We start from the raw sequence: 288358 nt of genomic DNA, 5'->3' as shown, positions 1-288358 counted from the left end.
TTTATTAAAGAAGAATTTGTGTGTGAAGATTGAAATGACTGGATGGTTCCAGAACAGAGAAGAAAACTATACAGCTTATTCAAGTTTTGAATGTCTAAGTCAGTTATTTAAGGTGCATAAAAGAAAAAACTTACGGAATATGTTATTAAAATTTCTAAGATCAAACTTCAATACATTGATATCAGACTTCTGTTTAAACCAATGGAGTTATTTGTCTGCTCTTCACAGTGATTACAAGGGCCAGCTCAAAGGACAAAATGTATATCTAATCAAAGTTCATTTAAAAGTGTTTGGCTATCACTTAACTTTTGTGTTGTGGAATATTATTTTAACTGGGCAAAGATGTGTTACATTTGTTTATGCTCTGGAATATTATTTTTACTGGGTGAAGGTGTGTTACTTTTGTTTATGCTGCCTTTGTTTAATTATGTAAAGATATATTGCATCTATTTCACTTTGCCTGCCTAAAGCACTTGATTGATGTAATAAAGAACTGGACAGCCAATAGCTAGTCAGAGAAAGAATAGGTAGGGTTGGCAAGCAAAGAGAATAAATAGAAGAGGAAATCTAGGCTGTCAGGTCAACCTCGCTGTGCTTTCAGCCTTGAACTCCTATGAAACCATCTCTAAAGAATCATTATTTCTCCCTATTCTCATGTGGTCTTCATTTACCATGGTCTCCTATTCCTTGTTCTCCCTCTCTGTTGTTGATCCAGCTGGGATCTCCCGCTCCCCCAAGCTCTCTTTCCCTCAACCCTCGCCCTTCATTACCCCCACTCACGTCCAGGCTGTTCATGTAGATCTCATCCATTTCTCCGTCATTGGGTGATCCCCGTGTCTTTCTTGGGAAGAAGCCAAGTGCTAGAGAGGCCCACAGAAATCCACAAAGATACTCCCACAATAGACTGCTGGCAATGGTCGAGAGACAGCCTGAACTGACCTACTCTGGTGATAGGATGGTCAAACACCCTAACTGTCGTGCTAGAAATCTCATCCAATGACTGAGGGAAACAGATGCAGAGATCCATGGCCAGGCCCCAGGTGGAGCTCCAGGAGTCCAATTGGCGAGAAAGAGGAGGGATTGTATGAGCAAGAACTGTTGAGACCGAGATTGGAAAAAGCACAGGGACGAATAGCCAAACTAGTGGAAACACATGAACTATGAACCAATAGCTGAGGAGCCCCCAACTGGATCAGGCCCTCTGGATAAATGAAACAGTTGATTCACTTGAACTGTTTGGGAGGCACCCAGGCAGTGGGACCGGGACCTGTCCTTAGTGCATGAGCTGGAACCTGGGGCCTATGCAGGGACACTTTGCTCAACCTGGGAGGAGGGGACTGAACCTGCCTGGCCTGAATCTACCAGGGTGAGTTGAATCCCCAGGGGAGTCCTTGCCCTGGAGGAGATGGGAATGGGCGGTGGGCTGGGGAGAGGGGGGCGACAGGAGGGAGGACAGGAGAATCCATGACTGATATGTAAAATTAAATCAAATTATAAAATTTAAAAAAATAAAAAAACACAACCTAACTAAGAAAAGTCTTACTTAAAAGGCTTACAATTTTAGTTCATATTGTATTTGTGAATTAGAGTAACTGTAGCTTACAGATTTTCACTAGTATAGGATATTAGATTATGTTATATACTACAAATATATTTGTAAAATACATGTTTAGTGGACATTTGGATTTTTGACTATTTTTCTATGACACATATGCATACATTCATACATATATCTTTGTTATTATATGTATTGTGTGTATTTGTGTGTGTATGTGTGCATATTTGTGAGTACTTGTATATGTGGGCTCATATATGTCACAATGCATGTGTCGATGTCAGAGGATAACTTGTGGAAGTCAGTTTCCTCCTTCCATGATGTGGGTCCCAGAGGTTGAACCCAGGCCACTAAGCTTGGTAGAAAACAGGTTAGATCAGAGTATCTGAATCAGCTTTACCAAGTGATATCAAATTGTTCTCAAATACTTTAATGCCTAGTCACTCTTTTTTTTTTTTTTTTTTTTTTGGTTTTTTCGAGACAGGGTTTCTCTGTGTAGCTTTGCGCCTTTCCTGGATCTCGCGCTGTAGCCCAGGCTGGCCTCGAACTCACAGAGATCCGCCTGGCTCTGCCTCCCGAGTGCTGGGATTAAAGGCGTGCGCCACCACCGCCCGGCTAGTCACTCTTTTTTATTTTTACTTTTAATTGAAAAAAATTTTCCAAACAATATATTATGATAACAGTTTCCCCTCCCCAAACTCCTCTCAGATCCTCCTCACCTTCCCACCTATCAAATTCAACAACTTTCTCTATTTAGAAAAAAACCCAAAAAACCCAAACAAATCAGAATTTTAAAAAAATAAAATAAAAATACAAGAAACACACACCTACACCCCCAAATCCATGAAAACACGAAATCAGAGACCATAATGTACAAGCAAAAGACCAGCAAGACCAAAAACAAATGCCTAAACAAAAGAATATGAAACAAAAAGTCTACAAAAATATCATTGAGGTAGTTTTGTGTTGACCATCTACTGCTGGGGCCTGCCCTTAAGTGTGGTTAATATACCCAGGAAGACTCCATTGGAGAAACTAATTTTTCCTTTGCAAGTGGTTGTCAAACGAAGATAGCTTCTTGATTAGGAATGGGCGCCCATGTCCACTTCCCCCTCTCAGTGCTGGGACCCCATCTGGCTTGGACCTGTGCAGGCCTTGTAATGTCTAGTTACTCTTGCAATGCAGAATATGAGAGTTTCTACTATTGAGCTTTTATATATCACTGAGTATTGTCGGTTGAAGCATTCCACCCTGGAAGGGAGGCTTTTATCATTAGTTTTTAAATTTTTATTTCTTCAAATGGTTCTAAACTGTAAATGTTTATATGAAAAATATGTGTCAATCAATAAAATTTGAACATTGGGTTTTTGAGTACATTAAAAGATTGTTGTCAGCTAGGCTGGTACAGGCCTATAATCCCAGCACTTGAGAGCCTGAGGCAGTTGGATCACAAGTCCAGGGGCAACCTGGGTGTCATAATGAAAGCCTGTCTCTAAATGAATTAAATCAAAAAAGAGGGGGTGAGAAGGAAAAGAATGGTCAGCCTTTTTGGTGTTACAGTGGCAACATGGTTGTAGAGGAGGAGTACCTTCAAACTTACAAAATGCATATTGTACCTTCAGCTACAAATCTGGGCTGCTCTATAGACACAGATCTTTATAACAAGGCCAACGGGTGACCAAGAACATGAACAAGTTGAGGTATAGTTACAAGGATAGATGCTTTAACAAGCACACTAACTTTGTGGGGAACATGATCACAGAGCACCATGGAGCTAGTCAAAATCTTCCAGGATGAGTAAGTTTCCAAGGAAAAGGAGGGAAACTCATTCCCACGAAAATAAAGTAAGAGGGTCTGAGCTACATCACGGCTGCTAGGAGGAAAGCAGCTGCCAAGGACTGAGCTTGCTCAGATGGTGTGCATTCCAAAAGCATTAGAGAACAAAAGTGTATTGAAGTGAATTCGGACAAAATATGTATTGCCAGGCAATTCAAGTTTAGAACTGGAGCAATGAGAAAGAGTACAGATGAATCTTGACTGACCACAGATAGACCATTATTGAGGATGAAGTCACGATCTATGCTTGAATTTCCTTTGATTTGTTGATACAAGAAATGCACGAATGCTTTGGGTGAAACTTGGCTTCGTACTGCTAGAAAGTATTCTTCCATGCAAATACTCCCCAGTGCTTGATCTTTACCATTGTTAGAAATTCAGAAATATCTCATAAGTTCATATAAGGAACTGAGTCAACTTAAACAAAGGAAAAAGCTAAACCCAAACAAAAAACGAGTAAAATATACTTCATGGCTTCAAAGCCGATTTGATATTTCTCTTAACTCTAGGAATCAAAAAACTAGAGGGAAAGAGTGAAGTTTTACCTTGCCTCGTGTGTGTGAATTGAATGGTGGAGTAACCAAGTGGTCGTAGAAGATCAGGTCAAACTCTAAAAGCTTCTCAGCTAATTACAAAGGTGTTGGAAAGTGACTTTTGGGGATTCCAGTGTTATCACTTGTGGAAACAGGGACTACCAGGAGATCAAACTATCAGTAAGTTGTAAAATCCATGGGGCTTAAGTACAAATTTGATTAGAGTTTAAATGGGAATTAGGCTTTCCCTTCATGGAGCAACAAATTCATGTATCAAACCTGGTAGCACTAAAAAGTACCAGTCCCATGTTACACCTGGTATACCATAGTCAGTTAGTTAATAATGCCACCACTCAGGAAATGCTCTTCCCCAAACAGCTCAACTGGAGTTTGTTGAATGACAGGACAATTAATCCACTTTGTTCAGCAAATTGAAATACTTAAAACTGCATGGATGAGAGGCACAAGGGATGTCATGGGAGTATACCTCCATGCAAAAGTGTTGTCAGTTATGAACTAGGAGGCAGACCTAGGAAATTGTGTGTAAATGGATTGAGAAAAAACTTTTGGGGCCTGGGAATTGTAAAACAAATTCATCTGAATTAAAGCATTCCACCTTGGAGGGAGGCTCTTAAAACTCAGGAGGTAGCTGGGCATGGTGGATCACACTTTTGATCCCAGCACTCAGGAGGCAGAGGCAGGTAGATTTCTGTGAGTTTGAGGTGAGACTCATCTACACAGCAAATTCCAGGACAGTCAGGGCTACATAGAGAGACTCTCTAAACAACAATGACCCAGGAAGTTAAAAATTTATACCTGAAGATGCCCCTGAAATGAGGAGAGGAGACTGTGATACGCACTGGGTGACTTTTGTGAGTAAACACCCATAATGGGTGGCCTTTTTGGTGATGCAGCTGTCTTGAGTTGTCCCTGCTCCTATAAATAACTCCTCAGCCATACTACTGTAAGTAACCCCAATAAACACATTAATTTGCCAACTTGGTCCTGGGTACAATTGTTTATTTGTTCTGTTGCTGATGCCCTATCTTGGGGTAAGTAATTTTTGTTCACATCTTCCCAGAAAGTGGCATCCAACAAGGGAAGCAATGAAAAATAGTGAGGTTTTCTAACAGGGAATACCTGTTAAGCTTTTAAAGGTTTAGGAAGGTCAAAAATGTCATTTTTACAGAACATTATTGGATTATATGGGCATGAAAGGATGGGGTAGGATGCCTCAAGTTTAAAATACTTAGGGAAAAGGAAAATAGATTTAAAAGACTGAAGGAGAAAGCAAGGAAACACAAAGAAATTTTCAAAAGTATTGATTTTTTTATACTGCACTGGGGAGATTCCTTACAGCAATCTGTCAACTTCAACATAGTTTGGGAAATTTCATCTGGTGGAGAGATGCTAATATCATGACATGGGAAACAGACCCACTTTCATTTTATGGATTCACATGAGGATGTGAGAGGTTAACATATTCTGACACTCATTTCCATATATACTATATTCTTGAATTCTTTGCCTTTATCAACAGTAATTAAAACTCAGATCTCATAAGACCAAGTAGGCAAGATTTTACATAATGAAAATCCATAAGCTGGCCAATAAAGTATAAAACAATAATAGAAGGCCCACTTGTGCACCTTAGACATGGTGGTTTTGAACTCTGGAAGTTTTAGGTAAACAGCTGATAAATACTTGCTGTAATTCCTGGTATTTCTGAATTTTCAAGGCTATGTTAGGTGGTAATTTACTTAGAAATCTTAGAATGAACTCCAGTGTCTAGGTGGGTGAAAAGTGAAAGAAATGAAAATTGTGCCACTTAACACAAAAAAGAATGCAGCAAGAGTTGCTACTGCCAAGGCGCTGCCAGCTTTCTGGGTGTCTGGGAAGGATGGGATGTGGAAAAATGGTGGGAAGGCAATATCTTCATTTCGCGTGATGCATAAGTAATTGTACAAGAGAGCAAAAAGAACAAAGCTGCTAGCAAGGATGTTCAGAATCCCTGGAAAGAAAAATGAATTGTAGGTGCTGTTCTTCTGTACCCTCTCTGTGTACAGTTTCCAAAGAGCAACAATGCTAGAAACTGTCCCAGCCATCCCAAAAAAACTGGAGACCAGTACCAGGTGTTGAGCAACTCGAATACTCAATGGGACAAAGGAGTCATAGTAGGTGTATCGGTGACATACTCGGACATTGCTGGAGTAGTTGTTATAGTGGTAAATGCAGGTTCTCCACAGTCCTACTAAGGCCATGCTGGGCTTGGAGTTCATAGGTTCTTGAAAGTACCATACTCGCCACTGAGGAAGGCCCATGGAGACACTACAAAATATCCATGCTAGGATGGCTGCAGTAAACCCCGTTATCTGGAGATTGGTATCTTTTCTGAGTAGCATCATGGTGACAGTGAACACTGGGCAACTGCAAAGAAATACAGGACAGCATGAGGATGAGCTCTTCAGGCCTGGGACAGTGTCCCCTGAGGAAGCACTATCAGGAAGGAAGGGTTATGTTGAGAAAGTGTGGTCTGAGCAAACTCAGAGAGGGGCATTATTTACTGGCAGGGATATAATCAACACACCCTCTAACACTGGTCACACATGTTTAGAAAACAGTATGTATAGTCAGAAGTTTTCCTGTGTCCTGCCTGGCCCGTGGTCCAGACAAATCTCTCCTACCTGTGGAAATCTCTCCTACCTGTGGCCCCATAACTGCTTATAAAATATTCATTCAGGGGCTTATATTAATTACAAATTGGATGGCCTATGGCACAAGATTCTTACTAGCTAGCTCTTCTATCTTAAATTAACCCATTTCTATTAATCTATGTTTTGCCACGTGGCTGTGGCATTACTAGTCTGTTGGCATGTGGCTCCTTGGGTGGAAGGCTGGTGTCTCCTCCGCCTCTGCCTTTCTTCTTCCTGTCTCTCTCTTGGACTTCCTGCCTGGCTATAACCTGACTGACCATAGGCCAGAGCAACTTCTTTATTAACCAATGATAGTAACACATATTCACAGCATACAGAAAGACATCCCACAGCACTTCCCCTTTTCTGTCTAATCAAAAAGGAAGGTTTTGACATTAACATAGTAAAATAGCATATAATAAAACAGTTACCAAGCAAGAATTATAATTACAATGTCTAGTCTATTTGTATTTAGCAAAATTAAAGAAAATACTTTATCATCTATCCTATTTTGTGAGTCTAAAGTTTCATATCTAATTTATCTTTTATTATAACCAAGGAAAATTAAAGCTATCTGGTCTGCAACTACATCAAATACCCCAGAAGGATATAATATTACCTAAGTAAACAGGAAGTGCATTGTAAGCAACTTCCAAAAATCTAGAATGACAGAGACAGCTGGCTACCTGGACAGTCACCCAATGTTCCTCTGTAATGTTGGGGCATCCATCACATATTTTGGAAGTTGCTTGTTTGCACTTCCTGCTTACTCAGTTAATATTATTTCCTTCTCAGGTCTCTGAGGAAGTTGAAGATTAGATAGTTATGGTTATAGTTTTCCTTATTAACAAATTCAGAAAAGAAACTCACTAAAGATGTGTAAAGTGTAAAAGTTTGAAAGACATCAAAAGATAGTTTTGGCTTGGTACTGCAAATTAGGATAGAAGGTGAATTAGAAACAATCCTTTGGATTCACGAAGATAGGATAGATAATGGAGTAATTTCTCTGAATTTGTCAAATGCAAATGGACTAGATATTGTTGATATATTTATTGCCTATATATATTGTATATACTTATTGTACTTATTGTATATAGTTTTTCTTATATTAGTTATAACCTTTTATGATTTTAAACAAAAAAAGGGGAAATGTGGTGATATACTATGTACCCCAATAAAGCTTACCTGGTAATCAGAGGACAGAGCCAACCACTAAATTAGACATAGAGGTCAGGCAGTGGTGGCACACACCCTTAATCTTATCACTCAGGAGGCAGAGATCCATTGGATCTCTGTGAGTTCAAGGCCACACCAGGCTACATGAGAGAAACAGAGCCAGGCAGTGGTGACACACACCTTTAATCCCAGGAAGTAATATGGCAGGACACAGAAAGGTATATAAGGCATGAGGAAATAGGAACTCTCTTGAGGCTGAGGATTCCATAGAGGAAAGAACGTGGCTGGCTTGTCTGTTTCTTTGATCTTTCAGCTTTCACCCAATATCTGGCTCTGGTTTTTTTTTATTATTAAGACCTTTTAAGATTCATGTTACAAGTATGGTCACCACAACACTATTTTTCATACTGAAAATGAGAAAACACTTTAGGTCTGACAGTCGCATATTGTATGCTATATCCGTTTCACAGAAATATATGCCAACATTAATGGATGCAAATGGAGTTATGAGTACAAACTGTAATCTTTTGGGCTCAGTGCCATTCACTTAGCATTATTATTATACTTTTAAGATACGATATGACTATGGTATCCCAAGCTGTCCTAGAACTATGTCCTCAGGCTGGCCTTTAATTAGAGACACTCTTGTTGCCTCTCCTTCCCTAGTGCTGGTGTTAAAGGCATGAGACACATCAAGTTACAAGTACCACATTTTCAAAGTTCACCCATAGTGTATCACAGGTGAGAAGTTTGTTCTCTTTCACACTATATTCTCAAGGTATAGAAAAAAACATGTTTTATCTTCTCACTCATTAAGTTTGGACGTCTGGATTAGTTCCAAGTTGTTTTGTTTGTTTGTTTGTTTGGGGTTTTTTGTTTTGTTTTGCTCTATTTTTTCCTAGACAAGGTTACTCCAAGTAGTTCTGGCTATCCTGGAACTCACTCTGTAGACCAGGCTGGCCTTGAACTCAGAGATCTGTCTGCCTCTGCCTCCCAAGTGCTGGAATTAAAGGTGTGCACCACCACCACCCAACTTTAGCTCCAAGTTTTACTTATCATTAATAATGCCATATGCATGAGTATGCATATATAAAACTTTGTGTTGATAGACAATTTTGTTTCTCTTGAGTATATCCTAAGAGCAGAACTAGGGAGGTAACATGGTGTCTAGTTCATATTTCAGAATGTACTGAACTGTTTCACCAAATGGTTACACCATTTTATACTCTTATAACAAGATAAAAAGGATCCATCTTGTTTATATCTTCACACATTGGCTATCTCAAAAAAAACCAATGTACCAATACCAAAAATTATGAATAATTTAAAAATTATAAATTAATAGAGAATTAACTTTTTCTGGCCCATACATAGAATTTAATACTTACGATACATTTCCTTGAAGCAGCCTATTCACTGGAATACTTAACTAACATATCCAACCTAAGATAATTTGGGAGCAGGGCTGGGCATTGGGAAGATAATGTTCACTTGTAGGCAAATGTAAAACACAGAGAATATTGTAAGCACATACTTATGATAGTTTGATTGTCCACTTGATCAATTCAGAATCACCCAACTGGAAAGGGAATTGGGTTGATTAGGTTGCTAATGGGCATGTCTCTGAGGGATTATATTATTACATTAATTGATATTGGATGACCCACCCATTATGGGTAGCATCATTTCTTGAGAAGGGATTCTGAACTATATCAAAATGGAGAAAGCTATCTGAATGCTAGAATGAATTCATTAATTCATTGCTTTCTGTTCATGACTATGGATATAATGGGATTAATTATTTCAAGATCCTCCTTCTTGACTTCCCCAGAATGATAGACCTTGACCCAGAATAACTACATTTCTAAATAAGTTGCTTTTGTTGGTGTATTTTACCATAGCAACACAAAGAAGCTATGCCATAAAATTGTTAAGGTTTTTCGTATCATGAAATATGTTATATAAATATTAAAAACAAAAGAAGGTGCAGCTGAATCCTGGGATTAAGGGCAATTTTTATTTCCCTTTTGTTTTAGGTTAAAAGTCCGCCAGGCGGTGGTGGCGCACGCCTTTAATCCCAGCACTCGGGAGGCAGAGCCAGGAGGATCTCTGTGAGTTCTAGGCCAGCCTGGTCTCCAAAGCGAGTTCCAGGAAAGGCGCAAAGCTACACAGAGAAACCCTGTCTCGAAAAACCAAAAAAAAAAAAAAAAAAAGAAAAAAAAAAAAAGAAAAAAGTCCACTACACTTGTGTTGTTTTATTTTGTTTGCATTGTGCTTTTGTTTTCCTGTGACTGGGCTTCATGGTGTAGGCCAGGGTTTTTTTCAAAATCAATATGTAGTCCAGATTTATCTCAAACTCAAATAAATTAATGTGCCTCTAACTCCCTCATGTTGGGATTATAGACATGTACAACCATGTTAGGTGTTCTGGACAGTTTTATGTCAACTTGACACAAGCTAGAGTCATCTGAGAGGAAGTAACCTCAATTAGGAAAATGTCTCCATGGGATTGGGCTATAGGCAAGCCTGTAGCACATTTTCTTAATTAATGATTGATATGAGAAGGCCCAGCCAATTGTGAGTGGTGTCATCCTTGGGCTGGTGGTCCTGGGTTCTATCATAAGTCAGGCTGAGCAAGCCATGATGAGCAAGCCAGTAAGAAGCACTCCTCCATGATCTCTGCATCAGTTCCTGCCTCCAGGTTCCTACCCTGTTTGAGTTCCTGTCCTGATTGCTTTCAATGATGGACTACAATGTGTAAGTGTAAGCCAAATAAGCCCTTTCCTCCACAAGTTGCTTTTGGTCATGATGTTTCATCATAGCAACAGTAACCCTAACTAAGAGAAGTTGGTACCAGGAGTCGGGTATTGATGACCCTGTTGTTTGGGGGAAGATTGTGGAAGAACTTTGGAACTTTGGGCTATAAAAGCCATTGAGTGTTGAGAGTCCAGTAAGCTATTCTGTAGGAGCTTGGAAGATGAGAATGTTAACAGCAGTACAGAATATGGAGGCCTGACTTATGAAGTTTCAGAGAGAAGTTTAAAGCCTCTATTGTGGCCATTTTTGTCAAGAATCTGTGGTGTCTGGTCAGCTGGAGTTTAAAAATCAGCTGTGATTAAGAAGAGACCAGAAACACTAAAGTAAAACCTTTGTTTTACTGGGCAATTGATGCTCGATAGCTAGAGCTGAGAAATTAGCAGTGATTTAAAAAGAAACCAATATTATTGAAGTAAAATCTTCTGGGAAGTGTTTCCTGAGTCAGCATCTAGAAGCTGTGTCCCAGAGGTGGCCAAGGTTGTACTTTGCTCTGGCAGCTGAACTTGGTAGTGTAAGAGTCACCTAGCTTGGCACTATCAGAGGCCAGGAAAGGCCATTGGTGAAGGTGTAGCCTCAGTGACAGTTGAAGGCCCAGGATTGAAGGGGTCATGCAGAGAAATTGAGGTTTGGTACCATGAAGAGAGCCTATGAGAGGCTATTGGTGAAAGTGCAGCCCAGTTGCAACAGAAGACCCCAGCATTTTGGAGATGCTAGTATCATGGATGACCTTAGAGTGGAGCCAGCCAGAGCCTAGAAGATAAGCTGTGTGTGCTGCAGAGGGCAAATCAGTAGAAGTGACTCAAGAACTTTGGAGCAGCCCAGAATATCATGAATGGATCCCAGACTTTGAGCATTGAGTTATTTACATTGTTGGAGTTTGGTTTTGCTTTGATCTGATTGGGACTATGCTCCGGTTCTTCCCTCTTGAAGTAAGAAAGTATTTCATTTAATTTTGATTTTTCCAGGAGCCCACAGTTAAGGAATTTTGAACTTTTAAAAGAGATTCTGGATTTTTTAGAAAGACTGGATATTTTAAAGAGTTTGAGCTTTTAGTGCATTTGAATTTGTAAAGACTTTTTAAAGATTTTTTTTTTTTTTTTGGTTTTTCGAGACAGGGTTTCTCTGTGTAGCTTTGCGCCTTTTCCTGGAACTCACTCTGTAGCCCAGGCTGGCCTCGAACTCACAGAGATCCGCCTGGCTCTGCCCCCTGAGTGCTGGGATTAAAGGCGTGCGCCACCACCACCCGGCTCTTTTTAAAGATTTTTAAAGTTATTTATATTTTTAACATGAGGTCTTAGAGATAAATGAGAAAGGAAAGGTTCTAATTGAAAAGTGTCAAGTTGACAAGGGGGTCAGTTGTACTGACTAATTTTATGTCAACTTGACACAAGCTAAAGTCACCCTAGAGAAAGAAACCTTAATTAAGAAAATGCCTCCATGGGATCAGGCTGTAGGCAAGCCTGTAGCACGTTTTCTTAATTAGTGATTGGTGGGAGAGGACCCAGCCTATTGGTTGATGTGAATTTTTGTGGTACTCTTGGTGTCAGTGGTTCGGGTTTTTGTTGCTATTTGGTTGGTTTATTGTTTTTGTTTTTTGATTTGTCCTGCAAATAGAATGCAGGGACCTGTGCAAGCTAGTCAAATGCTCTAACACCCACCTAAATCCCTGTCCCCCAAAGTTTGTTTTTGTGAGCTTTAATCTCAAGTACTGTCTACAAGGTGTCCTTCCTGGTACCCTGGGAAGAAAATTCAAGACTAGACTGCAGGATGGGACACAAGGGAATTCAGTTCCCTGAAGCCAACTATCTACAGAATGAATCATTTGTAACTCCTGGAAACAAATCTCTGAAGGCATCCTCACTCTCATTGCTCAGAAGCTAGAGTTTAGATAAAACACAGTTTTATTTTTAATAACTGCTTGTTTGTTCCATAAATTGCCCTTGCTGCATGTCTCTTATAGATGACCTAAAGAAGATCACCTGAGCCAACAACAAAAGGTATGTTAAAATACACTTTAAGCAGAAAATCGAGTAATGAAGCCACATGGGTACAGAAGAAGTTTTTTAAGGACATTTCTCTTAACTCATCTGGAAGAAGAGTCTAAATGGCAGAAGTTGAGATACAAGATACCACCATGTACCTGAGACCTGCTTTGAATTGCTAGTTCAAAATGCAAAATACAGAGCATAACTTCTGTGCTGGTGAATGGCAAGTGAGGGTTCAGATAAATGAGGGGTGAGCAGGAAAAGACCTCTAATTCAATCTGTGGAGAGCATGGAAGAATATGAAGGGTTTTTTTTTTTTATTAGAAATACTACATAGAAGGAAATAAGGGGAGAGATTGTTGAAGACAAATACTGGAAGTTCCTACTAATGACCAGAGCAACCCTGGCAGCAAAACTAATAGTAAGCAATGTTCTCTTTAGCTGGATAATTCTGTCTCAGCAGCTTTTCTGGTAGTGCAGACTGAATCTAGGGCACCATGCATATTAGGCAAGCACTCAACCACTGAACCATATCCCCTGGACTCTTTACATTGAGATTTTGAGACAGAGTCTTAAATGGTGCCTGTGCTGGCCTGATATATCGAGTAGCCTGGAAGAAGGTGTCTGTGCTGTGGTTTGTTTTTTTGATCTGACACCAGCCTCATTATGTAGATCAGGCTGGCCATCAACTGGAGCTCTGACTGCATTTCGAGTCATATTCCCTTTTCCTTTGCTTTCTTGTACCTGTCAACTATGGTGCATTTATGATAACATTGTTTAGAAGGAAATGAACACAAACACTTGAATTAAATTCACAGGCTGCCTCTGTTATCTGTCATCCAGGGGTAGGTGAGAAGAGGTAGTGCAGACTGTTTCCCAGGACAAAGGCTCCTATCAGAGAAATCATTTTGTGCTCAACTGGCATCAGCAGATTCAACAAGCCAACACTTTGTCCCAGGCTGAGTCCTACTGCTAAAAACTCTAACATGATCAAAAGTAGCAGGGATCAAATGCCCACTCAGGTAGAAAATAGGAATAATGGAGGTCAGGTAAACCACAATGGAGCAGAAGAAAGGCCTCCACTGCTTGTGAAGGGGATAGAAGAACCTATAGGGATACTCAGAACATGGTAGCATAAAGGGTGATGACATAAAAGCAAATAGTGTAATCTTAGGTGAGCTTTTAATGCATTTACATACATTCTTTCTGGGAAGGGCTCTGAGGTAAGGGCTTTGAAGCCCCCAGTGACAGCCTGGGCAGGCAGTTCAGAGCAGAACATCACCTATTGGGACCAGTTAAAAATCTAAATTCAAAACTCTAGTATGATTTCTACTGACCATATTAACTCTTTCACATAATGTTGTTTTTCAACAAAATAACTGTCTTAGGGTTTTATTGCTGTAAAAAGACATCATAACCATGACAACTCTTATAAAGGAAAATGTTTAATTGGGGCTGCCTTACAGTTCAGAGGTTTAGTCCATTGTTATCATGGTGGGAAGCATGGTAGCATGCAGGCAGACATGGTGCAGAGGAGTTGAGAGTTTTACATCTTGATCCACAGGAAGAAGAAAGAGACTACCACACTGGGCCTGGCTTGAGCATCTGAGACCTCAAAGTCCCACCCCCTAGTGACACACTTCCTCCAACAAAGCCACACCTACTCCAACAAGGCCATACCTCCTAATAGTGCCACTTCCTATGGGCCTATGGGGGGGCTATTTTCTTTCAAACCACTACAACAACAAAGTTTAAACTCCACAACTTAAAGCTTTCCTGTTGGCTAGCTTCTGTAGCTGTTGCTAAACTATCCTAGAGAACAACTTAATGGGTTCCAGAATTATTTACTTTAGTTCAGTTCAGAGATTTGAAAACATAGTCCTTGGCTGTTTGGATTCTAGATATGCAGTGGAGCAGATTATGACTATGGTGGGATCAGATGGCAAAGACAACTCAAGCTGTAGTGGTCAGAATCCAGAGACGGAGAAAGGAACATGAATGAGGAGGGAATATCTTCAAAGGCACATACCCTGGGTTCTATTCCTCCTTGGAAATGCTATAACATTAGTGTCCAAAACCTCTCAAAGTAGTATCAACAGCTAGGGACCAGTGATTTAATACAAGAGTCCTTTGCGGGGACAGGCAACATCCAAACTATACACCATCATGGAAAATTAGGAGCTAACTGTAGAGGTGATAGAATATTATTCCTATTTATAGACTTGGTAATGAGAAAAGTTCTCACATGGGTGGCACATGGATGAAGCTTGAGAACAAATAAAATACACTGGTCAGAAAAGGTCAAATACCATGTGATTCCCCTAAGGAGGTTCCTGGGCCAAGTCAACTTTGCCAAGACCAAAAGCAGAATGGTAGGTACTAGAAACCAGGTCATGAAGAAACAGGAGATGGAATTCAATGAGAATAGTATTTGAGCTAGAGAAGGTGGGCAGTGGCAACATTTCCATCTTACTGTGAATACAGTCATAGCCGTGAAACTGTACACTTAGAAAGATCAGTGGTAAATTCTGATATGTGCATTTAGTCACATTAATCAAATTAAACAATGATGGATTGAGCCTCTACTAACCAGTGATGCTGTCTTCACATGAACCAGGGGCCAGTGATGTAGCAGAATGTGCCTCTAGCTTGGACCAGCAGGGCTGACAAGGACACAAAACTCTCAAGTGTCCTTCAAGACCCATTGCTTGCTTCACAGTGACCTGTGAGCTCTTGGCCTGGTTCACAGTTCTGAGAATTCCATTGTGCCATGAAATTCCAACTCTCACTGAGCTTATTTTCCAAGTTTCAGTCATTCATGTATGAATGCCATGACATCTTTGGGGGCTAACAATGCAGGTCCTTATATTTTTTGTGTCACATGCTTCCTTGTATAGCCTTTTCAGGGTGAGGGTTTTTTTTCTAGCAGGCTGCCCTGCTCATGGTTAAGACCCACTTGACTGGTTCAGACCTGTCTGCCATCCCTTTGTTTATTCCTCTTCTTTAAGGCATAGTTTTTAACACCAATCATTGGAGGTTTCAAGTTTGTGTCTTTGATCCATTTTGTCACGGGCCATGACATAAATACAACAGATGGCAATTAATAATTCAGGTGTCAACCCACCAAATGAATAACTCTTTGATGGGGGGATCTTGTTAAGCAAGTCTTACAGGACCACAGACTCTGAAAACAGGTTGCTTCTGTCTAATTTTTATCATGTGCCACTACATTTCTTCCCTAAAAACAGCTATGGGTATTTTCCCTACCGTCTGTGTGTTTATCTCTTGTATATATTCCATCTATTGGGGGTACATATATCTGTGGGAGGTCAGGAAGATGATTTCTTCATAAGCCGTATAATTTTGATAAATAGAAATAATACTGGCATAATTTTATAGCTCAGACTGACATAGGAAAATAACAATATTAATATATTCTCAGTTACAAAGACAGTTATTTACACCATTAGCTGATTTAAGACCTCAAAACAAATTCAAAGCAGACTAGTTGCCTCTATAAATGAATTGCATAGGGACAGATCCCCAGGTGTCTGTTGAACCAGGGTTAGGCATGAAGCAACTTTAGTGCCAGCTTTTCGCTTGCAAAAGCCTGGTTGATAACATTAAAGACACAACTGCCTGTACAGATTCTCTCAGCAATTAACTCTCTGCACGTATGATGCAGGACTCAAGGTTCAGCCAACTATTTATTGCTGAGGTCCTCAATTTCAATGTCACTTTTCATGATGTCTCACAAGCTACATGCCTCCCACCTGCACGGCCAAGCGTTGCCATGGTTACTCACTTCCAGCCGGTCAGTGTGACATCCCTAGCCTAAGAGAAACTATGTGATTTCTCATGGCTCTATTTTTTATTGTTTACTCAAAAAATGCTATGTGACACTGAAAATGTAATTCATATATTGTCCAGAGTTTGTTCTGTGAGGAATGAGTGATGTAGAAGAGAGATGTAGCTGTGTGAAAAGAAATATAGCAGAGTAGAGAGAAGTGTGTGTAGAAGAGAGATGTATGGAGAAAAGAAATGTAGCTGCTGAGGAGAGATGTGTGGATAGAAAAGAGAGCTATGTAGATGAGATGTATAGCTCTGTAGAAGAGGTGTGTGGAAAATGTAGCTGTGTGGAGACTGTAGCTGTATGGAGACAGAGAGATTTTCAGAAAGGGATTTTTCAAGATGAGGTAAAAAGAGAAAGTTACCGTCAGAAAGCATGTGTTTCTTTCCTTCCTTACCCCTCAGATAGAAAAAGTTTAGCCCTCATTGCATTAGTGGATTATTTTTGCATACCCTAGGTTCTGCTGGAGGCTGGCCCTCCAGGCAGCAATACCATTTTGAGTTAGTTTTTATGTAGGGTGATAGATACAGGTCTAACTTCATTGTTCTGCATGTGGGCATCCAATTTCCCCAGAACCATTTGTTAAAGATGCATTCTTTTCTCCAGCTTAAGTTTTTGGGCATCTTCGTCAAATTTTAAATGGCTGAAGTTAGATGTACTCATATTTGGATCTTCAATTTTGTTCTATTGGTCTATATATCTGTTTGTGCCAGTATCACATTGTATCTATTACTATGACTCTGTAATATATCTTAAGTTCTGGAATTGTAAATCCTCCTGAATTGTTCTTTTTGATTAGGATTATTTTGTCTATCTGGGGTCTTTTGTGATTCCATGTGAGTTTTAATACAGCTTTTCTCTATTTTGTGTAGAATTAAATAGGAATTTTGATTGGGATTGCATTATTGAATCTGTAAACTGCTTTTTGCAAAATGATCTTTTTTTCATAATATTAGTTCTACCAATCCATGAGCATGACATGTCTTCCCATTTTGTAGTGTTTTTTCTCTCTTTCTTCAGAAGTTTGAAGTTTTCATCGTAGAGGTCCTTTGCTTCCGTGGTATAGTGGTTTGAATGAGAATGCCCCCTATAGGCTCATTCCTCTTTCCGTACCCATCAAATTTCATGTTCTTTCTCTGTCTTACAAAACATTTAATCCCTAAACTAAACCAAATCAAAAACAGCACAAACATGTACACACAGAGAGAGAGAGAGAGACAGACAGACAGACAGACAGACAGAAAGACAGAGACACAGAGACAGACAAAAAGGAGTTTTGTATTGGCCAGCTACTCCTGAGCATGGGGCCTGCCCTGGATTATGGCTGATATAACCAGTGTCACTCCATTTAAGAAAACTGATTTTCTCTCTTCCAGCCAATATCAATTGCAAATAGCTTATCAACATGCTTGTAAAAAGCACATATATAAGAACATATAAGACTCAACCAATGAAAATTTAACATTGTATGCTTGAGTAAATTAAGAAATATTGTCAGGCATGGTGTTGAAAGCCTGTAATCCCTGTACAAAAGAGGCTGGGGTAGAAAGAGCAGAAGGTCAAGGAAAGCTTGGGTAACATAGTGAGATCCTGTCTCTAAACAAACAAAAACTCCAAAAGAAATGGAGGAAGATACAGATAGAGAGAGAGAAGTTTAGGTTTTTTTGGTGTAGAAATGGCAATGTGTTTAGAGAAGAGGAAGATTTTTAAATTTTTCAAAATATGTATTGTACACATTTTGTTGATACAACCAGGTCTCTGAAACCAAACCTTATGGCCTCATGCATTGTAACAATGCTGACAGATAAACAGAAATATGAGCAAGGTGAGTTATAGTTGCAAACAGAGGTGCCTCACCATGAACATGAACTTTGTGAAGAACCTGATTCCAGAGCTGTACACCATGGCACTGAATGAATGGTACACCACAGAGCTGGTCAAAGTTTCTAAGGATGAATGATCTCCTAAGGAAAGGGAAGGAGAACACATCCCCACTAACATGAAGTAAGAGAAGCTGAGCAACATCATGGCTACCATGAGAAATCCAGGTGCCAAGAACTGAGTCCATGCTGCCTCTGTGAATACTAAAGCACTAGAGAACAGTATATATATATATATATATATGAGCCTAAAACTATGATATATATACTTTGCCTTTCCTCTCTCTCTCTCTCTCTCTCTCTCTCTCTCTCTCTCTCTCTCTCTCTCTCTCTCTCTCTCTCTCTCTCTCTCTTTCTGAACATATGTGATGAAACATGGGGTTTTGTACATGTTAGGAAAGCATTCTTCCATAAAAACAAAACTCAATCACTGATCATTCCTATGCTTAAAGAAATGGGGTAATTTTCACAAGTTAAACATCAAGAATTGGATTAAAAAGGAAAAGGCAAAATAAGAAAACCAAACCGCAACAAAACCCAAATAAAATATTTTTTCAACACCAAACCTAACTTGGATGTTTTCTTAACTTTAGAACGCAGCAAATGGAGAGAGACAATGAAGCATTTACTCTGTGCTCTGTGCATTCTTTGAACTGTGGAGGCACCAAATAGTCATAGTAAATGTGGTAAAACTCTAAAAACTTCTCAGCTAAATAGAACTACACTAGAAAGTGCCCCCTGGGATCCTAGTGTGATCATTGGTGCAAACAAGAGCCACCAGGAGAGGAAACCATTAGTTAGTTGTAAAATACATGAGGCTTAGGTGCAGTATTTATTAGGGAGCGTAAAGGGGGGCTAGGCTTTCACATCATGGAGCCACTGATTCCTGAATCAAACCTGGTATGACTGAAAGTGATAGTTACCACATGGCAGACATAGCCAGTAAAAAGTACATAGGATGACCCAAGAAGTGTTCTTCCTTAAAAAGATCAGCTAGAGTTTGTTGACTGAGAGGACAGTTGACCTACTTTGTTCAGTAAATCAAAATAATAATCAAAACTGCATGTATGAGAGGTATAGTGTAGTGGGTAGCTGTTCTGTCTATGACCTTGAAGCACCGCCCCTAGAGATGCAGCAGGTAACTGCTCTACCTGCCTATGACCTTGAGGTACATCCCCCTGGGGCATGGCCTCTTGGCAACCCTTAAGATCTGAGGTGCACATAAGCACTCTCTTCTCTACCTTGTGATTTTGGATACGGGACTGACTCAGGCGTCCAGAACAGCATTCCAGAACCCTCGACTATTCTGTTCTGTACAGTGAGTTTTCCCCTTAATAAATTCCTTTGCCCTCTAAACAGACTCCGTGGATTTCTCACTATAACAGAGGGAACACCATAGGAGTGTACCTGCATCCAAAGGTATTGTCAACTATGACCTAAAAGGCCAACTGAGCAAATTCTGTATAACATATAAAACAATAGAATATTTTTGTAGGGTGAACATTATAAATTCTGAGGGTTTGATAAGAATGATTTTTAAGCCTTTAAAATTTTTTGTTCACATGTGTGAGAGTGTGTATTCTACTCATATATGTGTGTGCTTGTCACAATGAACACATGGATATCAGAGGACAACTTTCAGGCGTTAGTTCTCTCCTTCTCTTCTCTTCTTCTCTTCTTCTTGTGTGACATTTACCATCTTACCAATCATTTTAAACAGCCTATTGTTTTAAATGTATGATCAGACAAGGAAATGCCATTTTTAGAAAATAATATTGGAGTATATGGGGATGAAAGGATGTGATGAGATTCCTAAAGCTTAAAATATATAGAAAAAAAAAGAAATATGAATTTAACAGATTGAAGGACCAATAAAAATAAAAACATTTGCCCAACAGTCCAATTAAGAAATGGGCTATAGAACTAAACAGAGAATTCTCAACAGAGGAAACTCAAATGGCCGAAAGACATTTAAGGAATTGCTCAACATCCCTAATCATCAGGGAAATGCAAATCAAAACAACTCTGAGATACCACCTTACGCCTGTCAGAATGGCTAAGATCAAAAACACTGAAGACACCTTATGCTGGAGAGGATGTGGAGCTAGGGGAACTCTCCTCCACTGCTGGTGGGAATGCAAGCTTGTACAACCACTTTGGAAATCAATATGGCGCTTTCTTAGAAAATTGGGAATCAATCTCCCCCAAGATCCAGCTATACCACTCTTGGGCATATACCCAAGAAATGCTCAACCACACCATAAGAGCACTTGTTCAGCTATGTTCATATCAGCATTGTTTGTAATAGCCAGAACATGGAAACAACCCAGATGCCCTTCAACTGAAGAATGGATAAACAAAATGTGGTACATATACACAATGGAATACTACTCAGCAGAGAAAAACAATGGCATCATGAGGTTTGCAGACAAATGGATGGATCTAGAAAAAATCATCCTGAGTGAGGTAACCCAGACTCAGAAAGACAAACATGGTATGTACTCACTCATAGCAGGATACTAGACATGAAACAAGGATGACTTGTCTGCTACTCACATCACCAGGGAGGCTACCTGGAAAACAGGACCCCAAGAAAGACACAGGGATCGCCCAATGACAGAGAATTGGAATGAGATCTACATGAACAGCCTGGACATGAGTGGGGGTAATGAAAGGCGAGGGTTGAGGGAAAGAGAGCTTGGGGGAGCAGGAGATCCCAGCTGGATCAACAACAGAGAGGGAGAACAAGGAATAGGAGACCATGGTAAATGAAGACCACATGAGAATAGGAAGAAGCAAAGTGCTAGAGAGGCCCACAGAAATCCACAAAGATACCCACACAACAGACTGCTGGCAATGGTCGAGAGACAGCCCGATCTGACCTACTCTGGTGATGGGATGGCCAAACACCCTAATTGTTGTGCTAGAAACCTCATCCAACTACTGAGGGATCTGGATGCAGAGATCCATGACTAGGCCCCGGGTGGATCTCTGGGAGTCCAATTAGCGAGAATGAGGAGGGTTTATATGAGCGAGAATTGTTGAGACCAAGGTTGGATAAAGCACAGGGACAAATAGCCAAATGAATGGAAACACATGAACTATGAACCAATGGCTGAGGGGTCCCCACTGGATCAGGCCCTCCGAATGGGTGAGACAGTTGATTGGCTTGATCTGTTTGGGAGGCATCCAGGCAGTGGGACCAGATCTTGTGCTCATTGCATGAGTTGGCTGTTTGAAACCTGGGGCCTATGCAGGATTGTTTGGCTCGGCCTGGGAGGAGGGGACTAGACCTACCTGGACTGAGTCTACCAGGTTGACCTCAGTCTGTGGGGAAGGCTTTGCCCTGGAGGAGATGGGAATGGGGGGGGGGGGTTGGGGGGAAGGTGAGGGGGACGGGAGGGGGGAGAACAAGGGAATCCGTGGCTGATATGTAGAACTGAATTGTATTGCAAAATAAATTAAAATAAATTAAAGAAAAAGAAAAAAAATAATAAAAACATTTGCCTTTAATCTTAGCACTCAGGAGGCAGAGGCAGGCAGATCTCTGTGAGCTCAAGACCAGCCTGGTCTACAGAGTGAGTTCCAGGACAGCCAGAACTGCTTCACAGAGAAAATCTGTCTCAAAAACAACAACAACAACAAAAACACATTTGAAATCTTCAAGAGTATTGAGTCTCATAATGTACTGGAAAGATTCCTTATATATATTTTAACATTTCACAGGGTTGAGTGATGCTACTATCATGACATGGTCTATAGGACTACATTAGTTTTTAGTTTTGGATTCAGAATGTGATGTGACAGTTTTATGTGCTCAGACATTCATTTCAGTATACACTGGACTTATGATTGTTTACCTTTACAAACAGTAATTAAAGCCCAGATCCTATTATACATACTGGCAAACAGGAAAGATTTTACAAAATGAAAGCCCATAATCCAACCAATGAATTAAAATGCTAACTAAACTAGAAAAGATGTTGGATGGAGTCATGGGGCTATTTTCAGTTACAGACCACATTGGTCAGTTTTAAATCCTGGGAAAATTTATGTAGACATGTCAATAACACTGTCCACTTCTCTGGGAATTTTGTATTTGTGAAGCCATGCAAGCTATAAATTCATTTTTAAATCTATACATATACTTGGATATCCAGAGAAATATTATAAAAGTGAAATTCATATTATTTAACAAAAACAGGATATTAGCTATACTTGCCACTACCATGGCACCTCCAACTTTCTAAGTATCTGGATGGAAGGGTATATGGGAAGATAATGGAAAGACAATCCTCATCATACTCATAACTGAATGGTAATTGCACAGAACAGTAACACACAAGGACTAATGATCATGTGCAGAGTCCTTAAAAGGATGGGTGGATTCTATATCGCATTCTTCCACAATCTCACCTTGTAAATGTTCCTAAGTCTCAGACACTGGAGACTGTTCTGAGAATGTGGATGTTCCAACTGTAGGTGTTGAGCAACACAATTATCTAAGGGAGCAGAGTGTCATGGTAGGTGTGTCTGTGACAGACTGTGATATTGATGGAGTTGCTGTTATGGTGGTAAATGCAGGTTCTCCATAACCACACAGAGGCCATGCTAGGGCAGAAGACTGGATTCTTGAAAGTACCACACTTGCTACTGTTGGGAGGCTCATGGAGGTAACTGCAAAGGATCCATATTGTGGATGCTGTGGGAAATGGAAAAAAAAAAAGCACTGTCTTTCCTATCAAGAATTAAGTAAGACAAAATTCCATTATAAAAAAGTATAAAGAAGCCACTTGGCAGAAACTCAAAGTCCTCCAGACTCACCACTTCTTGCAATCAAGATATGTGCCCCACACCCAGGCAGGGGGATCGGGATCTGTCCCTGGTCTATGGGCAGGCTTCTGGAACCCGGTGCCTGTGGTGTGACATCTTGCACAGTCTTGGTGCAGTGGGAAGGGGCTTGTACCTGCCTAGGCTCAGTGTGCTGGGCTCTGCTGACTCCCCATGGGAGACCTCCATTTGGGAGATGTGGAGATGTGGGGTGGCTTGGGAAAGAGGGCTGGGGATGGAAGGAGGGAGGAGGGGGGATCTGTGGATAGTATGTGGAGTGAGTAGAAAATTTCTTAATAAAGAAAAAAAGATATGTGCCCCAAATTACACCCTCTTCTAAAAAGTTCTACTTTGCCTATCAGCTGTGCTGTTTTGAGTTAGCTGTGTAAGAGTATGACTGTATCTAGGGCTGGCCTGGAACAATGTTCTCAGGCTGGCCTTGAAATTGTGACAATCCTCCTGTCTCTTCCTGCCAAATGCTGGCATGGGAAGTATGAGCCACTACATCCCACTACTAAAATAGTGTTTTCACAGTCTAACCATATTGCAGCATGTATGAGAAATTTGTCCTCTTTTATTCTAACTCATGTTTTAGGGCACGGACCTCAGCAGCTTGCCCATTCACCGATAAATTTCAGACATTTGGACTAGTTCTAAGCTTTACATAACATGAAAAAGCATACATAAAATTTTGTGTTGATATATGCTCTCATTTCTCTTGGGTGGACCCTGAGGAGTTGAATTGGGGTAAGGTCACACCATGTCTGGTCCATTATTTTAGAAAGAAACTGTTTCACAAAGTGGTTGAACAATTTTGCACTGCTGGCTGTAAAACATGAAGGTCCCAGTTTCTTTGTGACTTTTTTTTACAGTGACTGTTTTAAACATTTTTTTAAGAGATAGATCCTCACCAAGTTGCCCAGGCTGGCCTAGAAATCACTCAGGCTGGCCTCAGATTTTCACTTCTGCTTTGGCCTCTTGAGAAGCTAGAAATACAACCTTGTACCACTCTATTAGAGCATTTTCAATACATAGTCTTATTGTGTAGCCTCCCCACCCTGGGTCTGGACTTCCTTCTTTAATCTAGTCTGGTCAAGAATTCACAATCTTCCTGCCTTACTATTCTGAGTACTAAAACACAGGCATGAAGCAGCATGCCTAGTTGTTTTTAGTCTTTCTGATTATAGCCATTGTCACTATGATTATAGGTAATCCAAAGGAAGGTGTTGGCAATAAAGTGAATATAAACAGCATGATATAAAATAGTTTGTATAATAAAATCATGGTTGCAAACTAAATAGCAACTCTATATGTCATTAAGATAAAATTTAACAGGGATGGAGAAATTCCTAGTTTCTTTTTAAAAGTTATTAGTGCTGTGGTGTATCTCATAAACTGGATGAACATAAAATCTAAGAATAAAGCTAAAGAAATGACCATGGAGCAAACATCCACACTGCCACCACTCTTAAAAATATATACTACATCATCATTTTATTGCTTTGTTTTATAGCTGAATCAACTAAGCGTTGCCAAATGTCATAGCATAATTTTGGCTGTTATGGAAAATGGGAACCATGCAGGACACAGTCTTGTGGGGATAGCTTAGATCAGGCGTATTTTATTTTGTTATGTTGGGTTCGTTTTTGATGGTGGTAGGGATGAAATCCAGCACTTTGAAGATGTTAGATAAGTGCTTTATTTTTTGCCTACCCCAGCACCAGCTTATGGTATTTAAATAATGCCTGGGTGCTCAATGACTTTAAATATTTCTGACATGAGCATACTTTAAGAAAATAATAAAAAAAAGCATCATAGAAAACTTATCAATCTATATAACTCATAACTATAATCTCAGCACTTAGGAGACAAGAGGAAGAATGACAAAGTTCAAGGCAAGCAATCTACATACTGAATTGCAGGCTATGCAGGGCTATATAATGAAACTGTCTCAAAAACAAATATACAAATATCAATCAATAAATAAATAGTTGGGATGTACAAGGTTTAACTAATTCTGGCACATACATACAGTTTAATACTTAGAATACACTAATTTGAAGCAAACTCATTCACTGCAATGTTGTCTCATGTCAAAGCAGACAATTTATTAACCAAGCAAAATATCTAACAGGAGGTGAATCTAAATTACAGAGAAAAGAATAAGTGCATACTCTAGTGTGGTATTTGTTTATCTATTTATTTATTCCTATCACAAAATAAGTAGGGGAGATTCAAAGCAAGACATCTGAATGCTGGGATTACTCATGATTTCTCTTTTTGTGTTTTAATCTAAAATTCTATCAATGTTTTGTGGTATTTATTTATTTATTTATTTATTTATCTATCTATTTTTTTGGGGAAAGGCTCTCTCTGTGTACCAAAGACTTTCCTTGAAGGTCCTGATTAGCCCTGGGTAATGTGACACTCAAGGAAAATTACCTGCTTCAGTTCCCTAAGTGGTGGGGTTATGGGTCTGTACCACCATGCATGGCTTTGGGAAGGTTTTATATTACTCATTAGTTGTTATTTGATGCATGGATAGAACCCCGAGACTTGTGTGTGCTAGAAAATTTCTCTGCCACCGATCTGCCCCAAAGTATGTTTTCATAGACTTTATTTTCAGGTACTTTCTAAACATGTGTCCTTTCTAGAGCCCCAGAAGAAATTCCAAGAATAGACTGCAAGATGGGACACAAGGGAATTCAGTTCCTTGAAGCCAACTATCTACAAAATGAATAGAATGTAATAGCTTGAAACAGAGCTCTGAAGGCATCTCCAATTTCATTGCTCAAAGAAACAGCATTTATGCACAATATGAGTTTACCTTCTAATAGTTTTTGTTTGTTCCATAGATTGCACTTTTTGCATTACTCCTTCGTATCAGCTACTAAAGACCATCTCTTTAGGAGCCAATGTGGGAACATATGTCAACACATGTTAAAAGAGCAGAAAAGATGGATAGAAAAAGCCACATGATAGGTAGGAGTGATGGTGTAAAAAGTTCCTTAAGGATATTTCCTCTAGCTCAACTAAAAGGATAAGTCAAAGTGTTAAAAATGGAGAGAGGGGATACTACTATGAGCCTGAGCAGAAAGGTAAAAAGGAACAGTGAAAGGACCTTGTTATTAGCTCAGGACACCCCAAGACCAAGTTCTCAGCACAAAGGAGATTTATTTGCCCCAGAAGGACAAAGGACAAAGAATAAGAGACAAAGACAGGAGACAGAGGACAAAGGAGAAGGGGAAAGGAACAAGGGATGGAGGGGGTGATATTTGCCCTGGAGAGACAAAGGTCTGCCTCTGGATATAGACATGGCCCATAGGCAAATGGCAGCTCATAAAGGTACAACGGGGAAACCCTTGTGTTAGGATGAAGTGTTTGATTTTAATTGGGCTTGTTAATTGGGCAAGCCAAGGGGGCTTTTGATTGCTGGATGTCAATACTTTGATAGCTGGACCTTGGTAGTCAGCCTCAAGAGAAGGAAATGGCCAAATAGGGGAATAGACCTTGGTGGCCAGCTTTAGGAATGAAATCTAATAGGTTTGGGCAAGGAAGAGGGAATGGGGGAAGGGCAAGGCCTGCCAGAGCTGCATACGGGGATTGGGACCACTCCAAGAGAGAAATGTGTGTATGCTATAGGCAGCAAAGGTGGAGAGGTAGAGCCATCCTTTGATGCTGGACATGGGGCTAGGATTTGATGTTTGCCCTGCTGGGTTCTGGTCTAGCTTTGGTTCAATATTTCCTCACTAGGCCTCCATTCCTCTCTTTTGGAATGGTAATATGTTGTTATATGTTGGAAGTATGCAATTTGCATTTTGAATTTATAAGGGATTACAGTTAAGAAATTGTAAGAGACTTTAGACTTTTAAATAGTGTTGATACTGTTGAAGACTATGAGGGGGGTTGAACTGAATGTATTTTGCATGACATAGCTATGAGTCTACTGGAGCCAGAAAGTGGAATATGGTAGCTTGAATGATAAATGTCCCATGGGCTCAGGCATTTGCATACTTTGTCCTCAGTTACTGATGTTATTTGGGGAGATTTAAGAGGTTCAGCTTGCTGGAAGAAATACATCACCAGAAGTGGGCTTTGAAGGTTAGCCTCATACCACTTACAGTTTGCTCTTTCAGGTTCCTACTGTGATCCACCATGCCTGTCTGCTGCCATACTACCCCACCATGATGAACTCTTACCCCTATGGAACCATCAGTCCAAACAAACTTTTTCTTCTATAAGTTTCCTTGGTCATGGTGTTTTATCATACCAACAAAAGAGTAACTAGTACAGACTGTAACCTGCAAGGTGGCATAAAACTTTTCTTCCCCAAGTTGATTTTGGTCATGGAATTTATCACAGCAAGAGAAAGCCAACTATAACAGAAACTGGCACTGATAGTTGGTTTTGGAACAGGATAAGATTTTTCAACAGGTCCAGGACTGCTATGCAGTCTGCTTTCCTGGTTGGGCCATATGATCCAGGAGACACTAAAACAAACACCCCTGGGTAGAGACTCGGAATGATAATGAGACAAGAGATGTGTGAAGTTGTGTTCAGAGCTGTATGTAGTAAATAGAGCATGTGTGAGAAAGCCCACATTGTGCAAATGTGCCAGAAAGTCTACCCCATGCTTATGAGCCAAAAAACCCAGGCAATATGTCAAAAAATTCCCCTGATCATGCGAATTCTACTGACACTGAGCTACAGAATCTCCCCGCTCTGCTCCACCCTGCTTCCTCCCTTGAAAGTGTAAATTTTCTGTTTTAAAAATGTGGTGAATCTTTTTTTTTAATTTCTTGCATGTATGTCATGTATTTTCATCACATCCACTCCCCACATTCCCTCACATCTGGAACCTTTCTGCCTAACACATCTCTCTCCTATTTGTGTCTTCTTTTTCTTTTCCTTTTTTTAATTAACTGAGTTAAGTTATGGTTACTTGCATGGGGTTATTTACTAGAGCATGATCAACTTAACAGTGGCTTCACTCCTGAAGAAAAATGACTTTTCTTCCCCAACAGCCATTAACCACCAAGAGTAATCTCAACAAGGGACAGCACCTTATGAGATCCTCTGCACCTATGCTGGGAAGTTGACAGCCTGGATGTTAAGAAGGAAACTTCAGATATCACTGGCACAGTCCAAATGTCCCACTAAGAAAATACATGTTTTTTCAAGGGTATCTTCTCAAAGTCAATAAATAAAATGTATTCACTGAGGTCCAGTATACATTCCCAGAGGCACTTCAGTCAAGAACCTCAAGGACAGTAATTAGGCTGTCTTACTTAGTGCTAAAATTATGTATAATCTTATGTTCCCAACACTCCTTTTTCTCAAATACACCTTATGATTATGTACAGTGAAAAGAATTCTTATTCTTGGACATTATTGCAAATTACACTCCTTGGGCAATATTAGAAAAGGTGGTAGTTTCTTAGCAACTGTATTCGCTAATTTATTGTCAACTTGACACAGTCAAGAGTCACCTGAGAGGAGGGAACCTCAAGTGAGAAAATGCCTCCAATAAGATTGGGCTGTGGGTAAGCCTGTAGAGCATTTTCCTAATTATTGATTGATGGGAGAAGGCCCAGCCCATTGTGGGTAGAACTATCCCTGGACTGGTCCTGGATTCTACAAGAAAGCAGCCTGAGCAAGCCATGGGGAGCAAGGCCATAAGGAGCACCCCTCCATGCCCTCTGCATCAGCTCCTGCCTCCAGGTTCTTGCCCTGTTTGAGTTCCTGTCCTGACTTCCTTCAGTAATAGACTATGGTAGTAAAATCATAAGCCAAATAAACCCTTTCCTCCCCACCTTGCTTGTTTTATCATAAGAATAGTAACCAAAACTAAGAAAGCAACCTATAAAGATATAACCTTTAAAGCTGAGTCACTGAAATTCTCTATAAACTCATTGTGAAAAAGAAAAAGTAAAAAAAAAAAGAAAAGAAAAAGGTAATTTATACTCTCCTTTGAAAACCGTGCAGAGTTCTATTGGGTGCACTTTAATCTCTCTTGTGTAGCACTTTTCTTTCTGCTTTTAGTTAATTTGAATTTCCTTCATATTTACCCTGCCCTAAGACTTATATTTCAAAGACAAGTCTGATTGACACAATGAGATTCCTGTCTCCAAACAAAGAAAATCAAAATGAATGAGGGAAGAGTGTAAGGGAGGAAGGAAAGGAATGGATAGCTTGTTTGGTGTGGTAACAGCAATGTGATTGTAGAAGAGCAATCACTTTATCCTTTCAAAATGGATATTGCACCTTTTGTTGTAGCATCCAGGGCTCTGAGCTCCCTCTGACCATAGTCCTTGCAACAAGCAAGGCCCATGGGTGACCAAGAACATCTTCGAGATGGGGCATAATTGCAAGCTCAACAATCTCACTCGTAGTGTGGGAAGCATGAACACAAAACTGTGCATTACAGTATTGTGCAGGTTATGTACCAAGGAGCTGGTGGAAGTCTTCAAGAACCAATGGGCCCTGTGGTGGTTTGAAAAAGAATGGTCCCCATAGATTCATATATTTGAATGCTTAGGGAGTGGCATTAGGAGGTGTGGCCTTGGTGGAGTAGGTATGGACTTATTGGAGTAGATGTGCCCTTGTTGGAGGAAGTGTGTCACTGGGGTGGGCTTTGGGGTTTCAAAATACTCAAGCCAGGCCCGGTGTCTCTCCCTTGCTGCTGCCTACAGATTCAGAGTAACTCTCAGTTACTCTCCAGCACCATGTCTGCCTGTGTGCCACCACGCTCCCCACCATAACAATAATGAACTAAGTCTCTGAAACTGTAAGCCAGCCTCAATTAAATGCTTTCTTTTATAGGAGTTGCCATGGTCATGGTGTCTCTTTACAGTGATAGAAGACTGACTAAAACAGGCCCTAAAGGAAAGAATAGAGAAATATGTCCCTATCCATTATAAAGCAAGAACAACTGGGCAACATCGTGGCCGCCAAAAGCAAAACAGCCATCAAGGACTGAGCCTGCTCTAGTGCCCTGAATTCTAAAAGCATTACAGAACAAAAGCATATTGAAGTACACATGGACAAAATACGTATTGTCATGGATTTGTTATCAAATAATCCAAAACCAACTTTAAGGATTTGCTAACATTATTAAGGATTTAAAAGTATGGTGTGTTCAGGCAAAGAACTGTCCAGTTTTAGAGAATTAAATTGTAGTATATTGGGATGAGAGGATATAATGGGAAGAATAAACACTAAAATACTTTGGGAAAAAGAATGTCTATTAAAAGGTTCAAAGAAAGGAGGAGATACAGAAGAAATATGGAAATGTTCAGTACTTGTAATATATAGGGAAGATTCTGACCAACAATCTTGTCAGCCCTAAGAAATTTTGGAAGATATCATGGAGATACTCTTATCATGATATTGTAAATAGACCTGTTTTTGTTTTACCTTGGTTTCAGAGGATGATGTGACATTGTCACTCATTGCCATTACATTGGCAATTCCAGCTTTCTGAGTAGATGGGTATAAAGGCTTATGGAAAGATGGTGGAAAGGCAATCCCCTCCTTGTATAAGCCAGAGAAGCAATTGCATAAGACAGCAAGGAAGACAAAGCTGCTGACAATGATGTTCAGAACTGCTGAAATGACAAATGGATTGTAGGTGACATTCTTTTGTAATTTCCCTGTGTACAAATTTGGAAAAGCAAAAATGAGGGAGACTGTCCCATTCATCACAAGAATGGTGGAGGCCAGTAGCTGCTGTTGAGCTACACAAATATACAAAGGGATGAAGGTATTCTGGTAGGTGTATCAGCGACAAACTCTGACAATGCTGCAGTTGTCGCCATGGTGATAATTGCAGGCTCTCTGCATTCCCACAAAGGCCATGCAAGAGTAGGAGATAATGGCATTATCTAAGTACCACACTCACCACGGTGGAAGGTCCATGGAGGTATTGCAAAAGAGCCATGCTATGGTAGCCAAATCAAAATCCTCTACTTGGATATTGACAGATTCGTTGAGTAAGACCATGATGACAGTGAACACTGGGCAACTCAAAAGAAATACAAGACAGAATAGGGTGACCTCTTTGGATAGGGAGAGTACACTCTGCAAGATCAACACCTGGAAGAAAGAACTGACTGTGTTTGAGGATCCAGGCTTTTGCCCTGGAGATCTACTCCTGGAAGTATGATCTATACAAACTCATAGAAGAGTCCTATAGCAATACTTACTGACAACTGGATGGATGCATGCACCCTCTAACAGTTGCAATTCTGAATGTTGGTGTAGACACATGATAAAGTTTAGACACAAACATTTAACCATAAAGATGATGAACATAGCACCATCTTTAATATTGGTGCTCTTCAAAACCAATATTACCTATATAGTGAATTCCATGCCTTTCAGGGCAGCATAATGAGACCCAGTCTGAAAAAAATATATATCAATATTAATAAATGAGTAATAAACAAATGAATATGGTGGCATAAAGTATCATGACATAAAAAAATAGTGAAATCGAGGAGTGAGGCAAAGACACCAGCCATGACGTTGATCCAATCATCAAATTGAAACTTGAGGATACACACACACACAGAGAGAGAGAAAGAAATCGCTACACACATAAACATATATACAGTTATAGTCACACGTGGGCTGACAATAAGGAGGGCAGATCCACTATAGGGTGTCAATCCTACAAACCAGGGAGTATTTTATACCCTGCCTAACATAGATTGCATGCATACGCACCTTTCTATGCCTGTTAATATGCCCAGATAAATCAAGAGGATGGCAACCTGGAGCTCTTTATGAAGGCAGACAGTGTCAGTAGAAGAAAACTTGCAATCAGCCAGCCAGATTTTGGATAGCATTTCCTTACTGTCCTGGTTGATTTTATGTTGTGTTTATGTCAACTTAACACATTCTAGAGTCATTTTGGAAGAGTAACTCTTGGTTGAGAAAATACCCTCATAAGATCTGTGCTAAAAGTCTGTAGTTCATTTTCTTGATTAATTATTGATGTCAGAAGGCCTGGCCCACTGACAGCAGTACCATGCCTGGTCAGATGTTTCTGGATGGTATAATAAAGTGGTTTGAACAGGCCATGGGAAGCAAACCAGTAATCAGCATTCCTCTATGGCCTCTGCATCAGCTCCTGCCTGGAGTTCCAGCCCTGATATTTTTGAATGATAGACTATAATCTGTAATATGAAACAAATCTTTTCATTCCCAAGTTGCTTTTGGTCATGATGTTTTATTTCAGCAACAGATAACCTAAGATACTTACCATTCATTAAAGAATTATAGGGAAAAGACACAGAAACACACAGACATAGTGAGGCAGAAATGACTCAGAAAGACACAGAGACATAGAGTGGTACCACTGCCAAGCATCGTGAAAGAGAGAGATGGAAGAGAAAGGAGGGAAGGATTCACACTACATATTGTTAGCCTTAGGGAAGTGTGGTTTCTATTAACCTTGGTCTATCTTTCAAATCATTGTAATGTCAAAAAATAAAACATTAAGTTGAGTGGCCATAACTCCAAAGCCTCTGTGCTGCTTAGCTTCCCATATCTGTGACCCAAATGACCACGAGAACAGATTAAAGGAAAGAATTATTTAGTTTTGCTCAGTATCAGAGATTTGAGTTTATAGTCCTTGGCTGTGTTGATTTGGGGTGTTTGGATTGAAAACAGGAGGCAGAGGCTACTGATTTTATAATGGATAGGAAGTAGAGAAGGGACCAAGGATGTGGTAAAATTTTTAAAAGCACACCTCCTGGTATCTATTTCCTACTGTTACATACCATCTCCTTAAGAGTTCAAATCCTACCATAATAGCACTACTATCTTGGAACCAATAATTTAACACATAAACTGTTTTCATTGACAGGTCACACCCAAACTATAACACCATTATACAAGGTCATTCACCGTGCCATTCCACTAAGGAGGTTCCTGGGGTCATCAACTCAAAAGAGACAGAAAGTAGAAAGGTGGTTGCTAGGAGCTGGAACAGAGAAAAAAGGAGATGGCATTCAATGAGGACAGCGTTTCAGTGGTGAAAATGGACAGTGGTGGCAGTTTCATATCACCATGAATGTACTTATAGCTATGGACACTTAGAAATGTCAGTGGTAAATATTGATATGTATACTTAACCATATTACTCAGAGTATACAATAAAGGTAGATGGATCCTTTACTAACCAGTGATGCTGTCTTCAACTGAATCAATGATAGGTGACATGGCAGGGCAGTCAGCTATCTGGACCATCAAAGCTAATGAGGACACAGCTTTCCTTACATGTCTTTCACAGCTTGTTGCTGGCTTATCAGTCAGCTGTGAGCTCTTGAGACACTACTGATCTATTTCACAAGTCTGAGAATTTCATTGTGTCATCAAACTCTAACCATTATTGACCTCACCTACCAAGTTCTCAGTCATTAATGTGTGAGGAGCATGACATCATTTGGGAATTGACTGTGGAGCTATCTTTGCTTTCTTTTGTCATCTACTTTCTTTTTCAGGATTTGTGGGGTAGGATGTGTTTGCTAGTTGACCTCTAAAGCCCATGGTTAAGACCCACTTGACAGATTCAGATCTGTCTGTCATCCATTTCTTTCATAGCTTCTAATCCTTCTAACACCTTTATCAGAGAGAAATGAGGAGAAAGATCCATGTGTGTTGGACAGCCAATGTCATTATACAGCTAGGATGAAAAGGAAAAACTCCTACATACTTAGGAAACACATTCAGTAACCATTTGTAGATATTGACAGTGAAGTATTACTGTGCAGTAACTCTATATTATGTTGAAATATGTTGAAAGAAAGTCCCCAATGATACTTATTTTAAAAAAACAGTTTTCAAAAATAAGTCATTAGCTCTAGTTAGGCATGCCAATACTACTCAGGAACCTCGCTATAAGCACTATGCCACTATGGCCTCCTGCTCAAAGCCCATCCGTAGCTATGGGTAATTTTACTCCAGAAACTCCACCCTTGAGGCTTCCTGTACCAGGTAGGGGAGCACAACTTCCCCCATGGGGAACTTTGCCACAGGCTTGGGACACCAAGTTCTCCTGCACCAAGCCTACCCACAACTTCGGAGAATTTTGCCCCAGTAGCCAAGCTCACATAGCCTTCTCAAAGCAAGAGGTCCAGTAGAGATTTGGGGGGAAAAGAGTAATATCTGTCACTCATGCTACCTAATATGGCAGTGATTTCCTTGTGTTTGGTTTTTATTAGCCTACATTTAAACAGTACAAGTGAATACTGTACTGCATGGTGCAGGTATAGACCAAGCTCCCCAACTTCAGCAACACTGACATTTGAGGTCTATATTTCTTTGCTGTGTGGACTCCAAAAACACGTGTTTTGAGTTCTTTGCTTTACTTTGACAACATTTACATTTGCACTTAGTGAGGTTACAAACATAATTCTGAGCACATTAAAAATGTTTGATCACTAAAAGGTGACTGATAATTTGTATGTCTTAATTACCCTTTTTTTAAGAATTCACAATAAGTAACTCTTATAAGATTAGCATTTATAAATTAGTTTATCTCTGCTATGATTTTTATCCTTAAATTTTTCAATTTTTTAATTGAAGCTCTTTTAATACCAAAATAAACTTTAAACCAGAAATATAGTCTATGGAGAAACTGAGAGCCACTTTTTTTTTTTTTTTAAAGACTTATTTATTTATTATGTATACAGTGTTCTGCCTACATGCATGCTTGCAGGCCCGAAGAGGGCGCCAAATCTCATTTCAGATGGTTGTGAGCCACCATGTGGTTGCTGGGAATTGAACTCAGGACCTCTGGAAGAACAGTCAGTGCTCTTAACCTCTGAGCCATCTCTCCAGCCCGAGAGCCACTTTTTAAAAATCAATTTTATAGTATACTTTTATAAGATCTAAATTAATTTAATAGAACTTTTAATTTAAGTACATAATTAAGTTTTCTGTAGTTTTTGTTATGACTCAGCTTCTCCAAATGGTTAAAGCTTAACAAAGTTAGCAAAGACATAAGTGATTATCTCAATTAGGCATATATTTTTAAGTCAATTTTTGTTACCATGAACAGATCATTACACCATCAGGAATTTTTAACTCTTAATCACCAAACATATATCATCCTTAAGTCACGTCCTCCATTAACTTGTAGAACTTAGTCATACCTTCTGCAGCTTGGCCTTAAGCTTTTGTGGTTTTGTCCTCATCTGTTCATTTTTATTCTTAGGACAAAAATCTTAGTTTATCATAAAAAATTCATCCTTATTCAAAATATTCTCCTTTCTTTTTAACCCTTTTTACCAAAAATATAACCTCATTCTTTTAAACATTTTTCTCTCATATCTATTGTTTCTTTGAATCCAAGCTACATATATGACTTTTTGTAGCAAATTAAGACTGCCTATACACATACTTTTAAATATTAACCGTTTGTGGGGGGGGGGTTAGACAATTTTTTCTCTGTTTAGGCTTTTATCACTTTTTAATATCTCCCTTGCCCTGTCCTATGGCTTTAAAGATCCAGAAACAGAGAACTTTGACATTTCAGCAAGAGCTTCAGAAATATAGATAATCTTGAATGAAGAAACATTTATTTTTTTAAATAAGAACCAAGTAGTATGGTAGTGCTCAGAGAGCTAAACATCTGTAATTGCATTTAGCCATCTTAACCTGTATATACAAATCTTTCTTGATGAAAAAAATGTAATACCATGAGCATAATAACATTAACAAACAAATCTACTATTTGTTGTACGAAATTTTCCACAAGGAGGGGGTTCGGTGATATCTGGGGCCTTTTCTCAGTATATATAATAGCATTCCCATAGCTACATAGGTTGACTCCCTCTCCATTCTTGGTTTTTAGGGTGTACACACTAGCTTCTCCACAAAACCTGAGGCCTCATATAATTGAAACCTAATTACATCATGAGCTGGCTTTTTGGAACCTAGGGCCTATGCTGAGACATTTTGCTCAGCCTTGGTGCAGGGAGGAGGGGATTGGACCTGCCTCAACTGAATCTACCAGGCTGGGCTGACTCCCCAGGGGAGACCTTGCCTTGGAGGAAATGGGAATGGGGAGTGGATTGGGGGGGGAGCCTGGGTTTGGGAGGAGGGAGGACAGGGGAATCCGTGGCTGATATGTAAAATTAAATTAATTATAAAATAAAAATTTTTTTAAAAAACCTCCAGCCAGGAGGGACTGGATACTAAGGTGAAGGTCCACTGGCCTTGTCGATTTCATCTGTTTCTGAAGGAATATTAACATTTAACAAGCCCACCTGTGATTATTTTGAGCAGTCACAGCTGGAGTTATTATTGAGCCATTTTAAACAGAGGATCTTTTTTTTTATCCCCTTTATGTATAAGCATCTCATTAGCTGTTTTCAAGGGCATGGTGTCTATCTTTTTTTTCTTCCTGTCACAGAGTCAAGAAGCCAGTCTGACCCAGGACAGGAGCTTTGAAGGGAAAGCTGAGAAAAACATGCTTGGGTCTGAAGTGAGTGGACCAAGTCTCATCTCCAGAGCCAGCTTTTCAGTGAGCTAAAACAGCATATAACAATATTTTTAAATATTATTTCCCTACCCAAAAGGCATATTTTTTTCTCTATAACTGAGAAATAGAAACAAAAGCAACAGTATCCGGGCTTGGGGAAGGGGCAGAAACAATGGAAGACCACAGGCATAAGGCAAGGGAATCCCAAACCAGAAAGACTATCCTATGTGAGTTACAAGAAGCCGGTTTGGAGACCCAATAGAAAGGATCCAGCACAGCTTTTATCTCAGTCTCCTGCCCAAGAAATGCAGCTGGAGGGACCCTTCCCACACAGAAAAACTGGCCATACACCTCTTGGCCACAATGAGATAGGGTCCTGAGCTGCCAGCTGGCAAGGCTGCCTGGATGCCTGGGGTCTCTGTGAAGATAAAGAGGGGGCTGCTACGCTCCTGCGCATTTCACAGATCCTGCTCTAGTGTCTTCACAGCCACCATGTGCCCTACATCACAGATATCTTGCCCTGGCTGGGACCTTATCATGCAGGGCCAGACTGGTGAGACTATACAACTCACTCCAACCAGACAGGGGAGCCCTTTGGGAGAAGGGGGACTGGAGGTGACTATGTTCTGGGTCTTGGTGACACCATAATCAGGAGCTGAGTGGTGGCAATGAAAGGGGTTGAGAGGAAACTCTGAGGGGTGGAGAACCTGGGAGAAACAGAGAAAGAAATGGTTGGGAGGAAGGACCAAATAAGAAGAGAGACACACAGAGAGCCTGGGAGGGAAAGGGGACAGATAGCTGGGGAGCCTGTGGAGGACAGACAAACAAACAAAATCGGGAAGACGGAGTTTACTGGAACTGTCAATATAATCCCAGAAAGGGATTAGCACCACTCATGTAACATAGGTGACAAAGGCAGTGGATGGATCACTTCTTAAGAGTGAGGCTTATACCCCAGGTTGACTTCTGGCCACCAGTAAGTTAAAGTGAACTTGGAAGACAAATCAGCTTTCCTGTCCTCAAGACAGAAAACCAAAGGTGATAAGATGAAACTAAGACACCAATAACAAGGATGATATCCTCTGAGCATAACCTGCCCAGAATATATCCACAGTCACTCACACAATAATCTATCTGGCCATCCACCCAAAACCCATGTCTCCCATATACTAATGGGAGACAGAATCAGAAAACCGGGTCCTCAGTTATTGGCATCCCAATATAGCATGAGAAGACCAGGGAAGGCTCCTTGTCAGGCATTTCCTTCCCAAACCTTAGGAAGAATCCTCAGCAAGCTGGTTCTCCTTAACTTGAAGAGGGCTCCTCAAGAAACCTATCCACCTTAACCAGAACTGAATTGGTTTACAGCCTTATCTCCTAGAAGAATCAGAAAGAATCAATCCATTTTGGTGTCTGGGAACACAAAAGTCATCCCTGGAACATCTTCAGGCATCTCCTGCATCCTCCCCACTGCCTGAGGAGCTCCAGTATGAAGCTGAGTTCCATATGCATGGGGTAATCTCACTGGGGCTCCAAGTCCAGGTGAGAAAGTTCCAGACCACCATACATAGAAGGCCCAAACAGAGTATTGTATTAGCCAGCAACAGAGAACAGGCTCTTGCTCCAAAGAACTCATAGCATTGAAGCTGAGGGGTACGAAGCTTTTAAGGACAAAAAACACAATGACATTATGTCAGGTATAGGTCTGGGGAACTTAGTGGTATTCATTTTGGAAGACTGGTTTTTTTTTGAGTGTTATACATTTGGACCATGGTCAGAGTCACAGAAAGACTGAAATGTGTTGCCAAGGTGGATGAGGTTGCCAAGGATTAGAGATTTGCAAAAAGTTCCTGAGCAGACACAAAGTGGAGTTAGAACAAGATCATGACAAGGCAGTGCTACTTCAGTCCCTTCAATCTGACTGTCTCCATCCATGTCAGCATCTAGGATCAATTCATTCACTGATCTGTCAAGTTCTCGTCCAAGTTCATCATAATGTGATGTAGCTTAGCAACACTGCTATAGCTATTTCCATCCTTGTACAGAAGGCCTCTCAGATCTCTTCCTTACCCCCCACTGTTTCTTTCATATTTTTGACCATCACAGTCAGGAACTCTGGGAAATCAATGGTCCCATTCCCATAGACATCCACCTCACTGATCATGTCCTACAGTTCAGCCCCGCTTGGGTTCTGCCCCAGTGATCACATCATGACCCCCAACTCCCTGGTAGTAACGATGCCATCTCCATCCTCATCAAAGAAAGATAAGGCATTCTTTAACTCTGCAATCTGATCTTTGGTTACCTTGCCAGCCATGGCAAGGCATGAGGCACAGGATGCACAGAGCACCAGGACCAAGGCTCATCTAGTAGTTGCAGTCCTCTTCTTTATGGAAGACACTGTTTTCTTGAAGTCATCCACCACCTCTGGCTCTTACAGTCTTCCCTCCTCCTCTTCCTCATAGATCCCTGATCCTTAGGGGGTGGAGTTTGATGAAGATATTCCATATAGGATTAAGTGTTCCAAAGTCTCTCACTTTCTGCACATTGTTCACCTGTCGGTCTCTGTGTTAATTCTCATGTACTTTAAGAAGCTTCTCTTATGAGGATTAAGTGAAACACTGATCTATGGATATAGAAATATGTTATCAGGAGACATTTTTGTTGCTATTTTCTTTTAGCAAAATAATAGTAGTAGGTTTTTCCCTAGGGCCCATGACCTGTCTAGTCACAGGTTCTTGGCCACTTTAGCAGTGTCAGGTATTGGTTCCCTCTCATGAGGTGGGCCTTAAATCCCATCAAAAAGTGGTTAGTTATTCCCATAAAATTTGTGACACTATTGAACCAGTATATCTTGCAGGCAGGTCACTCTGTTAAGTAGAAGGGTTTATAGAGGGTGATATTGGTGATTACTTTTATCCTCCGGTGCTGTGCAATGTACTTTATAGCACCATGAGTGCTAGTCAGTAGAAGTGAAGCTTCTCTTTGTGGACCAACTCAATTCTTCCACATTCACTGGCGTAAGTAAGTGAGATCTTTAGCAATAGGGCCTTATTTTCAGGTTGTGGGGGGTAGCCAATATCCTTGGCAGTACTCTGAAGTGCTTTGGGGTTTCCTTGGTATCCCTTTGTCCAATGGCTCAACAAGATGGAACTCATTCATATCACTGGAGGTTTTACTTGGTGGTATAAGATGTCTAGTTGTGGTGTTGTCTCCCCACATCAAATGGTGACTCCATAGAAACTCCTTTTACACATGTATATATTTTAGGAAGCTTCTACTGTAGTAGGTTTCGATTTTCAAAATGTCTTTAGTGTTAGTTGTCCCTACCCATATTCCTTCCTCTACCCTGTCCTTCCATTTCCTTCACCATTTTAATCTTTATAGTCTAATTTCTCCTTTATCCATTTATAACACTATATTCTATTTCCGTTCATTGGAAGATCCCCTCTTCTATCCCTGTCTGTTACTACTTAACTAACCTCTGTGTCTTTTCTGATTGAAACACACATATCTAAGGCTTAAAAGCTAACATACACTGTTGTGGAATATTTTCGCACTGTCTGAAGATGTGTCACTGTGATTTATTTAATAAAGAGCTGAATGGCTAACAGTTAGGCAGGAGAGACAGGTGGGATGTCCGGGGACAGAGAGGAAGAGGAGGAAGAAATCTAGGTGCGCCAATTACAACAGGGAGATGCCTGGAGATGTGAAACTAGTCAGATGTACAGAAATAGAGAAGTGGTTTTTTTTTTAAAAAAAAAAAAGCCACATGGAAGAACATAGATTAAAAATATGAGTTACGGCTGGAGAGATGGCTCAAAGGTTAAGAACACTGGTTGTTCTTCCAGAGGTCCTGAGTTCAATTCCCAGCAACCACATGGTGGCTCACAGCCATCTGTAATGAGATCTGGCGCCCTCTTCTGACCCGCAGGCATACATGTAGGCAGAACACTGTATACATAATAAAATAAATCTTTAAAAAAATATGAGTTACTACTGAATTACCAGGCTCTGCTGATTCCCCATGGGAGGTCTTACCTTCTTGTAGGAGGGAATGGGAGGTGGGTTGTGGGGGGTAGGCTGGAGAGGCAGGAGGAGGGAAGAGGGGGATCTGTGATTGGTATGTAAAATGAATTTAAAAATTTCTTAATAAAAAAAGCAGTAGAAAAATAAATAAATAAAAATATGAGTTAATTAAGTTATAAGCAAGTTGGGAAAAAGCCTAAGGTAAGGCCAAGCTTTCATAATTAGTAATAAGTCTCTGTGTCATTATTTTTGGGCTGGCAGTCAGACGAGAAAGCTTACTATAATCCACGTATAAGAGAAAACATAATTTTTGCCTTTCTGGGTCTGGATTACCTCACTCAGGATGACTTTTTCTAGCTCTATCTACTTACCTACAAATTTCATTATTCTTAATAGCTAAATAACAGTCCATTGTGTAAATGTATGACATTTTAAGTTTCCATTCATCAGTTGGTGATATCTAAACCATTTCCACCTTCTGGCTATTATGATTAGGGCATCAGTGAACATGAATGAGCAAGTATCTCTATAGTGAGATGTAGAGTCATTTGGGTATGTGCCCAATAGCTGTATAACTGGATCTTGAGGTAAATCTAGTTCCAGCTTCCTAAGGAACCTACACTGATTTTCACAGTGGCTGTACAAGTTTACACTCTTACCAGTGGGTGAGTGTTCCCCTGAAACCATATCCTTACCAGCATGGGCTGTCTTTTCTTTCATTGATCTTGGCCATTCTGACTTGGGTAAGATGCAACCACAAACTGCTTTTAATTTGTAATAATTTGGTTTAAGATGATGACCATTAAAAGTATTTCTCAGTTATTTGTGTTTCATATTTTAAGAACTCTGTCTGGTTCTGTAGCCCTTTTCTGATTTTTTTTTTCATTTTTTGAGACAGGGTTTCTCTGTGTAGTCCTCACTTTCCTGGAACTAGCTCTGTAGACCAGGCTGGCCTCAAACTCACTGAGATCCACCTGCCTCTGCCTCCCAAGTGCTGGGATTAAAGGTGTGCACCACTGTGGGAGCCCGTTCTCGGGTTCCTCGTGGCTTTACCCAGCAGGTCCACATAGAGGATGATTAGGACCACGGGCCTGAGTGCAGGTGTCTGAGATGGTCTGCACTTGGCTGTGCTGGGGGAGGAGGTCTTTTGCTCCACCCCTTGGCGTCTCTATAAAAACCCTGGGGCAGAGACAGTCGGGGCCCGTTGGAATAGGTTCCAGGCCCTCTCGAGGCTATTCTTTATTTTCTATCTGTTTATCTCCGCGATATTCTCCGCAATAAATCCTTCTATCTAATATTTCCTGCTGCTCGCACTCAAGAAAACTCTGGGGAACTGTGGGGGTGGTTGGGAAAACGCCCCACAGAATGGCGCCATGAACAGGGACTAAAGAAAAAAGAAAAAAAAGGGACTAAAAAAAAGGGGGGACTAAGAAAAGGACTAAAGACAAATGAATAGGGACTAAAGACAAAGTAATAGGGACTAAAGATAAAGGAAAATAATAGTTTTATTACAGAGTTTTTGGCGAAAGTGCTGAGTCAGCCCTGCCAGTGGATAAGGCATGCCGGTGTTATGAAAAATATATATTTTTTATATATATTGAGAGGCAGGGGTTTTATCCTCGAGAGAAAAGGAAAGCGGACTAGAAGGATGTCCGATGCTGCAGCGAAATTCTCTTCTGTCAAAATTTTCTATCTTGTATCCCTTTCTCAATTTCTATCTGTGAAAAATAAGTATAAGGCATAGGATAGTAAAATAGTGTAGGAAAAACTTAGAAGTGTAAGATTGTGTAGGAAAAAATAAGGCAACTAGACAGAAAAACTCTTCAATTTTCTAACTTTGGGGGCTATGAATACAAACTGGGGAAAAAAATCTTTGGGCTTTACAGGTAGTAAAAAAAGCTCTTCTTTGAGCTTATGGGGAAGAAAAAGTTTCCTATGGAAGCTTTTGACCTGGGGACAGCTGAAATGCTAAGTCCAAGCGGCAGGAGAAAGTGATTTCTCCCTGAGGCAAAAATGGGGGTGTAAAAAGCCAAAAAGTTTAAAGTTGGGAAGTTTTGGGAAAAGTTGGTCTTTCTCCTGGGGGGAAAAAATCTTTCTCAAACTAAAAGCTTTTCTTGGAAAATTTGGGGGAGAAATCTCTCTAAAAAAGCCTTAATCTTTCTCAAACTAAAAGCTCTCAAACTTAAAAACTAAAGCCTTTGACTTTCTCTCAGAAGGACAATTAGAATCACCTGAAGATATTAGTATGGGGACCACATGTGATTAGCTCTAAGGGAAAACAACAAACCTCTTAAGACAGGAAAACCTCTCTAAGTTCTGACTTTCAAGCTTTAAAAATCCTCCCTGCAATGCAGGAGGCAGGGACAAGTTCCTAAAAACCTCTCTTCTAAGCTCTGTCTCTTCAAGCCAGTAAAAGACAGTGGGTCAGAGTACCCTGAGGGAAACGCTTGGGAGAGTGTGGGTAAAGAGCTACAGAGTCCAAAAGGGCAGAAAACCTTACCTGAGAAAAGCAAAAAAGCCAAGCTGAAGCATCAAGGGTTCTGAGTGAGCGTTTCAGAATGAAAAGGTGCTCCTAATTGTCCTAATGCAAAGATCCCTTGAAGCAATGCAAACTGTTAGCATTGTATCCTCGCTTCTGACCAAAAACCCAGAGGCGACTGGTCAGCGTCTCTGAGTTGGGGTGCATTTCGGGGATACTAGGGTTCCTGCAGTTGTAAACTTCCTGGAGCATAGAGCTGAGGCAGGAAGGTGCAGGACCCAGGGGAAGATTGCTAATGAACAACCAAACAACTAAAGCTGGTGGGAACGGCACAGTTGTCTGCTTTCCTACAAGTCCCGGGTTGATAGGTCCACAGCTGCAAAAAGAAATCTGAGAAAAAGCTTTCCTATTAGGGAAAGGACCTTTCTGGGAAAACAGTAAAGCTGAACTGTGTCTGAAGCAGTTGTGCTGCTGAGTCAGAACGCTGTCTGGGGAAAGAGCCCAGCCAGGGCAGAACAGAACTATCCAGGAGTAAAGCTTGCTTTTCTGTCAGAAAAAGCATCTCTTTGAGAAAAGCTTTGTTTTTAACTGACTCCCGGTGAGATGAGGGAGTGTAGCCCTGAGGGGTGATTGCCTCTGGCATAAGCTCTGTCCTTGAGCACCCAGACAAGCAAATGCAACCCACTGGGGGACTGGGCCAGGTGAAGGCCTGATGAGGCAAAACACCTGTCCTAATGGGAGTTTAGAAATGGCAAAAACCTCCCTTGTTAGATTCTCAGTCTGTATGCAAACCACACAGACCCGAAAACAAATGGACAAAAAGCCCCTACCTTCAGGAGCAGGGAAAGCCACCACTGTAGTGTCAGAAACTGTTTCTGGGGTAGAGGGGATAAACTGAGACCAAACTGGGAACTGTCTGGGAAAAAGACTCCGAAGAAACAGAAGGGACATAATCCTCCCCAGAAAATATGTGACCTGAAAAGCTGCTAGAATTTGAGGCAGATTCGGGGGGAAAGAAAAAGCCCCTACCTCCAAAAGCAGCAAGCAGAGGAACAGAGCCGCAGACAGATACCTGAAGCTCTGCATCTGGGGGGGAAGGAACAAGCAAAATGAGATCAGTGGGAGAAAATCTCTCTGAAGGAGCTATGGAAAAGCTCTGTTGTAAATGCTTGTTTTTCACTGACTGGCTAAGGCAAACACAAGCCCTGAGGAAAGTTGCTATCAGAAATGCCGGCCTCAATGCACGCTAACGAGGCAGGTGCAGTTCTGATTTGGGGGCCAGTGTCAAATGAAGGAGAGACACCTGTTGAAGCCAGCTGAGGAGAGACCAGAAACCTCCCAATGTCCCAAAGCTGAAAATGTAAAATGCTTGTTCAAATCTTCCATTGCAAAAGCAAAAAACTTTGTTCAAACCTCCCAGGCAAGAATTTGTAAGCAAGTCTGGTAAAACAACCAGTTGACTCTCAGACCCAAAAAGAACTATGGGAAATGACTGATAAAAGGGAAATGATAATAAAGGACTGATATAAGGGACTGATACTATTATGGACTGATATAAGGGAAATGCATTCTGGGAAAGTAGTTTTTCCGCTAAAGATGGCGACATTGCCCTGAAACACTTTTGTCAGCTCGAAAATACGTTCATGGTAAACTTAAAATACAGCTTTTAAAAGAATAAGGAGGAAAATCATCTAAGAGTTTAAGTGTCAGTTCCAATGAAAAATTGAAAGGATACGGAACTAGGTGCTTCTTGGTTTGGGGCTCCGTTGGTAAAATGCCTTATTTACCCTAATAGCTGTGCAAAATTTTTACGGTAGTTGGATGACAAAAAGCTACCTTTAAGAGCAAACAAGCCACTTTAAAATCCTTAAGAAAGCAAGAGAGCAGTTTATACACTGAACGTTGTCTTAGATATGAAGAAACATGTTGAAATTAAAAAAATTCTTTACCTCTTGAACAAACTGCCTGCAATGAGTGATTCCTTTGCAAATCTAAGAGGATACAGGCATTCAAAAAAGAAATGACTGCTTTATAGATGGGAAACAAACTTCAGAAAATCTAGCTGTCTTACAAAAGAGTTGCTTCACCTGAAAGTTCCTTATAAAAAATCAATGCTAAATATCACAGCTGCTAATACCATCAGGAATTAAAGCTAATGAAATGAAAATACTAAATACAGTTCAGAGCTGTGCCACTTCTGGCTTTACTAGCTCCTTTAGAAAAATACTTTATATCACCTAATAGCTGTGCAGTATTTGGCAAAGAGCTTTACAGCAGCTAAATATGGTAATTTCGCCCTCAGCGTGAAGTGAAGTTTTTCGGTAGAACAAACCAAAAGTACTGCTGTAATAGAAACGTTTGTCTGAATTGAAGCACTTAGGGGAACTATTATGAATTTGGGTGAAGGAACAGCCTCTAGTTAAAAACCGTTTACCGCTGACAGTGCATCTCTGCCGGTTCTGGAACGGCTGAGAGAACTGGCAACTTTGGAGTGTGGCTTCATCCCGAGAAGGTTACCGTCCCCTAGCAACAACTATCACAATTCTATAACAACACTCACTAAATCCCAGTGCTTTATAACAAAGCTGACTATAAACTCTAAACTTTAGAAATGATGTACGTACTTCCTGTCTAGTTAAGAGAATCTTTCTAATAGAGATAGTGATAATAATTAAGAGTAAAAAATAGAAAAAGATATGTGGGTTTGTAGAAATTATTCTCTTGTTAGATCTGTGTTAAGAAATCTTTGGATGTTTGCTAAGTTAAATATATGCTAATGGTAGCCCTGTATAAGTTTGTAAAATAGATCTATAGAGTTCCTTTAAGAATATAAGCTTGCAAGAAATATCTAAGGTAGTCTTAAGACATGTAGTAATAAGCTTGTAAAAAGTAAAGATGCTAGTTGTATATGTAAGTTTAAATAAGAAATAAGATGGAATGAATATAAGTATATAAGTAATAAGCTAGAGTTTCCTTAAGGAGTATAAATAAGTAGATGTTATGTGAGTTTGTAAAGTGTAAATGTTGAATGTGAGTCTAAATGCTTTGCAAGGCAAAAAATGTTATATGTGAGTTTAAAAAGTGTAAATGTTAAATATGAATCTATTCCTAATGTATATGGTGAAAGAACCTGAGACACAGAAGGTTAGTGTCCCAGCAGACTGCAAAGTAGGCAGTCTGAATGTTTTCAGAAGTTCCAGAAGCCACTAAGAAGCTAAGAATGGCGGACGCCAGAACCAGCACAAGGCATCCGCAGCTGAGATCCGTGGAAAATCGACGCAACACAGAAAAACCTGAGCTAACATCAAAAACGGTGCGGTTTAGAATACTACTGTACCTAAAAAGGTCTCTGGCTTGAGAATAAGTTCAGAGACGCTTGTTTGAACAAAAATTGTTAACTGCAAAAAGTTTTGGTTGAAAAACGTCTCTTCATATTTTGAAGTGAAAGCCTGATACCAGAATTTATTTCTTGTTTGAACTTTTTGAACTTAAAATGAGATAAAACTACAAAAAGATTTTGGTTATGGATTTCTTCATATTTGGAAGGCTAGTACCAGAATTTATCATTTGAACTTTAAGACTTAAGAAATGAAATGAACAATAGAGATTTCATTGATATGGGACAATTTTGAGTTTATTCATAGTAATGACCTAGGAACTGTTTTCTGGAATTGGGTTAAAAATGGAACTGTTTAAATGAAGAAATTTATTATTTCTACCTAGAATCAAGATGCAGTTTTGTGTATGCATATATGCTTTATTAATTGGTGATTCATGAATTGTTTTGTGTAACTGTTTATGTAAAAATGAAATTACTTACAGAACTGGTTTTGTGTTATAAATGGAACTGTTTAAATGGAAAAGTTTGGGTTTTCTAACTAGGCTTGAGATTTTGCTTAAATTATAAAGAAAAGGGGGAGAGTTAATATTCCTTAGTCTAATTTCAAAAGTTGTTTGAGTGGATTAATGTCATGTTTTGTTAGTAAGAAATGCAAATGGGGTATATTAAGAGACTACTTTTAAAGTGTAAAGAGTTTTATTAAGAAACTGCTTTTGGATGTTTTGCTAAAAATTTTCAAAGTGTTAATGGTTAGATTGAAAATATTGCTTTTCAATATGGGTTTGTAGGAATTGTATAAGTTTGGGTTCCTCTAACTAGGTTTGAGATTTTGTTTAAAAAATTATAAAGAAAAGGAGGAGTTATGAGATTGAATTATGTTTGCAGAAATTATATTTACCCTATTGATATTAATGCGCCCTGGTTTTGTGGAGTTAAGGAATATTTAAGTTTGATGTGAATACATCAAAGTTTTTCCTATGTTCTGTTAGCAAGAAAATTCAAATGATTGAGTTAATGTTGTAAGACGGAGAAAATTAACTATATATAGCACCATATATGCTAATTCAAATGGTTCTGTTAAGAGTTTGCTTTGAGTTGTAAGATTGAAAGAATTGTGACTATGTATAGCAATATTTATGTTAACCTGTTAATGGTAATGATGAAGCTAAGGGATTCTTTAAGTTTGTAGTCGCCTTAAGAGTTTTTGGTTTAGAAAGGGCTTGAGGCAGCTAAGACTGCTGTAGTCACCTTGAACCTAATTCAAAAGAGAAATGCCATCCTTATCATCCTCTACTCCCATACTGGGAGGTGTAACAGCTATGGAGATTGCTGTAAGCCATTAATAGTTATTTTTTTTATATATTAAGAAAGGGGGACCTGTGGGAGCCCGTTCTCGGGTTCCTCGTGGCTTTACCCAGCAGGTCCACATAGAGGATGATTAGGACCACGGGCCTGAGTGCAGGTGTCTGAGATGGTCTGCACTTGGCTGTGCTTGGGGAGGAGGTCTTTTGCTCCACCCCTTGGCGTCTCTATAAAAACCCTGGGGCAGAGACAGTCGGGGCCCGTTGAAATAGGTTCCAGGCCCTCTCGAGGCTATCCTTTATTTCCTATCTGTTTATCTCCGCGATATTCTCCGCAGTAAATCCTTCTATCTAATATTTCCTGCTGCTCGCACTCAAGAAAACTCTGGGGAACTGTGGGGGTGGTTGGGAAAACGCCCCACACACCACCACCACCCAGCCCTTCTCTGACTTTTTAATTGAAAATTTTTTCATACAAATTATTTGATCACCTTATAGTCCAGGCCCAGTTCCTCAGTAACAACTCAGTCCTGCTAGAGAAGAGTGAGTGACCTAGCTCCTTCCAGGACTCTTTATCTTTTGGGCGTGACATAAATCGAGGTGCGAAAACTGAGAAAAGTCTCCAGATACCTACAGGGTTAATTTATTCAAAGAAGAGAATGAAGTCTTATGAAGAGAACGAAGGAACAGCCCAGAACACACCAACGGCAGATGAAGGCCATCCTTCAGAAGATCCACCACAACAGGCAGGAGGAAATCTTCAGGCTTCTGGTGAAAGTAGGGGGAGGGGCGGCAAGAAGCAGCTGGAAGCTTTAGAGAAGAGCCTGCTCAACCAGGCCCAGAACCTAAAGAGGACACTCCCACAAGGCATCTGGACCCTGAAGAGGTGATAAGAGGAGTAGATGAGGGAAGAGATAAAAAGAGTAAGAAACAAGTTTGTGATGATGCATTAGAAGCAAAGACATTCCTGAAGCCGTCCTTACCCTGTGAGCTTCAGGTCTTGAAATCTTTTCTTCTCTGAGATTAAAGACTTGCAGCTGCTTTTTTCTCTTAGCATTTCCTAATATATCTTTGAACTTCATCTTACTTCTAACTACCTGGAGGTATTTTCTTTAGATAGTTTTGTTGTTATCAGCATCTTATTGGATTTTGGATTTTGACCCATTTTCCACATATGTTTTTCAGTGGGAAAGTTTTACACTTATGCACGGAAATGTTAAAAGTCAAATTAAAAAGCAGCATACTTAGTATCAGCTCACATATATAGGAAAATTCCTAATTATGTGTGTACATGTATAATTATACATATCTCAAAAAACTTACAGTGCTTATCTTTATATGGTGTGTTTTAATTTTGTTTTTGCTTATGTGTATTTTTAATGAGTATGTGTCTCACAAAGAACTTCAAATTTTTTAATAAGTGGGAGTTCATTAAAATTAATTTGTAAACCAGCTTGTAGAGGCAATAAAGGCACTGACCTCTTGATGAAGAACTATTAAAAAGGAATGTAAACCTGGAATTTCCTCTGGATTTCTTAGCCAGAGGAATAAAACTGGCAAGCATTATAGATTAAAAATATATATTTGAGCCGGGCGGTGGTGGCGCACGCCTTTAATCCCAGCACTCGGGAGGCAGAGGCAGGCGGATCTCTGTGAGTTCGAGGCCAGCCTGGGCTACCACGTGAGTCCCAGGAAAGGCGCAAAGCTACACAGAGAAACCCTGTCTCGAAAAACCAAAATATATATATATATATATATATATATATATATATATATTTGATCCTGTTTCCCCTCCCCCAGTTTCTCCCAGAAACTTCCTTCCCATCTCCCTACCCACCAAACTTCATAATCTTTTTTCAAGACAAAAGAAAGAAGAAAGAGAGAGAGAGAGAGAAACAAAACCCACAAAAACCCTCAAAGACAAAATGAAAATCAAAACAAACAAGCAAAGTAACAATAAGACAAAAAAGCCAAAACAAAGCAAAATTAAACAAAAAGTTCACAAAAATACCATTGAGTTCATTTTGGTTTTGCCAACTACTCTTGGGTACTCAGCCTATCCTGGAGTATGGTTGATATACACAGTGACATTCCATTGGAAAAATAAAAATTTCCCTTTGCCAGATATCAAATTTCATATAGCTTCTTGGTTAGGGGTAGGACCCCATGTCCACTTCCCCCTCTCAGTGCTGGGATCCCTTCTGACTTGAACCTGTGCAGGTCTTGTGCATGCTGCCACAGTCTCTGTGAGTTCATATGTGCGTCAGTCCTGTTGTATCTGACAGACACTGTTTCCCTGGAGACGTTTGCTACCTCTGGTTCTTAAAATCTTTCCACATCCTCTTCCTCATGATCCTTGAGATGATGGCTTTGATAAAGACACCCCATTTAGTATTGAGTGCTTCAAAGTCTCTTACTCTCTGCACATTGTTCAGTTGCAGGTCTCTGTGTTAATTCCAATATACTGCAAGACATTTTGCTGATGAGGGCTGAATGAGGCACTATCTATAGATATAACAGTACACAATCAAGAGTTATTTTATGTCTATGTACCTTTAACACAGTGGTTCTCAACCTGTGGGTTGCAACCCCTTTGAGGATCAAACGACCCTTTCACATGGTTTGCATATCAGATATTTACATTATGATTCGTAACAGTAGCAAAACTACAGTTATGAAGTAGCAACAAAAATAATTTTATGGTTGGGGGTCACCACAACACAAGGAACTATATTAAAGGGTCGCAGCATTAGGAAGGTTGAGAATCATTGCTTTAGCAAAATAATAGTATTAGGTTTTCCACTAGGTCCATGAGCTATCTAGTCTCTGGTTCTTGGCCACTTTACCATTGTCAGGTACAGGTTCCCTCTCATTGAGTGGGCCATAAATCCAACGAAAAAGTGTTTGTTGCTCGCATAATATTGGTGCCACTAGCTGGGCAGTGGTGGCACACGCCTTAAATCCTAGCATTTGGGAGGCAGAGGCAGTCGGATCTCTGAGTTCGAGGTGTACAGAGTGAGTTCCAGGACAACCAGGATGACACAGAGAACCCCTGTCTTGAAAAACCAAAAGAAAAAAATTTGTGCCACTGTTGCACCAGTAGTATATCTTACAGGCAGGTCACTGCTGTGAGTCACAGAGTTTTAGATGGGAGATATTAATGATTGCCTTTCTCTTCCAGTAGCATGAAAACTAGTCAGCAGGGGTTTTGACAGCCATGGGATTGCTCAGAGTTGCCTGATAAAGTCCCTTCAGCAGAGAACACAACTGTTCTATCACCCCTACTTTCCAGGTTTTAGAGAGGACCCAGGACACAAGGCCTATGATCTTTGTGAGTATAACCTTGTTCCTATATTACTATATGCCATATTGGATTTTCCCTACGTTTGTGATGTATTGGGTCATCTGATTGGCCTCAGGGTCTTAGGTTAGATCTAGCACAAGGAATGACATTCTATATAATAACTCATAAGAATTATGCTTAGTATTAGAATTTGGGGCTGTTCTAATTGTTATGAGTTACAATTTTCTCCATTTTTAAGAGATTTCCTGGCAACCTTTTGTTAGGATATGTTTAATGGATTGGTCAGTCCTTTCACCTTTGCCTGAGGATTATGTCCTCCAAGCTGACTGCAGATAAAATTTGCCCCTTGGGACCTCTATCTAGAGTCTGTTACCTGTGATGTAAAGGATGGTTTGTTGTCTCTGTGTAATGGACTGAGGAGACCAAACCTCAGGATAATTTTCTTTAGCTGGTTCTTTGCCACTTTAGTGACCTTTTCCATTCTAATAGGAAAAGCTTCTTTCCAGACAATCAAAGTATAAACACCAACAGATTTTTGAAGCTGGCACAGGTAGCATGTGAATAAGGGGTATTTGCCAGTTTTTCCCTGGATAAATACATCTCCTCTGGGTCTATGGAAGTAGTAGTGGAGGATAAAGATAGCCAGAATTGTTATGTATGCAGAGACTCCAGGCCTGACATACAATTTTCACTCCAGCAACTAGTCTTTGTCCTCCTCGGGTGGCATCTTTCCTCAAACGGAATGAGTCATGTATTGCCTTAATTACTTTCCACTATAGGACTTTGGATAATAATACTTTATTCCCACATGAACCTATGAAACTATTTAACTGCTCTAAACCTTCTTGCTTCCTGGTCATATTCTTTATCTGTACCACATCTGTGATGGCTAATATCAGTTGACAACTTGATACACACAGGAAGAGGGAACCTCAATTGAAGAAATGCCTCCATCAGATCAGCCTGTGAGTATGTCTGTGGGACCTTTTCTGGGTAGTTGATTGATAGGAGGGTCCATTCTACTGTGGGTAGTACATCTCCAGACAGGAGAACCTGGAATGTATAAGGAAGGTAACTGAACAAGCCAGAGGAAGCAAGCCAGTAAGCAGTGTTCCTCTGAGGACTCTGCTTCAATCCCTGCCTCCAGGTCCCAACCTTGAGTTCCTGCCTTGGCCTCCCTTGATGGTGGACTGTAACCTGTAAGCCAATAAATCCTTTCTCTCTTAGTACTTTGGTCCTGATGGTTTTCACAGCAACAGAAAACTTAACTAGGACACTGGATCTTTAGTTGTCGGATAGAACTGCAAGTTTACATAAAAGAGATGACACAAAAATTACACTCAGATGAGCCTTATTAGGAGAAAGAGCCTGGTGATCATGGGCAACCAAATTCAGGCCTTCAAGTGGGAGAGATAGCACCCTACTATAGGCAGCATGATAAGGCCTTGAAATGAGGGCCTTCAGTTCCAGAAACAAACAAAGGAAACCTACTGATTCGTAGACATCTGGGGGGTTGAGTGGTTAGTTACACACCACATGATATAGCCTGGCCTAATCTATCTTTCAAGAGTCACAAGGCAGGACTGGAGCCATAGTTCGAAGTTGTCTTGGTGCTGGTCAGCTGGGGCCAGCGAAGGCTAAACTTGAATTTCTTTTCATCAAAGTCTGAATGATCTAACAGACACAGTAGACACCTACCAATTCTTTGTCCTAAGGGTTCAACTGCAGAGGGTGTGTGTGGCCCGGTTTCTGGGAGGGGAAAAGTGATAGTCTATGATATAAAACTAATAGCTTTGTTGTGTCCGTGTTGTGAGACCCCCTGAGCAAGACCACCACAGAGCCGATATACAATGCAAAATACATAGGGGTTTATTGATAACAAGCAAGCCCAGGCTTGGTCCGTGTCCAACACTCAACACAGTGGGTGGAGGAGGATGGCCCTGAGCTCTCAGAGTAAGGGGTTTTTAAAGGGAAAAACCGTAAGCAGGGTGGTACAAGCCTTGGCATCATATGATTGGGTGAGGGTGTGTAACCTTTGAATTTACTGGTTAGGGGTTATTATTTTGCGGCAGGCCTGGACAAGTCCTAGGCTTTGTTCTTGAGCTGCCATGAGGGCTGACTGGCCTAGCACGTTCACTTTGACCCATGCATGGAGCTCTAAGTTGGTGAGGGATCTCAGACAGTAAACAACTGGCTGAACCTTGAGCAGATAGTGTACGTGTAGAAAGGGAACTACTGCAAGGACTATGTCTTTTGTTCATGGCCCTCCCAGAAACTGCTTGCTCAAGTTTCAGGAAACTGAAATTGAGGCCTGATCTCTGAGAGAAGACTGAGCAGCTTGTTATGGCATCTGCTCGGTCCTTTCAGCTTGTTTGTTTATAATTCATTCCCTTTCTATTAAGGATTTTTTTCTGATGATGGGATTAAACTCAAGGACTTACACATGGGAAGAAAGTTCTCTCTTACTGTGTAATAATACCCTTAACCCTTTAAAATACATTTTTACATGGTTCCTGCCTGCCTGCCTGTGCGTGCGCGTACATACGCGTGCGCGCACGTGTGTGTGTGTGTGTGTGTGTGTGTGTGTGTGTGTGTGTGTGTGTGTGTGTGCCTGCCTGCATATGTGTGTATGTGTGTGTATTCAGTACCAAGGTTAGACCCCAAAGGTGCCACTGAACTCACTACTGGCTGAAAATTCTTGGATGATGAAGTCAATGAGAGTTGGAATTTGATGACACAAATTCTTAGAACTACGAAGCAGGCCAAGAGTTCACAGCTGAGTGGTGCCTCTGTCAGCCCCACTGGCACAGCCAACGCAAGTTCTGCCACACTGCTGGCAACCATTTTACTTGAAAATAGTATCACTGGTTAGTACAGGTTCTATCCTTTTCTGTATACTCTAATTAATATGGCTATATTCACATATACATATATATATTTATTTATATCAAAATTTACTGCTTACTATTTTAATTGTACAGTTACATGTCAGGAGGAACATTCAAAGTGTGGGTTTGTTACCACAGTCCATCTTCCCTAACTGAAATACTGTCCTCATAGAATGTCATTTCCCCTTTCTCACGGTCCTGGGCCCCTAGAAATCACCATTCTGCTTTCTCTGTCTCTGGAGTTGGCTGTCCCATGGACCTACTTAATGGAATCAGTAGTAACTTGCTCTCTGTGACTTGCTTATTCGCTTATTGTAATGTCATCAAACTTCATCCATTTTGCCTCCTGTGAGAGTTTCTCTCCTTCAAAGGACTAGGAATAGTATCTCACCAGCTGTACATTTCACCCCTAATTTATCAGTGTTAGAGTTTGGATGTGACCTGTTTGTGAAAGGAACCTTTGTGGGGTATCCACCAGAGAAGACTGCTCAGACATGGGTTTAAGCCAATAGAAAGTCTTTATTAGCTGGCCAGCAACTACAGTGAGTGTAATGCATCCCAGTGTAGCCCTGAGCCTTTCTCGAGGTGAGCTCTTGAGCACAAAAACAGTATCATGAGTTGACATACTTCAGTTAACAAGAACAGTTAGCCGGAAGCAGTACCACAGAAGTCAAAAAGTAAAGGTAGTACATTTAGAGACTTTCCCAGAACTGTGGACTCTGGTGGATTAAGTCTTTGTTTTAGTTTTGTCAGATGGTGCTGTCTACATACTAAGTTTTATGCCTGAATGATACTTCCATCATGAAGTCAGTTTGGCTAAAGTCTGGGAGCCTGTTACAGAACCAAGTATTAAATCATTGTTCCCTAAGTGGTGATGATATTTTGGGAGTTTCTGGACACTTAAAGAGATGGTATATATTTGGAGGAAGTAGATAACAGTGTGTATGCCTTTAAAGATGTTTACCTTGTCTGAGTCCTTTTCTTTCCTTCCTGTCCATCATGAAGTGAGGAGCCTCTGCCTCCTACATACACAGCAGTATGTATATACACAGGCATGTCCCACCACATGCCTGAATCAACAAAGCCAACAACTACAAACTCAAATCTCTGAAGCTGAACCATATTGAATCATTCAGGCTCCCCTTAAGATGTTCTCTCAGTCAGGTATTTTAGTCAGGAATGTTGAATATGAAAAAAAAAAACAGAAACACTTTTAGTTATGATGGTTTAACTTCTGTTTTTCAACATGCAGGGTGTGTCCCTTCTACTGTTTACCTATGATCTGCTTTCACTCTCTTGTCTTTCTTGCCTACCCGAGTGTGAACACAGGTGCTGCCACTTTTAATTCTTTGGAATTTTTGGTGGGAAAGTGGCTTGGAATGCATAGCTGGTTGGTTGACTCTGCTGATATTAGTTACGCACAGAATGATTTCCATGATGGGAGCTTTTACTCCAGGGACAGTCTGCATTAGCTCACCTGACAAATTCCAGGGACCTCTGAGTCAGCCCAAGAATTTAACGCAACTGTTTAAGTTTTTTCTAAGCACTGTTTTTATGAATACATGATACTAGCCAGCTGTAGGCAGGCATAGGCAGGAGGAATACCATTTCAAGTCCATCCATTCTGGGCTACATAGTGAATTTAAGGCCGGTGTGGTCTATATGAAAAGAGTTTGTGAGAGAGGAAAGGAGAGGAGAGGAGAGGGGAGGGGAGGGGAGGGGAGGGGAGATAACAACAAACTAGAATGCCTTCTGGACTACCTAGGGAATTCAGTGTCAACTTTGGTACATTATGTATTTATTAGTTAGGGCTCTCTGGAGGAACAAAACTGATAGCCTAAGTATATGTATATGTATTGATGTATTAGACTGACTTACACAATGTGTTCTGGTAGTCCAGCCATGGCTGTCTAATACTGGAGAGGTTGAGAATCCCATAGTTGTTCCATCTATGAGGCTGGACATCTCAGTGATCCTAATCTTGCACTGGAGGCCTGGAAGATTCCCGGAGAGCTGCTGGTCTTTGGTCTACATTGGAAGCCCAATGAAGCTGGTAGCAGCAAAAGAATGCCATAGCAACTAGACAGATGAACTTGCCAGCAAGAGTGAAGGTAAGCAGGTCTAAAGCAAAAGTTTCCTTCTTCCATATCCTTTTGCCTACGTTGCCACCAGAATGTGCCATCCACATTTAGCATGGTTCCTTTTTCATATAATTGAAATTCAACAAAATCCCTCAGGGTTGCACAGAAATTTTCATTTTAATAGATTCCAGATTAAATCAAGTTGATAAGCAAGATTAACCATCACACCCTGTCTCAAAACAAATTTGTATTTTTAAAAAGCTATGGCTATAGTTCGGTGGTACATAGCTTACCCAGCATATCCATTGCCCTAGTTTCAGTCTCCAGTAGCAGAAAAATTAATTTGTTGAGGATTATTTATCCAAATGATGTTTAATAATATGGCCCCTTCAAGGATTGCTCTGGTCATTAGAAGGGATTTCAGGTATCAGCCTGCAACTTTCTCTCAATCTCATTACCCTGTCCAGAGTACTCCTACTGGGAACTCCAGACCTCTCAATGTTCTCCAGACTGACTTTGAGGTCTTCTCCTGCCTCAACCTTCACTCACCTAAACCCACACCTACCATTTACCAGCCTCCAACAGAATGACCTTGCTGTTCAGGGAAGATGTTAGGGATGTAGTAGCATTCCTCCTCCCCGTTTTTAACTATTGAATTCTTCCTTTTTGTTGGGTTAAAGAAGGTCCTGTGCTCATTGCATGAGTTGACTGTTTGAAACCTGGGGCCTATGCAGGGTCGCTTGGCTCGGCCTGGGAGGAAGGGACTGGACCTGCGTGGACTGAGTCTACCAGGTTGATCTCAGTCCTCGGAGGAGGCTTTGCCCTGGAGGAGGTGGGAATGGGGGGTGGACTGGGGGGAAGGTGAGGGGGGCGGGAGTGGGGAGAACAAGGGAATCCGTGGTTGATATGTAGAACTGAATTGTATTGCAAAAAAAAAAAAAAAAAAAAAAAAAAAAAAAAAAAAAAAAAAAAAAAAAAAAAAAAACTCCAAAAAAAAAAAAAAAAAGAACTGGGGGCTGAATGTTTAAAAAAAAAAAAAAAGAAAGAAAGAAAGTCTTCCACTATCACCCCAAACCACCATATGGGGTCATCTTTCTATCTTGTACTTCCATTTAATGTGCACTGACACAGCTTGCCATGCTAGTTCCTGGGAGACCACCATTTGTAACTGACAAATGTACAACCATGTGGCATCTAAATTATGTTTCTTTGAGGAACAAAAATAGAGGTACCTTCAGACCTTTGTTTCCAGCAGTTACATTCTGCTCATTTTGTTGATAATTGGCTTCAAGGAACTGAATTCCTAGGATACCATCCAGCAATCTGTTTCTAGAATTTTCTTCCTTGGGCACATGGAAGGACGCAAGCATAGAGAGTTGTAAAAATAAAGCTCCCGAAGACACACTGGGTATAGGTGTGTAAATCAGTGGTAGATCATTTGCCTGGCAGTAACAAGTCCTTTCGTTCTATCCAACAACATTTCAAACAACAATAAAAACAACAAGCAACAACAAAAAATAGTATAAAACCTCACACAAGCCATGCATGGTGGTGTATGACCATATTCCCAGAACTTTGTAGGCTGAGACAGGTGAATTTCTTCAAAGGTGAGATCAGTTGCGACTATATAGGGATTTAAGGAAAGAGTTTCATACATACTGAGAGCCTGTATCAAAAACAAAACAAAAAAGTTAAAACCAAAAATTACTGCATGACTTTTATACTAAAACCAAAAAGGAAGAAAACTCACTGGCAATAACAGCATTCAGATGTATCTTGTTTTGTATCTTTCCAATTTATTTCATGATAGGAATAAATAAATAACTAAACAAGTAAATAAGTAACACATTAGGATATATACTTACTCTTTTCTCTGTATATTAGAGCCACCTCCTTTTGAATATTTTGTCTGTTACGACATGTGGAGACTATCCCGTGAATAGATCTCCTTCAATTTAGTGTATTCTAAATATTAGACTGCATGCATGTACCAAAAACTGTAAATCCTATATTACAGTGTGTTCTCAGCCTTCCTAATGCTGCAACCCTTTAATACAGTTCCTCATGGTGTGGTGACTCCCAAACATAAAATTATTTTTGTTGCTGTTTCATAACTGTAATTTTGCCAATGTTATGAATCATAATGTAAATATCTGTGGTTTCTGATGGTCTTAGGCAACTCCTGTGAAAGGGTCATGCCTTGAGAACCACTGTTCTATTACTTTGCCACTATTTACTTATTTATTTGATACTGGCATATTGCTTTGTTTTGTTTTGAAGCAAAGTTTTTTTGAGACATAGTCCACTGGAACTTGATATACAGACTAAGCTGACCTTGAACTTTGCAACCATGCCTCTCCCTGCAGGGTTCTGGGATTATAGATATGAAGCAACACACCTAGAGTGACAACTTTTTAATGATGCATATTATTGATTTCTTACTGTAAAATATGCTCATAGCAGAAATATCTAAAAATAATGAGCAGCCAGTTACTTTCAAAGACCGTAAAGGGGCTGGGATGTAGGTCAGGAATAAAGAATTCACCTAACACACTCAAAACCCTGAGTCTCACTGCTACCACTCATAAAAGAAATCCAAATACAAAAAAAATTACTCATAGTCTAAATGTCCCACATAAAAATGCTGAATAAAAGAAGCTATCCCTATAAGACTGTCTCCTGAAAACTGTTTCTCATTTTGCAAAACAGTCAAAATTATAGTAAGATACTTGGTAATGCTTAGTTGATCCAACTATAAAACAAAGCAAGAAAATGATGATATATATTTTTAAGAGTGGTGGCAGTGTGGATGTTTGCTCCATGATCATTTATTTAGCTTTATTCTTAGATTTTATGTTCTTCCTGTGTATGAGATACATCACAACACTAATAACTTTTAAAAATAAATTTAAAACCCCTTCATTCCTGTTAAAAATGTATATTAATTACTAAGTATATAGCTTTGCAATGTAATTCACATCCATGATTGTGTATACAAACTTTTATACCATGCTATTTATTTTCTATATATTGCAATCATCTTCCTTTGGGTTACTTATATCCGTAACTGTCATGGTTGCAATCAGAAAGACAAAAAGATCAAAACAAAACAACAACAATAATAAAAATCACCAGACATAGTGTCTGATACCAGTGATTCTAGCACTTGTGGTACTAAGGCAGGAAGATTGCGAATTCTAAGCCAGAATGAACTCATAAAGAGATCCATACCCTGCATCAAAAAGGGAGCCTGACAATGTGATAAATGCCTATAATTCTAGCTACTCAAGAGGCAAGAGCAGGAGGATTCCAAGTTTGAGGTCATCTGGGACAACTTAGTGAGACTCTGTCTCAAAAAAAAAGTGAAAAATAGCCAACACAGAGGGCACTTCTCTGCATTTTCACAGAACGTACTCCCAGCAGTGGATCTCCAGGTCACAAGTCCACTTTCTCAAACAACCAGTTCTTCTCTCGGAATGCTCCCCTTGGGGACACTGTCTTGAGCCTAAGGAGTCCATCCTTATGCAGCCCTGTATTTCTTTGCAGTTACCCAGCATTGTTATCACCATGATCCTGCTAAAAACCAAAAACAAAAACAAAAAAAACTGCCAGGCACAATATAGTAGGCTTCACTCTGGCCACTTTAGCACAGATCCTTTGCAACACCTGCATGTGCCTCCTGCAGTGGAAAATGTGGTATTTGGATGGACCCATGGAATCCTACTCCAGCATGGCTTTTGTAGGGATGTAGAAAGCCTACATTTACCACCATGATAGCAAGATAAGCCATATCAGAATGTGTCAACAATAAAGCAACCATGACTTCATCCCTTTGGATATTCATGTTGCTCAATAACTGCTAGTGACTGACCACATTCTTGGGCTGGTTGGAAAAGTCTCCAGCATTTTAGCACTTGGGAACATGTATAACAGGAGACTATAGAAGAATGTCACCCACAATTCAGTCTTCTTTACAAGGATTCTGTACATGATTGCCAGTATCTTTGTTTTCCTTATTCTCTGTCATGAGTAAAGAGGAGACTGTCTTCCCACTTTCTTTCCATGAGCCTTTCTATATGTATACTCCGGAAATTGTAGTGACAAGTGTAGTGTCCATCCTGTTTTTATTAAATGGCATAACTAGCATTTTTACAATATTTTTCCAGATATACAAGCGCATGTTGAGAGTTAAAATTAGTTTAAAGTTTGCATAGCTTTGCAAATTTAAAATTCCCAGGTATGGTGGGCAGTATTACTGAATGTCTATATAAGATTTCCAAAGACTTAAAACAGACCAGGGTGGTTTGGGACAGAAAATAGATATATGACTCCATCCAGCATCTTTTCTATTTTATTTGGTACATTAATTAACTGTCTGGATTACAGGCTTTCGTTAAATGAAATATTGGCTTCTTGCCAGTTTATATAATAGAATCTGGGTTTTAATTACTATTGAGGGGGACAAATTGTCCATAAGCCTAGTATATATGAAAATGAGTGTCAGAGTACAGTAACCTCTTACATGTAACTCTAAATCCAAGGTTTAAGACAAAAGTTTGTCTGTTTTCTATGTCATGATGTTAGCATCTCTAGCCAATGAAGATTCCACAAATGTGTTAGTGAGAGATTGTTGTGAGGAATCTCCCACCCCATTATGAGACCCAGTCAACAGTTTTGAAGATTTGCCCCATGTTTCCTTTCTCTCTGCTTCCTTCAATCCTTTAAACCCATTTTTCTTTTACTTAATTTTTCCCTTTTGTTGAAAATAGATTCTTTTCTCATACAGTATATCCTGATTATGGTCTCCCCTCCTTCTACTCCTCCCGGTTCTTCCTCATCTCCTCTCCCATCTGGATCCACTCCCTTTCTGTCTCTCATTAGAAAAGAACAGGATTCTTAGAAATAACAACAAAACATAACAAAATAAAATGTAATAAGATAAAATAATAACCATCACATTGAAGTAGGACAAGACAAACCAACATAAGAAAAAGGGCCCCAAGAAAAGGTACGTGAATCAGAGACCCACTCATTCATACACTCAGGAGTTCCAAAAAATACTGAACCAAAAGCTCTAATATATATGCAGAGGACCTGGTACAGACCCATGTAGGCCCTGTGCATGCTGTTTCAATCTCTGTGAGTTCACATGAACTTTATTCAGTTGCTTAGAGGGCCTTGTTCTCCTAATGTTCTTCATCCCCTCTGGCTCTTAAACTCTTTCGGCCTCCTCTTCCATGGGGTTCCATGAGTTATAAGGGGAGGGATTTGATGAGGGCATCCCATTTAGAGCTGTGTGTTATAAAGTGTCTCTCTCTATCTCCTGCACCCCACCCCCGACATAATGTCTGGCTGTGGGTCTCTGTATTTGTTCCAATCTGCTGCAGGAGGAATCTTCTCTAATTGTGGCTGAATAAGATACTGATCTATTTTATCACTACATTTTTTTATAAACTAAAATTTTTCATTTATTTCACAACCCAATCACAGTTTCCTATCCCTCCTCTCCTCTCACCTACCCACCTCTATCCACTCCTCCTCCATCTCCTTTCAGAAAGGGGCAGGTCTCCCATGGACATCAACAAAGCAAGGCACATCAAACTGAGTCAGGACCAAGCTCCCCCCCTTGCATCAAGGCTGGGCTAGACAACCCAGCATTGGGAATAGGTTCCCAAAAGTTCCCAAAAGCTTAAGTATCAGAGACAAGTCCTGATCCCACTGAAAGGAGTCCCACAAACAGACCAAGCTACACAACTGTCACACACATGCAGAGGCCCTAGGTCGGTCCCATGCAGGCTCCCTAGCCTTCAGTCTAGAGTCCATGAATTCCCACAAGCTCAGGTCAGCTGTCTCTGTGGTCAGGTCAGCTCAGCTGTTCCTCCATCATGACCTTGACCACCCTTGCTCATACAATCCCTTCTCCCTCTCTTCAACAGGATTCCCAGAGCTCGGCCCAGTGCTTGACTATGGATCTCTGCATCTGCTTCCCTCAGTTACTGGATGAAGGCTCTCTGATGACAATTAGGATAGTCACCAATCTGATTACAGGAGATGGTCAGTTCAGGCACCCTCTCCACTATTGCTAGGAGTCTTAGCTAGGGTCATCCTTGAGAATTCCTGGAAGTTTTCTTGGCACCAGGTTTCTCTCTAAACCTGAAATGCCCTCCTACCAAAACATCTCTTTTAGTACTCCCCCTCTCTGCCCTGCCCCCAACCTGCCCAACTCATCCCTGATGCTCCTTTCATCACATCACATCCCCACATCACGCCCCCCCCCAGTTTACCCAGGAGATCTCATCTATTTCCCCTTCCCAAGGAAATCCATGTGTCCCTCTTTGGGCCTTCCTTGTTACCTAGCCTCTCCGGGACTGTAGATTGTAGCCTGGTTATCCTTTACACCTAATATCCACTTATGCATGAGTGTGCACCATGTTTGTCTTTCTGGGTCTGGGTTACCTCACTCTGGATGATTTTTTTCTAGTTCCATCCATTGCCTGAAAATTTCATGATGTCATTGTTTTTTATAGCTGAGTAATACTCCATTGTGTAAATGTACCACATTTTCTTTATCCATGTTTCAGTTGAGGGGCATTTAAGTTGTTTCCAGGTTCTGGCTATTATGAATAATGCTGCTATGAACATAGTTGAGCAAGAATCCTTGTAGTATTATTGAGCATCCTTTAGGTATATGCCCAAGATTGGTATAGATGGCTCTTGGATAGATTGATTCCCAATTTTCTGAGAAACCACCATATTGATTTCCAAAGCGGCTGTACAAGTTTTTACTCCCACCAGCAGTGAAGGAATATTCATACCCTTACTCCACATCCTCTCCAGCATAAGCTGTCATTAGTGTTTTTGATCTTAGCCATTCTAACAGGTGTAAGATGGTATCTCAGAGTCGTTTTGATTTGCACTTTCTTAATGGCTAAGGATGTTGAACAGCTCTTTAAGTGTATCTCAGCCATTTGAGATTCTTCTGTTGAGAATTCTCTGTTTAGATCTGTACCCCATTTTTCAATTGGATTATTTGGGTTTTTGATGTCTAGTTCATTGAGTTCTTTATATATTTTGGAGATCAGCCCTCTATCAGATGTGGAATTAGTGAAGATCTTTTCCCATTCTGTAGGCTGTCATTTTGTCCTATTGACAGTGTCCTTCTATCATCTTCATAAAGTTGTTTTTAAGGTGGTTTTCTTATGCCTCAGCTGCTTTGGGATGTTCAGGTCTTGCTGTTGTAGGATCACTGGGTTCTGGTAGTGCAATATTGCCTTTTCTGTTGTACATAGTCTTACACTGGCATTTATGCATCTGGGTTTGGGATGATTATCGGAATGGGTGTTGATTCTTATGTTGTCTTCGTTGGATGGGTGTTTTGTTTCCTTTATTATCTGTTTCCTTTATTGTCTTCTGGCCTGATTGGCCAAGGGTTCTGGTGACTGGCAGATTTTCAGGTCCAGCAGGCTTGTCTCAGCTGAGGTTTGTGAGGGGTTGGGTGTCTGGCTCTAGTGAATCTTCCTGTTCTTCTGACTGGTGTGGACTGTACCTGTGTCTATGAGATCTGTTTTCCCAACTGGTGTGGGTTGTGTCTGTACCTATGGAATCTGCTGGTGGTGTGGAGAAGGGCTAGCCTTGGGGAGGATGATAAGGTAGGTGGGGTTGGTGGCAGAGTGGGTTTTGGGAAAACAGAATTCAGTGGGGGGTGGTGGTACAGTCTACAGGCAGGACTCTTACCTGCTGGCCTGCTGCTGGGGACTGCACCAGAGCAGTAGAGTTCCACCAGAGTTCCACTACATTTTTTATATATAACATAATTCTTTATTGACTCTTAGAAATTTCACAGCATGCACCCCAATCCTGCTCACCTCCCAGTCCCTTCATATCTACCCTTCATCCCTACATTATCCTCCAAAAAGAAAACCCAAAAAAAATTAATTAAAAACAAAACTAAACAAACAAAAAATCCACCTCAATTCTCTTGTCTTTTCTGCCTCTCCAACACCTTTTTGTTCATCCTAGTGGCAATGGGAACTTCAGTGTGTCACACAATATACCCTTTTGTCCAGTCAGCCCCACCCTCAAATGTTCATTGCAATGGGTCATTTGTCTGGTTCCAGGCCTCTGGCCTCTGGTACATCATCATCATTGGACCCTCACTGAAACTCTTCTCAGATATCTTGCTGTTGCCCCAAATCATGGAGATCTTTCGGGTATTGTCTTGTAGGATCAGTCCCTTCACACACTCCATCAGGTCATTGATGGAGTAGATGCTAGGGTGGGCCAACCCAAGACCCAGGTGGTAGCTGAGCTGGTCAGTCCAGGCCGCTGAGACCACCCTCCCCCCACAGGTGAGGGACAGAGCCAGCTCTCCTATTCCCATGCCATCAGGGCCAGCTCTCCCATGCCTGTGGTGAGTAGGACCATCTCTCCCAAATGTGGGGGCCAGATCTCCCATGAGAGGCAGGACCAGCTGTCCTGCTGCAGTGTCCAGTGAGGGGCAGGGCCAGCTATCCCAGGGCCAGTGAAGGGCAAGCTGTCTCATCATGGCCTTCAGATTTCAACAAGCATGGTTCTTATGGCCCCCTGTGGTGACATGAGCCATGGGCATGAACACAGACCCCCAGCTGCAGCATGACCCTCAGAAACCAACATGCTCTCAGGTGGTGATCTGACCCCATGTATTTTCTTGGCCTTTGGTGGTAACAGGAGCCACAGACCCTGGTTTCAGTAGGGCCATGGACCCAGACATGGCCCTACACTTCAGCCTAGGTCCAGACATCATCATGGCCCCAGGTAGCAGCACAGACCACTCAGATCAGCATGGCCTCAGCAGCAACATGGCTCTCTGACACCAACATGGACTCAGGTGACTGACCAGACCCTGAGCAGCCACGAAGCCCTAGGTGGTAACAGGAGCCATGGATATCAACTTAGACCCTGAATGCTGTAGGGCCATGGACCCAGACATGGCCCTCAGCAGCATCCTAAGCCTGGATGTCACCCACACCAGCCTGTTCCTCACCACTGCATTCACTTCTTCTGTTCTACCTCTTTCCACAGCACAGGAACAGTTCTGTTTATCTTTCTCTCCCATTTCTCCACCATATATTTGCTCATCATAATGGCACCTACCTACACAGGCACCACAAGGCACCAGGCAGGCCTGTGGATGCCTTCAACAAGCCTGGACTTGAGGACCCAGGCTGGCCTCCACTACGTTTTTTTAAGGCCGTAGTATTTGGTTTTACCCTAGGTCTCTTGGCTATCCAGCCTCCTGGTCATCTAAGCAGTGTCAGGCATGGGCTTCCTCTCATGGCACGGGCCATAAGTCAAATCAGAAATTGGCCACTACCTACAAGTTCTGTGCCACCATTGTCCCAACACATCTTGCAGGAAGAACGGATTATAGGTCGAAAGTTTTGTGGCTGGGTTGGTATCCCAGTCTCACCACTGAAAGCCTTGCTTTGTTACAGAATATGGACGGTTCAGGCTCAGTACCCTCCATTACTAGGAGTCTTGGCTAAGGTAACCCTCATAGATTCCAGGGAGTTTCCACTGCACTAGGTTTCCACATCACCCCCCCATGTCCCCCAATTCCAGTCAAATCTCCTGTAGTACTATCTCTCTCCATCCCTCCCTCCCCCATCTGATCTCTCCTATTCCCATCCCCACCCACCCCCAGCCTATCCAAAAAATCTATTCTATTTCCCCTTCCCAGGGAAATCCATGCATTCCCCCCTAGAGCCTCCTTGTTACTTAGCCTTTCTGCGTCTGTGGATTGTAGCATTAGTATCATTTACTTAACAGCTAATATTCACTTATAAGTGAGGACATACCATGTTTGTCTCCACATCTGATAGAGGAACTAATATCCAAAATATATAAAGAACTCAAGAAACTAGATACAAAAAAATTTAAAATAGTGTGCAGATCTAAACAGAGAATTCTCAATAGAGGAAATTCAAATGGCTGATAAACAAAGAAATGTTCAACATCCTTAGCTATCAGGGAAATGCAAATCAAAACTACTTTGAGATTCCATCTTAGACCTGTCAGAATGGCTAAGATCAGTAACACAGTGACAGCTCATGTTGGCACTAGATGTCCCCAAACAGAAGAATGGATAGGGAAAATGTGGTATATTCACACAATGGAGTAATACTCTGTCGTTTTAAAAGAATGACATCTTGAAATTTGCAGGCAAATGAATGGAACTAGAAAAAAGTATCATCCTGAGCAAGGTAACCCAGACCCAGAAGGATAAATATGGTCCCTCTGTGGGACTGGTTTGTAGAGTCAAAGGATCTGTCTCTAGTCTTCCTCTGAGAGTCAGGTGTTCTCTGTAGTCAACTCAGACCTCCTAGCTGGGTCTGCAGGTTTCACTGAGAGTTGTGGGACAGCCTATGAATTTAGTGGCCTTACCCAAACTAGATCTGGTCCCTATCCTACTGAAGAATCTATTGAAGCCACTGCAAGAAATAGAAGGTACTTGTGGACATAATCCAGACTCATAACCTGGCCACTCTGAGATCATGACTTTACCCTAGGCTTGTGGGTCTACCCTATATTCAGATCTGGCTCTGCTATGAGTCCTCATCTCCTGCTAGAGCCTTTGCAAGACGTCTCATCTCCACTTTTTAAAGTCTTGATTCTGTTTATATCAGCATTTCTCTCAGCCTGTTGTGTTTAGTAATGGTGGCACACAACTATAACCCAAGCATTCTGGAGGATGAGCAGAAAGATCAAGAGTTCAAGGAAAGCTTGAGTTTCCTATACCCTGACTCAAACAGAAAAAGAGAGAGAGACCTGGGGGAGCTGCTCAGCAGTTAAGAGCACTTGCTGCTCTTCTGTAGGACCCAGGTTCGGTTCCTATGATCTATATGTTGGTTCATAAACACCTGTAACTCTAGTGTTAGGGGATCCGATGCCCTCTTCTGGCCTTCATGGGCACTAGGCATGCATATGGTGCACAGGTATTTATGCAAGAAAAGCACTCATGCACATAAAATTTTAATTAATAAATAAGAAATAAAAAGATAATGAAGAGATAGATAGATAGATAGATAGATAGATAGATAGATAGATAAACAGATAGATGATACACAGGTTAGACAGAGGTTAAACAATAAAAGTTCGACAGCTAAATTAATGGACAACCAGTCTCTCATACTTAGAAAAAGATTATAGAGCCAGCACTAAGGACAATTAAAGATGGGTCATTATCAATACCAGGACCATTCTATGCACTACAGAATTCTGAGTAACAACTGATGCCTTTCCACTAGAGGTCAGGAGCACTGCCTTCTCCAATGTGACAAGCAAAACTGCCACCAGACATTGCCAAAGGTCCTTTTGGGCTGACCACAGCTTATGGTGAGAACCTCTGTCCTCAGGTAAACGAGATCTGTGGGAACTTATCATAATCATGTCAGCTGTCAGTTCAGAACCTTATTGTTGCAGTGTGTATCATCATGCCTCTGCCAGGTCCCATGCAAATTCATCCAGGTCTGGTGGTTTTAAATCTTACCCCAAAAACGGCTAAGCATTTGAAGCCCCTAGGAAAACCTGTCCTTCCCCCAAAGCAACCATAAACATTGATACAGAGGTACACCCCTCCAGTGGACTTTGCCCTGTAAGCCTAAGAGATGGGGGCAGGGGAACCTGTACCCTACAGAATGTGTCATCTGCTCACATGTCCTCTGTTGCTCAGTGTGAGGGGATTTGGGGGAGCAGCATCTTCTGTTGCTGAACTTTATTAAGGAGACACTCTTCCTTTGGGGGCAATTCCTTCCATCAGATCCACAGTGTTTTGGTTCATGCTGAAGCCCACGTTGTCCACAAGTGATTTGTCTCATCCTAGGATCTCCCTGGCCAGATTTCTGACTTTGTATAATGGCTGCCACCTTGACTTTCCTGGATCCAAGCGCAGGAAGCAATTTACAACCTGGTGATCTGTTAGTGTCCGATGAGCCAGGCTTGGCCTGTATCTGCCAGAATTTATGCTTTACTTACTCCAGGCCCCTTACACCTAAAACCTTGAGCATTACTTCTAGGCAGTAAAACTCATCCTTACAAGTGATATCACTTGCACTTTACAACAGCCTAAGTGATTTCTGTGTTATCTTAGGGCCAGGCCAATCTTGACACTCACAGGCATATGTTTACCTCAGTCATTCTCCTTAGACCCTTATCTTGAGCATTGTTTCTGAGTCGAGAATCCATCTTACGGATGAAGCCATATGTACTTTGCAAAGAGCTTCATTCCACCGAAGAAGTGAGCTGTGTGTTTAACTTTCCTGGCTTTCCAATGCTTAACTGTGTGCACAAGGCCTTTTTGCCCTCTCCAGGTTTCCTTTCCCTGTTTCGTGTAAAATCTTCATTGCCTTAACTGCTGAAGAATGGCTTCTTTGTCAGCAGGTCTCTGCTGCTGCTAGAAAGTCTTTATGTGGGTTAGGGCATGTCTGGCAAAAGTGTGGAAAGTTCTCCACTCATTTTCTGTTTTGTGATTTCCCTTCAAATGATGAGTATCTGAAAATATGGCCACCTACTCAGCTGTGGGATTTCAGGTTCATTTAAGCAGTCTTCCAGAAACATCCTATGTGCTTGCACACACAGAGACACAAGAGCAGAAACAAGGGTGTGGTTAAGTGGTAGAGCTAGCGCCTGCCCTGCACAAAGCTCTCCACTCCACCTCCAGCACTGCAAAGGAACAAACAGATAAATGAAATCTAGGACCACATTTTTGTTTTGAATCAGAAAGAAAATGTCTCAGCATCCTATGTAGTGAAGGCTTAAGCCAGAAAACCCACAGCAATTAAGACTGCATGTAGTCCTCCTAGGAAATGAACCCTGACAGTTAAGTTAGCAGGAGATCCAGTAGTTCACAAACATGCTTATAATCTGTGGGAGGGACAGGCAAGAAGAGCACCCTAAATCAGAATGAGCTCCCAGAAGAGGTAGTCTTGAACACACACACACACACACACACACACACACACACACACACACACACACACACACACAGAGGTGTTTATACAGATAGACAGAGACAGGCACATTCGTACACAAATTAATACATACAGATGGGGGAGATGCACACAAATAAATGGGGGTAGAGATTATCTTTCAAAGCACTTAGGGACAAATGCTTATTTGGGGCAGTCAGGTAATACATAATGTAGCATCCACCACCAGGTCTTCAATGATTTTCCTGATGAAAGTTGTCTGAAATTGATCATGGAAAGAGTAGATTTTTCTACTCTGAGGTTGATGAAATCAGGTCAGCTACATTTCACTGCACCTTCATGGCAACTGCTATTTACTGAGTGCTTCCTGATTGCCATGTACTGAGCTGTGTTCTTAAGACACACTCGGTACCCCACTCTTCTTCCTGATGGTCCTTGAGGTCAGGGCTGCTATTGTTCCTGTTTCGTCCTAGGACATACTATCCTAATGAACTGGGGTAGGATTTTCTGTCTTGCTTGAGCTTCCTCGAATACCTGCTCTGGGCTGACCTCTGCTGGTTCCCTTAGGGATCAAAGTCTACAACTAGAATTCATCTTCACAAGAAGAGTTACATTCTCGTTTTGGTGTGTGCGCTCCATTCTGATTCCACTTATTGTGTGTTCTGCTGCATGGATGATGTATAGGAGTGAAATCTGAGGGCACCACAGTTGGCTGGAACACTCTTTGACTGGAGAGCAGAGAGAGAAAATTTTGTCAATTTTGACAGATTCCCAAAGCAGTTCTCCTAACCATTTTTTTCCCAGTTCTTGGGATGGAAGCCAGTGCCAAAAATCATCCTAGAAAAGCCCTCCTCTTCTAAGCTGCAAATGCATACCCTTTTCAACTTTAAAAAATTTGATGTCTATGTGTGTTATGTGGTGCATGCATGTGTATACAAGTGTATTTACATTCCAGTACATTTACCTGTGTCTGCATATATAGAGGCCATAGATCAACTTCATGTTTCTTCTTCTATTGCTCTCCATATGAATTTTTGAGTCATAGTTTCTTAATGAACCCAGAGATCTCTGTTTTGGTGAGATTCCTGACCAGCAAGCCCAGGAACATGCCTGTCTCCATTCTCAGGTGCTGATATTACATTCTCATGCCACCCTGTCTGGCTTTTAGGTAGGTATTATACATTCAAGCACAGGTCTTCAAGCTAACAAAGCAAGCACTTTATCCGCTGAACAATCTTCCGGACCCTCTATCAGTTTTCATTTATTTATTTTTGATTTTTCAATAGGTTTTGATGTGTATCTCAGGCTGGCCTTGAATGCTGTCTGTAGTCCATACAGGCCTTGAACTTCCAGCCCTCCTTCATGAACTTCCCAGGTAGCCAAGATCACAAAGCATGCACTATCATACTCAGGTATACATTTCCTTCTTAATTTATTATTTTATTTTATTTTTTGAGACAAGATATTGCTATCTATCTGTAGCAGGTATGGTACTATGTATTGAAGGGTTTAAACTTGCCCACTTTTACAACTGAATTTAGGTTTCAATCCTCAGAGAGAGGCAAACAGATATCTCTCCCACAAAGAGCCATTTATCAACAAATTACATGCAGGGACGAGGGAGAGAGCATGAACAAGGCCTGAGGCAGCCCCACAATGTCTCAAGGACAGTTCCTGCAACCCCCTTGAAACTTACCCAAGTATGTCCAAAGATAAAACCTCAGCCAACTAAAAATGTACTAATGTAACTACTGCTTGGTTAACCAATCATGTTTGAGATGATCTAACTGTTTCTAAAATTCCCCTAGCTATGCTTAAAGGGAGCCTACATGCTCTTCTCAAGGTCATCACCATTTTGTACAGGTGTTGACCCCCCCCCTCCCCGCATATGCCAGTCAATAAATGCTCTTTGCTCTTACATACTATTTGAGTCTAGAGTCTTACTTCAGCGTTTCCTCTGGGCCTCAAACAGTGATGATCCTCCTTCATCTTCCACCCTAGTCAAGATTTCATGCATGAACCATCACATACAGTGTTATAATTTAGTTTTGCCTTCTTTTTTCTTAAGAAATGTTTTATTCATTTTACATACCAACCACAGATCCCCTCTCTTCCATTCTCCCACTCCTCCTAGCCTTTTCCCCAACCCACCCCTAATTTCCCCCTCCAAAAAGATATGGCCTCCCATGGGGAGTCAGCAGAGCCTGGTACATTCAGTTGAGGCAGATCTAAGCCCCTCCCCCTGCATCAAGGCTGTACAAGGCATCCCACCATAGGCAGTGGGTTCCAAAAAGCCAGTTCATACACCAGGGATGGATCCTGATCCTACTGCCAGGGGGGCCCTTAAGCAGATCAAGCTACACAACTGTCTCAATTATGCAGAGGGCCTAGTCTAGCCCCATGGAGGCTCCACAGCTGTATATTATAGTAGTAGGTTTTTGTTCTTTTTTAGGGGTCCACCACCAAGCTCCCAAATAAACCACTCACAGAGACTTATTTTTAATTATCAATGTCTGGCCTTAGTTTGGCTTAGTTTCTTGACAGCTTTCCTTAACTTATCCCATCTACCCTTTGCCTCTGGGCTTTTCCTGATCACTAACTTCTGTAAATCTTACTCTTACTCTATGGCTCACTGTACAGCTGGGTGGCTGGGCCCTGGAGTCCTCCTCCTTCTCTGCCTCCTAGATCTTCGATTTCTCCTCCCAGTTTTCTCCTTCTATATATACTCTGTGCCTGCCAGCCCCACCTATCCTTTCTCCTGCCTTGCTATTGGCCAGCTCTTTATTAGACCACACAGGCGCAGTAACACAGCTTCACAGAGTTAAACAAATGCAACATGAACAAAAGTAACACACCTTAAAATATTCTACTACAGTATATGCACAATGGAGTACTACTCATCAGTGAAAAACAATGACATCATGGAATTTGCAGGCAAATGGATGAAACTAGAAAATATCATCCTAGAGGCAGGCGGATCTCTGTGAGTTCAAGGCCAGCTTGGGCTACAGAGTGAGTTCCAGGACAGGCTCCAAAGCTACACAGAGAAACCCTGTCTCAAAAAAAAACCAAAAAAAAATCCTGCGTGAGGTAACCCAGACTCAGAAAGACAAGCATGGTATGTACTCACTCATAAGTGGATACTAGATGTAAGGCAAAGGATAACCAGACTACAACTCACAGCTCCAGAGAAGCTAGCTAACAAGGAGGACCCTAAGAGGGATGCATGGATCACCCTGGGAAAGGTAAATTGATGAGATCTCCTGAGTAAACGGGGGGGGGGATGAGGGGGCAATGGAGGGTAGGGGATGGGAGATAAGAACATGAGGGAACGGGACAGTCGAGCTGGAACAGGGACAGAGTGGGAGAGCAAGGAAAGAGATACCATCATAGAGGGAGACATCAAGGGAACAGGGAGTAACAGGGTGCTAGAGAAGTTCCCAGGAATCCACAAGGATGACCCCACCTTAAACTACTAGCAATAGTGGAGACGGTACCTGAACTGGCCTACTCTGGTAATCAGATTGGTGAATACCCGAACTGTCATCATAGAGCCTCCATCCAGTAACTGTTGGACTACTAGCAATAGTTTTACCTTAGCTCTTTAAAAATTAATGCTTTAGAGTTGGGGAGAAGGCTCAGTGTATAAAGTCCTTGCTATGAAAGCTTGAGGACTGGGTTCAGATTGTCAATGTTGTGCCCATGTTACGAGACCCCTGAGCAAGACTACCACAGAGCCAATGTCCGATAGAAACACACAGGGGTTTATTGATTACAAGCCCGGGCTTGGTCCATGATCCAGCATCCCGACACAGCAGGTAGAGGAGGACAGCTCTGAGCTCTCAGGATGAGGGGTTTTTAAAGGGGAAAACTGCAAGCTGGGTGGTACAAGCCTTGGCATCACAGGATTGGGTGAAGGTGTGTAACCTTTGAATTCACTGGTTGGGGTCCAGAAGAATTTTTAATAACAATGGTTATCAGAAGGCTACAGAAGGACATTTGGAGCCAACAGATGTTGTTTACTAAAATTACTCATGGGCCAGCCCACCCTGGTGGGGTCGCCTTGACCCGGGCCCTGGCTGTTTGTGATTTTTCTTGGAACTGTTTGAGGTTTTTACTGGAACTAAGTTCAGCTTCTGGCCAAGTGCTGTTTGAAAAGGAGTTTTCTTTAAACTGGAGTTTGTCTTGCTCTCTCATCAGCACTCAAGTAATTGCTAGGTGGATGTGGAGGACTGCCCATCACTCAGGAGTCAGAGATAGGGAACTCCCAGAAAACACTGACTGGTATATCAGTCAATTTGACAAGATCCCGGTTCAAGTAAGAAATGGTGCACCAATATATAAGATTGAATATGATGAAAGAAGTCACCTGATGTCAATCTCTGGACTTCACATACATGTTAACACACCACACACGTGTATATCACACACATATACTTGTGGACCAAATGTTTTAAGCCAAGCATGTGGGAGGTGATGTATGCCTGCAATCCTAGCAGTCATGCTGAAGCGGAAGGAACATAATTTCTAGACAATCCTTCCTACATAGCTAAAACCTGTCTCAGAGAAAGAAAGTAAAGAGAGAGAAAACTGGTGTTTCAGAGGTAGTAGAGGTATGGGAGTAGCCCTGGGTTTGATACCTTTAACCACACAGAGAGAGAATAATAATAAATAAATGTTAGTCCTGGTCTCGACAGAAGGGTCAGTAGTTAAGAGCACTTGCTGCTCTTGTGGAGGACCTGGGTTTGATTCTCAGCACCCACAGGGCGGCTCACAACTGTCTGTAACTCCAGATTCAGGGCATCTGACGCCTCTTGTTCTGAGAGTAATGAGGTGAGTGATGGTCATCTAGGGGATCCACCAAACTTGCTCAGTGAGTCAAGCAAAGGACCGAGTGCCCTAGAAAAGGCAAAAGACTAAAATGGGAAAGAAGGCAGGCACCCTCTGCAGACACCCTCTACAGACACCCTCTGCAGGCACTACGAAAGTGACAGGTGGGAGAGCCACGAACACAGAGAATGTGAAAGCACCAACCTCAGAGAGAGAAAAGAGAGTGAAAAGAAGAAGCTTTATTAGACAGCCAAACAGCTCCCATTAAGGGGGATGCAGAGCTGAGATTCTAGCCCAGTGACTCTGGCTAAGACTTTTTAGTGGCTCTTGTGGCCCCCTCCTTCCTGGCTTCCTCTGCTCCCTGATTGGTTCCACCCAGCTTACCTTTCCAGCTCCTGTCCTCCCTCCCTGCCACTGGCAGTTTGTCACCATGTGGCAGTTTCTAACAGTTGTAAAGTCTTGAGGTGTAGGGACGACAATGCTGGTACCAAGAATCAGTCCCTCTTAAAGGGTTCATCCCTGTTTGCCTGGTCAGCCCAAATTCATCTCCCTTTCTCAGAGACCACACAGACTGCTTTGGGGAATTTTGCAATGATCTTTCTGGCTACTTACTACTGAGTTGGAGTGGTGTTCTGGGGTGTCAACCATAGAGAGATGGCCCACAGGAGTGAGCATTTAGGGCTGGCGTAAAGGGCCATGGGACAAAAACTCTGGGACAACAGACAGCCCTTCAATAATAGTGTACTATGTGTGTGAGGTAACATGCAACCTACAGAGAATAACTATAACCATACTGAAAGCATTATTAAAATAAAAAATTAAGACCACTTTGCCCTTATTAGAGGGGGAAAAAGGCAAAAAAAAATCATCCACAAAACCCTCTGCAGGCTTCTGTCATATGTGTAAGCGAAGCTGATGACTTCCTTGCCACCTTTGTCCATTGCAACTGGTTTCTTAAGAGATGAAGAAATTTCTCATCAGTCAGCTCAAGTTCCAAGGTCAACCACTGTGTTTTTTCCTTTAAAACAAAACAATAAATAAATAAATAAGTAAATAAATAAATAAATAAATAAATAAAACCAAAGTCAAAAACAAATTTAAAAGCATAAAAACAAAACAAAACAAAAAACAGATTTGATTGATCAACAACTCTTGAACATGAGGACTGCCTTGGAGTATAGCTGAGAGATAGGGAGGACTGTTCCCAGGAGTGTCTATCTTCAGAATTGGCCCATTCTAGTTGCAATCCCTAGGACTTTATGGAGTCCTCCCAGTAAGTACCCTCTACTGCAAAGAGAGACTACAACCATAAAGGACCCTTGGCTCACCATTTCTCTAGGCCAGGACTTAGAAAGTGTGGTAGTTTGAATGTAATTGGCCCACATAATCTCATAGGGAGTGGCACTATTAGGGGGTGTGGCTTTGTTGAAGTGGGTATAGCCCTGTTGGAGGAAGTGTGTGGGGGTTGGGCTTTGACGTTTCCTATGCTCAAGATACCACCCAGTGTGTCAGTCAACTTCCTGTTGCCTGCAAGAAGTAGCACTCTCAGCTCCAGCACCACGCCTGCCTGCATGCCACCATGCTCCCTGTCATGATAATAATGGAGTGAACCTCTGAATTTGTAAGTGAGCCACTCTAATTAAATATTTTCCTTTATAAGAGTTGCTATGGTCATGGTATCTCTTCACAGCAACAGAAACCCTAAGACAGACAGCCACAATAGAAATAGGAGCCACTGAAGACCAAAGCTTCAGTACAGTTCAGGTATAAGCAATGGGCCTAGAACCAGGAAATATCCCACTGGAGGACAAGTGTAAGATCCCAGAGCTATATGGCCCATAAGATGAGATTGGTCCAAATGGATTCCAGGACCACTGGGTCTTGCTCAATTTGACCTATAAGATGAGATTGATCTTGGGACATTGGTAGGTCCACCAAGTAACTCATAGAAGTTCACTTTGTCTAACAGGGAATTCCATAAATATCACCATAGGTGCAGGGCAGAGACATTGAAGGACAGTGTTTTATCTTACAGAAAACTACATAGCCAATCATGTTCATAAACCCTGCATGCAAATATTCCTTACTGGAACTGGGCTTTATGATCTGTCAGTCATTCCTGGCCAGGAGCATTTATAATATAGATGGTAATGCATACATGTATCTGACAATTTTGACTCTTAATACAGATATCATGCAGTGAAGGACTGAAGATATATTCTTATTAGGATTTGGGCCAAGACATGTGAACATTCCTGAAAACGATTCCCTTTTTACAGGCCCAAGGTGGTCCTTTTCCAGTTCAGAGTGAGAAGCTCTCCCAAAGAATGAGGGGTGAAATGAAGAATCCCTTTATGCCCATCAGCAAGTATTGGAGTGCATATTTCCATAGCACCTAAATCCTAAGAAGACAATACTTATCACTCTCAGCTGCCCATTCCTGGGAATCTGGCTCAATAACTGGATGCCAGGAAGAACACTGAGTCCTGTTGATTCTGCAAGAAAATTGTTCTTATAGTAGAAAGAAGATGTCCTAGAGGATATTTATTCATAGGTAAGACCCTCATAGTGACTGTTAATTTCACAAGGTCCAGTTTAGGGAGCAATAGAAATAGTCCCACTGACAGAGACGCCATGAAGAAGAGACAGGAGTGGAAAAGGTATGGATATAGGAGTGTTTTGCCCATTTATGACCCACGTATCTGTTATTTGAATCATTTGAAGGTCTTCATTGGCTCTGAGGTGTGGGCTTCAGCCATTGGGGAGATGTTTTTCTGATTTGTCTCTGATGGGGGCTGTGTGGAGCACCACTTCTTGACTCTGGTGTAACCAATCCATGAATCTGTTCCAGCTATTTTAAGACATTTGAGGTAAGGAGAACAGCAAATGAGAACATTCCAACTGGGGCTCACGTCCTTGAGGGATTTGATCAAGACTAGATCTCCAGGACAGAATAGGGCAGAATGATCTCTCTCCCTTCAGAGGCTCCCTGACTGAAGTCTGAAAGGATTATTTGGAACGTGGCTAGATGTGTGATATAAGAAAACAAGTTGGATAGTTTGGGGGTCATGTGGCAGGTCTCTTGTAAGGAAAGGCCTCCCATATAAAACTTCAAAAGGAGTCAGTCCAGAAAGGCCTTTGGTACTTCTCAGCTTCATCAAGGTGGTGGTAAGAACTTCATGGAGAAACCTTGGGCCTCTAGCATCAATTTAATGAGATGTGTTTGAAGAGACTGGGAATGCTAGGAACAACGGAAGTTAAAACATATTACCAGGGTCCAAGAGAATCCACAAGTGAATTTTGCTTTGAAGTCTGTCCTTTTTCACTTTGAATGCTCCTAAGTACTCTGAATCTAGGAACAACTTAATTTAAGAGGGTCTTTACCACTTCCTGTGCACTCTGATTGGCAAGGGAAGATTTCAATACATCTGGTAAAAGTATCCACCCATACTTCCAGCAGACTGGTTAAATTATATTTGACAATCTTCCCCTAGGGAGCTCTCCCATCTCCATTCACCTGTGAGATTTGAAATTGTTACTAGGATATGCTCTGTGAAGTTGCTCAGGGCCCCCAAAGATCATTATTTTCCCTGAGTCCTCCATCAATGTTTGCAGTCAATTTTTCTACCTTAAGTGGTGGTCTTCCAATCCCAGTGAGGGCTATTCAAATCCCACAGTGAGAGTCTTCAAATCCGAGATGAGCCCCCAGCAATGTTATAGGAATCTTAGTTGTGACTATAAGAACTTAATGAAGCTGCTTACACATTGGAACACCGACCTTGGAGCACCCTAAACGCATGTTCCGGGACCATGGTCACTTCCATTTGGCTCCAGAACAATCTTTGAGGTGTTTTTCAGTTGAGCCTTGATATGCACTCTCTTGCCATGATCTGCAATACTCCTGGATGACAGACCCTCCTACTCCTATGCTTTTTTTCTCACGGATAATCCACTTGGGTGGGAAGCTTGTTCTAAACTATCTGGGAATAGAGATAAAAGTTCCCTGCACAGCGGGCTGAGAGTTCCCCTGATTCCACTACCATCCCGTATGCCACCAGAGCTGACAACTTCTCCCACATAAAACTGAAAAGCAAACAGCAAATTCACCCAAACACTTGATCCCCACATCTGGCAGCCTTGGTGCAACTCCTTTACTTGGTTGGTTTTATTTTCCCATGCGCTCGTGCCCTCACACAAAGACGACAAGTAACTCAAAGAGCAGAGACTCATCTTCCCCCGCACTCTGTGGCCCCCAGCTGATCTGCACATCCTGGCAGGCAGCCTGCCAAGGCCTCTCTTGGACTCCAGGGAGCCCCCGTGTGATGTCACCTCCGCTAACCGCGATCTCTCCTCTCCCCACTGTGGGGAGGTCTGGGGGCTGCTGCTGCGTGCTGTCCTGTCGGGACAGCAGCCTCGAGAGAGACCACAGGTCCTGAGCTGGACAGTGCGGGCCGCGACGCCCTATGCCACCACTCCTGGGGAGAAAATCGCTGCCGCCCCCCACCCTGAGATTCGGGCCTCAGCAGAGGCAGCTAAGGGAGATAGATCCCTTTTCTCTAAAGTCCTCCTCCCCTGGGAGCCACCAGCCTGGCGGGCCGCAGTCCCTGCCTGCAGCACCAAGGCCTCTCTAGCTTCTGGAGGACCGCTCCTCTTGGTGGTCTTAACCCTTGGTGTCTGAGAGCCAAGCTGCGTTTCCAGGGTTGAGCAAAGGAAGTGGTACCCTGGCGGCCAGACTGCAGGACCTGATTCACTGACGAAACACCCGTGAGAAAGCCAGAGAGACAGAGGGAGAATGAGAGTGAGAGAGTGAAGGCTTTGAGGGAGGTTCAGAAAGAGAGCATGAGGGGTCTGAGGAGATGGGGGTGGGGGGAGACCTGGGAGCAACAGGCAGAAGAGGGAATTGGGGAGTGGGGGTGGGGAGGGGGAGAAGAGAAGGGAGGCTCCCTGGGATGGGCCAAGGGAAAGCAAAACCCAGAGAGAAGCTCCTAGAACGGGGGGTGGGGGGTGGGGGCTGGTGCGCATGTGGGTCTAGACCAGGATCCCTCCTTGGCGAGCCTGAATGGTGCTTTCTGAGAGGCATCCTTGTTTTTCTCAGAAGGGCCATCTCTTCAGTGTCAGAATCATGGTTGGGCTATCTCTGTGTGATGTGTTTGTCTTTCTCTACCTGGGGATTGCGATTTTACAGGGAGAAGGGACCCAAGTTTCCTGTAGTTAGCACTAGGCATCCGGGGTGTCACTGGGCTCGAGTCTGTTCAAGCTCACAGATGACTTGTCTCCTTGGCATTGCCAGCCGCCCACCCCATCTGCCACCCTACAGTGTGAGACAGAGTCCCTGAAGAGTTACTGTTTTCAAAGGAGACATTTACCCGATAGAAACGTCAGAGAAATTCTTCTTGAGATTCCTCACAAAGATAAGGATCAGGATGTGACTTAGAAATAGAACTTAGAGAAATTAAGCTCAGTGATTCCTGTATCAGCAGCAAGTACTTGGACAGTTTTCCTCAGATGCAGGCTGCAGCAGAAGATACTGAGAGAGAAGGCCTGCATGGTTGTCCTGCTTGCTGGAGGACAGCTGATTCTGGGCAGTAGACCTCGGTGGGATGGGAAATTGGCTGTTAGGATTGATCACAGGTTTCCTTTTGCCTTTCCAATATGGTTTCTCTGGAGTGACTCATGTTGTTGGCGGTGTATTGATGTGTGCGTTGACCTCTGTGTGGGTGCTGTTTTGTTAGCCTTGTCTGAAAAGATCAAGTGAGGATCCTTGTGTGGCTGAGCCTCACAAGCAATAGAGAAGAAGGGTTTCTGTATTTTAAGGGGAACAGTTTCAACAGCTCTCTGTCAAAGAGGCGGTGTCTTCACCTAGACCACCTTGGCATCTAAGACAATGTTTTGTCAATAGCTTTTGTGAGGAAACAGCGGCTTTATTCTTGTCAGTTACTGTGAAAATTGTACATGGGATTGAATGTGATAGCTAAGTTAAGACCATGGCCGCAGCCCATGCTCTTTACTCAGCATGAGGGTGGAAAGGAAACCCGCCATATTAGTTGGCATGGGCATCCAATTGTGTATTTCGAGGAATAGTTGCCTTGTCAAGTGATAGTCCTGGGCTGAAACATAATCTGTGTCCAACATTTACCAGATGGTGAGAAATTAAAGGGAGGGAGATCTCTGCTTAGTAGAAGATGGTGGATGCAAGTTCAAGCCAGTAGGTGGCAGTCGTGAGAGAATAGATTACTGTGGCTGCTAGTAAAGACAGCCTGAAAAGAAGGGGTCACCATCAAAAACTAGCTGGGTCACCATCAGTGAGTGGCTGAGCCTTTATGATCACCAGCTACCTGATCTGCAGGGGGGATAACAGCACTGTTTGAACACCACTAATCTGAGCCTGCCAAATTGAAATGCTCCAAATCCTGAAAATTTCCTAGCACCTGATGAAACCACAGAGAGAAATTCCACATCTCACCTACTCCTGGCAGCCTGTTACAATACAAGTCAAGGTGGAGACCTGCTTCAGAGGTGGGGTATGTACTTTCTATGCCTGGGACCCTGTGTTCAATCTGAGCATGCACACAGACAAACAGTAAGACACACACACACACACACACACACACACACACACACACACACACACCACACATACACACATACACACACACAGGGAAGTATTAAAAATACATGAATTATATCAGTATAAAACTGTATAAAATCACCTGTAGGTTGTATGTATAGTGTGTATATGAAATGTAAATGAATTCTGGGTGTCATGTCCCCAGGATATTTCATTATGTCCATGCATATATCATCTACTCAAAAAGAAATCACAATGTCAGGTAAGGGCTACTGAGCCTGTACAACGAAGTCCCATCACAGCCAGGCTAAGGCCTTCTTGATCATGTGGCTGCAGAGCCTCCTCTGGTTATCATTCCCCTCTGGCTGACACAATCACATGTTCTGTTGTCATTTTCACATCAGGTCCCTGCCCTGCAGTTAGGAGTCCTCTGAGCAATGTTATCTTTCAGGATATAGGTGTGAATGCAGGAAGTGTCAGAACTTAATTTCCTGTTCACACAGAGAAGGCCTGTGCCTTTTACCCCTGTAGTATGCAGAGTCTAGTGGTATGTGACATCAGTGCAGTAGCCACACAGCCCTTTTTTGTTAGGTAGGTGGTATCCTGCCACTTGTTTCTGAATGGGAACTCATGTGTTCTGAATGGCGGTGGCAGATCGGATCTTAACTTCCTGTTCGTTCCGGGGAATGACAAGTACTGTGTCTTCTCTCCCCACTCTGTTCCCCAGGGTCTAGCAGCTGTGCAGACCCCATTTCCCCCTTTATTGTATGCTTCACAGCACTTTGCCTCGGGCCTTAGGATTGGGCTCCAGGGCGGTTATTGATGGAACCGTTGTGTCCCAGGGAAGACAGGTTAGGTGAATGCACTCTGGCCAGTTTGGTCTTGTCTTGTAGGGGACATGTAGGTGTCACACAGGCCATGGTGTGGCAGAATCTATGCTGCAGACCCAGAGATCAGTGACTGTGGTGACCAGGAGGGCTTGTCACTGCTGAGAAATGACTGTCTTCTTCCTGTTGCTCTGCCCCTCTCCTTTGCCCTTCCCTGGGCCCGTCCGTTCAACTTCCGGTGAAGCTCCATATCTCATGTATGTGTCTTTTAGTTCCACATGGCAGGAGCTCCCAAAGCTAACGACTGTGATTCGTGGTCCTCATCGAATCTTCTTTCACACTCACAGATGGACATTACTTGGCGTTTAGTGACTTTGATGTTCTTTTCTAGGGACTGCTAAGAAGAGTGTCTCTTCTTTTCTAGGCCTGGTGAGATTGGATACATCGCTGTAGGCACCAGAAATAGAGAAGTCCCGAGAGCCAGGGCCTGGACAAACTCACCTCTCTGTGAGGTGCTCCTTGGCTGGAATTCAGGCTCCTCCCCCGCTGCCCTTGCATGTGGTAGGTGGCCACTCTTTGGTACCCATTGCCTTGTACAGATGTGACATATTGCCATTCTTGGCACAAATGTCCTCATGTTGTCTAAACAAAATGATGAAATGAATTCTTTTCCTCTCAACTGAAATAAATTCATTTCCTAAGTATATTTTATTGCAGACAGAAAGGTGGGAAAGATAACATTTTAATTTTCAAAGTGAATTCGCTTCTGTTTGTAGTATTCATCACCTCCACATAGGAAGCATTGGCGTGTTTAGCTACTTGTTATTCCTGGTCCACACTGTGGTGTAAGTCAAGGAGAGAAGGAGCCTGGCCAGGTTGGTTTGGGCTGCATAGACTGTCAAGGTTTGTTTGACAGTCCACCAGATATTGAGAGCACAGCATGGTCTGATGCAGGATGGTACGTATTTGCTACATCAGTTTCCAGATCTGGGCACCCAGCCTAGCCTCCAGGCCTGTCCATCTGAATTCTGGACCTCAAGATTACTTTCTAACTCAGGCTTCTGAGGAGGCTGAGAATCCAGAGAGGTATTGCTCCACTACCAAAGGCAGAGGCATCTGGAGTCAAGCAGTCTCAGGCTGGATTTACATTCCATGTGGTCATGTGATCTTAGGGACATTACCCAGGCTCACGGTGTTGGGACTGTCTTCCATTACAGTGCAGGAAAATACGGATTCTGCAAGGCAGAAATACTGATATGTTTATGAAAAGGCTTCGAGTTCTCCATACTTCTTATGATCGATACTAATGTACATCTACTAGGGCCTAGGCTCAGTGAAGGATGACCAGAGAAACACAATGACTGGTCACTTGGCTCCCAGGCTAGTGATTGACATACAGATAACCATCCCTTGACAGCTGAACGGGCTTGGGGCTTGGGGAGGAAAATACAGGGTGCTGTGGGAACCTTAGGAAGGTCCCCAGTCCAGATGGTTTGAAGGAAACCAGAGAATGCCTTTTGGAAGAAGTCCTGTCTAAGCTGAACCCTAAAGGGTGGATTCGAGGGGAAAATCTTGCTTAGAGGCCCCATTGCCAAACGTTTCATCGAAGACTGCCTAGTCATCTATCCACTGGTTCCCAGGTGGCAAAGGAATGGGGAAGTAATGCCCAGTTGACCAACATGAGTGGAAAAGATTATCTATCTGCTATATCTTGTAGCATGAATCTTAAAAGGTCTTATTAATAAAAACAAACCCAGGGCCAGGTATTGGGGTGAATACTGGAAGATCAGAGATGCAGAAAAGCCACAGCTTCCTCACCTCAACAGTTCCTCAGCTGATTCTGTTTCCTCAGACTGTAAGCCTCTGAGTCCTCATCCAGAATGAATCTCAGGTGAACTGCTGCTAAAAGCCTAAAAGCTTAACCAGGCTCTAGTTCCTGGTTTTCACGCCTTATATACCTTTCTGCTTCTTGCCATCACTTCCTGGGATTAAAGGCGTGTGTCACCATGACTGGCTGTTTCCAGTGTAGCTTTGAACTCACAGAGATCCAGAAGGATCTCTGCCTTTGGAATGCTAGGATTAAAGGTGTGTGTGCCACCATTTTCTGGCCTCTGTATCTAGTGGCTGTTCTGGTCTCTGAACCCAGATAAGTTTATTAGGATGCCCAATATATTAGGAAACACAATATCACCACAATATCTGCTGGGGGCTTTGGGGGTATCTGCTCTCAGGAAAGATACAGGAATAGAAAGTGCTTTGCTAAACTAGGCTCATGCCATCTGTAGATTTCAGAAAACACTGGTGGTCCTTGATGGCATCAGTAGATCACAGATTGTACCTGACCTGCTCCCAACACCCCCTGCTTCCTCCTGAGCATTTGGTGAAGTAAGGAATCACTATTCTGATTAGTCCTTAGTGAGAAGGGGTTCTCTTTACTCATGACCATAAGCAGACTTTCTTCCACGGGGAGCATTGTGTTTGTTTGTGTGTCTATTTTTGAGAGGGCAATGTGGTATGGTAGTTCAGGACAGGAGCTCTATTCTTGACAAATTTCCTAATAGCCCAGATCTGCCATGTGCCTTTCTATGGTCCTGAGGTAATTACTGTCTTCACCTGTGAAATGAGTTTGATATTAAGAACCACAGTATCATTGGCTCTGAGGGCTCACTTGTGTAATCCAAACACTCACAAGGATGAGGCAGGAGGATTGACTTGAATTTGAGGATAGTCCGGGCTACAGAGGAACACCCTATCTCAGAAACTCAAGACTGGAGGAGGAGTAGAATCACAATAACCAAGTCAGAGGGTTCTCTTAGCAGATGGGTAATGTGAGGGGGAAAGAAAGTAGAAAAGGTCACATTTCCTGTTATTACTTCCACCCATGCTGCTGTGTGATGTTTGGGAGATGGACTTCCCACTCACTTCATGGTCCTCACTCAGCAGGGAACACAGGAGTTACCCTAGACTTCTCAGTTAGGTCAAGGGCTTTTCCTGCTCTGCCGTTTCTAAGCCTTTTATGGATGGTCCTTCATCAGAATGCTGGCTCTTCTACTGTGTGTTCCTCATCTATTAACCACACACATCCATCTTCGTTGGATGCATACTTCTAATTCAGTTTTAGTCCTGTCCTTGGGTCAGTTGGTGCTGTTTCTTGGTTTGGTGGATGCCATGGGACAGATGATAGCGAGTGAGACTTTGTTCGGATCCTTCATGTCACTGGAAGCTATCTGAGATGGGGTCCAGCTGTTTTATGCAAACCCATCTCCTTCAGCTTCATATTAAACAGGTTTCATTTGCACCAGATCCCAGGTCAGGCCCGGCCTCTGGTGTGTCTCTCCTTACTTTTCAAGTTTTCTATTTGTGAAATGACAATGATTCTACCAACTTTGGATTTTTCTGGGGAGACCATAGTGAAGGAAGGAGGTAAAGCACCTAGCACACATTTTGTGTTTTGAGGGAGGCACTATGTGTATGGAACCTGTCCTTTGTCCCATTTCATGTAGTCCACATCATTTGGCACTTGGCAGCACAATGGCTCAGCAAATGTTTTCAATTGGACTGCAGGAAGGTATGGTACATTGTGGCTGTTATCTGTGAAGATTCTCCAGAGAAACCAAACCAATAAGAGATCTATGATATGATCTATGATATGCATATCTCTATCTAGTGCTAGAGTCCTTCATCTCAAGACATTGGCTCCACTGCAATGTGAACTCTGGCAAGTGCAAATTCTGGAGGTCAAGTGGCTTGGTTGGATATTATTCATTTGGGAGTTGATGTTATAGTCGGTATGTAAAATAAGTGAAAAATGTGGTATTTAAATTAAAAAGAATTGATGCTGTAATTTTGAGCCTGAATTCAGCAGGCAGAATGGAATGCTCTAAAATCAGACAGAGTGTGTGTGTTGGGGTCAGGAGACTGAATTACCTCCACCCTGGGAGGGGCTTCATACTTTGCCTGACTTGATGAAGTCCAGTCACACAATGAAAGATACCATGTGTTACTTAAAGTCTAATAGTAGTAAAAGTTTCTCAGTCTGGAAATAGCTTCACAGAAGTACTTAGGCTAGTGTGTGATCAACCAGGCATCACAGCCTACCCACCGTGGCACATAACAATGACCACCACAGTGGGCAAACAGTACACTTCCAAACAGAAACTTTGACCAATAAACATTTTGGGTCTGTTCATGTCCAGTCATCGTGTCTTCCAATTCTTCATAAGCTATGTGAGATGATGATGGTTGTGGTGGTGATGATGATGATGGTGGCGATGGTGGTGGTGGTGATGGTGGTGATGGTGGTGGTGGTGGTGGTGATGGTGGTGATGGTGGTGGTGATGGTGGTGATGGTGGCGATGGTGGTGGTGGTGATGGTGGTGATGGTGGTGGTGGTGGTGGCAGTGGTGGTGATGGTGGTGGTGGTGGTGGTGGTGGCGGTGGTGGTGGAGGAGGAGGAGGAGGAGGAAACAGGAGGTTGCCTTAATTTGAGCTGAAGTTTGGTATAAGGTCTGTATCCCTCTGAGGTAAGAGACAGTTGATGAAGTAAGATGCAGGATGGGAAGTCGTATCTTTTCCTCTAGTTGCTCTCCACATCCTAAACAGGACATTTGTGGGCTTCCTTGTATTTAATACCTCTAGAGAGGTTCATGAGTAACTTCATGATCGTTGTGTGGTGGGCTATTGGACTGGAAATAGTTCCCAGATATAGGGAGCGAGGGGGAGAATGAAATATGATTAAAATGCTACCTTGTTGTGATTTGATGTTTCTGAAGTCTAGGCAATTTCTTGATTAAAAGGTATTTGTGAGACTTATTTTCTTCCTGTGAGAATTGGCTTTCTAAAGGAAGAAATATCCTGGGAGTGTCTCTGTGACTTGTGAAAACTGATCAGATCTGTGAATCTCAATTGGCAATTGATTCTCAATGGATAAGTCTCAATCTGAGGATCCTGCTCTACGTGCTTCACACCTAAGTATCTGTGTGGGGTGGTGATGGCCCTCGGGATATAACTACACGAGCCAGGGCTTTTGATGATGAAATCCTTAAGAGTCTCCCTTCCTAGGACATATGTTTTATTTTCTATGTGTAAAAAGTCAACTCACATGGCTTGCTATCTTTCTAATATTGTTCTGAGTTTCCTTTGGTTATAACACGTTCTAAGTATTCTATGTGTATTAAAGAAACTATTGACTTCTTGCTTTCCAAATTTGCTAAAATGACAGGTCCTGAGGTACCATTCTTACAATCAATTTAGCATTTAAAAAGGGAGAGCAAGGCAGGCAGGCAGAGACACAGAGAGAAGGGGCAGTTGTTTTGAGAATCCTCCAGTCCAGGTATACTGCAAGAATAAGATGAGGTACCCATTAAATATCTACCATTTGGAGGTATTAGTTAGCATTTGTTAAGACTGGCATTTTTCCTTTGAAGTCCAGATTTTAAATATTTTATTTTTAATTATGTGTATGCATGTCTGTTTGTATGTGGATTTGTGCATCATGCTTTTGGTTCAAGACTTGTTGATACCTCTTCTGTGGTCCTAAAGTCATTTTTGTTCAGTGTCTTCTGAAAAGCATATTATTATGTAATTGATGCTTACTTCTGAAACTCTTTGATTTACTGGGTGTATAAATTATGAGGCTGAGGTTTATATTTTTGCGTATGGGTATGCAGGGATTTCTGTTTGTTGAACAGATTCAACATTCTCTGATTCCCTTTGTGCTTTCTTGTCCAGACTCATTTGTAAGGGTGCATTTGTTGATTGTTTTCTTCTGTGCATTTACATGTCTATTCCTTTCCATGACAATCGTCTTGCTGATTGCTGGCTGGTTTTGTGTCAACTTGACACAAGCTAGAGTCATTTGGGAAGAACTAAGTCAACTGAGAAAAAGCTCCCAAGAGGTTGACCAGTGAGCAAGCCTCTGGTGGTTTTCTTAATTAGTGATTGATATGGGACGGCCTAGCCCATTGTGAGTGGTGCTCTCACTGGACAGGGGCCCCAGGGGTGTATAAGAAAGCAGGCTGAGCATTCCTTGGGGAGCAAGCCAGTGAGCAGCCTTCTCCCATGGCCTCTGCATCTGTTCCTGCTTGCAGGTTCCTGCCTTGAGTTCTTGCCCTGACTTCCCTCACTGATGGACTGTGATACAGAAATGTAAACTGACTTAAGCCATTTCCACCCCAAGGTGCTTTTGGTCATGGTGTTTCCATCACAGCCATGCCAAACCAAACCAAGACACCACCCTTAGAGTTAGGCTTAAAAGTGACTGATGTGATTTATGCAAATCATTCCTGTTTTTCAAAACTTGGAAATTCTAGGTGGAATGTAGGCTCAGCTTGTTTATGAACAACAGCAAAAAAAAAAAAAAAAAATCCTTCCAGGATTTTGATTGGCTTTGGATTAATTCAACTTGAAGAAAATCAACTTCCCATTTCCATGGCAAATCTTCCAACCCAGGCCTAGACTGTCTACGTTTAAGGAGGCCTTCTTTCATTAGCATTTTATCGTGGTCTGTATACTAGACTCTGGGTATATCTTGTTAGTTTTCTATGTGCCCACATTGTGTTTGTAGCTGTTATGTACACATTGTTTTTCAATTTAGTCTTGTACTGTTTATTTGGTAGCTTTTCATGTGTAGGCCTTACTCCTTTGTCTGTTTTGTGGAGTTTTCTCTCTGTGTATGACTTTGTGTGCACTGTGAGCATGCAGGAGCCTGGGCAGTCTCTTAATGTCTGAGCAGTCTCTCCAGCACGTTCCTTTTTCTTTTTTTCAGACAGGCAGCTGAGTAAGTATTAGCCTGGATAATCTCTTTTTGTGATCCTCCTGCCACAGGTGTGTGATGCCATTCTGTGCTTGTCTCTGTTATCCATTCCCAAACTCTGGCATTAGTCTAGAAGTTTGGACAGAGGTCCAGGTTCCATCTAGGAAGATGAGATTTCACCAGAAAGGTGAAATAACGTGAATAACCATGGGATTTCTCTCCCCCACCCCTTGTCACCTTTCATTACAGTCTGGCTACTTCTGGCTGCACCCATTCGTCCTCCCTACCTTCTAGTTATCATAGAACCCACCACCTTGCACTTCCTGAGTAGACCCCAGGCCTGGTGTGGCCTCCAGCTCAGACTAGCCCCCATGGATCCCCTCCAGAAATGGGAGTCAGCATTGATTTCTGGGTCTTCTCAAGTGACCATTGTGGAGACCTCCCAGGAAGGCTCTGCATCCTCTCACCTCATCTCCTTAGAACAGCTGAGGTTGGACGTCAGCGGCCTGAGCACCAATCCTGGCTCCGGCGCCCCTACACCTTTGGCAGAGGGGCTGCTCCAGAGGCAGTGCACGGAGCAGAATAACTTCCTGGAGCAGCGCTGTGGACGCCTGGGTTTCCCTCAGAAGAAGAAAGCATTCCTGGGGCAGTTGAGACGCAGGCACCGAGATCACAGGGCACCTTACCCAGTGGAAAAGGACAGCAGAATCTTCCGCTCAGGCAACAGAGCTCAGAATTGGTTCCGATGTGAATGTCTGTATTGCCAGGCCCGTGGGCAAAATATTATTGGGGAAAGGGATGGGGCCTCCAATCCTTCCTCCTGGGATACACTAGTGCAGGGACTTGGTGGCCTTACCCTCAGCCTGGGAGCTGAGAGAAGCAGCCTCCTGCCAGAGGGGGCGCAGCAGCAGCAGCCTCAGCAGCCTCAGCGGCAGCGGCAGCAGAGCCAGCGGCAGCCAGAAGAGAAGTGCCAGCGGGAAAGCAAGAGGAGGTTCCACAAGCTGTTCAAGCAGTGGTTGGAAGAAAACTGAGGAGGTGCTCATCTTCAGGAGACACAGAGACCCCGATGATCCACACAGTGCTTCGTTGTCAGCTTCTGCGTGTAGGCTCCTTTGTGGGACAAAATACTCAGCTGTCCATTGCGGGATACCCCAGGCCTGGGCGTTTTCACCAACATCTTCCAGGCATGAGATGTGACCCATTCCCAGGAGGACCTCCGCTTTCCTGCCTGTTATTTGTGGAGTACTGTGAAGCGTTCTAGTGTAAAGGAGGCTACACACCCCTGGTCCTCAGCCCATCTCCTATGCTCCCGTGATGCATGTTGACACTTTCCCTGCCTGGATCTCTGTCTTTCTACCTACTTCCTTATTAGTACAGTGAGAGTGTCTGTGGCCTTGTGGATGTCCACGTGCTTTTGTGCCCTTTGATCCAGGTCCAAGAATCTGCAACTGTAGAGTGTGAGGAGAAAGATGGAGTCAGACCATGGTGGTTCACCATTTTACCTTCTGTATAAACAAGATATTCAACTATGCTAGGCTAACTGGAAGTTCACGTGTACCTGCTCCGTAACAGTAGACTAATATCCTCCCACACGGGAATTTCTGATGGAGTACCTCATTGTCAATGCCAAATAATAAACATACTTATGAAAGAAGAGTGACCTTAGAATGCAGGGTGGTGGTATTTTGTTTCTTGTCAGAGCTGGAAAATCCCTGACTGGTAGGCTAGACTCTAAGAGGAGGAGCTCAGCCCCATGGAGATTTGGGAAGCAGGGTGGAGTGGGATTGGACTGGGGTGGACTGGGAGGGCATGGTGGTTTAAAAGAGAATGTCCCCCATTGGCTCATATATTCAAACTCTTGGTCCCCAGTTGGAAATGTTTGGAAGGATTAGGGGATGTGGCCTTGTTGGAGGAGGTGTGTCACTGGGAGTGAGTCTTGAGGTTTCAATAGCCCAGTCCATTCCCAGTTATCTCCTCTCTGCCTGCTTCCTGTGGATCAGAGGTAAGCTCTCAGCAACCGACTCAACGCCATGCTACCTGCCTGCTGCCATGCTCCCTGCCATGTTGGGCAGGGACTCTAACCCTCTGAAAATGTGAGCCTCAAATTAAATGTTTCATTTCTACGTTGCCTTGGTTGTGGTGTTTTGTCATGGCCACAGAGAAGCTACTGAGACGGCGCAATGAGAACACAGTCCAGTCACTCTTGGAGCACTGAATTCCGTGGGACTGTCATCCAAAATAGTCAGGCTGTGAGGTTGGAAGAGTATCCTCTTGCCCACAGGAGAGTCCCGAGCAATCAATGGGGCATGGCTGGAGCTCGGTGGGTTGACATTGATGTGCTGGCAGAGGGAGCCAGTGGCCATTCCTCATAGACTTGTATGTCAGGCTAGTGAACAAGAACAGTGTGTGTGCCAGCTTCATGAGAACCAGAGCACTGCTGAATTATTTCAAAGTTGTGTCGGTATTTAGACACATACTTTTCATTTCAAGCGGCCTAAAAGTTTAAATCTGCACTGCCCCGTAAGGTATCCTGTGAAGTATACCCGGCCAGAGACCGCGTACTGGGAGCTGAAAGCAAACGATGCTTTGTGTCAGGCTGCCTTTTCAGGAGAGAACCCAGAGCTGCCTTCCTCCAAAAATCTCCATGTCTCCTGGCAACAGAGGCAGCCTGAGAACAGATGAGTTTCTCAACTTCCAAGCTTGCTGGTATCTCATCCAGGGTCAAGAGTTAAGCTGAGCATGGCAGAATTGTCTTCCAACTCCTTGGGAGAGTTAATATAAACGAGAGTTAATATAAACTTTGTTGAAGTTCATAGGCCTGAATTCAGAATGGTGATTCAGGGTGTGTTTAGAACACGGCAGTGTACACTGTCAGTTTGGTTAGTAGGTGTCAGAGAGTATCCTGTGTATTCTTCTATACTCCCTCCCTCTTTTCAGCCTCTCTCTTAGCCCCATCATTTTAACAAGTGTCTGGCTTCAACAGCAGTGATGGTGTCTTCTTGGGGACCTGGGCCTCACACAGAGAGCAAGAGACACAGCTGGCATACATCCTGTGCAGTCTGCATTCTAGCTGGCTCTCTTACTCAGTTTCCCCTCTGTCATGGCTTGAGTGAAGTGCAGAGACCTCTGTCCACCTCATGCCTCAAAGGGCCAAGTCTCAGGGAGATGCACTATTGGATCCTCACCACTTTACATGGGGCAGGCGTAAGTACTAAGTGCTCGAGTTTCGTGGAACGTTTGTGGAGGTGGAAAACGGTATCCAGAGACACAGCCTTTGTCTGACTCCCACCCTGAACACTGTACCCTGCAGGCTCTCTATGTCTGTCAGTGGTCACACCAGGCTCCTTGAGCTACTCACAGTCACTGAACTGACTGCCAGTGGTTTTGTTTGCTCAGTTTACCCCTTTGCTATTCTTTGCTGTGCTGGCTGCCCTGGTGAAGAAAGGAGAGGGAACTGTGGAGGGATTCCTTGCCCTTACTTGGTGATCATTTCATCATGGAGAAAGATTTGACATAGGTCTTAGTCCATATTGTACTGCTGTAACAAAATGGCCTGGGCTGGATAAATAATAAGAGCAGACAGTTACTTTGTAACTAGACAGGTTTTCATGCAGTCTTTCACTACAAAAGCCAACCAGCAGAGACAGGAATTGAGTCTTGGAAGTTCTGCTCTTCTTAGGAGAGCTGAGAAGGCGGCAGATCAACTTTCCCAAAACAGCAACGTAAGATCGCACACTGCCTCACATCTCATCTCATTATGGAGGGCAGGGGGACTGACAAGATCTGGCAATCCTTCTGGAGCTCTGTCTTGCCCCTTTGAGGCCCCTCTGATCAGCCACATTTCTGAGGCTAATATTCTCCCAATACTATCATTCTCACTCTGGCCTCCTTCTCTGGATGTCTGGTTTCAGGCATGTTTTGAAATGCTGAGTGTATTTAGTTACTGCTGGAATCAACCTTGTACTCATCCAGTGGCATCAGGGCTGGGGCGGTGGTAGGGTTAACTCAGAACAAACAAACCATTAATCATGTATACATATCAGGCTGTTAACTTAGCTTATTAACTTATACATATTAAACTTTTAAGCAGAAGCATGCAGATTCCTGTCTATGATATGGAGTACAAACGCTTCTGTATATTGCAGAAACCAAAGGTGTCCCTATCCATCCCTCCTGACCCCTGTCAACGTCTCACAGTTCTGGAGTCCAGGAAGACCAACATCGAGTCGCTGTCTTCTCACACATACTGAGGAACTTATTGACAGGTCCTCAAATGGAGAATGCAGGAAGGCAAGTGGAGAAGAATTGCTTCCTCACCTGAGCCCTGAGGCAAATGCACTCACAAACTTCTTTAGTTTTGTTTTGCTTTGCTTCTCTTGGTGTATGTGGTCCTAGTGCTTGGTCCTGGATGTTTTTCTTGATAACTTTATTCACTGAGTCCTGTTCTCTCACTGAACACAGAGCTGGCCAGGCCTGCTCTCAGGGATTTCCTGTCTCTGCCTCCAGAGTGCAGGGATTACAAGAGGTCTACCACAGCCACCTGGTTTTTATGTGGATGCTGGATCTTAACTGTGCTCATCATACTTGCATGGCAAGACTTTATCCACTCATCCCATTTTGTATCACACCCAGACTTTTTATGGTCCTATTGATCCATTCACTGTGACAGAGCCCTCATAACCTAAGGCCTCCTCCAGTTAACTCTCTCCTTTCCACACTAGTACATTGTGTTTATTCAATGTGAGGATCTTCTTTGTTATGTTTTTGAGAAAGGTTCTCTCTTATGTAGCTCAGGCTGTCCTGGGACTCCCTATGTAGAGTAGGCTTAGTGTGGTGGGGTCTTGCCCAGAGGCCTCTACTGCTTTTATTCCATGTAGCATCAGGCTTTTCTTTAAACTTTTTAATCTTCTTAAGCACTGGACTCAACTCTTTTACAGGTCTTGGTGCTCCTTTTTCCCTCCAACTGAACATTTTGTATTTCTCCTTGTCTAACCTGCTTCTTCTTATTATACACCTGTAACATAAGTGACCATTAATTACTACACAACACAGACAATACTAGGTTGTCTTGAGATCTCATCTTCCAATGCTATGAATCCCAAACTCTTCATGTTAGCTTCAAGCAGATGTTTTGGTCAGGGACAAAAAGCAGCCCCTTTGATGGTCAAACTATCACAAGAACTGTCTCTAGGCAATTCACTAATATTCTTCTCCTTTGAAACATTTGGATGTGGGCTTTCCAAATCACCAATGCTCTCAGGATCACTGTCTTCCACAACTCTAGTCCAATAATCCCTGATTAAAGTGGTCAACTGCTTTCTTGATTCAAAGTCCCAAAGTCCACATTTCACCAACAAGAAACATGGTCAGACCTGCCACAGCAGTATCCCACTCCCTAGTGCCTTCTTCGGTCTTAGTCACTGCTCTGTTGCTGTGGAGAGAGACCAGGACCATGGCAACTCTTATGATAGCAAGCATGGAATTGGGGCTTGCTTACCCTTTCAGAGGTTTAGTCCACTGACATCATGCTGGGGAGCAGGGGGACAGACATGGTGCTGGAAAAGTAGCTGAAAGTTCTACATCGGGATCTACAGGCAGCAGGAAGAGAGAGAGCCACTGGGCCTGGCTTGAGCATTTGAAATCTCAAAGCCCACACCCAGTGACATGCTTCTTCCTAGGAAACAACAACTACTCCAATAAGAAAACATCTCCTAATCCTTCTAAGAATACCACTCCCTGATGACTAAGCATTCAAATATAGTCCCACTGTGTGTGATTTTGTGTGTGTGTGTGTGTGTGTGTGTGTGTGTGTGTGTGTGTGTGTGTGTGTGTTGTCATTCTTATTTAAACCACTACATACATCCTGATTGGAACAGGCTGGCCAGGACTTCCTTTGTTGAATTCCTTCAATTCAGCACTTGGTGGCATGAAGAGACTGTTCATCAGACAGCACAGAATCAAATGCTGATGCTCCTGTGGTGATCACCATTGAACAGCTTATGCGCTGAGGACAATGGATAGGGCTTGAGAAGCAAATGCGTTATGATGCTCAGGCAAGAAGTTAAATGAGACTTTGCTGTATCAAAGACTGTGCAAATGTTTCAACTCCTGAAAATGCCACTGAAAATCTCAAAAACCAGACAAGGGGCAAATGACCCTAGACTTCAGAAGTAGGATAGATACCAATCTGAAAAAGACTCTGTATTCTCAGAGAGGTGTTATTTAAAATGTTAGCCTTTGACAATGATAATGTAGAATGTTGCAAGATTTACATGACATGGAGGCAGTATAACAACACATGGGAGCCTTCAACCTGGACTTGCTTTTTCCTACTATGATTCCAAAAGGTTGCCAATTGATAACTGTAGATCTAAAAGATGGTTTTTCCACCATCCCCTTAACTTCACAAGACTGTGAAAGACTTGCCTTTGCCATAGCAATATTAATATGATATCCCTTGCCAAAAGGTATCAATAAAAAGTGCTATGTCAAGGCATGTTGAACAGCCCAAACATATGTTAGTCACATGTGGGTTCTCCTTTGGCTCCTGTGGGAAAAAAAATATTCCCTCAGATGTATATTACCCATGATATAGATGATGTTTTGATTGCTGTTCCTGAGGCACAACTTTAGTGGACCTCAGGCAATAGAGGACTTTATTTTCTCAACAAAACTGTACTTGATCTAGCAATTGGTAACTGGTGAATTAGGGTCTGCCTGTAACAGAAATTGTTAATTGGAATCCACAATATCAATGAAGGGCAGCATTTCATGACAATTTCATTTCAGTCTCCGTTTGATATTCTTCAGCACATCTGCTCGTAGAGGCAGGTAGGATGCCAGTCAATGGGGTTGCCTAGAGTTACGTCTCACATTGTGTGTCCATAGACCACTGCTTGAGCAACCTGGTGTCTGAAACGGCTAAAAAATCCTATGATTATCCTGGAGTAAAGCCACAGGCTGTTTCACTGATCTGAATATTCTTGTGTGAAGAGGAGTTATGTTCAACCACATAAAAGTTCAGATAGAAATGCACCGTAGCAGATCCACGTGGATAACTAAGACAAAAACGAATAAATGATAGGTTGACTGTCATGTTCAACCCCATGTCCAAGCTAGTTGGTTCATGTGAAAGCTAGGTTTACCTGGCCCAGTCTGAAAGATTGCTCATGGGAGTGGTTTTTGTTTCTTTGCTTTTTGAGGATTGGCAATGACTATTCGTGTTCAAAGTGCTATTGTCCAAAGTAGCTTTCAAAAATCACTAACAGCTCATATTGCATCAGGCAGTTTTCTGGCAACTAAGTATTTTTCTCCTCTAACACAAACCTGCCTCCTTTTATTCATGTTTTATTCCATTAAAACAGAGAAATTATGGGTTTTTAATTTAAAAAAGCAACTGTTTAAAACATACTACTTAATTTCTTTCCTGGTTTAATAATTTTCCTTAGAAGATTTTAGGCATAAAAACAGTCTGCTCAATTAAAAAAAAATTAAATTGCAGAGTTCAGCAGCATATGTTATTTTTCCCCTGTACTGGACTGGAGGTTGTCATTTCTACACAGACACAGCCCTTTGGTCCTGTTTATTTTTGAAATGCTCTCCTGGGACCCACAGGCTAAGATACTGGTTTTACCGAAGCCTCCTTTTGGACCTGTCTGTGGTAATGCAGGGTAGATTTGTGGCAACTCTTTTTGCTGTAGGCCCTACATGAGGATGATGATAGCTTACTTTATGCTCCTCAGTCAGTGGCTTAGTGAAGTGCAATGGACCAACCTGTTATGAGTAATTTTCTACTTGATATAGCTGTTACTTAATTGTGAAAAGTATTTGATCGTATCTTCTTTTCCTCCCATTGAACAAGGTCCTGAACCTTTTTTTCTAAAATAGGGGTTTTCACATGTTTTCCTTGTATGTACTGCTAATCCCATAAAAATATAAAAGTCAGCCAGACCGTGGTGGTGCAGGCCTTCATACACAGCACTAGGGAGGTAGAGCTAGGCAGATCTCTTTGAGTTCGAGGCCAGCCTGGTCTACAAAGGGACTTTCACAAGACAGCTACGACTATTACACAGAGAAACCCTGTCTGGAAAACAAAACAAAACAAAACAAAACAAAACAAAACAAAACAAAACAAAACAAACAGAATAGTAAAAGTCTGTAACTGTGCTTTTCTGGTTCACCTGTTTGCACTTCTGTGACAAAAAATTCATATAACCTAGGCATTTTGAAAACAGAACCAAATCAATGTGTTTTTGTTATAAAACTGTTTAACATGTTCGTTTAAAAATCAATGCAGATCCTTCCATTCAGGGAGGACGTTTCCATCCATAGTATGATGTGTTGCACTAACATTGCTCTTTTTGCCCATTTGCATTGTTAAAAATAATGCATATTTAATTTTCAAGTACTTAAAAATGAAATTGTCAACCATGAAGACCTTTTTGAGCTCTCTGTTGAAATCTTAGTTTGTTAGCAGATTGTTTGATCTGACTTTCTTGGAAGTACCCTAAAAGCAAGCTACACTCCTATTTAAAATCTACCATTTTTATAGTTCCCAAAGCTGTTCTCACTGTACTCAATGAGGAACCTTCTACCTACTTTACTGGTGGTTTCTGTCTAGGACAGGCACCCTATGCTGGACCAATCATGAAGAGTTTACAAACAACTTTTTCCTTTTCTTCAACACAACAAAATGATTTATATGCTGTCCAGATATTGCTAAAGGATGTTTACACCTCATTTCATCTTGTGACTGGTTCTTAATATGATACAGTTTCGTGAACACTTTTACAAACAGCTACCATTATACAAAATGAAAAGAGTCCTGTCTCTTTGATATGTTTTCAGGTTCAACACTTGGAAAGACAGTAAATCCATCCTACATATATGTGTATATATATACATATATATACATATATATATATGTATGTATATATATATATATATATATATATATATATATATTACTCATACCAGATCTCATGCTGGGGCTATGGGTCCCCTTGGAAAGGAGAATGGTCAAGTAGCTAAGTTGCTATCCTTGGCAGCTATCAAAGATCTTCAATGCTGGCATGCAGTTCCACATGCTCAGGTGTCTTTCTTGCAAAAATGCTTTTCTTTGTCTATATCCCACGCACTACATAGCATCCATTCCTGACCCTCTTGTGCCATTTCAAATATTCTCTCTTTCCTAGATGGAGCCCATTGAACTCTGTCAGATGTTTGTTATTCATATCCAATTCTTTGGTCGTTGGTTCTTTCTCCATGTATGTGGTTGACACTTATTCGGGTTACACCCGAGCTACAGTGCTACCTGGAGAAAGGGCCATTCATGCTGTTACACCTTTACTAAATACTCTATTTTAACTGAGGTAGTACTATTAAGACTGATAATGCACCTGCATACCCTGGTGCGCACTTGGTCTGATTCTTAGCTGATTGGCACATTAAACATGTAACAGATATCCCTTAGAGAGAACCTCCAGGGCCAAGACAGAATTAAGTACAAACCTCGTATCATCAAAATGTTTTCTGAAAAACATATAGGGGTATATCTTACCTCCTCCAAAGATTTATTATCTCTTACTCTATATTGTATACATTTAAGATTTTGGATGAGCACTCGAGTTCAGAAGAACAGCAGTGTTGGGCTGAGCCAATGCCACCTGCTGCTCCCAGACAATTTGATACAAAGAGGAAGTTGATGATGCTTGGAAGCCTGCCCTTGCCAAGGTGAGGGCTCAAGAATGTGCTTGTCTTTTCGCAGAAGACAAAAGGGACATTTGGCTGCCGGCACAGAGATTAAAACATCATCATGAAGCCACACAATTTTGATTACGTCATTCAAATGGATACACATCACCATCCCTAAAGAGGAACATATGCCTCACACATTGCAAGCATCACCACCTACTTGGGGACAATTAAAAAATTTACACAAGAGGCTGAACGCCTGATCCAACGAGCAGACAAAATGTCACCCCTACGACCATGCTCCTCATGATGTTAGTTATCGGTCATGTAAGCACTATACAAGGGAGTTGTCAACCATCTGCTTCCATTGTGGATTCAGCTATTGTGTTCTCCACTGCTGTGAAATTGTACTTTCTTCTGTAATAAAACTGTTGTTGTCCAATTAGGTGGTACAAGGACGAGTTAGAAACATTTAGATAAAATGACAGGAGAGGTCCTTGGAAAAATATCACTGTTCAGATTAAAGAAATAATGTTAATTCTGATATATTTTTTAAAGCCCCTGACTTTAATTCCATCTCATAGAAGGAACTGTACTTGTGCAAAAAAAAAAAAAAAAAAAAAAAAAAAACCAAAGCAATCTGGATACTTTTTATGCTAATGCAACTTCCTTCAAAAGTAGACTTCTTATTTGGATCCACTTTTCTCCTAACCAACAAGATTTTAGGGCCAAGTTTGCTTAGATACCATGAACAAAACCCCATTTTGTGTTCAGGAGGGACAACCTGTTCATCGTCTACTCTCAAAACAATCTGGTTGGATTGTCAGTAAGGTATGATGACTATGTTAATGTCACAGGAGAGGATGGCACTTCACGGGGTGATCCAGTCATGACATACAATCCAGACTTGTCAATGCATTGCCTTCTGTGCAGGCTCAATGCTTATGTTTTGACGGTACTGATACTGACTGTGCACCCCTTACCTGTACTGTGCAAAGAAATGCATCTTTGCCCTTCTGGGCAGCACTTTGTCTTCTGGATGGGCCTTTTATGCAATCACACAGCCTTTCAGACATTGCCAGCTCGTTTCTAGGAATACTGCTCTATAGGCAGAATTCCTCCACTCCATTCTTTCCCTCTGTAGCTAACACACAGTAACCCTACATCTACTTGTGATGACAAACTGTAGTTGTTAAGCCTAAGTGAAACTGCTCTTGTGGCTGCCTTCCGACCTTTAGGACAGATAGTGCACCTTCAACAGGAAGTCTCTCCACGAGCTTGTGTCTTCAGCAACACTACCATTGCCCCCAGACACTCTCTTAGGAGAATGAAATACAGACAGGAAGGAAATTGCTGTGGTTGATTATTTGCTGCTAAAACATCATATGGGCTATGAACAGTGTCCTGGTATGTAGTGCTTCAGTAGTACTGATAACTCTTCCCTGGTCCAACAACATTTGGATCAAGGGCTCCAGGAGACCAGTAAAATCACAGCCTCCTCTGGGTGCGGCTGGCCAGATTGGTTCTCTTGGCTTCTTCCCTTCCTGGGACCACTGGCAGTGATTCTAAATTTGATATTGCTTTTTTATGATGCAATTTTCAGTTGCTCGTGAACTCCATGTATCGTCTTACTCAATGATATGCACTTTCTATTGCTCTTAATGAGTTCACAGAAAAGGGTAGGGGTGGCATGCAGGGAACAGACTTTCCTGCTGTTGGTACTCTGTCTGCAGAGAACTTTGCTTATCCCCTGGAAGGACCTCCACCTGTCCCAGGACTGCTTCTGACAAGATGTTTCCTCTGCTCTCCTTAGCCATGCAGCTTAGTGCTTTCAAGGACATTATGCAAACAGCCTTCTGTCTCCTGAACAACCTGCTGATAGTGCTGAGAAATACTCGGTGTGGTTTCCCCTGTTTCTCTGTCCCTGCTTTGAACCCTGAGCTATCCAAATGAAAGCTTCACAGAATGCCAGTGAAGGTACCTATGAGCAGCATGGCCTTGAATCCTCTGGTTTGTTTGAATCTCAAATTCCTCTTCAAGTGCCTCCACACCTGATGGTGATATTCACCTTCATGCATTTATCTGAATGTTTTTCCTTAGGAAATGTTTTGGTTTTGTTTTTTTCTGCCTTTGAAAAAGTATTTGTGGAACTCTTGCTTTTTTTCTCATCTCCTTGTAACATTCTTCTCCACCTCTATTCATTCTTTTCTTTTTCTTAACCTTTGTACGCACCCCCCCCCATTTTCTTCTTTCCCTGCCTAGTCCTTTTATGTCATCCATTATTTCCATATTTAGTCTCGATACTTTTTAAACTTCTGATCACATTCCTTTTCCATTTGTCTGGTCAAGGATGTGTGAGCTGTAATTGCTTTTAAGTCTGCTTCTGTACCTAGTATGGTTTGATGTCAGTGTTTGTTTTCTCCTTGTTGAGTGCTCCCAGGGAGTTGGGCCTTTAACAGTGCCGAGGTGGTCTGAATGAGAGATGGTCCCACCACTTCAGGCATCTGAACACTGGTTTCCCAGTCGGTTGCACTGTTTAGGAAATTTTAGGTGCTGTAGCCTTGCTGGAGTAATTATGTCACTGGGTAGGCTTTGAGCTTAAACCCCTCACCATTTCCAGTTACACTCTCTGCTCTGTGCTTGTGGTTCAAGATGCGAGCTCTGGCTTTCTGTTCCTGCCTCCGTGCCTGTTACTTGATGCCATGCCTCCACTCTGCCTTCATGAACTCTTGACCCTCTGGAGCCATAAGCCATATAAACCTTCTCTTTCATAAGTCACCTTTGGTCACAGTGCTTTATCACAGCAACAGGAACAAAGCTAACACAGATAGGTTTCTCAATAAGACGATCTGTCTGTGATGGTCAATATTAATATTGATATTGAACCTGACAGGATCTAGAAACACCCCAATGACTTCTCATCGGGAGAAAGAATTTTCTAGATTAAGTTAATTGATGTGGTAAGATCCACCTCTAACTAAATATGATTCGCACCAGTCCATGGGCTGGGGTCTTGGACTGTGTGAAAAGGAGAAAGCAAGCTAAGTGCAAACATTCGTCCCTCTCTGCGTCCTCATACCATGTGACCAGCTGTGTGCCACTCCTGCTGACTTGACTTTCCTTCCCTTAAACTGTGAGCCAGAAATACACCCTTCCTTCCTTCAGTGGGTGGCACCACTCTCTAGGCAGGGAATTTAGAACTGTCTAATAGGAGGAAGAGAGCTGAGCACTAGCATGCATGTGTGCTTTCATTCATTGCTCTCTGCTCTGGACTGTGGTTGTCATGTGACTAGCAGCTTCAAGGAACTGCCACCTTGACCTTCATGCAATGATAGACTGTAACCTGGAATTGTAAGCCAAATAACCCCTTTCTCCCTTCAGTTGCTTTTGTTAGAGCACAGCATCAGGAAACAAAATGAGACCAACTTTGTAATCCGTGGGAGAAAGCTGAAAGCATTTCCTCTAACATCAGGAAGGAAGAGGTTGTGATGACCACTCTCCACCCTCACTGCTCTTACAATACTGGGCTTACAGTCTTAACTAGACCAATAAGGCCAAAGAAACAAAAGAGCTACAAGTAGGAAAGGAAGAAATCAAATTATCCCAATTTCAGATGGCATGATCCTAAATAATCTAACAGGAGAGTCTTAGGTGTCGCTAACACTTGTTATCAAAGTAGCAAAATATGACATCAACATAAAAGACCCAGAAGCCTTTCTATATGCCATAGTAAACCTGCCAAGAAAGAGATCAGGAATAGGATTCCATTTATAATAGTCTCAAGAAAAATAAAATGACTAGAAATATATGTAATAAAGGAAGTGAAATATTTCTTCAATGGAAAGTTAAAGACACCGAAGAAAGACAGAGAAAGGGACACTAGATGGTGGAAAGCCCTTCCATGTTCATGTATCAGCTGAGTCAATATTGTAAAAATGTCTGTAGTACATTTAGGCATTCCTAAATTTCATATGCAAACACAACAGACTTGGATTAACAAAAGCAATCCTGAGTAGATAGAGAAATGCTGATATCTGATCATAATACCTGATCTCAGACCGTACTACAAAGCCATGGTGGCCAAAGTGCATGGTACCAATGCAAAAACCACACATGTAGACTGATGGTATAGGACAGGAGACCCAGAAACAAATCCACATAGATACATCATCCAATTTTCACCAAAAAATGTAGGGTGCTGAGAAAACTGTATATCCACCTATCGAATAATGAAGCTCTATCCATGTCTCTCACCCTGTGCATAAATTCAAAATCAAAGATTCTCATGTAAGTCAGGAAACTCAAAACTACTAGAGAATGAACTATAAACACTTCAAGATCCAGACATAAAGAAGTGCTCTCTGAAGGATACTCAGTAGCACAAGAAATAACCACGGATTGACAATTGCTAGTACATAAATATAAACAGCTTCTTCACAGCGATGGGAATGCTCACCACAGGGAAGAAGACAAACTGCATAATAGGAGAGGAGAGATCCTTTGTCAATTATATGTCAGATATGAGATTAATGTATTGAATATATGATGAACTGCAGGAATTATACACCCAATTTCCTCAAATCAGCCATTCAGTGATTGGGCCAATGACTAGGACAGACAGTTCTCAAAGTAAGAAATAGAAATGGCAATATACCATTGAAAACTGCTCATCCTCATCGGCCTCCTGGAAATACAAATTAAAACTTCTATGAGAGTCTACCTCAACCTAGTCATCAAGAAAACAAATGACAGCAAGGCTACAGGGAAATAGGAGCCCTTACATGCTGCTACTGGAAATGTAGGCTGGTGAAGGCAATATGGAGGCCATTGTGGGTCTGGGTCTGTGGCCCTGCCGCAGCCAGGGTCTGTGTCAATGTCCATGGCTCCTGTTACCACTGGAGGCTGTGCAGATGCCTGGGGTATTGGCCAACACCTAAGGACATGTTGGTGTCCAAGGGTCATGCTGCAGCTGGGGCCATACAGATCGGGGTGGACTGTGTTGCCACCTGGGGACATGGTGGCATCCGGGCTAAGCTGCAGCCAATAGACATGTCTGGCTCTGTGGGCCCTACTGTAGCCAAGGTCTGTGCTGAGATCCATGGCTCCTGGTACTATTGAAGGCCATGCTGATGCCAGGGGTCTGTACTGCCACCTGGGGCCATGTTGGAATTCAGGGACTGCTGTGGATATCACTCTGTATAAATAAACACTGATTGGCCAGTAGCCAGACAGGAAGTATAGGCGGGACTAACAGAGAGGAGAATTGAGGGAACAGGAAGGCAGAGAGGGGAGACTGCCTGGGGCCGCTGCCAGGACAAGGAAGATGTAAGGTACCAGTAAGCCACGAGCCATGTGGCAAAGTATAGATTAATAGAAATGGGCTAAATATAAGAGTAAGAGCTAGACAATGATAGGCCTGAGCTAATGGCCAAGCAGTTTAAATAATGTAAGAGTCTGTGTGTTTATTTTATAAGTGGGCTCTGGGACTGGCAGGACTTGGCGGGAGCTGGAGAGAAATTCTCCAGCTACAAGGGACCACACTGCTGCTGGGCCCATGCTGATCTAAGAAGTCTGTGCTGCCACCTGGGGCCATGGTGACATCTGAGCCCAAGCTGCTGCTAGTGCCATTTATGAGTCCATGATCTCGCTGCAGTTGATATCCATTGCCCGTGTTACCACAGGGGCCCATGCAAACCATGTGTTGAAGTACGAGGGCCTCACTGAGCTGGCCCTGCCCCTCACTGGTTGGGGAAAGCCTGCCCTCCCAACAGGAGAGCTGACCCCTCAGTGGCCCTGGGATAACAGACCCCAATAACCTCAGTACAGGAAAGCTGGCACCAGCCCCAATAGGAGAGTTGTCCCCGACATACACACTTGGAAAAGGTGGTCCCGCCCCTCACCATGGGTCTGGGAGAGCTGGCTCCACCCCTCACCTGAAGGGAGTGGTTCTAGTGACCCAGACTGACCAACTCAGCTGTCACCCATGCACACATCTAGGGCTTTGAGCTGGCACACTCCAACATCTACCCCATCTATGACCTGCTGGAGTGGGTGAAGGGACAGGTCCTATGGAACCATAGCTGCAGGATCTCCATGACTGGGGCAACAGCAGGATATCAGAGAGGAATGTCAGTGGGGGTCCAGTAATGATGGTGTACCAAAGTCAGAGGCCTTGAACCTGACCAACAATTCATTACACAATGAACATTTGCAAGTAAAGCTATTTGGACAAAAGGGTGTACTGCATGATACACAGCAGCTCCAGTGCCACTAAGATGAATGAAGGGGCAATGGAGAGGTGGGAAAGATAGAAGAGTAAGTAATGTTTTGTTTTTGTTTGCTTGTTAGTTTTTAAAATTGATACTGTTACTCTTATTTGTATCTTTTATCATTTTATTTATTTTTTAATTTTTCTTATTTCTTTTTTAGTTTTCCTTTGGGAGAGAGCCTCTACAAGGATGAGGGGCAGATATGGAGGGACTTGAAGATGAGTGGAATTGGTGTACATGATGTGTAATTCCCAAACAATCAATAAAAATTATGTTAATAATAAAAAAGGTGGAAATGACAGTAGAGAAAGAAGAAATAACACTGATCCTTCATAGACCTTGCAGTGTTGCTAAAGTTTTCCTGCCTGGCCCACAGTCAGGGCAAATCTCTCTCACCCGCCAGTCCCAAGCCGCTCAAACCCGATCAAGTAAACACAGAGACTTATATTGGTTACAAACTGTATGGCCGTGGCAGGCTTCTTGCTAACTGTTCTTACAGCTTAAATTAATCCATTTCTATTAATCTATACCTTGCCACGTGGCTTGTGGCTTACCGGTACTTTACATCTTCCTTGTCCTGATGGCAGCTGGCAGTGTCTCTCTCACTCAGCCTTCCACTTCCCAGCTCTATTCTCCTCCTTGTCCCGCCTATACTTCCTGCCTGGCCACGGGCCAATCAGTGATTTATTTATTGACCAATCAGCAACACATTTGACATACAGACCATCCCATAGCACTTCCCCTTTTCTTTTCTTAAAAAGGAAGGTTTTAACCTTTACACATCTCCAAAGTCAGCTTGGTATATTTGGGAATTTGGGCGTAGCTTCTCTTACTACTTCCTGCTGGAGGGGGGCGCTGTATCTTATGGGGACACAAAGAACATTTTAGGATTATGGAGTAGTCCATGAGGGTGTATCGTCTGAGCCAGTTGCCTTCAAACCATTCTGGATGTTGGATCATCTGGGCCATGGTGTCATCGGAGACCTTTCAGGTGGTCTTGGCTGGTCAAACCTGATGTATCTTAATCTGGAACAAATCCATAGCCTCTGGCTTTCTGTGGGAACAAAAGAGACTCTTTTCCAAAGCAACATATCCTTATATCCAAATTTTGAAGTCAAGGTATCTTTAAAATATATATATTGGTTTAACTCAACAGCTTTTACAATCAAATGTTTTTCTGCAGTTAAAAATCCCAAAGACAACACAATCCAGATTCTCTGTGTAATAGTCATCTTCACGTGGCTTATTTTTTATACTAATTTTACTGTCTCTTAAAAGACTTTATTTTTTAAAACTATGTATTTGTTTCTATACTGTATATATCACCTTTTTTGTCTCTTTCAAGCCTACGTATATTTTACACACATTTTAAACTATTACATCTGAATCTGTCTTATTGTGAATCTATTGCTTTAAGCTGCAGCAGCTGTGGCTGCTGGCTCCGCCCACCTCAGCTTCCCAACATGGCGGCGGTACTGTAGTTTTCCGCCAGCTTTGGGAGCTATCGTGGGTCTATGCTTTTATCCAAGCAGCGTGTAGTCCAGAAACCTCTTTTTTTGTTTTGTACTAGCAAAGGCTAAATTCATCAAGCAGCTTAATGTGCCACTTGCAGAGGCCTCATTCCAGCCATACTGCAGGTCGAGCGCGCACGCCAGCAACCCGCCAGTAGCTCAAACCGGCAGCTGCTGCTCATTTGAGAGAGACAATTAGGAAGCTGTTTTTAGCTCCGTTTTAGAATCTTTTTTCTCAGGTTTTAGGTGGAAACTCTTGCCACCACGTTGGGCGCCATTTGTTGCTAAAGTTTTCCTGCCTGGCCCACAGTCAGGGCAAATCTCTCTCACCTGCCAGTCCCAAGCCGCTCAAACCCGATCAAGTAAACACAGAGACTTATATTGGTTACAAACTGTATGGCCGTGGCAGGCTTCTTGCTAACTGTTCTTACAGCTTAAATTAATCCATTTCTATTAATCTATACCTTGCCACGTGGCTTGTGGCTTACCGGTACTTTACATCTTCCTTGTCCTGATGGCGGCTGGCAGTGTCTCTCTCACTCAGCCTTCCACTTCCCAGCTCTATTCTCCTCCTTGTCCCGCCTATACTTCCTGCCTGGCCACGGGCCAATCAGTGATTTATTTATTGACCAATCAGCAACACATTTGACATACAGACCATCCCATAGCATTGCAGAATGTTCAAGATGGGGGAATATTTTCCAGCACATTCTCTATGAGAATAATATTCTACCTCTAAAGCCAGGCTGAGCCATCACAAGGACCCCCACAGTTCAACATATGAAAAATTCCTCAAGAAAATATTAAGAATTCAAATCCAGCAAAAACATGCAAAACATGTGACATTATTTTTTGTGTGTACATGTTTGTTTTGAAGCATGTTTTCACTATGTAAGTCTGGTCTGGAAATCACTGTGTAGCCTTGTCCTGGCTCAAACTCACAGTCCTCCTGCCTCCAAGGGCTGGGATTTCACTTGCATACTAGCATGCCTGGCAGATTAGGCAACACTTCCAAGTAAGATTCCTCCCAGATATGTACAACATTCAAATTTCAGTTAACGTAATGTAGCATGTTAGTGTAATCAAGAACAAAGATTGTTTGATCATTTTGGCATTTCACAATATCCAAAACACAATTGTGATTAAAAGACAGTCAACAGGAGGCTTGTCCATGAATAAAAATGATTTTCCCTCTGGAATTGGGGGAGGGAGGATTAAATACAATACTTGAGTATGAAATTCTCAAAACCCAAAACATGGTCAAGAGACCAAGATTAGTGGCACATGCCTCTAATCCAAGCACTTGGCAAGCAGAGATGGGTGGATCTCTGAGTTCCAGGCCAGGCTGATCTGCATAACAAGGCTGTGTGTCAAAAGACAAAATGAAATATAGTCAACAACTTCAGAGTAGCAGAGAAGGCCTCTAACTTGTAAAGCACATAGTGTGCATTGTGGTGAAGGAAGAGGTGCTTTTTGCATAAGACTGAGGCCAAGACAGATATCTTTACACTTAGATGTGTTATGGATCATCTCCTCCAAAATGCATGTTGAATTTTAATCTGCATATGAGAGATTAAGAAATGGGGCTAGGAGTGGTACTTAAGAATTGATTGCATTCTTCCCTCATGATCGAGTTAGGATTTCATGCAATAATTGAAGGAATGGGAGCTGGGGATATAATTCAGTGAATAATAAGTTGTTTAGCATGTGCAAGGCCTTGGGTTCAATTCCCAATACTGAAAAGGAAGGAGGAATGAGAGAGAGAGAGGGAGGGAGGGAGGGAGGGAGGGAGGGAGGGAGGGAGGGAGAGAGAGAGAAAGAGAAAGAGAAAGAGAAAGAGAAAGAGAAAGAGAAAGAGAAAGAGAGAGGAAGGAAATATGGGATGAAAAGAAATACAGATGGATGGATAAGTGGGCTAAAGTGTTATCTGGGTGTAGGTCTATGTTGTATGTTTTTTTTTCTGGGGTGGCATGAGCAAGCATCTCTATTCACTGTGTATAGGGTACCAATGGCAGTCCAATGGAATGACTTCAGCCACATGCAGCTTGATGAACTAATGGCTTTAATTGGGTTGTTACTCACTAGAACATGGGCAACTTTCAGGCAGCTATGCCATACTCTGAGGAATTCTCCCCACCTACTACCATCAAGTTAACCCTCTTATATATTCTTGGAGAGAGGACTCATGACCCAGTTGGTCTTCCCCCACTTCCACAAGCGAATTTTTATAGGTTTAATCTTGTGAGAATCTTCTGCTGGTAATCATAGCTCTTCTAACTTCAAGACAGCAGTGGCTGTATTATAATTCCTGTAGGATGTAGTTTCACACCAATGTTTTATGAAAGTCAGTTAAGCAAGGACACTCCCATGCTCCATGTCTCCTTGCCATGTGATGGCTTCCTCCTGGTCCATTTGAGAACACTGCTAGCAAGAAGCCCCTTCATCTTAGATGAGGATCATAAACCAAAATAAATCTTTATATCTTATCAAGTTTGTGTTTGTGGTTCCATGTTATTAGAAACAATGAACAGACAAAGACAACATGTATTCTGATGGTCATAGAAGCATTATTCATGATGGGCCCAAAGTAGAAATATATACAAATTGGTGAAGGAATAAAGGAAAGGTGGCATATCAGTGAAGAAGAATATTATTGAATGAAGGACGTAGAAACTGTTGATGCTGATACTATAACATGTATGAACCTCATAAACTTAAGTTTGCAATTGTTTATTCATTTTTGTGTTGGGGATATTGTATATTCCAAAGCATATGTGTTGATATTAGAGGATAATTTGCAAGAGTTGATTCTCTCTTTCCACTCTATGGATCTTGGGGACCAAATTCAGGTCATCAGGCTTAACAGCAAGGACCTTAGCTACTGAGCCATTTCACTGGCCCAGAGCCTTCTTGCTAAGTGTCAAAAGACCACTTACTATGTGAGTCACTTCAAAGAAAATGCTCACAAAGGGCATTATACAAAGACAGGACATAGATTATGGATTGCCTGAACTTGGAGGTAAGCATAGAGATTGTTTGCCATATTATTTTTGAGTGGTAGAAGTGTGATAAAACGGGATTGCGGTGATAGTTACACAACTGTGTAAATTTACTACAAGTACTGTACACATAGTTGCATAGTGTGTCAATTATGCCTCACTAAAGTTGTCTTAAAATGTAATGCACATGTGAAAGTCATGGAGGAAAGGGTATACAATTATTTTTTGCCACCATCCCCCAATAGTAAGGAATGTCCCACTCTCTCTTCCTTGTTATGAGTCCTGCCTACTTATTCTGCTTCATTGCCTCCTCTATTCACATGTCATGCTCTAGTCAGACAGAGTCACTGTGCACACATGAGTAGAAAGCATGCTGGTGAGTTTCCACAGTGTGTGTGTGTGTGTGTGTGTGTGTGTGTGTGTGTGTGTGTGTGTGTACACTTGTTTGCATATGCACAAGCATCAAGAACAGATATTCTATGTGAATAGAACTATCAGCTTGCAATTCCAATATCTATAGGTAGGTTCCTATTATCAATCCTGTGCACCAATTTTTATGTATGTAATTTTCTGTTCATGAATCTCAAATACCTGGCTTTGATCTCCCTGGAAACCAACCTCAGCTCTCAACTTCAACCTCTTTTCCCAGGAAGAAATCAGAGTGGGGAGGGCTATTGTCTCACTCTACAGCCTTCTAACTGAGCTAGTGACCCGCTGGGGTTGAGAATCAGAGTGGTTTCCATGACAACAGTATTCAGATGCCTTCCCACCTGTAAAGTCCTTTCTGCCTGCTGGGTTAGAAAGTGGGAAAAGGGACAATGGAGAATGAACACACTGAATCCTGGAGATTGCTTTAAATGTGGCTGTAAAATAAATATCTCAAACATAGCTCTCTAAAGAGAAAGCACATCATCATTAAAAAGAAAAAAACTGACAACAAAAAATAAGGCTTTGGAAGCTGTGTTGATTAGTTTTTGTCAGCTTGACACAAATGTAGATTTATCTGGGAAGAAGGAATGTCAGTTGAGGAATTGCTTCTATCATATTGTCCTATGGCAGTGGTTCTCAACCTTCCTAATACTGTAACCCTTTAATACAGTTCCTCATGTTGTGGTGACCCCCAACCATAAAATTACTTTTGTTGCTATTTCAAAACGGTAATTTTGCTACTGCTATGAATCATAATGTAACTATCTGACATGCAAGATATCTGATATGCAACCCCCATGAAAGGGTCATTTGACTCCAAAGGGGTTGTGACCCACATGTTGAGAATCACTGTCTATGGACCTGTCTGTGAGGCATTTTCTTGATTATGATTGATGTGGGAGGACCCAGCCCACTGTGGGTGGTGCCACCTGTGAGCAGGTGGTCCTGGGTGAAAAAAGAAAGTAACCTTAAAAGCCACAAGGAGCAAGGCAATAAGTAGCATTCCTCCATGGTCTTTGCTTCAGTTCCTGCCTCCAGGCTCCTTCCTTGCTTGAGTTCCTGTCTTGTTATCCCTCAATGACGGACTGTGATTGAAATATTGTGATGGTTTGAATAGGAATGACCCCCATAGACTCATGTGTTTGAATAGTGCCATAGGAAGTGGCACTATTAGAAGGTGTGTCCTTGTTGATGTAGTCATGGCTTTATTGGAGGAAGTGTGTCATTGGGGGCAGGCTTTGAGATCTCAAATGCTCAAGCCAGGCCTAGTGTGGCTCACTTCTTTTACTGCTACCTGCAGATCTAGATATAGAACTCCCAGCTCCTTCTCCAGCACCATGTCTGCCTGCATGCTGCCATGTTCTGCCATGATGATAATGAACTAAACCTCTGAAACTGTAAGCCAGCCCCAATTAAATGTTTCCTTTATAAGAGTTGCTGTGGTCATAGTGTCTCTTCACAGCAATAAAACCCTAAGACAGATGTGTATACCAAATAAACCGCTTCCTCCCAAGATGCTTCTAGTCAGAGTATTCTATTTCATCAACAGATACAAACTGATCAAAGAAATATAGCACAGAAAACTAATACAAAGCCCAAGATTGCATTTGAAGACAAGACAGATAAAATGGAGTGTATGCTTGTGTTTCTTAACCTCAGATGTACATAACCTCAGTTCTGTACCATAAACCAGTTTTAGGAACTCTCTCCATAGAGATCCTGATTTGGTCAGTCTGGAATAGGGCCACAGCATGAATGTTATTTCACATTCCACTTAGGAAAGCCTAGACTGCAGCTGTAGAAATGGATCTGTGTTTATAGGCAGAAAACACAAATCAGACATGTGAAACCCTTCTTTAAAAAGGAAAGGTTTCGTTCATTCACTGCTATGCTGGGCAGACTTCTTAGGAAAAGAAAGAAGGAAAATATCTTGAAGTAAGTGTATGTTTTAAAAACTACACTGTCCTTGCTATTCTCTACATTGCTGAAATCACAATTTTGATGTTAAAATCCTACATTTGTGAATAAACCATATGGCTTTGTATTTCTTGGTACAACTCCTTCTTATACTTTGTTTTCAAAGTTAGTAAAACAGTGAGAAGATACCTTCATAAGACCTAGAGCAGTAATTTTTTCTTGAGAACTGAAGAGGGCTCAGATTTGTATCTGTTGCTGTGTAGGATTCAGCTGGCAGGCATATTTAATATGTGTGTTGAGTTGTATTTTGACCCTATAACAATATGTTGCCAAACTAACTCATGTGCTTTGATAGAATGCCAAATAGTACTAGGAATTTTATGATGAAAAATAAAATTCTGATATCCTTTGTTTCACACATACCCCAGATTTTCTCTTCTGAATGGTCATCTCTGTATTTCCAAATAACTGGGTTTACAATGTGTTCTGCTATATCTTGTTAGGCATTGCCTGTCGAGAGTTTTGATTGTGTATATAATTTTAAAAAATGATGGTAGGCACTAATTCCAAGGCCTTCCATAAGCTTTACCACTGAGACCCAGCCTCAGCTCTATCTGTTGAACTCTTATTGCAACTGAAAATTCCAACCACTCAGATATATTATTACAGGCCACAGGTCTTCTGTGTGGGTTTCATGCTAGGGACTACCCAAACATCTGCTTAGGATGTAGTCAGAGAGTTTCAGACAAGAATGAAGCCCTCACAGGAGACCTTACTGCACCTATGTCATCATGGAATTCATGGATGGCCTTTGCCAGAGCATTGTAGGGAAATACTATGGTCAATGACAAATAGAGAAAATTCGAGATAAGATAGCAGACTGGAGACTGCCTCTATGTGAGCTGGTAAAGGAGAGAACTAGAATAAGAATAAATACACCTTTTTGAGGTTTATATAGCTTTATTTAATATCCTCTAAAATTATACCTATGCAATAAACTTAAATACTCATTCCAACAAGGGCCTATAGAAAATTAAATATTATTCATTCCTCATGAAGGTACAGTTAGAGATTTTATATAGCACTTCTTCCCCATATCATTTACATACCTGTTTATTCCCATTTCCATCACCAACTCTTTCTTATCCTTAACCACTGAGTTTAGAAATCATTTTCTCCTGTCTCGTCATCCCAAACTCCCACAGCCCATGCTTCTACCATAGCAGGTGTTACATGTAATTGAACAGGTTTTTGTAAATACATCTATCATCTCCAAAATAGAACCTCCACAAAATCAGAAAGCAAAATCATCTTTTCCTATGAGTGTTTCAAACGTATTTTTTACATAGAATTCTGTAAGAGTTCATTTTGAATTCCTGATGGAGTTAGCAAGGTACATGAGTGTTATGGATTATCTAATAGTATATTCAAATACCTGCCTCTTTATTACAGAAAACAAGGAAGGATGACCCATATGTTCTCTACGAATATACTTTTTATCAGAGAGAAATAGAGGAGGAACTTTGGAAATCCAGAAAGGAAGGAAAGGGAAACCAGAGAAGAGAAAAAAAAAATATGGTATGACCCAGGGTAATAAGCTGGTAGAGAGAGGGGAAACAGCAGCCACTTTCAAAAGACAGAATCTAGGCAGTCCTACCCTCAGGACAAGCCTACAATCCTCACAAGCCTCGCGTATACTAACAGTTTTTGTTAAGAGTAGGTCATGTAGCAGATAGATGAGTGGTGGAAAGAAATCCCATTTTGTCATTCTATATGACCTGGATGGCAGTGGCCAGGAGCCATCTTGATGGAGAACCTATTGTTCAAAACTGAGCTACCTCCATGTGGGAGTGGGTTCTGAGATGAGGGAACATCCAAAAGTGGGGAAGCCTCAAGTTGGCCTGGCACAGACCCTGAGTGAGGTAAATCTCAGAGAGGCAGTTGTGAAGAGCAGGAAGGCTGAACACTCACAAACCCTTTAAAGGGTGCAAGTAGCAGGCTTAAGCTGGGAAGAGCATGAGAAGAGACAGTCCTACCCTTGGTGGCTGGGGAGCAGATCTCATCAACTGCAAACAGTTCTGGAGTTTGAAAGCTCTGAGCCTGAGGCCACAGAGTGGGTCAAAATCTGGAGCCACCCATCTGCCCTTCATTGCTGTTGGGCCAGAAATCTCTGAAGTTCAAGGGATGTACATGATACCCAAAGCTGCATTCCTCATATCAGCAGAGTGATTTAATGCTCAAGAGATCTGGGAAGTATAAGGACAGATCCTCTGCCTGAGCCTGTCTCAGTGCTTTGTTTGCTTCCCACACTCCAAATGCACTTGGGAGACATCCTCCAGCTAAAACACTAGCCACTCCAGGGAGTATTGTCTGGGGAGTCACGGGGCTGAGAGGATCTTCCCAGTCTGCAGAATGAAAAGCTAAATGTGGTTAACAGATCAGCTCATCCTACTATGTAAGGGAGAGAAACAACCAAAGAGGAAGATGATGGATATCAAACACTCATGCAATGCTCACTCCACAACACCATAAGCCACAGGAAAGACAAGAGCACACAGGTTTAACTGACCATCCCCAACCCCCATGATAACTGGCAGTATCCAATATTCGAAGATACAGTAAGAAGCTTCTCCAACATCTCATCTTTTCTTTTTGTTCCCTTATGATTCCTTCCCCTTTTCTCCTTAGATGCTTAGTGAGCCTCTTTACTGCATTTTTATGTTTTTCATGTTTTCATTTATTTCCCTTCACATAATGTGTGTGCCTTTTTCTTTTGCTTATGCAATATCCTAGCTAGCTTCAATTTTGATTGAGGAATTGCCAAGATTAGATTGGCCTGTGGCCACATCAGCAAGAAACAGTCTTGGTTGATGATTGATGTGGGAGGGCCCAGCCCATTGTGGGTGGCACCATCTCTAGGCAGGTGGGCCTGGGGCATAGTAGAAAGCTAGCTGAGCAAGTGAGAAAACAAGTCAATAAGCAATGTTACTCCTTAGTTTCTGCTTCATTTCCTGCCCTGACTTCCCTTAATGATGGATTGTGACTTGAAATTGTAAGCTGAAATAAAGCCTTCCCATCTTTAAGTTGCTTTTGGTCAGAGTGTTTCATCACAGCAACAGAATGAAACTAGAATATGAACTTTTTCTATGGTGGGGGAACAATATTTTCTTTTCTTCTGTTTTATTTCTTCATATTTTAGGAATATTTTGACTTTACTGTGTTGGGTAATAGCCTCAGGTCATGAGGAACTGAGTCAGGCTGTACTGGGCAATGTCCTCTAGCCATAAAGAATTGCTTGGCCCCAGTCTGACTGTTCTGATCAACCTGTAGAAACAATATGGCTATTAAAAACAAGGTACCCTACTTCTAACCAAACCACAAAAGAATAGATGTAACTTCCTGCTAGATAGATAGATAGATAGATAGATAGATAGATAGATGTCCCTCAGGCCCTCTAAATGTGCTCAACCTTAATCCCACAGAAAGCTTAGGACCTCTTTCTGTTCCAATAAAGCAGTTTGAGCATGTTGAGATCAATCTGTCTGCTTCTTTGCCTCATTTTTCTTACATCTGGTGCCAAAACCCAGGATCCTTTTCAGGTCCGCTGGGCAGAAATCCCTCCTTCCTCCTTCCTACAGGTAATTCCTTCAGGAGCACAGACACCCTATAATCTCACTGTGATGGTTTGAAGAATGGCCCCATAGGAGAAAGTATGTCACCAGAGACTAATAGAGTTGAATGCTTGATCACTAGGGAGTTGCACTATTTGAATTAGTGGATTAGGAGGATTAGGAAGTATGGCCTTGTTGGAGAAAGTATGTCACCAGAGGTGTGCTTTGAGGTTTCAAAAGCCCATTCCAAGCCCAGAATCTCTCTCCTGGCCAGTGGATCTGGGTGTATCTCTCAGCTACTTCTTCAGCACCATTTCTGCCTGTATGCTACCATGTTTCCCACCATGATGATATTGGACTAATCATCTGAAACTGTAAGCAGGCCCTCAATTAAATGCTTTCTTTTATAAGAGTTGCCTTAGTCATGTTATCTCTTCACAGCAATAGAACACTGACCCAAGACATTCAATATATAGGCTAAACAGCCACCAGTCCTAATTCTGCCTTCATGAATAGTGCAAGTTCTATGGATGGAATTTCAATTCTTATGACTTTGTCGGTGCTCTGTGTAAATCCAGACTGACACCAATCCTCTTCTCTTCTCTTCTCTGAATCCTCCCCATTCATCTTCCCCCGACCCTTCCTTTGACCTCTTCCTCCAACATTCTCTGAACTTCAGGCTAAGAGGTCTTTCACCATTTGGTCACTGCTATCCACACACACAAATTCTACAGGACAAGGTAACCATCCATCTGGATCTGACTCAAAGATGTGTCAACCAGACACCAGAAGCTCTGAGAACTTCCCATTCCTTCTCGGATCACAAGAGATTCCAGGAACCTCTCACAGTTAACTAACTTTGAGAACTCCTGTAGCCTTTTGAGTGTGGTGACCCCCACCCCAACTCTCAGTTTTAATTTTCATCTTTCCCTTAAGCCTGGGGATGCCTTAGGCAGTAGGATAAGACTTTCTGCCAGTTCTGCCTGTCATTTAAAATTCAAACCAAATTTTTTAAATGGGCTCTAAAAGCTCCAGCTTAGCGAGTTCCAGACCACCAAACTCACTTAGTTATCTACTCAAATCTGGCCACAGTACTCTTTCAATGATGGCCATTTCTGGTCCCAATTCAAAACTTTCAATTTTGACATTCTGACATATCTAGACAACCGTCTCAAACTACATGGCAAAGGGTCTGAGGCCTCTCCCCCATGTGACCTTCTCCCCAGCCTTCTCATTCCTACCACTTAGCTCACACCTACAACCACACCCAGAGCCTAAACTAAATACAGCTTGGAAGGAAAGTGGAGATAAAATCTACACTGGGCCCTAATGCCTGCTGTTTCTACTGGATCTCCAAGCCTGCTTTCCCTAACTGAGATAGGGTGATCTTTTTGTTCTGGCGACTTCTTTGCCTTATGTCTTTGGTCTGCCTTTGTTTCTGCCCCACCAAGCTCAGATACTCTTGCTTTTATTTCTATTTTCAGTTACTTGTTAGTCTCTTCAGGCTGCTGCCCCCATCTGCAGATACACACAAACTGGTTATGGAGGAGCAGATCACTGGGCTCAGTCTTAGAGAAATTCAAATGTCTTTGGGATATGCATAATATTGAAAAATTGTCACAGGCTGTTTTATTTCACTGAAAAGCTGGCTCTGGAGACAGCTTGCTTCAGCCCAAAATATATTTCTCTCAGCTTCCTCCAGAGCTTCTATCTTGGGTCAGGCTGGACTCCTGACTTTGTGACAGAGAGAAAGAGAACAACAGAACCCAGGAAAAAGACAATATGAGCTTGAAAACAGCTAAAAGGTAAACTATTTCCAATACAGGCTATTATTGTTTATGGTATAAAGGTGTCTATAATAAAGCCAGCTAACAATATGCTCATACATGGAAAAGATAAAAAGGACCCTCTGTCTAAAATCTCTCAATAATAACTCCAGTATCATAGTTTTTTTTAAAACATCAATTTATCTTTATTGCCAAGATTTATAACAAATTATTTAAAAGTAAAGGCCAATTTTTAGTCCTCATTTAGTTACTTCCTCCATTTCACTCTAAGCATACTAAAGTCGAATATGTAAAAATACCTGTTAATGCTCAACATTATTTTAATATATTTGATTTACGATGTGAAAATTAAATACTCAGTTGGTACATCAATTGTCAAGCAGCTTATTTTTATAATTCAGAAATAATTTCTCAGGACAGTCAAAAGACAAAATTAAAATTCAGGGACAGTCCATGTTTATCACCTAAAAATCTTGATTGACCAAAATTTAAAATCAAACAGCCTTGATTCCATAATACTTACTTCAAAGAAATTTAATGTATGGTTTTTTGAGAAATACTTTCAAAGATACCTACATTCCCGGCATTACCATCTGATAACTTTTATACTATCTTCTGGCATTACATCTGGTGATACTTTCAATCATAATTATGAAGGAAGTCAGGTATCTACGATTTATATGGTCAAAGTTTAGTTACTACCAGTTCACTTATATAAGCCAAGTGTGCTCACCCTTCCCCAGTTTTTGAAACTCTATGTGTTGATTTTGGTTTATCCTCAATATAAAATTTCTATGACACTTTTAACATACCACAAAAATTGATGACACTTTCAGGGCAAAGCAGAACTGGACAGTCCTTCAGTGCTGCAACACTGAACTAACTGCTCTGTTATGCTGCCTGGCTGAACACTGACATTCTTTAGTTACAAGACATCTACCTACATGAGTTTAAAAATTGATCTGCACAAAAGAAATTAAAAAAAAATTATATACAGCAAATTGGTTTTTAAAAATACAAAAATAACATCTGTCACTTCTGTCATGCTGACAACCTGACATATATATGCATGCGTGAAAAGTTCCAACTCGGTCATCTGAACAGCTGTGCTCTAATATGATGAAGAAACTGCCACTACGTTTTCACACTGACAGAAGGTGTATTCAAAATATCTCATATACTAAATACTGCAATAGTCTCTGCACGTATAAATGCTGGTTATAGTTATATAGTTTTTGCTTCAATTAAAAGTGTCTTAAGCTAACATTAAGTGCACTAAAATTCACAACAGTTCAGAAATCTATGACCTTACAATAAAGAAATCCAAAACGTACAACTATAAAAAGCAAGGAACATTTACTGCCATGCAAGACTTTAAACTGAAAACTGCAAGGAAATGCAATTTAAAACAGCAAGCTCAAATATATGTAACACTCAAAAGGGTCAGCAGCGAGTTCTACCAACAATAGACTTAAAAAAGAAAATACATTCTCTTTGCTGGTATAAATCGTATCTTCAAATCTTAGAACAAGCCATCTGTCCTCTAGCTTAAGAGATTAGCTCTTTTACAGTTGTTTTAATGAAATCTTTCCTCTCAGTTAAATCATAAGCAGGATAATTTTCATATACCTCTTTGCAAATCTGCTTCATTGTGACTTCCTCCAAGTTAGCATCAGCCAGTAATTTCTTCACTGTTTCCTTTAACTCTTCATCTGTAGGTGGTTTTTTCAATTTTTTAATTAATGGTTCATCATCAGAACTATCTTCAGATTCAGACTCTTTTTTGGAACTGTTTTGATTCTTCTTGGTGGTGCTGCTATCTGCCTTCTTAACATTAGCACTTTTTACAGACTTCTTACTTTTAGCAGCAGCTTTCTGTCTTGCTTTTTCTTTTTTAGATGTCTTTTTTGGTGGTTGCTCCTCTTCACTTTCTTTCTCTTCATCTTCTGAAGACTCTTCCTTATTTTTCTTCTCATCTTCATCACTACTAGATTCATCTGACAGAATTTCAGGACATTTGGTTTGCTTTGACTTCCTTGTTGTTCCAGAACTGTTCCGTTCCTTTTTACTACCTTTGCTTGAGGATTTTTTGGGTTTTGGCAATGGTTTGCCAGAAGGCTTTGGATGCATTAAGAAATTCAAGATCCTCTTCACTAGTTTGCTGTTCACGCCTGATCTCTCTAAATCAAGAACCTCACAGATGCTCTTTAGCATCGCATTCCTAAACTTTTTCAGCATTTCTTCCTTCTTTTTATACTGGGTACTGCCTTTTTCAAATGGAAAGCCACTGAACTGACCCACATTCTTCTTTAATGAGGATACTGTGCCTGGTCTGTTGTAAAGCAGTTTGTGTAGATTTCTAAGTTCATCTGTTTTTTTCTTACTCAGAAAGAAATGTATCCTTTCAATATCACATAGTTTCTGACCCTTCCCTTGTTCAATTGTAAATGGCTCTCTTTGTAAGGAAGACACTTGCATTGTCAATCTCTCTACTTTCTTCTTTTCTCTCTTGCCTTCCACAATGAGGCTCTTTTCTTTTTCTTCCTCCTCGTACTCGTCCTCGTCCTCTTCCTCCTCCTCCTCCTCCTCACTCTCGTCCCTGGCGCCCGGCATTTCGGGCTCCTTCTCGGACGCGGGCTGCGCCGGGGCGTCCTCTCCCTCTGCGGCGGGGGCCGCCGCCGCCGACATGCTGGGGGCCGCGGGTGCGCACGAGGAGGCCGCGGCTGAGGAGTAGAAGGCGCGCGGGCCGAGGTTCTCGCGCCGCGCGCTCGCTCGCTCCGCTCTTCAGAATCAACAAGATTTTCAAAATCCAGTATCATAGTTTTAACCAGGATCCTTCAACTAAATTCTGTTAGATGATGTAAACATAAATTTAATGATAATTTTGATTTAAAAAAAACTCTACATGATGAATAAGTTATAAAGGCTGTCTTTTTTTAATAAGGCTTATCTGAAAACTTATAAGGCCTAATGGTTTAACAACTATACATATGTAATATTAATTCATCATGTTACTATATGTGTGTAATTTGGATTCAACCTTCTCTTATTAAGGTGGTGTTATACGGTATCTTCTAAGATGTGCAGTTGCCATCTTCAGAACTCCAGTTGTGCCTGCTTAAAATAATTACAGCTAAACTCGTTAAATGTTAATGTTCCTTCAAATAAGGAGGATATAGACAAGGTCATTGGACTTTCCCCTGAGTATCCAGCCACATCTCCCGGCTGGCTGTATGCAATTAGACCCTAATTATATGAGAGCTCAGGGTTTTCTAGGTGTACAGGATATAAACTGAAAAGGAAGAGGTCCATCTATGCAACACTGAAAAAGCTGTTATATATACTGAGTAAGGGACCCAAATATTGCCTAACACATCCCCTTAGAAAAATTTCTTACAACAAATGATAAATTTATTGTTACTGTTATGTCTCATGATATTTACATTTTTTAATCAAGAGAGATTCATATCTAAAAGTTAAAATGGCTAAAATGACTAGTTCCCTGAATACTCCCTCCCTCACACATTTCTTGGTTCTTATTTATGAAAAATGTTCCCCCATTCAAGATCATGGGCATATTTGAAGCTCTTACTAAAATGTAAACTTTCTTTCTCTCAAGAACTATAGGAGTATTATGAGGGTAGTTTAAAAAGGCTTTAAAATTCCAATAAAAAAGTTAACTTAAAAACCTACAACAAAAGAGGTTAAAAGTTTAAAATGCATGTACAGGTCATCTTAATTTGCTACTGCATGCCATGTATAAATTTTTATGGTTAAAATGGTCTATTCATGCTAACAAAATCTGACTTAAAGATGTATATCTAACACTATGTCTTTGCTAACTTTGTTAAGATCTAGCTATTTGGAGAAACTGAATAAAAAAACCAACTGTGATATATTGAAAAAGTACATTATAAAAAAATTGGAAAAATGAGGTTCCCAGTCTCTCTATGGACAATATCTATGACTTAAAGTTTATTTTGATAGTAAAATTGTAATTTTAAGGCTCAAAATCTTAACAAAAATAAAATTATAAAGCCCTAAACTTATGAGAGCTACTAACTTATTGTAAACAGTTGTTTGTTTGTTTGTTTGTTTGTTTGAGACAGAGTTTCTCTGTGTAACAGCCCTGGCTGTCCTGGAACTCGCTTTGTAGACCCGGCTGGCCTCCAACTTACAGACATCTGCCTGCCTCCGCTTCCTGAATGCTGGGATTAAAGGCATGGACCACCATATCCAGCATAAACTGTTAAAGATAACTAAGACATAAAAATTAATGGTCAGTCACCTTATAAATGATCAAATTCTTTAATGTACTCAAAATTGTGTTTTTAAGCTAATTTGTACCTTGAATTATATAGTCTTCTGTATATGTTATCAAAGTTAAGCCTAAAGCAAGTAACTTAAAAAAGTTTAAAGTAAGCTTAAAATTAATGTAAAATAATATTCAAAATATGTATATAAAAATTGTTTATAAAAAATTAAATACTTGACTAAGATGAGTTAAATTTACAATACCCTTGCGTGGCTGGACATCCCTAGGCTCAAGTAGTACCTTTCCCTTGGGTAGGACACAACCCCACCAGAATAAATTACATGGTAGCCTTATTACAGGATAATGATGCACGGAAAATAAGACCTGCCAAAAGTCTGCTGCTTCTACCTACAGCTGTGTAGGCCTTACCAGCTCTGGCTGTGTAGGCCAAATGAAAAAACAACCTCCTTCAAAATAGAAGATTAATTATTCCTTGTGTCGCATATGACAGGGGGATGGATTCTCTTGCCCAGTTATGGATCTTAGAGTCTACATCCACATCCTAAATGTCTAAACAACAGAGAGGACTTACAATTAGCAATTACTCTGCCCTCAATGTCTCCCAAACTGACATATGAGGACGCTTTGAACAGGGGAACATTGTACCTAAGGCTACCACCCTACTGGTATGGGACCTGCATGCTAGTTCAATTGGCCATGCCCTCTACTCTGGATTTCAGCTCTTCCTCTTAACAAAAGCTAATTCCAGGGTCCACACCATAATCGCCCATGTTTCATGATTAAAGGAGGCTGCTGGATACTGTCATCAAACTCAGTTTGGGGGAATTATTCAGACTACCTAAGTAGTCTAAACTATTCTAGACAATCGTATAAAATGACTCAATAGGATTCTGTTTCTGTTTTAAATTGCCAGTTAGATTCTGAGTTTGACTGACTACTTTTACAAAGCTTCCTGGTGCTTGTTCCTTATGCAGGAGTCTGATGTAACATACATGTAATTACAGATATCTCATCCTTCTACAGAGTTTTGCATGGTCTAACCAGCTGTACAACTCTATTTAACCTTACTAAATGAAACTTACGTTCATTTCATTTCTTAATGTTTCCTACAGGTTGTACAGTTATTACCTCCTGACTTTTGCTCTAGATTTTTGCCATCTGTTAAGTTTTGTTGTGGCTCCTTGGATGGACCTCTTCTGAGGCACTCTAACTGCTGCCCTTTCTACATTGCCCCTTTTGTCAGCTTGAAGAAAAGACTGTGTACCAAGCCCCTAAAAGAAGTTCAAGTGACCTCTGAAGGGGAGATCCAACTCATCACTTTTTTGTCACCCTGGGCATTGTTTTCTGGACTTTGAACTAAAACAGTTGGACTAAAGCCCTTTCTACAGCAATTAACCACTCTGCCTCACCAGTTCTCAAAAGCCTTAGAGAAATTTCCAGGGAGTTTAACATCTGTATTAGGCAGGGTTCTCTAGAATAGCAGAACTTATATGATGAATCTCTCTCTCTCTCTCATATATAGTTGGAACTAACAAGCTACACTTTTGTGTTGCTAGAACTTCAACTATGGACATCTTTAAATGTGGAAAGTTAAAAATATTAGAAATTCAAAGCCTAAATTATCTTGGGCTATTTTAGCCTATTTAATAGCCCGCTTTTCTCTGTGTGTGACTTAACATTCTGTGATGAGAGCTCTAAAACTACCTAATAAAATTAACTTTAGAGCCATCTATAACACATCCAATTTTATTAAAACTTATCCTTATACTCTGATGCCTTCCCCACAACCTCCCCTAACCTACTTAAAAATACCAAAAGTATACTGCTTCAGTGTGGGGCCCCACAAGAGTTTCCTAGTGAGATCTGAGCTTGATTTACCCAGCAGGGCTGTATTAAGGGATGACTTGATGTCGTGCATGGTTACCAGGTGATTGGGAGGGTCTGCACTTGGCTGTGCTAGGGGAAGGTCTTTTGCCCCACCCCTTGGCATTCCTATAAAAAGCCCTTTTGAAGAGACAGAAGGGATCAGTAGATGTTGATCCAGGTCCTCCTCAGGGTATTCTGTGTTTCTGTCTGTTCCTCTCCCTACTATATTTCTATCTAACATTTCTTATCCCTCTCTCCTTAAAAGTACCGTGGAAAAATGTGGGAGCTGGCCTCCCACACTTCAGAGTGCCTCTTCTATTATTAAGTTCTCTATTTACCTCACCCCATCTTCATATCAAATTCTATTCAAAACTCTTAATAGACCTCCAGACATATACCAGACTATTCCTTAAACAATTTCTTTGATCCTTCTATCTGTATGTCCTTCTCCAGCCCACCTGCTGACCTAGTTGACCTAGGGTACAACTACACAAATATGGATGCCTTATGCCTTTCTGATGCACAAATCTGGATGCTAGCCTCTGTCCCAGAGACCAATGCTAACTACCTGCTCCAAAAGTGAAAGCCTTGCCTCCATCCTATATCCTCAGGCAGCTCTAGGAAGCCAGAGTCTCAACTTCAGTGTCCACTGATGGGGGAATATCTTTCTGTACGCTGCGAATATGTGTTGCTCTGATTGTTTGATAAATAAAGCCGTTTGGCCTATGGCAAGGCAACTTAGAGGCAGGCGGGAAATTCAAAGAGCGAGACAGGAAGAAGGCTGAGAGAGATGCAGTGAGCTGCCCAAGGAACAACATGTTCCTTGGGATGCAGGTAAAGCCACAGAACATGTGGTGATACATAGATTAATAGTTATGAGCTAATTTAAGATACAAGAGCTAGCTAGCAAAAAAAAGCTTGAGCCATGGCCATGCAGTTATAATTAATATAAGCCTCTGTGTGTTTACTTGGGGGACGCGAGTGGGAGAGATTTGTCCCAAATGCTGGCAGGCCAGGACACAGGAAATCTTCCAACTACAGTCCACTATCCCTTTGGGTCTTCTCCTCTATGTGCCTTTCCTAGAAAATCTTTTTTCTATTTCTTTTTTCATGTAAACAAAAAAGCTGGAAATGTAAACTTATGAACATTTATTTAAGACATTGGTCACTCTAGTGGCCAGATCTCACAGCATGCAGAAATCAGGCAATGCCCCCTCCTAGAGCTCACAGACCCCTGCTAGGAAGATTAAAGCACGTAAATTTCCAAGGGAGAAACAAACCCAAGACAAAGGAGACCTAACCATGCCTCCCTTGAAGTCCCTGACTACAGGGATGACAGAGCAGGGCAAGCAAACATTTCTCCTTGTCTTTCCAGTCCATAAGCTTGAGTTATGGTCAACCTAATGCCTCTAAGCCACATATCATACATAGCCAAGCCATATGCTTTCCTAGAGTGCTCACCCCCTGGGGCAGTATTTCAAAAGTTAGCTCTTCCCTTTGTTCTCTGGGACTTTGAAGTATACATCTTCTTGCCAGTTCACCCCAGGGCCCCCAATAAGAGTGCACAGGTAAATAAAGAAGTCATCTCAGTGCCAGCCTATTGAACCAGGTCACTGTTGCTGGACACTGCCATGACCACTGTTTTCCCCTTTAACATACAGTATCTCCCCTGATGGATAATTATGACCCTAAATAATTTTTAACTTCATAGCACATTTTGTGCCACTTCTGTCAGTTTTCATGTTATGGTCATTGGTGATGCATAAATACAAACACATGTTGTATTATGGTCAAAATGTTAAAAATACAAAGCAAAGAAACAATATTAAAAGTCAGAAGGCAAAATTACCAACTAACCTTCAAATGTCAGAAATGTCACAATAGCATCAGATCTCTCACCAGCAGCATTCAAAGCCAGGACATTATGGAACAATAGATTTCAAGTCCTAAAAGCAAATAGCTGTCACCCAAGATTGCTATATCCATCAAAGCTATTTTTAAACTTGACAGAGAAATAAGGACATTTCAAGGCCAGCACAAACTAAGCCAGTTCATGACCACCAAACTAGCACAAAAAAAAAAAAAACTTAAAAGAATACTGTACACACAGCAGGAAGAAAGGCAAAATTACAAAAGCACAGAAAAAGATGTATTTCATGAGGGGAATAGCTAAACAAACGGGAGCCAGGAAGAAATCCACCATGTCCATCAATCATCAGTGGATGAACAAATCTTAATACTAACAAGAGAGAAAGTGAAGAACAAACAATAATCCAACTAGCCAGAAAAAACAAATTTACAGGAATCATTAAACATTTCCCAATAGGACCCATGGAGAGGTTCTTCTGGGGTTGGTGTTCTAAATGCCTCTTATGTTTGAATGTCTAATTCTTTCTCAAGATTTGGGAATTTTCTGCTATAATTTCATTGAATTGATTTTCTATGCCTTAGTTTCTCCCATCCTGCACATCCTTTTGTTTGGCCTTTGGGTCATATACCAGAGGGCTTAGGCTGGGGGCTGAACTTGATACCAGAAACTGAGGTAAAACTAAAGATAGGATGGGGCTGGAGAGATGGCTCAGCGGTTAAGAGCACCAGCTGCTCTTCCAGAGGACCCAGGCTCAATTCCCAGCATCCACATGGCAGCTCACAACTGTTTGTAACTCCAGTTCCAGGGGATCTAACACTCTTCTGGCCTCCATGTTCACTGATGTGGTGCACATATGTGCATACAGGTAAAACACCATATACATAAAATAAAATGAATTAATTTGAAAAAGATAAATGTGGTGGCACGTGTTTGTAATCTCATCACTGAAGAGGCAGAGATAGGCAGGTCCCCTGAGTTCTGTTCCCAGTACCCATATTGGGAAGCTCACAACTGCCTGGAACTCCATCTCCAGTACATCCCTTTTTCATGGTACCTGAACACACACACACACACACACACACACACACACACACACACATCAGTCAATGAAAAAAATGAATCTCCTTTTAAAAGGGTGAATAGTACTTAAGGAATGACACCCATGTGCATGTACATGCATATGCATGTGCACACACATTTACCTACACACATGCACAACACACATGCACACACACAAATAAAATGGAAACTAAAAGAACAATAAATAGAATTGAAGAGTTGGCATGGGGGGCTGGAAAGATGGCTCAGTGGTTAAGAACATTCCACATGGTGACTCACGGCCATTCGTAACTCCAGGTCCAGGGGCTCCAACATCCTCTTCTGACCTCCCCAGGCAACAGGTATGCACATGGTACACATACATATACATATACCCAGGCAAAACATATACATAAAGTAAATAAATCCAAAAATGATTTAAAGGATCAAAGAGTTGGCTTCCTAAAAAAAATAGAAAATATTTTCAAACCCTAGCCAAATAACTAAAAGAGAAAGAACACCCAAATTAATAAATCAGAGATGAAAATGGGGAGATTACTAAAACAAAATTCAGAGAATTATTAGAAAGTACTTTGAATACTTATATTTAAAAACACTGAATGAATCTAGAGTAAATTTCTAGATACACCTGATCTATCAAAATTAAGTCAAGAACATGTAAATAACTTAAACATATCCATAACCACCTACAGGATGAAAAGTAATAAAATGATTTCTAACAAAGAAAAGCCCAGAACCAGATCAATTCATAGCCAAAGTCTACTAATCTTTACAATGCTCCTCAAACTATTCCACAAACTAGAAAGGGAATGGACACTACCAAACTCGTTCTGTGAAGTCAACATTCCTGGTTAAGGATGCGACAAAGAATGAAAACCATCAGCCAATTTCTTTGATGAACGTAGATGAAAGAGTTCTCAATAAAATTCTTGCAAATCAAATTCAAGAACATGTGGAGATTGTACTTCATAACAAAGTTGGTTTCATTCCAGGGATGCAAAATTGGTTCAACATACACAAGTGAATAAACGTAATTCAACACATAAATAGATGTAGGGATAGAAACTAGGTGGTCATCTTAACCAATGTAGAAAAGGCCTTAAACAAAATTCAATATCCCTTCAAGTCCTGAAGAAAGCAAGAACATATCACAACTATTCAGGGCTACATACAACAAACATAAAGCTAACATTTCCCCCAAGTACTTTAAAAACTGGGAAGAGACAAAGTTGCCTACTCTCCCCTCTTACTCATTATACTGATAGAAATTTTAGCTAAAACGATAAAATGAGAGAAAGAATTTAAAAAGTACAGATGAAAAAAGATATCAAAGTATGCTATTTATAAACATGATCTTGTTCTTTTAAAAAAAAGATTTAAAACTGTCTATAAATATCTTAGTTATGATAAACATTTTTGTCAAAGTATCAGGATACAAATCAACTTACAAAAATCAGTAGCTTTTCTATATACTAATAATAAACTTGCTGATTAAGAAATAAAAGAAATAATCTCATTCACCATAGCTTCAAAAGATGCCTGTGATATGCTTGCTACCAGGGACCCCACAGCCACCACCTAGGTAGACTACCATTGTAGAGAGGCTAAGAGGAGGTGGCTGAATGTGGGGAGGAGCAGAAATGGAGAGTGCTGGTTTGTGCCATCTGTGGTTGCACGGGTCCTGTGGTAGCAAGCACCTCCACAGTGAAAAAATTAAGGCACTAGAGAAAGAAATTGAAGAAGACACCAGAAGATGAGGAGAATCCCCATGCTCATGAATCAGTAGAATTAATATTGTGAAAATCATTATATTGCCAAAAGGCAGTCTATAGATTAAATGCAATCCTCTCAGAGTCCCAATGACTCTGAGGTAGAAAAAAATCCTGAAACTTTTATTTGGAATCACAAAAGATCTGGAATAACTAAAGCAATCCAAAGCAAGAGAAAAAAATGATATCACCATACCTGATTGCAAATTAGATTACAGAGCCATAGTAAGAAAAAAATAGCATGGTACTGGCACAAAAAATGAACATAGACCCATGTAATAGAGGGTCCAAAATAAACCCAGTTAACAGCTACCTAATTTTTGGTAAAGCAGTCAAAAACATTCATTGAAGAGCAGACATATAATGGTGAGAAATAATGGGTCTCCACGTGTGGAAAAATAAAAATAGATTCATAGGTCTCAGGCTGCCTGAAATCATTTTAAAGTGGATCAGAAACTTTAATATAAGGTCTAAACTATAAGACTTTAAACTTTGGAATCACTACAGAAAAACATAGATAAAACACTTCCAATTACAAGCGTAAGCAAGGATTTAAAAAAAAAAACCAGAACTCCAATAGTACAGGAAAGACCCCCAAGAATTGCTAAATACAATTACATGAAATCAAGAAGATTATTCACCACAGTGAATAAACAACCTACAAATGTCAAGAAATCAAATCACCCAATCAATAAATGGGTCAATGAACTGAATAGATACTTCTCAAAAGAAGAAATAAAAATGATCACAAATACTAAAAAAGAGTGTTCAATGTCCTTAGCCATCAGGGAAATGCAATTTAAGACTACTTTGAGACTCTCTTTAACATCTATCATAATGGCTATCATCAAGAAAACAAATGAGCCTTTGGGACTTGCCTGATCTCAGCCCTAATTGCTACTAGGGATGCTACAGCTATCGCCTAGGTAGACTGCCAGGACTTTTGCTCCCCATGCCCTCCATTTGGGTTGCTCAAGCCCTGTAGCTGCTTATCAGGGAAATCTACCTCCTCTGAGCCCATTTCTCTTCCTCTGAGACGCTCTAGATCTCAGTCCTGCTTGCTACCATGGGCCCTGTGCAGCTATACATGGCACAGGCCAGCACTTTCCTTCTCTGCCCCTCCACCCATTCAACCATCTGCTCTCAGCCTGTCATCTTCCATTTGGGACACATACAATCCCAAATGGATTCTCTAGCCATCAAGAGTGACCCAGTCTCAGACTCCAGTTGCTCCCTGGATGGAACTCTCCAGTTGCACTATCAGGCATGCGGACACAGAACTAGTCCATACTCTCAGAGGAGATTTCATCCAGGCTTATTGACCAAAGTGGTGAAGGCACCAGTTGGTAGCAGAAAAAGAAGAGACCTAGACGGAGGCTGAATCCATAAATACCAGACAAATAAGAAATCAAGATCCCAGCTGTGCTATGAATTGAGCACACTATTGAGTAAGAGCAGTGAGGGTGGAGAGTGGTCATCAAAACCTCTTCCTTCCTGATGTTAGAGGAAATGCTTTCAGCTTTCTCCCACGGATTACAAAGTTGGTCTCATTTTGTTTCCTGATGCTGTGCTCTAACAAAAGCAACTGAAGGGAGAAAGGGGTTATTTGGCTTACAATTCCAGGTTACAGTCTATCATTGCATGAAGGTCAAGGTGGCAGTTCCTTGAAGCTGCTAGTCACATGACAACCACAGTCCAGAGCAGAGAGCAATGAATGAAAGCACACATGCATGCTAGTGCTCAGCTCTCTTCCTCCTATTAGACAGTTCTAAATTCCCTGCCTAGAGAGTGGTGCCACCCACTGAAGGAAGGAAGGGTGTATTTCTGGCTCACAGTTTAAGGGAAGGAAAGTCAAGTCAGCAGGAGTGGCACACAGCTGGTCACATGGTATGAGGACGCAGAGAGGGACGAATGTTTGCACTTAGCTTGCTTTCTCCTTTTCACACAGTCCAAGACCCCAGCCCATGGACTGGTGCGAATCATATTTAGTTAGAGGTGGATCTTACCACATCAATTAACTTAATCTAGAAAATTCTTTCTCCCGATGAGAAGTCATTGGGGTGTTTCTAGATCCTGTCAGGTTCAATATCAATATTAATATTGACCATCACAGACAGATCGTCTTATTGAGAAACCTATCTGTGTTAGCTTTGTTCCTGTTGCTGTGATAAAGCACTGTGACCAAAGGTGACTTATGAAAGAGAAGGTTTATATGGCTTATGGCTCCAGAGGGTCAAGAGTCCATGAAGGCAGAGTGGAGGCATGGCATCAAGTAACAGGCACGGAGGCAGGAACAGAAAGCCAGAGCTCGCATCTTGAACCACAAGCACAGAGCAGAGAGTGTAACTGGAAATGGTGAGGGGTTTAAGCTCAAAGCCTACCCAGTGACATAATTACTCCAGCAAGGCTACAGCACCTAAAATTTCCTAAACAGTGCAACCGACTGGGAAACCAGTGTTCAGATGCCTGAAGTGGTGGGACCATCTCTCATTCAGACCACCTCGGCACTGTTAAAGGCCCAACTCCCTGGGAGCACTCAACAAGGAGAAAACAAACACTGACATCAAACCATACTAGGTACAGAAGCAGACTTAAAAGCAATTACAGCGCACACATCCTTGACCAGACAAATGGAAAAGGAATGTGATCAGAAGTTTAAAAAGTATCGAGACTAAATATGGAAATAATGGATGACATAAAAGGACTAGGCAGGGAAAGAAGAAAATGGGGGGGGGGTGCGTACAAAGGTTAAGAAAAAGAAAAGAATGAATAGAGGTGGAGAAGAATGTTACAAGGAGATGAGAAAAAAAGCAAGAGTTCCACAAATACTTTTTCAAAGGCAGAAAAAAACAAAACCAAAACATTTCCTAAGGAAAAACATTCAGATAAATGCATGAAGGTGAATATCACCATCAGGTGTGGAGGCACTTGAAGAGGAATTTGAGATTCAAACAAACCAGAGGATTCAAGGCCATGCTGCTCATAGGTACCTTCACTGGCATTCTGTGAAGCTTTCATTTGGATAGCTCAGGGTTCAAAGCAGGGACAGAGAAACAGGGGAAACCACACCGAGTATTTCTCAGCACTATCAGCAGGTTGTTCAGGAGACAGAAGGCTGTTTGCATAATGTCCTTGAAAGCACTAAGCTGCATGGCTAAGGAGAGCAGAGGAAACATCTTGTCAGAAGCAGTCCTGGGACAGGTGGAGGTCCTTCCAGGGGATAAGCAAAGTTCTCTGCAGACAGAGTACCAACAGCAGGAAAGTCTGTTCCCTGCATGCCACCCCTACCCTTTTCTGTGAACTCATTAAGAGCAATAGAAAGTGCATATCATTGAGTAAGACGATACATGGAGTTCACGAGCAACTGAAAATTGCATCATAAAAAAGCAATATCAAATTTAGAATCACTGCCAGTGGTCCCAGGAAGGGAAGAAGCCAAGAGAACCAATCTGGCCAGCCGCACCCAGAGGAGGCTGTGATTTTACTGGTCTCCTGGAGCCCTTGATCCAGATGTTGTTGGACCAGGGAAGAGTTATCAGTACTACTGAAGCACTACATACCAGGACACTGTTCATAGCCCATATGATGTTTTAGCAGCAAATAATCAACCGCAGCAATTTCCTTCCTGTCTGTATTTCATTCTCCTAAGAGAGTGTCTGGGGGCAATGGTAGTGTTGCTGAAGACACAAGCTCGTGGAGAGACTTCCTGTTGAAGGTGCACTATCTGTCCTAAAGGTCGGAAGGCAGCCACGAGAGCAGTTTCACTTAGGCTTAACAACTCCAGTTTGTCATCACAAGTAGATGTAGGGTTACTGTGTGTTAGCTACAGAGGGAAAGAATGGAGTGGAGGAATTCTGCCTATAGAGCAGTATTCCTAGAAACGAGCTGGCAATGTCTGAAAGGCTGTGTGATTGCATAAAAGGCCCATCCAGAAGACAAAGTGCTGCCCAGAAGGGCAAAGATGCATTTCTTTGCACAGTACAGGTAAGGGGTGCACAGTCAGTATCAGTACCGTCAAAACATAAGCATTGAGCCTGCACAGAAGGCAATGCATTGACAAGTCTGGATTGTATGTCATGACTGGATCACCCCGTGAAGTGCCATCCTCTCCTGTGACATTAACATAGTCATCATACCTTACTGACAATCCAACCAGATTGTTTTGAGAGTAGACGATGAACAGGTTGTCCCTCCTGAACACAAAATGGGGTTTTGTTCATGGTATCTAAGCAAACTTGGCCCTAAAATTTTGTTGGTTAGGAGAAAAGTGGATCCAAATAAGAAGTCTACTTTTGAAGGAAGTTGCATTAGCATAAAAAGTATCCAGATTGCTTTGGTTTTTTTTTTTTTTTTTTTTTTTTTTTTGCACAAGTACAGTTCCTTCTATGAGATGGAATTAAAGTCAGGGGCTTTAAAAAATATATCAGAATTAACATTATTTCTTTAATCTGAACAGTGATATTTTTCCAAGGACCTCTCCTGTCATTTTATCTAAATGTTTCTAACTCGTCCTTGTACCACCTAATTGGACAACAACAGTTTTATTACAGAAGAAAGTACAATTTCACAACAGTGGAGAACACAATAGCTGAATCCACAATGGAAGCAGATGGTTGACAACTCCCTTGTATAGTGCTTACATGACCGATAACTAACATCATGAGGAGCATGGTCGTAGGGGTGACATTTTGTCTGCTCGTTGGATCAGGCGTTCAGCCTCTTGTGTAAATTTTTTAATTGTCCCCAAGTAGGTGGTGATGCTTGCAATGTGTGAGGCATATGTTCCTCTTTAGGGATGGTGATGTGTATCCATTTGAATGACGTAATCAAAATTGTGTGGCTTCATGATGATGTTTTAATCTCTGTGCCGGCAGCCAAATGTCCCTTTTGTCTTCTGCGAAAAGACAAGCACATTCTTGAGCCCTCACCTTGGCAAGGGCAGGCTTCCAAGCATCATCAACTTCCTCTTTGTATCAAATTGTCTGGGAGCAGCAGGTGGCATTGGCTCAGCCCAACACTGCTGTTCTTCTGAACTCGAGTGCTCATCCAAAATCTTAAATGTATACAATATAGAGTAAGAGATAATAAATCTTTGGAGGAGGTAAGATATACCCCTATATGTTTTTCAGAAAACATTTTGATGATACGAGGTTTGTACTTAATTCTGTCTTGGCCCTGGAGGTTCTCTCTAAGGGATATCTGTTACATGTTTAATGTGCCAATCAGCTAAGAATCAGACCAAGTGCGCACCAGGGTATGCAGGTGCATTATCAGTCTTAATAGTACTACCTCAGTTAAAATAGAGTATTTAGTAAAGGTGTAACAGCATGAATGGCCCTTTCTCCAGGTAGCACTGTAGCTCGGGTGTAACCCGAATAAGTGTCAACCACATACATGGAGAAAGAACCAACGACCAAAGAATTGGATATGAATAACAAACATCTGACAGAGTTCAATGGGCTCCATCTAGGAAAGAGAGAATATTTGAAATGGCACAAGAGGGTCAGGAATGGATGCTATGTAGTGCGTGGGATATAGACAAAGAAAAGCATTTTTGCAAGAAAGACACCTGAGCATGTGGAACTGCATGCCAGCATTGAAGATCTTTGATAGCTGCCAAGGATAGCAACTTAGCTACTTGACCATTCTCCTTTCCAAGGGGACCCATAGCCCCAGCATGAGATCTGGTATGAGTAATATATATATATATATATATATATATATATATATATATATATATATATATATATATATATATATATATATATATATATATATATTTATATTTATATTTATATACACACATATATGTAGGATGGATTTACTGTCTTTCCAAGTGTTGAACCTGAAAACATATCAAAGAGACAGGATTCTTTTCATTTTGTATAATGGTAGCTGTTTGTAAAAGTGTTCACGAAACTGTATCATATTAAGAACCAGTCACAAGATGAAATGAGGTGTAAACATCCTTTAGCAATATCTGGACAGCATATAAATCATTTTGTTGTGTTGAAGAAAAGGAAAAAGTTGTAACTAGCTCCAAGGGATCCAACACTCCCTCCTGGCCTCCATGGGCACTCATACACACACAGGTATGAGCACAAACATACACAATCTTTAAAAAAAAATTTTTAATGTCCCTATAAGGTAAGACTTAATTACTGTACATCTGAAGATACTTGGCAGTGTTAACTACAATGAGTGGAAAGACAAAGGAGAAGGTGAATTGGAAGGGAAATTCTAGTTAAGGAATTAGGAGATACTATTAAATGTTCATCTGTTAGCATATAAACAATCTAACCAAATCATGATGTAACTAAGTAGGAAAAGATACTCATTTATGAGAAATATTTGCTACTTAAAAGGCTCAGTAAAAAGAATCTCTGGGGCTTAGGTGTTTGAGACTAGCTTAGACAAAGCAATGAAATCCTATCTCAAAAAGGTAAAAATAAATGTAAACTCTTCATGATTGGTCCAGCATAGGGTGCCTGTCCTAGACAGAAACCACCAGTAAAGTAGGTAGAAGGTTCCTCATTGAGTACAGTGAGAACAGCTTTGGGAACTATAAAAATGGTAGATTTTAAATAGGAGTGTAGCTTGCTTTTAGGGTACTTCCAAGAAAGTCAGATCAAACAATCTGCTAACAAACTAAGATTTCAACAGAGAGCTCAAAAAGGTCTTCATGGTTGACAATTTCATTTTTAAGTACTTGAAAATTAAATATGCATTATTTTTAACAATGCAAATGGGCAAAAAGAGCAATGTTAGTGCAACACATCATACTATGGATGGAAACGTCCTCCCTGAATGGAAGGATCTGCATTGATTTTTAAACGAACATGTTAAACAGTTTTATAACAAAAACACATTGATTTGGTTCTGTTTTCAAAATGCCTAGGTTATATGAATTTTTTGTCACAGAAGTGCAAACAGGTGAACCAGAAAAGCACAGTTACAGACTTTTACTATTCTGTTTGTTTTGTTTTGTTTTGTTTTGTTTTGTTTTGTTTTGTTTTGTTTTCCAGACAGGGTTTCTCTGTGTAATAGTCGTAGCTGTCTTGTGAAAGTCCCTTTGTAGACCAGGCTGGCCTCGAACTCAAAGAGATCTGCCTAGCTCTACCTCCCTAGTGCTGTGTATGAAGGCCTGCACCACCACGGTCTGGCTGACTTTTATATTTTTATGGGATTAGCAGTACATACAAGGAAAACATGTGAAAACCCCTATTTTAGAAAAAAAGGTTCAGGACCTTGTTCAATGGGAGGAAAAGAAGATACGATCAAATACTTTTCACAATTAAGTAACAGCTATATCAAGTAGAAAATTACTCATAACAGGTTGGTCCATTGCACTTCACTAAGCCACTGACTGAGGAGCATAAAGTAAGCTATCATCATCCTCATGTAGGGCCTACAGCAAAAAGAGTTGCCACAAGTCTACCCTGCATTACCACAGACAGGTCCAAAAGGAGGCTTCGGTAAAACCAGTATCTTAGCCTGTGGGTCCCAGGAGAGCATTTCAAAAATAAACAGGACCAAAGGGCTGTGTCTGTGTAGAAATGACAACCTCCAGTCCAGTACAGGGGAAAAATAACATATGCTGCTGAACTCTGCAATTTAATTTTTTTTAATTGAGCAGACTGTTTTTATGCCTAAAATCTTCTAAGGAAAATTATTAAACCAGGAAAGAAATTAAGTAGTATGTTTTAAACAGTTGCTTTTTTAAATTAAAAACCCATAATTTCTCTGTTTTAATGGAATAAAACATGAATAAAAGGAGGCAGGTTTGTGTTAGAGGAGAAAAATACTTAGTTGCCAGAAAACTGCCTGATGCAATATGAGCTGTTAGTGATTTTTGAAAGCTACTTTGGACAATAGCACTTTGAACACGAATAGTCATTGCCAATCCTCAAAAAGCAAAGAAACAAAAACCACTCCCATGAGCAATCTTTCAGACTGGGCCAGGTAAACCTAGCTTTCACATGAACCAACTAGCTTGGACATGGGGTTGAACATGACAGTCAACCTATCATTTATTCGTTTTTGTCTTAGTTATCCACGTGGATCTGCTACGGTGCATTTCTATCTGAACTTTTATGTGGTTGAACATAACTCCTCTTCACACAAGAATATTCAGATCAGTGAAACAGCCTGTGGCTTTACTCCAGGATAATCATAGGATTTTTTAGCCGTTTCAGACACCAGGTTGCTCAAGCAGTGGTCTATGGACACACAATGTGAGACGTAACTCTAGGCAACCCCATTGACTGGCATCCTACCTGCCTCTACGAGCAGATGTGCTGAAGAATATCAAACGGAGACTGAAATGAAATTGTCATGAAATGCTGCCCTTCATTGATATTGTGGATTCCAATTAACAATTTCTGTTACAGGCAGACCCTAATTCACCAGTTACCAATTGCTAGATCAAGTACAGTTTTGTTGAGAAAATAAAGTCCTCTATTGCCTGAGGTCCACTAAAGTTGTGCCTCAGGAACAGCAATCAAAACATCATCTATATCATGGGTAATATACATCTGAGGGAATATTTTTTTCCCACAGGAGCCAAAGGAGAACCCACATGTGACTAACATATGTTTGGGCTGTTCAACATGCCTTGACATAGCACTTTTTATTGATACCTTTTGGCAAGGGATATCATATTAATATTGCTATGGCAAAGGCAAGTCTTTCACAGTCTTGTGAAGTTAAGGGGATGGTGGAAAAACCATCTTTTAGATCTACAGTTATCAATTGGCAACCTTTTGGAATCATAGTAGGAAAAAGCAAGTCCAGGTTGAAGGCTCCCATGTGTTGTTATACTGCCTCCATGTCATGTAAATCTTGCAACATTCTACATTATCATTGTCAAAGGCTAACATTTTAAATAACACCTCTCTGAGAATACAGAGTCTTTTTCAGATTGGTATCTATCCTACTTCTGAAGTCTAGGGTCATTTGCCCCTTGTCTGGTTTTTGAGATTTTCAGTGGCATTTTCAGGAGTTGAAACATTTGCACAGTCTTTGATACAGCAAAGTCTCATTTAACTTCTTGCCTGAGCATCATAACGCATTTGCTTCTCAAGCCCTATCCATTGTCCTCAGCGCATAAGCTGTTCAATGGTGATCACCACAGGAGCATCAGCATTTGATTCTGTGCTGTCTGATGAACAGTCTCTTCATGCCACCAAGTGCTGAATTGAAGGAATTCAACAAAGGAAGTCCTGGCCAGCCTGTTCCAATCAGGATGTATGTAGTGGTTTAAATAAGAATGACAACACACACACACACACACACACACACACACACACACACACACACACACACACAAAATCACACACAGTGGGACTATATTTGAATGCTTAGTCATCAGGGAGTGGTATTCTTAGAAGGATTAGGAGATGTTTTCTTATTGGAGTAGTTGTTGTTTCCTAGGAAGAAGCATGTCACTGGGTGTGGGCTTTGAGATTTCAAATGCTCAAGCCAGGCCCAGTGGCTCTCTCTCTTCCTGCTGCCTGTAGATCCCGATGTAGAACTTTCAGCTACTTTTCCAGCACCATGTCTGTCCCCCTGCTCCCCAGCATGATGTCAGTGGACTAAACCTCTGAAAGGGTAAGCAAGCCCCAATTCCATGCTTGCTATCATAAGAGTTGCCATGGTCCTGGTCTCTCTCCACAGCAACAGAGCAGTGACTAAGACCGAAGAAGGCACTAGGGAGTGGGATACTGCTGTGGCAGGTCTGACCATGTTTCTTGTTGGTGAAATGTGGACTTTGGGACTTTGAATCAAGAAAGCAGTTGACCACTTTAATCAGGGATTATTGGACTAGAGTTGTGGAAGACAGTGATCCTGAGAGCATTGGTGATTTGGAAAGCCCACATCCAAACGTTTCAAAGGAGAAGAATATTAGTGAATTGCCTAGAGACAGTTCTTGTGATAGTTTGACCATCAAAGGGGCTGCTTTTTGTCCCTGACCAAAACATCTGCTTGAAGCTAACATGAAGAGTTTGGGATTCATAGCATTGGAAGATGAGATCTCAAGACAACCTAGTATTGTCTGTGTTGTGTAGTAATTAATGGTCACTTATGTTACAGGTGTATAATAAGAAGAAGCAGGTTAGACAAGGAGAAATACAAAATGTTCAGTTGGAGGGAAAAAGGAGCACCAAGACCTGTAAAAGAGTTGAGTCCAGTGCTTAAGAAGATTAAAAAGTTTAAAGAAAAGCCTGATGCTACATGGAATAAAAGCAGTAGAGGCCTCTGGGCAAGACCCCACCACACTAAGCCTACTCTACATAGGGAGTCCCAGGACAGCCTGAGCTACATAAGAGAGAACCTTTCTCAAAAACATAACAAAGAAGATCCTCACATTGAATAAACACAATGTACTAGTGTGGAAAGGAGAGAGTTAACTGGAGGAGGCCTTAGGTTATGAGGGCTCTGTCACAGTGAATGGATCAATAGGACCATAAAAAGTCTGGGTGTGATACAAAATGGGATGAGTGGATAAAGTCTTGCCATGCAAGTATGATGAGCACAGTTAAGATCCAGCATCCACATAAAAACCAGGTGGCTGTGGTAGACCTCTTGTAATCCCTGCACTCTGGAGGCAGAGACAGGAAATCCCTGAGAGCAGGCCTGGCCAGCTCTGTGTTCAGTGAGAGAACAGGACTCAGTGAATAAAGTTATCAAGAAAAACATCCAGGACCAAGCACTAGGACCACATACACCAAGAGAAGCAAAGCAAAACAAAACTAAAGAAGTTTGTGAGTGCATTTGCCTCAGGGCTCAGGTGAGGAAGCAATTCTTCTCCACTTGCCTTCCTGCATTCTCCATTTGAGGACCTGTCAATAAGTTCCTCAGTATGTGTGAGAAGACAGCGACTCGATGTTGGTCTTCCTGGACTCCAGAACTGTGAGACGTTGACAGGAGTCAGGAGGGATGGATAGGGACACCTTTGGTTTCTGCAATATACAGAAGCGTTTGTACTCCATATCATAGACAGGAATCTGCATGCTTCTGCTTAAAAGTTTAATATGTATAAGTTAATAAGCTAAGTTAACAGCTTGATATGTATACATGATTAATGGTTTGTTTGTTCTGAGTTAACCCTACCACCGCCCCAGCCCTGATGCCACTGGATGAGTACAAGGTTGATTCCAGCAGTAACTAAATACACTCAGCATTTCAAAACATGCCTGAAACCAGACATCCAGAGAAGGAGGCCAGAGTGAGAATGATAGTATTGGGAGAATATTAGCCTCAGAAATGTGGCTGATCAGAGGGGCCTCAAAGGGGCAAGACAGAGCTCCAGAAGGATTGCCAGATCTTGTCAGTCCCCCTGCCCTCCATAATGAGATGAGATGTGAGGCAGTGTGCGATCTTACGTTGCTGTTTTGGGAAAGTTGATCTGCCGCCTTCTCAACTCTCCTAAGAAGAGCAGAACTTCCAAGACTCAATTCCTGTCTCTGCTGGTTGGCTTTTGTAGTGAAAGACTGCATGAAAACCTGTCTAGTTACAAAGTAACTGTCTGCTCTTATTATTTATCCAGCCCAGGCCATTTTGTTACAGCAGTACAATATGGACTAAGACCTATGTCAGATCTTTCTCCATGATGAAATGATCACCAAGTAAGGGCAAGGAATCCCTCCACAGTTCCCTCTCCTTTCTTCACCAGGGCAGCCAGCACAGCAAAGAATAGCAAAGGGGTAAACTGAGCAAACAAAACCACTGGCAGTCAGTTCAGTGACTGTGAGTAGCTCAAGGAGCCTGGTGTGACCACTGACAGACATAGAGAGCCTGCAGGGTACAGTGTTCAGGGTGGGAGTCAGACAAAGGCTGTGTCTCTGGATACCGTTTTCCACCTCCACAAACGTTCCACGAAACTCGAGCACTTAGTACTTACGCCTGCCCCATGTAAAGTGGTGAGGATCCAATAGTGCATCTCCCTGAGACTTGGCCCTTTGAGGCATGAGGTGGACAGAGGTCTCTACACTTCACTCAAGCCATGACAGAGGGGAAACTGAGTAAGAGAGCCAGCTAGAATGCAGACTGCACAGGATGTATGCCAGCTGTGTCTCTTGCTCTCTGTGTGAGGCCCAGGTCCCCAAGAAGACACCATCACTGCTGTTGAAGCCAGACACTTGTTAAAATGATGGGGCTAAGAGAGAGGCTGAAAAGAGGGAGGGAGTATAGAAGAATACACAGGATACTCTCTGACACCTACTAACCAAACTGACAGTGTACACTGCCGTGTTCTAAACACACCCTGAATCACCATTCTGAATTCAGGCCTATGAACTTCAACAAAATTTATATTAACTCTCGTTTATATTAACTCTCCCAAGGAGTTGGAAGACAATTCTGCCATGCTCAGCTTAACTCTTGACCCTGGATGAGATACCAGCAAGCTTGGAAGTTGAGAAACTCATCTGTTCTCAGGCTGCTTCTGTTGCCAGGAGACATGGAGATTTTTGGAGGAAGGCAGCTCTGGGTTCTCTCCTGAAAAGGCAGCCTGACACAAAGCATCGTTTGCTTTCAGCTCCCAGTACGCGGTCTCTGGCCGAGTATACTTCACAGGATACCTTACGGGGCAGTGCAGATTTAAACTTTTAGGCCGCTTGAAATGAAAAGTATGTGTCTAAATACCGACACAACTTTGAAATAATTCAGCAGTGCTCTGGTTCTCATGAAGCTGGCACACACACTGTTCTTGTTCACTAGCCTGACATACAAGTCTATGAGGAATGGCCACTGGCTCCCTCTGCCAGCACATCAATGTCAACCCACCGAGCTCCAGCCATGCCCCATTGATTGCTCGGGACTCTCCTGTGGGCAAGAGGATACTCTTCCAACCTCACAGCCTGACTGTTTTGGATGACAGTCCCACGGAATTCAGTGCTCCAAGAGTGACTGGACTGTGTTCTCATTGCGCCGTCTCAGTAGCTTCTCTGTGGCCATGACAAAACACCACAACCAAGGCAACTTAGAAATGAAAACATTTAATTTGAGGCTCACATTTTCAGAGGGTTAGAGTCCCTGCCCAACATGGCAGGGAGCATGGCAGCAGGCAGGTAGCATGGCGTTGAGTCGGTTGCTGAGAGCTTACCTCTGATCCACAGGAAGCAGGCAGAGGGGAGATAACTGGGAATGGACTGGGCTATTGAAACCTCAAGACTCACTCCCAGTGACACACCTCCTCCAACAAGGCCACACCCCCTAATCCTTCCAAACATTTCCAACTGGGGACCAAGAGTTTGAATATATGAGCCAATGGGGGACATTCTCTTTTAAACCACCATGCCCTCCCACTCCACCCCAGTCCAATCCCACTCCACCCTGCTTCCCAAATCTCCATGGGGCTGAGCTCCTCCTCTTAGAGTCTAGCCTACCAGTCAGGGATTTTCCAGCTCTGACAAGAAACAAAATACCACCACCCTGCATTCTAAGGTCACTCTTCTTTCATAAGTATGTTTATTATTTGGCATTGACAATGAGGTACTCCATCAGAAATTCCCGTGTGGGAGGATATTAGTCTACTGTTACGGAGCAGGTACACGTGAACTTCCAGTTAGCCTAGCATAGTTGAATATCTTGTTTATACAGAAGGTAAAATGGTGAACCACCATGGTCTGACTCCATCTTTCTCCTCACACTCTACAGTTGCAGATTCTTGGACCTGGATCAAAGGGCACAAAAGCACGTGGACATCCACAAGGCCACAGACACTCTCACTGTACTAATAAGGAAGTAGGTAGAAAGACAGAGATCCAGGCAGGGAAAGTGTCAACATGCATCACGGGAGCATAGGAGATGGGCTGAGGACCAGGGGTGTGTAGCCTCCTTTACACTAGAACGCTTCACAGTACTCCACAAATAACAGGCAGGAAAGCGGAGGTCCTCCTGGGAATGGGTCACATCTCATGCCTGGAAGATGTTGGTGAAAACGCCCAGGCCTGGGGTATCCCGCAATGGACAGCTGAGTATTTTGTCCCACAAAGGAGCCTACACGCAGAAGCTGACAACGAAGCACTGTGTGGATCATCGGGGTCTCTGTGTCTCCTGAAGATGAGCACCTCCTCAGTTTTCTTCCAACCACTGCTTGAACAGCTTGTGGAACCTCCTCTTGCTTTCCCGCTGGCACTTCTCTTCTGGCTGCCGCTGGCTCTGCTGCCGCTGCCGCTGAGGCTGCTGAGGCTGCTGCTGCTGCGCCCCCTCTGGCAGGAGGCTGCTTCTCTCAGCTCCCAGGCTGAGGGTAAGGCCACCAAGTCCCTGCACTAGTGTATCCCAGGAGGAAGGATTGGAGGCCCCATCCCTTTCCCCAATAATATTTTGCCCACGGGCCTGGCAATACAGACATTCACATCGGAACCAATTCTGAGCTCTGTTGCCTGAGCGGAAGATTCTGCTGTCCTTTTCCACTGGGTAAGGTGCCCTGTGATCTCGGTGCCTGCGTCTCAACTGCCCCAGGAATGCTTTCTTCTTCTGAGGGAAACCCAGGCGTCCACAGCGCTGCTCCAGGAAGTTATTCTGCTCCGTGCACTGCCTCTGGAGCAGCCCCTCTGCCAAAGGTGTAGGGGCGCCGGAGCCAGGATTGGTGCTCAGGCCGCTGACGTCCAACCTCAGCTGTTCTAAGGAGATGAGGTGAGAGGATGCAGAGCCTTCCTGGGAGGTCTCCACAATGGTCACTTGAGAAGACCCAGAAATCAATGCTGACTCCCATTTCTGGAGGGGATCCATGGGGGCTAGTCTGAGCTGGAGGCCACACCAGGCCTGGGGTCTACTCAGGAAGTGCAAGGTGGTGGGTTCTATGATAACTAGAAGGTAGGGAGGACGAATGGGTGCAGCCAGAAGTAGCCAGACTGTAATGAAAGGTGACAAGGGGTGGGGGAGAGAAATCCCATGGTTATTCACGTTATTTCACCTTTCTGGTGAAATCTCATCTTCCTAGATGGAACCTGGACCTCTGTCCAAACTTCTAGACTAATGCCAGAGTTTGGGAATGGATAACAGAGACAAGCACAGAATGGCATCACACACCTGTGGCAGGAGGATCACAAAAAGAGATTATCCAGGCTAATACTTACTCAGCTGCCTGTCTGAAAAAAAGAAAAAGGAACGTGCTGGAGAGACTGCTCAGACATTAAGAGACTGCCCAGGCTCCTGCATGCTCACAGTGCACACAAAGTCATACACAGAGAGAAAACTCCACAAAACAGACAAAGGAGTAAGGCCTACACATGAAAAGCTACCAAATAAACAGTACAAGACTAAATTGAAAAACAATGTGTACATAACAGCTACAAACACAATGTGGGCACATAGAAAACTAACAAGATATACCCAGAGTCTAGTATACAGACCACGATAAAATGCTAATGAAAGAAGGCCTCCTTAAACGTAGACAGTCTAGGCCTGGGTTGGAAGATTTGCCATGGAAATGGGAAGTTGATTTTCTTCAAGTTGAATTAATCCAAAGCCAATCAAAATCCTGGAAGGATTTTTTTTTTTTTTTTTTTTGCTGTTGTTCATAAACAAGCTGAGCCTACATTCCACCTAGAATTTCCAAGTTTTGAAAAACAGGAATGATTTGCATAAATCACATCAGTCACTTTTAAGCCTAACTCTAAGGGTGGTGTCTTGGTTTGGTTTGGCATGGCTGTGATGGAAACACCATGACCAAAAGCACCTTGGGGTGGAAATGGCTTAAGTCAGTTTACATTTCTGTATCACAGTCCATCAGTGAGGGAAGTCAGGGCAAGAACTCAAGGCAGGAACCTGCAAGCAGGAACAGATGCAGAGGCCATGGGAGAAGGCTGCTCACTGGCTTGCTCCCCAAGGAATGCTCAGCCTGCTTTCTTATACACCCCTGGGGCCCCTGTCCAGTGAGAGCACCACTCACAATGGGCTAGGCCGTCCCATATCAATCACTAATTAAGAAAACCACCAGAGGCTTGCTCACTGGTCAACCTCTTGGGAGCTTTTTCTCAGTTGACTTAGTTCTTCCCAAATGACTCTAGCTTGTGTCAAGTTGACACAAAACCAGCCAGCAATCAGCAAGACGATTGTCATGGAAAGGAATAGACATGTAAATGCACAGAAGAAAACAATCAACAAATGCACCCTTACAAATGAGTCTGGACAAGAAAGCACAAAGGGAATCAGAGAATGTTGAATCTGTTCAACAAACAGAAATCCCTGCATACCCATACGCAAAAATATAAACCTCAGCCTCATAATTTATACACCCAGTAAATCAAAGAGTTTCAGAAGTAAGCATCAATTACATAATAATATGCTTTTCAGAAGACACTGAACAAAAATGACTTTAGGACCACAGAAGAGGTATCAACAAGTCTTGAACCAAAAGCATGATGCACAAATCCACATACAAACAGACATGCATACACATAATTAAAAATAAAATATTTAAAATCTGGACTTCAAAGGAAAAATGCCAGTCTTAACAAATGCTAACTAATACCTCCAAATGGTAGATATTTAATGGGTACCTCATCTTATTCTTGCAGTATACCTGGACTGGAGGATTCTCAAAACAACTGCCCCTTCTCTCTGTGTCTCTGCCTGCCTGCCTTGCTCTCCCTTTTTAAATGCTAAATTGATTGTAAGAATGGTACCTCAGGACCTGTCATTTTAGCAAATTTGGAAAGCAAGAAGTCAATAGTTTCTTTAATACACATAGAATACTTAGAACGTGTTATAACCAAAGGAAACTCAGAACAATATTAGAAAGATAGCAAGCCATGTGAGTTGACTTTTTACACATAGAAAATAAAACATATGTCCTAGGAAGGGAGACTCTTAAGGATTTCATCATCAAAAGCCCTGGCTCGTGTAGTTATATCCCGAGGGCCATCACCACCCCACACAGATACTTAGGTGTGAAGCACGTAGAGCAGGATCCTCAGATTGAGACTTATCCATTGAGAATCAATTGCCAATTGAGATTCACAGATCTGATCAGTTTTCACAAGTCACAGAGACACTCCCAGGATATTTCTTCCTTTAGAAAGCCAATTCTCACAGGAAGAAAATAAGTCTCACAAATACCTTTTAATCAAGAAATTGCCTAGACTTCAGAAACATCAAATCACAACAAGGTAGCATTTTAATCATATTTCATTCTCCCCCTCGCTCCCTATATCTGGGAACTATTTCCAGTCCAATAGCCCACCACACAACGATCATGAAGTTACTCATGAACCTCTCTAGAGGTATTAAATACAAGGAAGCCCACAAATGTCCTGTTTAGGATGTGGAGAGCAACTAGAGGAAAAGATACGACTTCCCATCCTGCATCTTACTTCATCAACTGTCTCTTACCTCAGAGGGATACAGACCTTATACCAAACTTCAGCTCAAATTAAGGCAACCTCCTGTTTCCTCCTCCTCCTCCTCCTCCACCACCACCGCCACCACCACCACCACCACCACCATCACCACCACTGCCACCACCACCACCACCATCACCACCATCACCACCACCACCATCGCCACCATCACCACCATCACCACCACCATCACCACCATCACCACCACCACCACCACCATCACCACCATCACCACCACCACCATCGCCACCATCATCATCATCACCACCACAACCATCATCATCTCACATAGCTTATGAAGAATTGGAAGACACGATGACTGGACATGAACAGACCCAAAATGTTTATTGGTCAAAGTTTCTGTTTGGAAGTGTACTGTTTGCCCACTGTGGTGGTCATTGTTATGTGCCACGGTGGGTAGGCTGTGATGCCTGGTTGATCACACACTAGCCTAAGTACTTCTGTGAAGCTATTTCCAGACTGAGAAACTTTTACTACTATTAGACTTTAAGTAACACATGGTATCTTTCATTGTGTGACTGGACTTCATCAAGTCAGGCAAAGTATGAAGCCCCTCCCAGGGTGGAGGTAATTCAGTCTCCTGACCCCAACACACACACTCTGTCTGATTTTAGAGCATTCCATTCTGCCTGCTGAATTCAGGCTCAAAATTACAGCATCAATTCTTTTTAATTTAAATACCACATTTTTCACTTATTTTACATACCGACTATAACATCAACTCCCAAATGAATAATATCCAACCAAGCCACTTGACCTCCAGAATTTGCACTTGCCAGAGTTCACATTGCAGTGGAGCCAATGTCTTGAGATGAAGGACTCTAGCACTAGATAGAGATATGCATATCATAGATCATATCATAGATCTCTTATTGGTTTGGTTTCTCTGGAGAATCTTCACAGATAACAGCCACAATGTACCATACCTTCCTGCAGTCCAATTGAAAACATTTGCTGAGCCATTGTGCTGCCAAGTGCCAAATGATGTGGACTACATGAAATGGGACAAAGGACAGGTTCCATACACATAGTGCCTCCCTCAAAACACAAAATGTGTGCTAGGTGCTTTACCTCCTTCCTTCACTATGGTCTCCCCAGAAAAATCCAAAGTTGGTAGAATCATTGTCATTTCACAAATAGAAAACTTGAAAAGTAAGGAGAGACACACCAGAGGCCGGGCCTGACCTGGGATCTGGTGCAAATGAAACCTGTTTAATATGAAGCTGAAGGAGATGGGTTTGCATAAAACAGCTGGACCCCATCTCAGATAGCTTCCAGTGACATGAAGGATCCGAACAAAGTCTCACTCGCTATCATCTGTCCCATGGCATCCACCAAACCAAGAAACAGCACCAACTGACCCAAGGACAGGACTAAAACTGAATTAGAAGTATGCATCCAACGAAGATGGATGTGTGTGGTTAATAGATGAGGAACACACAGTAGAAGAGCCAGCATTCTGATGAAGGACCATCCATAAAAGGCTTAGAAACGGCAGAGCAGGAAAAGCCCTTGACCTAACTGAGAAGTCTAGGGTAACTCCTGTGTTCCCTGCTGAGTGAGGACCATGAAGTGAGTGGGAAGTCCATCTCCCAAACATCACACAGCAGCATGGGTGGAAGTAATAACAGGAAATGTGACCTTTTCTACTTTCTTTCCCCCTCACATTACCCATCTGCTAAGAGAACCCTCTGACTTGGTTATTGTGATTCTACTCCTCCTCCAGTCTTGAGTTTCTGAGATAGGGTGTTCCTCTGTAGCCCGGACTATCCTCAAATTCAAGTCAATCCTCCTGCCTCATCCTTGTGAGTGTTTGGATTACACAAGTGAGCCCTCAGAGCCAATGATACTGTGGTTCTTAATATCAAACTCATTTCACAGGTGAAGACAGTAATTACCTCAGGACCATAGAAAGGCACATGGCAGATCTGGGCTATTAGGAAATTTGTCAAGAATAGAGCTCCTGTCCTGAACTACCATACCACATTGCCCTCTCAAAAATAGACACACAAACAAACACAATGCTCCCCGTGGAAGAAAGTCTGCTTATGGTCATGAGTAAAGAGAACCCCTTCTCACTAAGGACTAATCAGAATAGTGATTCCTTACTTCACCAAATGCTCAGGAGGAAGCAGGGGGTGTTGGGAGCAGGTCAGGTACAATCTGTGATCTACTGATGCCATCAAGGACCACCAGTGTTTTCTGAAATCTACAGATGGCATGAGCCTAGTTTAGCAAAGCACTTTCTATCCCTGTATCTTTCCTGAGAGCAGATACCCCCAAAGCCCCCAGCAGATATTGAGGTGATATTGTGTTTCCTAATATATTGGGCATCCTAATAAACTTATCTGGGTTCAGAGACCAGAACAGCCACTAGATACAGAGGCCAGAAAATGGTGGCACACACACCTTCAATCCTAGCATTCCAAAGGCAGAGATCCTTCTGGATCTCTGTGAGTTCAAAGCTACACTGGAAACAGCCAGTCATGGTGACACACGCCTTTAATCCCAGGAAGTGATGGCAAGAAGCAGAAAGGTATATAAGGCGTGAAAACCAGGAACTAGAGCCTGGTTAAGCTTTTAGGCTTTTAGCAGCAGTTCACCTGAGATTCATTCTGGATGAGGACTCAGAGGCTTACAGTCTGAGGAAACAGAATCAGCTGAGGAACTGTTGAGGTGAGGAAGCTGTGGCTTTTCTGCATCTCTGATCTTCCAGTATTCACCCCAATACCTGGCCCTGGGTTTGTTTTTATTAATAAGACCTTTTAAGATTCATGCTACAAGATATAGCAGATAGCCGGGCGGTGGTGGCGCACGCCTTTAATCCCAGCACTCGGGAGGCAGAGCCAGGCGGATCTCTGTGAGTTCGAGGCCAGCCTGGTCTCCAAAGCGAGTTCCAGGAAAGGCGCAAAGCTACACAGAGAAACCCTGTCTCGAAAAACCAAAAAAAAAAAAAAAAAAAAAAAAAAAAAAAAAAAAAAAAAAAAGATATAGCAGATAGATAATCTTTTCCACTCATGTTGGTCAACTGGGCATTACTTCCCCATTCCTTTGCCACCTGGGAACCAGTGGATAGATGACTAGGCAGTCTTCGATGAAACGTTTGGCAATGGGGCCTCTAAGCAAGATTTTCCCCTCGAATCCACCCTTTAGGGTTCAGCTTAGACAGGACTTCTTCCAAAAGGCATTCTCTGGTTTCCTTCAAACCATCTGGACTGGGGACCTTCCTAAGGTTCCCACAGCACCCTGTATTTTCCTCCCCAAGCCCCAAGCCCGTTCAGCTGTCAAGGGATGGTTATCTGTATGTCAATCACTAGCCTGGGAGCCAAGTGACCAGTCATTGTGTTTCTCTGGTCATCCTTCACTGAGCCTAGGCCCTAGTAGATGTACATTAGTATCGATCATAAGAAGTATGGAGAACTCGAAGCCTTTTCATAAACATATCAGTATTTCTGCCTTGCAGAATCCGTATTTTCCTGCACTGTAATGGAAGACAGTCCCAACACCGTGAGCCTGGGTAATGTCCCTAAGATCACATGACCACATGGAATGTAAATCCAGCCTGAGACTGCTTGACTCCAGATGCCTCTGCCTTTGGTAGTGGAGCAATACCTCTCTGGATTCTCAGCCTCCTCAGAAGCCTGAGTTAGAAAGTAATCTTGAGGTCCAGAATTCAGATGGACAGGCCTGGAGGCTAGGCTGGGTGCCCAGATCTGGAAACTGATGTAGCAAATACGTACCATCCTGCATCAGACCATGCTGTGCTCTCAATATCTGGTGGACTGTCAAACAAACCTTGACAGTCTATGCAGCCCAAACCAACCTGGCCAGGCTCCTTCTCTCCTTGACTTACACCACAGTGTGGACCAGGAATAACAAGTAGCTAAACACGCCAATGCTTCCTATGTGGAGGTGATGAATACTACAAACAGAAGCGAATTCACTTTGAAAATTAAAATGTTATCTTTCCCACCTTTCTGTCTGCAATAAAATATACTTAGGAAATGAATTTATTTCAGTTGAGAGGAAAAGAGTTCATTTCATCATTTTGTTTAGACAACATGAGGACATTTGTGCCAAGAATGGCAATATGTCACATCTGTACAAGGCAATGGGTGCCAAAGAGTGGCCACCTACCACGTGCAAGGGCAGCGGGGGAGGAGCCTGAATTCCAGCCAAGGAGCACCTCACAGAGAGGTGAGTTTGTCCAGGCCCTGGCTCTCGGGACTTCTCTATTTCTGGTGCCTACAGCGATGTATCCAATCTCACCAGGCCTAGAAAAGAAGAGACACTCTTCTTAGCAGTCCCTAGAAAAGAACATCAAAGTCACTAAACGCCAAGTAATGTCCATCTGTGAGTGTGAAAGAAGATTCGATGAGGACCACGAATCACAGTCGTTAGCTTTGGGAGCTCCTGCCATGTGGAACTAAAAGACACATACATGAGATATGGAGCTTCACCGGAAGTTGAACGGACGGGCCCAGGGAAGGGCAAAGGAGAGGGGCAGAGCAACAGGAAGAAGACAGTCATTTCTCAGCAGTGACAAGCCCTCCTGGTCACCACAGTCACTGATCTCTGGGTCTGCAGCATAGATTCTGCCACACCATGGCCTGTGTGACACCTACATGTCCCCTACAAGACAAGACCAAACTGGCCAGAGTGCATTCACCTAACCTGTCTTCCCTGGGACACAACGGTTCCATCAATAACCGCCCTGGAGCCCAATCCTAAGGCCCGAGGCAAAGTGCTGTGAAGCATACAATAAAGGGGGAAATGGGGTCTTCACAGCAGCTAGACCCTGGGGAACAGAGTGGGGAGAGAAGACACAGTACTTGTCATTCCCCGGAACGAACAGGAATTCAAGATCCGATCTGCCACCGCCATTCAGAACACATGAGTTCCCATTCAGAAACAAGTGGCAGGATACCACCTACCTAACAAAAAAGGGCTGTGTGGCTACTGCACTGATGTCACATACCACTAGACTCTGCATACTACAGGGGTAAAAGGCACAGGCCTTCTCTGGGTGAACAGGAAATTAAGTTCTGACACTTCCTGCATTCACACCTATATCCTGAAAGATAACATTGCTCAGAGGACTCCTAACTGCAGGGCAGGGACCTGATGTGAAAATGACAACAGAACATGTGATTGTGTCAGCCAGAGGGGAATGATAACCAGAGGAGGCTCTGCAGCCACATGATCAAGAAGGCCTTAGCCTGGCTGTGATGGGACTTCGTTGTACAGGCTCAGTAGCCCTTACCTGACATTGTGATTTCTTTTTGAGTAGATGATATATGCATGGACATAATGAAATATCCTGGGGACATGACACCCAGAATTCATTTACATTTCATATACACACTATACATACAACCTACAGGTGATTTTATACAGTATTATACTGATATATTTCATGTATTTTTAATACTTCCCTGTGTGTGTGTATGTGTGTATGTGTGTGTGTGTGTGTGTGTGTGTGTGTGTGTGTGTGTGTGTGTGTGTGTCTTACTGTTTGTCTGTGTGCATGCTCAGATTGAACACAGGGTCCCAGGCATAGAAAGTACATACCCCACCTCTGAAGCAGGTCTCCACCTTGACTTGTATTGTAACAGGCTGCCAGGAGTAGGTGAGATGTGGAATTTCTCTCTGTGGTTTCATCAGGTGCTAGGAAATTTTCAGGATTTGGAGCATTTCGATTTGGCAGGCTCAGATTAGTGGTGTTCAAACAGTGCTGTTATCCCCCCTGCAGATCAGGTAGCTGGTGATCATAAAGGCTCAGCCACTCACTGATGGTGACCCAGCTAGTTTTTGATGGTGACCCCTTCTTTTCAGGCTGTCTTTACTAGCAGCCACAGTAATCTATTCTCTCACGACTGCCACCTACTGGCTTGAACTTGCATCCACCATCTTCTACTAAGCAGAGATCTCCCTCCCTTTAATTTCTCACCATCTGGTAAATGTTGGACACAGATTATGTTTCAGCCCAGGACTATCACTTGACAAGGCAACTATTCCTCGCAATACACAATTGGATGCCCATGCCAACTAATATGGCGGGTTTCCTTTCCACCCTCATGCTGAGTAAAGAGCATGGGCTGCGGCCATGGTCTTAACTTAGCTATCACATTCAATCCCATGTACAATTTTCACAGTAACTGACAAGAATAAAGCCACTGTTTCCTCACAAAAGCTATTAACAAAACATTGTCTTAGATGCCAAGGTGGTCTAGGTGAAGACACCGCCTCTTTGACAGAGAGCTGTTGAAACTGTTCCCCTTAAAATACAGAAACCCTTCTTCTCTATTGCTTGTGAGGCTCAGCCACACAAGGATCCCCACTTGATCTTTTCAGACAAGGCTAACAAAACAGCACCCACACAGAGGTCAACGCACACATCAATACACCGCCAACAACATGAGTCACTCCAGAGAAACCATATTGGAAAGGCAAAAGGAAACCTGTGATCAATCCTAACAGCCAATTTCCCATCCCACCGAGGTCTACTGCCCAGAATCAGCTGTCCTCCAGCAAGCAGGACAACCATGCAGGCCTTCTCTCTCAGTATCTTCTGCTGCAGCCTGCATCTGAGGAAAACTGTCCAAGTGCTTGCTGCTGATACAGGAATCACTGAGCTTAATTTCTCTAAGTTCTATTTCTAAGTCACATCCTGATCCTTATCTTTGTGAGGAATCTCAAGAAGAATTTCTCTGACGTTTCTATCGGGCAAATGTCTCCTTTGAAAACAGTAACTCTTCAGGGACTCTGTCTCACACTGTAGGGTGGCAGATGGGGTGGGCGGCTGGCAATGCCAAGGAGACAAGTCATCTGTGAGCTTGAACAGACTCGAGCCCAGTGACACCCCGGATGCCTAGTGCTAACTACAGGAAACTTGGGTCCCTTCTCCCTGTAAAATCGCAATCCCCAGGTAGAGAAAGACAAACACATCACACAGAGATAGCCCAACCATGATTCTGACACTGAAGAGATGGCCCTTCTGAGAAAAACAAGGATGCCTCTCAGAAAGCACCATTCAGGCTCGCCAAGGAGGGATCCTGGTCTAGACCCACATGCGCACCAGCCCCCACCCCCCACCCCCCGTTCTAGGAGCTTCTCTCTGGGTTTTGCTTTCCCTTGGCCCATCCCAGGGAGCCTCCCTTCTCTTCTCCCCCTCCCCACCCCCACTCCCCAATTCCCTCTTCTGCCTGTTGCTTCCAGGTCTCCCCCACCCCCATCTCCTCAGACCCCTCATGCTCTCTTTCTGAACCTCCCTCAAAGCCTTCACTCTCTCACTCTCATTCTCCCTCTGTCTCTCTGGCTTTCTCACGGGTGTTTCGTCAGTGAATCAGGTCCTGCAGTCTGGCCGCCAGGGTACCACTTCCTTTGCTCAACCCTGGAAACGCAGCTTGGCTCTCAGACACCAAGGGTTAAGACCACCAAGAGGAGCGGTCCTCCAGAAGCTAGAGAGGCCTTGGTGCTGCAGGCAGGGACTGCGGCCCGCCAGGCTGGTGGCTCCCAGGGGAGGAGGACTTTAGAGAAAAGGGATCTATCTCCCTTAGCTGCCTCTGCTGAGGCCCGAATCTCAGGGTGGGGGGCGGCAGCGATTTTCTCCCCAGGAGTGGTGGCATAGGGCGTCGCGGCCCGCACTGTCCAGCTCAGGACCTGTGGTCTCTCTCGAGGCTGCTGTCCCGACAGGACAGCACGCAGCAGCAGCCCCCAGACCTCCCCACAGTGGGGAGAGGAGAGATCGCGGTTAGCGGAGGTGACATCACACGGGGGCTCCCTGGAGTCCAAGAGAGGCCTTGGCAGGCTGCCTGCCAGGATGTGCAGATCAGCTGGGGGCCACAGAGTGCGGGGGAAGATGAGTCTCTGCTCTTTGAGTTACTTGTCGTCTTTGTGTGAGGGCACGAGCGCATGGGAAAATGAAAACCAACCAAGTAAAGGAGTTGCACCAAGGCTGCCAGATGTGGGGATCAAGTGTTTGGGTGAATTTGCTGCTTGCTTCTCAGTTCATGGGGTGGCAGTGGAATCAGGGGAACTCACAGCCCGCTGTGCAGGGAACTTTTTTTTATCTCTATGCCTAGATAGTTTAGAACAAGCTTCCCACCCGAGTGGATTATCCGTGAGAAAAAAGCATAGGAGTAGGAGGGTCTGTCATCCAGGAGTATTGCAGATCATGACAGAGAGTGCATATCAAGGCTCAACTGAAAAACACCTCAAAGATCGTTCTGGAGCCAAATGGAAGTGACCATGGTCCCGGAACATGCATTTAGGCTGCTCCAAGGTCGGTGTTCCAACGTGTAAGCAGCTTCGTCAAGTTCTTACAGTCACAACAAAGTTGTGTATGAAGGCATGTTTATAATACATTGATAGAAACATCAGAGAGGCATGTTTTAGGTAGAAGAACACCAGCCACAGACCTCAGATTCTATGTGATAGCATTCTCAGCCCCTTGACTGGGGGAGAAAGGGCTAATACATTCTGAAGGTTTTTATCTGTTTATAGGGATGCTAGCTAGGTCCAACAGAGAGGTGGACCAGGAATATCTCTTAAGGGGCTAAAGATAGCACAAGAAAAATGTTCACCCAAACTCTCCACAGTCGTTGAATTTTTTTCTCAGTCAATCAGCTTTAGTGGACAGAGCTTCTTTCTAGGATTCTTTCTTATTCACACAGCCTTACCCCAACCTACATGGTGAAGGGTGACCCTTTATGCCAGCCATCTACCTGGAAGGAATATTGTGAATGGACCTCTCTACCAGGAGTCAATTCAGGGAAGCAAGTGAAATTCAACATTCTCCATAACATTGAGCAAAGACCTGCCCAGGTAGACACAGGGATTTTTCTTTCTGGGTTTTGTTACATCGTCTTACATACCCTAGGCTGGCCTCAAACTTGATATGTAGTCGGGGATGACCTCAACTCTTGATCCTCCTGCATCCAACATCCAAGTTCTGTGATTACAGGTTTTCATCACCACACTGGATTTATTCATTGCTGGGGAATGAACCCAGGACCTGGTTCAGAGTAGGTAAGGACTCTACCAACTGTGGTGTATCCATAGCCCAAAACTTCCCTTTTTCCCTGGGAGTGACTCATTCATCGATAACTCTTTATACTTTGGATAAGCTAGTGTTTCATGGTCTAAATAAAGAAGGCAAAACTGGATGTTATCCTGGAATATCATCATCATCCTCGTTTTTTATAAACCTTGTAACTTTTGTGCTAATGATTGAATCCTGGGCCTCACACAAGCTAGGCAGGTGTTCTGCTGCCCAGGTAGCATTCACAGCCCCAGACAAGTATCTAATGCAGGCATGTAACAGTATGGTAGAAGGCTTGGTTAGCAGATGTGAGTCCCTGGGTTTAATGGCCAGCACTGTCCTTTTAAGATAAGGAAAAGAAAAAAGAAAAGTGGTCACTGAGCCCTAGAGAGATCAAGTAACCCAGTTCTCTATCACTGTGATCTGAGTTATGTCCACTGCCCTGGTCTTCACTGATATAATATGACTAGAGTTACACAAGGATTAAGATTCATATCCAGGGCTTGATGACCTCGCACTGACAAGCACATGTTGCTGCTTTCCAGATCCTCCCAGCCAACTCAGTCCTCTCCTGAACTCCAGACTCTTTAGCCACCTGACCACCCTCAAGTTTGCTGCACTCAAAGCACCAGGGCGGTGTATATGACCAGAGAGGATCCAGTGATGGAGAACATGGGTGGAAAGGGCCCTAGCCTCCCTCCTGGAAAGAGAAGGGCAGCTACAGAAAGTTTAGAAGGGTTTGGGTGAGGGATGGTACTTCTCAGAGACATCCTGGTGGGCTTTAATCCTTCACATGTTGATCATACACCCTGACTCTTCTCAGTTTATTTCTTTGCCGTCGTTATTTCAGAAAAGGTTGTATCGTTGTGTGACTCGGGCTGACTCCAACTTGAGATCCTCTTCCCTCAGCGCCCTCCCCTCTTTATATTTTGTTTCTTTTCACAATGTCAATACTTGGTGTATGGTGGTGAAAATATTCAAAGATGGTCTGTAATTCCATGCAGATACATAGGTGAGTGAAAACATACCCTCTTAATCTGATGAATACCTACCTGCTCATGAGGATCACCACAACCTGAGATAGTAGCAGAGAACTTGCTGTGAGACTAATCAAATGAAACCAATTTGAACGTTTTCTGATCATTGGTATCTATGTTATATAACAGGTAGTCATCCTAGATACAGAGATTAGTTATGTCAGCTTCCCGAAGTCACTCCAGGAGTAAGCATTTGAGTTTGTTTGCAGGACATAGAAAAGTCGATCTTGAGCTGACTGGGAAACTTCCTACCTGCTGGCCAGCTTCTACAATGCCAGAATATGCTATGCAGGCCATAGAAGGAGAAAAGACACCTGTGAACTTAGCTAGTGCTGGCCCCTGCACGCTGTAGGGCATGCTGTAGGGCACCAGGCAGGATGTGGTGTAGTAGTAGCATGAGTGTTAAAAGGTAAATAAGCCAATTTCTGATGGGATTTGAGCCCTGATCCACAGGAGAAAATTTATACCTGGTACTGAAAATCTTGTTAAAATCATAGGCCCTTTGGGGTAGCTTTCTATTGTTAGTTGGGTAAATAGTTGTGTTGTCAAGCTGGCTTTCCAAATATTTATGTTTTTGCTCATATGTCTGAGCTGTCCTCAACCTTCATCAGAGAAACTCCTTTTTGTGATGGACAGTGGTTAGTGCACAAATTCATAACTGGTCAAAGAGCTGCAAAATGTGTTGCATACTCAGCCCTCAAGGAGAAATCTGGATAAACCATACCCCAAGAAGGATCGAGGAACATTGTTGAAGGGCTGTGGAGGTAGAATGTAAGAACCAGATGATTGGGACGTGTGCACCAAATACTGTCTTCAGGTCTTGATGTGTCTGTTGCACTCATGAACTCACGGGACCTGCACAAGATGCAGCTAGTCAAAATTGTAGCATGGATAAGGGAGGGGCTCACTAAGCCTTACCCTTGTTTGCTGTGAGACTAATCAAATGAAACCAATTTGAACGAAATTGAAAAATGAAACTTATTTGAGGAACTGTTGGCAGGTGATGGTGGCTGGAGGCAGGAGAATCATTTTTCTTTGGGGGCGTGGCCACTGTTAGTTGCCCACACTCTGTGGATGGCATAACACACACCATGTGCAGATGGATATCACTAATTAGAAACTGTTTTTTTAAAGAAAGAATAAGAGGACATGAATTTGGGAAGAAGATATGTTAAGGTGTGTCTAGGAGAATAAAGGGGTTAAAATTGGAGTGGCTGTGATCATAATGCATTTTATATATATGTGAAAGCCTCAACGAATGAGTTACAGAGTGTTTGAGTTCCCCAAGATTAACCCAAACAGCAGTCATCAGCCCACCTCTTCTGCACAACATCCCCTCCCCCACCGCTGCCTTCCAGGCACCAACTACTTTCCCACTGCTTAGGCTAGAGCAGTGGTTCTCAACCAGGGGGTCGTGACCACTTTGGGAGTCAAATATCAGATATCCTGCATATCAGATATTTACATTACAATTCATAACAGTAGCAAAATTACAGTTATCAAATAGCAATGAAAATAATTCTATGGTTGGAGGTCACCACAACATGGGAAACTGTATTAAAGGGTCTCAGCATTAGGAAAATTGAGAACTACTGGGCCAGAGGTTTGAAGCCCTCCTTCATAGGTGCTTCTCTCCCCCAGCCCCACAAGCCTGAAGCCCAGCCAGTTCCACCCGTCATATCTATCTATGGGAGAACTTTACAAGTCTTTATACCCATCACCACCATTAGTTCCCTAATCCACAGCTACTTGATGTGGCAACAGAAAAAATTTGAACATTCAACAACGAAATTTAATTCAAAATCAAATGTGTAATCTATCTAATGTAATTCTGGCAGCTTTTGCCCCAGTTGCACCATGTGACATCACTGCAGCCTTGGTTCTGAACACACAATCTGCATTTTGCACATGCTGTTGATCCATGCTGTGCTACACCATCGGAAATACTTGAAACACCTCGGGTCAAACTCAACACGATCATAAGTCATCATGTTATGAATTGCAGCGTTTTACTGTACATACAGAGTTCTCTGCTCTTCTAGAAACACAATGAGAAACAAAGGCATTTCTTTCTTCTACCAACATTACTCAGCATTAACATACCAAATATCCTTGGATTGGATTGTGTTAAAATGTTTGATCTAAAAAAATGATTGAGTTGATGACTTGGGTTAAATTTTTTTAAACGGATGAATGAATTTTGTCTTGGGATTAAAACAGAATTTCCAACTGTTTATGAAATGATTCCAAGGATACTTCTGTTTCATCATTCTATACTACATATTTATGTGAAGCTGCATTCTCAGCATCGATTATAAGATCAAAATGTCAGTCAACACTGAGAAATGTTGAAAATGTTCTAAGTCCTGCAGATCAAGGTTTTAATTGTTTGTAAATATAAACAAGCACTTCCATCTCATTATTATGTGAATTTGCTTTCATCTCAAATAGATGATCAAAGTATCTGCATACTGTGACATCATGGGGCTGCCCATCTAAGATGGTCACTGTAAGCTGGTCAGATCTCACACCCTGAAGAAATCACTTCATGTCCTTCACCCCCCTACTCTCTGTCACCAAGAGTTAAGAACCCAGTTGTGCTGTGGTTTTATGTTGGGGGCACAGAGGTCCTTGTGGCTCACAAATAAGCACCAGGGAATCCAGGAAGGTTAAACACACAGTGTTGTCTCTTCAAAGAAAGAGATGTATAACCTGTTTTCCACCCAGAAGGCTGGGAATGGATGTGGTTAACAGCCTAGTAACCTTTGTGCTACATGGAGGTCCAAGCTACATCTGGCTCCCCCAGGGTCTTACAAACAGGACCAGAGTTGGTTAATTGCCCAGGTGACCTCTGTGCTGTCTGTGTGACCGAGACCACACCAGATCCTTCCACAGACCCTTAAGATAATACAAGCAGTCCATCTATAGATCCCATCTTTATGGAAGAAGTGACATGTACCTTGAAATGAGTTTCAATGTAATTATGCCTTACACTTTATTGTGCACACGGGATTGTGTTACACCAGGATACTTTCTTCCAAACTGCACTGTGCCTAAAATAAACTGCCCAGTGTCAGACTCTAGAAGGTTGAACCAACACTGGCTGAGTCATGGTGAACTGGACTTCCTTATTGCCTCACTCAGATTGACACTATACTGGCCGTGGTGTTTTCAGAGACCACACACACACACACACACACACACACACACACACACACACACACACAGTTTTAAAGCTCCTAAGTTATGCTCCTACTTGGTCCTACTATGCTCTGTGTCGAATGGGCTATGTTGAACTAAATCACGTGGTACAGAACATCCTGCCACTCTCTGAAAGGGTGTCAAAGTCAGATATTTTCTCTTGCTGAGGAGATTTCTCTGAAGCCACACCTCCACCCTGTTATCTATCCATGATGGCTCTTTCTCTTATCTTTACTTTAAGCTATCCCTTTTAATGGATCTTCTCTGCAGGTTTAGAAGGGAAGCCTCTCTTTCCCTTTAAGGCTCCATTCATTGTGGCTGTGATAAGATAACATCCCTTTTTAATGCTCTCCCACTAAGACGCACTCATGGTCTTATGGCCCTTTTTCCCAATAAGGATAATTTTGTGTCATCTTTCTGTAACCAACACATGAGCAGCCCTATTTCTAGCATATACCCAAAGGTTTTTTTATAATAAATTTCTTTATGATTTACTATCAGTAAATGTTGAACTTACATACCTTTATGCTCAGGGTCACATAAAACTTTCAGGCAAAAGGGGTCAGGAGTAGACAAAGGTTAAGAGTTCATGTCTCTATCCCCCTTGTCCACTCACCCTCATGTCTGTCCTTCACAACCACCACTGTTTTAACCAGTGTTTTATTGCTGTGAAGAGACACCATGAGGAGGGCAACTCTTCTAAAGGAAAGCATTTAATTGGGGCTGGCTTACAGTTTCAAAGGCTTAGTCCATTACATCATAGTGAGGAGTATGGTGGCATGTAAGCAGACATGGCCCTGGAGCTCAGAGCTTTACATACTGACCCACAGGCAGAGAGAAAGAAAGAGAGAGGAGGAGAGAGGGAGAGAGACTGGTCCTGGCATGGGCTTTAGAAATGTCAAAGCTCATCCCCTATTCCATACTTCCTCCAACAGGGTCACACTTCCTAACCCTTCTAATCCTGTTAATTAGTATCACTCCCTGGTGACTAAGCATTCAACTATATGAGTCTGTGTGAGCCGTTCTTATTCCAACCACCACAACCATCAATTCATAGCTGTTCCTCCTGCCAGCAGTCTTGGCACTTTGCCACTCATTCTCTAATCTAGTGACATGAGGGACCGCTCTACCTACTAATAAGGTCAAGTCACTCCTGCCAGATTCTGGAGGAGCTGCCTGCTACACTTTGAATAGTGCCCTGCCTCCTTGACAAGGCACATTGGGCCCTGCCTCACTCTCATCAGCATACCCCTCCTGTTGCTGCCCCCTAGTGCAAATTCTAACCAGTACACATGGTTGGCTGGGTGGTTCTAAGTCGTTTATGTGATCCATACTGGTCCTGTACTTCTCTCCCTGATTTCTACAGCCTCACAGGTCACATTCCCTTTGTTTGTCATGCACCTCTCCCCTTCTCCTGCCTGACTTCCAGTTAACCTCCCAGCTCTCCTTAGTTATTCTGAGTAAAGCAATTCCCATCTTATGTAGGAAGTGGCAGGATAAAAAGGCAAACTCAAAAGTTTTGATATTGTGACTGAGGGGCAGGTGATGGTGATTTGTTAAGATTCGCCAAATGGACTGACTAATTGGAGTAGAATCTGAGAGCAAGATTTTCTGCCTAATGCTTAAAGGAAGGTAGAATAATACACAGAGGTAACTGTGGAAGGTGAAAAGCTAACTTTCTTGAATGGAGCCATTATTGCACTCTCTATCGTTCAAAGCATCACATTATATATTTTATATTATAAAAATAAATATCAAAATAAATAATGGCACCTAAAGAGAATAAATGCATGGATTTAAAGGACCTTCAGAGAAGGAGTAGGATACAGACAGCATAGATCTCCCCTTAATTTTTACGGACCTGCTGTTGCATTTGAATTTGAAGTGAGGATTCAGCCCCTACTTTTGTTTACCATGGTGGTATCCAGGCTAAGGACATACCTCACCAGGAAGATGGAGCAGCAGGAATGTGGATAGACAGTGTCACTTCGTGGCATCCTTGAACAAGGACTAAATAGGAGTGGTCCTCATTGCTGACTGCATTTTGGTGAAATAGTTCTTCACTGTAAGATTAGTGACACTGACAAGTTGTACCGACTTGTAATCTTTTTGCACAGGAACTGGCCATTGTGGATCTTCAGGGACATCAATGTCAGCCATGTTCCCCATCAGGGAGCCTGGAAGGGACTCTGCAGTATTTTTAATGCCCTCAATGGGTGCAACAGACAGTGAGAGGGAACTCAGTCATTTCCTTCCATATCCTGAGGAAAGATCAAACCCAAAGCTGGGTCTACCTGCTTTCAAGTGAGCTGGTGACACCTCATATCATATTGTGCTGGCTATTTTATGTCAACTTCACCCAAGCTGTAGTCATTTGTAAGAGAGCGCCTCAATTGAAAAAAAAATTGCCTCCACCATATTGGCCTGTGAGAAAGCTTTGCTATGTTTTCTTCATTGATTGATGAGTGCTCAGCTCACTGTGGGCGGTACCAGCCCAAACCTGCTGGTCCTGGGTGGTGTAAGAAAGAAGGCTGAGCAAGCCAATAAGCAGCACTCCATGGCCTCTGCATCAGTTCCTGCCTCCAGGTTCCTGCCCTAACTTTCTTTCCTACCCGAATTGCTTTTGGTCATGGTGTTTTATCACAGCAATAGAAACTGTTAACTAAGGCAGAAATTGGCACCAGAAGCACTGTGTTGCTGTGACAGATCTGAACCACGCATTTTGGGGAACATTGAGGAAGGACTTTAGAACTTTGGTCTAGAGAAGCCATTGGGTACTTCGAGCTTAATGAGCTGTTGTGAGAATGTAGACTATAATGCTGAGAGCAGTGCAGATGATGGAGGGCTACCTTAAAACTTTTAGAGGGAAGTAAAAACTCTACCAGGGCCATCGACTGGATATTTTGAATTAAGAACCACTTGGGCTGGAGAGATGGCCATGTGGTTAAGAGGCTGGCTGTTCTTACAAAGGACCCAGGTTCAATTCCCAGCACCCACATGGCAGCGCACAACTGCCTGCAACTCCAGTTCCAGGGAATCTGAGATCCTAACACAGACATACATGCAGGCAAAACACCAACGCACATAAAAATAAATAAAAGACCCTTAAAAAAAAAAGAACCACTAAAGTAAAGCCTTTGCTTTGCTGGAACAATAAATGCTGGTCAGGTGGAGGTGAGAAATTAGCAGTGATTAAGAAGAGACCAGCACTGGCACTGGTGGTACTCACCTTTAATCTCAGCACCGGGAAGGCTGACACAGGTAGATTTCGTGAGTTCAAACCTTGAACTGGTCTACAGAGCGAGTTCCAGGACAGCCTGGGCTACACAGAAAAACCCTGTCTCAAAAAACAAAAAGAGTGTTTTTTGCCTGGCTGTGGTGGTACATGCCTTTAATCCCAGTACTCAGGAGGCAGAGGCAAGGGGATCTCTGTGAGTTCAAGGCCAGCATGGTCTACAAAGTGAGTTCTAGGGATGGCCAGGACTGTTACACAGAGAAACCCTGTCTCGACGGAGGGGATGGGGGAAGACCAGCATCGTGGATGAAATCTTCTGTATTTTATTAGGGTCAGCACAAAAAAAAGCTGTGTTCCAGAAGTGGCCAAGGTTGTATGGACCTCATGCTGGCAACCAAATCTGGTAGTGTAAGGGTCACCCAGTTGGTACTGGTTTTGAAGGCATGAAGGGGTCATGGAGAGTAGCTGAGGCTTGGAACTGTGTGGCAGGGCTGGAATCCCTGAAGAGAGGCCAGGAAAGGCAATTGGTGAAGGTGTAGCCTCAGTTGCAATAGAATGACGGGGATGGAAGGGACTGTGCAGAGAAACTGACACCATGTGCTGTGTTAGAGACCCTGAAGACAGCCCAGAAGCTACTGGTGAAAGTGTAAGGCATTTGCAACATTTTGGAGACATCAATACCATGGAACAACTGTCAAGGACAGCAGCAGCCATAGGGTGGGGCTGGCCGGAACATAAGAGACAACTTGTGTGTGCTGCAGACTGTAGGCCCAAGAAGTGGAGCTAGCAGTCGCCCAGCCCAGATGATTGTGAGTGGCACCCAGACATCAAGCACTGAGCTTTTTATGTTGTTGAACTTCAGTTTTGCTAAGATTTTATTTTAACTATGCCCTGGTTCTTCTCTCTTGGAATAAGAAGGTATTTAGCTTGTTTTTGGTTTGTACAGGAGCCCACAGTTGTGAGACCATGGATACTTTAAAGAAACCTTGCAATTTTAGAGATACTTTGGATATTTTAATGAAGCCGAGGTTTTGAATGTTTAAATTTTTTTAAAGATTTATTTATTTATTGTGTATACAGCATATGTGACTGCAAGCCAGAAGAGGACACCAGATCTCATTACAGGTGGTTGTGAGCCACCATGTGGTTGCTGGGAATTGAACTCAGGACCTCTGGAAGAGCATTTGGTGCTCTTAACCTCTGAGCCATCTCTCCAGCCCGAATGTTTAAATTTTTAAGAACCATGGACTTTTAAATTACATTTGATTTCTAAGACAGCCATGACTACATAATAGAGAGACCCTGTCTCAAAAAATAATTTGTTTTATACTATAATAGTAACATGACATCTTGTGGATAACAAGAAAGGAAAGGTCATGGTTTAATAGTGATGTGTTTGTGTGTCAATTTTACAAGGGGTCGATTGTACTAGCTACTTTTACATCAACTCAACACAAACTGGAGTCATTTGGAAAAAGGACACCTCAGTTGAGAAAATTTCTCTACCTGCTTGTCTGTGAGAAAGCCTGTGGTGTGTTTTGTTCATTGATGGTTGATGTAGGAGTGCCACACTCACTGTGGGTTGTGCCACCCCTGGGCTGGTCACTTTGGATGGTATAAGAAAGACTGGGAAAGCCATGCAAGCCAGTAAGCAGCACTCCTCCATGGCCCCTGCATTAGTTCCTGCCTCCAGTTTCCTGCTTTGAGTTCCTGTTCTGACTTACTGGATGATGGACTACAAGTTGTGACATTAAATAAACCCTTTCCTCCCCCAAGTTGCTTTTGGTCATGGTGTTTCATCACAGCCATAGAAAACATTGAGGCACTTGTGAAGTTTAGCTCCATGTACTAACTAGCCCAATCTAACTCCTCTTACTTAGCACGGCATGCCTAAATATGAGATGTAGTCTGTGCCCTGGCAACTGGAGAGTGGGCTTAGTCACTAAATTGCTTGTCATACAAGCATGAGGACATGGCTTTAATCCCCAGCACCAATATACAAAAATCTTGTCACAGGAGCACATATCTGCAATCCCAAAGTTGGAGAGGCAGGCAGATTCCTGGAGCTCAGTGGCCAGGCAGCCTCACCTAGCCAAATTAGGTTTCCAGAGAGATCCTATCTCAAAAAGTAAGATGGAGAGTGACTCAGAAAGAAACCTGACATTGGCCTCTTATCCCCACACACATGCACATACATGCCCATGTCCACACATGTCCATATGCACCCCTAAAGGCATATGCATATGCAAGCATGCATGTGTAGCATGAATCTTAGAGAGTCTTATTAATAAAATCAAACCCGAGGCCAGTTATTGGGGTCAATGCTGGTAGATCAGAGAGACAGAACAAGCCACAGCTATCTCACCTGACCAACTTCTTGGCTGGTCTTGTTTCCTCAGACTGGAAGCTTCTGTGTCCTCATCCCAATGGCTCTCAGCTGAACTGCTTCTCAAATCCTGAACGCTTAACCAGCCAAATGCTTCTAGTTTCTGGTCCTCACGCCTTATAAACCTTTCTGCTTTCTACCACCACTCCCTGGGATTAAAGGTTGCTTTCTGGGATTAAAGGCGTGAGTCACCATGCCTGGCTGTTTCCAATGTGGCCTTGAACTCACAGAGATTCAGAGGGATTTCTACCTCTGGAATGCTAGGATTAAAGGCGTGTGCTAACATTTTCTAGCCTAAGTATCTTGTGGCTTTTCTGTTCTCTGACCCCAGATAAGTTTATTAAGGTACACAATATTTTGGGGAACACAATACCACCACATGCATGCTTCTCTATAAAATTTAACCCTGTTTTTACAAAATGTCAGAATGTGTTCTGTATATATTTTTCTGGCCCTCCAAGAAGAATATACTGTCCACCAACTACTAGACATCACTGAGAAAGAAATGAGGTTAAAAACAAAGAAACAAAATGCCAGAGGATTTTGAACAGGTGAACAACAAAAAGAAAAAATGGGAGTGTCACTAGTCCCACCACTGCCGCTCCAAACTCAAACATGGCTTGAGGTTTGGCTAGCTTCCCAGGGGCGCCAGCATCATGCTCTCCATATTAACATGTTACTTTTAAGTAGCCCTATGGGAGAAGCACATTAGATACATCAGGATGACTCTTCCTGGAGCATAGCTATTATTCATACGTATAGTTTTTAATGTGCAAAGGTCCAGAGAGACTAGGAGCATAGGTCACTTACTTAGCAGATGTGAGACCTTGAGATCAATGCCCACCGGTGCAAGAATAAGCAAACAAACAAACAAACAAAACCCTCAAAGTCCCAAAGAAATAAGTATTCAAACCCCAAGAAAACAATACATGAAAGCAGCCTGGCTAGGTGGAAGATACCTGTAAAGGTAACACTTGGGAGATAAGTACAAAGATCATTAACGTTTGGGGCCAGTTACAAAGAGAAGAAACAAAGTGGGAGTTGTTTGGTATCTCATGCAGAAAATGGTAAATTGAGAAGTCACATCCAAGGTCTGGCTGATTCCAACTAAAGAGGACCGCCAAGGAGAGCACCTTACCCTCCTCATTTACAGGGAGTATATGAGAGTTTGCTCAGGAAAGACATGGTAGGCTGTTTTTACAGTCATGCTGACACCCTTTGCTTACATTCCACTTGGTAAGATGGTAACACTGTATACCAGTGGAATATTCTTTGTTGCAACACCATGTCCACAGGTGAAAGGCAGGTGTCCAACCCGGCAAAGCCACTCTGAAAGGTTCTAGGACAGTACTATGTCGGCCTTCCCCAGTGTTGCCCTTACCCAACAGCCCTGGAGCCCATTAGTGATAATGCTGGCCTCAGAGATAACTGCTGAGAAAGACTATCTTCTAGTTTTCCTTGGGGAGACAATGTCATTCAGAGGCACTTAAATAACCCACTTTTCAATTTCAAGCTCTACCTGAAAGAATATGGGAACCAACAGAACTGCAAGAGGCCTTTCTATTGACAACAGCACATCTGTAGAGCTGTGCAGACCCCAGAGGTGGTATGGGGCCCACCAGGCCAAAGATGGAGACCTAGCAATGCCTATGTAGATCACTATCTTCACCCGCCTTGACTCTGTGACATGTGCAATGTAGCTACCTACTTCATCAACCTACCATCCCATGTGTCTGTCCTGTGCAAACCCTCCCACACTCCCCTCAGGTGAGGAGGGTCAGGAGCCATCTTCTATTTACAGAGTACCGCGACTTAAACTCTAGTATCATTCTCCTCACACACACACTGGAGTGGGAGCATCTTCCTGCAAGGACGTAGTCTAAATCACCCCAAATTCCCCACCGGGTCCTGTACCTAAAGATGAGCGACTCACCTGGAGCTTCAAACATGCTTGCTTATTCAGTGCTTGAAAGATTGTGATTGGAGGTACTTGGCCAATGGGAACAGCAGGTAGTTGTCAATTGTTGCCATTATTTGTGCAGTAGAAATGATTCAGGAAGGTGGAACAGACGATCAGATTCTTTCAGTTGTACTGAGAGGAGAATTACATCTTTCATCCCATCCCTAATCCTGGAGCTCCTACTGCAAAGAAGATATAGGGGCTGGAGAGATGGCTCAGAGGTTAAGAGCACTTGGTGCTCTTGCAGAGGACCTGAGTTCAGTTCCAAGCACCCACATTGGTGACTCACATCCATCTGTGTCTCCAGTTCTAGAGGATCTGATGTCCTCTTGTGGCCTCTGTGGGCACTACATACATGTGATGCACATACATATACTAGACATACAAACAAGCAAAACAGTCATACACATAAAGATAAAAATAATTTTTAAAGAGGATACAAATTTCTGTAGTACAAGTCAGCTAATCTCTTATAGTCTGTCCAGCTCAGATCTGGCCTCACAGAGGAATTGCACCTATTGGTCACCAAATTGTCCATGTGCCCAGGGGCCAGTGCACATAGCCCCTCAAGCATGGGTTCAATTAGAAGGCTAGTGAACAAATTCAGGCTGACAATTGAGCACTAATTGAGTCTGTGGATACAATGCAGATGGCTCCTGGGACAAGGGCAGGAAGACAGATCCTCACCTGATTGAAGTACTAGCTCATTGCCCAAGCCTCCCAATTTGCTGACTACTCTTTCCATGTGTCCCTCTTTTGCCTGGCCCTTGTAGCCCTGCACAGACTTGCTGGCAGCATCTGTGACCCTCAGTTGTCCTTTTCTGTCAGGCTGACCAAGCAGAAGCATCTCTACCAGACAGCACCCTGGGCACCTCCCACCTTCCCTTCAGCTCTCTTCTCTACTGACTGCTGTGGTGTCCTCCATGTGCCTGGTGGGCTCTTCTTCACCTTCTCCTCCCCAGATGTTCTCTTTGTCTGGAAAGCCCCATCTCCAGATATCTGCTTGGCTGACACCTCCCTCACATTGATATCAGAAAATAATTTCCTCCATGCTGCTTATTCTGGTTACTCCGCTACAGATTCCAACCGGCAGCTCACTTACTTCCTGGCCCAAGCTTTCCATCCTGTTACCACAATTGGTACAGCTTTTTCTTTTTCCTTCTTTCTCTTTAAATTACATTTTTTAAATTTATTTTGAGTGTGTGACTGAACACAGGTAGGTGCTCACACACATGCCACACAATGTGCATGGAGCTCAGAAGACAACTTTCTATAATCGGTTCTCTTCTTCCACCATTTGGGTCCTGGACATCGAATTTAGGTCATCAGACTTGGTTAAGGCATCTTGCTGGCCCCTTTTCTGTGTTCAGTTCCAGCATCCCTCACTGTCAACTGTACTCACTGTGCAGCTTGCCAGACTATCGCTGAGAATTTGTCACCTGCCACCTTCCACTTCCTGTTTGGGGACTGAATGCTTAGGAATTTCTTTCTTTTCTTCTAGTTTTTTTTTATTAACATTTGAATTAGCCTGTTGAAAAATTCACATATTTTAAAGCATGAGCTTGTTTTCTTTCACAAGCACACTGATTTGTTTAAAGCTCTCAGATTGCTTCTGTATAGCAACAAGCAGATATTTCTAACAAGTAACAATACTTTAACAAAAAGCCATACGCATATCTCTCTTTCTGTAGGCCCAGTGGAAGCTTTCCTGAAATATTTTCGTTTTTGTTTGTTATAAGGATAATTTTTACTTTATTTTTAACTGAAAATAATGTTTGTACAATATGTTCTGATCATGGTTTCCCCTTCCCCAATTCCTCCCAGCTCCTCCCTATCCACAAAACTCCATACCTTCTTTCTCTCTCTCTCTTTAGAAAACAATCAGAAAAACAACAAAAGCAAACAAAACAAAATTCTTTTAAAGTAACAGAGAAAGCACAAGAAACACACACACACACACACACACACGAACCCATAAAAACACATAATATACAAGCAAAAGATCAGTAAGACAAAAAAACTCCCAATAAAGGGATATGAAATAAAAAGTCTACAAAAATGCCCTTGAGTTCATTTTGTGTTGCCATCTACTGCTGGGCAGGGGGCCTGCCCTGTGTGGCTAATGTCCCCAGTGAGACTCCATTGGAGAGAACTGATTTTTCCTTTGCAAGTGGGTGTCAATTGGTGATAGCTTCTCAGTTAGTAATGGAGTCTGTGTCCACTTCCCCTCCCTGCACTGGGACCCTGGCTGGCTTGAACCGGTGCAGGTCCCAACCTGGGGATTTCTGTCTGCTTGCTGATGTGTCCCAACAACTAGAGCGGTGCCTTTCTCAGAGAAGACATGGGATAAGCGTATGGGACTCAAGGGGATGTGCCTGTCAGCATCCCCACTAGACTAAGACTCTAGGGGCACTCTTTTTCCCCTATGTGGTGCTGCCTCAGTCTGTCTGTCCACTGCTGCCTCACCCTCTGGCAATGACAGCTTCTGGGAACCTATTGAGGCCACCTGCCTTTGTTTCCAACCACAGACACTTACTTTCAAGAAATAGGAATTTATTTGGTATTTTGGCCTTGTTCTGGGCCCTCAAGTTATTTCTTGATGTGTTAAATTGTGAACATATTGTGGTGGTTTATGAAACCCTTAGGAGAATGATATGATGCTCATAGTTGGGCCAATGTGGGAGACTTTTCTGTTTCTGGACAGTTGTCAGACCAGAACATCTGGAGAGAGTCATAGACCCCTCATATCTGGTGTTGATGATGTGAACAGCAAACAGCTCAGGCCTTTCAAGACATTAGATACAGAACAAAGACAGACCAGACTTCATTCTGGGATGTTGATCTCCCATCAGCTCAGAAAAGTCATATTATAAACAGAGGCTCTTAAATATACTCCCACTGTTGGTCACACACACACCCCAAATATCCCAATGGCATATAGCAACCAAATACCAACACAAGAAAGTATAACTCAGATGCCTCCAAACTTTGAATTAAATAACATTATATACTATTATAGTGTGTGTGTGTGTGTGTGTGTGTGTGTGTGTGTGTGTGTGTGTGTGTGTGTGTTGTACATTGGTACGTACATACGTGTAACAGAGTGCATAAAGAAGTTACTTTGTAGAGTCAGTTCTCTTTTTTCCACCTTTGTGTGGGTTCTGGGGACTGAATCCAGCTCATAAGATTGATGCAGTCAGTACTTTTACCAGTTGAGCTATCTCTGCAGCATGACCTCCAAACTTTAGACATGCAATACGGAATGGCTCACAGAACAAAAACAAACAAAACAAAACAAAAATCTAGAGACATCAAATTCCAGCCCACATGTATTTTTGCCCACATGTATTTTTGAAAATTCCTAACTTGTGGTTCAGGTACTCACATAGTTAAAAGATCTCATACCCTTGTCTCAGAAGCCCATAAAATCATAGTCCACACATTGGGAGATAGACACATGAAATAACCCAAAGGACAGATCCCAGGGACAAGGATTACTCCTGCGGCAAATATCTCAAAGACCTCAGGGTATGGTGGACAAATTCCTTTGAAGCCCAAAGTTTTTATGGTTTTTGCTAGTTTGTTTATTTGTTTTGGGGGTGGGGTGGGGGACATTAGAGACAGGGTTTCTCTGTGTAACCCTGGCTATCATGAAATTCCTTCAGTAAGCCAAGCTGGCCTTAAAGCTACAGATGTTCACCTGCCTCTGTCTCTTGGGTGCTGGCATTAAAGGCATGCACCACTACTGTCTGGCTAAGTCCAAAGTTTTTAATGCAAGATATAATGGAACCCTCTGCCTCACACTATAACCAGGTCATGGAGGTCACATGTAGGATACAGAATCCCCAAGTCATCAAATGCCTGTGATCTCGTGGGCTTAATGGTATTGTATCCCTCACAAAACTCCTCAAGGTTGCTTGAATGCTAATGCTTGAAATGCACAATCACAAAAGTGTGATAATGTGTGCACTTCTAGACAAAGTCCATAATACAGATCATATGTTTTCTCTATTAAAATAGAAACTCTTAAACACCCCAGAAATCTCTCACTCTGAGCACAAGTCCTCTATTCCTCAAAAACCTCACAGCTGAGTCCCAGGAACCCAGACACCTCAAGCCTCTAACAATCTGTGGCAAGGACCTCCAAATGTGTCCAAGATGTCTATACACAGAACATGAAAGAAGTCAGACTTGATTTCCTAGAGACACACACAGTGAGATATCTGCCAGATAGAGAGCCAGTGAGGTACTACCAGTCTCCTGAATAGGACATAGAGCAAGACTAAGTGATGCAGAGGCAGAGGAAGGGACAAATGAGAATTAGGGAGAACATCCAGGAAACCTGCTATTTCCACTGAGTTAGGCTCAACCTCAGTCACTTGGATAATTTCCTGTTCTCTCCAAAGTTGTCTTGAGACATCCACATGTGCATATCTACATATCCACAAAATATACACACAATAAGTAAGTGTCTTATAAAAAGAAAGCACTTAATTGGGGGCTTGCTTACAATTTCAGAGGGTTAGTCCATGATCATCATGGTGGCAAGCAGACAGATATGTATGGTACTGGAGCAATAACTGAGAGTTTACATCTTATCCACAGGCACAAGGCAGAGAGAGAGCTAACTGGAATGACATGGGCTTTCGAAATCTCAAAGCCCACCCCCAGGGACACACATCCTCCAACAAAGCCACACTGCCCAATCCTTCCCAAACAGTTCCACCAAATGGGGAGCCAAGCATTCAAACACATGAGCCTATGGAGGGCATTCTCATTCAAACCACCATAGAGGGCTAAATTACTACCAAAATAGACTTCAGAATGATAATTAATATAAGTGGTAATGATGATCCATTCATCAAAAACAAAGTTATGAGCTGGTGGCACACACCTTTAATCCTAGCACTTGGAAGGCAGAGGCAGAAGGATCTCTGAGTTCAAAGCCATCCTGGTCTATGGAGCAAGTTCCAGGATAGTCAGGGCTGCACAAAGAAACCCTGTCTAAAAAAAAAAAGCTTATATTATTTATAGAAAAATGAATCCAACTGGACATAGTTGTATTAAGTGAATTAAGCAAGTCTCAGATAAACATTGTGTTCTTTCTCTCATTTGTGGATTAAAGATTTTATATAGACATGTAAAATCATGTATACATCTGTGACATAGAAGTAAAACTGTCTAGGGGGACAAAGGAAATAATCAGGCAGTGGAGAGGCACGAGGAAAGGGAGAGCAGGGGGCTATGGGAGGAGTATGATCAACATATGATATATACTTGTACAGACACCACTAATATGAAGGACGCTATTAATATGAATTAACTTGAATGACAAAATTAAAAAATAAAATGAAAAGGAATAAATATATGTGCATCTCCCAAATACAAGAACTACCAACTGATAGAAGAGAAGGGAGGGATAAACAATTCCACAGTTAGATATTTAGAAACACCAGCATTATTCCGTCACAAGTAGACAAAAAAAATCAGGAAATATATAAAAGACTTAACACTGTGGACTATTTTATGGTAAATATTATTTGTATATTAATAACAGAAGCATGTACATTCTCCTAACATAAAAATGTTCACCAATACAGACCATGTGCTGTGCCATAAAATCAGTCTCAAACAGCCGACTCATGCAATGAGCACAGGACCCGGTCCCACTGCCCGGATGCCTACCAAACAGATCAAGCCAATCAACTGTCTCACCCATTCAGAGGGCCTGATCCAGTTGGTGACCCCTCAGCCATTGGTTCATAGTTCATGTGTTTCCATTCGTTTGGCTATTTGTCCCTGTGATTTATCCAACCTTGGTCTCAACAATTCTCACTCATATAAACCCTCCTCATTCTCGCTAATTGGACTCCCAGAGATCCTCCCGGGGCCTAGCCATGGATCTCTGCATCCAGATCCCTCAGTAGTTGGATGGGGTTTCTAGCACGACAATTAGGGTGTTTGGCCATCCCATCACCAGAGTAGGTCAGTTCGGGCTGTCTCTCGACCATTGCCAGCAGTCTGTTGTGAAACCTTGGGCCTATGCAGGATCGCTTGGCTCAGCCTGGGAGGAGGGGACTGGACCTACCTGGACTGAGTCTACCAGGTTGATCTCAGTCCGCGGGGGAGGCTTTGCCCTGGAGGAGGTGGGAATGGGGGATGGGCTGGGGGTAAGGTGAGGGGGGCGGGAGGGGGGAGAACAAGGGAATCCGTGACTGATATGTAGAACTGAATTGTATTGCAAAATAAAAATAAAAAAATTTTTAAAAAAATCAGTCTCAACAACTTCAAAGGGACCGAAATCATATGTTCTCTGACCACAAATAATTAAAACAGAAATTAGTCAAAGCAAGACACCTGAAAAAAATCACAAAATATGTTCACATTAAATGTCATTTTTAAAATATTGCTAGGACCAAAGGAGAATTTTAAAAGTGTTAGAAAATGAAAACAATATATGAGAATTTCTGAAGTGAAACAAAACCCATTCAGAGAGGGAAATTTATGTCATTAAATGCTTATAAAACAATGGCCTCAAAACAAGTAGGTAAGTTTCCACCTTAAGATATTAGAAAACAATGGAACATGCCTATAATCCTAGCACTTGGAAGGCTGAAAGAAGAGGACTATAAATTTGAGTCTATCCTGGGTTACATAGTGAATTTTAAGCAGCCTGGGCTAAACAGCAGATTATATAAAAACAAAACAAAATAATGAAAAGAAACCAAATAAAGTTTTAAATATAGAGAAAGTCAGAATGAACCCAAGAGAAGCAAAAGGAAAAAAAAATAAGTATTTTTCAGACATCATCTAAGCAGATATGACAAAAATTGATAGACTAAATCAATGAAATCAAAAGTAAGTTCTTTTTTGTTTTGTTTTTCAAGACAGGGTTTCTCTGTGTAAAAGCCCTGGCTGTCCTGGAACTTACTCTGCAGAACAGGCTGGCCTTGAACCCAGAAATCTGCCTGCCTCTGCCTCCTGAGTGCTGGGATTAAAGGCGTGCGCCACCACTGCCTAGCAAAAGTAAGCTCTTTTAAAAAGAGCAGTAAATTTAACAGATTCTGGCTTTAAAAAAAAAAAAAGAAAAGAACTGGTGTGTGTGTGTGTGTGTGTGTGTGTGTGTGTGTGTGTGTGTGTGTGTGTGTGTAAAACAAATGAGCAGTATCAATAATCTCAAAGTATAGATTCTTCAGCTGTTAAATTAATCATAAGAAGATATTACTTAAAATATTATCCAGAAAATGATACTTAGAAAAAATGGGAAAATTCCTTGAAAAGCAATAACTAACAAACATCAATCAAAATGGACATCAACAGTCTATATTTATTGAAAAGATTGAATTCAAGTTAAAAAAAAAAGTTGCTGGGCAGTGGTGGCGCACGCCTTTAATCGCAGCACTCGAGAGGCAGAGCCAGGCAGATTTCTGTGAGTTCGAGGCCAGCCTGGTTTACAGAGTGAGATCCAGGACAGACACCAAAGCTACACAGAGAAACCCTGTCTTGGAAAAAAAAAAAAAGAAAGAAAAAGAAAGGAACCAAACATGTATGGAAGAAATAATCCCAACTGTAAACAAGTCTTCCAGATAGCTGAAGAGGCAAGCCTTCCCTAGGTGTCTTAGAGAGTCAGTATTACTCTACTACACTCAAGACATAAAATTTTAAGGAAATAAAATTATAGGCCAATACAATTTGTCTTAGTTAGGATTTCTGTTGCTGTGAAGAGACAACATGACCATAGCAACTCTTATAAAGGAAAACATTTAATTGGGGTGGCTCGCTTACAGTTTCAGAGATTCAGTCTATTATCATCATGGTGGGGAGCATGGTGGCATACAGGCATGGTCTTCTTGATCAGAAGGCAACAGGAAGTGTCTGACACTCTGGGAGTAGCTTGAGCATATATGAGACCTCAAAGTCTGCCCCTACAGTAACACACTTCCTCCAACAAGGCCCAACCTACTAATAATGCCACTCCCTATGAGCTTATGGAGGCCAATTACATTCAAACTACAACACAACCCATGAACACTGATGTGATAATCCAAAATAAAATGTTAGCAGTTTTTTAGCAGCAAAAAGGTAAAATTAAAATTAAAAAGGTAAAATTCTAGCCAGGCAATGGTGGCACACACCTTTAATCCCAGCACTCAGGAGGCAGAGCCAGGTGGATCTCTGTGAGTTCAAGGCCAGCCTGGTCTACTGAACGAGATCCAAGACAGACACCAAAACTACACAGAGAAACCCTGTCTCAAAAAAACAAAGAGGTGGGAGGGTTGCTGGAGAGATGGCTCAGAGGTTAAGAGCAGTAGCTGCTCTTTCAGAGGTCCTGAGTTCAATTCCCAGCAACCACAGGGTGGCTCACAACCATCTGTAATGAGATCTGATACCCTCTTCTGGGATGCAGGCATACATGCAGATAGAGTACTCATACATAAATTATTTAAATAAATCTTTTTTAAAAAGGTAAAATTCTATAGCCTCATGGGGTTTATATTGTAGTTTGAAAATGGGCTGAACATTTTGAAATTACTTTCTGTACTTCACAAACTTCTAAAAATGAGCATGGCAATCAATACATAAAATCACTTGATAAAATTCAACATGGTATAATTTACAAAGCAAACTGGGAATACAGAGAAACATCTTTATGTTGATAAACATAATCTATAAAATATCAAAAGTTAACATAATATTTAATTATAAAAGACTGAGTACTAGCCATTCTGTCTAGGATGAGATGAAATCTCAAAGTAATTTTAATTTGCATTTCTTTGATGGTTGAGGATGGTGAATACTTTTTAAAAAAAAATTTATTAGCCATTTGTGTTTCTTTTGAAAACTGTTCCATTAAATGGCTCATTTATTGACTGCACTATTTGGAGTTTGGGTGGTTAATGTTTACAATCCTTTTATATATACTAAATACCAACCACTCATCTGAAATATAGTTTGCAAAGATGAGTATAGGTCATGTAACTAAAGAAAGGACCATGAAAGCGGGGGAAAGAGGTCTTAAGGGAGGGTTGGGGAGGAGAGAGTGAGAGAATACATGTGACATGAATGCAGAAGGGGGCTAATTGGGTAGGAAGGGAATCAGTCACTAAAACCCACTACTTTGTATACTGACTTTTAAAACACTAATTAAAATGAAAATAAATACTTTCCATCTTCAGACTGAGGAAAAGGCAAGGATGTGTGCCTTTGCCACTTTTATTCAATATGTTATGGGCTGTTTGCAAGAAAAATCAAAACAGCTTTTATCTACAGAAAAGATGTGATTCTATAAAAATAACGAAAACTACATGAGCTAATAACTAACATGGTATATGATACTGATAGAAAAAGTCATTTCTATTTTTATATGCCAGCCACAGACAATTAAAATTTAAATAAAAACTAGTATCTTTTACTATAGCACAAAGTCATGTACTATGTAGTGGTGGCTAATTTAGCTTAACAAAGTATATATAAGACTCATACATAAAACCTTACAAATCTTAGCTAAAGGAAACTGAAGCAATCTTAAATGAATGTAGAGATACACAGCATTGTCCTCTAGATTCAATGCAATCCAAATTAAGATCACTGTGGTCTTTTCATTATTTGGTAGCAATTGACCAACTGATTCATGTTATAAAACGTGTGTGGAAAAAATCTTGAATAGCCTAGTCATTTTGTGAAACAGAAAGATGAGAGCTCAAAAGTGGAAGAACAAACAAGAAGAGTCCAAAAGACTCCCAAAACAATATAGGCTATTGTTGTTGCCCTTGGTTGTCTCCCAAAAGATGAAGGTGAGTCCCTATTGCCAAAGACACTGTGAACTTTGGACGCAGGACTCAGAGGATTGAAGCAGGATCTGACTTGAAAGTCTCTTCACTGAGAACTAGCTTTCATAGTACCAGAAGGTGATATGCAAACTGCCAAAGGAGAAAAACATGAACAATCTTACCCAGCTATTATGCCAATAAACCACAGTGATCAGCATGGCATGATATCCACAAATGTGTAATAGTGGTACACATACCTTGGCAGTAACCAATAGTTGTCTAATTGGACTTAAGGTCTGCTAAACAGGAGGGAAATCATGCCCAGTGCTAAAAACCTAGGCAGCTACCTGAGGTTAGTAAGGTCATGAATCCTAAAAAAGAAATTTCTGGGGGTTGGGGATTTAGCTCAGTGGTGGAGTGCTTGCCTAGCAAGCACAAGGCCCTGGGTTCGGTCCTCAGCTCTGGAAAAAAAAAAAAAAGAAAGAAATTTCTGCCACCACTTTACTAATCCAGCATAACTCTGGTTTATTTTTTTTATTTTGAGATTATAATTTAATTACAACATTTCTCCCTTCCCTTTCTTCCATCCAAACCTTCCTATATACCCCTCCCCACTATCCTTGAAAGTCATGGCCTCTTTTTTCACTAATTGTTATTGCATGCATATATGTATACACATATATATTCTTAAATATAACTTGTTCATTCTGTATGCGATCCAGGACAATTCTTAACTGCATTCTAAATATTTTCCTTAAACCCACAGAAAGTACAGTTCCCCACCCAAGAAGCTTCTCTTTGCAACACACAGAGACCACTACAAAAATCCATAACTGGTCAAAATGCAGAGAACAGCTGATCACAGGGTGCCCAGCCCCATCTATAACACATCCCTCACACCTAAAACAAAGATAACAACGACGAAGTGAGGGAGAAAAAAATCTGTAAGAACCAGAGAACTGGGAAGTCTGCTGAAAGATTGTATCACCCAGAAATGACAGGGAAGTGTCACCCATGATACATCAACAATATGGCTGTATAAATAAAACATGAAAAAGTACAATACTGATAGGCATACTGACATGGAAGGGGGAAATCCCAAGGGGTCCCACCCCTAGACAGAGAAATGCAGGCAATTAAGAGAGGAAGAATTAGATTTCCCAAGGGATGAGCACCCTAATTGGTTATCCAATACCAAATGCTCAGCCCTGAAACATACATACAATTAACACTAAACAAACTCAGCAGTGTGTGTGTGTGTGTGTGTGTGTGTGTGTGTGTGTGTGTGTGTGTGTGTGTGAAAAGAGGTAATGAATTTGAGAGGAAGCAAGGAGAGGGGACATAGGAGATGTTGGAGGGAAGAAAGGAAAGGGAGGAAATGTAAGAAAATAAGGTGAGTTCTTTCCTTCTAGTATCTCCTGACTTGCTCTTAGTCCTGCATTAATATGCCTGCAAGAGTCCCTCTTACTACCTCACCTCCGTCCCATGGGGACTCCACCTCTTGATGTGAACCCACGGGTCCCCCTAGCTATTTCCTGCCACCCTCTCAGCCATCCCTTCTAGCTCAACTCCATTCTTTTGGGTCACTCACCAACTTGCAGAAACACTTTCTACCCAGGGACCCTCAGTAACCACACTGGGTTGGGACTCAGGTAGGCAATATTTTCTTTTTCTTCTCTCCTGCAATACAACCCAACCCAAGTTTCCCCCTCCTTCCACTCCTTCCACTCCTTCCACTCCTTCCACTCCTCCTGACCTCCCCCTGCCATCTTCTCTCTTCCCCAGATCCACTCCTGGGTTTGTACCTAGTCTTACTGCATCTTGTCATGCTGTGTTTGGTTGATATCCCTGGGAAGTAGGCGATTTTCACTAGCCATCTTGTCATGCATTCCCGTCTCTCCAGGAATCCTCTCAGCCCTGCTGCAGCCTGCCTGCCTGCCCTTCCTCCCACTCAGCTTCACTCGCTGCCTCTTGGGTGTGGACCCAGGGTCTCCCTAGCACTTTCCCACAGCCCCTCTCAGCAATTCCCCCTAGATCATCTTCATTTCTTTGTGTCACCTGCCAACCCACAGAAACACTCTCTACCAGTAGCCCACAGCCACTACACTTGGCTAGGATCCAGAGTAGGCAGCAGCAACAAAAGAACAAAACACCCACCCAACAAAGACAAGTCCAGAAGCATACACTAAGGAACACCTCAAGTGTCATAAATTCCAGATACCTAGATCCCCTTGGTTTCTGTTTCCTCTCTGGTCTTTTTAACTTCGTGGCCTGTGGTTGAGCAGAAAGTCTCTACCCAACTTGGGGGCTGAGAAAAGGTGACAAGGAGTGGAGAGAGGATTAGGGATAGGGAGGGGGTACTGTGAGAGTGGGGGAGGTCCATAGGCTAGAGGCCTACCTGGCCTCTGTTTGAGCTGGGGGAGTCTCTTGTCAGAGGTCTGAGTTGAGCCTTGGATATGGCAAAGGGGAGGGGAAGGAGGATTGGGAATAGTGTCAGAAGGAGGAACTGAGAAAGTGTAGGAGGTCAGTGGGCAAGGGAACTATCTGGAATTCTGGTGGTAGGAGGTGTGGCCTCTAGTCCAGCAGGAAATCTCTCCCTGAGTTTGCCTACCTGTTCTTCTGACTGATGTGGCCTGCACTTGAGCAGGGGATATCTGCCTGAGTTGGGGATGAGAACATGGCAATGGGGGTGAGGAGTGGGGGGTGCATGGATCTCCCTGGGAAGGGGAAATAGAATAGATTTTGCAGGTGGACTGGGGATGCGTGGGGAACAGGAGGGATCAGGCAGGAGAAACCTAGAGTAGTGGAAACTCCCTAGAATCTATGAGGGTGACCCCAGAGAGAACCCCTAGTAATGGGAGATACAGAGCCTAAACAGACCATCTTTTGTAGCCAGGCAAGGATCTCAGTGGTGGGACTGGAACACCAACCCAGCCACAAAACCTTCAACCTACAATTTGTCCTGTCTACAAGATGGCTGGAGTAAAAGTAGCACAGAACTTGTGGGAGTGGCCAACCAATAATTGGTCCAGCCTGAGACCCATGCCATGAGAGGGAGCCCACTCCTGACACTGCCTGAAGGGCCAGGAACCAGAGGCTAGATAGCCTAGAGTCCTAGGATGGAACCAAACACAACTGGCCAGAAAGAAAAAGTCAATGAAATGATTCCTAATGATATTCTGCTATACTCACAGAATGGTGCCTAACCCAGTTGTCAACAGAGAGGCTTCATTCAGCAACTGATGGGAACAGGTGCAGACCCACAACCAAGCGTTGGATAGAGCTCGGGGAACCCCACAGAAGAGTGGGAGGAAAGACTGTAGGAGCCAGAGAGGTCAAGGACATCAGGAGAACACAGCCCCCAGAATAAACTAAGCAGGGCTCATAGGGGCTCACAGAGACTGAGCAACAAGCACAGAACCTTCATGAGTCTCTGCTATGTCCTCTGCATGTATGTTACAATTGTGCAGCTTGGTATTCTTGTAGGACTCCTAACAGTGCAAGTGAGGGGTGTCTCTGACTCTTTTGTCTGCTCCTGGGATCTTTTGGTTCCTACTGGGTTACCTCGTTCAGTCTTGATATGAGGGTTTGTACCTAGTCTTATTGTAACTTGTTATGCAGTGTTTCAGTTGATATCCCTGGGAGGCCTGCTTTTTCCTGAAGGGAAATGAAGGAGGAGAAGTGGATCTTGGGGAAAGGGTAGGTGGAGGGGGAGGGCTGGGAGGAATGGTGGGAGGGGAAACTGTGGTAGAGATGTATTATAAGAGAGAAGAATAAATTTAAAAAAATGTTTGTAGATGAAAAAAAGAAATGGATAGGTAAGAAAAAGAAAATGTTAAGTAAAAAAATTCCAGGCACAAGATACCCAGGAAATCTGGGACACTATAAAAAGACTAAACTTACAAATAAGTATAGAGGAAAGAGAAGAAACCCAGAAAGTATTTTCTGTGCTTTCAAAAGCACTGAAAGTATTTTCTGTGCTTTCAAGCACAGAAAATACTTTCAGCAAGATCATAGAAGAAAATTTTTCTGACCTAAAGAAGGAGATGTCTATACAAGAAGCATACAGAACACCAAATAGACAGGACCAGAAAAGTAAGTCCCCTCAGCATATAATAATCAAAACACTAAATGTACAAAACAAAGAAAGGATATTAAAAGCTGCGAGAGGGGGCTGGAGAGATGGCTCAGCGGTTAAGAGCACTGGCTGCTCTTCCTGAGGTCCTGAGTTCAATTCCCAGCAAACACATGGTGGCTCACAACCATCTGTAATGAGATCTGGTGTCCTCTTCTGGCCTGCAGACAGAACATTGTATACATAATAAATAAATCTAAAAAAAAAGTTGCAAAAAAAAAAGCTGCAAGGGAAAAAGACCAAATCATATATAAAAGCAGACCTATTAGAATTACATCTGACTTCTCAATGGAGGCTCTGAAAGCCAGGAAGGCCTAGACAGATGTTCTACAAGCTCTGAGAGACCACAGATGCAAGTCCAGACTACTGTACCCAGAAAAACAATTGGTCACAATTAACAGAGAAAGAAAAACATTCCAAGATCAAACCAAATTCAAAAAATTTCTGTCTACCAATCCATCTCTGTAGAAGATGCTAGAAGGAAAATTTTAGTCTTAAGAATCTAACTATACCCAAGAGTCCACAAGGAATAAATAATCCAAGAACAGTAAATCAAAAGAGGGAAAGAAAAGTCCACAACACAAAAACAAAATAATAGAAATAAATAAACACTGCCAATTCTCAATTGCCCAAGACACAGACTAACAGAATGGGTTCGAAAACAGGATCTATCCATCTGCTGCATCCAAGAAACGTACCTCAACATCAAGGATAAATATTACCTCAGAGTAAAGAGTTAGGAAAAGATATCCCAAGCAAATGGACCTAAGAAGCAAGCTGGTGTAGCCATTTTAATATCTAACAAAATAGACTTCAAACCAAAACTAATCAGAAGAGATAGTGAAGTATACCACATACTCATCAAAGGAAAAAATCCATCGAGGACATTGCAATTCTTAACATCTATTTACCAAACCCGAGGGCAACCAAATTTGTAAAAGAAACACAACTACAGCTTAAATCACATATTGACCCTCACACACTGATAGTGGGAGACTTCAATACCCCACTCATGCCAATACACTGATCATCTTGACAAAATAAACAGAGAAATCATGGCATTAAATAATATTGATAAATCAAAGATACCTAACAGACACCTTAAGAACATTCCACCCAAACACAAAAGAATATACTTTCTTTTCAGCAGCCCATGAAACATACTAAAAAACTAACCACATATTAGAACACAAAGCAAGTCTCAACATATATTTTTTAAAATTTTTGAAATAATACCCTAAATTATACCCATAATAATGCCCATACCACCTGGATTAAAGCTGGATATCGGCTGGGCGGTGGTGGCGCACACCTTTAATCCCAGCACTCGGGAGGCAGAGCCAGGCGGATCTCTGTGAGTTCGAGGCCAGCCTGGGCTACCAAGTGAGTCCCAGGAAAGGCGCAAAGCTGCACAGAGAAACCCTGTCTCGAAAAAAACCAAAAAAAAAAAAAAAAAAGCTGGATATCAACAAGAGTAGACACAGCAGAAAGTATACAAACTCATGAAAACTGAACAAATCACCACTGAACAAAAATTATGTTAAGACAAAAATCAAGAAGGAAATTAAAAAGCATTTTTAAATTGAATGAAAATGAAAACACAGTATACCCAAACCTTAAGGACAAAATGAAGTAAGTTCTAAGAGTGAAATTCATATCATTAAGTGCCCACATTAAAAAAAAACTGGAGAGATCCCATATTAATAACTTAATGACACACTTGAAAGCTCTAGAAGAACAAGAAGAAATAAACTCCAAAAAGATTGGATGGAAAGAAAAAGATCAAACTCTGTACTAAACGCAAAGAAATAGGAAAAATATGAAATATAAACATACTGAAAGACAAAAACCACATGATCATCTCATTAGATGCAGAAAGGACCTCTGATAAGTCCAACAGTCCTTCATGATAAAATGTCCTGGAGATATTAAGGAAACAAGGGACATATCTCAACATAAAAGGCAGTTTGCAGCAAACCCATAGCCAACATCAACATAAATAAAGAGAAACTCCACTAAGCAATTTCACTAAAATCAGGAACAAGACAAGGAAGTTCACTCTCTCCATATCTATTCATTATAGTACTTGAAGTCTTATCTAAAGCAATCAGACGACTGCAGGATATCAAGGGGATTCAAATAGGAAAGGAAGAAGTCAAAGTATCTTTATTTTCAGAGGTTATGCGAGCATAGACAAGTGACCTTAAAGTTCTATCAGAAAACTCCTAGAGCTGATAAACACTTTCAGCCAAGGTGGCTAGCTAGTTAATTATAAAATTAGCTCACAAAAATCAGTAGCCCTCCTATATACAAATGACAAATGGACCAAGAAAGAAATCAGGAAAACAACACCTTCCAAAATAGTCACAAATAATATAAAATATCTTGGGATAACTAACCAAACAAGTGAAAGACTTATATGACAAAACTTTAATATATTAAAAAAAGAAATTGAAGAAGATGTAAGAATGTGGAAAGATCTCCCATGCTTACGGTCTGGTAGGATAAATAAAGTAAAAATGGCCACCCAACCAAAAGTAATCTATAGATTCAATGCAATCTCCATCAAAATTTCAACACAATTGTTCATAGATCTTGAAAGGACAATTTTCAGTTTCATATGGAAAAACAAAAAACCTAGGCTAGCTAAAACAATCCTGAATAATGTAAGGAGTGTTGGAGGTATCACCATCTCTGACCTCAAATGTTACTACAGAGATATAGTATTAAAAACAGCATGGTAGTGGCATTAAAAACAGGTATATCAGTCAATGGAATTGAATTGAAGTTCTAGACATAAATTCACACACCTATAGACACCTAATTATTTACAAAGAAGCCAAAAATACACAATGGAGAAAAGACAGCATCTTCAGCAAATGATGATAGTTCAACTAAGATGGCTGCATGTAGAACAATCCAATTGATTCATATTTATCACTCTGCACAAAACTCAACTCCAAATAGACCAAAGACCTCAACATAAAACCAGATAAAATGAACCTGATAGAGGAGATAGAGGGGAATAGCCTTGAATGCATTGGCACAAGAAAAGACTTTCTGAACAGAACACTAGTAGCACAGACACTAAGATCAACAACTAATAAATGGAACTTCAAGCCGGGCGGTGGTGGCGCACGCCTTTAATCCCAGCACTCGGGAGGCAGAGGCAGGCGGATCTCTGTGAGTTCGAGGCCAGCCTGGACTACAGAGTGAGTTCCAGGAAAGGCGCAAAGCTACACAGAGAAACCCTGTCTCGAAAAACCAAAAAAATAAATAAATAAATAAATGGAACTTCATGAAACTGAGAAGCTTCTGCACAGCAAAGGTCACCAATATTCAAACAAAGTGGCAGCCTACAAAATGGGGGGAAAATTTACCAACTACACATCTGATAGAGGGCTAATATCCAAAATATATAACAAATTCAGAAAACTATGTGTCAAAAATATTTAAAAATGAGGTACAGATCTAAAGAGAGGAAACTCAAATGGCTAAGAAATGTTCAATATCCTTATCTATCAGGGAAATGAAAATCAAAACTTCTTTGAGATTTCATCTTACACCTGTCAAAATGGCTAAGATCAGTAACACAAGTGACAGCTCATGCCAGCAAGGATGTGGAGTAAGGGGAACATTCACCCATTGATGGTTGGAGTGAAAACTTGTACAGCCACTATAGAAATCAGTGTGGCAGATCCTCAGGAAGATGGGAATTGATCTACCTCAAGATGCAGTTATACCACTCTTGAGCATATACCCAAAGGATGTTTCATCCTACCACAGAAACAGTTGCTTAACCATATTCATCGATGTTCTATTCATAATAGCCAGAAATTGGAAACAATCTAGATGAATTGATTTTTTAAATGTGGTACATTTACACAATGGAATATTACTCAGCCATTTTTTAATGAAATCATGAAATTCACATGTAAATAAAAAGAACTAGAAAAAAACCATTCTGAGTGAGAGACCCAGAAAGACAACTATGGCATGTAATCACTTATATGTGGACAGTAGCTGTCAGGTCAATGATAACCAAGCTATACTCCAGAGAACCACAGAGGTTATATAGAGAGTAAGGGACTGAGGGAAGGAGCAGATCTCCCTACGAAAGGGAAATAGAATAGATAGTTATAGATGGATGGTGGTTGCTGAAATGGGAGTATCAAGTTGGCAAGGGCAGGAGTGAGTGGGATGAAGAAGGAAATAGAGGGAGAGACAGCTAAAATTAAGGGCCATTAGTGGAGTAGTAAGGAAACCTAATACAGTAGAAGCTTCCTAAAATATATACATATATGAAGGTGATTTAAGTGAAATTGCCAAATGATGAGGGAGACAGGGCACCAGTTGGACATCTCTTGTCACCAAATGAAGCTTCCAGTCCCAGGACTGAGCTACATGTAATTGAGTTATTGGTTAAAGGGGTCCCATGAGAATCCCCAAACAACACAGACTGTTGCCAAGACTATCTATAGGTTACTCTCCAAAAACTGCCGGCAAGGTCCTATTGATAAAGACAACACTTAACACAACTCATTGAACAAGGAGAAGTCAAGCTGGTGCCTACATAGAGCCTTCACCTCTCTTTGGTACAGGCACATACTCTGCATGCTTTCAAAAGAGAAACATAAAAACCAAGAAGTCACAAACCCTTTATCTACAATGGTGTACTGCCTGCAAGATATGCTAGGGCAATGGTAGCACAGAGCTTGTGAGAGTAACCAACCAATATCTGATCTGACATAAGGCCCACTCCACGAGATGGAATCCATACCCAACACAGCTTGTGTGACCAAGAACCTCAGACTAGATAGCCCAGGGACCTGAGGCAAAACCAAATACTATAGTTCTACTAAATGAAAGTAACAATAAATGATTCCTAATGATATTCTGCTATACTCAGACCAATGCCTTGTTCAGCCATCATCAGAGAAGCTTCCTCCTGCAGCAGATGGGAACAAATACAAGAACCACAGGCAGATATTATGCAGAGAGTGGGAGTCCTTGGAACGCTCAGCTCTAAATGGGATGTCTCCATCAAATCCCTCCCCTCAGGGCTCAGTGAACCTTGCAGAAGGGGAGACAGAAAGACTGTAAGAGCTAGAGGGAATGGAGGACACCAAGAAAATGAGGCCCTCTAAATCAACATGAGCAAAGCTCATGTGAACTCAGAGACTGAGGTAGACTGCACAGGGCTTGCATGAGTCCACACCAGGTCCTTAGCATACATATTGTGGCCTCCAGTTTAGTGTTTTAATGGGACTCCTGAGTGTGCAAACAAGTGTGTCCCTGAATCTTGTACCTTCTCCAGGACTCTTTTCCTTCTGTTTTTCTATTTTGTCCAATTCCGATGCATTAGTTTTCCTTTCATTTTATCTTATTTTATTTTATTATTATCCCTTAGAAGCCTGGGTTTTTTTTTCTGGTGAGAGACAAAAAGGGAGTGAATCCAGATGGGAGCAGAGGTGGGGAGGAACTGGGAGAAGTAGAGGGAGGGGAAACCTTAATCAGGTTATATTATGTGAGAAAAAAATCTATTTTCAATAAAGGGGGAAAAAAGATTATCCACCACCATCAAGTTGGCTTCATCCCAAAGATGCAAAGATAATTCAACATGCATAAATCAATAAACATAACTTACTACATAAACAGACCTAAAAGACAAAAACCACGTGATCTTCTTATTGGATGGAGAAAAGATCTTTGACAACATCCAACATCCCTTCATGATAAAAGCCTTAGAGAGACTTGAGGATACAAGAGACATACCTTAACATAATAAAGGGAGTTTACAGCAAGCCCATAGCCAACAGCATCCTAAATGAAGAACTCAAGGCAATTCTGATAAAATCATAAACAAAACAAAGATGTCCACTCTCTCTATACCTGTTGGATATACTCCTTGAAGTCTTAGCTAGAGCAATTGGACAGCTGAAAGAAATCAAGAGATACAAATTGGAAAGGAAGAAGTCAAAGTATTATTATTTGCAGAAGATATGATTTTACACATAAAGGACCCAAAAGACTCTACCAGGGAACTTCTACAACTGATGAACGCTTTCAGAAAAGTAGCAGGGTACAAAATTAACACATAAAAATCAGTAGTCTTCTTATATAAAAATTAAACACAAAATGAAAAAGAAATCAGAAAAATGGTGCTTTTCACAAGAGTGTCAAAAATAATGTAACTTGAGATAACTCTAATCAAGCAATGAAAGACTTATATAATAAAAATTTTAAGACACTGAAGAAAGAAACTGAAGAAGACACATGAAGATGGAAGATCTCCTATGCTCATGGACCAATAGGATTAATATTGTAAAGATGGCCATCCTACCAAAAGCAATCTATAGATTCAATGCCATCCTCATCAATATTTCAACACATTTCTTCACATAAATTTTAAAAAATCTTCAAATTCTTACAGAAACACAGCAAAAATAGGATAAATAAAATTATCCTGAATAATAAAAGAACTGCTGGAGTTATCACCATCCCAGATTTCAAACTATAGAACTATAGTAATAAAAACAGCATTATAATGTGATAATAAAAAAAACAGGCACATTGATCAGTGGAGTAGAATTGAAGACTCAGACATAATTTCACACACCTATAGACACCTGATTTTTACAAAGAAGTGAAAAATACACACTGGGAAAAAGACAGCATCTTCAACAAATGGCACTGGTCCAACTGGACAGCTGCATATAGAAAAATGCAAATAAATCCATACTTATCACTGCACAAAACTCAACTCCAAGTGGGTCAAGGACCTCAACATAAGACCAGATACTCTGAAAGTGATAGAAAAGAGAGCAGCGAATAAGCTTGAACTCAATGGCATGGGAAAGGAATTTCTGAACAGGACATTGATAGTACAGGCATTAAGCCCAACAATTAACAAATGGAGCCTAATGAAGCTAAAAAAGCTTCTGTGCAGCAAAGGACACTATCATTCCACCAATGTGGCAGCCTACAGAATGGGAAAAGAGCTTTACCAATTATACATCTGGTATAAGGTTAATATCTAGAGTAAACAAAGGAGGAAAAAAGCCCTGAACATCAAGAAAACAAATAGCCCAATTTAAAAATGGGATGTAGAATTAAACACGGAGTTCTCCAAAGATGAGACTCAAATGGCTGAGAAACACTTAAAGAAATGTTCAACATCCTTTGCCATCAGGGAAATGCAAATTAAAATGGCTTTGAGATTTTATCTTACCCCAGTCAGAATGGCCAAGATCGATAAAACAAATGGCAGCACACGCTAGTTTGAATGCAGGGGAAAGGAAGCATTTACCCATTATTGGTGAGAGTGCAAACTAGTATGGCCACTATGGAAATGAGTGTGGAGGTTTCTCAAAAAGCTGAAAATCAATCTACCACAAGCGCAGCTCTAACACTCTTGGGCACATACCCAAAGGACTCTACATCCTACTACAGAGATAATTGCTCATGCATGTTCATTGCCGCACTATTCATAATAGCCAGAAATTGGAAACAACCTAGATGCCCATCAACTGATGAATGGATAATAAAATGTGGTACATTTACACAACAGAATATTATTCATTTGTTAAGAAAAATGAAATTATGAAATTTGAAGGTTAATGGATGGAGCTAGGAAAAAATCATTCTGACTAAGGCACTCCAGACCGGGGGAAAAAAAAACAAAACCAATATTGCAACTTTTCTCTTGCAAGATGATGCTAGCTTTTAGGTTTTCTATATGTGTGTCTCCATCCAAATAACCACAGAGGTTAGGTACCTAGTAAGTGACCATGGGGAGGGGAGGTCTTTCAAGAAAAATGAAATAGAGTAATATAGTGTTATAAAAGAGACAAAGGATTAAATGGAGAGGAGAATGGAGCACAGGGTAAAGGAAGGAATATGGGGATTGACAACTAACACTAATGGCTACTTGAAAAACCATATGGAAGCCTACTCCTGACGAAGCTTCCTAAAATATATACAAATGTGGAAAGAATTTAAATGGAGTCACCTTGGAGAGAATACCCCAACTAGACGTCTTATGCCACCAAGTAAAACCTCCAGTGTCAGGAATTGGTTACATCTTGTTGAGTGATTGGCCAAATGAGTCTCATAGACCCTCCCAACTACAATAGGCTGTTGTCAAGATTATTGGTTACTCTCCATAATCTGATGAGAAGTCCTTATTGCTGAAGACAACACTTATTTATGTCATCTAACATGGAGAAATCAAGTTGGTGCCTAACAAGAAGCTTCACCCCTACTTATTGGCATTCACAGTGCTGCAAGGTACTTTGCATGCTACTGGAGGAGAAAAATATTCACCAATTTCACCCAGCTAAAAACCCTCTGACCTAAAACAGAGACGTGCCTCCAAGATACACTGGTGCAAGAGTGGCATAAAAGTTATAGGAGTAATCAACCACTTTTTTTAATTGAATTTAAGTCCCATTCCATGTGATGGAACCTAAATCTGACACTGCTAAAGTGGTCAATGAACTGAGACTAGCTAGGTCATGGGCCTAGGGAAACCTACTGCTATCATTCTGCTAAATGAACATAGCAATCAAATGACTCTTAACGACATGTTGCTATAGTCATAGGGCACAGGATCACTCAGTCCTCATCAGAAAAGCTTCTTCATGCCATAGATAGTAATTAACAAAGAGATCTACTGTGGGACAATGTACAGAGAGAGGCTTTGGAGCACTTAGCCCTAAAAGGGATGTCTTTATTAAACCCCTCCTCTTAAGGATCAGTGATCTACGGGAAAGAAAAGGAGGAAAGATTACAAGAGTTAGGGATGGTAGATGACTCCTAAGAAGCAGCCACAACAGAATTGACCCACATATTAACTCACAGAGACTGTGACAGCATGCACAAGACCTACACAAGTTCAAACCAGACAAAATTTCAGCACTGAGAAGGGGAAGTGGATACAAAATCCCACCCCTAACCAAGAAACAATTTGTAGTCAATACCTGTTGGGAAGGGGAAAATCAGCTTTCTTCAATGGAGTGTTACTGGGAATATCAACCACACTCCAGGGCAGGCCCCAGGCTCAGGAATAGTTGGCCAATACAAAATGGACTCCATGGTTTTTTGTGCATATTTTGTTTTGGATTTTGTACTGATTTGGTTTGGATTTTCTCTTGTTGATTTTCTTCTTTGTCTGTTTTGATTTTTTGTTTTTTGCTTTTCCTGGGTTGTTTTTTTTTTTTGAGAGAGAGAGCACATGAAGTTGTGTGGTTAAGGATGTGGGGACAATATGGGAGAAGCTGGGGGATGGGAGATAATATGATCAAAATATTGTATGAAAATAATTTTTAAACAAAAATTTTAAAAATAAACACATACACAAACTAAAAAAGAGAAAAATGCTGTGATAAGAACTGATTCAGAGTTGTTAGCCAGTGAGGTCCCATAGACCACCCCCCAAAACAATACAGGCCATTGCCATTGCTCTTGGTTACACCCCAGAACTTGACAGTAAGATCCTGTTGCTAAAGATACCACATACTTGAGTCATTGAACATAAAGTAAGATGTTACTAACCTGAAAGCTTCATCCCTGTTAGCTAGTTTTCATGATGATTGAAGAGCCTATGCGTACTACCAGAGTAGGAAAGTAATTCTCGATCACACTCAGCTGTGAATCCTGTCAGCTACAATAATAACTGGCCTGAAAAGACATGCCCGTTAGTGCAATAATGACATCAACATCATGGGAGTAACCAACCAATTTCTGATTGGATATAAGTCCCATTCCACAAGATGAAACCCATACATAGCACCATTATCAGGCCAACAACCTGTGACTAGACAGGTCATAGGCCCTAAGGGAGAACCTCTTACTATTAGCTTCTAGAAGAGGGGGAAACAGTTTTCTCTAAGTGTATTACCCCTAGTTAGTCAACTACACTCTAGTTGACTACACACTCCAAGAATAATTCATTGGGAAGCACAGATTGGTCTTGAGGAGTGTTTTTTAAAAGGGTACAAAGTTGGGTGGATAGGGAAGAGGTGGTGGATCCCGGAAAAATTGAGGCAGGGTGAATATAATCAAAACATGTTGTATGAAACTCACAAAGAACTAATAAAAAAAATTAAGCCCATGGTTGGAACAGTGTTGGATCCAATGGTAGAATCTTCTATTATTATTTTGCCAATCACCATGCTGTCAATTTGTGTTCTAAATATTTTTATTTATCTATAAATACCTATAGAACTATAGTGCTCTCACTTTGGTGAGAGAAGCTTCCTTTTGCAGTGGACTACAGTCAGTGCAGAGATGCCTAACTGGTCTGAGTGCTGAGAAGAAAAGACTTGAGTGAGTGTTCAGCCCTAAATGGGACATCTTTATCACACACACATATACCCCTCCAGTCAAGGAATGTGTGCATGAGTGTGTGTGTATGCGTGTGTGTTTGTGTGTGTGTCTGTGTGTGTTGTGTGCGCTACTTTTCTATTTTTATGATAAAATACCATGACCAAAGGCGACTTAAGGAAGAAAAAATTTATTTTTGGCTTATGGGTCCAGAAGGACAAGAGTCCATAATGGTGAGGTAGAGGTATGGCAGCAAGTAGCAGACATGGTGGCAGAAACAGGAAGCTGAGAGCTCACATCTTGAATAATAAGCATGAAACAGAGATAATGACCTAGAAATGGCACGACACTTTTAATCACAAAGCCCACCTCCAGTGGCATACTTCCTCCAGCAAGTTTGCACCACCTCCGTCTCTGCAAACAGTGCCACCAACCGGGGGAACAAATGTTCAAATAACTGAGTCTATTTGGAACACTTCTCACTTAGACTACTATAGCATGAAGTTAGGAGGAGGAGGTATTAGGTGGTATGCTGGGAGAGTAGGAGAGAAAAGGGGGAGAGGGGTAGATACTATATTTCATTGTATTCATGTGTGAAATTCTCAAAGAACTTTTAATAATGACTTTAATAATGTCTTCTTCATCTTTTCAACTCATTACTGGGAGCATTTAGAGGGGAGGAAGGCCTAGTTTTTGTATTAATCCTGTCTCATAACCCTGATAATTTTTCTAATTCTAATCATTTTAAATACATTTTAATATTCTATTCAGTCATACTTGTAAATATTTGCATGCTTACTTTTCTCATGTCTTTTCTCTCTTTCTTTATCAGAGCTTTATCTTTGTGTAACTGAAATACAAATAAAATAGTGTTTAATGTAAATAATTTCTTCTTTATCTTAAACTTTTCTTTATTTTTGAGACTTCCATATACATGTGCAATAGAATATGATCATATTTAGAAAGCAATTTGATAGCATGACCATTTAGCAAAATAACAATAGCAGGATCTACCTTAGGGTCTATGACCTTCCCAGCCAGGGGATTTTGACCAGATTTACAGTACCTGGAATGAAAATCCCTGCTATGAAGAAGGCCTCAAGTCCAATCAGAAAGTGCTTAGTTACTCCGTAAAAGTTGTACCGCTATTGCACCAATGGGTACTTCTTGCCTGGCAGATCATAAATTGTAGCATGCAAGGTCCAGCACTTGGTAAGACCATTGATAGTGGTTTTTCCTCAGCTACCAGGCGAGTGAGCACCTTCTGGCAGTATGAAAACCAGCCAGAAAGGAGGAAGACGTTTCCTGTTCAGTGTGAGACTGATTTCTCTATTCCCTGCAACAAAAGTGTGTGGTAGAACCTTACTGGATAGTTCCAGTGGAGAGCCAAGGACAAGAGCGATAGCCCGTGTTATTTGTGAGCTTCCTTGACCAAAATCTCATAGGGAGGTATCCCATGCCCTGTACTGCAATTTTTATCTTGAGCCTTTTTTATATTGTTCTCGCACTGGCCAAGACTTTCAGTACAATTTGAAGAAAACTGATTGTAGTGGGCAGCCTAGTCGTGTTCCCAATCTCAGGAAGTGGTCTCCTTTGCTTTCCTGCTGCTGTAATATACTCTGGCCAAAAACAGCTTGAGGAGGGAGAGGTTTATTTTGTCTTCCACTTCCAGGGCCATCACTGAGGGAGGTCAGGATAGGAACATAGAAGCAGGAGGTAAAGCAGAGACCAACCACTTACTAGCCTGCTTTCCCTGGCTTGCTCCCCTTGCTTTCTAATAGAAATCAGGACTACCTGCCCACGGGTGACACTTCCCACAACGGTCTGAGCCCTCCCAGATCAATCCCTAATCAAGAAAATGCCCCACAGACATGCCCACAGGCCAGTGTGCTAGAGGCAATTCCTTAATTGAAGTTCTCTCTTTCCAGGTGACTAGTTTGTATCTTGACAAAAGCTAACCAGCACAAGAAGCATTCAGTATTTCCCCATTAGGTGTGCAGTCTGAAACCATGGTATTTTAATAACCTTCTTTTAATTCTTAGGAAACTGAAGTTTGCTATGAGTTCTTTTTTTTTTTGGGGGGGGGGGGGGTTTGGTTTTTTCAAGACAGGGTTTCTCTGTGTAGTTTTGGTGCCTGTCCTGGATCTCTCTCTGTAGACCAGGCTGGCCTCGAATTCACAGAGATCCATCTGGCTCTGCCTCCCAAGTGCTGGGATTAAAGGTGTGCGCCACCACCTGCCTGGCTGCTATGAGTTCTTTTTGCTTGTTGGTTATGGTACTTTTCCTTTGCGCCTGTTAGAGAATCATAATTGTTCTCCAATCACCTGAAGAATTCGCATAAAATTAGAAAGTTAGCAGGGGAGCAGTTCTCTGACTATTTTGTGGAACTTACTATTGAACAGTCTCTGGGCCTGGAGAGTGCGCACGTGTGTACATGCACAGAGAGGCCAGAGCAGAACTTCAGATGGTTCCCTCTATTGCTCTCCACATAAACGCCTTGAGAAAGGGTCTCTCACTGAACTGGAAGCTCGCCAGCAAGTTCTATGGATTACCTTGCCTCTGGCTGCCAATGGTAGGGTTACAGGCAGGCACAGTCATACCACACTTTTCCATGATTGCTACGGATTTGAACTCAGGTCTTCATGCTTACAGAGCAAGTGTTCTTATCCACTGAGGTCATCTCCCTAGCCTCGTGAAGATTTCTCTGTATAAACCTTTTAAAATTACAAATTCAGCTTACTTAATAGTTATGATTGCTCAGATATTCTCTATTTTCTGTGACTTTGAATAAATTTTATCTGCCAAGAATTTTTCCGCTGCATCAAAAATTTCAAATTTGCAAGGATAAAATTCTAATTCCAATAGCCTCTCTTTATAATTTAATGTTATATAGTGTAGTGCTCCTTTTGTTCCGGATACTTTCTTACTTTCTGAATTATGATGTCTCAAGGATTCTTCAAAGAACCATTAACTCTGCTGATCTCTGCTGTGGCTCTATTCTCTATTCCATTATCAAGTCTACCATTTCCCTCCTTTAAGGCTAATTTGTTATCTTTTTCTAACTTAAGACAGAAATCCAGCTCTTCCTTTTTAAAATAGATTAATTTAAAGCTACAAAAGTCTCCCTCCACGCAGCCCTAGAGGCATTTCACAAGATTTCAGGTGAAGATTTTCATTCTAGGTCAGTCCAAAATATTTTCTAATTTCCACTGTGAATTTATGTTCAGTGCATAGGATTTTATCCCTTTCCAAAGTATGGTACCCAAATTTTAGAGATATAAAAATAACCACCTAAAGGTTTTCTAAAAATGTTTCACACCTCTCCCACCTACCAGATTTATATTTCCAGGGAGTAGGCCTTAGGACCTACATTTCACAAGTCCCAGAGGGATCCAGCTGCAGGTGCATGACTTCCAAGCCCACAGGTTGGTAGCAGATCATGGGGCTTCATAAGTGCAGGCAGCAAGTCTGATCCACCCAAGTCATCTGAGGCCAGCACTGGACCGACATAAAGCTGTGTTTAACCAATGAACCAACAAATGAGGGAAGAAAACAAATAAAATACAATTTTTATATCAAGAGAATTAGAATTGTTGAATGCTATAAGTTAGAGGAACCACTACAGCATCATTTGGTCCCAATTTAAACCGATTCAAAACAGAAATGCACTCCCTGGTCTTCACATTTCTGTTTACCAGGCATTCTTCTCATCTTTTGCTTATTGCTGTCCCGGAACACAACCTTAAGTATGGATCCTGCCTGCCTCCTGGCCCAGAAAAGGTAGAAGTAGCACTGGAGATATCCTGACAGGGACTGTTCTGAGCTTGGTGTCTTGAACTCCTCCTCCACCTCCCTCCAAACCAGCTCCCAGACCCTGCCCATAAAACTCCATTCTAAATAAGGTTATCTGCCCCGTCTTCCCAGCCTTCCCATGCCAAGCCTGAGGTATTTCCACCAAATCTTTGTCCAAAACCAGACCCCAGACCTTTACAAGTCCTGCCCTCTCTACACGAGTAGCCTAAGCTACTCGGCTACTTCTCCTCACCTCCACGCAGGCTTCTCTCAAGTCAGAAAGGCCTGAGCCTGACTTTGTCAGCCAGCTATTGTCCTGGCAAGAACAGCCACCACACCAAGCATCCCCATTCAGTCAGCCAGCCAGCCAAGTTCTCCCGGTCTCGCCAGCCCCCTCCCCCAACCCCAGCCGCCCCGCCCCAGGGAGGACCTTGCTGGTGGCTGGGAGTCTCCCGGCTGCTCAGCCTCCCTTCTTCCCTCCCTTGCTCTCCCTGCTTCCCTCCCTCCTCCACCCGCCCCTCGGGCAGGGACTGTGCAAATCGAGGAGAGGGGAGGACCAACAGGCTACACAGGGTCCAGCTAAGGGGCCACGACTCCTCACTGAGACCCTATCCAAGCTAGGTGTTCCCGGCATCGTGGAACCTGGATTTGTGTGAAGCGGGGTGATTCCCGGGCCAGGAAGGTCCTTCCGGCAGGTCCACCATACCTTCGTCTCGCATCAGGACCCCTCTTGGATGCTCTGAGCCACCCTTCTCAACCCGGATCTAAAACCTGGGACACGGCTATCAGGCCAGCCTCTCTCTCCCTCCACCCCTCCCCCTCTTTCTGGCGTCCATCCCCTCCCCAACACCACCTCTGCTGCTGCCTCTGGCTGTGGACCTGCACCTCTTCTCCATCCTCGCCAGGCCCGGAGAGTGGGGTTAGCCTGGATGAGAGTGTGCCCCTAACCTGGGGCCCTCCCAGGCCATGGCTCGTGTGCTCCCAGGGAGGAGTCCAGGACCCTGAGCATCTGCTAGAAGCTTGGCAGAGGCCCCGCTGGGACCGTGTCTTCTGAGGACAAAAGGCTGCGGCCAGCAGGCAGACTGGGTGGGGGGTGGGGGGGGACCGGCAGCCAGGCAGGCAGACCAGTAGGGAAGCCAGCGCTGGCCCCCTCCCAGACTGGCGGTAGCATGAAGATGGGGGTGGGAGTGTGTAGCGGGAGAAGCACCTGCCAGGACCCCCACCTGCCCGCTACTTGGGCACCCCAAAGCTGTGTGCTGCCCACCTGGTGTTCCCCAACATCTCCAGCTCTACCAAGTGCACCCCTCTGGCACCTGCTTCCCCTGCTGCCAGCGATTTAGACCAACCAGGCTGTATCCACGGCAACAGAAGCAGGAGTGTCACTGGCTGCCAGATCACTGAGGGTCCCACAATGTGGCCTGGACTGTGGTGTATCCTGGCTGAGATCGAGTGAGCCCCCTTCCTGAATTCCAAGACAGTCCTGCTAAGAGAACCCAGGTAAGTAGTCAGCATCTTTCCATGAAGGAGCCAGGGGAGGAGGGGAACTGGGACTACTCTTCTGTCTCCCCACATATTTCAGTCTCTATCACTGTCATGCTTCCTGTCTGTTAGTCTCTCTGCTTCATCACTGACTATGACAACACTCAAGCCCCAGGACTGTCTGCCTCTCTTTCCCCATCTTCCTTAATCCCGAATGTCCCATAAGAAAGGGAACCACCACCTGTTTCCCCACTCCCAACCCCTCCCAGGGTCTGTTTCTATCATTATGGTCACAATTCGACACAAGACCATTCCCTGTGTGCTAGCTGTGGAAAGGGTACCTGGGGGCCCAGTGAGCCTTGTTCTCACAATGCCTGCAGCTTCCTTTCCTCCCTCCTTCACCCTTCTCCAGGTTCCTGGGCTTGCAGAAATATTTGTGAGCTCTCTCTCTCTCTCTCTCTCTCTCTCTCTCTCTCTCTCTCTCTCTCTCTCTCTCTCGTGTGTGTGTGTGTGTGTGTGTGTGTGTAAGAGAGATAGAGACAGAACCTGGGCAGCAAGCAGGTGGGTAGATATGATGAGAAAGCTGCTCCTAGTGCAGGCCACCCCTCATTCCTTCCTTTATTCTTTTCCCAGTCTCTACCCACAGGTAACATACTTTTGCTCACTCACCCTGGAAGATGTGTCCCAGCTAGTGGGAGGAAGCGGCTATAGGAATAGAGGAAGGTAAGGTGGGGGTAGGGAGCACATTCAGGCCGTGGGCTCTGAGAGAGCTTGAACATGTCCCCATGACAATAGACAGGGGACAGGAACAACATAGTGGTCCCCACAATGTGGGTCCTGGCTTCTATCACATGGCTCTCTGTTTCTGTTTCAGATACCCATATTGTGTTTGGGACCTCCAGATCAATGACACAGTAGCCCGAGGTCCCTGTATCTGGAGGTGCAGGAAAACCTGGTATATGGAGAACATGGATTCTACTAGGGACACGGCTCCTAACTACTAGCTCACAACTTTAGTGGAGGCATGTCACTTGTTGAACCTTGGTTTTCCCATTTGTCAAGGAGACTGGTAACCCTTTCTTTGTGGATGTGTGCAGGGATTAAATAAATTGATGGCATGCAAATAATTAAATGTGTGCATAGGGTGGCACTGAGCAGTGTCAGCAAAGCTCAGGATCAGTCTTATTGCTGGTTGTTCATGATTTGTATTGCTATTGATTAGAAGAAGGATTAGCACCTTTTCTCCAGGGTCTCAGCAGAGATCTAGAGAAGGCAGCAGGTGGGAAGATGGAGGGTCGCAAGTGGGGGGAAGTAGAACAGCTTTATGCTGTTTCTTCTCATTTGTAAGGAATGATGGGTAGCTGTGGGCAGTCATCCCTATCCTACTTGGGGTTCTTTCCCTGCACTCGCTCCTCTTTGCACACACACACACACACACACACACACACACACACACACACACACACCAGACTGTGAGCCAGCAGAGGCCTGGCTTACAGCCTGCAGCATTTCTGGCCCTGGTATGTGTCCCTCTGTTGAGGGGAAATTAGCAAGAGTTTGGCTTATGGTCAGTGGTTGGCAGGGACTGGAGACAAGGCTGAAGCTTTTGCGATTATAGGGCTTTGAGTAGAGCTGGGGTGTGGTCCATGCAGTAGCCAGACCTGTAGCAGAGTTTGCCCACCTAGACCCTGGGCTGGGGAGAGTGGGGTTTCCTAGCTGGTTTCTAGATATGGAGATGTGGTAGAATACCAAGGGGAGGGGGGCCAGCAGAAGAGCCAAAAGAGGGGAGAGATTGAAGACAGGTTTCCTCTGAGGGACAGGGAGGGCTAGGACCTTTAGACATGAGTAGACTTTCCTGAAGAAGCATTTGGTGTGGAAGGGAGAGGACCTAGCCTGTTGCCCAAGGGTGTCTGGACCTGAAACTAAGCATATACATGAAAACAAGTGACTGCATGTATAGTCTGTGTGTACTTGTCTCCTCTCTGCACTGTAGGTGTATATGAGTTTAAATGTGTGTGTGAACAGGCTCTGTGATGTCTGGATAGGTTTGTGTCTGTACTGGAGGGTATGGTTTTGCATATCTGGTGAGCAAATGGTCATGCTTGATTCTGACCCAAGTATTTGTGTGTTTCTCTGAGCCTATATTAGGCCTGTTGAATGTTTGTTTAGATTTGTGTGTGGTACCAATTTGTCTTTGAACACACATGTCTGGTCATATTTTTATGAGTGTCTGAGTCTAAAGTCCATTTAAATGAATGCCTAGTTGGATCTGATTGTGTATATTCTTGTTTTCCCACATGTGCCTTTCGGTGTGGGTTTATCTAAATAATGTGTGTGAGCATAAAGACATATACATGTGTCCCATGCATGTAGGAAAGGATGTGTGTGAACATGATTATATGTGTTGTGGGTGTGTCTCTCATATATTTGTGTGAATAGGCCTATGTGTGAAAGTCTGTATAGATTCTTCAGCATTTTTCATTGTCTATGTCTGCACGTGCATGTTTAAGTGCCTACTGTCTCTCAACAAACCTATGTGTTCATATCTATTTAAAGAAATATAAGTATAAATAGGCCCACTGGGATAAGGGAAGAGTAGGTGAGTGAAAAATATTTTATGTGTGCACATTGGACTACATTTTTTAATGACTGTGGGATTTACAGTACTCAACAAGGCTGTGTGCATAGGTGAATGGGTACATTAGTATGATGTCTAATTTGGTGTAATTGCATATCTGATTATAGTATGCATGAGTAACCACATTTCATAATACTTGGGTGCATGTGTCTCACTATGTGTTTTATTTGAATTTTTGAGTGTGTATTTGAATATGCCTTGAGTGACTGTGCATATATATGCTACTATTTGTTAATACCTGACTGTGCATATATTCAAGTAAACATAGGTATGTGTAGTCAAACAAAATTGAGTGTATGTCTTTGAATAGGCCTGTGTGTATGCCTGTCTGAATATACAAATGTGTGAAGTACCAGTTTGCACAGTTCTTATTTGTGTTTTTCTGTTTGTATTTATCTTCATTTGGTCTAAAGCATATATTATAGAATGATGTATATAAATATGTGCATACCACTCTTAGTTCACAAGTACATTTGTGTGTATGTGTGTCTATGCATCTATTTAAGATTCTTTTGCATGTATGTATGTGATAAGTTGATCAAATCTTCTTATGCAGATCGACAAGTGCACTGCAAGAATATATGAGTGTACTTCTATATGTGCATGTGCTGGAATATGCCTTTGTGTTCTATTCCATTGTACATATAAGTTTCTCTTCTTTCATTTATGTAGCTTCTCAGAATGGGTGTATGGATGTAATGGTGTATATATACACCTGACTGTGATAGTGTGCTTTTGTGAGTATCTGTGTTTCTATAGTTAATTTTATATATTTATATATATATATATGAATGAATGTATGTATATACAAGTCTATAAACATGTAAATATGCTGTGTGGGTACATGACCAGCTGTACATACAAGTCTATGTGTTAGAATATCTGCATATGTATATATCATCTCATTTATAAGCATCCACATATCTGGGTATGGATATGTGTGAACACACCTATACAGATATGGCTGTACGTATGTATGTATGTATGTATGCACGCATGCATGCAAATATACCTCTGTGGTTATATTTGAGTATATATGTATACACGTTTGGGAGTTCCCTCTTCTGTGCCCCTTTTTCTTTATCATCTCTTTAGATATGATATATATTTTTTACATATCTCTGTAGATATGTAAAAGTATGCCTGTGTACACACTTGTGTTTGTAAATGAATGCATGTCATTCATGAGTAAATCATGTGACTATAGTCTATTTAAAAGAGTAAATGGATGTACTTGTGACTAAGTCCAATAGAAATGTGCCTGTGTGTGGATAAATAAAGGTATCTGTGCATCTGCCTGTCTGATATGAGATTTGGCCTTGGTCTTATGCAGACTGACCTCTACACAAACCTTCTAACCAAATACACCCATGCTTTCATCTTGTTCACACCATATGGATTCACTCACATTCTGTGCAGTATTCTCCACATGCTCACTAATGACCACTGGGGGCATAGATAAAACTTTGATATCCCACCACTGCCAAAAGCATAGGGCAGGATGGCATCATAATAGTGCCTAGGGTTAGTAAGAGCTATGGTTGGACAGTGTGTGTGTGTGTGTGTGTGTGTGTGTGTGTGTGTGTGTGTGTGTGTGTGTGTGTGTAAAGAGAAACAAAGAGAGAGACAGATAATATGAGAAAGTATGAGTGTACATCTGGACATTTCACAGAAAGCACCCAAGTTATGCCACCAGGCAGAAATCTAGATGTTAATAAATATGTATAAGTGAAAGTATATCTTAGGAAAGTAGTAGTTATGGGGGAGCATGAATGTGTAGAGTATGTATATGTAAGAGATTATATGTGTTCCTGGGTAGGGTGTGCATGTGAGATAATTGTGTATGTTAGGGAGGGGAGGATTCTTTGAAACACAAAGATACACGTACACATCCCACCCAAATATTTTCAACTGTCACACAAACAATCTGTGTATACCTCTACACAAACCTACTATCCAAATACACCCATGCTTTCATCTCCTCCACACCATATGGATGTACCCAACCCACACTCTGCACAGTACTTCCCACACAAATGTGCCTTAAACACTTTCTTCATACACTCCATCCAGTTTACAGCAGTAGATTCAGTGAGCATGAGAGTATGTTTATTGGGATGAAACATGTTTATGAGATGTGGATATATCCTGAGGGTATATGAGAGAAAGTGTATAGGCACATTCAGACTGTGTGTGAGACAATGTGTGGGTACATTTGGAATAGAATGGATTTGAATGCAGATGTATTTGAATAGTGAGCAGGTCAAAGCATGAATATACTTAGGTGGCAAAGTGTATGTGTGAGAGAGAGACAGAGAAACAGACAGATAATGTGAGCAAGTATGAATGTACATCTGGACAAAATTTATGTTTGAATGTGAGTTCTCTAAATTAGGTTAGTATCTGAGTGATATATGAATGTGTGTGTCACTGTGTGCATATATTTGGCATGGGAAATTGTGGATATGTCTAGGTGGGGTGTATCTAAGTGCAGTGTTTTTGGAGGGTACATGTGTCACTTTGGGTGTATTTTGATAGTGTGCATTTGAAAGAGATTGTAGGTAAACTTAAAACAGGTATGAGGGCTCCAAGTTGGGGTGGGGCTAAGTTTAGGTGTATTTAAACACTGTATGTAAGAATGTGGGCATGCTGAGTTAGAAACTGTGTAAGTGTGACTTTAATTGGATAGAGTGACTATAAGTGTAAGCATATTTGAGGTGATTATATATGAGAATAGATGTATGTAAATGGAATGTGTGTGAAAGTGTGGGTGTATTGGTGTTGGGTATATGTGTGACAGTGGGTGTATCTGAGTGGTGTGTGTGAGAAGGAAAATGAATGTGTATATATCTGGGTTTGGGGCTTGTGAGAATGTGGGTATATCTGACTAGGATGTGTGCAGTTCTCTGGATGTATGGGAAGGAGAGAATCTAAGTGGGGAGTGTGAGAAAGAAAATATATGTTTGTGTGAAATAAGTGAATCTAGCATGTGTGAAGGTATATCTGAATAGTGTGTGTTTGCATGTATTTCAGTTGGGAAGATAACTAACATGGATTTATGTGGCTGTTTTATAAGTGCTGTATCTAGATGTTTTGTGTATTCAATAGTGTGGTTATTTATGAGTAAAGTTTGTGATTGTGACCACACATGAATATATTTTCTTGGGTGTATATATTTCTGCTAAAATGTCTGTAATGTGAATTTGTCCATAACTCGGTATGAATGACCATTTGTACCTAAGTGTGTGAGTAAATGGGAACTAACTTGTGTTTACAAGTGCTATATAGTTTTATTATATATGTGTATATATATATAATAAAATTTATGTTTGAGGTGAATATATTTGTTTTTATTTTTAATAATTTATTTAATTTTATTTTATGTACATTGGTGTGAAAGTATGAGATCCCCTGGAACTGGAGTTACATGAGCTGCCATGTGGGTGGTGGGAATTGAACCTGGGTCCTCTGGAAAAGCAGCCGATGCTCTTAACTGCTGAGCCATCTCTCCAGCCCCTGAGGTAAATATATTTCTAAACGTGAATTGAGTCTGCAAGGTATCTAAAGACAGCCTTTGGGTTAGAGTTTATTAGATGTGTAGTTTGGGGTAAATCACATAACCTCAACAAAGCCCCAGTCTCCTGTCTGTAAAATGGAAGAAATAAAACTACCTGTCTTGTAACATTAGGATAGGCTGAGTTAATATGCTAAGAGTGCTTGGAACAGTGCCTAGCACGTAATGAGCCCTCTCATGAGGAATTACTTACTAAAGGTAACAACAGTACCTTACCTGTCTGTATCACCTGTATATACCTATTACAATTATCCCTTCCTGATGGCTAACAGTGTGCATTCATCTACAAGTGTAAAGGAGGTTTTCATATGCATATTTGCCTCATAATATGTGCCCACGTGTATGTCCAAGAAAATGAACCTGGCCTCTTTTTATGTAAGAGTGTGTTTGTACATGAAAATTGTTTTACAGTTATAAAGTATCTCAGTGTTCATATAGAAACACAGATGTGTGGGGGGGAATGTGCTCAAGGCTAAGTGGAAGGGCATTAAGCCTTTTGTATATATTTGCTAGCATACACTTCTCTAGGTGCATGAGTGCACACATCCATATGTGTGATAGTGTAGCATCTGTGAGAATGCAGGTATATCTACATGTGTGAACATGATTCTGTGTACACACATGCCAGTGTATTTTTATCTGACTAGGAAACTAGGTTTGTAGTTACCAGTATGTGCATATGTGGGTGGGGTCTCTGTTCTGCCTGTAAAATTCAGAAGGCTGATATTCTTTCATATGTGATGAATGCAGTGGAAACATTTATGTGGTATGGGTTTGTGTCTATACAGCCATGTATTTGAATGTGTGCATCTGTGTTGTTCAATGAGGGTGGAATGTGTATGTGTGAATCGATGTGCAGGCATCTGAAGATTTGTGTCTGTATGTTTCTAAGCCTCAGTGGTGATGTGGGTTTGGGATGCATGAGTCTGAATTGTTTCATCTGCTTGATTGCCTCTCTGTGCTGCTGTGAGCCTGAGTAATATGCCTTCAAGTATGTCGATGCTATATGTAAATGACTGTGTACCAGGGCAGATTTGTGAAAGTGGTTTTTTTATAAAATAGTAGGTTTGGGGCCAGTAAGATGGCTCGGTGGGTAAAGGTGCCTGCCACCAAGGCAGACAACCTGAATTCAGTACCTGAGACCCACATGGTAGAAAGAGAGAACCAACTCTGAAAGTTGTTCTCTGAGTCCTGTGTATGTGCGTGGAGTACAGATGATGAACACACATAAATAAATATTCTTAAATTAAAATGTAATAGCTTCAATGTCTTAGTGTAAGAGACAGTGGGAGGCAGAGAATGTCTGGACTAAAGGACATGAGCAAAACTTGACCCCTGTCTAATATCAATTTTTATGCCTGCACATGCGGGACTGTGTCTAAAAGTGTAAGTCCATGCAGTTAAGTTTGTGTGTCCGTGCATCTCCAAGTGCCCTTTGATGTACTTTTTTTTTTTTGGCTTTTTTGAGACAGGGTTTCTCTGTGTAACAGCCCTGGCTGTCCTGGAACTTGCTCTGTAGACCAAGCTGACCTCGAACTCACAGAGATCCACCTTCCTCTTCCTCCCGAGTGCTGGGATTAAAGGCGTGCGCCACCATGTCTGGCTTCCAAGTGCCCTTTGAATGGTGACTGTGTCTCTGCCTATGCCTATGCTATCTGTGCATTTTATATCCTTCAGTGATTTGCTGTTAAATGGGTACCAGGTCACATCCCTATTTTCCTTGTGAGAAAGAGACTGATTGTATTTATCAATTGATTTAACTCTAAATATGAGCTCACGCTTGAATGTCCTGTGCCCACATATTTATCTGTGTGTGTTGAGTGTTTACATGCAGTGACTAGATGTGAGTGGTTTAGGGCATTCACATGACTCAACATACAGAGAAAGTAAAATCTGTATGGCACACTAGAGTAAAGTAAAGTATTTAGAGGTACAGGAGCTTGATGAAAAGAAATTCCTTACTTTTTCTTCATCTTATACAATTATAAAGAAAAACTGCAAAGTTTTAGCAGATTTATTAAATATTGAATTTGTATACAGCTTTCAAATAAAATCTTTTTGCAGATTATTTCATGACACACTAGAGTGCAGAACATCTTTTTTACCTCCCTCCCTTACTTTCTTTCTCTCTTTCTTTTTCTGAAACAGGGTCTTGCTGGCCTAGAGCTCATTGTATAGCCCAGGCTGGCTTCAAACTTGCAGTTTCCTAGCAGAGCACGATGGCACACACCTTTAATCCCAGCACTTGAGAGGCAGAGGCAGTTGGAGCTCTGTACATTTGAGATCTGCCTGGTCTACATAGTGAGCTTCAGGACAGCCAGAACCACATAGTGAGACCCTGTCTCAAAAAAGAAAAAAAAAAAAACTTGCTTCTTCCTCCCAAATGTTGTGTTTACAGGCATGCACCACACCCAGCTCACAGTATCAAAACATTTTTGAGACAGTGTCTCATGATTTCACCTTGGTCAGCCTGGAGCTAACTATGTAGACCAGGCTGGCCTGGAACTCACAGAGTTCCACTTACCTCAGCCTCCTGGTGCTGGGATCAAAGGTGTGTGCCACCATACTCAGCTCAGAGTATAATTTTTTTTATTCACTGATGGGAGTCCCTAGTGGTCAGCATCTGTGGCCACTCTTTTTGAGCCTTTGGTCATTACTACCATGGCTTGTTGTATTGTTGTTTTATTCTTTTTTTTTTTTTTTGCTCATTTTTATCTGGATTTGGTAAATCTATTGGTGCTACCTCAGATAATTGTATTTCTTGGTGAAAGCTCCAAACAACAACAACGAAAAAAAAAGGATTAAGTAACTGCATATAATTTTGGCACATATAAACTTCTATCATGGCTTGCTACTTCTTAATCTTAGAAGCCGTGTATAAGGTAACCAGGGAGGTGGCTCAGGCACATCTTTGCTCTAATTTCCTTCATAATTCACTTGAATGTATGAAACACGGCTGTATGAATCTGCAAGTCAACAAACCTACTTTAAAAAAAAAAGCAAAAACAAAAACAAAAAAAGCCACTTGCCATGCCAGCGTGAAGGCCTGAGTTCAGATACCAGGAGCCTCCTTGAAGCCAGACACAGCAGTGTGCTTATTTAATCCCAGTGCACCTACAGGAGATGGGAAGTGGAGACCGGAGAACTCCACACACGTTTTGGGGCCAGCTAGCGTGGCACAGACAACAACAAACAATAAAGACCCCATCTCAAACAAAGTGGAAAGCAAGGATTGACACACAAGATTGTCCTCTAACCACCACACATGTGTGCCCACACACACGTACCATACACACGCACATAAAATTCTTGTAACAAGTAGTCGTGAATTTTGAATCTAACAGATAATTTTCATTTTGAGTATCTCAAAATTATGAAGAAACTTTACTTCTAAGTAGACATAGATTTGGCTCTATACCTATTCTATCATTCAAATTGCGACACCAAGTAGACATCACTCCAGGAGCCATACTTAACCTCCATTTTCCTTATTTGGCTCTATACCTATTCTATCATTCAAATTGCGACACCAAGTAGACATCACTCCAGGAGCCATACTTAACCTCCATTTTCCTTATTTGGAGTTTTACTTTGAATCTGTAAGCCATGTCAGTGCTGTCTACTTTGATATACAGTATTTTGAGTGAATGCAATGCATTGCAGTGCTGGGCACGTAGCTAAGCTGGCATGGTGCTCACCTATCATGCACAAAGTCTTGAGTTCAACCCCCAGCAGCCCGTAAACCAGGTGTAGTAGTACATGCCTATAATCCCAACAATGGAGAAGTGGAGATGAGAGGTTCAGAAGCTCAAGGCTATCCTCAGTCACATAGAGAGCTCAAGACCAAGCTGGGCTATACAACAGCCTGTTGCACAAAAGAAAAAAGAAATGCAGATAGCTATGGGTTTTTTTAATGTAATTCTATTCTCATATGTTCAAAGAGGGATATGCTGAAGCCAGTAAATATCAAATCTGCAAAGTGAGAAACACACACAAAGAAGTAACTGGGTGCTGCTTAACATGTGGCAGGGGTGGTGCACACATGCCACTCAGCACATACGGAAGTCACAGGACCACTCGTAGGAGTGCATGAACCCAGGTCTTCAGGCTTGAGAGCAAGTACCTTTGCCTTCTGAGCCATCTTACCACTCATTATAATACTTTTTACAAAATTCCTACACACTTAGATTTAAAAGGTATGTATGATTTCAGTTCTTCACACAAAACTAATAGATACATGGGAACAGCCTTAGACTTAGTTAAATTCATTATTTAGTGTGTTAGTTCATCGTGTACTGCGGAAATCAGACTTAGCAAGTTTTACAGGTGAATTTGGTATTATCAAAGCAGACTTGTCATCACAATTTGGTATTATCAAAGCAGACTTGTCATCACAATAGCATCCAGGCTGGTCTACTTATCAAGCTCCAGGCAGGTCAAGGCTACATAATGGGACTCTGTCTCTAAACAAAACAAAATAACAGTAGCATCGATCCATAGGCCTATGTAATTTCCATAATACTTCAAAATATTCATGGATAAATTTGCACATATTAACCTTAGTTTATTTTTGTACGAATTGCATTTCTCTTCAGGGTCTTTGGTTACTCCTGCAGTCTAAGCATAGACAAAAACACATCCATAAATCCATATATAGTGACACTCCTTTCAGTTCAACAGTTTTTTAGGCTAGTGTCATCTCTGACCTGTTACCAGTGTGTCCCATTACTAATAGCAGTAATTGAAACTGTCCCTTTGCCTATTTCCTTTACCTCATCCGTCCTAAACACATTGTGGACAATTTCCTTGTAGAATGCTAGCATAGAAGATTTTGCTTAGCTTTTCTTGTTAGCCTCACAACACTGTCACTAGCTGACTGAGCTCTGTATACGAATAGTCTAACCATCTCATAAAGGATCTTGGTTTCTTTTCTTTTTGTTGTTGTTTTGTTTTGTTTGTTTGTTTGTTTTTCAAGACTTCTCTGTGTAACAGCCCTGGCTGTCCTGGAACTCACTTTGTAGACCAAGCTGGCCTCGAACTCCGTAATTCTCATGCCTCTGCCCACCCCCCCACCCCCCACCCCCCACCCCCCGCCAATGCTGAGATTAAAGGCATGCACCACCATGGCCCAGCTTTGGTTTCTTAATTTGCACTTCCAAGTAAGTACTTTAAAATTTTTATTTTAGATTTATTTTATTTTATTTTACATGTATAAGTGTTTTGCCTGCATGTGTGTATGAGTACTATGTGTATACCTGGTGCCCACAAAGGTAAGAGCCTGTCAGATCTTCTGAAACTGGGGTTACAGATGGTTGTGAACCACAGTGTGGGTGATGAGTACCGAACCCAGGTCCTCTCCAAGAGCAACAAATGTTCTTAATCTCTGAGCCATCTCTCCAGCCCATGCTTTCTTTTTTAAAACTCAGAGAGTCTACTTTATGCTACCAATATGAGCCATCTCTCCAAGCCCCAAGTGCTTTTTATAAAAATCTGAATCTGGGGCTAGAGAGATGGCTCAGTAGTTAAGAGCACTGGCTGCTCTTCCAGAGGACTCGGGTTCGATTCCCAGCACCCACATGGCAGCTCAAACCTGTTTGTAACTCCAGTTCCAGGCCTTCTAACACCCTCACACAGACATACATGCAGGCAAAACACCAATGATCATAAAAATAAAAGTAAATTTAATTTTTTTAAAAAAATGTGAATCTGGCTGGGCTGTGGTGGCACACACCTATAATCCCAGCACTCAGGAAGTAGAGGCAGGCAGATCTCTGAGTTGGAGGCCAGCCTGGTCTACAGACTGAGTCCCAGGACAGCCAGCACTAACGTAAAAAAAAAAAATCTGAACCTTAGGTGATGTGGTGGCACATGCCTGTACCCCGTACTCAGGAAGCTAAGGCAGGAAGATTATTAGGAGTTTAAGGTCACCTAGGGCTATGTGATGAATATGGTGATCATTCATGGCTACCTAGACCTTGCTTAAAAAAAAAATCCAAATCAACATCTCTCTACTCATCCCTTCTTCCCTCCCCCTCTCTTTCTCTCTCCTCCCTTCCTCCTTCTCTCCTTTCCTATCTCTCTCACCAACCCTCCCAGGCCTCATACATGTTAAGCCAGCACTCTACCTACCATTAAGCTGCATGCCCAGCCCTTGTATCTTTTTATTGAAGGGGACAGCAGACCTTTGTGGCTTCTGAAACTTAATTTTCACTGCAGTTTTTTTTTTGTTTTGTTTTGTTTTGTTTTGTTTTGTTGTTTTTCGAGACAGGGTTTCTCTGTGTAGCTTTGCGCCTTTCCTGGATCTCGCTCTGTAGACCAGGCTGGCCTCGAACTCACAGAGATCCACCTACCTCTGCCTCCCGAGTGCTGGGATTAAAGGTGTGCGCCACCACCGCCCGGCTCACTGCAGTTTTTAGAAAGGAACACTGAGGCAAAAACATAAAAATCCGAGGCTGACTTTTGATGAATCAATTCAATTAAACTATTATCTTAGTTTGCTTTCTATTCATGTGATAAGGACCACGACCAAAAGCAACCTGGGAAGGAAAAGGTTGATTTCAGCTTACAGTCCATGATGAAGGGAAATCAGAGCAGGAACTCAAGGCAAGAACCTGGAGACAGAAACTGAAGCAGAACCATGGAGGGGTGCTGCTTACTGGCTTGCTCGCTCAGTCTGCTTGCTTATACAACCCAGGACCACCAGCCCAAGGAGGACACTGCCCACATCAATCATTAATCAAGAAAATGTCCCCACAGACTTGCCTACAGGCCAATCTATGGAGGCATTTTCTCAATTAAGATTCTCTCTTCCCAAATATGACTAGGTTTGTGTCAAGCTGACAAAAATACTAACCAGCACAACCATCACAAGGCTTCACTGATTCACAACAAACATTTTTTTTTTGGTCTTTTGAGACAGGGTTTGTCTGTGTAACAACAGCTCTGGCTATCCTAGAACTTGCTTTGTAGACCAGGCTGGCCTTGAACTCACTGAGATTCACCTGCCTCTGCCTCCCAAGTGCTGGGATTAAAGGCATGCATCACCACTGCCCGGCCCAACAAACATTTTTACCTAAAATGACCTTTACCTATGAGGTCGTAAACATGAAGTACCACCAAGAATCAGATTTGCCTAGTTCTTAATAGCAGATGCCAACAGTGAGTAAATCAATAAGTAGACTAAGAAGGAATAAAAATGTTGTGTTATGATGTTTACAGAGGAATCCTCATCTTTTCAAAACAGAGAGTGAAATGTCTATGAGTGACATAGTATAATAATTATGGTTTACAAAACTGAGGGCTAAGAGAAGTGGATAGGGTTATGGGCAGAAGAATACTGGGCTCTGAGTTCATAATTGCTAAATCTAGGCATTGAGTCCACCAAGGTTCATTGCGATGTTCCCACTTACATTTTTATGTTTGAGATAACTATAATAAAGAGTTCTTTTTATTAAGAAATAACAATCAAGGGAATTAACTAAATGATTACATTTGTTTAAGAACACCAAAAAAGTACATAATCAAAAATCTGAAATCTGAAATACTCCACAATCTGAAAAAATTTTTAATGCTAACATGACACCACAAGGGGTAAGTTTCCCACCCAGTATCTTGTGACAGGTCACAGACAAAATGTAGACACACTAAAATATTGCATAAAATTACCTTCATGCTGTGTATATACAAAACACAAATGAGTTGCATGTTTAGATTTATGTCTCATCCCCAAGATCATCATCTGTATCTACACAAATATTCCAGAAAAGTCCAGTATCTGATACTCGCATACATTTTTGGATAAGAGATAAGCAAACTGTAGTCCATAGCAATAATCATACAGCACTCCTCCCCAATCCTCCTCTTCCCTTTCCTCCCTCTCCCCTCTCCCTCCCATGAGCATATGTATGCTAAGCAAGTGTACTTCCACTGAGCCCCCAACTTTTCTATTTTTGTCGGTGAGGAAAAGTAAGAACAAGAGTAAATTAAAAGAAAATAAACACCACACATGTAGATATAGGCCAAACCAAAACCATCACTGATGATAAATAAGTGGGCGGTAATAATCAAACTATCTGGGGTGTTTTGCTAAGAAGCAATTGAAACACAGTGTACTTCTTGCCATGACCTCCTGTGCCTGTTCTTAATCGACTTTCCTGGCATGGCAAGTACCTACCAGCCAGACAGCTCTACTCATGTTTCCACATATACCTGCAGAGGTTAGCTGATGTGTGCACAGTAGCAGATTTCTATTATACCTGTTGTTGGCTGTGTATCAGTTAGTGTGTGTGTGAGCACATTGATATGTTTACACACATGTGTCCATGTGCAAGTGTCTTTTTATATTCCAGTGTCTGCACATGCAAGTGAGTTTTTGTCTCTGTTTGATTGCACTTGCATATTGATGAAATGTGTGAGCAAGAGAGTGAGGCTCTATTCTTTTGTGGATGTGTTAGAGCTATTACACTTTTGTTCATCAGTGAGAGTTTATCTATCAATGAAGAGGGGCATATATGTGCCGGGATGTACATATCTGTATTGCTGAGTGTACCTAATCTATGTGAGGGGAGGTAAGTTAGTTTCTTTGAGGTAGAGCATATTTACATACATGAGCAATTTTTTACTTGCCTGCAAATGCATCTGTAGGTATCTCAGGGGGATTATATTTGTGTATACATACCTGAGGAACACTTTTCAAGTGTTTGTGAATTTGATGATGTGAGGGATATTTAATCTGAATGTTAGTTTTGTAGCAGTGTTTGTCTATGTGATGATATAGATATGCTATTGTGAGATTTTGAATATGTGGGAGTATTTGAGCAATCAAATATATCAGCTCAGTGAGTATATAGGAGTCTATGTGTAAAATGACAGTAGGTTTGCTTTGTGTATTTACTCATCAATGTTTGAGTGTGTGTGTGTGTGTGTGTGTGTGTGTGTGTGTGTGTGTGTGTGTGTATTAGGAGAACTCTAAGGAGAGGAAGGATTGTGATATGTGTATGTGAGACAACGTGTCAGTGTGTCTGCATTGATGACCAATTCTCAGCCCTCACTTAATGTGCCTTTTATGTAACAAATTTGTTACATAAAATTTGTCCTTTACTATCCGGAAATGGAGTTTATAGATAATATAAGATTTCTGCACATGCCATTTCAAAAGAAGTCCATACTGTACATATCAATATACATATTATATTAACTATAATACAAATAAGAAATGATTTATAATAGTTTTATTTGGGTATATAAGTGCTTAGGTGTGGCACACTTCAGGAGATTCAAGAAAAATAATTGCAGAGTTGTAAGTGCATAAATGTAGTTTAGAAGAAAAAATCGGGTTCACAAAGTACAGGAAAATGACAGGCAGAGGCTGTCATTTTGAGATTTTACAAACTAGTGAAGTGCACCAAAAAGCAAGATACAGTCTCCTCTTGATTCACATGACAGCCACATTCCTGGATAATTCAGGGTATGCTAAAACTATGAGAAATCTCATTTATCTTAATAAAAGAGATTTTGAGCTTAATTATAATCCTAGGAGTTGCAGGACATGTGTTAGTAATGTCAGACTACCCCACATATCACTAAGTGATGGACACTCTCTCTTTACATCCCTAAATATTAGGGCAGCTTGCACTCTTAACATGAGGCAACTTACACCCCTTCGCACCCCAGCCCCACCCTGTTCCTGTAGATTTCTAAAATGTCCCCTAGGGGGCAGTAATGCCTTTGTAAAGAACAAAGCCCTGTACTAAGACGGGGTACAAGAACTTCCTCCATCTGTGCATGCGCACTGCGTGTGTTTGTGTGTGTGTGTGTGTGTGTGTGTGTGTGTGTCTGTCTGTCTGTCTGTCTGTCTGTCTGTCTGTGCATGTGTGTCTGTGTGTCTGTGTGTGTCTGCTTGCTGTCCATGAGGCTGTGTTTTCGGATGCCTGTGAGTATGTAGGTCTGTGCACAAGAGTGTCCAGACACAGGCAGATATGCTCTGTGCACACACATGACTGGGCCTAACCTACAGCTACCAGACTGTGCTTAGGAGCACCTGACCTCATTTATGCAACCTCTTCAAGCTTTCCCAGCAACACCGGGGCTTTGTTTGCTTGCCGTATTGGTTTTGGGGCTGGGGTTTTTTTTTTTTTTCTTTTTCTTTTTTTTTTTTTTTGAGGGGGGTTGGTTTTAGATTTAACGTTTGTTTTTACTGAGACCCTGAGCTACATAGTAGTATATCAGTTTCAGTATGTCTCCCTCCCTACATGTTTGTGTGCTTTGTCTCTGTGTCTACCTGTTTCTCACTGCCCTCTTATCTCTCCCTAGTGTTCTAGATCATGGTTCCTTATATTTTTTTCTATTTTTGACCCTTTTTCACCTAAGAAATTTCTCATGCACCCCCAGGTATATAGTTATATAAAATAAGTATACAGATCAAACATTTACTATTAATTAACAAATTCTCAGGCATGCCTATAATTTTCATATTCATTAAAGACAAAGGTAAATTTGCATACTGAGATAGATGTGCTTTTTTACATAAAGAATTAAATCTTTTCTGAATATTTGATACTGCAACATATAAGGCATCTTCAATGTTTTTAAGAGTTGACTGGTATTTTGATTTTTATAACTGTCAATACTGAGAACCCCACATCACATAAATATGCAATACAAAATGGTGAAAGTATGGTTAGGGACCTTTCAAAAAATTGTTGGAAATTCTGTCCTATTCCCAAGCCAAAATTCATCTAATGGTTTTTTGATGACACTCAAATCAGCAACTCAAACAGCAAGTTTTAATTTTTTTTTTTAATTGGAGGGTGGTTGAGACAGGATCTATGTAGCTCTAGCTGCCCTGGAACTTTCTACATAGACCAAGCTGGCCTTGAACTCACAGAGATCCACCTGAAATGGCAATCTTTTAAAATCAAACATTCTAATACAATATATTATAATGGCATGCTAATTTGATACTTCCATGACAGTAGAAAAGTACTAAAGTTTTATTTTCTGTCCTTAAACCATTATGTTTTATAAAAGAAAAAAATTGTAGGTACAACAAAAACATTGCAATTCCTAGCATACAGTAGTGTCAAGTCTGAGCTGAGGCATTTCAGATAGCATGTGTTGTCCTTGGATTGTATGGTGGCATGTGCAATGCAAAGCATGCATGTTGTATGCTCAGAAGCATGGCTTCCATAACGCATGTATGATGCAACACAAGCAAGTGCTGCCAGAAACACGTGAGATTCATCATACCAATGTTGAATTAATTTTTGGTTATTACACATCCAGAAATTTTGTAAAATGTCTCGACACCCTCACATTCAGTTATGCAGCCCCATAGGGAGGGAGTTACAACCCATAGTTTAAGGAGCTGTGTTCTAGACGTGTCGTCCCCCTCCCTGTCCGCTTCGGCTAACCTTAACCACCGTTTCTGTCTCCTCTCTCCATCATTTGCTGTTTCTCTGTGTTATCTAGATGTCTCTTTTAAGTCATTCTTCCTCCCCTCTCTTTCTCCATGTCTGTTTCTTCCCCTGTCCTTTTTTTCTGGTTTTCTGTCTTTCCTGATCCTATGTCACCATCTGCCTGCCACAAACATGCCTCTCTTGTCACCCCTGTGTATCTGACTACCTCTTATACTTTGTCTCTATGCCAAACCTTTACCCCTTGTCTTCCCTTAAGGCTAAGGCATATTTGTGTGTGTGTGTGTGTGTGTGTGTGTGTGTGTGTGTGTGTGTGTGTGTGTGTGTGCACCTTAGCGCATACACAGCAGAGGGCTGTCTGCATGGAAAGGGTAGGAGACATCAGACCTGACCGTGTGTATTTCTCTCCAACCCCTCGCTAGCACCCTCTCATTTCAGTAGGCCATTGGCTATGAGACTTCTTAGTGCTGTCAAAAAAGAAATTACTGCTTTCAGGCGACAGACCAGACTGTACTGAGCTAGAAAACAACACTAGGAAGGAGCCGGTAAGAAGGCATCCACTTTGAGACTCACCTCCCCAGACTAGTCCCCAGGCCAGCCCCAGCCCCAACTGTAATCCTGAGCCTCTCCTGCTTCAATTCCATATGGCCTGGCCCAGCTCCCCTCCCTCTGGGAAATGCTGTCACTGTCATGACCCCACATTGCCTGCCTGCACACAACAAGCACTCCCCTGCTCCCCAGGCTGTGCTGTCGGCAACTCCGGTGTGAATACTTGCATGGAGCCCTTGGCATCTTTTCACCAGGAACCTACTGTGTGCGTGATGCTGATCTTTTAGAGGGGAGGGAGCCTACCCTGCCCTATGCGGCTTCTGTTCTAATAGGATGAGACAGGTAATCTAAATTTGAAGACGAAATGATATAGATAGAAGAGAGAGATTCTGGTGAAAAGGGAAAGGAGCATGGGGATGCTATGACCTCTTACCTTGATTACTACTGAAGCCTCACTAATCTCCCTACCCTACTCCCTCATACCTTTATGGAACATGCCCTGCTCTCACAGCAACACGGAGAATTGTATTCAACCCTGAATGCGAATCACATCTTACCTCTGTTCAAAACCCTCCCAAGCAATTCTGAATCAAAGTCCTCACTATGGCCTCCATGATACGTCCTTGCCGACGCTCTAACTGACTTCACTTCCCATCTCGTGCCCTTTGCTCAGTGTTCCACCCACCATGGCTCCCTTGCTCTTTCTCGGTGTGCCCTGAGTAGCTCCGTCTCAGAGCCTTTGTTCTGACTATTCTTTCTGCCTAGAGTTCTCTCCTCCTAAACAGCCACAGGACTTACATCCTCACCTGTTTGCTGAGATGACTCCTCCTTTATGAAGCCCTCCCTATCCTGCTCATCGAAAACTGCAATACCCTCCTCTCCTCTGACACGTTAAATCCTCCTCCTCTACTTTACGATTATAGTTTAGAATATTGTCATCATCTGAGATACTAACTTCACCCATGTCTCTTCTTATTACCTAATTTGTCAATTACACAAAACTAGGAAGCTTTATTCTTTTCGTTTTTGGTTTGTTTGTCTGTTTGTTTGTTCATTCGTTGAGACAGGGTTTCTCTGTGTAGCTCTGGCTGTCCTGGAACTCATTCTGTAGACCAGGCTGGCCTCAAACTCACAGAGATCCATTTGCCTCTGCCTCCCAAGTGCTAGAGTAGGAATCTTTTATCTCTCTGATTCATAACTGCATCCTCAATGCCTAAAACAGTGAATGACCTAAAGTAAAGAAATACTTTTCCAATGAACCAACACAACAAGCATACTTACATTTTTATATTCATATATAATCCTACACTCACACAAAATAAAAGCCAGAGGCCTTATCATAATCCACAGCCCTACAACATCTGGTCTTCTGAGACTTCATCTCCTATCACTGTATCTCTGAAACGCACCATTTAACAACATTAGTCTTCTCACTGCTCGGAGAGCATGCTACCCACATTCCTGACCACAAATAAAGATTTTTTGCTGAGCACGGTGGCATAGAGCTATAATCCTAGCACATGGAAGTCTGAGGCAGAATGATCCCAAGTTCAAGGCCTGCCTGAGCTGGGGAAAGTGTTCATAGCCAGCCTGGTCAACTTCACAAGACCCCATTACAAAATTAAAAATTTAAATAGTAATTTTTAAGGGTTTAGGGATATAGCTCATTGGTAGACCTCTTGCCTACCAGGCCTGAGGCTCTAAATTCAATCCCCAGTACATTGAAAAGAAAAGACAGAGAGAAGAAGAAAAAGTAAGGAGGGGCGGGAGAGGAAATGGGAGAGAGCCAAAGACAGAAAGAAATCTAATGAGTGCCTGTCAATAGTTTGACAAAACAAAACATGAACTACAACAGAAATGAATAAGTATATTACAATTAGGATTAGTACTGTGTACAACTTTTAGTTGAGGGGTGTGTGTGTGTGTGTGTGTGTGTGTGTGTGTGTGTGTGTATACTGGATTATGGGTAGCGGTGAAAAAACAATGCTTGAGTACAACTTGAAGGCTTGTAAATAGGAACAAGAGTTGGACCGACATCCACAACCCCGCCTGTGGAGAACAAGGTATCTGAGGCCGTTAGGAGAGAAAGCAAGCAAGGAGGGTAGGAGCAGGAATGTCTGGGAAGGGCTCATAGACACACTAACCTGCCCTCTCTGTTTCTTCCTCATCTGTTTCTCCCTCCCCCATCATGTTCCATTCCTTCCATTTCTGTGTTGTTTTCTATCCATTTATATCCTTGTCTCCATTTTTCAATCTCATTCCTTACTCCTCTGTCTCTGCCTTTTTTCTGTCCCCTGCCTCCATCTCTCTGTCTCTCCGTCTCTGTCTCTCCCTCCATTGTCTCCATTTGCAGGTGTAGCTCAGCAAGACAACCGATGGAGTCCCCCGGGGCCCATCAAATACTGGACTGGCCGACCCCCTAGGGTTGGGGGTAGCCCTTGCCCCTCAGCATGGCCAACACCACCGGAGAGCCTGAGGAGGTGAGCGGCGCACTGTCCCTGCCATCCGCATCGGCTTATGTGAAGCTGGTGCTGCTGGGACTGATCATGTGTGTAAGCCTGGCAGGCAATGCCATCTTGTCCCTGCTGGTGCTCAAGGAGCGTGCCCTGCACAAGGCTCCTTACTACTTTCTGCTGGACCTGTGCCTAGCCGATGGCATACGCTCTGCCATCTGCTTCCCTTTTGTACTGGCTTCTGTGCGCCATGGCTCCTCATGGACCTTCAGTGCACTCAGCTGTAAGATTGTGGCCTTTATGGCTGTGCTCTTTTGCTTCCATGCGGCCTTCATGCTGTTCTGCATCAGCGTCACCCGCTACATGGCCATCGCCCACCACCGCTTCTATGCCAAGCGCATGACACTCTGGACATGCGCAGCTGTCATCTGCATGGCCTGGACCTTGTCTGTGGCCATGGCTTTCCCACCTGTCTTTGATGTGGGCACCTACAAGTTTATCCGAGAGGAAGACCAGTGCATCTTTGAGCATCGCTACTTCAAAGCAAATGACACACTGGGCTTTATGCTTATGTTGGCTGTGCTCATGGCAGCCACACATGCTGTCTATGGCAAGCTGCTACTCTTCGAGTATCGTCACCGCAAGATGAAGCCAGTGCAGATGGTGCCCGCCATCAGCCAAAACTGGACATTCCATGGCCCTGGGGCTACCGGCCAGGCTGCTGCCAACTGGATCGCTGGCTTTGGCCGTGGGCCCATGCCACCAACTCTGCTGGGTATCCGGCAGAATGGGCATGCAGCTAGCCGGCGGCTACTGGGCATGGACGAGGTCAAGGGTGAAAAGCAGCTGGGCCGAATGTTCTACGCGATTACACTGCTCTTCCTGCTCCTCTGGTCACCATACATCGTGGCCTGCTACTGGCGAGTGTTTGTGAAAGCCTGCGCTGTGCCCCACCGCTACCTGGCCACTGCTGTTTGGATGAGCTTCGCCCAGGCTGCCGTCAACCCAATCGTCTGCTTCCTGCTTAACAAGGACCTCAAGAAGTGCCTGAGGACTCATGCCCCTTGCTGGGGCACAGGAGGTGCCCCAGCTCCCAGGGAACCCTACTGTGTCATGTGAAGCAAGCCAGTAGGTGATAGGCAGGGGGAAAGTCATGAGGAGCGTACTGGGGCCAACAGCAGGGGAAGAGTGGGACCCATACAGAAGCCTTCCTTTTTGAGCTTCAGCCCAGGCTCTCAAACCATCCCTAACTGAGGCATTTTGCCAACACCTCCTTAGGGCTAGAAACTGGCTGAGGAACTGGAGGCATTTCTAGTTTTGTGGGCTTGCCCGCAGCCTCCTCCACTTCTCCAGTCTCCTTTTCCCGTGCCCTCCCTGCCTCCCTATCCCTCTTCCCTCTCCTATCTTTCTAAAGTGACGAGTCAGTAAAAGAAAACGAACTGAAAATGCAGGGTTTTTTAATAATAACAGCTGAGGAAACAGGCTTTCTTGCTTAAATGTTACCCCCCCCCCCCTTGACATTGTCAAGAAATGGGAAATTTCTCCTGTAAAATAGATTTCCAGAGATCTTACTGCCCCCTGGGCTCCCATTCACCCTCCCCTTCTAAGTCCCTTAGCAAGACCTGGATGTTTAGGAAATATTGACTTAAGGCTTCACACAAGAGGGACCAAATGGGGTGCTGCCCTCCTGGGGAGCAAGGATGTTTAAATTGCTATGTTGTGTGCAATGTTGTTTTTGGCTAACCTTGATCCCAAGCCTAGTCTCCTATTCCTCCCTACCGTATCCAGACTTTGCAGGTGTTTCTTGAGGCTCTGTTTGAGAAGCCAAGAGCATACAGAGAAGGGTCTCCATGATGTGCCCAGGCTAGATGAAGAGCTGAATAGTAGATGAGCTCCTCAAGCAAAATATACCAAAATTAGCTACATTCTCCCAAACTTTCTCTTGGATCCCCTATCCTTTCTTCCTAGAAATATACATCCACTTGTCCCCACCAGGGATGATGTGGGTATATGCTGACAGGGGAAGTTATCCGTGGAAGTATAGGGAGATGATTGAACTCCTCAGAGTGGATGGACTCCAGAGCCTGGGGTGAGAGCTAATTCACCCCCACAGTTGTTGCTTGGGTTCACACTATTCTTCTGAAAATGAAAATTCTTTGGGGGCCTTGGTAACCAATAGTGCTACAAACTTCAAGGCCCCGTGGAGTTGAGTCCATTCCTTCCTGTGACCTCTTTTTGTCCCTTTCAGGACTCACAGGCCTTGAGTCCCTCCTTAGTTGCCCTTCTGGGTCCCAAATATCCTTCCTCGCAGTTCTTCCTACCTCCACCCTTACTTACACGCAAAGTGGAGCAGACCACACCTGAATTCCACAGGTGGAAGGTCCCAAGCCTCTTTTCCACAGACAGAGACCACTCTGGGCTTACTTCAAGGTCGGTTCTATAGACTGGTGAGCCAAGCTGGAACTCTTTGCCTAAGTTTGGGACTGTGATCTCTCCATCCCCTTTCTTTCCTTATAAACTCCTGTCCTAAACTCCACCTCTACCCCAAGATAGCCCCTGAACTGAGGAAGCCTTGACCCAAAAGCAATGAAGGGGGTGCTCTAGACAGACGAGATATTGATGATCCTGGTTGTGGAGTGGCCCTGGAAAAGCAGACCAGAGTAGCTGAGAGGCTGGGAATGTGGGGGGGCTGGGCTATTCTCTCAGTGATGATGATAGGAATGCCTTTCTGAAGGCAGGGGTGGAAAGACCAAGGTGGGAGGGCAAATAGGGTAGACTCAGGAGGGGTTTCCTCCATTCCCTTTTTCTAACTGCCTGGATTCATCATTGGATTTTGTAAATGGAAAAACTGAAATGAACAATGTTATATTGGGTGTCTTCTCTCTCTCTCTCTCTCTCTCTCTCTCTCTCTCTCTCTCTCTCTCTCTCTCTCTCTCTCTCTCTCTCTCTCTCTCTCTCTCGTGTTTGTCTCTGTCTGTGTGTCCTATCTGTGTATGATCACATGCGGGGAGGTATGATTGAGTGAGACAGTGTGTGTCTGTGTAACTTTGTGTGGATAGGAAACCCTGAGGAAAGTTTGCCTGGTACACATATGTAAGCAAATACCTATATGTGAGGGAATAGAGTACACACACACACACACACACACACACACACACACACACACACAGGGAGAGGAGACACACGAAGGAGGAGAGGAGACAAAACTTAGTATGTGCCTGCAGCAGGAAATAGAGTGCTTAGGAGATGGAACCTGAAATTTTTTATGTATGTATGTGTCAAGAGGGTCAACTCCCATCTCATGAGATTGTCTTCCCTTGGCCCAGCTTCTGAGCACCAGGTGAGGAGAGGATAGTTTAGAACCCCATCTCTTCCAAATGTCTGGAGATTCAGTGCCTACCCCAAAATTCAAATAATGTATTTCTGAAATTGGATCACCATGGAAATAGGAACTGGGAATGGGGGGATCAAACATGGAGGTAATGGGGTTAAGAAATGGCCCCCTGCAATGTAATGGCTTTTAGAGGAACTGCTCAGTTTGAACTGGGAATTCTTAAGGTTCCACTGTATACAGCTGGGACTTAGCTCAGTTTTGACTAAATTCAGAAGGAAGGATGACATGGAGAAAAAACCCAAATCTGAGGGTCTACCCAGCTGGCCTACTCCCTAGGCACTCAATTAATTTACTATTTATTTACTTATTCCTTCAGGTGCACAGAATTGAGCTAACCATATTCCTCAGTTCTTGGCACACTATATCATCATTGGTCCATGCAAGGTCCTTTTATTATTTTGTTTTGTGCCCTTCATCACCCATCCCCGATCCCATCCTTCCCCACCCCACATAGGCACCACTCTTCTGTACTTAATGTGTGTCCTTCTAAACCACCGTTCATGTGTTTATTTACTTATGTGTATCTGTGGAAAATATATGGTATTGATGTTTTGATTTACATAAACAGTATTGTACTATAAATCTTGTTCTGTTTCTTTTTTCACTCAACATTCTGGTTTTTGAGAGATCCAGCCATGTTGCTATACATAGATCAAATTCATTCTAGCAGTCCATCTCAAACATATATCACATTTTATCCATTCTCCTGGTAATGGATTCCTGGGTTCCTTCCCTCTGCTACCACAGCAAGGCTGCAATGGGCAATTATCTCCTCTCCTTAGGGATGCCTAATTTAAAGGAAACGAGCTCAGAGAGGGGCAGTGATTTGGCTAGAGTCACAGTGGTAGTCTCCTGCGATGTGAACTCTAGAACCAAAGCCAAAACTCCACCATCATGCCTCGTCAAAGACCGGCTATCTCTGGTCATAAATAAAATAAAATAAAATCTTAGGGTATGATTAATAGCGACATTCACTTAGGAAAAGCTGGGAGAAATACTGTGTACACAAAGAGAGTTTTTAAGTTCTAGAAAAATCTAGCAGATTAGTTGAATCTCAATCAATTTTTATGACGCAGAGGAAGTCATTTTTTTTTTTTTTTTTTGCGTCTGTGATTGTTTCTGGAGCCATTTTGCAGAGATGGAAAAAGCCATGTCAAAACCTGACCACCAAACCAAAGACCTCAGATACTTAAATTACTAGCACGTCAAGGCAACCTACGTCTGAGGGGCTACAGCGCTCACCCCTGGGACATAAGCTGGTGGGGGAAGGGACAGATTTTTCAAAGTGCGTAGTTGATCTGGGGAGCGGGGCGGGGAGAACGATAGCGAGGCTCTCTGATTTCATTCGAGCACATCTCGCTCCCCGGTGCTTGCGCACTCCCAGCCACCCTCTCCGCGTCTCGTCTTTGGTCTTCCGAATCGCTGGTACTTTTCCCATTGGATAAAACATTGCAAGAACGAGGGTAAGGGGTTTCTTACCCTAGCTTTCCTCACAGCCAATCGCCCTTCAGTTTTCCTCTCATCACTGGGCCAGTCAGCCTGATGATTGGTAGGTGCGAAGGGAGCCAATTAGAAAACGATGATGTGTAGTGTTGGCAAGCGGATTGCGTGAGAGAAGGCAGGGGTTGAGGGGAACGCTAACGCCACCTCCGAGGCCGGCAGCCAATGGTGGGCAGGACAGACGCCTTGCCAAGGAGTGGGCGGAGCCTCGGCGACTGGCGCTGTGGGAGCGGGGCAGGCGCTGTGGGAGGGGACGTCAGAGCGAGGTGGTGAGCGGAGCTGGTCGCGTGAGGTGTGGCGGCTCCGCTTCAAGTGTGACTGGCGGCGACGGCCTCGTCTGAGAGCGGAAGAACCAGCGCAATTCCCTGAGCTTTGAGCGCGGTCACCATGGACCGCCCGGATGAGGGGCCTCCGGCCAAGACCCCCCGCCTGAGCAGCTCGGAACCCCGTCAGCGCGACCTGCCGCCCCCGCCACCCCCGCCGCTCCTGCGACTGCCCCTGCCTCCACCCCAGCAGCGTCCGAGACCCCAGGAAGAAACCGAGGCTGCACAGGTGCTGGCTGACATGAGGGGGGTGGGCCCCACGCTGCCCCCACCACTGCCCTATGTCATTCTCGAGGAGGGAGGGATCCGCGCGTATTTCACCCTGGGTACTGGGTGTCCCGGCTGGGATCCTGCAATAGAGTCGGGATTTGGGGAGCCCCCTCCCACAGGGATCATGGATACACTCCCCTCTTCAGAAACCTCTGGGGGGAGCCTGGAAATTGACTTTCAGGTTGCAGAGCCCAGCAGCCTTGCTGGAGAGAAGGCCCTAGAAACCTGTAGCTTGGGGGGGTGGGGGCCCCAGATGTTAGTCGGTCCAAAGAGGAAGGAAGAGGCTATCATCATAGTGGAAGATGATGATGAGGATGAAAAGGAAAGTGTGAGGAGGCGGCAGCGGCGGCGTAGGAGGAGGAGGAGGAGGCTGAGGAAGGTGAAGGAGAGCCGAGAGAGGAGTGCCCAGAGGATGGAAAGCATACTGCAGGCCCTGGAGAGCATTCAAATGGACCTGGAGGCGGTGAACATCAAGGCGGGCAAGGCCTTCTTGCGTCTCAAACGCAAATTCATCCAGATGCGAAGACCCTTTTTGGAGCGCAGAGACCTCATCATCCAGCATATCCCAGGCTTCTGGGTCAAAGCAGTATCCTTCTCATCGATACTCATGGGTCAGAAGCCCATGTCTGAAGGAGAGATGTGCAGAAGAGAAACAAGGGGTGTGGGGGAGGGTCAGAGATGGGAAGGAATCCCCATTAGAAGATTCTAGAATGAGTAGAAGAGGGATGGCAAGAGGGCAAAATAGCATAAAAACTGGACTGCAGATGGGAAAACAGTCGCACCATAACATAAAAAAAAAAACGGATCACAGAGGGAGGGATAACAGAGAAGGCACGCAGCTGATAAACAGGATCACAGACAGTAAAAGGGGGAGGGGAATACAGGTGATGAGCTGACGGGAGGGAGGGAGGGAGGGCAGATAAACTCCAGGAAGGGTGCTGAAACCACACAAGGCTCTGTAAGCCTGAGTTTCTGCTTAGATATCTAGAGACCTCAAATCTGTCTACAATACCCTCTATTAGAGGGGAAATGAGAGCAATGGGATGGAACCCCTGAAGAATCAGGAGAAAGACCACTTGGATGTGGAGGTCAAGTGGTTAAATGAAGGAAAAGGTAGACCAGGAAGAATCTAATCCACTACTGGTGGCTGTTGAGCTCATCCCCAGGAAACAGATATGTAACATTTGAAATACATAGGTTCAACATTTTAATAGAATTTATATAGATATAAATACTTGGCCCATGATAAAACGTGTCACATGATCACAGGCCCTCAGCAGACAGGCACAGGATGAGGTAACGGCCTAAGCATGCAGACCACCAGAGCCATTTATACATCATGTGGACACTGACCACCAACACATGTACCCCCTACATATGTAACATCATGTAAATACAGGCTCTTGGTAACCAAATACATTAGTACTTAGACTTGGGCTTTCAGCTCCCAGACCCATAGCATTTTGTGAACATAAGCACCTGTCACCAAGAGACAAGGATCACATGGACATGGTCACGGAGCCTTAGCATCCAGACACGCAGCAAATATGAACCATGGCAAGGCTACCTAGCACTGAGGCTTAACATTGCATAAGCACTCATGTACTCCACAGACATCACTGAAACATAGAAGCAACCCTGTTTTGCTCTGCCCTCCTTCATACTGAACAGTAAATCCTTGACCTAAACTGCTCCACTCATTAGTTCCTCAACCACCCCAAAATTTCAATCTTGATCAACCAACGCGATGAAGACATTTTCCGCTACTTGACCAATCTCCAGGTCAGACGAAGAAGGAAAGCCAAGGAATCTGGTCCTTAGAGGTGAGGGGGGGGTGGGAAGGGCCATGGAAGGGATATATACCACCATTACCCCCACCCTGAGCAGGTACAGGATCTCAGACATATCTCCATGGGCTACAAAATGAAGCTGTACTTCCAGACCAACCCTTACTTTACAAACACGGTGATCGTCAAGGAGTTCCAGCGCAACCGCTCAGGTAAGTGGCCGAACGAGTCTGTGGCCCCCGTGCTATCATTGCTACCCCCTCTGCATCTCGTCCGCTTTTTCTAGGCCGCTTGGTGTCTCATTCTACCCCGATACGTTGGCACCGGGGGCAGGAACCCCAGGCCTATCATCGCAGGAACCATGACACCAGAGAAAGCTTCTTCAACTGGTTTTCCAACCACAGCCTCCCAGAAGCTGACAGAATTGCTGAGGTGAAACCCCCTCCTGGCATTGCCAAAGAAAGCCTTGCCAGACTTGCCCCTGGGGGCCTGAGAAATTGTGACTAGGTTCTAGGGCTTATACTCATGGCTCTTTTCTCTCTTTTACCCCCTCTCTCGACAGATTATCAAGAACGACCTATGGGTTAATCCAGTGCGCTACTACATGAGAGGAAGTGGCTACAGGACAAACAGAAGGAAGCAGGAAAGAAAGGAAAGGTGATTCAAGAATTGGTGCCTGAGAGGGTGTTTTGTTTTGTTTTGTTTTCCAATAGGGCAGAGACTAGACTAGTGTCACACAGGATTTATAGAGGTGCAAGGGACCATTGAGATAATCCAATGCATTGTTTACAAATGAGCAGTGATGCCCAGAAGTGGCCTGAGGTTACAGTTAGGGGTGGCAATGGGACTTTCCCCCACTCTTAGAAGCCCTAGTACCCTAGTGCCTTCCCAGTTTCTCCCATTAACCTTATACTCAGCTTCAAACTTCCCCACAGTAAAGCCAAGAGAGAATATGAAATGGTGATCATGGAAGATGCTCATGACCATTATGCCATTGAAGACATTCTCAGTGAAATCTCAGAAATTGATGAGATCACTGACAATGAGACCTTTCATGACATCAAGATCTCTGACTTCATGGAGACCACCGACTACTTTGAGACCACTGATAACGAGGTAACCGACATCAATGAGCCCCTGTGTGACAGCGAGGCCCCTGACCATACTGAGGGCCCCAGCAATAAGATCGAGAGCAATGCCGTGAGTACAGATGACAGCAGCGAGAACCCAGACGAGAAGAACTCCTCTGACAGTGAGGATTCCATCAATGAGAAAGCTGATGGTGACAGCGAGAACCTAGAAGGTGACAATCAGCAGGGCCCTAACTTCCAAGAGAGCAGTGATAGTGACAATGGAGACGAGGGCAGTGACGACGAAGATAATGATGGCAATGAAGGTGACAGTGAGGGCAGTGATGATGATGGCAATGAGGGTGACAATGAGGGCAGCGATGATGATGACAGGGACATTAAATACTATAAGAATGGCATTGAAGTCTTTGATAAGGCTCTAGATAACAGCACCAACCAGGATGTCTATGAGGAGGAGGTCGAAATCATCTCTGACGATTCAACAGAGGAAGAAGAGGAGGAGGCCAGTGAGGAAGGTGAGCTAGGCCCCTCCCCCTCCTTTCTCTTCTGAGAATGCCCAGGCTTCTTTGGGCAGCTAGTGGTGAGGTGAACAGAACGTCTGTTCTCTACACTCAAAGGACAGAGCAGTTAATTTCACCTCAAGCAGTGGGAAAGGAGAGGGAGAGCCAGGGAAAGGAGGTACCATTTGAGTTGGAAGTTGTATTTCTGCTAAAGAGCAATATGGAGCCTTCTACACGGTTACTCCATCAGTAACCTAGAATGTTTCGCAAGGCTTCCAAGATTATCTGAGGGCCCTTCACCAGTTCTGAAAGCTGCTTCTCACAGAAGGGTTTGCTGATCAAATGTGTCAGGCAAATAATGCATACAGCCTCCTCTACACATTCTGAGACCCCCCCTGCCTTTAAAAACCCTCTTACACGTCGCAGAACTCCCCATTTCCCAAACTTCTGGACCACCGAACATGTTCTTTATCCAACAATGTATGCATTTGGGGAACTGCTTAGGAACGATTGCACATGAAAGTCTGAGGGATAGAGCGGTATTTCCGGTGACTCCCAGGTTCAGTTCTGGCCTGAAAGACTGGTGATAGAACTCATTTGAACCTGGCTATGGGCAGACAGAGGAGTGGTGAGCCCCTGAGGGAGGTGGAAAGGAGAGGGAAAACCATTACTGAAGGCTTGCTCATGGGGTTCCTGGCACACTTCCATTGAAGGAAGGAGCGGGGCACAAAGGGTGAAAGCGGTTAGTGCGTGAGTAGCCACATACACATATTTGGGGGTAAGCTAGGGAGACTAAGGAAATTGTCAAGTCTTCTTTGCCTCCTGCCTGATGGCATCACTTTTCTCCAAGGATGGCAGGCAGAACTGCCTAGCTCTGGAGTGGGGGTGGGGAGCTAGAGTCTGTTTGGGTCGCACTAGAGGCAAAAAGTAACTAATGAGCATACGCCCAAGGCCTGCTCAGGAAGAGACACACATTGAGGAGTATGGGGGCAGAGGGAGAAAAAGCTACTTTCAGGGATGTTCCCTTTTTGACTGGGCAAAGATAGTCTGCCTTCCTGCCTCCCTCCAGCTCCTCTAACCTTGGGTTTGAATACAAACAATCTCAGTGGCACTTCCTCTCCCATCTCCCTCCCCTCCTGTGTCCTCTCTCTCACCCTCCCTGTTCCAAGCAGAGGCACTTGGCAAGTGGTCCCGGGCCCTCCAAACGCACAGCTATTTTGTTCTGTTCACTTTTCGAGGGGCATCCAACCACGCTCCTCCTTCTCCCCTTCACAGATACCGAACTAACCGAGGACAGCTACATAGAGGAACAAATCTATGAGGAGGAAGGAAGTGAAGTGAATTCCGACGATTCTGATGTCCAGGAGGTGCTGCCGGTCCCAAACGCTTGGGCCCGCCTGGGGAAGAAAGGGAAAATCGGATAAACATCTTACCCTTCGGGGCTCTCTATATATACCCCTATACCCTATCCCATTTGCCCTCCTCTTCAGCTAGGGCTGTGCGGCCCCACATTGCACTTCTGGGGGGAGACCGACGTATTACACGGGTTTAAAGTTTATTTTTATGGTTTAGGAATTGCAGAGTTCTTATTTGGAGGAGGAATTACCCTCCCCTTTGGCCCTCCTCCCCTGCAGGCTTCTGTGTGCTGCTAATCTTATTTATTGTGATGCCTTGGTCAGGGCCCCTCTAGTCCCCTCCTCGTGAGCATAGGCCCAAGCCCCTCTCTCCGTGCTCTGTGAACATCCTGATCACTAAGTGAGGAGGGCCGCTGTGACCTTCGTCACAACTGCGCAGTGGCCTCGAGACTCTGCTACCACCCCCTTCTGCGAAGTCTCTCTCCAATCCCTTTCTTCCCTTCACCAGCCCTGACCGCTAGCCGCCCGCCTCAGTGTCTTTGCAAGGCAGCTTCGCCTTTGTGGTATTCCTGCTCCCCAGAAGCCCCGCCCCTTTCCCCGTGACCCTTGACGAGCCTAATAAAACTGAGCAAATTCAAAATGCCACTTGGAGTCTTTTGTCCGCCTCACTGCGCCGTCCCTTGGCCGGCAGGAAACGCCCTGGCACGATGCTGGTACTGAACGGTTTCACGGGCGGAGTAGAGCTCCGCGAGACTGCAAAAGCATTGCATCAGACCAATGCGGACTGTCCTAGCCAATGACTGGGCGAGGTTGAGGGCACCCCCTCCCACCCTCAGGGACCGAAGAAACCCAGCCAGGTAGGAAAGCGCTTCCCACGCCTTTTCCTCTGGCGCAGGCGCAGAAAGATCCTGCGTCCTAGAACATCAATTTGGTGATTCATCTATTCATTTACAGTGCGTCAAACCATTTTTTCAGGCCTAGTTCAAGCTGGGCGTGGGGGAGCTATTTTTTTTTTGTTGTTCACACATAGTTTTTTTAAAAAAAGAAGTCACGACAACAGTCTAGACAGCACAACCGAGTCACGAAGTATTCTCCTGCCTTAGGGAGGGGGTGCAGGGTTCCTGGCCTTGGGCCCAGTGGGCAACGCAGGAAAAAAAGATGGTCTGGGTAGTGGAGTTTGCATTGAAGATAACGGGAAGGCTAAGGAAAATTACTGCGTAGCTGTGTGATAAGACAGACAGGCTGAGCATTTAAAAGGCAAGCTTTATCTGGAAGACCTTGGAAAGACTAGCAAGTGCTAAAGTTTATTTCAACAGACACCAGAAATGTTTACCATATTCAGTCAATCATAATGATGACTAATTTTTAAATAATTTTATTATTTAAGATTTATTTTTGTGTGTGTGGGTGTTTTGCAAGCATGTATGTATGCGCACCACTTGCTTGCCTGGTACCCGTAGAGGTCAGAAAAGGACATCAGATCCTCTGGAACTGGAGTTACAGACGGTTGTGAGCTGTCATTTGGGTGCTGGTAACCAAACTTTCGTCTTCTGCAAGAGCAGTAAGTGCTCTTAACCACTGAGCATCGCCCCAGCCCCCTATTTTAATTATTTTAACTATGTGTAGTGTACAGAGGTGTACATATGTGCAGGTGTCCAAGGAGGCAAGAAGTGTCAGGTCTCCTGCACTGCTCCTACCAATGGTGCTCTAGGAACCAACCTCTGGTCCTCTGGAAAAGCAATACATATTCTTAACCACTGAACCATCCTTCGAGCCCCAAAGATGCCTTTTAAGTAGATACCCTAGTGGGTTTTTATCAATATATCTCCTGAACTTTCCATCCAAAGCCTTATTTCGAAGGACAGTTTTGTCAAATTTGCATTTTAGAAAATGCCCTCTGCTGATTGCCAGGAGCACGGAAAGAGAGTCGTGTGGAAGTGGGGTTATCTGTGTCTCAGATGAGAGTGGCATGGTGTGGACAAATTTGGAAATTTGTTTGGTTTGGGTTTTGTTTGTTTGTTTTTTCAAGACACAGTTTCTCCTTGTAGCCCTGGCTGTCCTGGAACTCGCTCTGTAGACCAGGCTGGCTTCGAACTCACAGAGATCCTCCTAGTTCTGCCTCCTGAGTGCTGGGATTAAGGGCGAGCACCAGCACACCTGGCTGAATTTGAAATTCTGTTTGTTTGTGTTTGGTTTTTGAGACAGGATTTCTCTGTGTAACAGCCTTAGCAGTACTGGAACTCATTTTGTAGACTGGGCTGACTTCGAACTCACAGAGATGCACCTGCTTCTGCCTCCCAAGTGCTGGGATTTGGAAATTTTTAAAAGATTCTTTTTTCATTTCAGAACAGTTTTAGATCTGAGAAATGCTGCAAAAAAAATAGAGAAGTCTTGAATACCTCACAGCCAGTTTCCCTTATTATTTATATTTCACATTAGTCAATTAAAGAACCAATATCATCACATTACCATTATCCGAAGTCTGTATCTTATTCAGGTTTCCTTAGTTTTAACCTATGGTCCTTTTCTATCTCAAGTTCTCATCCAGAATACCACACTCATTTAATCATCATGTCTGTCTCCTTAGGTTCCTCTTGGTTATGGCACTTTCTCAGAGTTTCCTTGTTTTTGATGCGATGAAGTTGTCAACACTTGAGGAATACTTTGTAGAATGTCCTCTGACTGAGAATTATCTGTTATTTTCTACTTATTACAGAGGGTTATAGGTTTGAGGGAGGAAGAACACAAATGTAACATGCCATTTTCCTTTCATCATGTCAAAGGTAGATACTATCAATATGACATCACTGTAGATCTTAACTTTGATCACCTGGTCTATCAGGTTTCTCGGCCCTAAAGTTACTCTTTCTCCCTTGTCCTGTACTCTGCAGAGAAGCCAAGTGCAGCCCATGCTTAAAAAAATGAGAAATTATGCTCCTTTTACTTGAGAGGAAAGAGCCTACATAAATTAATTGGAATTCTATTGCACAAGAACTCTCCTTGTTCCATAATAGATTTCAGGATACTGGAACTGACAGCCTTTACCTATGGTAAGTGAGAATAAAGGAGTAAAGATGGTGCTAGGTTGCTGTGAGATCCTTGACAAGGCCCCTTCCCTTTCTGGGCCTCCTCTTTGCTATGGTTGGAATGCTAGATCTTAGAAATAGCTCTACATGTTCTTGATAAATGTTTTGGAGAAAAGATATAGATTGTGATGATTCTGATTTTGACCTTGACTCACCTTGTCAGAGTAAGGTAAACAGGATTGAGACTTAGAAGGGAGGACTGTCTTAGCCAGGCATGGTGCTGCTCACTGCTAAGGACTCAGAAGGCCAACGCAGCAAGATTGCTTTTAAGCCCGGAATTCAAGACCAGCCTGAGCAACACAGCAACATTCCATTTTTCTGTAGTCCTCAAAAGGAAAAACTAGCTATTGAAAAAGAAAGGGGACTGGGTAGTGGTGGCGCATGCCTTTAATCCCAGCACTCGGAAGGCAGAGGCAGGTGATCTCTGAGTTCAAGACCAGCCTGGTCTACAGAGTGAATTCCACGACAGCCAGGGCTACACAGAGGGACCCTGTCTCAAGACCCCCTCCCAAAAAAAAGAAAGAAAAAGTAAGAGGAGCCGGGCAGTGGTGGCACACACCTTTAATCCTAGAATTCGGGAGGCAGAGGTAGGCGGATCTTTGGGGGGTTCAAGGCCAGCCTGGTCTACAAGAGTTCTAGGACAGCCAGAGCTGTCAAAAAAAAGGTAATGCAGTATCTCAAGACTAGAGTTTATAGAACAGAATCTTAACCAAGGCACCTTGTGGAGAATAGGGATATATATCCCTGAACTGTCTGAAGCCAGTCCCCGGTGAGCATGTATGTGTGAAGGTTAAGGGAGAAGAGGAGGTCTCAGGGCCTGGAGTGGACCAGAAAGGAAGTCAGCCTGGCAAGAAAAGCTCAGTCAGTGTAACAGGGAGCAAGCCTGGTTAGTTCCCCTTGCCTCAGTGTATCAAAATGATGTAATTCCCTCATCCTCTCTAGCAGGTCTCAATCCTCCCAATTACTATTTTAGCCTAATTATTCTGGGAAAATCAGCCCAGGACTAACAACCTGCCCAAGATCCCAGGACAGAGACTAGCCTTGAAGCTAGTCTTTGAAGTCTAGTCTTCATGTTCTCCCCCAAACAAATCTTCCATTCTTCATTCTGGCATTTGAGGCTCTTCTTTATCCACCCTATCCAAAAGGGACCCTGGTCTTCTGGGACACTCTTAGGAGCCCATTATGGAAGTTTAATATGGTTGGCCAGAGTGCTCATGCCCTGAGCTCAAGTGCTTCACCCAGAGTGACATCTTGTTATCAGTACTCTCCTTTCTCAATCCCACTCTTCAAAAAGAAGGCTAGAACGCTTTTAATGTCAAATCTAGCTCTAACATATAGCATACAGCAAGCATCAGAGAACATGGGCATCATTAGCTGGGACTATAAACAGAAACCAGAAGAATGAAAAATGATGGGTCCCCGGGGCCTGTTCTCATGGTAAAACTACTTGTTTTTGTAGACTTCACATTTTACAGCCCTCTACAACAAAGGATCCTGCAGTTGAGTGGGAGGTTCCCAAGATCTCCCAGTGTCACATGGAAGCGCCATTCACTTTTGCAGACAGAATCAGACTGGCAGGGACAAAACTAGATTCAGGAATGTCGCTCCTTAGGTGACCCAGAAAGCCAGCATTTGTTCTCTCAATTGTTCATTTAATACATTGTCATTGAGTACTTACTATGTGCCTCATACTAGACTAGGAATATGACAAGGAAAGAAAAGAAAACAATCTCTGGCCTATTGGAGCTCAGAGATCAAGCTCAATTTTTTGTGTCATTGATCTCTTTTGTGGCCTAGTGAAACCTATAGCCCTTTTCTCACAAAAATATCTTTTAAAATCAGAAAAAAAATCTAGAATTAGAAAGAAAGCCAAAAATTGAAATAGTAAAATACAGAAAAAAATACGTGCTAGAGTAATATATGTGTTGCCCATTAATCTATTAAACTGTAAAATGTTATGGCTTAATGACTACAATGATTATCATGATTTTAGGTTTATTTTATTTTTATTTATGTGTGTATATTGGTGTGTGCTCCCATGCATACCCTTATGTATGCTAGGCAAAGTTGTGTGGCACATGTACTCAGGTTCCCATGAAGGCCAGAAAAAAGGTTTCTGATCCCATGGAGCTGGAGTCACAGGCAAGTGACATTCATGCTGGCAACCAAACTCAGGTCCTCTACAAGAGCAGCAAGCTCTTAACCACTGAGTTGTCTCTCTGGCTCCGGATTATCATGATTTTAAACACTAATTATAAATTTCAAAGGTTATATATTTGAGATATCTGCAACTTTATATGATGGACAAATCTCTGATTACTACTGGTGACAATCGCCAATATTACTATTACTGTCATGGTGAATTACACTTTTTTTAATTGTTTTTTGAAAACAGGATTTCTCTGTGTAGCCCTGGCTGTCCTGGAACTCGCTCTGTAGACCAGGCTGGCCTTGAACTCAGAGATCCACCTGCCTCTGCCTACATTCTTTATTGAAAACATGCTAAATGTTGCTAAACAGGGAAGGAAAGCAAAGATGTAAATTAATTCCCATCCAAGTCATTCCTCCCTGCCCCCAAAACCCTACCCCCAGACTCTCCTGGAGGATCTGTGCTACCCAAATTAAAAAACTTGCTCATAGAAGGAGCCTTCCTGTTCTTCCTTCCTTCTTTAAACAGCTTTCCTTTAGAAGACAGAGGGCTGGGGTTTATTCTGGGTAATTGCTGCTCAATTTCAGGCCAGTAAGTTTGCCTCTTTTGGAAGGCAGCTATGCTCACCACTATACCACCAACGCCTCGCCAAGTTTGCCTCTTTAGGCCATAGCTTATTCTACTTAAACACTGAGTACTTATACACCTAATTAAAAATTACATAAACTCTGCCGGGTATAGTGGCTCACACCTTTAATCCCAGGCAGAGGCAGGCCTGGTTTACATGGCGAGTTCTAGGTCAGCCAGGGCTACCAAGTAGGATTACCTTTTCTCCATGGATGGCATTAGGAACAATGCTTACCTGGAATGAGAGACACCTGGCTCAGAAACTCCTACAAGTGGGTGTGGAGCTATAGGAAACTGGGAGCAGAGTCCTAGAGTCTCTTAGCAAAGCGGTGTGAGGGCAAAGTGGCTACAGAAAGAAAGAAGACGTCAGGAAAGTAGGAAGTCTATTCAGTGATTTGTGCTTAGCCTGGTTTCGGGTTTCCTGCATGTTCACAAGCGACCCCCGGAAGACCAGTCGAATGGTGATCCTTTCCTGGCCAGGGTTGTTAACGGAAGGGCTTGGCTCATAAGCCAATCACACCTTCGAGAGGGTGGAGTTTTCATCGGTGCTTCCATCTCTAGCCAATCTGAGGGAAGGCAAAAGGGCACTCCTCCAATGGGAGCTGAGGAGCCCGCGGCAGTGATGGAGCCCCGCTATCCTGCCATCGCTCCGCCGATCGTCGCGTGAAGCATCCGTGTGTCTGCGAGATCTTGCTGTGGGCCAGGTATCCATTCTCCTGCGGCAGCTGTAGAACCTACGGAGGCTAGAGGTATCCCGCAACAAGCAGTAAAGATGGGGTGGTGGGTAAGAGAGCGGCGGGAGGGGAGAGAACAGCCCAGAACGCGTGTGGGGAGGGACCTGGCGGGCTTTTACCTGGGCGGCCTTTCAACTCTAGGTCCGTGGGTGGTGGAGGATCATTTGCGTAGCAAAAAAAGGGAAGGCGAGTGCTCCTGCAGCCCCTCCAGACGGCACCCAGGTGAGTATCCTTGAACCCACCACCCGTGCCCACCCTCTGTGGACCTCCCTATCCCAGCCTCTGGGGAAAAGATTCCGTGCAGGTCTGCTGCTCACGTGATTGTCTGTGTTCCAGTCTCGACTCCATATCTGCCTCTACCCAACATTCTCTCTCTCTCTCTCCTCTGTCTCTGTCTCTGTCTCTCTCAATCGACATACTAAGACATCCCAGACTCAGGATGCCTAATCTTGACCTGACCACTTAAAACCAGCTATGAAACTTTGAACTATTCACTTTACTCATCTGGGCCTCAGTTTCATCATCGCTTAAATGGAGGTCTGTCTCTACCTGAGCCAATGCACATGCTTGGTCCCTAGAAGTTTTTTCAATAAATAACGATGATCGTGATTGAGAAGAATATTAATTCTCTTAGTCTGACTTTTTTTTTTTTTTTTTTTTTTTTTTTGGTTTTTCGAGACAGGGTTTCTCTGTGCAGCTTTGCGCCTTTCCTGGGACTCACTTGGTAGCCCAGGCTGGCCTCGAACTCACAGAGATCCGCCTGGCTCTGCCTCCCGAGTGCTGGGATTAAAGGCGTGCGCCACCACCGCCCGGCTTAGTCTGACTTTTTTATCACTCTTGTCTCTGACCCTCTCCCCCTTGTCTGCCTCTGACCCTCTCTCCTAATGGATCTTTTTGAATGCTTCTGTCCTCTCTTCTCTTTCCACACTGAACCTATCTCTTTCCCATCCCTAATGTGGTTAGAGGTGCACTATTTATAACCAGTGAGAGTGGCCCAAGGGTAGGGCACAAAACTGGAGCCTGGCCTTGGGCTGCTTCTAAGTCTCATTGGGGAAAGAGCCCTCTTTGTTCCTCAGCCTTCTCTGTTAAACAGGTAGAGACACCAAGGATGGGGAGAAAATAAGATTACAAACTACTTTTTGGTGGTGGTACATGCCTGAATTCACAGCATGCAGGAGGATTGCCACAAGTTCAAGGCCAGCCTGAGCTACATAGTGAGTTCAAAATAAATCTGGGCTACAGTGTAAAACACTGTCTGCACCCCACCCCCACCCGCACACACACAAAACACCATAGTCAGTCCAGGGATCTTCTAATTATGTCTCCATGTAGCCCTGAACATCTTTTCTGTCCTCATCCAGGAGTTCTTCTAGATCAAACCTTTGGAAACTCACTGTCAAGTACCACCAGATCCCATCCCCATTCCTATCCTAACTTTTGAACATTATTGCCATACCTTTGTCATTCTGACACCCATTGATCCAATAGTCTCTTTCTGTAATGTATAGTTCGAAATACCTCCTTCACTATTTTAAAATGAAGAGCATAGAAAGTAGACTCTACATGGACAGTCCCTTCAAAGCTAATGTAACGCTTCACTTGTGATATCAGAGAGACAATTTTATTTTTGTTTGTTGTTTCGAGGCAGGGTTTCTCTGTGCCCTGGCTGTCCTGGAACTCACTTTGTAGACTAGGCTGGCCTTGAACTACAGAGACCTGCCAGCCTCTGCCTCCTGAGTGCTGGGATCAAAGGTGTGTGCTACCACACTGGGCTGAAGAAAAATTTATAATAAAACAATATGCACTTCAATACATAAATACTTGGATTATGGCTACACTAGAAGAAATAAATAATGAAATAATCTTACACGTAAATACATGTATGTGACCCTTGCGTGTGACAGCTACATGTATATTGAGTGGTAACTCAGAAACCACAGGTAGGATACAGTTCTATTTCCCTAATGATGAGTAATTCTTCATAAAGTTCTAAACAAAAGAATGTGTAAACGTCTCTCATTGTTTATGGTTGTTAGATTTCAAGAAAAAATGACTATAAATGAATCTCCTTGATCCCTCGCCTCTCTAGCCTTACGTCCTACTACTCGGCTTCCTTACTCCACTTCACCTACAACAGCCTCCTTAGTGTTATTTGACTGTATTAGGTACACTTATGCCTAGGTGGTTTTATGTTACAGCTTTCCCTGTCTTCAGAATACTCTTCCCCAAATATCCACAGGTTTCATGCCTTCACTTTCTTTTTGTTTGTTTGTTTGTTTTTGTTTTTGTTTGTTTGTTTCTTTTTCGAGACAGGGTTTCTCTATGTAGCTGTGCACCTTTCCTGGAACTCACTCTGTAGCCCAGGCTGGCCTCAAACTCACAGAGATCCACCTGCCTCTGCCTCCGGAGTGCTGGGATTAAAGGCGTGAACCACCACCGCCTGGCGCCTTCACTTTCTTCAGGTTTCTATTTAGTTGCTATTTTCTTTTTTTTTTTTTTTAAAGATGTATTTATTTATTATGTATACAGTGTTCTGTCTGCATGTATCCCTTCAGGCCCGAAGAGGGCACCAGATCTCATTACAGATGGTTGTGAGCCACCGTGTGGTTGCTGGGAATTGAACTCAGGACCTTTGGAAGAGCAAGCAGTGCTCTTAACCTCTGAGCCATCCCTCCAGCCCCTAGTTGCTATTTTCTTGTTGAGGTCTACCATGACCATCCTGCTTAAAACTCGCTACCCCAACCCAGCTCTATCGTTCCCATTTCACCACACCACCTTCTTATGTAGTACAGTTCTGTGTTGCTTAACAAAGGGTTATATTCTGAGAAAAGTTATCATTAGGGAATTTTGTCATTGTGCAAAATTAGAGTGCTTACTCAAACTGAGACCTTTGTGACATCACCAAGCAGTATGATTTTGTGGGACGGCCATCATTTAAGCAGGCTGACTGTATGTTCTTTACTTCTATTGTGTTTGTAGCTTATTGTCTAACTCTCCACCCAATTTTAAGCTCTAGAAAAGGGAAAGGATTTTGTCTGTTTTTCCCCTCCTGGTAGGTCTGTAGTACCTAAATCATTACTTGGGACATGATAGACTTTCTTAAATAAATGTTGGTCAAATGGATAAATTATGAATGAATAAGCAGATTTTTTTAACCTAAATAATGGTTTGGTAGGGCATTCTAAGGTTGGATGGGCTATGGTACAATTCTTTGTTATGTGGGGCTGTCTTGTGCACTGCAGAATGTTGGGCATCTCCAGTAGATGCCCACTAAGTGTCACTAATGCCCCCCAATGGCACACAAAAATGCCCCCCAAACACTCTTTGACTTGCACAGTGATCTGGCTTTTCCCCGAACATTCTTGCCTGCCTTTGCAGCCTCCTCATACTCTGCTAGTAAGGAGTGGGAGTGGTTACCCTTGGTTCTGGTTGTCCTTCCCATAGATTTTCTTTCTTTCCTGTTTAACCCTGGTTTTGTTTTGTGATTATTTTCAGTGCTGGAGAGTGAACACATGGTCTCTCACATGCTAGACAAACACTCCACCACTGCGCTATTTCCAAGCCCTGTTTTCAGAATTTTTTTAGTATTTTTTAGATGTATTCATTTTTTTATGTGTATGAGTGTTTTGCCTTTATGTATGTACATGGACCGTGTGCGAGCCTGGTGTGGAAAGAGGTCAGAAGAGAGCATCAGTTTCCCAGATCTGGACTTATGGATGGTTGTGAGTCACCATATAGGTTCTGGGAACTGAACCTAGGTCCTCTGAAGGAGCAACAAGTGCTCTCAACTTCTGAGCCATGTCTCCAGTCCTGTGTTTTCATATTTTTTAAAAAAGACTTCTTTTTTATGTGTTTTGCCAGCATGTGCATGCAGTGCCCACAGAGGCCAGAAGAGGGCATAGTATCCTCTGGAACAGGCGTTGACTGGGTGGGTTGTAAGAGCAACAAGTGCTCTTAGCCACTGAGCCATCTCTCCAGTGTTTTCAGAATTTTTAAACTTTCAAATTTTTAAACCTTTTTGGAAGAGTTCAAATATATACTTAGTCAAATTACCTAAATGTTGAGAAGTTATATAACTATAGTTTACCTGTCAAAATTAATAGAGAATACTGTCGTTTAGGTGCGCTTCCTTATCGGGAACAGTTCTTTTAGTTTTTCTTGTCTTTCATTACTTTGATTTTTGTTTTTTAAAACAGGGTTTCTCTGCATAACCCTGGCTGTCCTGGAACTCACTCCGTAAACCAGGCTGGCCTCAAACTCACAGACATCCGCCTGCCTCTGCCTCCTGAGTGCTGGGATTTAAGGCGCGCTACCACACTCAGCTGACTTTGATATTTTTGAAGTATCCTGGGCAGTTATTTTATAGCATTCAAGTTTGTGTAAGTTCCATTGTGGTTATATTAGTTTTAAGTTCTGCATTTGGGGCATGAATACCAGAAGAGATGTTATGTGTTCATTATGTTTCATCAGGAGGGACATGATAACATTTTGCCTCGGTATTCATTCTTTTGCTTTGACTACTTGTTCAGTGTGATGCCTGCCAAGTTTCTTTACTATAGTTACATTCATATGCTGCATCACAATGTTTTGGTCAACGATAAAAGTATGACACTGGTTCCATAAGATTAATTATCTAGTGACATCATAGACATTAATATGTATAAATGCATTCTGATAAAAATGACCTGACAATAAGTTTCTTAGAATGTGTCTCTGTTGTTAGCAACTCATAACTGTACTTATAGTGCATTTATTTATCTATCCATTTATTAATCGTATATATGGGTACACACATACCACAGCACATGTGTGGAGGTCAAAGGACAACTTGTGGGAATCACTTCTTTCTCTACCTTACCCCATGTGTGCTCTGGGGATCAAACTCGGGTTATCAGGAGTTTGGTAAAAATTTGCCTGCTAAGCCCTCTTGCTGGCCCCAAATTTTGTATGAATGCATGTGTGCGTGCCTGTCTATTTGGTTGCTAAGGATGGAATCCAGGAATGCTGAGCAATGCCCTAAACCTGTAGTTTTTCTTCTGTATAATTAATAAGTGATTTAAGTGATATTAAGATACTCTTTCAAATCTTAAACCATCCACTGTCCCTCTGTGTTGGTTGTAAATATACATAACATAGAGCTGCCCCTGCCACTCTTCATTCCTAGAAGAATATGACCACATGAGCTCTCACTTCCTTCCCTCTCTGCCTGATGCTGGGCATCGAATCCAGGGCCTTGCACATTCTAGTCAGAGGCCTTTCTACAATGCTAATCACTGTTGCCCACTTTTTAAAAATACCCTTCTCATCTAACTGTAGGTGGTTTTAATACTTGTATTAAAAGATGGTCTTTCTCATATTCTCATGTCTCAGTTCTGTGACCCACCCTTCTATCACCCAGAGTGACAATTTCACATCTTCTCTCTTCTGAAATTTCCATGCTTTGATCCTCATGCTCAGGCTTTCTGCTTACACAAAAATTTCAAGCTCTCAGAATAAAATGTCCATCACTCATGAGGCTGAGACATGAGAACCATCAGTACCAGGCAAGACTGGGCTATATAGCAAGAACCTGTCTCACAAAGGAGGAGGGAGGGAGATACGTAGATTCCCACCATCCTCCTCATATCATGTGAATTAATTTACCTTGCCTTCTCTATTATTATGGATTAATCATTTTTTGCTGTCATTAAAATCTAATTTTTCCACTTTAATTAAAAAAAAAAGTTCCAGCTGGGCGGTGGTGGCACACGCCTTTAATCCCAGCACTCGGGAGGCAGAGCCAGGCGGATCTCTGTGAGTTCGAGGCCAACCTGGCCTACAGATCAAGATCCAGTACAGGCATCAAAACTACACAGAGAAACCCTGTCTCGAAAAACAAAAAAAAAAAGTTCCATATTCACTTTGTGGTTTTTTTCCCCAAGACAGGCTCTCCCTATACAGCTCTGGCTATCCTGGAACTCACAGAGATCCATCTCTGTACCTCCCAAGTGCTGGGATTAAAGGTGTGCGCCACTATGCCCAGTGAAAGCCCCTTATCCTCTTGAAGACATCACTTCGCCAGTTCTCTCTTCTCTATAAAACAAGTTATCAACACCCAAATGTTATATCATTGCTTCCCATTTTTCTGTCTCATATTTCTGGTGCTGGGAATTGAACCGTCTCACATGCTAAACACACACATTACCACTAAGCTACACCCCTGCCCACTCCCATCTTTTTTGTTACAATTTGTTAAGATATATTTTACATACCATACAACGTATCCCTTTGAGGGGTATGGGGTATTCAGTGGTTGTAGTATATTCATGATGATATGCAGCCATCACCACGATCAGTTCTGAACCCTTTTATCCTTATCTCATGCTAAAGATGCTTCATACTTAGTAGTAGTCACTTCCCAGTATTTTCCTCCCTACCCCCCAGAGAAGCACTAATACACTTTTGCTCTCTGTCTATAGAAGTAATTTTTTAATTTTTTAAATTATTTTTTATTTTTATGTGCATTGGTGTTTGGCTTACATGTATGTCTGTGTGAGGGAGTCAGATCCACTGGAACTTGCTTTGGAGTTTGACTTGTTCTCGTTTTTCTAAGACCCTGAAATGTGTCATTAAATAATATATTTGACATCTCTCTGATTTATGGTACTCATAGCTGTACACTTCCCTCTTAGAACTTTTTCTATATCCTAAGGGTTCTGGTAAGTTACATGGGCGGGGGGAGTTGTACATGTGACTGCATGTGCCTGTAAAGGTCAAGGACATCAAATGGCCCAGGAACTAGGGTCACATATAGTTGGGAGCCTCATAATGTGGTTTCTGAGAACAAACTCAGGCCCTCTATGGGAGCAGTACCTAGGTTTTTGTTGTTTATTTGTTGTTGAGACAGGGTCTTCCTATGTGTCTCTTGCTGGCTTGAAACTGGCTCTTGTTGGGCTCCCAGATCTGCCTGCCTCTGCCTCCTGAGTGCTGGGATCAAAGGCATACCCCATCGTATGCCCCGTGCCCATGCAGTACCTGCTCTTAGCTGCTAAGCTATCTTTGCAACTTCTAAAATAAAAATCAATCTTTAAAAAAATTTTAAGGCTTTTTAAAAACGTTTGCTTTTATGTGAATGCCTGTGTGTGTGTGTGTGTGTGTGTGTGTGTGTGTGTGTGTGTGTGTGTGTGTGTGTGTGTACACAGGTGTGCCTTGTTCTGGATCCCTGGAACTGGAGTTTAAAGTGGTCGTGAGCTTCTTTGTAGGTACTGGAAACTAAACCTGGGCCCTCTGCAGGAGCAGCAAGTGTTCTTAAATGCATCTCTACAGCCACGCTCCTTAGACAAATTTTTTAAAGAAGCTGTTGTGATTATTTTATACTTGTTAAGACTTGCTTTGTAGCCTAAAAGGTGTTCTAGTGTAGAGAAGATTCCTAAGAAGAATGTGTGTTCTGCATATATTGAATAGACTATTTCTTATTAGGTCCATTTGATCTATGGTTAATTTAGTCCTGAAGTTCGTTGGTTGATTTTTAGTTTGGATGACTTAGCTAAAAATGAAAGTGAGTAATGATGTCACCCACTATTATTATATCAGGACCTATCTGACCTTTATGCCCATCAGTGTTTGTTTTATGAAATTGAGAAAGAACCCCAACAATATATGTTAATATATTTACCAGCATTACATCTTTGTGGTGGTTTGAATGAGAATGACCCCCATAGGCTCATGTTTAAATGCTTGGTCCCAAGTTAGTGGTAGTGTTTGGGAAGGATCAGTATGTATGGCCTTGTTGGAGGCTTTGAGGTTTCAAAAGCCCACATCAGGCCCAGTCTGTCTCTCTCTGCCTGCTGCCTGTGAATCAGGCTGTAAAGCTCTCAGCTACTGCTCCCACAATGCTGATAATGGATTGAACCTCTGAACCTGTAAGCCAGCCCCCAGTTAAATGCTTTCTTTTATAAGAGTTGCCATGGTCATGGTGTCTCTTCACAGCAATAGAGCAGTGACTAAGACAGTCTTCTTGTTGAATTGTTCCTTTTATTAGTATGCAGTGGCCTTCTCTATTTTTCTGACTAATTTTGATTTGAGATCGACTTTATCAAAGTTAAAATAGCTATGCCAACTTTTTTCAGCTTCCATTTGCTTTACAAATTGACTTTCTTGCTTGGCTCTCAGTCTGCGAGTGTCTTTGCCAATGACACCAGATACTTGGATCTTGGGGTTGGGGAGGGTGGTTTTGGTTTTCTGTTTTATTTTGTTTTTAATTCAGTGAGCTAATTTTCTGCTTTTAATTGGAAAACTGAGATAATTTCTATTTAAGGTTATTTTCTAATTCTTATCATTTTGTTGTTGTTGTTGTTGTTGTTGTTGTTGTTGTTTTTCTTCTTCTGGCTGCTTGGATTACTCTTTGTTCTTTTCTGTTTTCCTGGTTGTTGTTATTCTGTGTTGGACATAGGATTCTTTTCTAGTTCTTTGTTCTCATGAAATTTATTCTCTTCTGTGCTTCCTCATTGGCTGCATTTCTTCCTCCTCTGTGTTTAAGATTCTTTTATCATCTTCTGCAAGTTCTGGCACAGGGGTTATGAATTGCTTTCGTTTGTGTTTGTATTGAAACAACCTCCTTTCTGTTTCAATTTTAACAGATAACTTTGATGGATTGGCAGGTACTTAGTCTCATAGACTGAAATGCATACATTATTCTATACTTCCCTGGCTTTTAGAGTCGATAAGTGGTTTGATGTTATTCTAATGTATTTCCATTTGTGAGTGAGTTGAGTTTGAGTTTTCTCTTATAGCTCCTTTGTTTTGTATTTTTCACTTTTTTTTTTTTTTGAGAACAGGTTCTCATTGTAACACAGGCCATCCTTGAACTCACTATGTAGCCAAGGATATCCTTGAACACCTGAACCTACTATATCAGCTTCCCAATTATTGGGATTACAGAAGTGAGCCACAACATTCACTTCTAATTTTCTTCAGGAAGGGCTTAGTCATACTCGATACGACTTTTACGGGCTAGGAAGTTGGCTCGATGGATGCAGGCACTTGTTGCTAGGCCTAATGGCCCGAGTTCAATCTCTGAGACTCACATGGTGGAAGGAGTGAACCACCACCACCACCACAAGTTGTCATCTGACCTCCACGTGTGGAATATGGCATGCCCACAAGCAAACACACACTAAGTATAACATTTTCAAAAATTCAAGATTTTTTAAAATATGCCACTGGATTTGGCTAGCTGGTGATATACTGTATTTTTTGCATTTGTTCACAGGCTATATGTACAGTTTTCTCATGATGGCTTTATTACATTTTAGTTTCAGAGGCATTTTTTTTTCTTTAGGATGATTTGGCAACTGTTTCCTCTTCCTTAAGTTTTGCAAAAGATTTGTGTAAAATTGTGTGATAGTTAATATCAGTTGTTGACAGGACCTAGAATCCCCTGGGAGACAAGCCTCTGCTCACGCCTGTGAGAGCTCATCTAGACTGGGTTAACTGAGGTAGGAGGGCCCACTTGGATATGGGCAGTGCCATCCCACACACTGGGATTTGGACGGAATGAAAAGGAGAACGTGAACTTAATGCAAGCGTTCCCTGCTCTCTACTTCCTCACTGTGGCTGCGATAGAAACAACTGCCTCCTGCTTCTGTCACTTTCCCCACCATGATGAACTGTACCCTTGGACCGTGAGCCAAAATAGACGTTTCCTTCCCTAAGTTCCTCTGCTCAGGCGTTTTGTTGTAGCAAGGAGGATGGTAACTAATACAGACTGCTATTTGTTGTTTTTCTATGTGTCTGTCTTTTGTTCTTCTATTCTTCAATTTCTCTTTTGTGTTAAATATATTCTGTCTACTATAACCTTTTAATTCCTTTGTAAATATGTTTTTAGTTAAGTTTTCAGTGATTGCTCTAGCAACTTGAAACAGTCTACTTTAGGTGTGTATAAAAACTTTGGTGCTGAGGGAGAAAGATGGTAGGCCTAAGAAGAACCTCCACTGCATACATAGCAAGATGCTGTCAAAGGAGGGAGGGAGGGAGGTAGGGAAAGAAAGAGGGGCTTTTCTGCACTGTAGGCTTGATCTCTCCCATGTCTGTTGTAGTATTGTCATAAGAACTGTCAATAGGGGCCTGGAGAGATGGCTCAGTGGTTAAGAGCACCGACTGCTCTTGCAGAGGACCTGGGTTCAATTCCCAGCACCCACATGGTAGCTCACAACTGTCTGTAACTCCAGTTCCAGGGGACCTGACACCCATGGCAAAACATCAATATATATATAATAAAAAATTTTAAAAACTGTCAATAGTTTTAATAGTACTCCTTAATGCAGTTATTTTTAAACAGAATAAAAAAATCACAATCAAAATACTTTGCTTCATAAAAGTATCTGTGTAGTTATCTTCAAGTTAATATTTAGCCCTTTAATCCCAACATGAATTAGTGTTTCTTGTAAATCTGGTAGCAACGAGTTTTTTGTTTTGTTTATCTTAATTTTTTTTCATTTTCATAGGACAGTAATGCTAGCTATAGAATTCTAAGTTGATGGTATTTTTCTTTTACCATTTTGAAGTTGCCAGCATACCATCTTCTGGCCTTGTGGTTTTTGAGAGGCAATTGTAAGTCATTTTCATTTTTTATTTTGTTAAAAAAAAGTATCACTTAGTCAAGACTTACTATAAGACCTAAAAAACTTTCAGACTAGGGGCAAGAGGAGGGAGGACAGGGGAATCCATGGCTGATATGTAAAATTTAATTAATTATAAAATTTTTTAAAAAAATTAAAAAAGAAGGAAAAAACTTTCAGACTAATCAAAATGATTAAAAAAAAGGATAGGGGATATGCTTTTTTAAAAATGTTTATTCTTCTCTCGTATAATACACCCCGATCATGGTTTCCTCTCCCTCCACTCCTCCCAGCCCCACTCCCAACCACCCTGCTTCCAGATCCACTCCTCCTGGATATGTTTCATATATAGTAGGTACTTGTATGAAAATTTTGAAAAGACAGTGGAATTGCTATAATTAATATAATAGATTAAATATTATAAACAACACACTTAATAGAGTGTAAAGTGGCAGCAAACTATCAAAGAACTACACACTAAATGAAAATAATTGGCAACAAGCTACTCACACAAAACAAACAGATCCGTTTGTGTGCTTTCTGGGTTTGCTTTTAACTTTTTGTCATAAAGCCGCTGATCTTTGAGGCGTTTTTCAAGTATGAGGTTTCTAACGTTAAGGGGTTGGGGATTTAGCTCAGTGGTAGAGCGCTTGCCTAGCAAGCACAAGGCCCTGAGTTTGATTCTCAGCTCTGGAGGAAAAAAAAAAAGAGAGAGAGAGAGAGGTTTCTAACATTAATAATATTTTCAGGACTAGGGATACAGGTCAGGGGTGAAGTGATAGAGCACTTGCCTGGCAGTCATAAGCTGCAGGTTCTGTCCCAAGCACTGCAAAAATCTTTGAAATTACCTTCTACCTGAAAAATAAGAAAATAAGGCTTAGTGGGTAAAGACAATTGCCCCGGGTGACCTGAGTCTGTCACACACACACACACACACACACACACACACACACACACACACACACACACACAGAGAGAGAGAGAGAGAGAGAGAGAGAGAGACAGAGACAGAGACAGAGACAGAGACAGAGAGACAGAGAGAGAGAGAAATTTAAAAATGACCTTCTACGTACTTCAGCTTCTCCCTCCCACTGCCCCTCTAACAACACATCTGTTGCTGGAATGAACAGTGATGTGGGGTGCTAACTAGTTTGGAGACAAAGCAAACTCTTAAATTTCTAAAATGTCGAGTTTCAACCAATAGAAGTGAGAGGATTTAAGTGACCAGACATTACAGTTTGTAGTGGGAAAATGCAAACTGAAGATTATTTAACTAAAACTTCATACCTTCCTCTCAAGCAACAAGTATTCTCAAGACTAGCACTAAGTTATAGTTAATTCACTCTGCATATACAGCTACAGCCGCTTAGATTTCCTCTGAAACATCCCCATTAAATAGTACCTTCAGTTTCACATTTAATTTGTTATTAAATAGTTTCCTTGCTGGGCAGTGGTGGCGCACGCCTGTAATCCCAGCACTCAGGAGGCAGAGGCAGGCGGATCTCTGTGAGTTCAAGGCCAGCCTGGTCTACAGAGTGAGATCCAGGAAAGGCACCAAAACTACACAGAGAAACCCTGTCTCGAAAAACAAAAAACAGGGGCTGGAGAGATGGCTCAGTGGTTAAGAGCACCGACTGCTCTTCCAGAGGACCTGAGTTCAATTCCCAGCACCCACATGGTGGCTCACAACCACTTGTAAAGAGATCTGGCGCCCTCTTCTGGCCTGCAGGGACACATGCAGGCAGAATACTGTATACATAATAAATAAATAAGTCTTTAAAAAAAAGTTTCCTTAAGGGGAGAAACAAATCTTTGCCACGTTTCAGGATTCTTTGTGAGTGCTGGGAACTGCACCCAGGTCTTCTGCCAGAGCATTAAAGCATTAAGACCCCCAGCCATCTCTCCAGCCCCAGGGCTGATGATGTTTTACTGATCTTCTGTCTGGCAATAGTTTTCAAAGTCTAATTAACTTAAATAACAGAACTACCCCTGCTGATTCAGTTTCCATCTTTTCACTTTTTGTCTGTATGTGTCTTAAAGATTGAGTATCTTTATTAGCAGCACGTATTTGGGTATAGTTTGTTTTAATCCATTTAGCCTTTGAGTTGGAAACTTTAATCTACTTAAATTCAAGTTAATTATAAGAGGCTTTTTTGTAGCTCCAGTTTCTTTTAATTTTAGAATTTATTCTTCTTTCATATATTACATCCTCACTGCAGTTTCCCCTCCCTCGTCCCCTCTTCACATCCCCCCATCCACTCCTCCTCCTCTGTTTCTCTTCAGAAAAGGGCGAGCCTCCCAGGGATATCAGCCAGCCATGGTATATCAAGTTGCAGTGAGACTAGGCACCTCTCCTCTTATTAAAGCCGGACAAGGCCGGGCGGTGGTGGCACATGCCTTTAATCCCAGCACTGGGAGGCAGAGCCAGGAGGATCTCCGTGAGTTCAAGGCCAGCCTGGGCTACCAAGTGAGTTCCAGGAAAGGCACAAAGCTACACAGGGAAACCCTGTCTCGAAAAACCCAAAAAAAAAAAAAAAAAAAAAAAGCTGGACAAGGCAAACCTAGTAGGAGGAAAGGGTCCCAAAAGCAGGCAACAGAGTCAGAGACAGCCCCTGCTCCCACTGTTAGGGGTCCCACAAGAAGACCAAGCTACACAACTGTAGCATATATGTAGGGGGCCTAGGTCAGTCCCACATAGGCTCCCTGACTGTCGGTTTAGTCTCTGTGAGCCCCTATGAGTCCAGGTTAGTTGATTCTGTGGGTTTTCTCCTCTTTTTCTTTTTTTTCAGATTGATTTATTTTATTTATATATATATATATATATATATATATATATATATATATATATATATATATATATATATATATATATAGTGTTCCTCCTGCATGTATGCCTGCACGCCAGAAGAGGGCACCAGATCTCATTCTAGATGGTTGTGAGCCACCATGTGATTGCTGGTAATTGAACCCAAAACCTTTGGAAGAACAGCCAGTGCTCTTAACCTCTGAGCTACCTCACCAGTCCTGATTCTGTGGGTTCTCTGTACTTCACCCCATCAGAGGCTATTATGAGCTGATAGCAACTTTGATTGGATTACATAACTATACTTTTATTTCATTCTCACTACATCTCAAGTTTTTGATGTCACAGCATACATTTTTTTATTGCATGCTTGTTAAATTGTTGCACTATTTTTTTAGTATTTTGTCTCTTAATAGTCATGGTAAAGGTATGAGCTTGAAGAACTCCCTTTAGCATTTCTTAAGAGACAGTTGAGGATGACTAACTTCCTCAGCTTTTGTTTGTCTGGTGAAGTCTCGTGTCTCTTCATCTGTGAAGAACAGCTTTGCCAGGTACAAGCTTCTTGACTGGGAAGATTTGGTTTGGTTTACTTCAGCAGATTGACTAGACCCTCTCACTCTTTCCTGGCCTCTAAGATCCCAGCCAAGGAATCTGATGCCAACCTTATTGCAACTCTGTGTTGCTTGCTTCTTTTTTGCCACTTTCGGAGTTCTTTGTTCTTGGTTTTTGATGGTTAACTCTGTCTTTCTGAAGTCCTCTTTGCATTGAATCCGATTGAATCTCTTGGACTTTCCCATACTTGGATAGTTACATCTTTTGTAAAAGTCAAAGCATTTTCTCTTCTTTCTTTCAGTTCTCTGTCCCTTTGTCTTTCTCTTCTCTGTCCTGTATTTACACTCTTTTGATGTCCCATATGCGTCTTCATTTCCATTCTTTTATTCTACTCTGACTATATATTCTCAATAGAGTGCCTTTGAGTTCACGGATTATTTCCTCTTTCGGGTTCTTTTGATGCTCTGTATTACATTTTCCACTTCAATGATTGCATTGCAATTTTTGTTTGATTTTTTTAAAAAATAATTTCAGTGTCCTTGTTAATTTTTCCTTTTGGCCACTTAGTGTTGTCTTGCTAACACTGAATTGTTTTCCTCTGTATTTTCATTGGCTCTCAATGAGCTTTTTAATAATTACATTGACCGCTTTTCAGCCGGTCCTAAATCTCTTCTTTACAGTTGGTTACTGGTGCTTTCCTTGGCTCCTTTAGCACTCTTTCTCTGATTGTTCTTGATCCCTGCGGCTGTGCCTTCGTGTCTGTACATCTGAAGAAGTGGGACCTTATTTCCATCTTTCTAAAGTGGCTTTTTCTGTGGCAGCCCATCACTGGTCAGTATGTTCTATAGACAAGCTTAGTGTGGCAAAGTTTGTTCCTGATACCTGGATTACCAGTAGGTGGGCCTCATGCCTGGGTGTGTGTTATTAGGCCTAGAACCCTGCCTACAACAGCGTTGATCTATTGATTGAGTCTGAAGCAATAGGCCTTAGAGCTTATGTCCCTGGGTATCTTCAAGCAGTAGCTTGAGGTCTAGGTCCACAGAGTCCACTAGGTACTAGGTGAGCCTTGAGCTTGAGTCCTCAGAAGCTAGCCAGGATTTGAGATGGTGTCTGATCTGTTGACTTATGCCTAAATCCCAAGTCAGTGAGATCTAGCCTAGCACTAGGACAGTCTTACAATCTGAACCATGGGGCTGGGGATCTAGATTCTGGATCTATAAGACCTACAGCTTGCATCTACGGAGATTGGCCATCTACCACTGCATACTGGGGTAAGCATGGATCCTGTCTATGCTGGAGAAGACTTAGAATCTGAATTCCATGGAGCCTGAAACCATGAGGGCTAGCTTAGATCTTGGGTAGGCCTGGTACTGGGGCAAGTATGGGCCATGGATCTGTGGGGTTCAGCCCAGCATCAAGGTCTGCTGGGATATACCTGGATCTTCATTCTGCTAGACTATGGGTCTTATAGAATATAGAGATAGAGGGGCCAGCCTATCACTAGGCAGGCCTAGAACGTGTGTCTGTGATACCAGCTTGGTAACTACAGCCAAGAGTGCTGACCTTAGGTTGAGGCAGGCCTGAGACTACAAAGGCTGGCCTATTGCTGGAGTGGGCCTGAAGTGTGGGACCCAGGCTCACTGGGGCACGATTGGCTATGAAGTAAGCTTACAGCCTGAGCATGTGAGGTCTGACCTGGTACTTAAACAGGTTTGATACTTGGGCCATTCTGGAGCCTGTGACCACTTGAGTTCTCCTGGTGTTGGGTTGGTTCTGAACCCATCAGGAACCAGTAGCCTGAAGCCTTGGGGACTATGGTGCCAAGATGGGCCTTGAGGCTATCATCAGGTACTGACCTAGACTTTGGGACTGTGTTAGATGCCCAGAATGGGACTTTACTAGAATCAGCTCAAGTTGGGTGTCAAAAACAAGGCTAGGGCTGGAGAGATGGCTCAGAGGTTAAGAGCACTGCGTGCTCTTCCAAAGGTCCTGAGTTCAATTCCCAGCAACCACATGGTGGCTCACAACCATCTGTAATGAGATCTGGTGCCCTCTTCTGGCCTGCAGGGATACATACAGACAGAACACTGTACACATAATAAATAAATAAATCTTTTAAAAAAAAAAACAAGGCTAGTGACTGGGTTTGGGGGATGAGTGATAGAGAACCATCCTTACTGCATGTGTCTTCAATGTGTCGTCTTCTTTCTCTGCTACACCAGGTACTGTAACCTGCCACCTGCTTTCCTTAGCTTGAATAATAGCATTTTCATGTAAGGGGGACAAATGCTAGAAAGTCCCACTCTGCCATCTTGCTGACATCTGGAGTCTCTAGATTTTGTTCTGATTTATTTTGTTTTGGTTTATGTTACTGCTGTTACATGTGACTATTTTTGGTATTTATTGAATTTATTGAATTCTGGGGACTAATTCTATGGATTTTGTATTCTCTGTACTATATTATGTGGCTCCTGAGTTTTCTTTTAACATTTTTTAAGTTCTCGTTTTTATTTTTAAGCCTGGATTCCTAAGGATCAGGCCTAGGTGAATACATTTTGTAACCAGCCAATAATTGCTGAGAAAATCTTAAATATTTACCTATATGTTTTTCACTTTTTATTGTGAAGATCTGTGTATGAAAACATACCTACAGATTTCAGATAGTTTATCATTTTCTATTTGTGCAGGGCCTTCACAGTTAGTCAGAAGTGAGTGACTTTAGTCTTTGCCTGTTTTTCCTGCGCATACACATGGCCTTGAGTATGTATGTCTACAGCCCATCAAATCCTTAGTAATATGTCAGAGCTTTTCAAAATTCTGGTTGTATCAGTCTCCAAAGCTTCCTTTTTGTGTCAGGTCTGGTGGCCTTTAATCCCAGAACTCTGGAGGCAGAGGCAGTAAGATCTCTGAGTTTGAGACCAGCCTGGGCTACCCCTTTTCTCCCTTTAAATTCCCAAGGTAGCCACAGTTACAGTGCTACAAACCCTACTGTTTCCTCGAGATTCAGGAGTCTCTTGGATAGTTTTGACTTCATTGTGTTACTATGGCTAATTGCCACAGTTCTGAAATGATTTGGTTGGTTTGCTCATGTTTTTAGTGTTCTGGAGGGAAAAAGTGAATTCATCGGAAGTCCTTTCTCAGCCATTCTATGGATTTCTTAATTCTGTTTTTAAAAAAATGGTTTTGGAGGTGTGGTTATATTTGTGTGTGCAGGTGGGTGTGGGTATAAGTGTGAGTGTATGTGTGGGTGCTGATGATGGAATTCAGGGCCTTATACATGATAGATAAATGATCAGCCCTAGCTCTCAGGTGTTTTTAAGAATTATTTTTATTGCCGGGCGGTGGTGGCACACGCCTTTAATCCCAGCACTCGGGAAGCAGAGCCAGGCAGATCTCTGTGAGTTCGAGGCCAGCCTGGTCTACAAAGTGAGTTCCAGGTAAGGCGCAAAGCTACACAGAGAAACTCTGTCTCAAAAAAAACAACAAAAAAAAACCTCTCTCTCTCTCTCTCTCTCTCTCTCTCTCTCTCTCTCTCTCTCTCTCTCTCTCTCTCTCTCTCTGTACATAGGAGGACTGGTGCCTGTGGAGCCACCCAACATAGGTGCTGGGAATCAAACTTAGATTTTCTGTAAGAGGAGTGTGCGCTGTTAACAACTAAGTCATCCCTCCAGGCTAGATAGCCCTCTGCTTTTTGAAACATAATCTTGAAAATATAGCCATGGTGGCCACAAGCTGCTGATTTCCTATCTCAGCTCCCTGATTAATAGGGACTACAGGCTTGTACCATGTCTGGCTCAAAAAAAAAATTTAAAGCACTCCCTATACCATGTCCCTATGCAACTATGATTTAATCCTTTAATTATCTTGACAGCAAACCTTTTGAAGCATTTTCATCCTTAATTTCTCTTTTCGTCTTCCGTTCTTTTTGTTAATATAGAGTATATTAGGTAGGGGACTGAAGAGATGGCTCAGTAGTTAAAGCCTTTGCTGATCTTGCAGAGTTGAGTTCAGTCCCAAGCACCTTCATCAGGCAGCTCACAACCACCAATAACTCCAGCCCCAGGGGCTATGTCTTAGTCAGGGTTTCTATTGCTGGCATAAAACACTATAACCAAAAGCAAGTCGGGGAGGAAAGGATGTTTTACATCTTAGAATTCTCGTGTTTTACTCCACCACTGAAGGAAGTCAGGGCAGGAGCCTAGAGGCAGGAGCTGATGCAGAGGCCGTGGACGAGTGCTACTTACTGGCTTGCACCTCATAGCTTGCTCAGCTTTTTTTGTTTGTTTTGGGTTTTTGTTTTTGTTGTTGTTGTTGTTTAATATTTCAAGACAGGGTTTCTCCTTGTAGCCCTGGCTGTCCTGGAACTCGCTCTGTAGACCAGACTGGCCTCGAACTCAGAGATCTGCCTGCCTCTGCCTCACCAGTGCCACCACCGCCCATCTCAGCCCATTTTCTTATAGCACCCAGGACCACCAGCCCTAAGATGACAGCGCCCACAGGGAGCTGATCCCTCCCACATCAATCATTAATAGAGAAAATTCCCCCACAGGCTTGCCTATAGGCCAGTCTGGTGGGAGCATTTTCTCAATTGAGGTTCTCTCTTCCCAAATGACTCTAGCTTGTGTCAAGTTGACAGAGTCAACTAACCAGGACAGAGTCCAGTGCCCTCTTATGGCCTCTATGAACACCTGTACACACATGGCATACACTCACAGACATGCACACATACACATAAGTAAAACTAAAGATAAATATTTATTTATGTATATGTATGTGTTTCTGGATGTGGGTTTGTGCTTCTGAGTAGTGCTGTGGAGACCAGAAGACGGCATCCGATCCCCTGGAGCTGGAGTTATAGGCAATTGTGGGGTCTTCTGGAAGAACAGTATGAACTCTTAACTACTGAGCCTTCTCTTCAGCCCCAAAGGTAAATCTTTTAAAAATACATTTAAAATTATATTCAATAAATGAAAAAATATATATTATAAACATAACTTATTGAAAACTCAAGAATCCAGCACTCCATGAAAGAATGGCATTAATGATAGCATCTATCCATGTGTCCCCTGTCCCTGCCTGTCTGCCCCATCAAAATCGCCACTCCTAGCCAGGCATGGTGATACTTGTCTTTAATCCCAGCATTGGAGAGGCACAGATGGGTAGATCTCTGTGAGTTTCAGGCCAACCAGGGCTACATAGTGAGACCCTGTCTTAAAAACAGGTTGCTCAAATGCAAGCTTGTACAACCACTTTGGAAATCAATATGGCGCTTTCTTAGAAAATTGGGAATCAATCTCCCCCAAGATCCAGCTATACCAGTCTTGGGCATATACCCAAGGAATGCTCAATCATGCCACAAGGGCACTTGCTCAGCTATGTTCATAGCAGCATTGTTTGTAATAGCCAGAACCTGGAAACAACCTAGATGCCCTTCAACTGAAGAATGGATAAATAAAATGTACATATACACAATGGAGTACTACTCAGCAGAGAAAAACAATGACATCATGAGGTTTGCAGGCAAATGGATGGATCTAGAAAAAATCATCCTGAGTGAGGTAACCCAGAGTCAGAAAGACAAACATAGTATGTACTCACTCATAGGAGGATACTAGATGTAAAACAAAGATGACTAGACTGCTACTCACATCACCAGGGAGGCTACCTAGAAAACAGGACCCCAAGAAAGACACAGGGATCACCCAATGACAGAGAAATGGATGAGATCTACATGAACAACCTGGATATGAGTGGGGGTAATGAAGGGTGAGGGTCGAGGGAAAGAGAGCTTGGGGGAGCAGGAGATCCCAGCTGGATCAAGAACAGAGAGGGAGAACAAGGAATAGGAGACCATGGTAAATGAAGACCACATGAGAATAGGAAGAAGCAAAGTGCTAGAGAGGCCCACAGAAATCCACAAAGATACCCCCACAATAGACTACTGGCAATGGTCAAGAGACAGCCCAAACTGACCTACTCTGGTGATGGGATGGCCAAACACCCTAATTGTCGTGCTAGAAACCCCATCCAATGACTGAGGGAACCGGATGCAGAGATCCACGGCCAGGCCCCAGGTGGAGCTCCAGGAGTCCAATTGGTGAGAAAGAGGGGGGTTTGTATGAGCGAGAACTGTTGAGACCAAGATTGGAAAAAGCACAGGGACAAATAGCCAAACGAATGGAAACACATGAACTATGAACCAGTGGCTGAGGAGCCCCCAACTGGATCAGGCCCTCTGGATAAGTGAGACAGTTGATTAGCTTGATCTGTTTGGGAGGCATCCAGGCAGTGGGACCGGGTCCTGTGCTCATTGCATGAGTTGGCTGTTTGAAACCTGGGGTTTATACAGGGACACTTGGCTTAGCCTGGGAGGAGGGGACTGGACCTGCCTGGACTGAATCTACCAGGTTGAACTCAATCCTCAGGGGAGTCTTTGCCCTGGAGGAGATGGGAGTGGGGGGTGGGCTAGGGGGAAGGTGGGGGGAGGGGGCGGGAGTGGGGAGAACAAGGGAATCCATGGCTGATATGTAAAATTAAATTAAATTATAAAATAAAATTAAAAAAAAAAAAACAGGTTGCTCTTCCAGAGGACCCGGGTTCTATCCTGAGCACCCACAAAGCAGCTCATAACTGTCTGTAACTCCAGTTCCAGGGGATCCAACACTCTCACATAGACATACGTGCAGGCAAAACACCAATACACATAAAATAAAAATAAATAAATCATTTATATTAAAATAATAATAAATCATTAAGCCAGGTGGCGATGGGATATGCCTTTAAAAACAAAACCAAACAAACAGAAAACAAGTTGCCACCCCTAAATTTGTGTTTAACATTATTGTGCTGTTTTGGACATGTGGAATTTTTTTTCAAATTTGTGGGACTGTTTAATGAATACATTGCTTATCTGACTTGGTTGCAAACTTTTGGAAAATAGTATCATAGTGGTGTGACCTTTTCCTTGGAGAGACATGAACAAATGTCTTTTCATCCCAGATAGGACACTGACAGTGAGCTAAAGAAACTGTTCCACCCAAGTCTAGCTTGATGACCTGGAGTCACTTGTCTCCTTGCCATGACAAAATCCTGACAAAGCCTTTGGGAAGGAAGGGCTTATTTTGATACGCAGTTTGAGTAGAGCCTATCATTGTCTTAGTTCACTTTCGGTCATTGTCTCAGTTCGCTTTCGATTGCTGTGGGAAACACCACGACCAAAAGAAGTTGGGGAGGAAAGGGTTTATTTCACATTACAGCTTCTAGTTTCTCATGAAGGGAAGTCAGCACAGAACTCAAAGCGGGAACCTGGAAGCAGAAATCGCAGCAGAGGCCATGAAGGATGCTGCTTAATGGCTTGTTTCCATAGCTTGCTCAGCCTGCTTTTTTTTCATTTCCTTCTTTTAAACTTTTTAACTTTAATATATTTTTAACTAAAATATAATTACATTATTTCCCCCTTCCTTTCCCCTTTCCTCCCTGCAATCCCTCCCTTCCCCCAACCCATCTCCCTCTCAAATTGATGGCTCCTTTTTCTTTATTGTTATTATATATATACATGTACAAATAGGTTAAATACAGCCCGCTGAGTTCGTTTTTGCTCTGTGTGTGTGTGTGTGTGTGTGTGTGTACGTGATTTCAGGACTGACCACTTTGTATTATATAACCAGATAGAGGGCTCATCCCTGGGAGAGGCTATTTTTTCCCTCTATCAGCAGTCATTAGTTCCCTGTAGTTTTTTTTTTTTTTTTTTTTTTTTGGTTTTTCGAGACAGGGTTTCTCTGTAGTTTTGCGCCCTTCCTGGAACTCACTTTGTAGACCAGGCTGGCCTTGAACTCACAGAGATCCGCCTGCCTTTGCCTCCCGAGTGCTGGGATTAAAGGCGTGCGCCACCACCGCCTGGCTCCCTGTAGTTTTTTGTCTAGGAGTGACTCTATGAGGTTTTACCCCCTTCCCTGTTAGCATGTCTATTAATATTGTTATTGTTCAGGTCTTATTTAGACAGCCATTTATTTTTGTTTTGTTTTTGTTTTTGTTTGTCGAGACAGAGTTTTTCTGTGTAACAGTCCTGGCTGACCTGGAACTCACTCTGTAGACTAGGCTGGCCTCGAACTCACAGAGATCCCTCTGCCTCTGCCTCCCGAGTGCTGGGATTAAAGGCGTGCAGCACCACTGCCAGGCTGGACAGCCTTTTTTTTTTTTTTTTTTTTTTGGTTTTTCGAGACAGGGTTTCTCTGCGTAGCTTTGCGCCTTTCCCGGAACTCACTCTGGAGACCAGGCTGGCCTCGAACTCACAGAGATCCGCCTGGCTCTGCCTCCCGAGTGCTGGGATTAAAGGCGTGCGCCACCACCGCCCGGCTGGACAGCCATTTTTAAGAGACAGAGTCTCACAGCAGACGTACTGATCTTTGGCTCCTGTAATCTTTTTGCCCCCTCTACTGTAAATGTTCCCTGAACCTTAGTTGCAGGAGTTGTGTTAAGGATGTATTCATTGTGGCTGGGTTCCCTATGATCCCTTGATCTCTACATTGTGTCCAGAAAAATGAAATCATGAAATTTTCAGGTAAATGGATGGAACTTGAAAAGATTATATTGAGTGAAGTAGCCCAGACCCACAAAGATAAGTACCACATATTCTCTCTTGTCTGCCATTCCTAGCTCCAAATCTTCAGATGTGAGTGTATGACCTGGAATAACCAAAGAAACTGAGAAACTGTCAAGAAACCATGGGGTAAGGGGGATATGTGGGGAATAGCAGGATATAGGTGAAATGAAATGGGAAATGGGGAGGGGGCGCTCTAATTGGGGAGGGGGAGAAAGGTCAATACAGAAAAAAGGGAAGAGAGAAATAAAGCCAAGATTATTTGATAAAACCTTCAGAAATTATTATATGTTTATATTATATAAAGGTGTGCACCACCACTGCCATAGGATGGATATATATATATATATATGCCTAAACAAGTTATGCCTCTTTGACTGACAGTGCTCCCCACAAGAGTAATAGACTACCTAACAAAACCCCAATGCTAGGCATGAAAATCCTCTTTTGCAGGTGTTTGTCAGGGTAGTCCAAGTGACTCCACAAACCATATTGACTATTGCTGTTGCCCTTAGGTGCCTCCCAGAGGTTGAAGATAAGTTCATATTGCCGAAGAAACCACACACTTAGAGACAAGACTTGGATTATTTGAGTTGGATCTAACCTGAAAGCCTCATTCCTGTGGTCTAGCTTCCATAGTACCAGAAAGTACTATGCAAGCTGTCAAGGGAGGGAAGCAGTCACTACTCCTATACAGCTGTGGTGCCTTTGAACCACAAAACTACTAACAATGGTAAGATTATCCCTAAAGGGCCAATAGTGGTATTCATATCTTGGTGGTAATTAGACAACAGCTGTCTAATTGGACTTAAGGCCCCCCTCAACAAGAGAAAAATCATGACTGATGCTACCTACTTCTTTTTGCAACACATGGAGACCATTACAGAAAACACAACTAGACACAATGAAGAGATCAACAAACTACTTTCCATACAACTCAGGACCGAGTTAATCACTAGTTAAGAAAATACCCTACAGACCTGCCTACAGCCTGATCTTATGGAGGCTTTTTCTCAATGGAGATTCCCTCTTGCCAGATGTCTCTAGTTTATATCAAGTTAACAAACTAACCAGCACAATCATGGAGAGGAAAGTATGGCAGCAAGAGCTTGGATTTATGTAGTTCAGGACTATGTCGTTCAGGACCTAGCCCGTTACCATGGTGCCACCCACATTTAGGGTGGGTCTTCTCACCTCAGTTATCTTAATCTAGATAATCCTGAACAGATTTGCCCAGACTTGTCTGTTCAGTGACTCCCCATCTGGTCAAGTTGACAATTAATCATCACAACTCCATCCCTTGTCAACTTGACACCCAAACATTATCACTTTCAAACTAATTTTCCACCCCTCGTCCCTAAAGTGTTGTGGACATCTCACAATGCAAAATGTATTCAAAGTCTGCATTGTCTTTAACAGTTTCAACACTTTTAAAAAGTCTAGCCAGGTGGTGGTGGCACACGCCTTTAATCCCAGCACTGGGAGCCAAAGGCAGGCAGATCTCTGTGAGTTCCAGGACAGCCAGGACTGTTATATAGAGAAACCTTGTCTTGAAAAAAACAAACAAACAAAAAAGTTTAGTCTGCATCTCATCTCAGGTTCAAGGCAATCTCTTAGATGTGATGTAAGTTCCTATAAAAATAAGAACCAAGTTACATATTTCTAGTACATAATGGCACAGAATAAACACTCCCATTCCCAAAGGAAAGAATGATGGCATAGCAAGGAATGATTGGACTAAAGTAAAAACGAAATTCAGTATGGAAGCGCAAACTCCTGTAGTTCTGTGTTGGGCACCTGGAACTCATGAGGTCTTGGGTATCCCCACCCCTCCATCTCTGCTTCCTGCAGTACACATAGCCTTTTGGAATGACTCATTTCTATGCCTGCACACCTGCCATGGTTCTACCATCTCCAGGATTTGGGGCTCTCCATCACAATTTAGGCTTCACCTTCACAGCTTTACACAGTGGCCTCTTATGCCTTTCAGGGACTCAAACCCATACATTGTCTGGCCTCAGGGCAGTCCGGAACCACAGTGCAAGACTCCATGACCCCCCTCAATCCTGCATCTTTCATGCCTTCAAAACCAGTACCATGCGAATGACTCGTATCAAATTCTGCCGCCAGCTCAGAATGGGTACTGGCCTTGTATCAAATTCTGCCGCCAGCTCAGAATGGGTACTGGCCTCGCTTCTCCCTATCAGTCTTCTGTGTTATGACATTGCTGCAATGAATGCAACCCATGGGAAGGTTTATTTTTGTGAAAGAGAGTATTTTTATTAATTTGTTTAGGGTTTCATACATGCATACGGTGGTTAGGGGGTGTGTGTCTTTCTCTTTTTTATTTTTTTACTTATTCATTTATTTATTTGAGAGAGGATCTCATGTAGCCTTGGCTGGTATGGAACTCACCAAGTAGACCAGGCTTGCCTGGATGGAACTCATAGAGACCCACCTGCTGCTGCTTCCTGCATGCTGGGATTAAAAGGTGTGTGCAACCACACCTGCCCCACATACAATGCATTTCAATCATTTTCACCCACCACCCCTCCTCCTAACTTTTCCCATATCCATCCCCATCCAACTCCGTGTCCTCTATTTTTAATATCGCACAGATTCCAATTTATACTGCCCATATACACACAGTTATATTCTAATGGCCATTAGAATATGGTCAGCCTAGCCAGGGGGCCACATCCTTAAAGAAAACCGTCTTTCCTCCGGAAGCCATCAACTGTCAGTAGCTCCTCCATCAGATGTGGGGGCTCTTGAACCTTCCTCCTCCCATGCTGGAGTGTTGACTGGCTTGGTCTTGCACAGGCAAGCAGAGCTGCTATGACTTTATGAGTGCAGAAGTCCTGTGGTATCCAGAAGACATTGTTTGACCTGACCTCTGCTCCTTACAATCTCTCTGCCCCTCTTCTTCAGTAGTCAGCGGGTTTGTATTGATTGACACACAGTTGGAGGGGACAGTCCATCATGGTGGGAAGGTCATGGCAGCAGGAGCCTGAGGCAGTTGTTCACATTGTGTTCACGGTCAGAAGCAAATGGTGATGAATAAATGCACTCAGCTTTCTCCTTTTTTATTCCGTCTCAGACCCCAGTGTATAGAATGGTATCACACACATTTTGGGTGAAGCTTTCCATCCCAGTTAATCCTAATCTAGATAATCCCTCACAGACATTCCCGAAGGCTCGTTCTTCAATATTCTAGATCCTGTCAAGTTGACAGTATTAACCATCATATGAGCCAGTGAGTGTATTAGAGTTACTTATAGGAACATGGGAGATTGAAAACAAGCTGCTTCCCTGAAATACCCACGCCAGCTCACAAAAGCTGCATCCCTGGAGCTCTTAGCCTGTCCTATATGAAGCCCCCACTGAGAGTCTCAACTCCCCATTAATTTCTTACTGCTTTTATAAACTTGCTAAGAGATCTTGTGAACTTGCTGGGCCTTGGAAATCTCTTTTGCATCTTGAGTCTTAAACATCTGCCTTCTCCCTTCCAGAGAATGTTTCAATTCAGAGGAAATAGCTACAGAACAATATTGTATATGGTTTTCTGTAACTTACTTTTTCATCACTATTATGTTCCTGAGAGTCACATCTTTTGATTCATATGGTTGTAGTTCATTATCAATGATGTGTAGTGTAGCATTTCAGGTGATCATAAAACAAATAACCCATGTTTCTGTTGATGGACATTTGGGTCCTTTCCAGCTTTTTGCTCTTATGAACAGCACTGCTTTCGTTCTTGTGCATGTCTCTGCTTCCCATACACAGCTTCCCATATACCTAGGTATAAGTATATACCTAGGAATGGAGTTGCTAGCTAATAAGATATATGAAAGTTTAGCCTCACAGGAATCTATCAAACCATATTCTAAAAGATAATACAAATTATGCTCTTTTGCAATGAATGAAAGATCCTGTTGATCCATAACCTCATCTACTTGATATAATCCCACCTATTTTGTCAATATAGTGTAAAATGATAAATATATATTATATATATATTTTTAAAACATTCTTTTTAAGAATAATTTAATATTAATAATTTATTAATACTTATTTATTTTATGTATATGGTGCTCTATCTGCATGTACACCTGCGTGCCAGAAGAGGGCATCAAGATCCCATTATAGATGACTGTGAGCCACCACGTGGTTGCTGGGAATTGAACTCAGGACCTCTAGAAGAGCTGCCAATGCTCTTAACCACTGAGCCATCTCTCCAGCCCCGATATATATATAGGTATAGAGATAGATAGATAGATAGATAGATTGTTTTTGTTTTTGTTTTTGTTTTTGTTTTTGTTTTTCGAGACAAGAGTTTCTCTGTGTAGTTTTGGTGCCTGTTCTGGATCTCGCTCTGTAGACCAGGCTGGCCTCGAACTCACAGAGATCCACCTGGCTCTGCCTCCCAAGTGCTCGGATTAAAGGCATGCGCCACCACCACCTGGCGTAAAATGATATTTTAATATAGACTCAGCATCCTAGTTATCTATATAGCTGATTATCTTTTCCTGGTTATTGATCATGTTTGAATCTTTAAAATAATTTTGTTGATTTGAAGGAATTTTTTTGTTTTGGATTCTCATAATATGTCGGGTTGTGTCAGATCTTTTCTCTCTGTCTTGGTTAGGGTTACTATTGCTGCAGTGAAACACCATGAACCATGCCTGCAGCCTAAGCTTATGGAGACATTTTCTCAATCAAGGCTCCCATCTCTCAAATGACTCTAGCCTGTGCCAAGTTGACATAGAACTAGCCAACATACTCTGCATTTGTGGCTTTTTGCTTCATTGTGTCTTTCCATGAGCAGATTTTTTTCCCTGTGATGCTGAGGAGCGAAGCCAGAGCTCTGTAACCTCCACAGTGCTAGGCAAATACTCTACCCTCAGCCCCAGAAATTCTTTTCTTAAAGGAGTTGAATGAATCAGTCTTTTCTCTGTTGTAGCCGGCAGTTTTCTAGAGTTCCTTGGACCATAATCATACATATATATTTATTATTTTTTCTAATAAAAAGTTTGCCTTTTGTATTTAATCCAAGTGGAATTGATTTTTTGGTGCGGTATAAGGTAGGGAGCTAGTTTCATCATTTTCCACATGGATAACCTAACGCCACTTCTGTCATACATCAAAGCTCCTAGTTTAGTTACTTTCTCATTGCTGTGCTCAAATACATGGCAATAAGCAACTTAAGGGATGAAAGGTTTATTTTAGCTCACAGGTTGGGGATGCAATCCATCCTGGTAGCTGGAGGCTGTTTGCTCACATCCGGGTAGATCAGGAAACAAAAAAAAAAAAAAAAGGGAAATGTCAGCATTCTGCTGGCTGCTTTTTCCCTTTTTAATTAGTCTGGACCCCAGCCCATGGGCAGTGCCACTCACATTCAGGATGGGTCTTCCCTTCTTGGTTAAACATCTCTGGAGTCACCCTCATAACCACAACCAAGAGATGTACCTCACTAATGTTCTGGACTAAGTATTACTTAATTTAGTAAAATTAACACTATTAGTCACATTGTGTGCATAGGTCTCATTATAGACTCTCTTTGCTGTTGATTAACCTTTGTCCCTGAACCACTATCACGCTCCCTAAATTATTTCAGTTTCCTGGTAAATATTGTTATTTAATAAAGCAAAATTAACCTTCCTAGATTGTTTTGCCCAGATATTCTTCTTACTTTATTTTTATTTGAGACAGACTTTGTAGCCCTGGTTGGTCTGAAACTTACTATGTAGACCAGGCTAGCCTCAAACAGAAATCCACCTGCCTCTCCCAAGTGTTGGAATTAAAGATGCATACAACCATGCCTAACCTTCTTTAGATATTCTTTTTTTTTTTTAATTTTAAATATACTTCCAAATCCACTTATGTTTTATAAGGTTTTGGGAATTGAAGTGATTATATAAATCAGTTTGAAGATAAATTGATGCTTATGAAGTTGAGTTTTCTTAGCTATAAATTTGGTATGTTCTTTTATTTTAAATACATTCTTGCATGTCTTTTTGTCTGAGTGTTATAATTTTTTAAAAGAATTGTATTAAGCCTACAGCACCCAGTATTATTCCCAGGCAGTTTCCCATCCAAGTACTAACCAAGTCCAGCCCGGCTTAGCTTCTGACATCAGACAAGATTAGCCTGTTCAGGGTGGTATGGTTGTATATATGTTAGGATTTTTTATATAAAGCCTTTTGTATATTGTATGAGATATACCTGTAGCTAGAGTTTTCCTGCCTGGCCCACAGTCAGGATGAATCTGTCACCGCCAGTCCCACAGCCGCTCAGACCCAACCAAGTAAACAGAGACTTATATTGCTTAAACTGTTTGGCCTAATGGCTCAGGCTTCTAGCTATCTAGTTCTTACATCTTAAATTAATCCATTTCTATAAATCTATACCTTGCCACGTGGCTCGTGGCTTACCGGCATCTTCACATGCTGCTTGTCATGGTGGCGGCTGGCAATGTCTCCCTCACTCAGCCTTCCACTTCCCAGAATTCTCCTCTCTCCTTGTCCCGCCTACTTCCTGCCTGGCCACTGGCCAATCAGTGTTTTATTTATTGACCAATCAGAGCAATTTAACATACAGACCATTCCACAGCATATACCCTTTCATATTTTGTGGATTTGTATGCTGTAATAGGTGGAATTTTTATTCTCGTGGTATTAAGTATTAAATCCAAAACCTCATGCATGCTTTACTACCTAGCTATTCCTCCAACCCAAGAGATATTTTCATTTAGTATGTTTTTATCAATTTCCTAGGTATATAAAAATGAAATGGATTTTGATTGATAGTATAATCACTCACTCTATAAACTATTATTGTTGTTGCTGCTGCTGTTATCGTTTTTTTTGGAGAAAGTCTTACTATACAATCCAAGTTGTCCTGGAATTTGCTGTAAAGCCCAAGCTAACCCCAAACTGTGATCCACTTGCCCCAACCTCCCAAGTACTGGAATTTATAGGTATGCATCACTACTTTCTACATGTCTACACTTTACATTTTGTAGTAATTCAAGTTGTACAGAAAAGTTAAGTTAGTAAGCAGAGAGTTCCTATAGGAACTTCCTATACCTGACTGTGGTATATTTTTTAAAAATAAGAAAGCAACCTCAATATATCCCTGTTAACTCCTCCCATGTTTCTCCCACCATTGCTCCCTCTCAAGTTCATGGCCTCCTTTTCTTTGTTATTTGTCACGTCCGCCTCGACCAGCAAGGAAGACGCAACACCAGGCTTTTCTCCAAGCAGTTTATTCAGGAACCTTGAACAATCTTCTGACCCCGGGGAAAGCCATCTTCTTCTTCTCTCTCACTCACTCTCCCTCTCCCTCTCTCCCTGATCTCCTATCTCCTCCTCCGATCTCTCTCTCCCTCCGATCTCCTCCCGGGGAAAGCCAGCCCACGCCCTTTATAGCCACTGGGCAATCAACCCCATAGTGCCACGTGGATAATGCCGATAGGGTCAGACATAGGCAAGCAAGCCAGATTAGGTCCAGGTGTGCGGAAGCAAGCCAGATCCTAGCCTTAGCCAAATAAGAAGCACCTGCCATCGGGAAGGCAGAAGCCAGACGCTGCGCCATCTTTGAGGCACGGCCGTGCACAGCTCTCTACAGTTCCCCCTTTATTGTTTTAAGCAGCAGGCAAGAGCAGAGGTCTAATCTCTGCCAAAAAACAACTTGGACATTGTACTGGTGTTAGTCCAGGTGTCATCCACCCAGAGAACACTTGACCTGTCCGATACCCTTTTTTGCAGAGGTGGGAATTAGGGCATCAACCCACATGCAATTAGACTTGCTCTTCTTGGGTTTTGCAATACAGCTAGACCCAAGTGCAGTGCACTAGCCTCGCATCCTGCGCGATAAAACTTTTAATGTGGCCAGCCAGGCCTGGGGAGACTGTCCAGCCTCTATGGCTGTAAAGGCTTGGATAATCATGGCTGCATTGCGCTGCTGAGAAACCCTTAAATGAACAATGCACCACAGGCACATCAGGGAGACAAGTACCAGTAGGCCTGCCAGGGCACCTAATCCTGCCCACTCCTTCAATCATAATCAGGGCTATCAGGATCAGGCACATCAGCTTCCGGGGTGTCATCACGTCTCTCCGTCTGAGGGGCCTGTCGCACCAATCGTTCAGGTACCCAGATAGGGTCTAGCCGGTCCTGTGGGAAAACACAAACAGAACCTCGTGCCCATGTCAGCACGGGATCGGGGCCATGCCAGCTGCCTGTGAGGATATCTTTCCACTTCACCATGCCCTTCATAGGGCTGTGTGGATTATGATGCCTATCTGCTGATGAACTTCCCGAGGCATCCAAATTCAAAAAATTTAAGGTGAATAATGCCAGAGAGAGTCTTTCTCTTGGGGTTCGGTCACGGCCTATTCCCCCTTTTTGTTTTTGAAGAATTTCTTTAAGGGACCGATGCGCACACTCCACAATGCCTTGGCCTTGAGGATTATAAGGGAGACCGTGAGTTAACTGCACATCCATGCACTGACAGAAGGAATTAAATTTCTGTCCTGTATACGCCGGCCCATTATCAGTCTTTAATTGCTGAGGTTTTCCCCATGCTGCCCAGGCTTCCAGACAGTGGGGAATGACATTCAATGCTTTCACCTGCTTTCACTTTCTTTAATCTTCCTGTCCGCTTTTGTTGCGGCTCCACTTAATTTTCCCGCTTTTGTCGCGGATCCCCACCTTACCTGGGGACTTACCAGTGCACTGCCCTGACTGCGAAGAGTTCTGAGCCTTAAAGGTTTCCCCGTACGGGCCACCACTTGTCCCGTCCGCCTCAACCAGCAAGGAAGACGCAACACCAGGCTCTTCTCCGAGCAGTTTATTCAGGAACCTTGAACAATCTTCTGACCCCGGGGAAAGCCATCTTCTTCTTCTCTCTCACTCTCACTCACTCTCCCTCTCTCACTTGCGCTCACTCTCCCTCGCGCTCGCTTTCTCTCTCACTCTCTCTCTCTCTCTCTCTCTCACTCTGATCTCCTATCTCCTCCTCCGATCTTTATCTCCTCCTCCGATCTTCAGCTCCTCCTCCGATCTTCAGCTCCTCCCGGGGAAAGCCAGCCCACGCCCTTTATAGCCACTGGGCAATCAACCCCGTAGTGCCACGTGGACAATGCCGCTAGGGTCAGACATACACAAGCAAGTCAGATTAGGTCCAGGTGTGCGGAAGCAAGCCAGATCCTAGCCTTAGCCAAATAAGGAGCACCTGCCATTGGGAAGGCAGAAGCCAGACGCTGCGCCATCTTTGAGGCACGGCCGTGCACGGCTCTCTACAGTTATTGTTACCTATATAGATATGTATATGCATAAGTACACAAAGACAACTTGCTAAGTCTATTTAGTATTACTTGTATGTAAATGATTTCAAGGCTGACCAGTTGGTATCGGATAATCAATTAGGGGGCTCATCCCTGGGGAAGACATATTCTCCAGCTCTCAGGATTTCTTAGTCATTGTAGTTCTTTATTTAGGGATGGGGCCCTGTATGATTTCCCCCTTCCATGTTAACATGTCTATTGGTGTTGTACTTGTTCAGGTCTTATTTAGGCAGCCATGTTAATGCGACTTTCTGGGTAAAACCTCTGTATGATTTCTAGGTGACACTATCTCGCAGTAGATTTCTTGATCCTTTGGCTCTTGGAATCTTTCTGCCATGATGTTCCCTGACCCCTAGATACACAAGTTGTGTTGTAGATGTATCTATTGGGGCTGGGTACTCCATGATCAGTTTTTTGGGGTTTTTGTTTTTTGTTTTTTTTTTTTCTTTTTGCATTTTGTGTTTTGACCAGTTGTGGGCTTCTGCAATGCTCTCCATTTGTTGGAAAGAGAAGTTTCTTTGATGAGGTGTGAGAGCTATACTTACCTGTGGGTATAAGGATAAGTATTTAGAATGCAGGTAGGAATTATGCTGGTTTAGTAAAGTGGTGGTGGAAGGTTTTCTTGCAAGATCCATGGCCTCAGTGGCTCCAGAAAGTTGGGTAAATTTTCAGTATTGGGCATGATTTCCCTCTGTTGAGTGGGCCTTAAGTCCAATTAGACAGCTGTTGGTTACCACCAAGATAATGAATACCACTATTGCACTTTTAGGGATATCTTGTCATGCTGTCAGTGTTGTGGTTCATAGACATCACAGCTGGATAGTACTATTGATTGGGCCGGGCGGTGGTGGCACACGCCTTTAGTCCCAGCACTCGGGAGGCAGAGGCAGGCGGAGTTTGAGGCCAGCCTGGGCTACAGAGTGAGTTCCAGGACAGACTCCAAAGCTACACAGAAAACCCTGTCTCGAAAAACCAAAAAAAAAAAAAAAAGAACTATTTGATTGCTTCCCTCCCTTGGAAGCTTGCACAGTACCTTCCAGTCCTAAAGGAAGCTAGTCCTTAGGAAGGTGACTTTCAGGTCAGATCCAGCTCAGATCACACAGATCCTATGTCCAAAGCATAGGTGTCTTTAGCAATAGCGATTTAACTTCAACCTCTGGGAGGCAACCAAGGGCAACTGCAATAATAGCCTACATTGTTTGAGGAATCTCTTGGATAACCCTGATCTGTTGGTCCTTATTTTTATGACATTAATGGTTTTGAATACTATAGAATGCTCCTCAATTTAGAGCTGTCTGAAGTTTTTATCATAACTAGACTGAGCTTCTTTTTAGAAAGAATGCCACAGAATTTAAATGTTCTTCTCATCATACATATCAAGGAGTACATGGTATCTACATGGCATCCCTGATGATGTGAACTATAATCCTTTGGTTAAAGTAGTATTTGCTGTGTTTCTCCATGGGAAAGTTGCTGATTCTTTTTCACTTTTAATATTCTGTTCTTTGGAGGAATCTAATCCCCTCTCAAGGAGAGGGGGATCAATTGAGCTCCAGCCCTAGAAGAGGGTATATCTATGTATGTGTTTCTTGGAATTCTGTAATGATGTATGTGTTATCTTTTATTATTCTGTTACTTGTTCACATCTATATGAGCTTATGCATATTTCTTTAATAATTTGAGTTATAAATCCACACTGCAGGCCTCAAGAATATGAAATAAAGATTCAGTTGTATATGATAAAGCTGTACCTAGAAAGATCAAGGAATCCTCCTATTATTAATTTCTTATACGCTCATTCTCCTAGGCCACATACGGTAAACAGTATTAGATTCTCAGACCTGCTGCTGATCCGAACTAGGTAACACTCCTACAGAGACAATACCTGTTTCCTAGCGTAGGAGACAGGTGGGTATGTAGATGCATAGCTTTGTTTCTTGTGCAAATGAAGCTCAGACCATCCCTTTCCCTCAGGCCTAGTGGCATTGCAGAGCTATTGGCTGAGAACAAAAGGATTTTTTGCATAACCAGGTGCAAGTGAAGACTGGGGAAGAATTCCTGACTGGGTTGGGGAGGGGAGCTATAGCTCAGCCTGAGGAGAAAGCAGGAGAGTTAGGATAGCGTGGCCCTAGGAGAAGGCAGGAAGGAAAAGGTTTTGCAGATTGTAGGTGGATTTGAATCAAGTCAAGAAAGTGGGAGAGGAAGGAAAGATGGGAAATGGAGGAATGGAGGACGAAGATGAGATCCATAGCAGAAGAGCTTACTTAGAACTGTGAGAGGACAGGAAGAGGAGGGACAGAGGAGCAATTTATAAGAATAGAATAAAGCTGTGTAGATAGAATTTAATCTCAGAGGAATAAAGTAAACGGACAAAAGAGAATGGTGTACATAGACTCTTTTCCCTCAGGGAAAAAATGGGATAATTTCGATAAATTAATACTCTGTTTTTTGGTTTGATGCTTAAATTGTTTCACCTTTGCCCCCTGGCAACACTTTCACATTGACTGCTGTGTCCCTTTGGCATGTTCTCATTCTTATTGGCTGTTTATACTTATATGTATGTCTGTGTGTCTGTGTGCATATATACCACAAGTATAGAGGTGTCAATGGAGGCCAGAATATAGGGTGCTAGATTCCCTGGAGCTGGAGTCACAGGCTGTTGTGAGCTACCTGATAATAGGTGCTGGGATCTGAATTTGAGTCCTTTGCAAAAGCAGTAAGCATTCTTAACCACTGACCCAATCTCTCAAGTCCCTCATTCTTGGTTTTTAAGGACTTCATTGCTTTCTGGTTCTACAAGATACTTCAGAGTCATCTTGTTATTTTCCAAGGCAGTCCTTGAATCAGCCGTTTCTCCAAAAACACCTGGTTCCCTTTAAGATGGCTTCTCATCTTTTGTGTTTTCTATATTGACAACTTTGTCAACTATAAATAATGAAATGGGTTTTTTTCCCTATTCAGTTTCTGTGCCTTTAATCTATTTTCTTGTTTTAATGAGATGTCCAGGACATCTAGTACAATTTTGAATAGAAATGTTAAAGGGCCATTCCTCCTCAATTGTGTATTTTCAAAGAAATAACATTCATTAAGTTTTCCTTATTTAGAACAAGATATTTCTCATCTGGTTTCTACAGGTTTCATCAGGTTAAGAAATTTTATCTTATTTCTCTATACTAAGAAGTTTTTATTGTTTTAAACCATGAAAGAATGTTGGACTTTTTTTTTTTTATCAAATACCTTTTCTGTTTCTTAGAATGAATATATTTTGTCTCCAAAAGTCTGATAGCCCAATTAAATTTATAGACTTTTCTCATGCTTGAACAATTTTGCATTATCTTTTTAAAGATTTATACATGGTGACTGGAGCAATGGTTCAGTGGTTAAGAGCACTGTTGTTCTTCCAGAGGATTCTGGTTCAATTCCTAGCAACCACATGGTGGCTCACAACCACCTGTAGCTCCAGTTTCAGGGGACCCAGCTCCCTTTTCTGGCCTCTGCAGGCACTAAGCATATACATATAAAACAATAATGAACATAAAATAAAAATGATTAATTAAAGATGTATGCACGTATGTCTGTGCACCATGTACATACTTAGTACCTGCAGAGGCCAGGGAAGGGTGTTTGTTGGATCCTCTGGAACTGGAGTTACAGTTTATAGCTGTTGTACAGGTACTGGGGACGGAACCCAGGTCCTCTGCAAGAGCAGCAAGTATTCTAAACAGCTAAGCCATCTCTCCTGCTCCTCTTTTCAATGTTTTAAATGAGAATTTTGAAATGTGCTTTCACCACATATTTTTTATGTAACATTTTATATTTGAAATGGGTATACACAAATCCTAACCAAGACTTTGTAGTAATGTGTCTATCAAATTCTTAACAGTCACTCACCACCAACAAAAACTTGTAATATAAGTAGGTGATAAAATATATAAAACCAGTTCTTAAATTGTTCAAAGATGTTTAACAGCTGAAATAATATAAGTTTTTCTTTTGTTTCACTGACAAATATATTGTTGGAATTTCTATGATGATGTGAGTAGATTTCAAATCCATTTCATCTCTTTTTTATTAACTATTTCAAAATAATGATGAAGCTCTCATTTGCAGAACATCCACCATTATTAGAACCATCACCCTGCAGCTAGCTTGGACATCATTAAAAGGGCTCATCAGGAGTAGCTGATATTCATGAAGACAGAGTTTCAGGGTTTCCGCCTGGAGCTACACCCTCCAGAAGCCCCTGCTTGGCTTCCCTGCACCCAACCCCATCCCAGCCACTTACAACTTGAGCTGTGCTTGGTGTTTCTTGGCAACTGGAACACAGACTCCTCCGACTGCTCCACAGGCCCTTTGTCCTCAATGAGCAGAAGACAACAGAAGCTGGCCGCTGAAGAGGCTGTGCAGCTGGCAGAGCACCTTGCTGGCCTTGCTTAGCACCTTGGCCACAGAGCAGTCACTGAGTGCTGCATCTGGAATCTGTGCTCCCCACCAACAGCGACTACAGAGAGAGTTGTCGGGCCCCACCTCACTAAGGGCCACCCTCTAGGGATCCCTCCAGAGAAGGCTCCACTAGAAAAGGGGGCTCTTCATAGACTCTTCACTGCCTTGAGTCCTCCCCAGACACCTCTAGGGCTGCAGAGATCAGTAGCTTTTCACCTATCGAATCCACATCCCAGCTGGAAACCGCTGTGAATTATTTGTATTTTCATTTTTATCCTTTTGGCAAGAAGAGTTTTAAATATTGCTTCACTCCCTTCAATAGTTATAGTACTACTGAGAATTTATTTTTTTTGTCTCCTTTGGATATAGTTTTAGATACAGTTTCTTAGGAATTGCTCCATTTTGTCTGTTTCCAAATCCACTGGCCTAAAGTTCCGTTTTTAAATTCTCTGCTATATATAACCTATAGCGATGTCTCCTTTCTCGTTGCTGATACTGGTTATTTGTGCCTTCTCCCTTTTTTTCTTGATCAATCTCACCAGAGGTTTGTCTATTTTACTAGTCTTTACAAAGAACCAACTTTTGGCTTTATTGCTCCTCTCTATTGTGTCTTTGTTCTCTATTTCTTTAATTTCTGCGCTTATCTTTTTTGACCTCCTTCCTTCCACATTTTTCGGATTTATTCTGCTGCTGTTTTTCTGATTTCTTAAACTGTGTGTTGAGCTCATTCCTTTTCAGTCTTTTTTCTGTTTCTGTTTGCTTGGTTTGGGTGTTTGTTTTTCTTTGAGACAGGGTCTCACTCTATAGCCCAGGCTAACCTCAAATTCATGCTAATTGCCTCCCTAGCCTCCCCAGTGCAGGGATTACCGGCATGAGGCACTGAGCCTAGCTCTCAGCCTTTCTTCTTTTCTAGTTTATATATTTAAAAGCTACAAATGTCCTGCTAATGCTACTTGCCTCCGTGATCATATGTGGTAGTTACTTCATTGTTGTTCAGTTCCCAGAACTTCAGCGTATCGATTAGCATTACTTCTTTGACTCATGAATTATACAGAAGTATGTTTTTAAGTTCCCAAATGTTTGGGGGATTTTTAAGTTTGTTCTGTTACTGAAATCTATCTTAATTTTGTTCAGATGATGTGGTCTATGTGAACTGAAATTTATTGAGACTTGTTCTATTGCCTGGTACATGATCGATAATTATTAATGTTTCCTATGTGCTCTATAAGAATGTGTGTCCTCTAATTATTGAATATAGAGATCTGTCTGTGTCTGTTAGCAACTATCTTATTCAAGTTGTATTTAACTAAACTGATTGTTTTTGTTATGATCTACCAATAGTTTTTAAAACGAACTCTGACACTGGAGTTATCTGTTTTCTTCTTATAGTTTCCTTTTTTAACATAAATTAAGAATTGCTATATTTCTGGTAAATGTGTAATATCCCTCTCTATTCCTGATAATAGAAGAATTCTGCTAGATTATCTTGTATTAATGTAACAGCACAAGCTTTTCTTCTTGTTAGGGTTTTGTGGCATAATTTTCTATCTTTTTACTTTTAAGAATTTTTTACACCTTTGTGTTTTAATTATATTTCTTGAAAACAGCATATGGCTGAACAGTTTTTAAAAATCTAATCTAAAGCTGGGCGTGGTGGCGCACGCCTTTAATCCCAGCACTTGGGAGGCAGAGGCAGGTGGATCTCTGCATTTGAGACCAGTCTGGTCTACATAGTGAGTTTGAGGCCAGCCAGGGCTATCCAGTGAGACCCTGTCTCAAAAAACACTTATCTAATGACCTCTGCCTTTAAAAATTGGCAAGTTTAGTTTACATTTGCTGCAGGATGTTTGGACATGTTTCTACCATCACTTTGTTATTTTGGTTTTCCACTACTTTTTGTATGTTTTTCTCTTTTCTCACCTGCTTTTTTAGTTTTAAGTTTTTTTCCCTTCCTGTTAGGATTTATTTTTCTATTCTTTGATATTCTGGCATGTGTGTTTAGCTTACAAACTTAAACACTGTTTTCAGTGTATCTTGAAGAGTGTGAGAAGCTTAAAAACTAGTGATTTTAGTCATTCCTCTCCTGACCACTTGATTTTGTTCGTAAAATGTATTCCTTGGTTTTTTGTAATCTCATGATTATATATTATCCATATTTATTCCTTGTTTCTTTTGTAATCTCATAATTATATATTATCAGTATTTATTCCTTGTTTTTTGTAATCTTATAATTATATATTATCAGTATTATTTTATGTAGACTGGCAGTATTTGTTCTGATTTACATGCATACATTCTTGCATCTCAGACCCCCTTAATGGCATCATTTTCTTTCATTGTGAATACAGTGTTTATCCTTTTAGTTCAGATCTCTTGGTATTAAACTCTTTGTTGTGTGTAAAAGCTTTATCTTTATCCTTACAAGAGTTTGCTCAACCTTTAAAATATATGTATCTGTTCTCTTTGTGAGACGTATGCCTTGTTGCCTTTAAAAAGTATACTATCAGTCTAATTGTGGTTTGGTTTCATGTGTTTTCTGAGGGGGATGTTCAGGGAGTACTGTGATTTCATTCTAACATGTTTAGACTTGTTTCTTTTTTATTTATTCTACTTTTGAAATGTGTTTCATGGCTTAGTAGAAGCATGTTTTTTATCATTTCTGGAAAATTCTACTAGATTAGATTCTTTCTGTTTCTTGTGGGGCTTTTTTTTCTCAGAATCCAGTTACTTGTATTTTGTACCTCCTAATTCTGTTTTTCATAACTCATAACAGCTCTTTGCTATTTTAACTCCTTGTACTTCATTTGGGGAATTTCACTGGGTATATGTTTTAGTTTATTCTCTTTTCAGTTATGTTTAATCTGCCTTTTCCTTTTTCCATTGCGCTTTTTATTTCAAAAATTATCTTTTCCTTTGTAAAAGATTCATCTGCTTTCTAATCTGTCTAGCTATCCCCAGTTAAGTCTCTTGTTCCTTGTTCATCTTTGTGATTACATCTATTTCTTTAAGTATATATTTTTAAAATCAGCACTTGCTTTCTTGTTGTTGTTGTTTTGTTTTGGTTTTTTCGAGACAGGGTTTCTCTGTGTAGTTTTTGGTGCCTTTCCTGGAACTCACTCTGTAGCCCAGGCTGGCCTCGAACTCACAGAGATCCGCCTGGCTCTGCCTCCTGAGTGCTGGGATTAAAGGCGTGCACCACCACCGCCCGGCTCAGTGCATGCTTTTTTGTGTGAGTATGACGTTATAAATATTGTTCACATCTGAACTGCACAGCACACTGATTATATCGTCTTTATTGCATACCTTTTTGTTTTCCTAAAAGCCAGCATTCTAGTGTTGCAGCACTGTTACTAATTCTTCGTAATTCTACAAGAATTAAAAATTCTTGTTAGAAATTATTTGTGAAATCCAAATCAGATCATGCCTCTATTCTGCTCAAAATTCTCCCATGACACCCAGTTCCCTCAGTACAAAAGCCAGAGTCATCTCCATGGCCCCCATGTTCCTACACAATCTATTTCCCTTCCCCTCCCCGATCTCATTGCTATCAGCCTCACTCCTCTCTAGCTATACTGGCCTGTCTCCTGTTCCTCAAGCATGCCAGGGACCTTCCATTCAGGACCTTTGTATTTGCTGTTTTCACTACCGGGAACACCCTTCCTCCCAAATCATTTGATTACTTGATCAAGTATTTCCATTATGTTCAAATGTTACCTCCCTAGAGAAGTATTTCCTAATCAACATATATAAACTGGCCCTATTACTCTCCATGTCGTGTCTTATCCTATTTATGATCTGTCCTCTACAAAGCACTGATCACTACTTGATATATTTTATATTTATTCATTGTGGTTAGTGTTTGTGTCTACCAAATAGACTGTAAGCTCCTCAAAGCAGAGATTTCTGTGTGGTTTACTGCTGTATTCCCAGTGTCAAGAACAGTGTGTAATAACAGTCAGTGAACAGTCAATAAAATATTTGTGGAATAAAGTGAATGAATGACTGAGTTTATTATTTAATATGAAAAACATAGACAGAAATCCTCAGAGAAGTAAGGTCAGCATAAAGGCCTTTATTGGCACACTGGGGAGCATAAATGCCATTATTTCCAAAGGTGCTGGGTAAAAAGACACATGGAGGACAACTCCTGGGTTATCTGGAGAAGCAGGTTCACAAAAAGCAGGATCATGCAAAGCCCTGTGTTTTTTTGTGGTGGAGTCTATGCTATCTGCTCCTAAAAGCAGGACTGGCTCCTTTTTAACCAGCCCTCAAACTTCTGTTGTCATACCCCCCTGTTCCTTTGTGCAAACAAAGCCCCAGCTCTCTCAGCTAGGTAGCATCTTCCCTTTTCTTGCCTTGTGGGGAACTGTTTCTTGGTTCTCAGGTCAAGCAGATCACTCCCATTAGACTTTATCGGTGGTACTTGAGAGGAGGGGATAGCATACAGTGTCTGGTACATAGTAAGTACCATTCTCCAGGTAAACACCACAGAAGGCAATTTTCAGATTGAAAGGATTCCCCTTCCCTATGTCAAGGTAGCAGCAGACTATGAAATTTGAGTCCTGACTTTTCTCCTGACCCCCTTGGGTACTAGGCTGGCTCCAGTGTTTCTGCATGTGCATGACTTTGGATACTAATACTGTTGTCTAAAAGCCACCAACCTTTATTCCCACACACATACACACAAACTTTTGTCACCACTAACTTTATCAAAATGCTAATATACACAGCTATGTGGCATACCATTAGAGACTACCCTTTCCAGGCTAGTATCAGTTCGTTAACCATCAGCACACTGGGTTTAACCATCTATATTAGATGACTAGCTGTACAAAGTTTGACTGACCACCTACTACATTTTAAGCCACCTGCTCCAAACTGACAGCATCAAGATGAATGACGTAATTAAGATATAACCCTAATTTCAGAGTAAATAGTATGGTAACAGTAGACCAAGAATTGCTACAGAATATTTAGTCCAGCTGAAGGGACCAAGGGGGTTTCTTGGAAGAGGTGGCATATGGACTGAAACTTTAATGACAAATAGAAGTGTTCTAGTTGGTTAATAAGGGGGAGAAGGATGTGATTCAGGCAAAGGACACATTATGTGCAACGATACATAGCTAGAAAACAGGACAGTATGCCAACTGTCTCACTACACTGACCCTTCACCAGTTCTTTCTATGAAAGCATGCTAGTACACTTTGGTACATACTGAAATTTATATATGAATAGTTGTCTCCTCTGACATGCTATTGTGATAATTATTAAAAAGTTAATGGCAAGTTTGCCTTATGTAACTGTTCATGAGTTTGTCTATATCAGCCTCTAATGTCTAAGACCTTGGAGTTTATGTGACAGGCATCCTTAGACCCACCCTGGGGCTGTGACAATCCTGGAGGTTACACTCTCTCCTGGTCCCATGTGTGGAACTAAATCTTTCTTGACTCCCGACACTAGCCATGGAATAGAAATTCTTTAGGGAATCGAGTTAGCCTTTCCATGTTGTCCTCAAATATTAGGGTTCACACCCCTGGTGACACAAACCCTCATATCAAGGCTAGACAAGACAACTCTTAATAGGAGGAAAAGGGTCCCAAGAGCAGGCAGAAGAGTCAGAGACGGGGTTGGGGATTTAGCTCAGTGGTAGAGCGCTTGCCTAGCAAGCGCAAAGCCCTGGGCTCGGTCCTCAGCTCCAGGGGGGAAAAAAAAGAGACACCCCCACTCCCACTGTTAGGAGTCCCATAAGAACACCAAGCTAACAACCATAATATACATGTAGAGTACCTAGCTCAGATCCAAACAGGCTCCATGATTGTTGCTTCAGTCTATGTGAGCTCTTAAAAACCCTGCTTAGTTGATTCCGTGGGCTGTGTTCCCAAGGTGTCCTTGACCCCTCTGGCCCCTACAGTCCTTCCTCTCTCTCTTCCATGGGGTTCCCTGAGCTCCGCCTAATGTTTGGCTGTGGGTCTCTGCATCTGTTTCCATCAGTTGCTGGATGAAGCCTCTCTAATGACAACTGGGCTAGGCACCAATCTATGAGTATAGCAGAATATCATTAGGGATTATTTCATTGCCTTTTTTTTTTTTTTTTTTTTTTTGGCTAGTCATGTTTGTTTCTATCCTAGGTCTCTGGCTATCCAGCCTCTGGTTCCTGGCCATCTAGGCAGTGTCAGGCATGGGCTCCCTCTTGTGGCGTGGGTCTCAGATCATTGGTTGGCCACCATTACCCCAAAGGTTTTGTGACTAGGTTGATATCCCAGTCTCACCACTGGAAGCCTTGCCTGGTTACACAAGATGGCTGGTTCAGGCTCTGTATGCCCCATTACTAGGAGTCTTCACTAGGGTAACCCTCATAGATTCCAGAGAGTTTCCACTGCACTAGGTTTCCACATCCTCCCCACCCACAGTGTCCCCCAATTCCAGGCGTCTCTCCTACTACTCTCTCCCTCCATTCCCCACTTCTGCCTGATCCCTCCTGTTCCCATTCCCACCTGCCCCCAGTCTACCTGCAAAATCTGTTCTGTTTCCCCTAGATCCATGTGTCCCCCTTTGAGCCCTCCTCTTTACTTAGCCAGAGGCCAACTTTCAGGACTTAGTTCTCCCCTGTGGCTTCTGGGCATGGAACTCAGGCTTGTGTGGCTGATGAGCCATCTCACCAGCCCTATTATTTATTATTTGCTTTGTGCTTCTGAGGATCAAACTGAGAATCCCATACATGCTAAGCAAGCACTCTAACACTGAGCCACTGAGCCACCTCTCCAGCCCCTAGTCTCTGTCCTTCAACAGGAGGGGACAGACCAAACTGTGTTAGCCTGAAACCAGAATCCCAGGTACACAGTCAGTCTCAGCCATGTGCTGCTGCAGCTCCGGCCCACCCTCCCTCCAGTGATGCAGCAGGAGTAGGTGTAGGCAGGCCTTTGTCACCCGGAGCAGTCTCCTAAGGATGAAAGCTAGTCGTAGGAAGATGACAAAGTCAGAGCAGTCTGTTCCTCACCAAACACACAGTTACCCAAAACCCAACTTCTGACTGGTGGCCCAGCTTGGCTCAGCCATGGATGTATTTCCCTGGACTCACTTTACACTCTGAATTTCCCTAGAAGGAGCTCTTGTACAGTTCTAGGGAGCTGAACTTGATGAACCAGAGACTTGTCTGTCCTCCCCTGGGATTCTTCACTTCATCACACCAACAGTGTCTCTTCTGTAACCAACTAGGTGTGTGCATCCTACCTGTGTTTTCAAAATGAAACAAGGGCGGTGCACACCTTTAATCCCGGCCCTCGGGAGGCAGAGGCATGAGGACCTCTGTGAGTTGGAGGCCAGCCTGGGCTACAGAACGAGTTCCTGGACAGCCAGGGAGAAACTCTGTCTCGAAAAACCAAGCAAACAAAACAAAAAAAGAAACAAAGAAAATGATATTTAGAGATACACAGATTTGACAAGTAAACTTTCATTAAAAGCTCCTGGTCTTAACTGCTGAGCCATCTCTCTAGCCCCACATACTTTTTTAAATAATTAAAATATTTTATTATTACAGTTGGGGTGTGTGTGAGAGTGTGTGTCGTGCACACATGGATGAAGGTCAGAGGAAAACTTGCAGGAATTGGTTCTCTCTCCTTCCGCCATGTGAGTCCCTGGAATTGAATTCATGTCCTCAGGTTTAATGGTAAGCAACTTTCTCCTCCAAGGCATCTCAGAGAACCTCAGTTTGGTTCCCACACACACTTCAAGTGGCTCAGAACTGCCTGTAACTCCAGCTCCAGGGGATCTGAGGCCCTTTCCTGACCTCCACATACCTGTAGATACATGCACAAACCCACACAGACATACGTGTGTGTGTGTGTGTGTGTGTGTGTGTGTGTGTGTGTGTGTGTGTGTGTGTGTGTGTGTACTTACGTATAAAAAAAAGTCACCGGGTGTGGTGGTACACACCTTTAATCCCAGTATTAGGGAGGCAGAGATAGGCAGATCTAGTCTACATAGCAAGTCCCAGGCTATCCAGGCTAAATAGTGAGACCCTGTTTAAAACAAACAGATACTAAAAATAAAATCTTTTTTAAAGTATATGAAAAACATGTAGAGAAGAAAGCAAAAATACTGCATATTAGGAGATGAGGAAGGACTGAATGCAGGTAATGGACATGAGTTATGAAAAAGGATAGAAAGTTAACTGTTTTTCTAGTTCTAACTGTCATGAATTTTTTGGATTTGGTGGTGGATAACTGCATAAAAATATATTTGACAGTGAAAGTATGAAATCCAATGTGAAATTCCACAGCTTCCATTTCAAATGGCTACTCTGCCTGTATAGAACTTCATTGAGTTCTGTAGTCTTTGGATCTGGTTATTGTCAGAGTGTAATCGCTTTATCATCATCATCATCATCATCATCATCATCATTTGCAACTTTTAGATAACAAAGTTTAAAATAAACATTTTTGAAGATGCTCTGCATAACCACATATATCATCAGTGAAATGTAGATTAAGATAACAATGACATACCACTGTGTACTTACTGAAATAACTGAAATCCAAATGCTTATGCCAAATGCTGAAGATGTGGCACAACCAGAACTTAGGTTATCTATCGCTGGTAGGACTATAAAGCAGCACCATCATTTTGGGAAAATGCCCCCAAAAGAAACATCCTCTTACTGTACACTCCAGCAATTTCATTTAATGATCACTAACTTGTGAGTTCAAAACTTAGATCCACAGGAAAATCTGCACCCAGATGTTTACAGCAGCCTTACTCATAATTGTTCAAACTTGGGCCTGATGGCATATACCTTTAATTCTAGCACTCAGAAAATGGAGAAAGAGTTTGTTTTTTTATGTAAATATTTTTATTTTATAATTAATTTAATTTTATATATCAGCCACGGATTCCCCTGTCCTCCCTCCTCCCATCCCCCAGCCTTCCCCCGATACACCCCCCATTCCTACCTCCTCCAAGGTAAGGTCTCCCCTGGGGATTCAGCCCAGCCTGGTAGATTCAGCTGAGGCAGGTCCAGTCCCCTCCTCCCAGATACCTCCACTATAGACTACTGGCAATGGTTGAGAGAGTGCCTGAGCTGACCTACTCTGGTGATCGGATGGCCAAACACCCTGGCTGTCATGATAGAACCCTCATCCAGTGACTGATGGAAGATGATGCAGAGATCCACAGCCAAGTCCCAGGTGGAGCTTCAGGAGTCCAACTGGAGAGAGAGAGTTTTGAGGCCAACCTGGGGTATGGAGCAAGTGCTAACTCCCCTTTGGGTATTATGTAGTAGCAACGATACGAAAGCAATGAACTCCTTCTTCAGTGGATAAGTGGATAAAGAAATTAGAGCCAGCCAAGAGAGTATTAGTTTTTAATAAAAAAAGAAACAAACTATCCAGTCATAAAGAGATATGGATCAATTTTCAATGCATATTGCTAAGTGACATCAGTCTTAAGAGGCTACATACTAAATTCTTTTTTTATTTTTACATACCAAATTCTAAATAATGATGTTCTGGAAAAGAACTATGAGGACAGTAAAAAGATAGAAGGTGAAAGGATTGGTCAACGATTTGGGGGAAAGGAGAGATGGGTTGGTGGAACACAGAGAACTTTTAGGGCAATGGAATCACTCTGTACAATACTATAATGGTGAATATATTAATGTAGGTTTCAATGGACTTCACCAAGAGTAAACTCCTTGTGGAGTGGGGTAAGGGATGAGACAGGGCTTCTCTGTGTAGCCCTGGTTGTCCTGGAACTCGAGAGATCCTCCTGCTTCTGCCTCCCCAGTGCTGGGATTAAAGGTGTGCGCCACCATCACCTGGCCAGAGCAAACTCTTAATGCAAACTATGGGCTTGGTTTATATGTCAGTGTGGATAAATGGATTTAAGAAAATGTGAGATGGAGATAGTTGGGGAGATTGTGCCTCTGTGGAAACAGGAAATGTATGGAAACTCTGTACTTTGTAAAGTTTACACTCAATTTGCTGTGAACCCAAAACTGCTTTATTTACTTATTCATTTATTTGTTTTCAAACTTTAGAACGAGGCTCTTGCTATATATCTCTGGCGGGCCTCAAACTTATGGTTCTCGGACTGGAGAGATGGCTCAGAGGTTAAGAGCACTGACTGCTCTTCCAGAAGTCCTGAGTTCAATTCCCAGCAACCACATGGTGGCTCACAACCACCTAATGAGATCTGGTGCCCTCTTCCAGTGTGCATGCATACATGCAGATAAAATATTGTATATATGATAAGTAAATAAATCTTAAAGGAAAAAAACTTACTGTTCTCATGTTTTTGGCCTCCTAAATCTGGGACTATAGGTGTGTACCACCACACCTAACATAATACTGCTTAAAAAAATGTTGGTTCAGTCTCTGTGAGCCCCTGAGCCCTGGTTACTTGATTCTGTGGGTTTCTTGTGGGGCTGTCTCTGACTCTGACCTCCATATGCTCATTATGACATACATACCCACATATGTGCACACAAAATAACATTTATCAAAAAAATAAAATTTAAATTTGGCATAGTGGCTCATGCCTGTAATTTCAGCATGGGGCAGGCTCAAAGATTGCCAAGAGTCTAAGGACAGCCTGAGTTAAACAATTAAGACCATCTCAACAAAGCCCAAATACTAAAGCTTTAAGAGAAATACATGTGTTTATTTCAAGGGAAGGGGGATAGAATGCATGTAATATGAAGGGAGAAGGGGGGGATAATAGAATAGAGAGGGTTAAATGGGTGGGGGGTGGGAGGGCAGTATAGAAGAGGGTGTATAGGGAGGGATTAATAACACTAAAGACATTTAGAAAAGCCATACAGAGACCTTCTACTGTAGACGCTTCCTAAAATATACACATATACATATACAAAAGGAATTCAAATGGAGCTACCCTCTAACGGGCGGGCAATGCCTCTTCCAGCCCTCCTTAACAGAGGTGCTGGTGGTCCACTAGGGGATTGCTGAGCTTGTTCCCTTGGATGGGCAAAAGCTTAATCCTACCTCAACTTGATATGGCATGCTTCATTGACACCCATGGGAGGCCTGCCCCTTTCTGAACAGAAACAGAGGAGGAGTGGATTGGGGTGGGTAGAGGGGGGATGGGAGAAGGGAGTGGGAGGGGAGGAGGGAGGGGAAACTACAGTCAGGATGTAAAATAAACAAATAAATTTAATAATAATAATAATAATAATAATAATAATAATAATAATAATAATAATAAAAAGTCAGGTTGGGGATTTAGCTCAGTGGTAGAGCACTTGCCTAGCAAGCACAAGGTCCTGGGTTCGGTCCTCAGCTCCAGAAAATTAAAAAAAAAAAAATTCTAAAAAAAAAAGGGCCAGGTGGTGGTGGCGCATGCCTGTAATCCCAGCACTCGGGAGGCAGAGGCAGGTGGATCTCTGTGAGTTCAAGGCCAGCCTGGTCTACAGAGCTAGTCCAGGATAGGCTCCAAAGCTACAGAGAAACCCTGTCTCGAAAAACCAAAAATAAATAAATAAATAAAAGGAAAAAAAACAAACAAAATAAAAAAAGATTCAAAAAAATAATAATTAAAAAAAAGAATTGAACATTCAGGAAAGAAAAAAACCAGCTGAAGAGAAAGAGAAAGCCCTAAGGCTCGGAATGTGCTCTGGCTTGGGTATTCTCTACAGCTCCTGGATCCTCCCTTTTCTTTTATTAGTCCCATGTCGATACCTGCCCCCATGCTTTCATGACATTTCTCTTCACAGTGTCTTTTAGGAACAAGAAGCTGCCATCCCAGGTCCTTATGTTATCTGTATCCTCTGGCTTTCCTTCAGGTTCCACTCTCTGAAGTCAACACTAATTGCGACAAGGGGGAAAATAGTCTTCATTTTAATCCCTCTGACCACATTAGTATAGCCTCCCACTATCAGTATTGAACACTCAGGAGGTCAGTTACTACAGTTTGGAAGTTTTAACTACTGTCTATTTAGATAAAGTTTGGGCAAAAACCAAACATTTAAATGAGCTTTGATTAAACATGCAATTTTTAGCCAGGTGGTGGTGGCACACACCTTTAACCCCAGCACTTGGGAGGCAGAGACAGGGATATCAGATCTTAGTGAGTTCGAGACCAGCCTGGTCTACAAAGTGAGATTCAGGACAGCCAGTACTGTTACACAGAGAAACTCTGTCTCAAAAAAGCCAAAAAACATGTTCTTTGCTCTGGAACTCGTTCTGTAACCAGGCTGGCCTCAAACTCACAGAGATCTGCCTGTCTCTAACTCCCGAGTGTTGGGATTAAAGGCATGCGCCACCACTGCCCGGTACATTTTTGTTCTTTAAGCCAGTCCTTGTAATTGTTTCAGAGAATAAACCAATAACTCCACTGGTTTAAGCAGACATGTGACATTAATATATCAAACACTGATCTTTTACATACCTTATATAGCTTGCCCAGACCTTTGTAACTTTCCTAACCTTTATAGCTGTCTTTTCCATTCTGGATAAAACATCCAGCCATCTTTTTTTTTTAATTAACATTTTTCCATTTATTTTACATATCGATCAGTTTCCCCTCTCTCCTCTCCTGTTCCCCCTCACACCTCCCATCTACCCGCCTCCCCATCCACTCCTCCTCCATTTCTATTCAGAAAGGGGTAGTAGGCCTCCCATGCCATCTTATGAGACAGAATAACACTGAGTCAGGAGTCCAAAAGCCTAGTCATGATGAGCCTTTGCAAGCAGGCACTGCTGATGTCATGAAGATAGCCATTGTTTGGCTCAGAAGACAGTGTTCCTTAATAAAAAGAAAGCTGAATCCAAGCTCCGTTCATATTACCTGAGTATATACTGTTAAACTATAGGACTTGGTAAATCCCCAGATAAACCTTATACACAAGACAGTCTACATACAGTACATACAGTAATCTACCAGAACCATTCTTTTGGTTTGGAATGAGCATATGTGGCAGGTAGAGAGCGAGCTTTATATTAGGAGATAAATAATAGTCACAATGCCTCTACTCTTGGGCTCTTTTGCTGTTCTTTCTCCCTGTCACGGAGTCAGGAGGCCAGCCTGTCTTTGGAGAACGTTTCTGAGACAAATGTGCTTGGGCTTAAAGTAGTAGTGCCAAATGCCATCTCCAGAGCCTGCTTCTCAGTGAGCTGCTCAAACACCATATGACAATTTACACAAAAGGCATTTGTTCCTCTGTGAAACTGAACTCTGTGGTTACACTGAACAGGAGACTTGTTGTTGAGTCCAATGACAACTGGCTAAATCCGGAGCACCTGTCCTCCTAGCTCAGTGGCTCTCAACCTTCCAAAGGCTGTGGCACTTTAATACAGTCCCTCTGATGCCAGTGAAGGAATGGACTTGCTAGGTAGGCGAGAGCTAGCAGGCAGAGAGAGCTTCCTTCCTTCTTCCGTGTTCTTTTTGTTTTGTTTTGTCTTAGTTTTTTGAAACAGGGGTTCTCTGTGCAGCCCTGTAGGCCAGGCTGGCCTCAAACTCAAGAGAGCCTCCTGCCTCCACCTCCCGAGTGCTGGGATTAAAGGTGTGTGCCACCACTGCTGGGCTTCATCTGTGTTCTGATGTAGACTTCCCCAGAAGGTGTGGCTCAGATTAGAGGTGGGTTTTCCCAGCTCAAAAGATCTGCATTAAAGGTGTGTCTTCCTACCTCAAAGGTCCACATTAGAAGAGGCTCTTCCCACTTCAAATTAAGTAAAAATCCCTTACAGTGTGCCCTCCATTTTTGAGTTTTAGTGAATTACAGATGTAGTCAAGTTGACAACCAAGATTAGCCATCACACCCTTCCTGGCTAGAGACTTGGGGTGACCAACTATTTAAAAGCTTGTACCTTGTGACCTTAATGAATTATCCACCATCCAAACCAAAACAAAAACCCTATAGAATAAACATCTCCTTTGACCCTTTTCCCTCAAATTTACCATCTGTAAGCAAGCACAATAAGCACTCAGGGTGAATAATTTACCACATGTACCCATAATCTGAAGAACATGGGATGCTCTTTTCTTTAGCCCGTTTATGCCACAACCATTGGGAAATGATAACAAACCCAGCAGTACCCAGACCGCCATGGGGCAGAAAAAAAAGCAGGTGGCCAGGAGAGCATGCATATTCTATCTCAATTAGAGAAAAACAAACTTAAAGATGGTGGACAAGAAGAGCAAGCATTAAGATCCAGAGTGCCCTTGTCTCCAGCCTCCCACCCAAACCGGCTGATCCTTTTGTGCCTCTAGTGGTCACTAGAAGAGCAGCTTGTCTAAGCTGCTTCAGATTTCTAGGAGCTTCCCGGTGACCGAGGCACATGGCTGGGAAAACTCCTTCAGCTACTTGGGCTGATTGTTGCAGTGCTGGGGATGGAACCATCCAGGGCCTTGTGTGAGCTTGGGTAAGCCCTTCTACCACTGAGGCCCACCGGCAACCTGATAACCAGTACTCTTGCTGTTTTCTCCTCCACTCACCCATCCATTTGAGGACCTCCAGAGCCCAGTGTCTTCTGCAAGGCCAGCCGAGAGCTTTTCACTACCCAGGGACATGGGGGAGCATAAGGACATGTGGGGTGTGGGCCCTTCACGAGTGCCAGCACCCAATGAATCTTCCCTACACAGAGACAGATCTTGCCCTCCTCGCTCACTTGTAACCTCCTCCATTAGACTCTCAGGCACTTCCCACCTCAAACGCAAAACAAGCTTGGTATCACTTTCCTTCCTCTGTGTTGGAAAACTTCAATACTACATTGGGTTTTGCCTAACTTCTAGAACATCTCAAGAAACAGGAAGTTGAGTAAGTATTCCCTTCCCCCCAATAGCCTAACCCAGGTGCCTATGCTTAGTTAGCTATTCACAGCTCAAGAGCCAAGAGAGCAGTGTGGGATGAGGAAGCTATCAGAGCAACTTGCCCTGTGGATCTTTCCCAGACTTTTCCAGGGAGGAATCTGCCTTCTCCCATTCTTCTGCCCAGAAAGACAATTGGTTTCTTGGGGTCTGATGTGAAGTGTCTCTTGGTTTGAAGTGTCTCAGTACAAGTCTCTGCCCTGGTTCTTGAGGGAGAAATCTCTATCCAGCCATCTCCTTCCAGCTGTATGATAGCAAAGTGCCCCATTCCATCAAAGCCTTATCCCCTACTCTCCCAGTAGAAGTGAGGGCTGCCTGGGGTTCCCACTGTGCTAATCATAGTAGGGTAGGGTCCCCTCATTCAGGAGGGGCTCGTGGAGTGTCAGAGGGTCATGACCACTTCTGAGTCCTCCAAATTTTTCAGTCAGGTATGCACCCCAAATCCCAAAGGAAAAAAGTAAAAATAGAGGGGAAAAAAATGGTACTGTAGTAATTATCATTTAAAGTTAATCTTTAAAATTTGAAAGGACTTCTAACAGTGGGAGTGGGGGTGTCTCTGACTCTTTTGCCTGCTCATGGGACTCTTTTCCTCTTACTGGGTTGGCTCGTCCAGCCTTGATATGAGGGTTTATGCCTAGTCTTATTGCATCTCATTAGGCCGTGTTCAGTTGATATCACTGGGAGGCCTGCTCTTTCCTGAAGGGAAATGGAGGAACTGTGAGTGGATCTGGGGGAGAAGGGATGTGGGCGGGTGGACACTGGGTGGAGGGGACGGAGGAGAGGCTGCAGTCAGGATGTATTTTGTGAAGGAATAAAGAAAAAGAAATGAAAAGAAAAAAGAGATTTGGCAATCTTTCTCAATTGCCAGCCTCATTACTAGATTGAGTCCTGAATGTTTCAGAAGTAGAATCCAAACTATGAGGGAGAAAAACGTACACATATACACACAAATAATGATAGACTGAGAGAAAGCTCAGTGACATGGGTGGAAATTGACTCCAGATCAGGAGAAAGAAACACAATATTAGGTTGAGCCCAGCATTTTTTTGTGTCATTTTAACCATTTTCGATTTACAACCATGTAGCAATAGTTATATTCAAAAAGTTTTGTACTCATCTCTTTTACCTAGTTCTAAAACTTTTCATCCCTCCAAACAGAAACCCCTCAAACAGAAACTGCATGTGCCAAGCAATCACCCCACCACATTCCCAGCCTCTGGTAACCTCTCATCTACTTTCTGTCTTTGTGAATTTGCAAGCTCAAATAATATCACTTAAATGAAATCACAACATTTTTGTCCTTTTGTATCTGGATTATTTCATTTAGAATGTTTTCAAGGTTCATCTGTGACAGACCCCTCTCTCCCCAGAATCATGTATGGTGTTAAGCATGTTAAGCATTGTTAAATATTAGCAATGCTGTTAAATGCTATTAGAATCGTTGAGTCATCCATTATTAAACCTTCATTCTAAAAACCTTCAATGTTTAACATTTTATGAATTGTTAACACTTTCATGATCAAGCTGTTTGAGAGGCCCTTCCTTCCCTTATACCTGCCTATGACAAACAGAGTCAGCCAAACTCTTTGGCAGCCAGATACTTTACCCACACCTCAGCCTCTTTGGAAACTCCAGGGATACCTAAAGGAACCTACACTGTAAGCACAGCCTCTTGCTTTGGAAGGACAACTCCAGCCCCAGAAGACACTCTTCTGTTCAACAGCTTTCAAATAGTTTGTGCTGGTCTTTTTATTATCACAAGCTTTGGTGAACTCCAGCAGTTATCTTCACCCACGCCAGAGAGGGAGCACCTCCTCTAGTGTCTCAAGCGGGCCTGTGATTGATGTCACACACCCTCTGTGCTTATTGCAGACTGGCTCATTTTTCGAATTATCAGAGAGAAGCCTTCCTGTGCTGTCCCTCTAGTGTTGCAACATTGAAAGTAGCAGTGTGGTTTTTGTTGTTGTGTGTTTGTTTGTTTGTTATTGTTGTTGGTTCTGGATCTTTATCATTAGGGGAGAGGCCAAACTAGTAGCATGGAGAGGAGACAGTAGAAGGAAGAGGCAGTCGAGTCATGACAGTGGCAAAGCACATGCTGTCTCCATAGCAGCAGTGGTAGCAGCATCAATAGTAGTAACAACACAGCTGAAGAGTTCCAGAATGGCTTGGGACAAGATGTCAGCTGATTAGTAATACATCCATCTTAGGATGTGTGCCTGAATTCCATTCCCCATTCTTCTTTATGCCTGAATAATACTCCAGTATTTGTACATAACACATTTTGTTTATACTTTAATTTGTTGATATATCATTTTCACCCTTTGGCTATTGTATATAATGCTGCAATGAGCATTAGTGCATAACTATTTTTGTTACCCTCTTCAGTTATTTTAAGTGCATACTGAGTGGACACTGAGTAGAGATGTCCAGTACTTACTATATTCTGGCTTTAAAATTTATTATAACTATGCAAGGCAGGCACATGCTTATAATTCTAGGACTTGGAAGAAGCAAGATCATGTTCAAGGCCAACTTTGGCTACATAGTGAAACCCTGTCTCAAAAAATGAGTGTATATTAGAACTAGGTATGTGCTTATAATCCCAGCATTTGGAAGACTGAGCCAGAAAGATCCAAGTCTAAAGCCAGCCTGGGATACACAGAGAGACTTCATCTCAGAAAAAAAGTGTGTGTGTGTGTGTGTGTGTGTGTGTGTGTGTGTGTGTGTGTGTGTGTGTGAGAGAGAGAGAGAGAGAGAGAGAGATGAGAGAGAGAGAGAGAGAGAGAGAGAGAGAGAGAGAGAGAGACTAAGAACCTTTTAATGTGCTTCTTGATATTTTCCATATCTTCTCTGGAAAATACCTATTCAAATTGTCTGCCCCTTAAAAAAATTAAATCTATGTGTATGGGTGTTTTGCCAACATGTATGTCTGTGCATCATGTGCATGCCTTGTTTCCTGCAGAGGTTGGAAAAGGGTATCAGTTTCCCTGGGACTGGAGTTACAGTTGTGAGCCACTATGTGGGTGTTGAGGAAGAACAGCCAGCATTCTTAACTGCCGACCCACCTCTCCAGCCCTATTTTTTCCCTCTGATTTATTTATGTGTATGAGTGTTTTGCCTATATGCATATGTGTGTGCTTAATGTGTATGCTGGGTGCCAATGGTGGTCACAAGAGGGCATCAGATTCCCTGGAACTGGAACTACACACAGATAGTTGTGAGCCACCATGTGGATGCTGGGAACTGAACTCAGGTCCTGTGCAAGGGCAGTAAGTGCTCTCAACCACTAACTCATCTCTCCAGCCCCCATTTCCTTTTTATTTTTGCATTTACTTATTTTTGTGGGTTTTTTTGTTTGTTTTTTGTTTTTTGTTTTTTGAGACAGGGTTTCTTTGTGTAGCTTTGCGCCTTTCCTGGAACTCGCTTTGGAGACCAGGCTGGCCTCGAACTCACAGAGATCCGCCTGCCTCTGCCTCCTGAGTGCTGGGATTAAAGGCGTGTGCCACCAGCCCCGGCTCGTTTTGTTTTTTGAGGCAGGGTCTCACTGTGTAGCCCTTCCTGGCCTAGAACTTGCTATATAAACCAGGCTGGCCTCCAAGTCAGAGATCCACCTGCCTCTGCCTCCCGAGTGCTAGGATTGAAGGCGTGCACCACCAGCCCCTACATGCCCTTACTTTTGTCCTACATCAACCACCCTGGCTTCTAATTTGGGATCTTATTGTTTCTTCTTCCTGAGTACTGGGATTAGTCATATGCTGCCATGCCCAAATTTTTGTCCATTTTTAAATTACAGTGTCTTTTTGCTGATAAGTTCGTTTCACAGTCTGAATACTAAATTCTTAGCAGATATATGAATTAAGAATATATTCAAGGGGCTGGAGAGATTACTCAGGAGTTAAGAGCATACACTTGGTGCTCTTGTGGAGGACTTCAGTTCAGTGCCCAGCACCCACATCAGGTGGTTCTTAGCTGACTGTGACTCCTGCTCCAAGGAGATCAAATGACCTCTTCTGGCCTCCAAGGGCACCTGCACAGATGCAGAATTAAAACTAAAACTTTAAAATCACACACACACACACACTCCTATAAAAGCTGCTTTTTCACTTCTTTAATAATGTCCTTTGATATGGAACCAAATGCTGATGAAGTACAATGCATCTGATATTGTTCATGCTTTTAGGGTTATATTTTAGAATCCATTGCTGGCTGGGCATGGTGGCATATGCCTTTAATCCCAGCACTTGGGAAGCAGAGGCAGGTACATAGATATCTCTGAGTTTGAGGCCAGTCTGGTTTACATAATAAGCACCAGGCTGGTCAGGGCTAGATAGTTAGACCCTGGCTCAAAACAAAAACAAACAAAAATCCATTGCCAAAATTAAGGTCATGACCAACTACATTTCTGGTTTGTTTCTTAAATTTAAATAATTGATCCATTTTTGAGTATATGGTATATGGTGAGAGGTAGGGGATCCAATTTCATTATTTTGAATGTGGAAATTCGCAACATCATATTCGAGGGAGACTATTCTCTTCCTTACTATATAGTGTACCTTGTCAGAAACTGGCTGGCTGGGAGAATTTAGATAAGTTCAATCTCCAGCATCATTTGTTCTTTTTCAAGATTATTTTGGCTATTTATTGTATTGGTCCCTTGCAAATCTATGTGAATTTGAGGACTGGGTTTTCTATTTCTTTAAAAAAAAAAAAAGCTGTTTGAATTTTCATAGGGACTGCATTGAATTTGTGGCTCATTTTGACTAATATTACATCTGAACATTATCTTCCAATCCATGAATATGAGTCTCTTGTAATTTCTTTAGGCCTTTTAACTTATCCTCAGCAACTTAAGTATTTTTCAGAAAATATTTTAGTATTTTATGAGTGTTCTGTCTGCATGTATGCCTGTGCACTTGCATGCTTTGTGCCCTTGGAGGCCAGAAGAGGGCAC

At 42.4% G+C, this 288358-nt stretch overlaps 7 protein-coding genes and 3 pseudogenes across 26 annotated transcripts; 5 read left to right on the top strand and 5 right to left on the bottom strand.

The window, feature by feature from the left end:
• Positions 1-5608: 5608 nt before the first annotated feature.
• LOC128125549 (claudin-34-like) lies at positions 5609-6351 on the bottom strand. The gene has a single exon (XM_052763103.1). The coding sequence runs from the start codon at positions 6327-6329 to the stop codon at positions 5694-5696; it is 636 nt and encodes a 211-aa protein (XP_052619063.1). The 5' UTR covers positions 6330-6351; the 3' UTR covers positions 5609-5693.
• A 24148-nt stretch (positions 6352-30499) lies between these two features.
• On the bottom strand, positions 30500-31156 carry LOC128113747 (claudin-34-like; annotated as a pseudogene).
• A 7246-nt stretch (positions 31157-38402) lies between these two features.
• LOC128113741 (calmodulin-alpha-like) lies at positions 38403-38964 on the bottom strand (annotated as a pseudogene).
• Positions 38965-48455: 9491 nt separating this feature from the next.
• On the top strand, positions 48456-48800 carry LOC128113733 (transcription elongation factor A protein-like 8; annotated as a pseudogene).
• Positions 48801-78636: 29836 nt separating this feature from the next.
• On the top strand, positions 78637-89673 carry LOC128125603 (protein FAM156A/FAM156B-like). The gene is made up of 4 exons (XM_052763225.1): positions 78637-78662; positions 80290-80380; positions 81684-81820; positions 88263-89673. Exon 4 carries the CDS (start codon positions 88385-88387, stop codon positions 89042-89044), a length of 660 nt encoding a protein of 219 aa, XP_052619185.1. The 5' UTR covers positions 78637-78662; positions 80290-80380; positions 81684-81820; positions 88263-88384; the 3' UTR covers positions 89045-89673.
• A 19224-nt stretch (positions 89674-108897) lies between these two features.
• LOC128124797 (protein DEK-like) lies at positions 108898-119017 on the bottom strand. Its single transcript, XM_052761515.1, has one exon. It carries the CDS (start codon positions 118915-118917, stop codon positions 117778-117780), a length of 1140 nt encoding a protein of 379 aa, XP_052617475.1. The 5' UTR covers positions 118918-119017; the 3' UTR covers positions 108898-117777.
• Positions 119018-140047: 21030 nt separating this feature from the next.
• LOC128125152 (protein FAM156A/FAM156B-like) lies at positions 140048-193808 on the bottom strand. 9 transcript variants are annotated; one of them, XR_008223158.1, is made up of 7 exons: positions 193577-193705; positions 192864-193045; positions 188761-188886; positions 165274-165482; positions 160949-161056; positions 148576-148712; positions 140048-141927 (listed from the first exon to the last, which is right to left on the bottom strand). XR_008223158.1 is itself a non-coding variant. In XM_052762695.1 (5 exons), exons 4-5 carry the CDS (start codon positions 188771-188773, stop codon positions 141146-141148), a joined length of 795 nt encoding a protein of 264 aa, XP_052618655.1. In that variant the 5' UTR covers positions 188774-188886; positions 190598-190867; positions 192864-193045; positions 193577-193705; the 3' UTR covers positions 140517-141145. The 9 variants fall into 9 exon arrangements, 7 of the variants coding, with proteins under 7 accessions (XP_052618655.1, XP_052618567.1, XP_052618314.1 ...); XR_008223167.1 differs by lacking the exon at positions 160949-161056; XM_052762695.1 differs by lacking the exons at positions 148576-148712; positions 160949-161056; positions 165274-165482 and adding an exon at positions 190598-190867 and having other exon boundaries at positions 140517-141927.
• Positions 193809-193853: 45 nt separating this feature from the next.
• Positions 193854-219406, top strand: Gpr173 (G protein-coupled receptor 173). Of its 7 annotated transcripts, none has more exons than XM_052761715.1 (5): positions 193854-194820; positions 195436-195525; positions 195677-195757; positions 200841-200961; positions 215331-219406. In XM_052761715.1, exon 5 carries the CDS (start codon positions 215428-215430, stop codon positions 216547-216549), a length of 1122 nt encoding a protein of 373 aa, XP_052617675.1. In that variant the 5' UTR covers positions 193854-194820; positions 195436-195525; positions 195677-195757; positions 200841-200961; positions 215331-215427; the 3' UTR covers positions 216550-219406. The 7 variants fall into 7 exon arrangements, with proteins under 7 accessions (XP_052617675.1, XP_052617601.1, XP_052617850.1 ...); XM_052761641.1 differs by having other exon boundaries at positions 195677-195871; XM_052761890.1 differs by lacking the exon at positions 195436-195525.
• A 1148-nt stretch (positions 219407-220554) lies between these two features.
• On the top strand, positions 220555-226295 carry Tspyl2 (TSPY like 2). Its single transcript, XM_052761392.1, has 7 exons — positions 220555-221503; positions 222622-222699; positions 222805-222916; positions 222991-223136; positions 223267-223361; positions 223640-224310; positions 225571-226295. The coding sequence occupies exons 1-7, from the start codon at positions 220712-220714 to the stop codon at positions 225717-225719; spliced, it is 2043 nt and encodes a 680-aa protein (XP_052617352.1). The 5' UTR covers positions 220555-220711; the 3' UTR covers positions 225720-226295.
• An 86-nt stretch (positions 226296-226381) lies between these two features.
• On the top strand, positions 226382-272585 carry Kantr (KANTR integral membrane protein). 6 transcript variants are annotated; one of them, XR_008223220.1, is made up of 7 exons: positions 226382-226507; positions 232074-232261; positions 232388-232468; positions 251007-251126; positions 254855-254927; positions 255314-255531; positions 268258-269049. XR_008223220.1 is itself a non-coding variant. In XM_052763341.1 (6 exons), the coding sequence occupies exon 6, from the start codon at positions 269062-269064 to the stop codon at positions 269290-269292; it is 231 nt and encodes a 76-aa protein (XP_052619301.1). In that variant the 5' UTR covers positions 232030-232261; positions 232388-232468; positions 251007-251126; positions 254855-254927; positions 255314-255531; positions 268258-269061; the 3' UTR covers positions 269293-272585. The 6 variants fall into 6 exon arrangements, 1 of the variants encoding a protein (XP_052619301.1); XR_008223226.1 differs by lacking the exon at positions 226382-226507 and adding an exon at positions 228567-228700; XR_008212786.1 differs by lacking the exons at positions 226382-226507; positions 268258-269049 and adding an exon at positions 259447-260464 and having other exon boundaries at positions 231555-232261.
• Positions 272586-288358: the final 15773 nt, after the last annotated feature.

Source organism: Peromyscus californicus, unplaced genomic scaffold (genome assembly GCF_007827085.1).
Source record: "Peromyscus californicus insignis strain IS unplaced genomic scaffold, ASM782708v3 Scaffold_10__1_contigs__length_136768540, whole genome shotgun sequence".
Classification (NCBI taxonomy): Eukaryota; Metazoa; Chordata; class Mammalia; order Rodentia; family Cricetidae; genus Peromyscus; species Peromyscus californicus.
Note: the sequence above shows the minus strand (reverse complement) of the source record. Positions and strands in the feature narration are given on the sequence as shown.

Excerpts from the sequence above, each read along its gene's own strand:
- Kantr (XM_052763341.1), top strand. The coding sequence starts at position 269,062 with ATGTCTCCTTTCTCGTTGCTGATACTGGTTATTTGTGCCTTCTCCCTT.
- LOC128124797 (XM_052761515.1), bottom strand. The coding sequence starts at position 118,917 with ATGTCGGCGGCGGCGGCCCCCGCCGCAGAGGGAGAGGACGCCCCGGCG.
- LOC128125603 (XM_052763225.1), top strand. The coding sequence starts at position 88,385 with ATGGATCCCCTCCAGAAATGGGAGTCAGCATTGATTTCTGGGTCTTCT.
- Gpr173 (XM_052762126.1), top strand. The coding sequence starts at position 215,428 with ATGGCCAACACCACCGGAGAGCCTGAGGAGGTGAGCGGCGCACTGTCC.
- LOC128125152 (XM_052762354.1), bottom strand. The coding sequence starts at position 192,972 with ATGATCTGCTACCAACCTGTGGGCTTGGAAGTCATGCACCTGCAGCTG. Across the intron at positions 148,713-192,901 it reads CCCTCTGGGACTTGTGAAAT|GCCTGGTGAGATTGGATACA; the intron begins GTAGGTCCTAAG and ends CTTCTTTTCTAG. Across the intron at positions 141,928-148,575 it reads CCCCGCTGCCCTTGCACGTG|TCTGGCTACTTCTGGCTGCA; the intron begins GTAGGTGGCCAC and ends CTTTCATTACAG.
- Tspyl2 (XM_052761392.1), top strand. The coding sequence starts at position 220,712 with ATGGACCGCCCGGATGAGGGGCCTCCGGCCAAGACCCCCCGCCTGAGC. Across the intron at positions 222,917-222,990 it reads GTTCCAGCGCAACCGCTCAG|GCCGCTTGGTGTCTCATTCT; the intron begins GTAAGTGGCCGA and ends CGCTTTTTCTAG. Across the intron at positions 223,362-223,639 it reads AAGCAGGAAAGAAAGGAAAG|TAAAGCCAAGAGAGAATATG; the intron begins GTGATTCAAGAA and ends ACTTCCCCACAG.
- LOC128125549 (XM_052763103.1), bottom strand. The coding sequence starts at position 6,329 with ATGATGCTACTCAGAAAAGATACCAATCTCCAGATAACGGGGTTTACT.